This window comes from Mesoplodon mirus (genome assembly GCF_964341445.2).
Source record: "Mesoplodon mirus genome assembly, chromosome: 5".
Taxonomy (NCBI): Eukaryota; Metazoa; Chordata; class Mammalia; order Artiodactyla; family Ziphiidae; genus Mesoplodon; species Mesoplodon mirus.
The window spans coordinates 145822658-146111015 of record NC_138980.1 but is presented as its reverse complement, the minus strand read 5'-3'; the positions used below and the strand labels follow the sequence as shown (position 1 = coordinate 146111015).

Here is a 288358-nt window from a genome sequence, read left to right as displayed (position 1 = left end):
CATAGTTTCTACTCTTTAAGAGTTTTAAAAAAGATTTATAAGGTGGGTGTAAGAAGAATTTAGCTATTGTTGTTTTAGCCAAACACACTACATATGAGGAACAAGTAAGTACAAATTAACAGTTTATCTAAATTGATGGTACAAGTACTGGGGTGACTTAGAGTAGTCATGACAGATATCAGATGGGGTTTAGGAGGGAATGTGCTTAATAAAGCTTAATATAGAGCTGTCCTGCAAGAGGGAACACATCTGAAATGGCAATGGGGAAGGACAAACAAGCTGAGTGAGTGTGAGAAACAACTTGACTGTTGGGAAGTGTGGCGTCAAGGGCCCTGCATATTAATAAAGATTCTCAAACTCAGTGGAGGGGAAAATTTTTTTTTAAAGCGGCATGGAAATATATCATGAGACTTTTATAAAATCAAGATACTTCAAAATGAAACTGGCCAAAATGCCAAACCTTATGTATTTTCCACCAGAGTACAGAAATGGAGATTCTTTCTAAAAGTATGATGTTTAGATTTCTTTTTAAAAGAGAAAGCAAGAAGGAAAGGAAGGAAAAAAGGAAAGAACATTTTGTTGGGTTAAGTATTTTCTTACAAAATTAAGTTCAAGATTAGTGGTTATTAGAGGGGAAGGGAGGTAGGGAGGGAGCAAAATGGATAAAGGGGGTCAACTGTATGGCGATGGATGGAAACTAAACTTTTGCTGGTGAGCACGCTGTAATGTATACAGAAGTCGGCATAAAATTTGTGCACATGGCACTTATATAATGTTATCAGCGAATATTGCCTCAATTAAAAAAAATCAGCAAAAAAAAATGTAGTTCAGCTTCAGAGTATCTTTTTTGTTTCCTATTGGCAGAAAACATAAACAATGCAACCACAAACAAACCTTAATATAAGTTTTATTTTCTTCCTCATTTCTTTGTGCATAGTTTAGTCACCTATGGATCATTTATTCCACCTACAAAGTTGCAGAAAAAATTTTAAATCTTTTCCCAATATATTACAGAACGAATATCCTATTTGTGCTTCATAGTTGATTGGCTGTATTTACGTTTATTTTCCTTAAAAAAAATCACATATCAACATGTGAAAAGCATCCCCTCCTCCATTGCAAGCTATATTTAAAATTGCCCAGGTGGTGCTGTCATCAGCATTTGACCTATTCTTTATGTGTATATGATAATCATTGTTTTGTGTTTCTTACAAGTCTTATAAATTTTCCTAAAATACTGATTTCCTGCTGAGATGCTTCAAATGTGTATACACTATAATTTTGTTCTCTTTTACCCATCTGCTAATTGTGCAGATCAAACTATAATTCATATCTAAATAATTAGAAGCAATGTCTGTACATAGTCAGAACTCAGTAACTGAAGATTAAAGGAATGAATGACTGAATGAATGACGAATGAATGAATGGTAAATGCACCCGTGGTGGGAGAAGGGAGATACTGATTGTATCTGTATTTGTATCTGAAAAAAGCTCAAAAGATAAAATAAATATCCTTGGTGAGATAAAGCTTGTATCTCAGTCAGCATTAAACTAAAATTACAAGTAGAGAGTAGGAATGATTGTAAATTTGTATCACATGTAAGTAATACATTTTTTCTCTGCGTAAAAATTTTAAAATATTGTAGATAAGGTTAAGGTCACTTTGAACATAACCCCATATATAATACATATAATATTGATTTGTGGATATGTGGGATTTTTTTCCCCCAAGAGAACTCTGAACAAATATTTTGTAACAGGAATGAGGGACAAAACCAAGGCAGACGATCTACATAGCAATAATAGAAATAGCTAATATCTCCTAAATTCCAGTCGCTTTTTAAAATACTTGTGCACACATTAGCACACTGAAGCCTTACAAGGACCCGAGGTAGTTACTAGATTATTCTGATCCTGCAAATGAGTAAACTGAGGCATTTAGAGGTTAAGTACTTTCTCCAAAGTCATGGAACTTGCAAGTTGTGGAGTTTGGATTTGAACCTAAGTAAGGCTTGGAACTTGCAAGTTGTGGAGTTTGGATTTGAGCCTAATCATAGGCTCCTGCTTCTGCTCAAAACCACCACATAGGGCTTCCCTGGTGGCGCAGTGGTTGAGAGTCTGCCTGGGGACATGGGTTCGTGCCCCGGTCTGGGAGGATCCCGCATGCCGCAGAGCGGCTGGGCCCGTGAGCCATGGCCGCTGGGCCTGCGCGTCCAGAGCCTGTGCTCCGCAACGGGAGAGGCCACAGCAGTGAGAGGCCCACGTACCACATAAAAAAAAAAAAAAAAAAAAAAAAAAAAACCCTACCACATCACATACAAAATGTGTAGAGAAAAAGGGAACCTATGATTGAGTGCTGATCATACAACCATCATTGACACACAGTATGCACCTGCATTGGTACAAAACAGGCTCCCATCCAAGTTAACTCACATTTCTCATGTGACTGCGGGATACTCTAACAAATTCTAGGATTTATATTCTATTTTCCAATTGGTTGTTCTTCTCGTGTGTGGGAAATCTGCATCAGTTCTCAAATGTGTTTCTTCTTAATTAGTAACTGAATCAAACTCACAAGGGAGGACTCAGATATTCCAAGGTCCTCTGGCTCCAATTCTGTGAGTCAATATTAATATATATACTTTTGTTCAACATGGATGATCCCAACTAAGCATCATTTCCATTAAGCTGCACATCAGCGTGTGAGGCATTTTCTTCATTGTGCCTGCCTGGAATGTCCTTCCCTTATTAGTTAACATGTCAAATTCTATTTATCTTTCAAATTCTTGCTAGGGTGCTATCTCCTCAGTGAAGTCTTCCTACCCTGTACTAATTCTGTCTCTTGTACGTGCTGTTAGTACCACACCATTATTCTGGGTTTTAATTTTTTTTACATGCCATTCTCACACTAGGCAGTAAGATGCTTGAGAATAATTACGGTGTTTGGGTTGCCCAGGTCTGAGCACAGCATGTTTTACATGCATCGCAAATGCTTGTGAAATAAATTGAAATGTAATTATTACATCAGCACTGTTGCAGTCTGATTTATATGACTACCTTTACAGCTCAGTTTTTAGTTAGGGTATGAATAAACTCCCATGTGTTGAGAAAAGTTTGTTTTGTATCTTCCCCAAATATTCCACAAAGCTATATTCTTCTGATATGCCTTATTTTCCCTATTTTCTTGATATTCTTAGTAATATTTTACATTTGGAGGGAGCTTTTTATTTATTTATTAAACTTAGGAAGAATTCTACCAATTCAAAGCCCCCACATGTATTTGTAGTGGCAAATTTTATGTAGTGCCCATTAAAAATATATATATTATACTTTAGCAGTATAGAAAGCAGCATCTAATTCTACAAAAATGTGCTTACTAGCAATTGTTATTCCTACTAAAGGATAAATTCACTTTTCAAAGAATTTTTCCTGACTATAAAATTCTGTAAAATGCAACTCCTATTTCTAGCAGGACAGTTGACTGAGAAACCCTACCACCACTGTAAATACCTAGACACAGCAGGTGAAATATAACAAAACTTATTTTAAATGCATAACTAAGTTTTTAACAAAGACTCAAATTGGTCGATACCAGAAATAAACTGGAAACTGAAAACCAAATGGTAAGCATGTGAGTGGAACCTGAGACTGTCCTGTGATGTGCTTTTTCTCCCAGAACTTTAGGGACTCAAGCTGTCCACCCCATGTGAGACGGGGAGCAAGGGGCGTGCTCTCCAGCCTACACAGGACAGGGAATTGGAACTCAGAAATTCGAACAGAGCTGGGACCCTCACATGTCTACAAGTTTGGTGGATGATTTAATTTTTTAAATTGCCCAATGTTATGAGGAGATAATAAGAAAGCTTGTCCTGTCTCTTCCTCCACTCTATGTGGAAAAAATAAATAAATAAATATATATATATATATATATATATATATATATATATTCCCCAAATAAAGTGAAATTCTAGTCCTATGGCTATGGTGGGCTTGAGGGAAAATTAGCACGTATTGTTAATGCATCATATTGTTCCTTAGGCCACCTGGTACAGCTAATGCAAAGCTGTTCCTTAAAGCTGTGCCACATATATAGTCTCACAAGAAAGGGAGGACAAAAGCCCCACTGGAATAAACTGACAATTAAAAACTAACAACACATATGGAAATCACAGAAATAAATTGCCATGAAAGAGACTGAGCAATAGGAAGATTAGAGAGACTCAAGAATTTGAGCTACAGAAAGCTAATCTAAAAGGGAGTACAAAAACAATACATATCAGCCTAAAAAACTTTTTTAAACACACAGAAGTTTAAACATGGCTGTGTTGACAGGTGATGCAAGTAATGCATAGACCCTGAGGCTGAAGGTCTATGGGAGGGAGAGATCAGACAGTCTAGACAGGGGGAAAGGAGGATCCATTTAGGGGAAACTGTTGAAAGGATAAAAATTTAGTAAAAATAGCCTAATTTTTGTGCATATTACAAAATCATGAGGAATCAGGTTGACCAGACAGAATGAGTCCATTTCAGTAGGCTAAGCCAAGCTGAAGTAAACAGTGTGGTTAGTGTCCAACATCCATCTCATCACTTCCCTGATAAGTGGCTGCATAATTTGGGAATGAAACTTAGTTTTTGGATGGGTCTGCTTTGTCCACTACTCCCCTCCCCAAACCATGTCTGACCTGCAATGCAATACTTAATTGTAGGGATTTTACCATGCCCATATCCCCTTGGCCCCCTGTTGCCTCTGTAAATTCTATTCCCTTGCCTACTTCTCCTTACTTTGTTTTCTGAAATTTACAGTGTCCAACTGCACGAAAAACAAAACAAAACACACAAATGAAGCACTTTTAAATATCCCTGCTGCCTTCAAAGCAGTACCTATATAGTAGCATAACAGCCATTTAGAATTCTGACTGGGGTAATGAGAGGGAAGGGAGTACAGTAGGAGTGATGAGTTGATAAATGTTTCATAACCAGCTTGGGGGATAAAGGCTGATTTGTAGCCTTTGATGATTTCTATGATGTAATTATTCCCACCATGGCTGATTTCAAGCTCCAATGTAACAACCAGCTTGCAAAATTTCTGATAATTTAGCACTTGACTATTTCAAACCACTGAGCTGGCTCCAGCACACTGCTCTCAACCTACCTTCAGAAGGCAGTATTGTACCATCTGAGATGCACTCTCCCAGGGAAGTTGTCCATTGCATTTTTCTAACTGGTTGTATCAACCTATGGATAGTAAATATTCCTCTCAGATTCTAGCAGTAGGGTTACTGCCATCCTAGGTGTTTGATGGCAATGTGGGCTTTGTCTTTGTCTTTATACATATTATAATGGGAAATTGGGAAACAGTAAAACAGAGGCTATTTTAAATTGGACTCCCAAGCTATAAAATATTTCTAAATTTATTATTCATTTATTCAACAAAATGTATTAAGCACTTTCTAGGCACAGTTTGTTTTAAACTAACCAACCAAACAATTCCTTCTCCCCTGCTCCCAGAAAATTATTCTTTAATGTGGTTTTAAAATATTCTATTTCTTTCCTCTTTGTAAATTGAATACAAGGCAATATCTATACACAATAATCGTATTTTGAATATATAAAACTGGAAGGAAAGAAATCTACTGAGACGTTTAAAATATGACAGATCATGGTAAAACATCTGCAAGTAGAACTCTTTTTTTCAACAAGCCACCTGAATTTTCCAGTCACAGGATCAGTCATCCACCTATGACAATAATTAAAATAACTGATTACAGTACTTTTATAATAGAAAAAAAATAGAAAAAAAATCTGAAATGTCCATTAATTGGAAAATAGATAAATTGTGATAGACCCATAAAATGAAATGTTACACAGCAGAGAGGACGAATAAATCCAAGCTATACAAATCCATATGGGTGAACCTTACAAATTTACTGTGAAAAGAATTGCCAGAAAAAATATATAGTATGATGCTTTTTAAATAAAAAATTTAAACCCTTTGTATATACATATTATACATATATATATAATCTGCCATGCATGGTGGTAATAAACAGCAATTTCATGAAAGAAGTAACCTCAGAAGTTGAAGGAAAAGTGTTGCTATTAAAAAGAGATTCATAATCAGCTTTAACTATATCGGAATGTTTTATTTCTAAGCTGGTGATTAGCATATAGATTGTTGTTAACATTTTGTTCTTTTGGAATGTATAAAATATTCCATAATACATTTTAGTAATTAAAAATTTAAAATCCATCAACTAAACATTAGTAGCTTCACAAATATTTTTGTGATTTAAGCATTAGTCAACAGAGTATTATCTTGTGCATAAAAATCCTCATTAGTCTTTCTTATTTTTAAGTGTGGAAATTAATTTCTTCAATATTTAATTAATAATATGTCATTAATGTTATTAAGGATCTTCTACCCCATTCAAATCATAACTTGCAGAGTAATACATGTACAAAAAATCAGAATTAATAATTAGGAATGAGAGACCCGTGTCATCTTACCTGGAATAAGTATAATGGTGACTCAAATTCAAACTCTCTTTGTTTTCATCATCCACATTTCATCCCAGGAAGATGTACTGTATTTTTCATAATCAAGATTTGTGATGTCATGTGAATGTGTATGCTGCTCCATGTGTGTGCACAAGTATGTGTGCTCATGTATGTGTACGCAGAGAAAAGTGTCTGTGGTATAATTTTTAATTATGGAAATTGATCCAAGGCACAGAACACAAACTGTAATCAAACAGGAATATTTAGTTTCTCTGAACCTAACTAAAATATTGATTAAAGAGACTCAAGAAGATTGATTCTCTGACCTAGAAACCTCTGCTTTACCAACCTCAGAATTGAAATTATATATTGGATATAAACACTGTTGAGATAACTCTGAATGAGGCTAAGGAGACAATTTCTTCTCCTTCCATTGAATTTTAAGGTCAGGTCTAGACAAAAGTTGTCTTGCAATAGGATGGGCTTTAGGATGGGCTTTGAGGTAAACAAAAACGTAGTTAGCCGTAGATTTTCAAAATTCTGTCCCCAGTGGTCTACTGGTTAGGATTCTGTGCTCTCAAAATTCTAGACCTTCTTTGGTCACTGACCAGTTTTGTGACCTTACTTCTCTGATATTATTTTTCTGTTTCATTTTTTTTCTCACTTGTATAAATTATCTGGCATTCTATGTATAATTACATAATCCATACTGATTATATTTATTTGTTATATTTAGTAGAATTAGTTTTCCCTAGGCCACCCATGACTTATGTGTGCCTCAGAATTTCCCCCTGAGATACAAAAAAGTTTCCTAGCACTACAAAAAATGAAAAAAGATGTTTCTCTAGTTCATTCTTGGTGGGGGGTAAAAAAGAAAACTTAGATTACTTGCCACCTAAAAGAACAAAGAAAGTACATGCAGATGTACTTTCCCCAAAATGAGGAGAAATAGGATGATTTACTAATGCCTGAACATTTCTACTTAGCAGGGGCCATGCAGTTTTTCTTGTATAACGAAATTGGCTTTATCCAATTCTAGCACAACTATATTTTAAAGAAATAAAATATTTATGACTTTATATGGGAAAATTTATATGCCAAAAATTATAAATTAAGTAGGATTTGTTTACTTTCAAATGGATTTAGCCTAACATTTAAAATATTTAATTTATAAAAATTAAATCTTAATTCAAATTTTAAGGTGAACATTTATTGCATAAGGTGGTGTTCAGCTTTATTTGAATTAAAATGTGTATTAATTGACATCTTGCCTACATAAAAATGATGATATTATGGTGATTCTTTTTATTTTGTTTTGTTTCATTTTTAATTAAGGGTTAAGTTGCAGATGTGACGAAACCAGAACCTTGTAGATGAATGAATATTCTGAAATGTATAACTGTAGTTTAATAAAGTAGTGCAGATGGGCTCATGGTGGAAATAAAATATAGTAATACCATCAAAAGATATTTAATCTGTACCTTCATAAGAAGTATTGATTTTTTTAGGTTAAAAGCACAGTTAGTTGCCAAATATCGTTATTACTTTGAAGTAGTAAACTCCCTTGCCAAAGCAGTCAAAGAGAGAAAATTTTCCTTTCTTTCGTCACCACCACCACCAAATTTCCCCCAAACTTAAAGGACAAGTTATCCTACAGTTACAAATGCTCAGTTGGCTTCTAGAGTCTTCTGACCCCAAGTATAGAACCCACTTCACATGCCTACCCAGGTTCCCACGTTCACATCTGCCTGCTAGACTTCAACAGGGTGCTCACTGGAATGTCCCCGCTGTCACCAGCAGTGCTTCATCTGCCACACCGCCAGTATTTCCGCCCTCCCAGCTGCCAGCTGGCCCAGCACAGTCTTCGCACACCATCCACAAGGGGAAGTGCAGTGGCCCACACACGCAGGCCCAACTTGGTAGGACTCACAGTAGCTCTGATTCTTCCCATCATGGCCAGACTCATATAAAGTATTGTGCAGTGGGACCTGGGACAAGACTCTGCCAGCATCTGATAACACAACTCAGATGTGTGGGGTTTAACACCCCATGGACAAACGTAGGCTAATTAGAGTCAGAAAAATGAAAGAGCCAGCAGATAAATTCCTCTCCTTTCCTTCTCCTTCGGACTGTTGAGTAACAAGCGTTCCATAACCTTCCTCAAGGACTTCCATACTGACTATGAGAAATATGTTGTGCTTCCTTCTGAAGCTGTGGCTTCTGGGCAGTGAACCACCTTTCCTCCTTCCGTGACTCACCTCTTTTTCCCTCACTCTTGTTGCCCTGGCATTGACCCTCCCCATAAAGTCTTAGGACATAGTCTCTATTTTTCAGGGAGCTTTAAGATATCAAACTTTGGGGCATATCTAATCTTAAATCTGTAAGAAATCTAAAATACTATGATAATAATTAAAAATCTTTCTGTAAAATTCCACTTGAAGATCCATAGTTATCACCCTTTAACAACAATACCCCAAGTTTAAAAAAACAAAAAAAAAAATACAAAGTTCTCCTTAATACCAGGAAATTAACCTAGTTCAGGAAAAGATCATATTTTTCTTATAGCTCTGTACTATGTGATGTAAAATACTAATCAGTTTTTAAACTTCAGTCAGGACTGGTAAAGGATAATAAAATAATAAAAAAGTATGTTTTACTACTAGAACTAATCAATGAATTTGGTAAAGTAGCAGGATACAAAATTAATGCACAGAAATCTCTTGCATTCCTATACACTAATGATGAAAAATCTGAAAGTGAAATTAAGAAAACACTCCCATTTACCATTGCAACAAAAAGAATAAAATATCTAGGAATAAACCTAGAAAATTAGAAGACACTGATGAAAGAAATTAAAGATGATACAAATAGATGGAGAGATATACCATGTTCTTGGATTGGAAGAATCAACATTGTGAAAATGACTCTACTACCCAAAGCAATCTACAGATTCAATGCAATCCCTATCAAACTACCAATGGCATTTTTCACAGAGCTACAATGAAAAATTTCACAATGTGTATGGAAACACAAAAGACCCCAAACAGCCAAAGCAATCTTGAGAAAGAAAAACAGAGCTGGAGGAATCAGGCTCCCAGACTTCGGACTATACTACAGAGCTACAGTAATCAAGACAGTATGGTACTGGCACAAAAACAGAAATATAGATCAATGGAACAGGACAGAAAGCCCAGAGATAAACCCACACACATATGGTCACCTTATCTTTGATAAAGGAAGCAGGAATGTACAGTGGAGAAAGGACAGCCTCTTCAATAAGTGGTGCTGGGAAAACTGGACAGCTACATGTAAAAGAATGAAATTAGAACACTCCCAAACACCATACACTAAAATAAACTCAAAATGGATTAAAGACCTGAATGTAAGGCCAGACACTACCAAATGCTTAGAGGAAAACATAGGCAGAACACTCTATGACATAAATCACAGCAAGATCCTTTTGGACCCACCTCCTAGAGAAATGGAAATAAAAACAAAAATAAACAAATGGGACCTAATGAAACTTAAAAGCTTTTGCACAGAAAAGGAAACCATAAGCAAGACGAAAAGACAACCCTCAGAATGGGAGAAAATATTTGCAAATGAAACAACTGACAAAGGATTAATCTCCAAAATTTATAAGCAGCTCATGCAGCTCAATATCAAAAAAAACAAACAACCCAATCCAAAAATGGGCAGAAGACCTAAATAGACATTTCTCCAAAGAAGATATACAGATTGCCAGCAAACACATGAAAGGATGCTCAACATCATTAATCATTAGAGAAATGCAAATCAAAACTACAATGAGATATCATCTCACACTGGTCAGAATGGCCATCATCAAAAAAATCTAGAAACAATAAATACTGGAGATGGTGTGGAGAAAAGGGAACCCTCTTGAACTATTGGTGGGAATGTAAATTGATACAGCCACTATGGAGAACAGTATGGAGGTTCCTTAAAAAACTAAAAATAAAACTACCATAGGACCGAGCAATCCCACTACTGTGCATATACCCTGAGAAAACCATAATTCAAAGAGTCATGTACCAAAATGTTCATTGCAGCTCTCTTTACAGTAGCCAGGACATGGAAACAACCTAAGTGTCCATCAACAGATGAATGGATAAAGAAGATGTGGCACATATATACAATGGAATATTACTCAGCCATAAAAAGAAACGAAATTGAGTTATTTGTAGTGAGGTGGATGGACCTAGAGTCTGTCATACAGAGTGAAGTTAAGTCAGAAAGAGAAAAACAAATACCGTATGCTAACACATATATATGGAATCTAAAAAAAAAAAAAAAAAAAAAAGGTCATGAAGAACCTAGGGGCAAGACGGGAATAAAGATGCAGACCTACTAGGGAATGGACTTGAGGATATAGGGAGGGGGAAGGGTAAGCTGTGACAAAGTGAGAGAGTGGCATGGACATATATACACTACCAAACGTAAAATAGATAGCTAGTGGGAAGCAGCTGCATAGCACAGGGAGATCAGCTCGGTGCTTTTTGACCACCTAGAGGGGTGGGATAGGGAGGGTGGGAGGGAAGGAGATGCAAGAGGGAAGAGATATGGGGACATATGTATATGTATAACTGATTCACTTTGTTATAAAGCAGAAACTAACACACCACTGTAAAGCAATTATACTCCAAAAAAGATGTTAAAAATATATATATTTCTAACACCGTAAGAAAAAAATAAATAAATAATAAAGTATGTTTTAAAGAAATACAGGAAACATATGATTAGTTTACTGTGGAAAATAGATCTGATGAACAATAACAATGAACGTTAACAAAAATTAAATCCCTTTTTTTTCTTTCTCATGAACTTTATTGAGGTATAATGTATATACAATAAAATGTACCCATTTAAAGTATACAGTTCAATGAGTTCTGACAAATATCTATACCCATATTACCATCATCACAATCAAGATTTAGGATATTTGCATCACCCCAAATAGTTCTCTCCTGACCTTTTTCGGCAACACTTTCCCACTCTTAGTCCCAGGCAAACCCCTGGTCTCATCAGCTTTCATTTTCTGTCACCATAGAGTAATTTTGTTCATTCTAGAATTTCATATAAATAGAATTATCACACACACATTTGTGTTTAAATGTGTGTCTAGGTTCTTTCTCTCAGCATAATGTTTTGAGGTTCTTCCATATAGCTGTGTTTACTGGTAGTTTGTTTCTTTTTGTTGCAGGAGAATATGCCATTATATTGATACACCACATGTGAGTGGACCTTTTCATTGTTTCTAATTTTTGCCTACTACCAATCCAGCTGCTATGAGCATCTGTGTGCAAATTTTTCTGTAGATATGTATTTTCATTTATTTTGGGTAAATATTTAGTAGTGGAATTTCTGTATCATATGGTAAGTGTATGTTTAACTTTAGAAGAAACTACCTAATTATTTTCTAGAGCAGTCGGACCCACAAGCAATGTGCAAGAGTTCCAGTTGTCCTGTATCTTTCCCAACACTTAGCATTATTAATCTTTATAATTGTAGCCATTTTATTGGGGAGTGTTATCTCCTGGCAGTTTTAATTTGCATTTCTCTGCTGAGCAATGATGCTGAGCATCTTTTCCTGTGCTTATTACCATATCCTATCTTCTTGGAAAGTGTCTTTTCATCTTTTGTTCATTTTTATTGATGTTTGTCTTCTTATACACTTTTAAACAATGAGAAGCCTTCAGAATCCACTGAGGGGTCTTGTGGTTTACAAATATGCCAGAACATTTTAATTAAATTCATGAAATAAGAACAATTACTTACCTCATTTTCTGCTTTTAGCCTTCTTCCTCAGGAAGCTCCAGCTATTCTCGCCTTCTGTCTGTTCTTAGAACAAGCCCAGTTTTAACCAGCACCTCACATTGCTCTTGCAATTAGCTCTGCCTGAAATTCTGCTTCCTTGTCCCCTCATGTGATTGGATCCTTCTCATCTCTCAAGTCTCAGCCTAAAAGTCATATCCTCAGAGAAACCTTCCATGACCACCCAATCTAAAATAAAGCCTTTTATGCCAGTTCCTATCACAGCACCCTGTTTCATCACTTCTCATAATCTACAGTTATATATTTTTAATTTATTTGCTAAGTTGTTTATTGTTCCCCCCACCCCAACCCGTGCTCCATAAGAATAGACACCATGCCCAACCTGTTTTCCAGGGACCCTTCCAGCACGTTACACAGTGCAAAGCCCACGTTGGGAGTGGAATAAATATTTACTGCTGAATGAATTAATACCTCAGTTCTCCATGGGTCATTAATTTGAAGGTCAGTTTACACTTAGAGAAATGATTTACTCCCTAAAGTTCCTGTTGAAATTTTAGGCAGCTTTCAGTAACTCAAAAATGGGGATATGCTTGGACTCACTTCCAACTCACCTATTCATCAGGAGATTCCTAGGGTAAAAGAGGCTTCATGACCTTTTCTAGATGACTGTGTGCAACTACAGGAAACCCAAGGAGCCACAGTGTAGTTCTTGGCTTTTTGAGACTTCATATCAATGTTGAAACTTTTCAGAATAAGTTTCTCAAAATAAACAGGATTATCCAAAGGCTATTGAGCTATTTCTGGGCTCACTGAGAAACTAGGCAAATCACACAATGAGTAAAGTAGGCCCAGTAGAAGACAACAGAGAGAGTGGTGGGTATCTTGGTGAGTGCCAAGTGTTGTCATGCTAAAATGAAGGATCAGTTTTTCCCAGTCTCCTGGTTATGAATGATTAAGTGAATGAAGATAGGTTCACTTGTAGGCTCTATCTCTTAGGAATTATATTAATATTGGCAAGTTACTTAATCTCTATTTTAGTTTCTTTATCGTTAAAGTGGGGACAATAAGACCTAATGTTTAAGCTGTTTTCTGGATTAAGTGGAATGCTAGTAGAGTGCCTGGCATATAGTAGAAGTTCTATTTTGGTTTTTGTTTGTTTCCCAATTTAAATCACTTAAGCTTACATGTATTAGAAAGCAAACATTTTCCAAACACATACTGTATTTAGTTCTCTATTCAACTAGCTGCCTAATAAATATTCACTAATAGCAATAAAAATTTAATGGGTCTTGGAACAAATAGGTAACAATTATATAACCTAGAGACTGCAGCAGCAAATGAAATAAAAAGTGTATTAAAAAAGAAAGACCTTAAATTCATATTACTAAGTGAAAGAAGTCAATGTGATAAGGCAACATACTGTATGATTCCAACTATATGATATTCTGGAAAAGGCAAAACTGTGGAGGCAATAAAAAGATCAGTGGTTGCTAAGGGTGGAGTAAGGGGAGGAGAGATGAATAAGCAGGGCACAGGGGATTTTTAGAGCAGTAAAAATACTCTATGATATAATAATAATGGGTACAGTGTATATGTCATTATACATTTGTCCAAACCCATGGAATGTATAATATACCAAGAGTGAACCCTAGGGTAAACTATGGGATTTTGGTTGATTATGGTGTGTCAATATAGGTTCATCCTTGGTTTAAAAAAAAAAAGTACCATTCTGGTGACTGATGTTAACAATGAGAGAGGTTATGCATGTGTAGGGGCGGGGAGTATATAGGAAATCTCTGTACCTCCCTCTAAATTTTGTTGTAAACCTGAAACTGTTCTAAAAAAATTGTCGAAAGAAAGAAAATAATTCAAAGAAAAAAATAATTTTCATAATCAATTTAATAGAGCAGAGACTCAGACAAACTTAAAAAATAATTTTTTCAAGATATTCTTATTAAACATTCTCTAAAGAATAAGAAATATAATTTATGCCTGACTTTAAAAAAAAGGTTGTAGTGCATTTGTTTGGCAATATTATAGAATTAGATATTGTATTTTGCATACATTTTCCAGACAGTCAAATCTTACTCTGTGATATTTCCTTTAAAAATAACTTTGTCTAAATATTATATAATATCGCTTATGTGTGGAATCTAAAAAAAAAAAAAAAAAAAAAGTACAAATCAACTTATTTACAAAACAGAAACAGACTCACAGGCACAGAAAACAAAATTTTGGTTACCAAAGGGGAAAGGGGAGGGGAAGGGAGAAATTAGGAGTATGGGATTAACAGATACACACCATATATAAAATAGATCAACAACAAGGATTTACTGTATAGCACAGAGAACTATATATTCAATATCTTATAATAACCTATAATGGAAAAAATCTAAAATTGTATACCTGAAACTAACACAATATTTTAAATCAACTATAGTTAAATTTAAAAACAAGTATATAAAAATAAAAATAACTATAAATTTATAAATGTGATGCAGGTATTATTATATAGCAGCTGGGCATCAGAGATTAATCAAACTGTACCAAGTTAAACAAACAAGAAGTTCCTATTCAATCCTAGGTCTTTCATGATAGAGAAGAAGAGAAATTTGACTAAATAAAATAACTTCAAAAATCACGTCTGAAATCAATGGGTATATAAGTAAAGTCAGCACCTGTATACAGATGAGTCTCATATCCGCCTGACCATATACTCCATCTTCATGCTGACCGTACATATTTGTATATCCTATTGTCACCTTAAACTCAGTAAGCCTAGAGGAAATGTCTTTCTCTCTGCAAAAATAGTTTCACTTTCTCAATTAAAATCCATTTTATTTCCTCAATCATTAAGCCTTCAAAGTATACACTTGTCTTCCAGTCTTTGATTTTGAACCTCATGTCTAACCAGCTACCAAGTTCTAAAAATTTTTCTAATGAGATAAAAAAAAGATTGTTGGTTATTTCTTACTTCCCTTCTTAAGCCTCAAGCCAGAAAGGGGAAAGGAAATTCTAAATGCAACAAGCAGAGTTCGATCATTTGCTTACCATGGGAAGAAGGAGCCTCTGAATTTAAAAATAACCCTTACCTAGAGTCCAGTGATCAAAATCTATACTTGTCTCAGCTACTAACTAGCCTTGTGACATCAGATAAGACACTTCCCCTCTCTGCTTCAGTTACCTGATCTTCAGAATGGTGGGGAAGTGGGTGGTATTCTAAAATAGATTCTAAAATTCTGTGTGATCCTCCCTGTTGTCATATTTGTCCCTTTTTTTTCTATCCCCACTGTAGCCAGTCCAAATATAGGCACTTATCACTTTATTTGTAGATTTTACATTACTTCAAAAATCACTGCAGCTCTTTGCCCTAAAACCCATCGTTGACCTTACGAACAGATATAACTTTCTAAAACACCATTCTCTTTGTTAATTCCTTACCTAAAACAGCTAGCAGTGTTAATTAAAATCATATTCTAGATCTTTCTAAATCACCTGCCACTGAAATTTGTCATACAAACCACTTACATAATCAAACTTTCTGCCCCAGTCAACCTAGATCACTCATACACATGAAAACATGAACTGAGTTTTCTCATTTCTTCTTTTTTGCTCATTTCGTGTATACAAGTCTTCTCTACCTGGAGTGTCCTCTTCATTCCTTACTACCCACTGAAAACTTGCTCTACTCATATTTCACATCCTCCAAAAAGTCTGTTCTGATTACCCCAAACCAAAATGAGTTGTCTTGCATCTGAACTCTCTAATCAAATGAAAAGACTTGAGTGTTAATAGGTTAGATGGGAGAGGGGGCTCTTAGGCCCTTGGGGATGGAGAGGCTTCCCAAGTTGGGTGCCTGGTGGTGAGGGATCACCATCACTGTTCTCCTCCAGCCATCCTGCTGAAGTATTAAAAAAAAAAAAAAACAGTGAATAGATACTTAAGCACAGGCTGTTGGTGCCCTGCCCATAATCCATCTGCACTGTGCATGCCAACTACTGCTTACTAGGAGCACTTGGAATTCTCTGGTTGCAGACTCTTTGGCTCCGTGCAGAACAGGCCACAAGTTCCAGGGAACTAACACCCCCAAGAGAAACCCTCAACAAAGGAAAAATGAGAGTTTGTGGATAAATAGCCTAGTTTCTTCGCTCCTCAGGCACGATAATTCTGAGCGGTGTTCTACACAGCCTTCCAGAGTCTCCAGTGGGAGGGATTGAGCCCCAGTTACCCTCAGCAGTAACCCACACAAAAACTTTCTTCCCAGTACCGCTTCTCCACTTCCCAGTCAGTGCTTTGGGAGGTCAAGTCCTGTATAAATTACTCGCACCCAAATGCTTGTCTTGGGGATCTGCTTCTGAGAGAAATTTTAGGTCTTTATATATTTTGGTTTTTTTTAAATCTTTATTCTTTGGCCTTGTTTTGACTTACATAATTCAATATTTTGAGAAAATTGCAGTTTCATTTATGCTTTCAAATGTGTTGCTTTTATTTTTTATCAAACAGATACTTTATTAGAGTCACAACACTTATAAAATAAATTTCTTTTCATCATGGAGTTACCAGATTTTAAAACCAACCAACACTTTCTCATTTTTACAGCTAAGATATATAAAGAAATTCTCAAATGCCATAATTTTTGTTCAAGTGCTTTGTTAGTCAACTCACAAATCTAGATCGTGATTAATTTACAATTCTAAATATTCACAGTTAGATGAGTTTTAGGCTTGGTTCTTAATGATCTAGAAGCAATCCATTTACAAAAGTGTCACCAAGCAGTTTCATGAAATCATTTAATTTAATGCCACCAAGCATGGACCTGTTATACCTTGGAAACAAAAATATAATCTGACAACTAAATCTAGCAGACTAACTTTTAACAATTCCAGCCAGAATGGACAATATATCCTTATGGCACATATATGACTTTGTAATACACAATTCATAATTCAGGGTTAAGAGTGTAGCGTGGAGCTAGAAAAACCAGGGAAGTTGGATATTATAGAAAAGCTATGACATCAGTATAAAGTCACAAGACTGATTTCCTCTTGCCACATAGTAAATATACCTTTTATCTCTGTAATTATATCACAAACCAAACCTTAATAAGATTCTTCTTTCTAGGGGATTATCACATAAACAGTATTTGGTCATTGAGCATTGATTATGCTACTCATTCAGTATTGTTCTATGTTCCATGAAATCTAACAGCCCAGCTTATACCTGGCACTTGTAGTGGATGATTCAGCCAAAAAGCAAAGGGTTGAAAGTATAAAATAATCAAAAGCCCTCTTTTCCCAGAGGTAACCCTCTTGAGGCAAGAGATAAGTATCTTGTTTGGATGGGTGGTGTGAGCTGGGGGCCTAACTCTAACTTGTTCTCCCATTCAAGCCATTTTGGCATCTTGCCACGGCCAGGGTCTCTGAGGTGGGTTAAAATACTTCTCTGTGCTATTCATATTCAGTAGATGTCAGGACTGTTCTCTAAACATGTGAGGATCTACAACTTTAAGTTATATTTCATATTCTATTCAAATTTAACTCAGAGTCATGTAAAAGAATTAGAAGTAAAAAGTTCACCCTTTGGAGAAGTCTATTGGGTAAAGCCTCACATATTCACACATAAATATTTGTATATTCATGCACAGGGCAAACAGCTGTATTTGAAGCATAAATAAACCCAAAGTAAGACATCAGGAGCTAGATACCAGTTCCAGGAGTGGTTAGTGGTCTCTGGGGCTCTCTTTTTAAGAGAGGCTCCAAAGTAGAAGACAAACACTGAAAAATGGTAAGCAAAATCCAGGAAGTTCCAGCTGGCATTAATCTGAGTCACCACACCAGAGGGGAACACGCCCAGGAAGAGGAGGGGACAGATGAAAGCCTTCACAGACACGAACATGACCCATCCATGTAGCAGAGGTAGAGGAGCATTGGAGGAGGCGACCAGGATCCACACGAGTCCCCCGAACACCTTCTAGTGTTGGAGGGTTTCCTGCAGAGGCGGGGGGTAGCTGTGTCTCACCGCGGGGACAAGGACACTGGCAACAGAAGTTCTGGGAAGTACTCCTTGGCATGAGCCCTCCCAGAGTCCTCCATTAGCCCCACCAAAGAGCCTGGGTAGGCTCCAGTGCTGGGTCACCTCAGGCCAAACAACCAACCTCAAATGTGTTGATATTTATGCATTATGTTCTCTAGCTTTATTTACCAGGCTTGTAAGAATGTTTATTTTTCAATAAACTGTCTCTTAGTTCTGTTGATCATCATTTCTCATATTTGGTTATTATTGCTTCTGTTACTCTTTTCATTTTCTATATTATTAGTGTCTACTTTTACTTTTGGTATTTCTTGCTCTATGTTCGCTTGGTTTACTACATTTCTAACTGTTTGAGACAACTGCTAAGTTTATTTATTCTCAGTTGGTCTTATCTTTTAATTATGAATATAAAATTATACATTTCTATTCAAATATTAATTTAGGACCACCAGTTGAAACATAAAGTGCCTTTTCTGTTTATTAATTTTAAATATTCAAAATTCTCCATTGTTATTTATTTAGCAATGTGTTATTTAGCAATATGTTATTTCATTTCCAAAATTATTGTGTTTTATTAGATGTCTTTGGTTGCTGGTTTGTAATTTTATTTATTTTGACTAGAGAGTTATGGACTGTTTAATGTTATTCTTTTGAATCTCTTAAAACTTTTGATCAAACTAATGATTCATTTTTATAAAGGTTGAAAATATGTGCTTAAAAATATACATTCTTTATTGGGTGAATAGATCTCTAAAATATCTATGGATTAAAAAGTATTAATCAAGTTTAGGTATTTGAAGTCTTGCTTTTTGTCTGCTTAATCTATCAATTTCTTAATTAGTTGCTTAAAATATCCTACCATACTTGTAGATTTGAGATTTTTCCTCTGTAATTATATCAGTCTTGCTTTATATATTGCAAAGTTCTGGTTCAGTGCACACAGGTTTCAATTGTCATATTTTGGTTGATTTTTCATTTTATCATTATGAAATTTCCCTTTGTCACTTTGAATGCAGTCCATCTTCTGGCTTCACAGATGGTTCCAACTTCTGATTCCCCACTGTACATGGGGCTTGCAGACTTGGCTTCTCTCTCTCTGCAGGTGCTGAGGCCTTAGCCGCTGTGGATTTTTTAGGTGACAGTCACTGCACAGGTCTAATGGCTTCAAATATGGCTTATTGCTACATGTCTCTTTTCTGTTTCTGGCAGCTATACATCTAGACACTTTACTTTCTTGTTCTGTTATTAAAAATTCTATATCTATACCATTTTCTACATATCTATTTTTCTGTTTTGTGTGTGTATATATATATATATACACACACATACACATTTTATACATACACACATATATGTTACATAGCAGGAAGAGATGCATATATGTATGTGTAATGTATACAGAGAGAATGCACACAAGAATTGGTGTATTAACGTGGGTTCCTTCTGCCATCTTGACCTTGAAGTCTATCTAATCTTTTCTTAAATAGAAAATGTGATTAATTGGCATTTCCATTCAAATCCTTGAACTTCAAATGCATTTCTTTCATTTGGAATTAATTTTCCTGAGCAGTTTAGTGAATACCTCATTGCTTTCCTATGAAAGCTTCCCAAAAGATTTCAATATAAGTTAAGTTGCTAATGACTACTTAGTTCTTTCACTAGAAATGCAAAGCTCCCCTGGAGTGATACTACTGATGTATTTCTATAAACTGCCTTGTTAAATGCTTACTGCTTTTAGAAATGGTACCTGGGCTGATGCCCAAGCTTACATTAAGAAGGGAATGATACTAATGTGCCCTTTAAAAAAGCATCTTTTATAGCCTAGCAGGAAGAAAAATCACTTTACTCTCATAATTTGCTTTATGCATTGCTGTTATCATTGCTAATTACAGTATCCCAAAAAAGCATTTATTTATTTAGTCTCTTCGGTTTAGTTTCCTCAATTAGTAAAATTTATTTTCCTCTCTTGGTAAAATTTCTTTCTCCGTATTAAAATTTTTATATAATTTGATTGGATAAAGAATATAGATAGATGATCAAAATAACTAATGATAGATTGGTTAAGTTAATACTTTGTTTTCTTTTATCATTCTATTCAGACTTAAAAATTCCAGATCTCTTTCCTTTCTAAAAGTAAAAAAGGCTTAAGGAGTTCTAAATCTCATTTAGCCAGACACATCCACTTATGTCTTTAACAATTTAGAATGTGTTTTGACAGATTTTCTTCCTTTCTTTGCTGTCTGTATTATAATTTATGGTTTCATTGCACAGCAGTTAAATATTATAGTCATTTTCAGGAAGAGAAGTTACCATAATCTAGCTACCTTTATACTATCATACCTGAATCATTTAGAAAATTTTAGGAATCTATCCAACTGCATTTCTCATAAAACAATAAAACGCTCCCATGTCTGTATGCTGTGCAGTGCCAAGACTTACATCTGTGTAGCTCAGAAAATTGAGATAACTAAGTAAAACAAAAGAGAAGTAATTAAATAGAGCACATTTTGCAGTACCATTGTGACTATGCAACTTGAACAAAGCCTATGAAAGCAAATTTTGTTCAACTGCAATTCTTACGTAACATTTTCCAGCATTTTACATAATATAATATGAATTAAAGATAAAGTAGATCTTTCACATATAAGCCAAAAAAAGTTGACTGATTGTCAATGACTGCTAATTATAGATGGTTGTCAATGACTGCTCATTATAAAAAAGATACAATTCAGGACTTCCCTGGTGGCTCAGCGGTTAAGAATCCACCTGCCGATGCAGGGGACACAGGTTTGAGCCCTGGTCCGGGAAGGTCCCACATACTGCGGAGCAACTAAGCCAGCGAGCCACAACTACTGAGTCTACGTGCTGCAACTACTGAAGCCTGCACGCCTAGAGCCGGTGCTGCACAACAAGAGAAGCCACTGAAATGAGAAACCAGTGCACTACAACAAAGAGTAGCCCCCACTCACCGCAACTAGAGAAAAAAGCCCGTGTGCAGCGATGGAGACCCAAGGCAGTCAAAAATGAAATAAATAAATAAAATAAATTTATTTTTAAAAAAGATACAAGTCATTTTCTCATCAAGATTAGAATTGTTATCCCAAATATGACTGAAGTTACGATTTTTAAAAGGGTTAAATGAAATAATTTGATTAATTATAGAATTATTGTAATAGCATAGCTTGCTTTTACAGTATTTTGAATCAGATTTACACATATTTAAAAAGCGGTTTTAGGGCTTCCCTGGTGGCGCAGTAGTTGAGGGTCCGCCTGCCAATGCAGGGGGCGCTGGTTCGTGCCCCAATCCGGGAGGATCCCGCGTGCCGTGGAGCAGCTGGGCCTGTGAGCTGTGGCCACTGGGCCTGCACGTCCGGAGCCTGTGCTCCGCAGCGGGAGGGGGCACAGCAGTGGGAGGCCCATGTACCACCAAAAAAAAAAAAAAAAAAAGAGGTTTTATATGGGAATATATGTATATGTATAGCTGATTCACTCTGTTATACAGCAGAAACTAACGCACCATTGTAAAGCAATTATACTCCAATAAAGATATTAAAATAATTAATTAATTAATTAATTAAAATTATAAAGGGATTTTGTGGTTCAATTTACTAGATAATTTCAGTTATAAATCAGAAAAATCTTTTCTTTAGCATGTGTCCCTTCTGACATTTGACCTTGAAGTCTATCTAATCTTTTCTTCAGCAAAACAAAGTTATTAGTTGGCATTACCATTAAAAATACCTGATGAACTGGCTATTAGTCTATTGGTTTTTCTGACTTTTTGTTTTTGTCTTGACTTGATTATCTTAATATATTCTCTTGAGATAATTGTTTCTTCATGTATACTTTCAAATTTATAGACATGTATTTATTTATTATGTTCTCTTATAATCTTTAAAATGTTTAATATAGCTTTAGTTTATGGCCCAGCTTTCATTTTCAGCAAAAATGGTTATTATCATTTGCAATGTACAATAAAAATAATTACTTTGGTCATATATTAGAACATATTAGTCTCTTCCAATTGTATCATTGACTCTCTTTGATCTTGAAATTTTAACAGTTTCTGACATTTTTTTGTTATAAAATGTGTTTATTGAAATTATTTTCCTATGTATTGAATGCTTTAAGAGCTTCAAATGAAAAGGTTTGATAATAAAGCAGTTTCACTTTTGATTCATCAAAAGTGTGGATTTCCTCCCAGATGAGTAAAATTTCTGAATGCATTGCTTGTTTGTTTGTTTGTTTGTTTTGCGGTACGCGGGCCTCTCACGGTTGTGGCCTCTCCCGTTGTGGAGCACAGGCTCCGGACGCGCAGGCTCAGCGGCCATGGCTCACAGGCCCAGCAGCTCCGTGGCATGTGGGACCTTCCCGGACCAGGGCATGAACCCGTGTCCCCTGAATCGGCAGGCGGACTCTCAACTACTGCGCCACCAGGGAAGCCCGCATTGCTTGTTTTTATAAGTAATCATTTTCCTTTATAATAATGTATTTATAATTGCTTGAAAATATCATGGTGTTATTTTCTTCAGTGGATTTCCCAATTTCCAAATGGTTTTCTTTTGACATCTATAACTGCAGTGACTCATGAAACTCCCTCCATAACAGGATATAATTGTTCAGTGGGCAAGAAGACTCAAAGTGAGATAGTGGGTCAAGGATTAAGGGGAGAAAATGAGCATATCTTTAAGCCCAGAGCTCCACAGAACAGTTCTGAAAATCTAACTATATCCACGGTTTTTGGCTCAATGGTAAAATGACAGAAGGAAAGTGCCTACAGAATGAATAAACAGGAGGAGAACAAAAAGAAGGAAGAAGAAGAAGAAGGGGAAGATAGAAAGGTAATTGGTGATTCCATTGAAATTCCTTAAATTATATTACAGAATTTCTTTCAGTTCAGGCTGTGTCTTCGAATGAATGCAATCATAGCTTTGACAAAAAGATAGCTTTATAATTTACAAGTAAAGGGGAAGACATCATGCTTCGCCTATTCCAATTATTTTCAGCATTAAGAATAGGCAGCACAGAGACTGTGGCAAATGTGGAAGCCATTATGCACTAAATAGGCTTTGCCACTGAGCTTTTACTTTGCTTTATTTTTTGATAATAGAGAAGCTGCTGGCTAGTGCCATACACACACACACACACACACACACACACACACACATATTTGAATGCAGACGAAGAGATGCCTTTGTATTTGAAACAAAGAATAGTCCTGACATTGCGAAAGACTACTCATTTTATGCTTTTATAACTACTCTCAAGTAAGCATTTGAAACACTTTGCAATCTCAACATATTATTAAATAGGTTGATGCAGCATATTTTAAAATAGTTTGACACTTCTAACGATTTGGACTTGAGCTTTAGGCTTTAACACAAATTACTTGGACGTTGAAGTGATCTATGCTCATCTTCCAATACAGTGTCTACAACAGTTGTATAAAAATATAAATGTTATTTCACTTCCCAGCTTAAATCCTCTAATAGTTCACCAAGGCCAAATTCCTTAACAAAGCATTAATAGTCGGGCTTCCCTGCTGGCGCAGTGGTTGAGAGTCCGCCTGCCGATTCAGGGGACAGGGGTTCGTGCCCCGGTCCGGGAAGATCCAACATGCCGCGGAGCGGCTGGGCCCGTGAGCCATGGCCGCTGAGCCTGCGCGTCCGGAGCCTGTGCTCCGCAGTGGGAGAGGCCACAACAGTGAGAGGCCCGCGAACCGCAAAAAAAAAAAAAAAAAAAAAAAAGAAAAAGAAAAAACATTAATAGTGCCTGAAAGAAGGGTCCAGGCACAGGGTTCCCCATTACTCCCTACATGCCAGCCACAATAATCATGTTCTACTTCTTCCGAAGTTCCATAATCCACAGGTCCTAAGCACCTTGGAGTTGCCTGCTTTTTGCTGAAATGTGGAATGTTTCCACCATCCTTCCAGCTAACTCTTGCTTCATGTGTGAACTCAAAATTTACCCCCTGGACCCCCAGATTAGAGCAATTCCCTCTGTCAAATGCTCATCTAGGTCCCAATATTTTCTTTTATACCATTTGTCACAGCTTAACATTGAGCAAAGATAAAATTAACAACCACTGTTATATATTACACTATAAGGTCTATGAGTAAAAATGAACCTTATCAATTTTATTCACCATTTTATCCTCACAACCTAGCACTGTACTTTGGATCGAGTAGGAGGTGCTCAAGAAATATTTCTGACTGAATGCATGAATACACGGCATGATAGTTGTAGCTTTTAAAATATATGTTGAAAATAATTACAATCACAAATAAATAGAACTTTCATCATTTTGTAATTTATATAGGTGAATTCAGGTATTTTCAAGAGTCCTACAGTGTTCACAATGGACATAAGGTTAATTTTTCTGAAAATTGTGGCAACATGTTTCCTTTCTGTGTTCTTTTCTCTCCACCATATTTAGAAATTTTAAGTTACATGAGAAAATATATATGAGAAATTCTAAGTTACACGAGAAAATATATATGAGAATATGAAAATATATATAAGAAATATATATGGTAGTATCTTAGTTTTACTCCCCTGACAAGTAAACCCTGAAAAAGGAATTCAAGTGTAAATAGTTTAGATAGGAGATGACCTCAGGAAACACTGGTAGCAGAGTAAGAAAGTGAAACAGGGAATGGAGACATTTACTAGCATAAAAATGTGATAACAGCACAGTAACAAGCGTGTCTTATTAAGCAAGTTACTACTTTGGGCTTTGGGACCCATTGTAGAACATGCACCTCAGCCTTATCCCAACTGAGGGGCAAGGGAGCTGGGATATTTAAATACTATCTCCTATCAGTTGTGGTTGAAAGATGTTCCCAAGGGATGTAAATTTACCAGAACTTCCAGCCAGCTACCATGCACCAGCATAGCAGCCTCCAACTGCCAGAGAAAACCCACAAAGAAATGTACAAGCTGTTCTTGGAAGTCTACTGACGTGTACTACAATGCTAAGAACCTGGGGGACATGGCAGGTCACAGAGTTTGCTTACAGTAGGCTTCATAAATATTTCTCAGTACACTGTGCTATATTTTGATGATTCCAAAGACTGAGGGGGTCTATAATCTTGTTTTAATCATGATATTCCTGAATTGTGTTAAAAATTCTTGGTAGTCCATTTTTAAATATAACAATAAAGAACATGACAGGAATGGACAGGTGTAGATGATAGCAAGTCGCATTGCTAAACCTAAACCTTTAAAAATACTTGGGGAAAGGAATTAGCACAGTATTTGAAGGCTTAATCTAAAATGATTATAAAAATGCTTCCAGACATGTGTGAATACAATTTGAAAAATTATTTGGCAAACAGTAGACCATTTCTTTTCTGTTCTTTTTTACCTCACATGTTGAAGTTGACCAAACTTGCTCTCCAAGTGGAAGCAAACAGAGAAATATAAATAAGCATATGGGTCCTAAGGAGATAAAAAAGAGCTGAAATGGAAGAACATCAAAATATGGATATAGGTCATCTTGTGGTGTTTTCACATAAATCTGATAGACTTTGTAATTATTGTATTGGAGTTACTCTTAGACATTTTACATAATACATTACCTTTCCACCCTAAAAATAAATTACCAAAAGAGACTGTGTATGAATGAATATTATACTTATATTGTATAGTGAAATAAAATATTGAACTTATCTTGTGATTTTAAATAAAATACAATATTTTATATTTATTTATTAGTCTCACAGTATCTCTAGATAATAAATACTGTTACTTATCTGAAAAAAAGATTTGGAAACAATGCCACACAGTAAAAAAACCTTTCTGATTATTAAAGAGAATACGATAGTATCCAAATTTACAAGGGTATATCTATAATGAAAATAATTGCTGTAAACAATACTTTCAGTTGTCATAGTGCTCATTGTTTCAACTAATCCTCAAAACATTCCATTTTAAAGGTAGGAAACTAAGTCTGACACTAGATGTCTAATTATGATGTCTCCCATCTTCAAAAAAAAGAAAACAAAAGCCATTGGATTGGACCTACCTCAGTTTCCCCCCAATAAATCCACCAATCTTGTCTCCTTCTCCATTTATCTTCTCCTCCTTTAAAGTAGAATAAAGGAACTGACCCTCTTCCTGTTGAAGACCAGTCCTTTCACTGGCACTCGGAATCAACTTGTCTTTTGCCTTCTTAGGAAACTGACACTACCAACTATCCTTCTTGCCTCAGCCATATCAGCTTTTAAATATCTTCATGTCTTTTCCATATTCAAAACCAGGCAAAACAAATGCAAACAAAACAGAAAACCTCGCCCTTAAATCCCTCTCTATCTACCCTTTCACAGCCAAACTCTTCTAATAAGTTGTCCATATTCGCTTTCGTTTCCTTCACACCCATTCACTCCTCACTCCCCATTCTCTCCCTCATTGAATGATTAACCTGACAGGTTTTTTTTTCAACTTCATCGTACTTAATCTCCTTGTAACTTTTGTACTTGTTGACCACTTCTTCCTTCCCTTGGCTTCATTAGTACTATCCATTCCCAGTCTTCTTCTCATATTCTGCCTGCAGCTACTCAATTTCTTTGTCAAGTTGATCCTCCTTTACCCACACATGAAGTACTTCAAGGCTAGTACTTTCTTTCTCCTCTATTTTATCAAAGCAGAGAAGGTTGTGTCTGGGGAACTTGTAACTAAAGATAGATGTTTAAGTAATTCAGACAATAGTTGACTCTTCAGTTGTGAAGACATTAATTATATGAGACAGTCTATGGACTTCCAATGTGCCTGAGTTTTGTAGACAACACATTAGAAGAAATTGAAAAACTGACTGCCATCTGTTTTTCTTTTTTTTTTTAACTAAACCATTCTAGAAACATTAGTAGCTACATTTAGAAAAAACCTTATATTTAAGAAAGCTCTAGTTCGTGGGAAGAGATATTACCTTTCTCTCTTTCTTTCTGGGGCTGGCCATATTAGACACAGTCTGACATCTTACATTTCCCCAAATGGACTACTTTTACAATTAAATGCTGCTGCAGTGACATGATCCAGCTGCACTCCTCAGCATGTGTAAAGGAATAATCTTAGTCTCACTTTACTTCATTGCTGACTACTCTGGAGATGCTCCTCGACAGATCAAATCCCAGTTATTCTTTATCCTTGCCCTTGAATTCCAAAATGTAAATCAAATTCATATATATTAACTTTCTCACAGACGGCTGCTTTGAAAGCACAGTATGGCTTGCTTGTAAGTACAGATTACAGGTACAAACACAACTGAAATCAGTATTAGAGCAGAAACTAATACACCATTGTGAAGCAATTATACTCCAATAAAGTTGTAAAAAAAAAACCAATACCAGTTATTTTTCTGAGGATATTAAGAACACTGAACAGGTGAATTGCTGCTGTGAATATTTTTCTATGCTAGAATGTATGCAGATATCACTGCTATCTTTCTTTTGTTTTATTCCTTACCAAATAGGCTTGAAATGCAGGTTATTGGCATAGGATACTGGTTCATTTTTACAAGAGTTTCACCATAATATTAGATATTTACAGAACTTGAGGAATAGTGATATATTAAGACATTTCCTCACAAGTATTGGCTGGTGCTAAACTTGACAATAAACTGATACGTTAATAAAATGCATGATCTGAAGAGTTTGCTAAACTAACAAAATATTTATGAAGAATAATACACAGAGATACATACTTTATGCTGCTTGTTTTACACAGATATAATGGACTGGAAAAATATTTAACAAATATTAATATTTATAATATTTATAATAAGGCTAGAAGTGAAAAATTTTAGCATGCCAAACTTCCACAAAGGCTTTTATAATTCTTACTGAGAAAGGATGATGATAAACTTCCACAAATGTAATCACTTAATGTAATCCCCTAAACTAGACATTCTTGATCTATTCTACTAAGTTTTGCTGGCAGTATTATTTCTTATTATTATGGTTATTTTGTTTGCACATTATCAGTAAAGTGTAGAATCAGCTAAAAATGTTAACTATGATTTTTTTCAAGACTGTAGATCTTAGATTTATGAGTCTCATTAATCTCAATGTCAGCAATCCATAAGATTCTAGATTTTTTGTCTAAGTTTTCTAGTTAAATGTTTATTTATATATCCTGTGCCGCTACACAGTCTTAATAATTAAAATTTTAATAATTAAAATTTTAACTGCTCTGAATAATGGTATTCTGAATAATATTAGAAATATTATTAATATTCTAATTAAATTCCAATAAATATTCTAATAAAATTAGAAATGTAACTGCCCCGAATAATGTTATTCCGTACTGAGTTACCTTAATTTGACTATGCCATCACCCAACTGCTAGTTACATAGTTTGTTTCAATTTATTTATTTGTTTGTTTTTCTGTATTTGGAAACACTAAAATGATTAATTTCCAGCAAATAATTGTTTACAAGATTTGCAAATAACTGTTTCAAAGATTTATTTGAATTTAAAGTACATTTTTTAAAACAATCAACTTTGAGATATAATTTATATATAATAAAGTGCACGTTTTAATTATAAAGACCAATGAGTTTTGACAAATGTACACTTTTATATAACCACCAATACAGATATAGAAAATTTTCATCAGCTCAGAGACTTTCTCTTTCTCTGAGCTCCTTTGCAGCCAATCCCACCCTCCCCCCAACTTTCCATCCCAAGGCCACTTACCAGCTTTCTATCATCATATATTAGTTTGGCCTGTCCTAGAACGAAGTATAAATTAATCATACAGTAGTCATTCTCGTTTCTGGCTTTTTTGGTTCAGTATAATATTTTTGAGATTAATCCATGTTATCATCTGTCTGGGTAGTTTGTTCCTCTTTACTGGTAGGTAGTATTCCGTTGTATGAATTTGTTCATTCATTCATGTGTTGACAGACATTTGGGTTGTTTCCTATTTGGGGAGATAATGAATAAAACTGCAATCAACATCTTGTACATGTCTTTTGTGGACATAGATTTTTATTTCTCCAGGATAAATACTTATTCTGGAATTTCTGGAGTGTAGGTATCTTTAATTTTATAAGAAATTACTGAACCATTTTCCAAAGTAATTGTACCATTTTACATCCCAACTGGCAATGTATGAGAATTCCAGTTGCTCCACATTCTTAACAACATGTCACTTTTTCTAGTTCTTGTTGTATTACAGGACAGTGAGACCTCACAAATTTATGTCTTGGAGACCACAGGATTTCTGAGATCAGAAGACAACAAAAATAAGAGAGTTTTAAACTGTGAGATTGCAAGGTAATGTCTTTCAATTTCTGGATTTGATTACTCAGTAACATACTCATGTAAGAGAATTAACTGGAAAGAGCATTTTCTTTGCATCTGAGACTTCCTCAGACTCAAAGCCCTCGCATCAGCTCAGAGGTTCAAAAACGTTTGGCAGGTGTTCCTTACTCAAAGCAAAGATTGTCCTTGTTCTGGAGGTTTGCTCCTCCACCCATCTTGTCCCCAGCCTCAGCAACTGCACCAGGTAAAAGTGTTCTCTGTCTCTTGTTCAACTGTGAAGAGTTTATCTCTCTGGACAGTTTAGTTCTAGATTTATTTGTACCAAATAGGATTTTCATAAAATGGTGGTTTTCAACAAATGCATCAGTTTTCAGTTTATTGGGTAACTTGTGTCAGTAGGAGTGAAGGTCTTTCACGTACTTTTACATCCTAACCATAAGCAGGCTCTTACAAAAAAAAATTTTTTTTTTTGCTAATTTGAATGATTTCCTAAGGATATATTCCCAGAAGAACATTATTAAGTCAAGAATAATAAATGTTTTTGTAATGATTTCCAAAAAGAATGATAATATGATGAGGGTACTATTTGTCAAAAGAAATCCTATGTTTCTTTTTCCACAAAGAGTGTTGCTCCACAGAGTTAAAACAGGACTCATTGAATTTTATTGCATTTATTCTGTTACAATATTTGTATATTGTTTTCAAACTTATTTGCATGATATACTCTCCCCTTACACACTGGTCGTTTATTCAACACTCATTTTTTTTCCAAGAGCAATCTTACGACCTTTCCCCCACTTTTGCAAGCAAAATGAAATAAATGAGAATAACTGCTAGTGGGTATGGGGTTTCTTTTTGGAGTAATTAAAATTTTCTAAACTTGATTGTGGTGATGTTTGTACAACTCTGAATATAATAAAAATCATTGAATTATATATTTTAAATAGATGAATTATATGGTATGTGAATGTTATCACAATAAATCTATTATCTAAAAAATGAAACAAGGGAAGGAAGGAAATGCGAATGTCAGTAAAGCTTCTATGTCTGCAATGACTGAATTCTCACCCAACTGAAAACCAAAATCAATTTTATGGGGCAACTTCCTAGCACATTGAAAAAAGAAAGAAAATAATTGGATCTATCAGAACATCATCACAATAAATGCAATAGAATGTACTAAATTTTTGTTTGATGCCAGGTATGGAGCTAAACATTTTAAATGAATTTTCTCATGTAATCTTTATATCAACTCTAAGAAGTTACTATTATTTATGATACTTTTTGTAGGTGAGAAAACTGATATTTAGATCAAAAAAAGTAACTGAAAGAGCTAGAGCTCAAATCCTAGGTTTGTCTGATTTGTTTTAATCTATTGCTTCCCAGCATTAGAGCATAAGATTCCACTGCTTTTGGCCAAAAAATCTGCACATGCAGAGACCCACACTCAGAGTCACTCAAAGGCCAAAAAAGTAGTATGGACATGTCACAGCCTACTCTACTGAAAACCCAGATCCAGGAATCCTAAAAGCCTAAATTGAGAAATCCTAAATTCTTCGGAGATTAACTGGAAAGCAGGGGGTGCCAAGAGATCTTACACTTAACAGGTATGCTCCTGTTCAACATCAGTTTAAAACCTCATTGATCCTGTGTCCAGCCACAATAACAATACTTTAGGTTCTACGACACTTTATAGTCAATGAAGAGATATGGTAATGGTTAAGATAACTTATGACCAGCCTTTTGAGAATTATTGAATATAAGTTTTGCACGAAATCTTTGAAATTTTATTTTATAGGTAAGGATACAATTCCCAGAGAAGCTAAGGCAGTTTTCCAAGGTAAAGCAACTTTTTGGAAAGAAAATCAGGGAACTATCTCAGGTGTTTTGAGCCAGGGTCCAAGAATTCTTTTACCACATTGTATTGGTTATTACTGATTAATAAGTATTAGTTCCCTTTTTTCTCTCCAGTCCTTTGTGAACGTCCAAACACTGGGCCAATAATCATTTGTAATACTGCTTCCATGGTGTCTAGTATAGTCTGCTCTCTGACTGCAAAGTCTGGAAATAAACTTGGCATTAGCCCAGACTCTGCTCCTGCCAAGTCCAGTTTCATCAGAGAGTAATAAAGAACAACAATACACATTTTTACTTTAATGTTCAAAGAACACCTCTGGTTCATTGAATTTTGGACAGCATTTCATCTGTGGGATGCAAATTATCCTAATTACAACAAGTTTACCTTATAAAAAAGAACACCTGCTTTTTCAGGGCAACATCCCCTAAACAATATTGAATTGAATAAAATTAAATTTTGCTTGCACTTAATAGTAGTTAGGAAAGGATGCAAAAGAAGCAAGGAATTATATTTGCCGCTAGGGAAAGCACCGGATGGTTAGAGAACTTTTATGGAAGGAACATTTTAGAATTTTATACTGCGTGCCTTTGTACAATGTGCATTCAATAAAAAAAAAAAAGAAAGAATAGCATGTAAAAATTCTTCAGTGTTGACATTCTAACAATGAACTACTCCTTTTAGAAATACAATTAAACAGTCAGTAACTGAGGTTTGCTTTAGTAAGTTTTCCAGCTAACTAAAGCTTTCAGCTCCAAGGTGCATCACTGCATATATTTCACTATTTCCTTCTATAAGTATAAATTCTGTATAAGGCTGCTGTGTTTGCCAGGTATGGGACTAACCCTGTGATACAACAGAGAACATGGTCCCTGCCCTTATGGTGTTTGTATAGTGTTAGAAGGATCATTACTAAAGACATCTCATTTTTTCCTCTTTAAACCAAGGGTAATCTATGCACATCCGTGTGGTCTTAATGACTTTTGATGAGCATCCATTATTGAAATAAAGCACTAGGACTGTATTTTAGACTTTGTGTCTCTTCCTTCTTAAATAGAAGGCTGGCAACCTCTATGGCACTGAAGGTGTCCAAATTTACCAAATTTCTAGAATTTTTCATTTTTATAGTTTTTAATCTTCAATAAGAGGTGAAACCAGATAAGTAGACTTGTCAAAAATTGTATGCTCAATAAATGAGACTCTGAAATATGTCCCTTTAAAGTACCTGACCACTTAAGTGGACTCTAGGAAACTTCTTCAGTGATTTTAGGAGAACCTTGGGTTCATGTATTTGCTAAAAGTTAGAGCTCCCCATAAATATTACCAACTGTTAACTCCATTCTCTTTGTGAGGTTAGCAGAAGGGAAAATTGGTAACTGGGCCTCTTTGACTGCCATAACAAAATACCATAGACCGGGTGGCTTAAACAACAGAAATGTATTTTCTCACAGTTCCAGCGGGGTGAATTTCTAGTGAGAACTTTTTTCCTGGCTTGCAGATGGCCACCTTCTAGCTATGTCCTCACATGGCAGAGAAAGAACAAGCTCCCTGGTGTCTCCTCTTATAAGTACACTAATCCTATTGTATAATGGGGGGGGGACAAATATTCAGCCCACAGCAGATGGTTAAACTAAATAATCATCTTTATTTTTCATATCATTTTATTTGTGTATAATTTATTTTATTATATTATTAATAAATCATATTACTATTATTATATTAGATAGTGATGTGTATGGAAATTCTCCTGAGACATCTATTTTAGTGTTATTTGGTTGAGTATCAATTTGTAGTTAAACTCAGAAATAGCATCTATTCTTTGAATATCTCAAAAGAGGATATCAAAGTACTATGGCCTGTAGTTAATTTGTAGACTCAAGGCTTTTGGTTTTCATTATATATTTTGTTAACACTATAGACATCTGTAAGTTCAGAAATAACCTTTACTATTATCAAACACGTACGTCTCTCAAGGTCAGAGTAAAAGCTTCGTTAAACATTTTTGTTGTGAGATTGATATTACTGCTTGATGAGGGGAATGAAAGAGCAAAATTCACTGATCAAATTTGTTTTTCAGTACAGTCTCCAAATAAGAATGAAGCTTGGTTGCTAAAAAGCTTTCCCCTGGGGTTTTCTTTAAAGGGTTATAATGTTAATTTTCAATGACTGTCCTTAATACAGTAGTTGTGAAACCAATCAAGTGTAATGATCCTTCATCTGGAAATTTCTCAGACTTCATCTAATGGATCTTTAAATTGTTTGTACAGATCATGGGTCAGTGAATTAAGCTAGTGGCTTTATTCTTGGTAGTGGTGTTAAGTGGGATGGTACAATAAACAGAAAACACTATGGCTTTTCTTCATAGGAAAGTAAATATACGTTATGAATATTTTTCATTTATACATTACAGTGAAACCACTAGTCCCTTCCTTGCAGCATGACTATAAAATACTTGTCTTCAATCAACAGACAGCTGGGTGTGCAACGTTTGCTAAACTAGCTGAGTACTTACAGTACTTCCTAAACTGTAATGTGTAAATGACCAGTTGAGGATAATGTTAAACTGCTCTTTCTAACTTTTAGGTCCAGTAGGTGTAGGGTGGTCCAGTAGGTGTTGCCGGAAAATTCTGCAGTTCTAGGAGTGATACTGATGTTGCTGGCCCAGACCATACTTTGAAGAACAAGGCTCCAAAAGGCTCAAGGCACAGTCATTTCTCTTAAAAACTTACAAAACGTGAACTGATAAAAATAACATTACTATCCTACTCTCTATGGGTGCTTTGAGGATTGATGAGATTACATATGTCAAGCAACTGGCACAAGATAGTTCAAAAATGATAAAACCTATTAGTTGAATAAATAAGAGACATTGTCTATTATGCTTAATTTTACGTAGCTTTATTTACCTAAGGCAGAGAAGTTGGAGGACTTGTTATGTCAGCATGGGCATGTTGATGTAAGTTTGTTAGAAACAGTAAACTCTAGAGATGTGGGACTTGATTTCCTAAGTGGGCTTCCAGTCACAGTGATGACAAAGTAAAAGCAGTAATTTTCATCTGGCAAAATTAAAGTTTTGGAAACCAGTGTCGATGTTTTTGCAGTAATATAGATGTGACTTGATGAGGGCATGTGGGTCATGGTGGAAGTAATGAAAAGGGTGGAAGAGAGACCAGTGTTTATTGATTGCCTACTCTCAGTCAGGCAGCATGCTTTCTGTTACACTTGGTTGCATGTCAGAACCATCTGGGAGACTTTCAAATGTGTGCACACACCCAGGTCTCACTCCCAGACCTTACCAGAATCTCTGTGGGACGGTCCAAGCCAATCTTTTTAAATGCTCTTCAAAACCTTCTCCTCTGTTATGGCTGGTGCACCACTGCCTGGAAGTCTTCCTCTCTGCAGAACTCCTACAGGGAGACCTCCGCTCCTTCCCTTCCCCACTTCTCCTCCAGCCTGGCCACCTTCACATAACATCCACCAGGGAAGAGATAAGTAGTTATGGCAGACATCTGTGCTCTGCTCCTCTGACAGCCTTCTGTTTTACTCTCAAAAGTCTAGATTTAAAGTAAAAAACGTTTGAAAGTTAACTGTTTTTTCTCTTTGCCTCTCTGCTCTACCTAATAACTCTAAGGCAAAGTAGATGCCTCTGTTTATGAAGGGAGTCCTCAGGAAGCGCAGACAAGAAAGCGGTGCACACAGTTCAATATTGCACGATCCTTCATCACTACAGTAAATGGCCTGAGCCAGGGTATGATTCCAGGTCTAAGTCCCGAGCACATATTATTCCTTCTCTGCCTTGCTGCCAAGCATTGCAAGCTCTCCAGGAAAAAGCAATTAAATTAATAATGACTTTTGCTCTTCCTTTTCTAAGACAGGAAAGAAATAAAAGTCATTATTTCATCTCACCAGAACAGTACCCTGAAATATTAAGATATATAGTGCAGTAATTGTAGCAACATCTTTATCTTGAGCTACGAGGCTCTCACCACAGATCCCATTTTCATCACACATCTCTAACTCCTCACTTCATATCTTGGGCCCAACTCGGATTTTCAAAATCGAACATCATCCTTTCTTATAGATCTTTCTCTCCCACTTTTGCCTTTTCAAAGGTTCTCTAATACTTCTTACCTGTCTTGACTGGATTAAATGTCTCTTCTGTCAGAGCACAATTTGTAAAGTTTTAGCTTCCCTGAAAAGAAGAACTGAGTTGACCCATTTAAAAACTTGTATGTATTAATAATCCCATCACAATTCTGAATCCCTTTTCAAAACTGGCATTTCCTCAATATGTATGTTTTCTTAATGTATGTATGTTCTTTTAAAGTTTTAAATACATATAGTATTGCATTGCCCTCTGTTCTTTTCTCTGGAACTTCTCTAAAGTACATCTGTTACGATTTCCTGGAAACAGTGATTCTCAAGCCCCACTTACACATTAGAATCTCTTGAAGGCTTTAAAAAATATTGTTGCTTGAGCCCAATTAAGTCAGAATCTCTGGGGTGGTATCAAAGTGTGAGTTCATTTTTTAAATGTCAGAATTGAGAATTGCTACTTTAGGTCATGGATTGCTTTGAAGATGTCCCTTCTCTTTTCCTTGAAAATGACCGCAACGATGCAACAACCCTAGGGCGTGGGTTCAGTGGGAGGAAACCTAGCAAGGCTTGGAGGCCTAGTAGCTGGAGGGCTCCCAAGAGACAAATTTGGAAGTCACAAAATAGGAAGACATAACTCAACCAAGGATATTGAATCTGTTACTAGGTACTATATTTGTAGTCCTTGCTTCAGCTAAATCTCCTGTGCCTGTAGGAAATACCTCTTGCTCAAAATCAATGTTTCAGATGATGGAAGATCAATGACTTGTGTTTCTGTGGTCTGCATGGAAGGCTATGGGGAGAAGAGCAGAGTCAGGCATGCCTTAATTGTCTTCTCACTCTGTCATCCATATGAACCCTAAATTTTGCAGGGTAAACATGTTCTTTACAGATTTATCAATAAAGCACCCAGAACGTCTAGCTAAACCCCTGCCACAGGGACCCCTGGTACAGAAGGAGCATTGTAGGATAGTCTGTGGTTCTGAACTTGAGACTAGGCACCAGGTGCCTTACTCATCATAATATTGCTCTTTTTTTGGAACACATCAGTAAGCAATCTGGACCTCAGTTTCCTTACTGTCAAAAGGGTATAAGATCGGGACTACCCTGGTGGCACAGTGGTTAAGAATCCACCTGCCACTGCAGGGGACATGGGTTCAAGCCCTAGTCCGGGAAGATCCCACATGCTGCAGAGCAACTAAGCCCGTGCACCACAGTTACTGAGTCTGCGCTCTAGAGCCCATGAGCCATAACTACTGAGCCCGCAGACCACAACTACTGAAGCCCACGTGCCCAGAGCCCGTGCCCCGCAACAAGAGAAGCCACTGCAATGAGAAGCCCGTGCACCGGAAGGAAGAGTAGCTCCCGCTTGAACCAACTAGAGAAAGCCCGTGCGCAGCAACCAAGACCCAAAGCAGCCAAAATAAATAAATAAATAAATAAATAAAAATAAATAAATTTGGAAAAAAAAGGGTATAAGATCAAGTGCCATACATACCTCAAAGGATTTTGTAAAGTGAGACAATCCTATAGCTAAGTGCTTGAAAAATTACAATGTACAATTCAAACAAAAAATTATTTTTATTACCGTGATTATTTATGAATGATGAATTTAGTCCATGTTCTATTTTCTGGCCAACTTTTGTGATAGAATGTAGTCTAAGAAGTACAAACAAGAGGAAAAACAGTCTCACTGCAGTACATTTAATGATATGAACACAATGAAAACAAAAGAATTTTTAAAAGAGAAGAAGAGGAAGACATCCTGGGTATTTGTGATGACAATGAAAATTTGAGGGGAAGAAGGGGAAAAGTGTCACTCTTTTTAATTTTGCTGTTTTGTAATGTATACCTTATGCTGAAACATACTTGCTCTCCCTTTAGCAACCCAAGCATTGTTTAGGGCAGAAATGGCTGACTTTTCATTTAGGTTGAATTCTCGAAACTCCAGAAGGAACTTTTGTTTCTCCCTAAGCCAAAGTAAAAATTCAGTCTTTATCCTTATTACATTCTTCAGGGAAATGTCAGCTCCTCAGTACAGCCCCTGGGACATACTGCTGCAAGGCTGTTTGGATGCTCTAGAGGAAAAGATCTCAAACTTCCTTCGAGATGCCACCAGAACTGCTCATTTCAGATACTTATACACAGAATGTTTCATTCCCAAAATAATTTTTCAGAGACATGTTTTCCAAAGAGATTGTTAATATTAAAACTCTATATCAGAAATTACTTACTAATAAAGAGGTTAACCACATAACAAACCAGGAAGGTTGTAAAACGCTTTATGAATACCTAAGGCTTCTGCCACAAACAAGAAAATGGTAATACACACAAGGGAAAATGTATTCCATCAGGAAGAATTGTGTTCCATTTAATTCCTGCCATGGTTACTCCTCTATTCTGTTTTCCCTTAACATTTATGAAATTAGTCAATGCTATATTATTTTACTTTTATGATTACCTTTGGAAGAGTGTTTATGTAAAAATCCATGAAAACTTTTCGTCAAAGGCAAAATTGCACATCATTCAGTATGCAGTTAACATTTGATAAATACTTTAAAATTATGTACTACTTTGAATCACGATATTACCATTTTCATGAGTCAAGTGTAATTTTTTTTTTTTTTTTTTTGTGGTACGCAGGCCTCTCACTGTTGTGGCCTCTCCTGCTGCAGAGCACAGGCTCCGGACGCGCAGGCTCAGCGACCATGGCTCACGGGCCTAGTTGCTCCGCGGCATGTGGGATCTTCCCGGACCGGGGCACAAACCCGTGTCCCATGCATTGGCAGGCAGACTCTCAACCACTGCGCCACCAGGGAAGCCCCGAGTCAAGTGTAATTTTATATCAACAGTCTCATATGCCTGATTTCATACAGACTAACTCTTGTCAATCACTTTTTCAAATATTAGGTTGTCTGTATTTCATTTGTAAATATCTAAGATTTTCCCATCCATGTCAGAAAAGGTTAGCTAAGTTTTTTTTTTCCTATTTAATGTAGACATTTACACTTTACGGCAATTGAATAATATTTCTTCATTCTATGATGGTTTCAAGTCTCTAAAAATATCTTTCTTTCTTTCTGGCTGCGTTGGGTCTTTGCTGCTGCACACAGGCTTTCTCTAGTTGTGGCGAGCGGGAGCTATTCTTCATTGCAGTGCGCAGGCTTCTCATCACAGCGGCTTCTCTTGCTGCGGAGCACAGGCTGTAGGTGTGCAGGCTTCAGTAGTTGTGGCATGCAGTCTCAGTAGTTGTGGCTCACGGGCTTAGTTGCTTCGCGGCATGTGAGATCTTCCTGGACCAGGGCTCAAACCTGTGTCCCCTGTACTGGCAGGTGGATTCTTAACCACTGTGCCACCAGGGAAGTCCCAAATATGTTTCTTTATAAGTCTTAACATTCTTTTTTTGTTTTTGGAGGCTTTGGGGTTTCATTTTGGAGACAATATCCAGCTGCTGAAGACTTTTGAGTGCAAGAGTGATATAACAAAAACCATATTTTAGGAAGAATAATCTGGCAATGGTAAATTGATAGGAAAGGGATGGTATGCAGATAGGTCAGATGGAAAACTACTACAATTGTCCTATGTTCCTGAGCCCAGTAAGTTTTTAAATTTAATTTTTATTTTATATTAGAGTATAGTTGATTTACAATGTTGCGTTAGTTTCAGGTGTATAGCAAAGTGATTCAGTTATACATATACATATGTCCATTCTTTTTCAGATTCTTTTCCCATATAGGTCATTACAGAATACTGAGTAGAGTTCCCTGTGCTATACAGTAGGTCCTTGTTGACTATCTATTTTTTATATAACAGTGTGCATATGTTAATCCCAAACTCCTAACATCCCTCCCTGCCACCTTTCCCCTTTGGTAACCATAAGTTTGTTTTTGAAGTCTGTGAGTCTGTTTCTATTTTCTAAATAAGTTCATTGGTATCATTTTTTTTTGATTTCACATATAAATGATATCATATGATATTTGTCTGACTTACTTCACTTAGTCTGATAATCTCTAGGTCCATCAATGTTGCTGCAAATGGCATTATTTCATTCTTTTTTATAGCTGAGTAATAGTCCATTGTATATATGTACCTCATCTTCTTTATTCATTCCTTTCTATGGGCATTTAGGCTGCTTCCATGTCTTGGCTACTGTAAATAGTGCTGCAATGAACATTGGGGGGAAGTCTTAGCATTCTTATCCCTAATTTTTTATTTTAATTACATTCCCTTGATATCTTGTAGACAGGTATGTTGAACCAGAATGTTTCAGCCTTAATTTTTCTTGGGCTCAATATGTTATCTCTATACATAATTCACATGTTAGCTAACAGCATTCTTATTTCTTTAACGCCATTTTCAAATTGTGTTTATCCAAACTTGAAAAGGCAAATCCCTAAATTTCCACTGCAACAGATACTCAGGCAAGTTTTTTCTTACCATTTCAGTTACTCAGTCCTACTCTTCACTTGCCCTTCCTCCCAATAGAAAAACAAGGTTTAAAAATTTATTTCACAGTAAGAAATATGGATTTCCCTTCTAAGTTACTACTAGAAATCACAAACGTTAATAATATCTAACAAAGACATACTTAAGGTGATTGCACATCGTTCAACAGTGGTTTAATTCAACTTTCATGACTTTCTTCCCACCACCTCACCAACAGAACCTCCACAAATATTAAATAGCAAAACATTATAAAGACTGCATATTCAAATTGTCACTGCCTTTTCCATTCTATTTTCTAGCATGTAGTTCACATTTTAGGATCATTTGTTGACCAAACCTTGTACATAGCAATGCTTCCAAAATGCTGATATCCCAGAGAACCCATATTTCCCAGAGAATAATTATAGTTGTTTCCCTTTATGTTTAATAAGATTCTTTGTCAATATAATGAGTCCACTCTTCCCCATCCCAATTTTCTACCCCTTAATTTTAGTTTATGCACATTTAGAGGTTGTTTTGCTTATTCTCTATACCCTTCTCTTGGGCAAATGCTTTTTCCCTTCCCTAGGAGTTTTATGTTGACTTTTTCTAGTAGTTATGTAAACACTTTCACACGCCAATTCGGCATTGTTCTAGTTCCAATTTCAGCAGTCCTTTGAAGATGTTTGTCTACAGATCTAACCATGTCTTTCTTGCATAGCAGAATCACCCTTAATGTCTTTTTGTATGTATTTATTTTCCATGGGAGGAGGTGGGGGAGGATAAATGTGAATGTAGTTTGAATAAGGAAGAGGGAGGAATGGAGGGTTGGGAAGAGGAGGATGGGAAGGAAGGATGTGGAAGAAGAGAGCAGAACAAAGCTGGGGAGTTAATTGCTTCTTCTGAGTCTATTACTTGCTAGAAGGACCCACTTTCCAAAGGTTCTTAAGACTAAGGGAAGGAAAGACATGAGAAGAAGCCCAAGAAAGTGGTGACTGCAATATCAGTGTTAGTCTGACAAAAGAACTATGTAAAGAGGGTAATCAAAGAAGGACCAGATGTTATGTGCTCATTTCTTCACACTTTTAGAGGGTTCCTCCTCTCCCTCTCCCACCCGTGGCCCAGCTCCGGCTCACGCGAATACCCTGGGTCATATCTGATCAATTGGTAGAACTTGTCTCCAATGTGTTTATTTTCTCTCTCCTTTATATTGAAACTCAAAACCAAACTCTAAAACAATCTTAATCTGAATTTTCCTAGTCATTAATCCATGTCTTTATAGCATAATTTTGAATAACAACGACATAAATTCACACTGTTTTTCTCTTGGATTGTTAAAATAAAGATGGTTATCAATGGATATAGCTATTTTCAGAAGCTTTTAACAGGAAAATTCAAGTGGAGTTGGTTCTGTAGATGTGAAAGAGTAAAATCTGTCTGGGACCGAAGGACTGAAACTCAGCTTGGACTGAAAAAGAAAAAAGTAGTCCTGTCATTAATCAGTCTGGGAGGACAGACACAGATAAAACCAGCTGCAAACTTAACAGGAAACATTGTTTCTTCCAAGGTCATGCAGCTATAAAATGCCATCATGAACCCCCCTCTTTGTGTGACCACTGCTTTGTTACTAATGATGCCTCCAGCCCTGCTTTTCTATCCTCACACGTCTATTACTGGAGATACTCAGTTACTAAACCATCCCTGCCTCAGGATAGCACCCAGTTCCTAGTTTATCCCTGCTTCTCCTAATCCTGCTGCAGAAAGAGCATCCAACCCAGAACTGGTCTCCCTTCCCTGAGAGCTTCCTCAGAATCCTTCAGCAGGAACCCAAACCTTACAAAGATGGCACCCTCTTCCCCCTCTGGAGAGCACCATTCATGTTTCCTCTGCAGTGTGCTCCCATGCTTGCAAGCCAATAAATAAGATTTTGTCAAACTACAGGTTTGAGTGTAGTAGACTGGATGGTTGAGCCTTAATAGATGTCAAGTAGAAGTTGGAGAGTTTGAATGATTTTCTTGGATATTTGGAGTTTTAAAATAAGATTTCCCGAATGCCAGCTGTTTTGGTGATATATAAATTATAAGAAAAAATGTCTTTTAAAAAAATCGAAATCCTTTGAGACATAATGAAATAAGTCTCTGAGTGAGGTTTCATGACTTCATCTAAAGCTGACAATTTTCAATAGTAAAAATTCTTTCAATGATAGAGACATTACTTTTCTAAAAGACATGACAGTTTTGCTAAGAAGAAATAAATTTCCATCAAGTGTTTAATTTTTAACAAGTTGAATGATCTCTGGGGTTTCTCTTCTGTATCAAACCTTGAATCTCCTTGGCAAGTACCCAATACAAACATTTATTTGCCTTCACTCTTCAAACAGGTACTGTATTGCATATACACCAGTAGTATTTGATTCAGAAGAGTACTACACATATGGCCTATTTCTGACATATCCACTTCAGTTCTATGCATCGCAGCTTCAAAATACATTTTATATCTGATGGGAAAAATCCTTTCCAACCATCCTCATCTTTTTTCAAAATAGTCTAAATTGTTTAGACTGTTTATTCTGCCAAATGCATTTTGTTAAAATGTGGTTCAATTCTAAAAGAAAATTATATTAATGCTCCCCATGGTAACTTTATTAAAAATAACATTAAACTTCTAAATTAATTCTGAAACAATTGAATTTATAGTCTCAGGACTTAGCATGCTTGTCTTTTTCAAATATTATTTTGTTTCTCAGTAAAGTTCCTTTTATAGAGGTGTACCTAATAGTTTTACTATTTTAAATACAAGGTTTATTGTTTTTCTTTCTTTTTAAAATTTTTTTCATTAACAGAAACTGCCTTTAGAACTCTAATATGCTATTAACTGTGGTACCTCACAGATGATAAACATGTCAATCAAATTATCCAACTCATTATTTTTCTTTAATAAAGATAATACTCATGACAGGAAAAATTACAAAATGCAAAAAAATACATAGACCATCATACTCCTAATAGGCCATGGTATCATCTTATTATCTAAAAATATTAGCAATTATATCCCAGCTTGTTAAAAAAGTTCTACCTTCTATTCTTGTTCCACGTTGTGGTAGGCAGAATAATGGCCTCCCAAAGATGTTCATGTCCTAGTCTCTGGAACCTGTGAATATGCAAAAGGAAACTCAGGTTTCAAATGGAATTAAGGTTGCTATTCAGCGGGCCTTAAAATAGGGGAATTGTCTCGATGGCCCCAGTCTAATCACAGGAGTCCTTAAAAGCAGAGAATCTTTCTCAGCTTCTGTCTGAGAAGGATGTGAAGACAAGAAGGTCAGAGAAATGAGACATTAGAAGGGCCGGGCACTGCGGGCTTTGAGCCAGGGAATATGAGTGGCTTCTGAAAGCAGGGAAAGTCTCCACCACAGCCTCCAGAAAGGACTGCAGCCCTGCCGACCCCTGGATGTTTTCTCAGATCCGTGTCAGACTTGTGATCTACATAACTGTGAGATAATAAATTTATGTGTTTTATGCCACTAAGTTAGTGATAATTTTTTACAGCAACAATTGAGATTAACACAGGTCTTTACATTGATCTGAACAGTATTGAATAATAATGTCAAATCTGGGGTGGAGAAAGAGACATTTAGGTCCAAAAAAAAAAAACAAATGAGGCTGCCTTCCCTCAGCAACAAATGATACAAGAATTCTCCCCCACTTCATTAAATTTCTACTCTAGTTTTATTGATCTGATTTCTAATGATATATTTTAATGCCTCATATTTCCTTTTTCTGGTTTCCTTCATTTATCTTTATTACTTTCTTGACATACCATTTTCAAAGGATTATACAAGATTTCTCTACATCCATTTTTTAAGGAACTTTGAGGTGGCATCTTCTCTAATGGGTTCTTATTTGAAAGTCATAATCCCCTTAAAGTATGGGCCCCTTCTGGTACTTTTACCATCGTATCTCTTTATACCTGTTATGACAAGACTCAGGTCTTACGTCCATATTCTTATTTTCATCTTTTGATTTTTCTCACATTTAAGCTCTATGTCTAAAGATAGATATTATATACTACATATAGTATATATATATACTACATATAGTGTATATATATATATACTATATGTAGTATATATAGCTAATGACTTTGCCCCATTCTCCTCAATTTCTCTCTGTAGAGATCCAATGGCCATGGGTAGGGTGAATATCAGTTGTTGTCTTCCCAATAGCCCTTTCTTCTCCTTTTTTAATGGCACGGTGCTCTTAGACTAAATCACAGTGACCCGCCCCTTCCTAACAGGTAGTACATAAACCAAGATTCTGTCTCTCCTGGGAATCTGAATCTTGAATAGAATGCCATGGTGGTCTTAAAGTTGAGTTGTGTTGTGGGCACTCAGAAGAAACTGTCTCTGAATTTCTGACTGAGATGCCGAAAGCTGTCATAGTTCAGTTTTTTTCTGAGGCATGGTTATCCTGTTTTCCCTTCTACTGTGTGAGCTATGCAACATCTTCCTTTTAAGTACGTTTATTTACTTAATTTAACCAGAGCCAGTTTCTAATTAGCCTCAGACTGATACACACAAGATGGTGATCAAGATGATATATAATATTCTCACCTATTTCCATGGATTAGTGCCAGTGTTTCTTTGTATGCTATCTTAGTTAAAAATCTTTTAGTTTTACTGTAAGACGGGAGATAACAAGAAGAAAGAAAATATACCAATAAGTATGAAAAATAAGAATAAGAATACATTCTTGGGGGATCTCCCCAGTGACTCCATTGTTACCAGATGTGCCTTCCAATTAACTCCTGTTTTCTCCAACCTGTGAGGCTGCACACAATGGATGTTGGAGTGAGATTAATAGAGTGGTGTACTTTTTGCTTCCTGTTTTACAGTAAGGATGTCAGCAAACCTCTTTCCCAAGTCAGTCCTATGTAATCTCAAATTAAGTAAAATCTTCTAGCAGCCATGGGTCTATGTCAACCCACTCCAGCCCTCAGCTGCCAAACGGTGACATATAAATGAGGAAAATGTCCATGTAATAATGTGGCTTAATGGTCTACATGGCAAACAGGGCAAGACATCCAATGACAAGGAAATGAGTGGGAATGAGGGCAGTCCTTGAGGGAAAAGCCAGAATGACATATTGGCATCAGATATGCTAAGTGATAGACACTATGAAATAAGATTTAATAGTGAGTTCTTTTGGCCAGAAGAACCTTTCTCTAAATCATTAGAACACCCACTACCTTGCCCCACCCCCCAAATGCACATTTATAAATCTGAGTTGCCCCTATCCCCTTTACTGGAATTAATCTTTAGGAGAAAAATTTCAGGGCCCAGTCACCAATGTATATAAAACTTCATTTAACCTGAAGGGAGAATAAAATAATTTTTTGAAAAGTTACTCAGGCATCTCTGAGAATCTAAAGAAAAGTTGGAATACCTAACCACAAGAATTGCCTCAGAGAAACTGAGAAGCAGGAGTGTGTGTACCTTCCTTCTGTAGTTCTACCAGGAATTTAACTTAATCTACACAGTTGGGGAGTTGTAATCTCCTTATGTGAGACATGGATGTGAAAAGACTTTAGAACAATAATCCACGGTAATATGTTTGGCAGCCAGAAAAGACACATCCTACCTCAGAACCCTCACAGCTGTAGCATTTTTTAGTTTCAATGTAGTGCTTCTTTTCTTCTTTGTATTTCCTCTTTTCCCATCTAACCTCCATTACTCTGATTTTCACTCTCTCTTCCTTTTGTTTTTTCTCTTAGATCATTCATTGCATTCTGTAATTTTGAAAATTTATTATTTTAATATCTTTTGATCAATTTTTCTCTTAAAACTTTTATCATATTTTAAATTGTTTCATTATTCTCCAAATTTTTAAAAGTTAAAAAGGATCAATGGGGCTTCCCTGGTGGCGCAGCGGTTGAGAGTCCGCCTGCCGATGCAGGGGACACGGGTTCGTGCCCCGATCCCGGAAGATCCCACATGCCGCGGAGCGGCTGGGCCCGCGAGCCATGGCCGCGGAGCCTGTGTGTCCGGAGCCTGTGCTCCGCAACGGGAGAGGCCACAGCAGTGAGAGGCCCGCATACAGAAAAAAAAAAAAAAAGGATCAATGGTTTCCTCACCAGTGTTTCCTTTCTTTTATATATACGATATATGAAGTGTGAAAGCAAGTTACAAAAACTAGAGTGAGAACATCTTATTGTTATAGAAATAATGTGTGTATAATAAATTTATACACCAATGTCTAAATCTAACTACCAAATTGCAAAAAAATTTTAAGGAAAGAGGAACAGAATAAGTCAAATGACAACACAAAGGAAGCAATCAACCAAATCCAAAATGTGGGAAATTCTTCAAAACAATGGACCTAATTTCTTCAACCATACATGTCATAAAAATAAGTGGGAGGAGAAACGATTAAAGACTTAAAAATTTGGTTTGTTACAAAATTCTTGTATCCTCATTTGCAAACAAACACACAAACAAAGACAACTGTTAAAATACATTTTTGAGAAAATCGTGGAAATTATATTAAGGAGTAATTAACTTTGTTATGCGTGATAATGGCATGGTAGCTGTATATTTTTTAAAGCCTGTCTGTTAGAGATGCACACTGAAGTATTTTCTGGTGAAGTGTTATGATAGGTGAAATTTGATTTAAAATATTCCAGCCCCACTTGTCAAACTGTGTGCTTTGGGATGGGATGGGGCAATAGATAACAAGATTGACAGGATGTTGATCATTATTAAACATGGGTGATGGGCACAGGGGATTCATCATACTCGCTCTCTACTTTTACATATTTTTGAAAATTCCCATAGTATGGATGGTGAGTTTATAGGTAATTCATCTCTTCTTTTCAGTATTTTCTTATTTTTTACTACAATGAATAAGTATTAGTTGTGCAACAATAAAATTTTTAAATATTTTAAAGTTATGGCCTATATTTTAAATGCATTCCCATCTCTAATAGAAATTGTGCATCTTTTATGTGCTCCTGCCAGTTTTTCAGGTTTTGAGAAATGAATTTTGACATTACCAGGAAAAGTGCCATCTTCCATCACACGGCAGTTTTTTTTTCTTTTTTTTTTTTTTTTTTTTTTTGTGGTACGCGGGCCTCTCACTGTTGTGGCCTCTCCCGTTGCAGAGCACAGGCTCCGGACGCACAGGCTCAGCAGCCATGGCTCACGGGCCCAGCCGCTCCACGGCATGTGGGATCCTCCCAGACCGGGGCACAAACCCATGTCCCCTGCATCGGCAGGCGGACTCTCAACCACTGCGCCACCAGGGAAGCCCTACAAGGCAGTTCTGAAGTTCAATTGAGATCACACTTCTGAAAATATAGTGTAGCCGTCACAATATTATCCAAATGTATTGGTATTTGTTATTGACCTGCTTCTTGCTTTTCTTTCTTTTTTCTTTTTTCATATTACAATACAAACTGTAAGCACATATACACAAATACATGCACTTTCACCTTATGTTCTTCTCCCTGAGATGAAACTAAAATCTCCTTTGAATAACTTCTAGATGCAGGGAAATTATCCTCAAATAACTTTTCATATTTCCCTTAAGAGTATCCCTGTTAGAAATTGTCGTGTTCTCCTCTCAAAAGAAAGCACCACATTCTCAAGAGATAAATGTAAAATATCTTGGTGCATGGAAAATACTGAGGAGTAGTGGTAGTAATAATAATAATAATTTTCTTTGTTTTTGGTCTCATTTCATTCACTGCACTACACAGTCTCGTGTGGCTTTAAAAAAAGAAAACAGCCATTTGTTTTGGGCAGAGTAGCCAATTTATTTCTTTAGTTTCCCATTTTATTTTTCGGTTTGAAACTGGCCTGTGTCCCTCTTACTTTGTTTTGACCAGTTACTTAGAACGCACAGAGCCTACAAGGGACCCTTGGGGATTGTAAATCTAACTCCTTCATTCTAATGATGAGAAACCGGAAACCCATGTTTCCTGATTCCCAGTCCAATGCTGGAACTCTTTTCATGCCACCTCAATTCATCATACATTTTAATAGTCATAGTTTATATTTGCATAATACTATTGCCTTTGTAGTGACTTTCACATCTAGCTTCTCATTTGCATATAGTTTAAAAGCCACTCCTGAGCACTAACTTCTAATTGTATCAGCCACAACCTTGGGATGCACCTGTGACTGCACCTCCTTACTCTAGGCCCTCAGGTAACAGCACAGAATCCTACACTGCGTTTTCTTTAATGCTTTCTCACCTTGTTATATGCTCTACTATCATGGTAATATTTGCCTTCAGTTCTCTGTGGAAGCATTAAAAATGTGCGAAATAGATATCCTTTTAAAATATTATCTTAATAAACAGCACTTGGGGTGGAGGGGAGCTGGATGAGTAAAGGAAGGGTATACTTCCTCCCAAACAAACCGACCAAGAACCTCCTGCAAAGAGCAATGACAACAATCCGGGTGAAGGAGGGTCACTTCAACAACAAAAGCGTAAGAGCCCTTATACTCCTAGATAGACCACACATTACCTTTCTGTGGCACCTCAGTGTTTCCTAAACCTTTTCACACACTGTCTCTTTTTTCTTCTCTGGGATGCCCCTTTCTAGTCTACACATAATTCTTATATATATATATATATATATATATATATATATATACACACACACATATATATATATATAAATTTATTTATTTTATTTATTTTTGGCTGTGTTGGGTCTTCGTTGCTGCACGAGCTTTCTCTAGTTGCATTGAGCAGAGGCTAGCCTTCGTTGAGGTGCATGGCTTCTCATGTTGATGACCTCTCTTGTTGCAGAGCATGGCCTCTAGGTGCATGGGCTTCAGTAGTTGTGGTTCGCGGGCCCTAGAGCGCAGGCTCAGTAGTTGTGGCGCACGGGCTTAGTTGCTCCACGGCATGTGGGATCTTCCCAGACCAGGGCTTGAACCCATGTCCCCTGCATTGGCAGGCGGATTCTTAACCACTGTTCCACGAGGGAAGCCCCTACACATAATTCTTTTTTCTAGAAATCAGTTATGTCCTTTTCTGCCAAACATGCAGCACTTTTTGCTTTGTTATTTTTTTCTCAGCCTGAGTCAGAAGGGATGGGGGAAAAATAAAGCTTCAGGTCTGTTCCTTAAGCCTGCAGAACCAGTAGGACCAGAAGTGGTGTTTTTCACCTGGGTTTTCTTAGCATCTTGCACTGCTCCTGCCACCTGCAGGTGCTCAGCATGTGTAGATCGATGAAGAAATGAAAGACCTCAGTGGGATTTCCACTCTTCACACGTTCTCATGCAGCCCACCTCCCTCTAGAGTGTGTTGTTCTACCTGTTTAGGTAATTTACCAGTTGCTTTTAGACACATTTATCATTTAGACCATGTTGTCTTCATCTTACCAAGTATTGATTCTTAATACAACCCCCGAAGGAAAGCAGGGAACTTTACAGAAGAAGTGGTTAAAAAAGAGAGAAATTAAGCCATTTGTTTAAAATCACATAACAAGTTGGTGACAAATCCTGAACTAAACAGAACTCAAGTCTCTGGCTGAAAGTTCAATGCTCTTTTCATTTAAACTACATTGCTTCTCAGGAATAATAAAGATTTCCATAGCGCAGTCCAACTAATAAGATAATGGATGTGGAAATAGATCCACTGCGCAGAAAGCATTTGACCACACGTCATCCTGGTCCTCCTCCTTGTTTATATACTTTCGTTGGGTGGCAGGCAGGTAGCACAACAACTCTCAGAATGAATTGAGGCCACAGTTTTATGTGGCTGAATGTGTTGAGTCATTTCCCTTAGTTCACACTTCTACCTCACTCTGTCTTCTAAGTTATTATCATGGCTTTAATCTCGCCTTTATTTTGACAGTTGGGATTTGTTTTAGCCGTTCTCCAAATGAAATATTGATTCTTACTTATGAGCCCCTAATCCTTCCCCAATGGAATTGGCTATTTATTTGATACAATAGCTAAATCAGTGGGATTAAAAACACTTTACAAAGACATTAAAGAGCTGTTTACAAAAATGACAGTTAATTTACAGAAAATAGAAACTGAAACTTGAGATGATTGCCATCAGATTTCTCTAATATGTATGTACTCAGCTCTTTTTCCCCTGTGATATAAATTAAAAGCCTTTTTAAAAAAGACTACTACCATTCAGGTGAAAAAAAAAAAAAACAGCCAAATCACTGAATTAGCTGGTAGACATGATTTCTGGGCTCCAACTATCTTTATATTCTTTTATAATATAGTCGTTATTTCTTCAGGGCTCTATAATGTTGTACTTAACTAATACCCAAGTAAGAAAACTCTATCTAATTTCATTATTTATTACTCCCTGATTTTAATCTTTTATTTGATAAAAACTCAGCTTGTTTTATATGTAAGTATTATTAGTAGCCTAAAAATGATATTTCTGAATGAACAGGATGAATCAATTTGGGGAACAGAGAATCAGGTAATCACTATCAGGGGAATTAGCAAATAGAAGGAGTCTATCCAGCTGGAGGGTAGGCAGGCGGGTCGGCAGCATGAAAATATTGGAGAAGCTTCTTGGAAGGGCAAGACCTAACACAGTTGACCTTTACACTTGTAAAATATTTTGCTTCTTGCCTCCACTTGAATGCCCTTTGTCATTTATTATGACTGGATTTATTGTTCCAATAGGGTTGTACCTAGTGTTTTGACCACAGTCAGAACAAACAAATCACTGGATCAAGCTGAAGCCTTAGATAAATTATATAGTAGGGATTCATGCACAGATTTGCTCTATCGCCCTCTCAAATTTCTCTTACCATCAATCCATCCAACTGGTGTTCTCTGAAGGTCATCAGAGGTCAATATAATTTCAGTAAGGTTTTAACTGAAGGTGGCCTTAACGTTCAGTGACATTCAGCCATGTTTACAACTGAGAAGCCACTCCCCCTGTTGAATGGTCACCTTATACATGAGTGACCCAGTTTGTGTCACATTTCTCAACAGCGCTCATGTTCTGATACATTGACCATTGATTTCCATAAACCCAGCTCCCCCCAGCACTGATGATCTGAAGAATCTGAATTATTTCCTTGTCTTTGTCAAAGCCATTTCATTTCTTGTTGTCACATTTTTGCTTACATTGTTTCTATCTGGAATGTCCATATGTATCTACTCCATTTTCCATTTCATCATTCCATCATCTACATGCTCTACAGATTATCTATTATCAGAACTGATCTTAGCTGACTCTCCATCAAAGTGCTTTCCCTGAACTCACCCTGAAGTAGCATTTTTCTCTGCTAAACTACCACTTGTCCTACATTAGTGCATTGCTTCTCTGTCATGAAATGGAGTAGATGGGGAGAAGATGGAACTTGAAGCAAAATCTGCTCGTTTAAAGCAGACTCTGGGAGAACAGGCCTGGCTGGAGGTGATGTACAGTCTAGACAATATTTTCAGAACCTGTAGATGGTAACAACCAAAGACCAGTGCGAACCCAGGCAAGTTGTCAGTGCAGGGCCAAAAATTAGGTATTTCAAAGAGTGGATAAATCAACTTGGGGAACTGTGTTAGTAAATAGAAGGCAGACAGGCAGGGGTGTGGTACAAAACTATTGAGGAAAATGGCTGGGAGATAGCAAGACTGATGCATGGCCTAAGTTGTTAAGAAATTAAGCCTATTACTGAGTCACTGAATCAATTATAATGGCATAAGACAACATAAGAACATAGATTAGGTCAGGATTAGCAGCAAGGGTGAAATAATATTGAGTTCTGAAATAATGAGCTAGAAATACTTAAAGCCTTCTTGCCAAAGGTAAATATAAAGGGCATTTATTGGTTCTGGGTGAATTTCAGGTCTTTTGTTAAGAAGCCTAGAACAAAAATATTCTCTTCCTTTGAAAGTGAACAGTGAAGCATAAAATCCCAAATATAGCTGCAGGTTCCATCACCTACTGATTTGTGTATGGAGCATGAAAGGAAGACTCAGAAACAAAAGCATATGGAAAAACGTAGAAGACGGCATTTGCTTGCAAAGAAATATGAGGAAGTCAACTTCAGAAGAAGTAGCCCAACAAAATAAAAAACAGGACAAGTTTTTTAAAGTAAACGAACAATATTATAAAGGCTGTCAAGTGTGTTCATGGTGGAAAACAGCAATTTTATCATGGTTACCATATTCACAAAGTTCATGATGCATCTTCAGACAATCGCCTTGTCGACAATAAAGTCATTTTTATTGAGTTAGCAATTTAAAGAAAATACTCAAAGTTTTATTTATTTGGGAGGTTAGATAGAACCAGACAGACAGAGCCTTTTATTTTTTTATTTATATCACAGTGAAGTGTGAGGGTTTCTTTTTTCTTTCTTCAGTGGTGGGATGTGGTACATGTGCTTACAATGGTGGCAGTGCCAGGTGTCACTTCTGCTTTTACAGTCCTTCCTGTGGTCATGTTTCCTCCCCATAGGACACATTTGCCTACCTACATTTGCTTAACATTTTCTCAATCAGTATTATTGATTTTATATTTTACTTTGACTCATTTTATTTGCATAGATGTAACAAGAAATGTTGATTAATATATAATTATCTCTTTGTATGGTTTTTTAATGGAACAATATGATACTAAGATTCAAGAGTTTACTTCTATCTATAGGTTTGTAAGGCCCTATGGTTTGGGCGGTTTTTTTGGCGGTACGCGGGCCTCTCACTGTTGTGGCCTCTCCCGTTGTGGAGTACAGGCTCCGGATGCGCAGGCTCAGTGGCCATGGCTCACCGGCCCAGCCGCTCTGCAGCATGTGGGATCTTCCTGGACCGGGGCATGAACCTGTGTCCCCTGCATTGGCAGGCGGACTCTCAACCACTGCGCCACCAGGGTTTTAATTATTTCTATGTGTTTACTAGTGTTTACTAGTTCAGTTGAGAGCAGACTAACCCATCCAATTCATTCTACCTGATTCTATCTACAGTACTTATAATTTTAAGGGTGTCCTTTTATAAACGATACTGAAGTTCCTCACTGTCCTTGTCCTGTCAAGAAGTGACATCCTTTTCCACCTCCAAGGCTGAGTGCCCTAGTCCATAGAGCAAGTACCAGATCAGGTTCCTGAAGGATGCTGTAGGCATCACTTCTGCATGCAAAACATAGAACATGTTTTTATTACTGGGTCTGTCTTGTCTAATTAAATGGAATTTGTAGCATGGTAATGGTAAACATTTGATTTTTCCAATTATATTCAGGTAAAAAAGAAAACCAGTTCTTACTGAACCAATACAAATAACTACATTGTCATGAAAAGTAAAGGTCTTTATTAAAAGTAACTTTGGTGGGAGGAAGTAATTTTGTATAATGTTTAACCATTACAGCTAATTTCATGAGTGTTTTAATAGACAAAGCCAAATGTAGCATAAGATTTTACAAAATCATTAACTGTATTTTTTCTTGAAAACTTATTAGTTTCAATTCTATATAAAGAATTTTTATAAGGTATATTTTTCTCAACACTGAGAATTCCAATTCGGAGTGCTCCATTTAATTTTTACACAATTTAATCTTAAATTGAGGGTTAGAAATAGATTCAGAAGAAAAAAAAGGGGTTCTCTCGTGTTCAATAAAATAAAAAATTAAATTAACCCCAATTAAATCACTTTATTAAGTCCCTTTAGTCCTAAGCAATTACTTCTTCTTTTACTGGTCTTGAGCTGTGTAGTCTACCTTCATGAATTCACCTGCTTCTACATACAAGACTTGGAAGTCCTGACTCATTCACTTGGTATAGTTAGAATATTGTTTGTGAGAACAAGGTCAGCTCATTTGGGAGGCTGATATCCATGAGTCAGTTTCCTGTGATATCAAGAGTATCTACCGTGTCTGATACAGTTCTTAGTGAAGCTCTTTTGACATTGCTTCTAGAGGCCTTTGTTTTAAAGAGAAAGAAGATGTTGATAACAAGACCAAAAAGTCTGGTTTATTTTGTGTCATAGTAAACAACCTCACAATGAAGGAGAATGAAATTCTCTTTTGAGGTATAATACAAATTCATTTAATAAAACTTTTATCAGTGAATACCTTAAAAGAACAAGCATATTAAGGACAATAAGAGAATTCTAATACATATCTAGGGCCTTTAATTTACCCCATAAAGTATATATTATTACTGCCACCAATTGATAAGTTTATTTTTAAAAAATTAATTGGTGGATAGTTATTATACCAGTCTTTGTACATGACCATAAGTATGCCTCAATCCAACCTGAAAAGTACATAATTGTTGCAATGTAGCCACAGTAATTATAAATAATTATTGTGTTTAATCTAGGACTATTTTTACTTGTTAGGTGTTCTTATGCTGTGTCTTGAAAAGCAGAACAGCTCCCACTGGGAGTGATGAGCTAATTAGAATCTGTAGAATGCAAAATACCACCTTTATTTCTTATTTCTTCTTGTATATGGCTAGAAAGCAGATATTTGGGGTTGCCCAGTGGTCATTTAGGAAACCTAGAGATATTGTATTCATTAAAAAAATCTTGGGCTTCCCTAGTGGCGCAGTCGTTGAGAATCTGCCTGCCAATGCAGGGGACACAGGTTCGAGCCCTGGTCTGGGAGGACCCCACATGCCGCGGAGCAACTAGGCCCGTGAGCCACAACTACTGATCCTGCGCGTCTGGAGCCTGTGCTACTCAACGAGAGAGGCCGCAATAGTCAGAGGCCCACGCACCACGATGAAGAGTGGCCCCTGCTTGCCACAACTAGAGAAAGCCCTCGCACAGAAACGAAGACCCAACACAGCCAAAAATAAATAAATAAATAAATAAACTCCTACCCCCAACATCTTCTTAAAAAAAAAAAAAAATCTTAGTAGTCTGCTATTTTCAGTTGGAGGGTTAAATTTTGGGAAAGTAGTATCAAAAACAGTGTCAACAATAGAGGTTGCAGGGTCAAGAGACCTGCCATCAGGTAACCCCAGGTGGGCTCCCAACTTAGTTCAGCATCCCAGCTGCAATGGTGCCACTCTGGGAAAGCACATCTCCTAAAAGGACAAGAATTTTTGCTAGCCCCCTACAACTCCACCCCAGCCTATTACACCCCTGCGCCCGCTTTCCCCTTGAATCTCTGTCCAGGGATCAGATACTGGGGCTTAAGTTGGAAGCTCTCCTGTGAAGGGCAGAATTAAGTAAATTCATCTTCTTCTGAGGCCTTAAGTTTGATTGTGGCCCAGGTGGCACTACCCGAGATTTTCCAGCAGAGGTTGTGGAAACCTTGACCAATAGCTACCAACCACTCCCCCAAGGGGTTTGTGAGACTGGGCTTTCCCACTGTCAATTAGTGAGAAAGTTCATGTAAATGTGTCCCTGCCTTAGACTGTACTGATATATGGGGCTTCTGTCTGTCAGAAGACAGACAGCAGGTGATGGAACACTTCAAAGAGAAAAAACATCTTCAGAAACAGTTGATGTGCAAATGATGGGGAAAGCCAATTATCCTAACTAATCAGGAAATCGAGAGCTTCCCCTTTGTCCCCTGAGGGTTACCAGCTTTGTAACTATAGTGTCCAATGATCTTTACAAGTTAAAGTACAGAAGAGGTCAGAAAATGTTCATTCATTTTATTCACATGAGACTTGTTACCCAAGGATTAGTCATAGAAGCTGTGATTCTAGGTTTTCTCTATTCTGCAGGTAAGAAATACATTAGACCTTGATTCTTCAATGTGACTAAGAAATGAAGCTATTTTCTGGGAGCAGGAAGACAAGACAGTTCTGAACACAGTTTTTTATGAACAATGAATTTTCAATATGTAACAATTTATACTGCATAAGTTATCAGATAGAATTCTCATAGCCTTGGTATATTAAATCTCAAAGTTTTTAAGAAATTAATTTCCAAATCAACAATCATAAATAGTCAACTTAAAGATATCCTTTGCTGGTGTCTTTCAGAATTTAGGACATAATTTTCTGACTTGTAAATTTTTTACTTTCTAGTTAATGGCAGAAAATAATCTGTATTATGCCAAACCAATCTGAACATTAGAAGTTAGTTACATAATGGATGCAGAAAATTTTTTATATTTATGTTAAATGTATCACACCATTCATCAGCTTAATGTTCTCCAAATAGGGCAAAGTAATTAAGGCTTTCTTAACTCCTTTTTATAATGACTAAAATGACATCAGAGGAGAATGGTAGTGTTGTTATTTAAAGTTGATTCACCACTCTTCATCTCACTCTTATATGGAAACATGACTGTTTTACCACAAAAATAAATATATCAGAAGATATAAATATGAGCGTAAGTTTTAAGCACCTAAGGACAATGAATAATAAAAGGCATAAAAAGTCTTCCCTTGTGGCGCAGTGGTTGAGAGTCCGCCTGCCAATTCAGGGGACACGGGTTCGTGCCCTGCTCCGGGAAGATCCCACATGCTGCGGAGCGTCTAGGCCCGTGAGCCCTCGCCGCTGAGCTTGCGCGTCTGGAGCCTGTGCTCCGCAACAGGAGAGGCCACCACAGTGACAGGCCCAAGTACCGCAAAAAAGAAAGAGCATGCTAGTATACAAACATTGATTTATCATTTTATGAAAAAGAAAACCCAAATATTATTACTTTTCTTAGATCATCTATATAAGATTTTGCAATAAGAGATTCAAAAGCCCTTTTACATTTTATATATAAACTCATTAAATTAAAACAACTTAGTCAAAAAATTGTAAACATTGTATTGCTCATTTAAACTCATTATATGCAAGTATCATGAACTATATAGTGAATAAAGTTTACTTTCCACAGATATTCTAAAATTGTTATATACCCTCAGATTTGTATTTTAAAGTCTAATTTGGTATTATGGCAAACCATAACAATTCTACTATTTTTTAAAAAGTTACTCCCTTTTTGCCTTGATAAACAAAAACACATTATCTTGCATGTGCTTTGCCTACATTCATACTGACTTGATTTCTTAAAATGGAAAAGATAAACAGGTGCACCAATAGGAGTTAAAGATATTTGTACATACTGTTAATTCTTTTATCTGATAGTCATTCTATAACATATAAAAATAAGGGACATGCATATATTAAAATTTTTGCTTGAGTATCCAGAGATTATTTGTTAATTATCTCAATGCAATATTAATCCAAGTTCTTAAAGTTAAGTGGTATATTAAAATTCAATTTATGCCGACCCATTACAGAGAAACAAAAATGTATGTTAAAATTTTGTTAGGTATGAAATTTGAAAAGTTTTTTCCCAGAGTGTGTAATTTTGCCTAAACAACATAATGATTTGTAGCCCTACCTCAAGTTCCAGGAATAAAACTTTTTAAAAGACAGTAATTATTATAATTCAATTTAGTTGAACCATAAAACCAACATGGGACATTTAGAGACTTCTGATTAATTAGGGTATGTTATAAATTAGAAAAAAATGCTAACGTTAATTCTAACATTGTGATAAAAACAGGAAGAAAACATATGATTTATTTAGAACAAAACTATCAAGCCATATGCATTTATTCAAGAATTTCCTGTGATTAGAAATATTAGTAAGCTTCATTTTAATTCAATAGTAAAACCCTTCAAATTTTGTTTTAAAGTACCAAAGTCCTTAACATTATTTGATTCATTTTACCCACCTGCCTTCCTTTGCTTCTTCTCATCTCACATAGCAGTGAAGTCCATTAATTCAACTCAAAACTAAACCTCTGTATTTTTTCCTCTGAGCTGTACACAGGTCAGCAAGTTAGTTTATATAGATATGCCAATGAAAACAGGAGCTTCATTAAATTTAAGAGATTGTTTACCCTAATTTATTAATTTTCTCCAGAGATAGTAAAATATATAAGAATTTGTCTAAAAGATATTTATATCACACAACAGAAGGTCATTATCAAATTCTGGGCCAGTGATGATTTTCTCCCTATTTTATTGTGTACCTTTATGTGCTGTTTATTTATAGTCCTCATCCAGTCAGATTGTGGGTCAAGTTAGGGACATAATTGTTGAGATTTAGTAATACCTTATTGTTGGCATACCGAATATTCCTCACATCTTATTTTGACTCATTTTTATATTTCTGTGAGATTTTCCTGTTTTCTTTTGAGAGAAAGGAGAAAGTTATACACTCCAAACGCCTTAGAGTTTTCAGAAGGGGATGCCACTTCAGACAAGTCAAAAGCAACAATTCCCACTACAAAACGTACTCAGGCTCACCAAAAGCTTGGTTTAGACAAACCAAGCAAAACCCTCTCAAAAGTTAGAACTCTCCATTTTACAAGCCATGCAAAACTGTCTTCATTAGTTACTGCTACAACAGTGATTCAACTTGAGTGTGCAGGACAATCACCTGGAAGGAAGGCTTATTAAAATACAAATTCCTTGACACTCCGTTGGCAATAAGTGCTTTAGTACATAAAGCCCAAGAATTTGCATTTCTCACAAGTTCCCAGGTAATGCTGATAATACTGGACCAAGGACTACTTTGAGAACCACTGTCCTAGAATGTTCACAAAATGACTGATTTTTGTGCCTAATTAATCTGCCAAAGATTTCGGAGAGAGAGAGAAAAAAATGAAAGAGTAGTAACACTTAAAAACAGACCACTTTAAAGGCTGATTAACCTTTTCTCATAAGAATAGGGAAAAACTTGAATTTCATTTCACACCCACAAAAAGCTTTACAATTTCATTCATATGTCAGAAAGAAGCAGAGAACATGAAAGTTCACTGACCCACATCTCAAAGTGTGACTCTCCATTCCAATGAGTGCAAAAATTTTGAGCTCATGTTCTTGTGCAAAAAGAAAAACAACACAGAGGATGCTAGAAGACATCAACATCTTCAATACAAATAGACAAGAAAAAAAAAAAAAAGGTGTAAAAGACTATCTGCCAGATGCCCTAACACTTTCACCTGACAGAAAAGTGGCTCCCTGACATTACACAAAATCAAAGAGCTGTGGTCTGATGACAAATTTCCAAGAGTCTTGGACACAGAGGCCCAAAATCAGAATGTCTGGGTTCTTCAGGCCTAAATAATATCTCACTTGTGTTATCTCCAGCCCAGTCCACAAGCTCTAGACCATGCCGGTCTCATTGCTATTTTATTCTGTTTTCTCTATTTTTGCTATTCAAGAATTCTAAAGCTTTGGAATTTCTTCCTTTTCTCCTAGGAGGACATAAATACATTGATACAATAAAAATTGTTATTCCTTCTTCCTTGAAGTTTTATTAAGAATTCCAGAGTAAGAGAATCCATCACTCTCCAATTTTTTTTCTTAGTTGTACAAAAACAAGGATGAACGGTCCTCATTCTTCATTGCCTCAATGTAGGCTGACCCCATTTAGTGATACAATGGAGGATAAATTGGAACCAATGTCCCCAAGGCCATCAAAAATAAGCTGCACAAAATGATTCACCGTGCTGTTTTAACATTTTTGAGGAATTTTTATGTAAATTTTTACCCTTTATAAAATCTGTAACAAACTTTATAAATGTAATTTGACTTTGCCACTTAAACTCGTATAAATATATTGATTCTCTTCCATGTCATACAGTATGAACACTTCCCCAGGTCAATAAAAAAAAAAATCAAAACTGTTACCTTACATAACTGCATAATATTTACATATAGATATAAATAAAATGTATGTATGTGTGTATGTCTATATATATGAGTGTGAATATATATATACATATAACTTAATTCTACAAGTTATTTAATCATTCTCCTGTTAATAGAGATTCACCATGGTCTCATATATTTTGCTACTGCAAACGAAGCTGCAATAAACATCTAACTTTCTGGAATATGTACTCTTTCACACTGGTGCTTCAATTTCCATAGGTCCAAATCCCAAAAGTAGAACTTCAAGGTCAAATGGTATTTTGTCTTTAAGAAAAATAATTATTATTGGCAGATTACTTTACAAAAAGTTTCCAATTCACCTTTCTACCAACAATGTATAATGTTGGTATCCCTGAATCCTCACCAGCTCTGAATTTTTAAAATATAATCGGATGGATGAAAAAAATAGTTTCTTCTTCAATTTGAAATTCCCTGTTCACTAATGAGATTAAATGTCAACATTATTCCTTTAAAATGCAAATTCTGAAAATATGTATAACTATAATAAATGCCAAGAGTATGTAAGCCAAGAGTCCTGGTAAATTAAATATCAGAATTCCTAAACGAACAGAGCACTGGCTATGGAGCTGGAAAGTTCTATATAAATCCTCGCTCTTCCACCTACTACTTTTGTAAATGTGGGCAAGTTGCTTAACTTTTCCAAGTTTTAGTTCCCATAATATCTAAACTGGACTAAATCATCATACCTTCTTCCTGGGGTGTTGTATTCACGTTAAGGAGTAACATCTTGTTAAAGTGTTCAACACAATTCCTGGCACATAGAAAGCAACAATAAACATTGGCTGGTATTACAAGGATGCTTACCTCCTTCTAATACACTCTCTAGGATCTTGAGTGAAACGTGGATGCAGAGCAAGAGTAGAATGTCACCTTGGTGATCTCAGTGTATTCACATTTCAAAAATTTTAAAATATTTTGCTGGCAAAACAAAAGACACCTTCTGTCTTTATTGGTCACTGACCCTGTCTTTAAACTCTAGAGGCAAACAGTATAAAGTGAGAACATCAGCAACCCCCTCCAAAAAAAAACCCCAAAATAAAGCAAAACAAAGTGAAGCAAAACAAACAAACAGAAAAACACATAAATGCAAATCTTAATAGTGAGTTCATGGCATTCTTACTGGTGAGATGGTAGTGTTTTGAAGATTGAAATTTCTTCATAAATGAATAGGTCTCCCCTGTGAAACCATATCATCAACTCATGCATCCACTCACTGTTCCTCTTTCCAGTATTTTACTTCTTTGCTATTTGTCTCTGTAAATTCACTCATTCTTACCAATCTTCTATTCTTATACTTTGAATTGTTTTATCAGCTTATAGTAACCTTTATCGAATGGTGGTTTGCATTTGCTTACCCTTGGCTAATTCAAAGCACTTGGTATAATTTCCTGTAAATCATGTTCCTCCATCTCAAAACACTGCATTATTTTCAATTAATTTCCAATGAACTTTTAGTTGTCCATGCTCTGTTAGAGCTAACAGAGTGAATCCCTGTTTAAGCTAATGGGTTCAACTTCTTCAACAAATAAATCTTTCATGAAAGCTGCTGACAAGCCAGAGATTAACTGAATCTAGTTTCATTACTTCTCACTTTCCTTGATCTTTCTCTTACTCTCTGAGAAATAGTCCTAACATCCTGGTGCTGATAATAATATGAAAAGCAGAGAATACAGTCCAAGGAGCCAGAATATTTTTCTTAAATCTGGTATGATACTTCTTGAGCACCAACATTCAGCAACAAAAAATGTTAAATTCGTATACTCTACAGCAATTTCACTGACAGGAATTTATCACATAGATAATCTTGCAAAGGTACATAAACCAAGATTGGTTATTAATGTTGTTGGTAGCAGAGGGTTTAAATGAAGTGTTCATACAATGCAATTGTTAAAAGTAAGAATATCTTGAAGATAAATTATTAAATAAAAACACAAAGCCTAGGTAATCATTTTCCAATGTATACGTATATCAAATCATCTTAGTGTACATCTTAAACTTACATAATGTCAATTCTATCTCAGTAAAGCTGGGGAAAAAGCACAAAGCCTAGGTTCTGAGCATCTTTTTGTGTAAGTCTGAAAGATAGTTATATTTTCTATAACTTATTTAAGATATATATTCTATACTGGGGGATATGTGTTAAAATCATTTTTAGAAAGGCAAGAAATTGTCAACAATTATCTTCAGGGAAAGTTCTAGATGTATGGTGGTGGAAGACTAGAGAAGAAGAATTTTATATTTTATTTTTACCTTTAATTCTTGGATTTTCTTATCTGGTGCATGAATTATATTTTTATGTCAGCATGAGTTATCAGGTACATGAAATTATGGCCATTTTTCTGTTTTCTCCCATTTATTTTTGTGTATAAATAAAGAAAAATGTCTTTTTAAAATTTGATAATTTTTAAACCATGATTTTTAGGAAAGTACTCTGCTATCTTCCTAACTTTCCTTTCACAAAGTCTGTTTATGTTGTGCGATAATTATTTTTTCAGGACGAAGGTCTTATAAAGTAGATACAAAAAGTGGCATATATCTCTTGGGTCAAACTAATTTCATGTTATGCGCAAAATTGTGTAATGTCATTTTTATTTTTTTTATTTTATTTTTTTTTTTTTTGCGGTATGCGGGCCTCTCACTGTTGTGGCCTCTCCCGTTGCGGAGCACAGGCTCCGGATGCGCAGGCCCAGCGGCCATGGCTCACGGGCCCAGCCGCTCCGCGGCATATGGGATCCTCCCAGACCGGGGCACGAACCCGTATCCCCTGCATCGGCAGGCGGACTCTCAACCACTGCGCCACCAGGGAGGCCCTGTAATGTCATTTTTAAAGACCTTTCTCTGATCTATCAATCTACAAAGTTAAATAGCTGAAATCACTTCCCAAACAAATTCTTTTGCAGTCAGCAAAATGAAGCAATTACATGAATAAGTTTTTCCACTTGGCCTATTTTTCTGCCCATGGTTATTAATCAGTCTCACTGACTACATTTTCCGTTTTACATCCACTTTCAGGCACTGCTCCAGGTGGCCAAACATTTCACATTACGTAAATAAAATAAAACAGAATGTTTGCCCATTTAACAAATGGATGTACTTCATATCTATCTAACACTTCCAGCCTCTTTCAAAGCACTCAAAAAAGCACAATATTGTTTCTATAAAAGGACACTCAATATTTTCATTCTATTTGGCCAACTGGAATTTAAGTGAAATTTTACTCCAGCAATCTTAACCAAATAACTGAATTAATTTAAATTGACACCCTATTATCTACTAGCTTTTCGAGACCTTTGGCTTGATTGTTTTATTGCTTGCCTTGTCTCCTCTGAATTCAAGGTCTGGAAAGTAGCTCTTCTGAAACAGGTGTTTCACATAATGATTGTTTTGAATGCTGGTTCTTAACCCTGGCTGTGCATCAGAATCACTATTTCTTTATACTAATACTCTGGACACAGTCAGGTAGAGATTTGGATTTAATTGGGACAGTGTGAGGCCAGGGCCCTTTTTTAAAGCTCTAAGCATGATTCTATTATGCCCACACATATGCCTTAGGCCTCAAACAGGACCAAACACCACTCTTACATTAATGATACTTCTCTCAAATTTGACTCAAGTCCTTACCACTGATAGATTCCTATAGACTGATCTGGCCTAGTGATAACACGGTTGTAACAAATCTACGTACAATATCTGTGTTCTTCCTAGGAATTGCACTGTTATAAGATTAATGGTTCTTAGGTCTGAAAGCTTTAAAAAATAATGATGCTTATCCTACTCCCAAAGTCTAAAGTGTGACTGGGCATTGGGATATTTAAAAATTTTCCCAAATGATACTAATGTGCAGCCAAGGTTGAGAACCACCCTATAGGACGGAGATACTTAAGAAAATCCAAGTCCTATCTTGTCAAATATAATGTCCCTTTTTCCCAAAGAGATCCCAAGTATATACCTAACCACAGGATAATGACAGACAAAGGGAAGTAAACAACTATATGGACACATATTCTGCTTTTTGAAACTTGGTTTGAAAATTTCTGTTAGAGTTCATTACTAGAAGTCTACCTCTAGAAAACATATTTTCACTCTGCAACATAGGGTCTAGGAAAATTAGTGAGATTAGAAAAATTTTTCCATGGCCTCCTCTCAATTTCTTTTATCAACTTCCCCTTTTTCTCTATCTAGGAACCATTCTTATGTCACAATCTCCAAGAGCTTTGCTCTCAGCCAATTAACTAAGACATTATCTTTCAAGGTATAAGATATTTTCTCACAAGGATGCAGAGTATCAATATTTAATAGGGCAGGTAATGGGAAGATTTCAATTGTCTTTCCAGAGATATTACATCTTCTTACTCTATTCATCAGAACAGTCAGGTCTCTAGACCAAGATAAAAAAATTCACAGTTGAAAAGTGAATTCCTGTTGTGTCCAGTACTGTCTTGATTTTAGCAACAGAGGTTCCATATCCAGAAAACACCTCATTCCTGAGCAAATTGGGAGATTTATTGCCCCCCTTTCTACCTGTGTCTCTCCCTTTCATGATTGGCTTATAAACATTGCTGCTATGGTCTGAATGTTTGTATCTTCCAAAACTTACGTGTTGAAATCATAACCCCCAAGGTGATGGTATAGGGAGATGGGGCTTTGGGAGATGATTAGGGAATGAAGACAGGGAATGAAGCCCTCAGGAATGGGATCAGTGCCCTTATGAAAGAGACCCCAGGGAGATCCCTCCCCCTTTCTGCCATGTAAGGATATGTGAAAAGACAGCTGGCCGTAAACCAGCAAGTGGACTCTCATCAGATACCAAATATACCGGTGCCTTGATCTTGTATTTCTAGAGCTGTGAGAACTGTGAGAAACAAATTTCTGTGTTTATAAACCACCCAGTCTGTGGCAATTTGTTATAGCAGCCCAGCAGACTAAGACAATGGCAAAGGTCATAATTTTTTTAAATTATTGTAGTGCATTACTCATTGCTTTTTTTGTATTTTTAAAATACTATATACTCATTAAGAAACATTAGAAATATATAGAAAATAGTAAAGAGTAAAACAAAAATCACTGACAGAAATAGTCACTATTAAAATCTTAGCACACTCCCTTTCAGTATTTTTTTCTCTGATTTATATTATACCTATTAATGTCAAAAGAAAACAAATCAGAGATTCACTCCTGTCAACTTTTACATAACTTTTACATAACTTTGCCTCTAGATAATTTTGGACAAATACATAACTTAATTCTATCCAAGCTTCCCTTTTACAGACTCCATGCAGAGTAACCCTCTTCTATTAAGACATCATTTCCTGTGGCAGAATAAATTTGGTTACTAAATATATAAGCTTTCTGAGTTAAGCCATAGTTAAGTTATGCTTCCCTAAGTTTGTAGCAGTTGGCCACAGAACATTTCTTGGACAGCTTCTAAGAATGAGTGATATTTTCTTTTGCAAGTTGCTTCTTTTTTTTTTTTTTTTTTTTTTTTTTGCGGTACGCGGGCCTCTCACTGTTGTGGCCTCTCCCGTTGCAGAGCACAGGCTCCGGACGCGCAGGCCCAGCGGCCATGGCTCACGGGTGCAGCCGCTCCGCGGCATGCGGGATCTTCCCAGACCAGGGCACGAACCCGTGTCCCCCGCATCAGCAGGCGGACTCTCAACCACTGCGCCACCAGGGAAGCCCCTTCTTCTTTCTTTTTAAATTCAATTCTTGTAACATAACTATAACGTGGGGTACATTTTTGTCTCATGTTCATATTCTCACTTTCAAAGTTCATGTATATTTCCATATTTATGTATTTAAATGCTATTATGTAAAAGTATGTGCAACAATAATGGGATTATACTGTACATCCAAATTTGTATACTGCTGTTTTGAAAAGTAATTAAATACTGAACATATATAAAATAATATTTATAAAATAGGTATAAGATATTCACATACATAGTAAAACAATAATGTATCCACCTCTGAGTTTCAAAACTAGGACATTGAAATACCACTGAAACCACCTGCTTTGACTAGTCCCTCTCTTCCCTGCTCTATTCAATCATTTATTAGGTCCCAAACTAGTTTGTTCTCAGATTGCTTCCTATCTACTCTCCTACTCTGTTTTGTATTTCAGGAAATTACATTTCCAGGCATCTGTGAGAGGCAGTTGAAGAAGCCAGGGTATCAGCTCTCTGTCTCCTATGGTATCTCCTGCAAAACTCGTCTCTTTCCTGGGGGCCCAACTCCTGACAGATGGCCCCTACTTTCATGGAGCCAACTACAGTAGACAGTGCTGATCTCAGCTCTAGCACCTGCCTGAGATTCTGGTCTCCCGTCTCTGATAATGATACCTCCTGAGGCAGGAGACAGATGGGCCCCCAGGGCAAACGGTTTGAGTTCGTTCCTTGTGGACCACTACTCAGAGATGGGAATAACAGGACAATTGAGAGAGGAGGCTGGGCCCTTCCCAGATAGAAGGTAAGAGACCATATATTCCTCATTCTCGAAGTCAGGAGACCTCCCCAACTACACATGTGCAGAAGGGCTCCTTAGAGGTCAAAAGGGGAGTGATGCCAACTAATGCTCACTTACCCATAGGCTTCTTCAGTAGAATCCATCTTGGCTAAGAGATGTGCACAAACACATGGGAAAATCTTGAGAGATACCAAATACGGACTTTGAACCAGGCAAATCAAAATGATTGGTCAAAGGAAACCCAGAAGAAATGCCCCATAAAAGTGATTCAAACTGCCACGAGGGCACGACTCTCTCTCTGAGCCCACCTGTGTGTCTATCCACATGTACTGTACTTATTTTTTCTCCTAATAAATACTTTACTTGTTTCACTACTTTCCGTCTTTGTGGGAATTCCTTTTCTGCAAAGCCATAGGGCCAGGACCTTGTCACTGACCACTGGTCTACTGGCTACGATTCGGTGCTCTCACTGCCGTGACCTGACCTCAGTCACTGGCCGGGAACCAAAACAATACTACAAGCCGCTGCAGGCTGAGGCCACCAGAGATCACTCTTATCATTATCCTTCTACCCCTAGGGGAACTGCTGGTTTCCTGCTCTTAAGTAGCTAACTCACCATGCCTGGTTTGGCTTCCATCATCTGCATAATTAATTATCTCCATTAACTCACCTCTACTTGAAAGACCAAGATGAGTTTCTGATTTATAAGTGGACACTAAAAGCTCTTCTAGTTCTAGTGTGCTAGAAAGATTCATCAAACGTAATTATTTAATTTTATTGAATTTACTTTCTGCATCTCCTGAAATGATGATTTGCTTTTCCTCATTTCACTTGTTAATGTGATGAATTACATTTATAGATTTTTTCTATTGTTAAAAGTCCTTGCATTCATAGAATAAACCCAGTTTTCATACTATGTTATCTTTCTTCATAGATTGCTAGACTTCATTTGCTAATTTCTAATTTACAATTTTTGCCTTTAGTTTCATGAGGGAAATTGATTATAATATTCCTTTATAGTACATTTCTTGTATAATGTTGGTATCAAGATTGTAGTGGCCTCATTAAATGAAGTGTTCCTTCTTTTTCCATTCTGGAATACTTTTTGCTTTTTGTATGATAAAAATAATACATTTCTTGAAAACATTTGTTAGAACTCACCAGTAAAAATGTCTGGACATGTTGGTTCTCTTTTTGTGGGAAGAATTTTTAGCTTCTAATTAAATATGTTTAATAGGCTAGGAAATTTTTCAAGTGTTTTATTTCATCTTGAACATTGACAAATTTGAATTATGAAAAGTCCTCAGATATTATTTCCATGAATATAATCTTTCCCTAATTCTATTTTTCTTTTGTTGATCATATTAGATATTGACCCTATTTCTCTCTCTGTTTCAGTTCAATCTCTGTTTCACATACATTTTCCTTTCCTCCCTTTGCTATATCCAGTATAATTTTTTCATATCTAACTTCTAATTCACTTATTTTATCTTTGGCTGTTTCTAATCTAGTATTTAATCTGTCCTTTAAGTTTTTGATTTCTATGATATTTTTTATGTCTAAAGGTTCTCTTAAATTTAGTTCCCAATCTGCTTGATATAATATATATTTTTTCTAATTTATATTCCTAGAACACTTCTTTGATTTCTTTAAACATCTTAAATATAGCTTTTATGGTTATATAATAGTTCTAATATCTGAAATCCTTATCATTCTATTCTATGTTTCTGCTCATGATGCCTATTTCCTCATGAGTTTTGTGATAGTCTTGTTTTTAATCTCATATTTAATGGAATTTTGTCACTGGTAATTCTTTGAGACCTGCGATTCATATGGATTTCTCCAAAGTTGCTTTGTTTTTGTTTTGGCTAGGTTCTTGGAGATAACACCAACAAGGGACAGCTATAAAATAAATTTTCAATTGAGTTTTTAAAAATTATATAGGTAGTAAGATTTTAAAGTACAAATTCATGTGAAGATGGACTTGTGATTTTTCCTTCTCAACCTAGCATTAAGTTTGGGGCAGAAAATTTTTCTAGTTGGCCGCCTCTGAGAGGCAGGTTTTTTCCTAATTTTCCCTTTCACTGAAATTATAGTCCTTTGGAGTTCTGGCTTTAAGCAGAAGTCTCTGGTTGTGGTGGTTGCGTATCTCTCTGGATTCATATATTCTCCTCATGTTTAGCCTATCAGATTTACCTTAATTCCTTTACAGGTTAGCATTACTCATTTTAAAACGACATGTACATTTTATCTGGTATGAGTACATGTTATATAGCAGATTGGGGGTTCAGCAAATCCAGTCTACCATATTCTTGGTAGAAAAATATCTCCTGCTTTTTGAAAACATTATATCAACCATTTTTATTGCCATTAATATTTTTTATAAATGTGCTTCCAAATAACTTTACAGCCTTTTTTAATATCTGTTTGTTATCCTATATTTAACTAATCTGCCCCCTCCTCTCTGTTTTTTGGAAGTGAAGGTTGTACTCAACTCTGTTTTAAGTTAAATTATTCTCATATTTATATCCTGTGAAATTTGTTGGCATTATATATTAATTATGAATAATTGATCATACATAATGTCTTTAATAGAATATTTTTTCTGTAAATATAAATTTCATAAATCTTCCTTTAAATAGCTTTATAGAATTTCCTCTTGTTTAAATAATTGAAGATAAACCTCTTTCTTCCATTTCCTATTGCTTCTGGTCAGTTGCTCTCTCTTTTTTCTTCCATAAGATAAATAAAAAAGTTTTAGTACCAGACTCTATGATGTAGTATTTCTTACTCCAAGCCTCCCACAGCATTTTAAGGATTCAAATTGACCTTTTCTTCTATTCTTCTTATTTCAAGTTGCCAGTGTGCCAATACCTGGGAAATCTCATCAAGGGTTTAACAGTCCATACCCTACTGACTCATTCTTTACTTCAATTTGATCTTCCTTATTCTCATTCAATTCTATTTTTTTTTTTAGTAATATAAGTTCTTCAAGCTCTTTATTCTCTAATGCATTTTTCCAGGTTAGCAGCTGTAACCCTTACTTGCCCTCATTCAGCAAAAAATAAATGCACTAAGCTTCTTGATAGCAGATTATTATAGCAATTTGAGAACAAGAAAATTGATGCACTAATAAACAAATGAGAACCTTAAGGTCATGTTCCTCACAAATGGAACAGAGCTGGGAATCCCTGGGACCCTCCTTGGTTTTATTCTGAACAGGCTAAACATATCACTACTTAAAATTAAGTTTTTCTACAGTTCTCTGATACTTGTTTACATTTGTTCATGTTTACACTTGTCCAGTGTCTAATTCTCTAGACCTTGCTGCTCACAAAGGGGTCCTGGGATAAGCTTCACTTGGGGCTTGTTAAGAAGGCAGCATTTCAGGCCCCTCCCAGAACCATTAAATCAAAATCAGCAATTTATCAGGACCTCCAGGTAACCTGTATGTGCAATTCAGTTCAGAAGCACTGATCTGGCAGACTGGAAGATACTTCTACCTGCCTCATAAGTTTTAAGTGACATAATTAGTTAATCAAGCAAAAAGATCACATTTCTTAATGAGAAGGAACAGTCACTGGCTATACTTTGAGGGGCAAAATGATACAAAACAGTATGGTACTAACAAAAAAACAGAACTATAGATCAATGGAACAGGATGGAACACCCAAAAATAAATCCACACACCTATGGTCAATTAATCTATGACAAAGCAGGCAAGGCTATACAATGGAGAAAAGACAGTCTCTTCAATAAATGGTGCTGGGAAAACTGGACTGCTACATGTAAAAAAGATGAAACTAGAACATTCTTTAAAACCATACACAAAAATAAACTCAAAATGGATTAAAGACCTAAATATAAGACTGGATACTATAAAACTCTTAGAGGAAAACGTAGGCAGAACACTCTTTGACATAAATTGCAATATCTTTTTTTGATCCATCTCCCAGAGTAATGGAAATAAAAACAAAAATAAACAAATGGGACCTAATTAAACTCAAAAGCTTTTGCACAACAAAGGAAATCACAAATAAAATGAAAAGACAACCCACAGAATGTGAGAAAATATTCACAAATGATGCAGCTGACAAGGGATTAGTCTCCAAAATTTACAAACAACTTGTGTGCTCAATATCCAAAAAACAAACCCAATCAAAAAATAGGCAGAAGACCTAAATAGACATTTCTCCAAAGAAGATATACAAATGACCAAAGGCACATGACGAAATGCTCAACATCACTAATTATTCAAGAAATGCAAATCAAACCTGCCATGAGATATCACCTCACACCAGTCAGAATGACTATTATCAAAAAATATACAAACAATAAGTGCTGGAGAGGATGTGGAGAAAAGGGAACCCTTCTACACTGTTGGTGGGAATGTAAATTGGTACAGCCACTATGGAGAACAGTATTGAGTTTCCTTAAAAAAACTAAAGCTAGAGCTACCATATGACCCAGCAATCCCACTCTTAGGCATATATCTGGAGAAAAACATGGTTCAAAAGTATACATGCATCCCAATGTTCATTGTAGCACTGTTTACAATAGCCAAGACTTGGAAGCAACCTAAATGTCCATCGACAGATAAATGGATAAAGAAGATGTGGTACATATATATTGTGTTGTGGTACAATACAATGCAATATTACTCAGCCATTAAAAAGAATGAAATAATGCCATTTGCAGCAACATGGATGGACCTGGAGATTATACTAAGTGAAGTAAGTCAGACAGAGAAAGACAGATATCATATGATATCACTTATATGTGGAATCTAAAAAAAAAAAAGATACAAATGAACTTATTTACAAAACAGAAACAGACTCACAGACATAGAGAATGAACTTGATAAATAGAATATTTATAAATGGAATATTTCCTGCCATATCAATACACAAAGGATGTCACAGTCATCAACGATTGCAACCCTCCAACATGAGCCGGTGAGCCCTGAGGAAACTCAGGGCTGAAAAGAATATCTGCCATCTAGCAGCCATCAGACTGCAGCCACTCCCTGCAGTGAGCCCTGAGGAAACCCAGGATGTGAAAATACAGGATACTGGCCCCAAATGGCTGAGGTGCATATCAAAGGAACTATTTCAGTGAGCCCAGACTCTTGCATCCTCCCATACATAGAAAAGCGCTGAATTCCTTAAGTTGAGATGTCTGGTTTTCTTTAATTAACAATAATCTTTTGATGTTCCCGACTACCTGCCCTTTATCGCAAAACCCCTGTATATCCTGGCTCCCCCCCACCCTCGCCTCCTCGGAGCAGTTTCTCAGAGTTATCTGAAACACTGTCTTCCAGGCTGCAGTCCTCATTTTCCCCAAATAAAACTTAACTTGCAACTCTCACATTGTGCATTTTTTTAAGTCAACAAACTTAGGTTTACCAGGGGGGAAAGGTGGGGGGGGAGGGATAGATTGGGAGTTTGGGATTGACATGTACACACTGCTATATTTAAAATAGATAACCAACAGGGACCTACTGTAAAAAAATAAAACAGTAAACTTACCAACAACAAAAAAAAGAAAAATGAATAGAATCTTAAGAATCTGTGGAACAATATCAAAAGTTCTCATCTATGTGCACTTGGATACCCAGCCAGAGAGAGAGATAGGGGGATAGATTAAAAGTGGACATGAGAAAAATTTTGGAAATTTTTCATTAACTTGATTGTGCTAATGACTTACACAAATGTGGAAACTCATTCAATTATACACCTTAAATTTAAATATAAAAATTTAATGTCAATTGTACTTCAATGAAATTGTTTTAAAATTTTTAAATTACATATGCACACAAAAAAAGAAGAAAAATAAATGTCCTTACATCCCCCCCAAAAAAACCCAGAGATGATAGAGACCCAGACGAAGATTTTTGACTTAAGACATGCCTATGATGCAAACTGCTTAAACAATTCGATCCATACTTCATCTTTCTTTGAGACAAAGGGAGGAAACAATAGGCTTACAGAACTCTAGGAACTAGAAGTCAGCTAGCAAAAACATACTATCCAACCTACTCCATCTCATCATATTGCTTTCTTGAAAACATTGTACAGAGCCAGTTAGCATTCAAAAAGCCAACTCTTCTAATTCTAAAAAAATTAAAAGACACACTGTAATTTTATTTCAAACGTCTTATAGAATACTACTTAAAATTCTTTTCTTCTTGCTTCATTAAAATCTGATTAGCAATATGTAAAAACTTCCACTTTATTAGCAATCAGTAACCTCTCTTCTTCTGATCAGCATTATTTTTTTTCTATTAAGTATAGAAAATGAGATTCTGGGAAGTATATCTAAACTTTGTGATCCTGAGATTTTGTATTTTCAAATTGAAGTTACTATCCTCTTGTTTCACAAAAAAAAGTACTTAAGATGGTTTAGATTATATTTAAATATTGTTGGATGAAATGTACTTAGTGGCTAAAACCAATTATGTTACAAACCATGTGTTTTTCAGTACCAAATTAAATGAAATGGAAAAAAGATGACAGTTCTATCTATTATCCCTGCTTCAATATTGCACAAATCAGGATCATACATATTCTGTTATATATATATAAGTTCTGGGACTTCTCTTTTACTTAGAAATAAAATAATTGATAAGTAAAGAAATTGTGTGTTTATGTGTATAATAACAAAATAATGGATAGATCTAGAGACCCAAATTGCCTGAATAGCCAGCTGAGTACTTTAAGCAGTATGTATTTTTACACCAACAATTTTTGTATTAAACTTCAGTGATAAGTAAGCAGTGTATACTGAACATCATGAATACTTTCCTTGGTGAGTCAGGGTTATCTCAACACAATACCAATATATAGATTAGAGTTAAAAAGGGACTGCTCTTGGGACCTTGAGGTATTTGAGTGATGTTGATAGCATATGAAGAGAAAAACATGCCAGTAGAATTTAGCCTGCCACCTGCATGAACATGCTCTTGCTATTTCCGAATGTTAAGGATTCCCTTAGCTTTTGAACCACTTCCACTCGTGTATGGATTTACCTGTAATCATGGGGCTTGACAGGCTCTACCTTTCTGGTCCACATTGCACAATGAATACCTATTTTCTGTTTCTTCCTAATCTGACCCATTTTGATTTCTTCACCTCTAAATCTTATTTGTATTTTACAGTAAACGTACATAACACATATGCCAATAAGTAGAGTGGAGGATGGAAAAATTGCCAGACAACTTTGTTTAATATTGTTCTTTTTATAAACTAGACACCATAACACAGAAAAAAATTTAAGAATGTGTGCATGTTCAGTAGCCTTCAGTGCTTACACTGGTTATTAAAAAATTTGCAGGAATCAAAATTTGTTGAAGATTCACTAGGTCTGTGCTGATTAATTTTGTCTGTCAACTTGATGGAAATCACAGGGTGCCTAAATATTTGGTCAAACATTGCTTTGGGTGTTTCTGTGAGGGTGTTTTTGGATGTGATGGGTACTTAAACCAGTGGACTAAGTGAAGCAGATTACCCTCCCTAATGTGAGTGGGTCTCATCAGTTGAAGGTCTGAATGGAATAAAAAAGCTGACCCCCTCCCCCTTGATTAAGGGATTCCCTGCTTGACTGCTTTTGAATTGGGCCATCAGCTTTTTTCTGCCTTCACATTTGAACTGAAGCATCAGCTCTTCCTGGTTCTTGAGCCTGCCCATCTTTGAACTGAAACTATACCATTGGTTCTCCTGGGTGTCCAGCTTGTGGACTCACCCTGCAAATCTTGGACTTGCCAGCCTTCATAATCATGTGAACCATTTCCTTATAATGTATATATTATATAATATACAATATCCTTTTAGTTCTATTTCTTCGGAGAACCCTAATACAAGGTCCCTCACATAATTTCAGAATTTTGACTGAGAAATAATAATGAAAATGCATTTCTTACAGTGTTCTTTAACCTACTATTTCCTCTACATGTGGTGTTCTTATTTGTGTGCATGGTTATTGTTATAAGATCAGAGGCTAGTGGAGGTATTTGTCATGACCTGTTAACTTTTTCTTCTATACCCCATTTCCTGACCAATTCATGCTTTCCTTTTGCCCACCTTTGCCAGATGTGGGGACAAGTAATAGATTAGCTCATGGTGGCTATATTAAAGATGAATTTACCTTCAATCAGTCCGATTTTTAGAAAAGAGACTAGTGAAATTATTTCAGATTATAACTTCAAAATCATTAAGTGGGTTATAGAGCTAGAGAACAGGGTTGACCCTCTCCATTCTCAGATGGTTATAAGGAAAACTGTATCCACAAAAAATATAATGGAAGCAGAATCTCTTGTTGCATATTCAACAGCTATTTCCCATTCCTCCTTTTTTTAAATTTTTGGTAGCCTTTCAGAAACGTGAGTAGGCCAATGTCAAAGTGTGTGTTAGTACTCAGAAGCAGGCTATTTATTAGTTACCAAGCAAATGTATGTTTACTGGAATCATCTGTTCTTTTTATTTTATTTATTATTTATTTATTTTTGGCTGAGTTGGGTCTTCATTGCTGCACGTGGGCTTTCTCTAGTTGTGGCGAACGGGGGCTACTCTTCATTGCAGTGCATGGGCTTCTCATTGCCGTGGCTTCTCTTGTTGTGGAGCATGGGTTCTGGGTGTGTGGGCTTCAGTAGTTGTGGCACGCAGCTTCAGTAGTTGTGGCTTGTGGACTTTAGAGCGCAGGCTCAGTAGTTGTGGCGCACAGGCTTAGTTGCTCCAAGGCACATGGGATCTTCCTGGACCAGGGCTCGAACCCGTGTCCCCTGCATTGGCAGGCGGATTCTTAACCACTGCACCACCAGGGAAGCCCCCCATTCCTCCTTGATAACAGATCCCTATTATCATTTAGGACCCTGGTCTCAGCTGATGAACCATGAAGGAGTCTGAGTCAACAAGGAAATATTTTCTCTTTGCTTGTGATTGTTTTAGAGGCAGGTCTGTGATCTATTTCTGACTTCTGAGATATAAGAAGAAATACGTTGAAGACTTCTGGGAAAGATTTCACCTCTAATAAAAAAAAAAAAAAGGAGGGCCTTTTTTGCCCCTTTCTCTATTTTCCTACTTTGGAAACTTCCAAATAAGTAGAGCTGCAAAGCTATTTACAACTTTGAGGTGATGAGCCTGCTGGTGACATTCGATACCCTGAGGAAGGCAGAGTGAAAGGATAGAAAGAAACTAGTTTTTTAAGATACCACTGAGCCACCAAACCAACCCTGGGACCAAATACCTTAGGACTTCTTGTTAAGTAAAAATCAAATGTTGCTGTGTTAATTAAGTTTTCTATTGCTTTAAACCAAACACAACCTAACTGGGATAATCTAACATGATTAATTATGTATTACAGTGCATGAATTTGTCTTTATTTTTCAATGGTTCTTTCTGGTTATGTTGGCTTCATACTAAGTAGCCTATCTTTTCTTGCATTATACGTAATTGCATTATGTTAATTTCTGTTATGATGTTTTCTGTTGACATTCTCATTAGTGTAATACCATATGGTTGTCTTTGCTTGCACAATGTAATCCACAAACATACATTATTAGAAATACAAATAAAGTATTTTCTTTATACTAATGGTCTAAGGTACCCCTCAGAAGTTCACAGAGTTTAGAGCAAAATGCTTTTTTTTTGGCAAAATAACATTTTTGTTCTTTAAAGAAACAACTCTTGATTTGATTCCAGGCCATTGTAGAGACTGAAGTCCTATCAATGGAACAAATATGACAACATGAACTGCTTATCCTGAAATGAGTGCTACCCAATTAACTAGTCTTCTCCATTAGCAGGTGGGAACAATATATGTGGACTTGAGCCAAAACAGATTCCAAAGACACAGTAAGCTGCATGAGCTTACTGTCTGCACTGCTGCCCCTCCTTAATGCTCACCTATGTCTTCATGGGAAGTTCCCTCTGGCCAGTTGACCAATGAGGGAAAAACTGAGCCTAATTTACAGAAGTCACTGCACAATATATCAGCACCAGAGAAAAGTAGATTGCTTAGGCATTATGGTCCACTTGAGTGTAATCTTAAGAGAACTTCAGGCTATATATTTGCTTGTTCACTATTCCTGTAAGGAGAGATAGTATTGATTTATATGTGGTGGCTAATGATTGGCTAAGTGTGTAGGGACTTGGAAGGAGCAAGACTGGAGGTTGGTAACAATGAGTTTGGGGGAAGAGATATGGGGATGAATCACTGAGAATGAACCAGAGTATAAGAACATTTGTGCTTAATGTGAATGCTCACCAAACTACTGTCAAGAAGATTATCAATCAGATATTCACTTCAGGTGTGATACAACCTCTTTCACCAGGCACTACATTACTTGTCAGAAGGCTAGTGACCAAAGCAACCTTGGTGGAGGCAGTAGAGAATATGCATAGGCTCAGCAACATGCCCCATTCCTCTCCAAAGCCACTTTATCTGCAGTACTATTAGGTGTCCAATATGCAAGTGACAGGAATCAAGGCTAAGCACCCAATAATATGTCATTGGTGAAAAAACCACTCGCTTTTTAGCAGGCTCATTGATAATCCTGGCAATCTTCTGTCACAGTGGCAACAGGGAATTTTATAACTGGATTAGATGTTCATTCTAGGATTACATTGTCTCCATTACTGCACACCATGCTTCTCTGATTACCACTCTCCATGAGCATATCAAATACCTTATATGCTGCTGCAGTATCCAATTCTACATTGCTCCTATGCAAGGAACCTGCTTTATGACAAGAGAGCATTCATTAGACTTGCCTGTCTCACCATTTACCCTATCATCACCAAATAACTGTTATTACAGAATGGTGAATATTCTATTAAAGACTCAATTGCAATGCCACCTGAGAGACAATGGCTTGTAAGGGTGGGCTGATACTAGAGGATGAGGTGTGTGTTCTGAACTAGTAACCAAGCATGAGCTTGTATGGTGTCTCCCACAGAGCAAATACAAGAATCTTTGATCTGGGTTATGGATGTCAGAATGACACCGTTCACTGTTACAACTACTGATCCTTTCCAACTTTTTGTCTCCTATCCCTGAGATTCTAGGCTTTGCTGAATTAGTACCCAAGGGGAAGATCCACAGCAATATTCCATTGAATTTGAGGATGAGACAGCTATGTGGCCTTTAGGGGTCCTCATGCCTCTGGGCAAACAGTAAAAAATTTAAGAGTGGATCCATTGTTGGCTGGGTTAATAAACCTTGACCCTAGAGAGGAATTAAAATTGCAATTTCTGAGAAAAGTAGAAAGGACCCAGGGGATACCCTTGGATAGCTCCTAATTCTGCCAAGTCCTGTGGTAAAAATTAATGAAGACTAATTGCCAAAACCTGGAAGCAACCAAGATAGCCTTCAATAGGTGGATGGATAAATAAGCAGTGGTACATCCACACAATGGAATACTATTCAGTGATTTTTTAGAATGAGCTATCAAGCCATGAAAAGACATGGAGAAAATAGATGTATTTTGCTAACTGACAGAGGCTAGTCTAAAAAGGCTGGATACTGTAGTATTCCAACTATATGACATTCTGGAAGCCACATAAAGACAGTAAAAATATCAGTGGTTGCCAGGAGTTGGTGGGGAGGGGGATGAGTACATGGAGCATGGGATTTTTAGGGCACTGAAACTATTCTGAATGACACTATAATGGTCAATACATGATATTATACATTTGGCAAAATCCATAGATCTGTGCAACACGAAGACTGAACCCTAATGTAAACTATGGGTTTTAGTTAATAATAATAATGTATCAATGTTGATTCCTCAGTTTTAACAAAAGTACCACACCAATACAAGATGCTAAACTTTCTTGGAACTCTGTACTTTCTAACTCAATTTTTCTGTAAACCTATAACCACTCTAAAAAGTGAAGTCTATTAAGTTTTAAAAATAAACTAAGAATGACTACAGCAAGCTCATACAAATAAATTACGAAGGACATTTCTGTCAGGAATGAAGATTTGGTCACTTTACAATGTAAAACCTCAACTAGCAGAGATGTTAGCTGGGGGCACATGGTCATGGATACCTGGTCACCAGTAATGACCTGGTGACCATCCACAGAAACAAGGGCCTTAACTTCCACCCACATTTTCTTTCCTGGATTGTCTTGTATATATTTATATATCTTAACAGTTTTTCCATCTTCTTTCTTTTCCATTTCTCCTTCTTTTTTTTATGTAGGGTATGTTGAAGGTTAATTTTGAAGCCGTACTTGACAAAATATCAAGATAGTATAGTGATGGACTTAGAAGAGGAATGTACATCACCCAGAACTCTTGGACTTAAAGTAGATGCTGTGACTGGTGAGATTTTCGGCTTATTCCCTTGTTGTAGAGATGTAGGTTAAGTGTTCACTTGTGGAAGAAATCGTTGTATTATGTTAGGAGGAAGCATGAGTCTTTTGCGATTAATTGAAACAAATAAAAGTTTACGTTAATATTGAGCAAACCAAAAGATGGGTAATTATTATAATTTGAAGTTTGTTCCTATTTTTGAGGAATTCCCTAGCCTATCAGTCTTGATGGGAGCAAGAAACTATCTCTTGCTTTAGAAGCTAATATGCCAAATGCATGCTTTCTCCACCTCCTTTGCAGCTAGGGTACCAGCATATGATTTAGGTTCTGCCAACCTGTTTGCTGGTGCTGAATTTTGACTTAGGAATTCATAGAAAAGAAACAGATTCAGTTAAACTTTCTCTGTTTCTAGTGGAGGCAATGCAGCAGCTGCTAAAGTGTCTGCTGTGTGGTGCACGGTGGGTGTGATAATACTGGTTTAACAGTTGGCCTTGGATTGTGCAACAGGTACGGTTGCTGCCTTCTGCGAGCTGCAGCATTAGTTCTTAGCGATGGTGGCAGTGGTTTCCTCTCTGGACCAGTTCTACAACATGGTTTGGGGCACGTTTCCTGGCTATTTAACTTTAAGTCTGGTTTTCCAGCCTTTTCAACAGTTCCACAAGCTCCCCAATATTTCTGTGATAAGCTTATTTACTGTTAAAATCAGGCATATTAGGTGCCTGTAATTTATATTTTAAAAAATCCAAGATATACAGTTATAAGAGAGGCACAGCAAATCTATATAATCTATGTCACTTCAGGTAAAATGAACAAAATTCAGCAAGTTGAATTGAGGTAAAGACCAAAGATATCTTAAGCCTGGCTGGTCTTAGAAATGTAACTGGATAGGCCTTAGGTTTTTGACTAAGTAGAAAAAAGGTTACATATATGTATATAAATATATATATACACATATATTTATATATATGTATATATATATTTATATATGTATATATATGTATACATATACATATTTATAAACTAACATTTTAAAAGGCTTGGAGTGTTTGGGTCCAAATGTTCTGGCTAAAAATGTTGATTCTAATCTTGTGGGAAAAGTGGAATGTGAAAATATACTGATAATCTGAAATCAGTATTTTTCAATTCTAGGAAACAACTTTTTTATAGATTTTCAATGGGTATTACATGGGAAAGGAAATATTTGGTTAATTAATATGAAAACTGTAGGTGTAATCATAATTAGAATTTTTAATTTTTTACTTCTTGAAATGTTTAATATGTCTTGTGCTTTATGAATCTCTAAAAGTGTGAAAAATACAGCTTGATATTTTCTAAATGTATTTGAACATGGACTATTTTACTTATTAAGTTAGCAAGCAAATACTCCCCTAACCACTCTGGCAAATCTGATATAGATCAATTGTGAGCTAACATTTTATCACGAATCTATTTGAATGGTTTTGGCTGCAAGTAACAAAAAGCATAATTCAAACTGGCTTTTATAATAAAGAGAATTAGGATAACAAAGAATTAAGGGTAGTTTAATGCAAAGGTTTAGCAATGACACAAAATAAACGCTTCTTGCCTCTCTGTATCTCCTTTCTACATTATTAGGTGTCCGTTTTATGTCATCACAAGATAACTCCCTCATGCTTCCTCTGCTGCCATCAGAGAGAGGCTATTTTCCCCTCAATCATTGAATTAAAAAGCTGTGCTCCCTTCTGATTTGATTAGCTGAAAGCATATGCTCCTTCCCACACCAGTGATCATGACCAAGAGTGCTTGGCATGGGGGGTCATCCCACTCAGATGTTGTCATGGCTGGGAAATTCACTGTCTGGTCAGGACTATGTGTGGGCAGGGAATACTGAATGCTTAGGAGGCCACTGCATGTATTTCCATTTCAGTAGACTTTGCCGTTAAGATACTGCTACAACAACAATCGGAAGAGCAGAGCCTGGAGTGCCCAACTTTGTTGATCTGACAAAATGAGGTTGTTTTCAACTGGATAGTTTTAAATCTCACCTATGCCCATATGTCCTAGTCCAAATTTATTTTAAACAATTTTCAGACCCATATGTTTAGGATATTCCATTTGTTTGTTTATGCATGAGTGCATTGTGTATTATACATATGTATGTCATATGTATAAATATTTACAATATATGTGCATACACACTCCTACATACATTAAACTGTTTTCCCTAAAGAGTGAAGAAAAAAGATGGGTGCCGGAGTTGAAAAGAAAACTTTTACTTTATTTACATTTGTAGAATATGCATCTAAATATTTTACATTGTGGATGTATTAATATTTTCACAGTTTTATTTATTATTTATTTATTTTGACTTAAAATGACAGAAATTTATTTTCTCACAGTTCTGGAGGATAGGAGCCTGAAATCAAGGTGTCAGCAGGGCCACACTTCCTCTGACACCTGTAGGGAAGACTCCTTCATGCTTCTTCTAGCTTCTGGTGTCTGCTAGTGATCCTTTAAATTTCTTGACTTATAGATGCACCATTTCAATCTCTGGCTCCATCATCACATAGACTTCTTCTCCCTTTGTCCTTGTCTTCACTTGGTTATCTCCCATAATTTTAAACACTACTTTAAAACCAGCAGATGAGTTCCCTTAAACAAATTTGGCTCTCACCTAAAAGATATCAAAGTATATGGTAGAGGCACTTTGCTTCAGTCTCCTCTATAGAAATTTAGAAGGCCCCTACATTTCAGAAGGGTCTAACATATGTAATTACACACAGGCACCAAGGTCTACAATTGTCAACCAAATACTGACAGAAAGCTACAGGATGTGACATAGAGGTGGCAGCTCCAGGGTTTGCATTAGCTTCTACTAGTTCTTTGCACTGTGTCTGCCATGTTTCATGTTACTGTTATTTAGATACTGAGCTAATGTGTTTATATTTATAAAGGGTCTCGTGTGAACCTGTAAATAATTAAAGACACATTAGCTCCCTGGAGGGCCAACATGAATTCCCGAACAAGCCAAAACACCTAGGGACCTAATCATGCAATTTCCCTAAAAAGCCTAGCTTTGAGGAAGAAGTCACATCACTCAGCAATGAGTAATATAATTAGTCACAGCAGTTTGCCTGGTGCTCTATAACATTCAATTTTCAGAATTAAAGGTAATGCAATTCAAAAGAAAAATAGCTGCTTTTAACGAATGGATGGCCACATCAACTATTGAAAGTGTCTTTGGGTTAGAGCCTCCATATTAGGGTTTCGCAAGGTTTATACTTTTAATTAACATCCTATTTAGCTCGCTGGAACTTCCATTAAGCATCTCCAGGACAAAACAAATCAGAAATTGATTTCTGATTATAAGCCAAAAAGCAAAAAGCAAAAGAACTGAGAAAAATTTTGAAGAAAGAGGTTAATCAGGACTAACCTTTCCAAAAGGATAAAGACAAATCAGATAAAAAAAGAAGTAGGGCTTCCCTGGTGGCGCAGTGGTTGAGCGTCCGCCTGCCGATGCAGGAGACACGGGTTCGTGCCCTGGTCCGTGAAGATCCCACATGCCACGGAGCGGCTGGGCCCGTGAGCCGTGGCCGCTGGGCCTGCGCATCCAGAGGCTGTGCTCCTCAGCGGGAGAGGCCACAACAGTGAGAGGCCTGCATACCGCCAAAAAAAAAAAAAAAAAAAAAAGAAGAAGCAGATATAATACAAAAACCCTATGAAATGCGCCTAGAAAAAAATAATTTATTTTTTTAAGAAAAAATGTTTAACCTGCCAGAGGGAAGAGTTAGCAGTTTGGACAGGAAAACAGCCAAATACCAAAGAATTACTTGAAGTCTAGAAGATGAAGCTTTAAATTTTCTCAGAAAGAATTGGGTTGCTAAAGGATGTAGTTTAGTTAAAAGTTGTGACATAAGTTTCTTATAGTCTAATCTCAACTCAATGATTTCTAACTTTTTAGAATTGTATTATATGTTTAATTTATTCATAAAAATTGTGTTTCATTGTTTATTCATTTTGTCATAAACATAACAAATGCAATGACATTAGATTTAAATAACTCATTGGATTTAAAATGAGAAATAAATGTGCCCCTCTTCCCTACCTACACTATTGCACAGAGGAAGGTGCTGTTAATAATTTCTTTGTCCTTGTATGTTACATTTCCTTTTCCAAAAATGTAGTGTACGGGGAGACCTTCAAGATGGAGGAGTGAGACGCGATCACCTTCCTCCCCACAAATACATCAGAAATACATCTACACATGGAACAACTCCTACAGAACATCCACTGAACGCTGGCAGAAGACCTCAGACCTCCCAAAGGCAAGAAACTCCCCACGTACCTGGGTAGGGCAAAAGAAAAAAGAATAAATAGAGACAAAAGGATAGGGACGGGACCTGCACCAGTGTGAGGGAGCTGTGAAGAAGGGAAGGTTTCCACACACTAGAAGCCCCTTCGCGGGCGGAGACTGCGGGTGGTGGAGGGGGAAGCTTCAGAGCCACAGAGGAGAGCACAGCAGCAGGGGTGCAGAGGGCAAAGCGGAGAGATTCCCGCAAAGAGGATCAGTGCCGACCAGCACTCACCAGCCCGAGAGGCTTGTCTGCTCACCCACCAGGGCGGATGGGGGCTGGGAACTGAGGCTCGGGCTTCAGTCGGATCGCAGGGAGAGGACTGGCAGAAGGGGGCTAGTGCACCACAGCTAGCCGGGAGGGAGTCCAGGAAAAAGTCTGGAGCTGCCTAAGAGGCAAGAGACCATTGTTACGGGGTGCACGAGGAGAGGGAATTCAGAGCACCGCCTAAACGAGCTCCAGAGATGGGCGTGAGCTGCGGCTATCAGCGCGGACCCCAGAGACGGGCATGAGACGCTAAGGCTGCTGCTGTATTAGTGGAATACCTGAATAGACAACGAATCATCCCAAAACTGAGACAGTGGACGTTAGGAGCAACTTTAGACTTACGGTTTGCTGTATGAGACTGACTGGTTTCTGATTTTATGTTTATCTTAGTTTACAGTTTATTTACATTGGTAGATTTGTTTATTAATTTGGTTGCTCTCTTCCTTTTTTTTATATATTTAGATTTTTTTTCCTTTTTCTCTCTTTTTGAGTGTGTATGTTTATGCTTCTTTGTGTGATTTTGTCTGTATAGCTTTGCTTTTACCATTTATCCTAGGGTTCAGTCTGTCTGTTTTCTGGTTTTGTTTTGTTTTTTAAGTATAGTTTTTAGAGCTTGTTAGCATTCATGGATTTGCTTTTTGGTTTGGTGGCTCTCTTCTCTCTTTCCTTCTTTTTTCTTTTTTTTTTAAATACTTTTTAATTTTTGAATTTTTAATAATTTTTAAAATTTTTATTTTAATAACTTTATTTCTTTTTATTCTATTTTTTTTCTTTCTTTCTTTTTTCTCCATTTTCTTCTGGACCATGTGGGTGACAGGGTCTTGGTGCTCCGACCAGGTGTCAGGCCTGTGCCTCTGAGGTGGGAGAGCTGAGTTCAGGACACTGGTCCACCAGAGACCTCCCAACTCCATATAATATCAAATGGTGAAAGTTCTCCCAGAGATCTCCATCTCAACACTAAGACCCAGCTCCACTCAACGACCAGCAAGCTACAGTGCTGGACACCCAATGCCAAACAACTAGCAAAACAGGAACACAACCCCACGCATTAGCAGAGAGGCTGCCTAAAATCATCATAATCATAATCATAATAAAATCATAACACCCCAAAACACACCACTGGGCCTGGTCCTGCCCACCAGAAAGACAAGATCCAGCCTCATCCACCAGGGCACAGGCAATAGTACCCTCCCAGGAAGCCTACACAACCCACTGAACCAACCTTACCCACTGGGGGCAGACACCAAAATCAACAGAAATTACAAACCTGCAGCCTGTGAAAAGGAGACCCCAAACACAGTAAGATAAGCAAAATGAGAAAACAGAGAAACACAAAGCAGATGAAGGATCAAGGTAAAAGCCTACCAGACCAAACAAATAAAGAGGAAATAGGCAGTGTACCTGAAAAAGAATTCAAAGTAATGATAGTAAAGATGATACCAAATCTTGGAAATAGAATGGAGAAAATACAAGAAACGTTTAACAAAGACCTAGAAGAACTAGAGAGCAAACAATGATGAACAGCACAGTAAATGAAATTTTAAATTCTCTAGAAGAAATCAGTAGCAGAATAACTGAGGCAGAAGAATGGAGAAGTTACCTGGAAGATAACATAGTGGAAATAACTACTGCAGAGCAGAATAAAGAAAAAAGAATGAAAAGAACTAGGACAGTCTCAGAGACCTCTGGGACAATATTAAACACACCAACATTCAAATTATAGGGGTCCCAGAAGAAGAAGAGAAAAAGAAGGGGACCGACAAAATATTTGAAGAGATTATAGTTGAAAACATCCCTAATAGGAGAAAGGAAATAGTCGATCAAGTCCAGGAAGCATAGAGAGTCCCATACAGGATAAATCCAAGGAGAAACACGCCAGGACACATATTAATCAAACTATCAAAAATTAAATACAAAGAAAAAATATTAAAAGCAGCAAGGGAAAAACAACAAATAACATACAAGGGAATCCCCATAAGGTCAACAGCTGATCTTTCAGCAGAACTCTGCAAGCCAAAAGGGAGGGGCAAGACATATTTAAAGTGATGAAAGGGAGAAACCTGCAACCAAGATTACTCTACCCAGCAAGGATCTCATTCAGATTCGACGGAGAAATTAAAACCTTTACAGACAAGCAAAAGCTGAGAGAATTCGGCACCACCAAACCAGCTTTACAACAAATGCTAAAGAAACTTCTCTAGGCAGAAAACACAAGACAAGAAAAAGTCCTACAATAACAAACCCCAAACAATTAAGAAAATGGTAATAGGAACACACATATTGATAACTACCTTAACTGTAAATGGATCAAGTACTCCAACCAAAAGATATAGACTGGCTGAATGGATACAAAAAGAAGACCTGGGGCTTCCCTGGGGGCGCAGTGATTGAGAGTATGCCTGCCGATGCAGGGGACAGGGGTTCGTGCCCCGGTCTGGGAGGATCCCACATGCCGCAGAGCAGCTGGGCCCGTGAGCCATGACCGCTGAGCCTGCACGTCCGGAGCCTCCAGAACTGTGAGAAAATAAATTCTGTTGTTTAAGCTGGCCAGTCTGTGGTATTTGTTTTAGTAAACTTAAAGAACTAATACAGGGTATAGATAGATAGATAGATAGATAGATAGATAGATAGATTTTTATATTTATATATATATAAACATTCTTTCCTGGTATGTAGAGGACAAGAGGGAAAAGAATCTCTCGTCCTTTCTGCTCTTTTTGGATTGCAGACTCTCCTCATAAACACAAAAAGTAATAATGCTAACAAAGTAAACAGAAAGGAAAATAATACTATTTTTGACCCTGTCCAATCTTTTCTAAAATTACCGCAGTTTTTAAAATTTACATTGAGAAGTTGATGTTTAAAGTTTTATTAATGTGGAAGAACCCACTACTATTCCAAACATACAGAAATAATAGATAAAGTATGATAGAGGATTCTTTTAAAATACACAGCTGAATTAGAATAATAGAAAGTAATTCCCTGCCCCCACCAAGCACAGAGCCAAGCATCACATTGCAGGTTGCTATAAGACCTAGGTCTAAGGACTGAAAGTTAGGATATATATTGATAGAAAGAAAAAATGATAATGCAAATTTCATAAAATAATAACAATATTAGCAATCAGGGTAAAGGGTGTGTGGGTATTATGGGTGCTACTGTTTTTTTCATTTGCTCAATTTCAAACTTAAGTTTGAATTGTTTCCAAATAAAAAATCTTTAAGTTAAGAAACAGAAAGATATTTTGGGGTAACATTTTCACACCTAGGCTTTTCAGATACAGGAAGTACTCCAAGCACTGAGCAAACTCCATAAGAATAAACGCATACCTACGTACACCGCAGTGAAATTGCAAGATACTAAAGACACAAAGAATATCTTGGAATCCACCAGAGAGGAAAAGCACATAACCTACAATGAAAGGCAACTAGATTATTGCAGACTTTTCTTCATCTGCCGTGAGAACAGGCAGTAGAGAAATAACATCTTCCAAGCTGACAACCCTCAAACTAGAATTCTACAGCCTAGTAAACCATCATTCAATGGACAGGGATTAAAAATATTACCAGGACTTCCTTGGTGGTGCAGTGATTAAGAGTCTGCCTGCCAATGCAGGGGAAACGGGTTCGATCCCTGGTCGAGGAAGATCCCACATGCAGCAGAGCAACTAAGCCTGTGCACCACAACTACTGAGTCTGCGCTCCACAACTACTGAAGCCCATGTGCCTAGAGCCCGTGCTCCACAACAAGAGAAGCCACCGCAGTGAGAAGCCCGCACACTGCAACAAAGAGTAGCCCACGCTCAACGCAACTAGAGAAAGCCCGTGTGCAGCAACGAAGACCCGACGCAGCCAAAAATTAATTAATTAATTAATTAATTTAAAAAAAAAGATATTACCAGATGTATATAGAGAAATTTAACTCACAGATGTTACTGTAAGTTTGCTTGCTGAGATGGCGGTAAATGGGCATGTGATAAGCTTACTGATGATGAACGAAGAGCTCTTCAAAGCTTAGGTCATGTGTCCACACTGAACACATGGAGCTTTGCCCTTGCTGTGGAAGGTCCTCCTGCTTCCACTCCAAAGAAACTGCTGCAATTTCACCACCCCAAATGTAAGAACTTCTCTTTCAGTTTGATTCTTGGTCTTTATTCCCTGCTTACGTATACACATACTTGTATGACACAAGTATTTCTCTTTTAGTTGTTTAATTCCAGAGACCATCTCTTTCAAAATTCATTATATTCACCCCAAGCATATAGAGTTATGCTAAGTGACCTTGGTTAACTGTATTGACTACATGGCCAGTATTTTGTTGGCACATTTCTTTATAAAATATTTTATGCTAGATGGAGAACTCTAGATGAATTCAACTAGGAAAATATTTTCTTTGGCAGTTATTGGACACTTAGAGATGTACTGTTAATTCCTCCTTCAGCAAACAAACAAGCCCAAATAAAAGTATTCATAAATGTAACTATTTTGATCATGCTTTCAAATGGTATATGATGAAGCCCACAAAAGACAAACAATATTCCAGGGGAAAATGATTATTTCTTAAAAATTGGTGCTGAGAAAAAGAGATGTGTGAAGTGTGAGGGAGTATGTAACAAAAGCTTGAACATAGGTACATCTTTTTTTTTTTTTTTGGTAATTATATGACCATTTCTCTTTTTCTTTTGCTTTTTTTTTAAACTTATTTATTTATTTTTGCTGTGTTGGGTCTTCGTTTCTGTGCGAGGGCTTTCTCTAGCTGTGGCAAGCGGGGGCCACTCTTCATCACGGTACGCGGGCCTCTCACTATCATGGCCTCTCCTGTTGCGGAACACAGGCTCCAGACACGCAGGCTCACTAGTCGTGGCCCACGGGCCCAGTCGCTCCGCGGCATGTGGGATACTCCCAGACCAGGGCTCGAACCCATGTCCCCTGCATTAGCAGGCAGACCCTCAACCACTCTACTAGGGAAGCCCCCATAGGTACATCTTATATTCAAATCTGTTTGTTAAGAATTTCTGACTGGGGTCTTGCCTGGTGGCACAGTGGTTGAGAATCCACCTGCCAATATAGGGGACACGGTTTTGAGCCCTGGTCCGGGAAGATCCCACATGCCGCAGAGCAACAAAGCCCATGCACCACAACTACTGAGCCTGTGCTCTAGAGCCCGCGAGCCACAACTGCTGAAGCCCGTGCGCCTAGAGCCTGTGCTCTGCAACGAGAAACCACCGCAATGAGAAACCCACGCACCGCAATGAAGAGTAGCCCCCGCTCACCACCACCAGAGAAAAAGCCCGCCTGCAGCAACGAAGACCCAACGCAGCCATAAATAAATAAATAAATAAGGAAGGAAGGAAGGAAGGAAATTTATTTATTTAATTTTTTTCAAATTTATTTATTTATTTATTTATTTTTATTTTTTATTTTTTTGCTTTATAACAAATTTAATCAGTTATACATATACATATGTTCTCATATCCCCTCCCTTTTGCGTCTCCCTCCCACCCTCCCTATCCCACCCCTCCAGGCGGTCACAAAGCACGGAGCTGATCTCCCTGTGCTATGCGGCTGCTTCCCACTAGCTATCTACCTTACGTTTGGTAGTGTATATATGTCCATGCCGCTCTTTCACTTTGTCACAGCTTACCCTTCCCCCTCCCCATATCCTCAAGTCCATTCTCTAGTAGGTCTGTGTCTTTATTGGAAGGAAATCTATTAAAAAAAAAAAAGACTGGGTAATGGGTAGGACATCATAAGGTTTTCTTTTCCTTAGAGTGTCTGACACAGTTGCAATAATTTATTAAATAAAAGTAAAAGTCACATTATATGAAGAGACAGAACAAGTCAAAGAAACTGGGCTTTCTAGATGAGTGTTAATCAATGTGGATCTAAAAGCAACAGGAAAAGCAAAAGGATTTGGGCTTGGAGTGTGAGGAGATTTTTAGGTGCTGCAGAAAGGCTGTGGTGTCTTTCCAGGAAAGCTGGAATTGGGTTAAAATAAGATAAGATAATATCAGTGAAGAGATAAGTCCTTTTCCACTGAAGGTCTCTTTCAGTGAAAAAATTAAAGTAAAAGGGGATTTCTTTATCATAGAAAGGGGAGAGGGAGGCCATTGTTTCAGAGGGAGGAGAGTTGTAAGAGGAGGGATCTGGAAAGAAAACCTGTGAATCATGAAGAAACGATAGTACACGAGAAGGTGGATGCTCTGATCAGTTAAGGCTGCAGTAAAAGCTAAGGGTGTGAGGCTTGATGGAATGTGTTGGCTGCATGTTTTCTAAAATAGTTAATTCCAGCAGTCCCTTGACCCTTCCTGGCTGAGGAAATAGCAGCCTAGTGGATGAAGTTTAGACCTTTCTAGAAGAAGAAAGCAAAACACTGTCTTTTAAAAACTAGTCCAGAAAAATAATAATTATGAGGGGATAATATACCCATTAATTTATTAAATGTAGAGAGATAGCTCTATCTGCTTCTCTATCTATAGCACCATTAATTTATTTTACTTTTTTCCTCTCTCTTTCCCACCCAACATTTTCAAGTATTTTTTAGACCACTGAGTGTGCATTGTGGGGAGGGATGTGAAAAGATAAAGCAGAGGAAAATGTTTTTCTGGCTTTGGTTTCTAAGGTTCTAAGCCTTAGGGAACTAGAGAGGATTCTAGACTTACCAAGGTATTTCGAGCCAGAGCAGAATTTTCCCCCACCTTCTCATTAAACCAGAACCAAAAGCAAAATGAGACAAAATCCAAAATACTTTGGGTTCAGATTAGAAGAGAGAGAAGAGAGGATGATGAACTTGGGAAGAAGTAAGACCTGGAGAGAGAGCCGCCCTTAGAGTCACCCTGAAAGGAAGGAGGAAAGTTGCAACAGCAAAGACCTGCAGCCACAGGTGTAATTGGGGGTCCAAGGAGCTGGACCTGAGTGAGCTGACAAGCTTGCACTTGTATAAGCAGAATGTGCTGCCTCATCACAGGGGTAATGCTAACTGAACTTCCCCTCTGTAACCTTGGGTAGATTCCTTCTCCATAGCATTGTGCCTGAGGATCACAAGTGACCCCTGTCAGTGCCCACAGGGGTAGATAACAACAGCCCTAAAATACCATTGGATGAAAGGGGGTGGGGAGTTTTATATGGATGAGAAAGTCCTTGTTCCTGAACCCTGGTAATGTTACCGAACCAAACTTATGTCCCTTCACGTGACTCACAGCAGAAACAATTTATTGACACCAGGTTGTGGTGAAGGAAAGTACAGTGTTTATTGTAGGGCCAAGCAAGGATAATAGGCAGCTCATGCTCAAAAGATCTGAACTCCCTGATGGATTTCAGGGAAGGGTTTTTAAAGGTAAGATGAGGGAGAGGGTGGCAGGGTGCCTGATCAGCTTGTGAACACTCTTCTGATTGGTTGGTGGTGAGGTAATCGGGAGTCAACATCATCAACTTTCTGGTTCCAACCAGTCTGGGGTCTACATGCTGGTGGTCAGTAGTTAACTTCTTCCACCTGATGGGGGCTTTCATATCTGCAAAACAACTGAAAGATATGGCTCAGGATATTATCTATAGCCCTTGAGGAGGAACTAAATGTCTTTTGACTTTGTTTTATGGATAAACTATTATTATTTTATGTTACTTGACTGCTTTCCTTTGTTTCTTCATTTTCTCACTTTTTAAATTAAATTTGCTCTTTGGAACTCGGGAAAGGCCTAGGAGGCTACAACTTTTCTATAAATAAGATGTGGGGGGGGGGGTGCTTCCCTGGTGGCGCAGTGGTTGAGAGTCTGCCTGCTGATGCAGGGGACACGGGTTCATGCCCCGGTCTGGGAAGATCCCACATGCCATGGAACGGCTGGGCCCGTGAGCCATGGCCGCTGAGCCTGCGCGTCCAGAGCCTGTGCTCTGCAATGGGAGAGGCCACAACAGTGAGAGGCCCGCGTACCACAAAAAAAAAAAAAAAAGAAAGAAAGAGGTGGGGGATTTTGGGGGGGGTTGGGCTGTCCCTGGGAAGGCCCCAAAGGGTCCTGCTCAGTTTTAGTAAGGTATACCCCTACTACAGAGCCTTCCACCAATGTCAGATAAGCGGTATCTAAATGGCCCCTAGAAGTAGGGTTTACTGAAGAAGTTCATTTTAAAAAGAAATCTTTTCTTTTAGAGTTGAGAAAAGTAGAGTAAAAGTAAAATAAACACCTCATTTATGGAAGTGTAACAATGTTTGCTTTCCATCTTTTTGTTGTTGTTAGTTCTGGACTTTCCACGGGAAAACAAATGATCACTTCAAAATCTGTAATTTGAACATCAGGCTAAATTTGTTTAAAATAAACTAAAATGTTTTAAAATGCCAATAATCCTCATAATGATTGAAAATTTAAAAATAAGGAGAAAAAAATTAAAACATTCATAATACCAACATTCAGAGATAAATACTTTTAACATTTTGGTATAATTTCCAAGACACTATGAGACGTAACCATTCAGATGTAAAGAATCTTACTTTGTAAAAGTTTGATTTCACACTGTTTTTTCATCTTACAAGGCATATGTTGAGCGTGACAAAATGGGAGCTACCATGAGGGCATGAAGGCATCTTTGTAGGTATAAAGTTCATGACTTTTGTAGTAAGTTTTCTTTTCAAGAAACTCACAGTTTTCTAGTGTATACCAGCAATGGTCTGGTGGACTGTTTGCATTGTCTTTATTGATTTATTTTTCCTTTACTGTTTGTGTCGGTCAACAATTACCACAACAATGTTGAATAACAAATCCATTCCAAACTCTGGCTTAAAGCAGCAATCATTTATTCTTATTAATGTGTCTATGCCTGATCTAAGCTGGAGTAGACTGGGCTTGGCCCCAAGTTGCAAACTGAATCCAGATCTGCCTTACATGTCTGTCATCCTTCTGGGAACCAACAGATTACCTAAGTTATGCTCTTCTCATGGTGATGGCAGAGGTGCAAGAGAGCAAGTCTAACCACACTCACACATTTCAAGCTTCTACTTGTTTCACACCTGTGAACAACCTACGGGCCAGAACAAGTCGATGGACCAGCCCAAAGGCAAGGGCAGCAATGTACACTATACCTGGCAGGAGACAGAAGAGAGTCACACGTCCAGCAACAACAAGTAGACTTTGCTCATGCAGATTAGAGGGAAGGAAAATTATTGAGTAATAATGGAATCTATTCCATTAAATTTCAATACAAACATTGAGTATCATAAGTTTGCTTTATCAATTCTTGAAGTGATTGTATACTGTTAAGGTCAATGGTACTTACATTTTTGTTTTATTTTGTTTTGTTTTGTTTTTGCAGTACATGGGCCTCTCACTGTTGTGGACTCTCCCGTTGCGGAGCACAAGCTCCGGACGCACAGGCTCAGTGGCCATGACGCACGGGCCCAGCCGCTCCGCGGCATGTGGGATCTTCCCAGACCGGGGCACGAACCCGTGTCCCCTGCATTGGCAGGCGGACTCTCAACCACTGTGCCACCAGGGAAGCCCGGTACTTACAGTTTGATTTACAAAAATTTCCCTTATGACAACTTTCCATGGATGACTCACTTTAATAAGATAGAAGAAGAAACATACATTTTTATTGACTTTATCATTACTAGGTTGTTTTGTAACCACTTTTCCATGACAGTAACCAGTAATAGCAATATTAATTCTAATTCCTGATTCTATTTTAAATTTCCCTTGTTAAACTAGAAGTTTAAACAGGTCGAACAATTTTTTTTTTTTTTTTTTTTTTTTTTTTTGCGATACGCGGGCCTCTCACTGTTGTGGCCTCTTCCGTTGCAGAGCACAGGCTCCGGATGCGCAGGCTCAGTGGCCATGGCTCACGGGCCCAGCCGCTCTGCAGCACGTGGGATCTTCCCGGACCGGGGCACGAACTCGTGTCCCCTGCATCGGCAGGCGGACTCTCAACTACTGCGCCACCAGGGAAGCCCAGAACAATCATTTTAAACACAAAGTATTCCCTACACAGGGCAGTTAGAAAGGCTAAAGACCCCAAGAGAAGAGAGGGTCAGATTTAGGAACTAAGACCCTATAAACTGCTTTTAGGGATCAGAAACTAGGGGAAAGGGAAGAAGGCTCTTTGACTGCCGTGAAATCAAGTAAGTTTTTGAGAGCCTGTCCACTGATGACATCTCATGCTTTCATAAAAGCAAAACCCTAAATGAAAACCAACAAAGTGACTCTGAAAAGAATGCTCCAAGGTAGCTCCTCCTTTCATCGAAATCCCACGTGCAGCTGCTGCTTTCATTATAAGTTTCTATCTCAACAGCCCTGGAAAGAACACGACTCTATTCCTTTTTCTTCCTCCCTCCCTCCTTGCCTTCCTTCCTTCCTTCCTTCCTTCCTTTCTTCCTCTCTCTCTCCCCCCCACCCCCCGCTCTCAGTCTCTTTCTCTCTTAAATAAACTTTTTCCTATACATATTCATAAAGTTGAAAGCAACGTGAAAACCCATTTAGTGTATACCTCTGCTATTAGACTGGACCACACCTAAAATAATCTGGACAGAAAAGAAAAACTTGGTGAGAGTTGGCAACCTTTTAGTTGGAAGTTTGCTAATGTCAACATTTCAGGAGGCTGGTGTGCCAGGTGGCAGGAGGAAATAGACTTGTATTATATGGGAGATATGAGCTACTGGCACTGACAAAGTAGTGCTGCTATTGTGGCTTGGTCTTGATGGAATCAAGCTTAGGTTGGGCCTGACGTAGCTCTAGGCTAAACTGTTGGCTAAGATGGATTTGCTAGGACAGGCAGTAACTTCCCTAGAACTGCAAGCATTTATATAGGGCGACCGTTTATGTTACCTTCTGCCCAGTTGGCCATACAACGCTACTGTCGAAGAACTCTAGCCAGCAGATACTGAGCAAGTCATGTCATAGGTTTTCCCTTTCAAAATCTTTCAGTGGCTAAGAAATTCAGATGTCTGCGCTTCACACATAAGTTCCTTCATGATTTGATTTTTGAGTAGCTTTCTAGCTTCATCTGTAGTAATATTCTGTCCCCGTGCTTCATGCAGTGGCATGGTAAATGTTTAACTGTCAGCTCTCTGGAGAAGAAAGTTGAGGCTCTGCTTTGCAGTGATTCTGATTTCTGTGGTAAATATTCCCATTTTAGCTGATCTCAAGCTACCAGTGTGAAATCAGTGAAGGGGGAGTGGGGAAGAGCTGTGTACAGTTGGTCTTGCAACCTTATGGGAGCCAGCCTGGGCACACCACTGACTCCAGACCTTCCCACAGCTGAGAATGTTCTTCACTATCTTTACTCCTACTCTGCCTTCAATACTCAGCATCACTGATACCCGCTTCCTCCCCAGCTCATCTGAGTTATGTGCCCAATGTGCCCAATGAGTGTTTCACACTCTCCTTCCTTCTTTAAACAAACATTTATTGTTTTCTGTGTTTCACATGTTAGCTTAAGTATAAGAGAAATACTGTTGAACAGAGCAAATTACTCAGGCTCTGGGCACATTTGCTCAGCCTTGTAAGAGAGGGGGACAAACAGTATGTGTGGTACGTGCTGTTACTGGGGTAAGTGCAGAGGAGGGGCACCAATATGGAGCATAGCATGCAAGTATTCTCACTACTTCACTGTAAGAATAAAATGAGAAGAAATCCAAACTGGGAGGAATAAAATAATACATTTTTTGAGATATTTCACCCCCCCAAATATTAGTGAACACCCCAGACCCAGTCCAGAGAAATGCAATAAACTGGTGATGTAGTAAATGATTTTTTATCAGACCAGTAAGAGACCAGTAAGAGGTATTGCCTTCATTCTTTCTCACATGCTGCCCCAAAACGTGGGATGAGTAAGTGACTTGGGCCTAACAAATCAGAATACTTCATGCACTTGGCCACAGTGATTATCCAGAGATAGACCCTTGACTGGAGGTGGGTGGCTAATCTTATTATTTTTATCCTGGGATTCATATAGAGTTCCTGGGGAAAAGAAGCTATCTTTTCCCCCCTGCCTGGGCTTAATAAGCTGGAATGTTATAGGGGATTACCAGAGGGCCATTTTCTCTGGTATTTGAAAGTATGAAAATGCCACGCAGAAATGGAAATGGGAAGAGAGAGACAATGGGTTGAGTCCTCAGTTCAATTGCCTGAGCTGCTAGGTCTACCAGCTCTTGCTTTGGTCTGCTACGCCACCCAAACATCCTTTCCAGTTGTCAGAGCCAACAAATCAAGTGTTGCTTTTGTTGGTTTGAGTTAGAGTTCTGTGATACAACAAAACATTTCCTGACAAATATAGTGACCGTGGATGTGACCTCAAGGGGGCAAGACTGGGTTATAAAAACTGCACCTCCAGGGAGGCACTTGTTCCACGTTCCTCGAGCTCCTTCCTCTACCTAGAATCTGTATGGGCTCCCAGATGGCACCAAGTACGTGGGCAGGGCCTACAAATATGAATAAGAGGAAGTCCCTGTGCAGGGACTTACCACTTATAACAAATGCATCCAGGCAATATGACAGAAACCTACCAAACTGAGGAAGCCAAGAAGGAATTAGTCAATTGTAGATAGGGGTGAGGGAGAGAATTTTTTAAAAGCGGTTCCTTAATAACAGTTAATTCTTACTAAGCAACTCCTATATTTCTCTTTACGTGGGCTTATCTCATTTAAACCTCTTCAACTGTTAATGGCTAAAGGCCATTGTTCTTCCCATTTTTCAGATAAGAAAACTGAGATTTTATGTAATGACAAATTGATATTGGATACCTTGCCCAAGTTTCCAATTCTAGTAAGTTGGAGAGTCAGAATTTGATCCTGGCTCTTTTACTCCAAAGCCCAGTGGGATGAGGGTTAAAGTTGTTCCACAGTTAATATCATAAAGAAGAAAAAGAACATATAATGGAAGTTTTTACCTGAATTAAGAAAATATTGAAATTACATGGAACACAATTCATTGCCAACAAACAAACGCAAACCCCAAGTGCTCAGTCATCTAAAGCTGTTTAAATATGCCACATATCCCTCTTAGCTAGGTGTATTACAGGCTCAACGTTAATTAGAGAGAAGCTTATTTAACTTTACTTAATCCACTTTCCCTCAAACTTACTTGAATCTGGAACCACTTTGGGGGGAAATCTCATTATATAATATAAAATTAATATCCCATGGGACGCTCTTGGGGAAATGCTTCTCTTTTTCAGAAGAAAGCATGAAATGTCGAAGGTCATAACAAAGTGAAATCAATTAATCAATACATATGTACTGAGTACCTCCAATATACTCAGCAATGTGCCAGGAGCTATTTATGGTCAGTGGAAACAGTAAGTAACCAGGGAAATCTAAATTTCAAGGAATTTAAAACAAAGCAATAAAAGACAATAATTAAGGCTTCAAGTCAATCCAACAATTATCTATTAAACTACTGTGCACTATGTTAAAACAGGCTCTTTTGTAAGTTCTGCGGTGGTTACTGAAATGAGTAAAACTAGTTCCCTCCTTCAGGGAACTTACAGTCTAGAAATGGGGAGTTTGGAGAAGAGGAGATATTAGTGAGTTGGAAAAATCAGGACAGATTTTTTTGAAGAAAATAGTATGTGGTCTAAAGGAGTTAGTTTAAATTTTTTAATTATTATTTTTAATAAAGACAAAACTTCTATCTGACTAGAGTATCTATGAAAGAAAAGGTATTGCTATCCAGAAGATATAAAACCTCCTAGGAAAAAATAATAAAAATCCAGAAGAACCAATAGGAAAACAGAGAAAGCCTATGATAGGCTGTCATACTCAATTATACTTGTATACTCAAAAGACTACAAATTGCCAATAAACACTTGAAAAAATGCCCAACCCCACTAACAATCAGGGAAGTACAAATAAAAACAAGGCAAATATTTTTCATCCAACCAATTAGAAAAAGATTTAAAGATTGATAGTGCCTATTGTTGGAAATGTTGCAGAGAATTAGGTATTCGCAAAAAACACTTGGCAGAGTATAAAATAATTTTGAGAGCAATTTGCTTGTACCTATCAAATTTTTAAATTGCCAGTTCCCTGTAATTCAGACAATCCACTTCTAACAATCTACCCAAAGAAACAGCTGAAACTTTGCATAAAGTGTGCATATATTGTAAATTGTTTTAATCACAAAACATTTTGAAAAGCCCATCATGACTGCAGAGGCATGGTTAAAATATATTCAATAAAATATATTTTATTTCATTCAATAAAATTCTCTGCAGTAGCTAAAAGAAATGCGCTAGATCTCTTTGTACTGACTGAGAAAGTTCTCCAAGACAGTGGAAAAATCAAATTGCAAAACAATGTGTAGTACGTGGTTCCTTTTAAATTAGAATGTATATGTATAAACCTATGAATATATGTACACTTGTGTGTGGGTAGATGAGTGCAAGAACCAAGAACGGGAGGATTCTCTTATAATTATTAATATCAGTTACCTTTGGAAGGAGGAGTGGAATTAGCGGTTCTGATAGATGGGAATTTTCACATTTTACTCTCTGTACAAATACATGTCTTAAATGGTTTGCACTGAGAATATATTCATGCAGTATTTATGCACTTTAAAAAATAAACAAAGGAGAGGTATTTAAAAGAAAGTAGAATTAATATGATTGAGTGCAAGCTGAGAAATTTAATGAATTTGTTTGCATGGGATGGTGACCCATCTCATCTAACTAGGGCCGAGGATGCATCTATGGTAAAAACGAGAATTAAAGTTTAATGAGAGACAAATGGGACTAAATTAAAGAGAAACGGAACTAGAAAGAGCAGTTGAGGTTTCACACTATAGCTCTGATATTAGTTAAGTTCATTAAGATTGCTAGAAAGTGCCATAAAACCTCCACACGACCACTGGGCTGCCCCATCTGACCTTAGGTTAGGGGTGTGGTAAGGATCAAATTCAGATGAATTTCATATCAAACCACCTAAAATTCTCCATTTTCAAGGTTGACTTTGGTTTGCCCCTACTTTGATTGCTAGGCCAATCAGATGGGGTCAAGATAGCAGGATTAGTATCTCTCAAAGCAAAACTACTAGCTGCTTTATGACAAACTGCCCAAATCCACTTGTTTTAGAAGAGGTCAGCTGGGGCTAGCAGAGATTTTGAATTGTGTGGATTCCTTTCCATTATAGAAGAACTGCAAGAAGAAGTTATATAAGTCTAATAATTGACAAGAGCTTTGAGATTGCCTTCCTTCCTTCCAGTGGCTTCCCATTTCTCTCAAATTAAATTTCACTTCCCCACTCTGGCTTAAAGGCCCTTGGTGACCCCTTCCCATAGCGACCCCTCCGACACAACCTCTCCCTTTTTCACTCTGATTCTACCACAAATTATCACAGCGCTGTTTCCAAGGTCGACCAAGCCTTCTGGGCATTCCCATGGCATTTGCTACTGATAACATTGTCATGTATTTGGGAAAGAGTGCTGCTCTCTTTGCTAATCCTGTCTCCCACCCTCTTTTCTTAATCCCCATGGAATTTTTACTGAGGGCTGGGATTCATTTGGGAATCCATTATGGGGCTTCTTGTTGGCTTGGGTCCTGGGCTGCTGCCATTAGTGGGGCCAGTTTACTCAGCAGTGAGACTTCCGAACATTTATCTTCCTTAAAGTTCAGTTCAACTGCTGAAAGGTTTGAAGAGAGGAAAAGGTTCATTGCCATCTAGTCCCACCTTAGACAAGCTAATTAACCCTTTTGTGCCTCAGTCTCCTCTTTTGTAAAATGTGAAGAATAATAGGACAGCTTCCATATAGGGTTATTGTGAATTAAATGAGTTAATATATGTAAAGCATTTAGAGCAGCATCAGGCTGCACTACTAAGTTCTGGATAAGTGTGAGTTATTAATACCCACATCACACTGTTGAACTTAAGGCCACATTTCCATTACCTTACACTTCTGCAGTTGAGTCTTTTAGCATAGGTGAGGAATTTACTTTTTTTTTTTCTAGTAAATCCTCCCTGTTGGCTTGGGATCATTTTTCTAAACCAGTGGGACTTTTTTTGGCTAGACTCTATCATCCAACACATAGAGTATTATTTCCAATTACTACGGCATACCACAGAGGTTCTCTCTCATCAAGAATAATGATTTTTTTTTTTTTTTTTTACTGTATGTGGGCCTCTCACTGTTGTGGCCTCTCCCGTTGCAGAGCACAGGCTCCGGACGCGCAGGCTCAGTGGCCATGGCTCACGGGTCCAGCCGCTCTGCGGCATGTGGGATCTTCCCGGACCGGGGCTTGAACCCGTGTCCGCTGTATCGGCAGGAGGACTCTCAACCACTGCGCCACCAGGGAAGCCCTGATTTTTTTTTTTTTATAAACAAAGTGATTAAGGGCCTGGTATGCACTATGTTCCTGAATGCATGCGAGTGTGTGTGTTTGCACAGAAGTGTTTAAGGCAGGGATATAACCTCCTCCTCATCTCAAAGGTACATATAGTTTTTAATAAGACCACGAATAAGCTAACTGTTTAAATAAGAGTCTGAGATGAGTCAGGGTAAATGGGATGCTGGCTATGAGCAGAGTTTGAAAGCATCATGCCATAAAGATCTAGCATAGGAACATTGATGCCTTGGTAGTTTTTATGAGAGAAACTTACCTTGTAGAAATGCATACTAGAAAGAAAAGTTAGTTTTTAATTTTTTTCTTATCCCTTAAAATTTAAAAATATTTAAATATATCACACCTTAAGGGCATGAACAGTGTGAGGTTAGCTTTGTTTAACCAAAACAGGGGAGCCTGTGAAGCTTGAAGAAAAAAATCAAATGTAGGACAAATCACAAGGCCTATTTTACGGAGTGAGTGGTAAACCAGGAGGTGAGCCAGACCAAAAACATTTGGTACCTTTAAAACTATTTCAGATTTACTGTGGGAATGCAAGCTTGATGGATAGACAACTGTAAAATAAATTCTTGTGAGTTAACAGATTTTAAGTTTTAGAGACATTAGGGCACAGAATGGAAGGAGGAAGTACGCATGATACCCAGTGTTACGTGGAAGAGAAGAAATGTTTTTGGTAGCCAGGGGGCCTACACAGAGCAGCATATTCAGGAAGGACTTGAACCCGTCCTGCCCTAGTCAGGAAGCATTTCAGGAAGGATGTGAGCAGATGTACCGTGACTGTGCCTCTACTACATCAAAGACTGCAGTGGTCCAGGTAATGCAGAGGAATGTTTCCTCCTACAATGCACAAGGAATGTGATGTATTCCAGGGTGTACCACAAATCATTTCGTGTTTTCTTTCTGCAAGATAGAGGAGTTAGAGAATATGATTACTCATTGCTTTTGTCTCTCTAGAATCTTAAGAATCCATCAGGGATCACAGTCATTCCTAATTCTCCTAAAGACATTGTCACTGTCAGTATTAGAACTGCACAGATTAAGGGTCTGAGCCAGTTTGACAACTCTTGGGTACTTATACTGATAAGGAAGTAGGCTGAAGCTGGAGTATCCATAAAGAGGTTGAAGGGACGACCATTCATGCATTCAGCCAACATTTCAGCCTCACTCCTATATTCCAGGCACTGCACTAGGCACTGGGGATGCAGAACCAAGTGAGACGTGGTCTGTTCAGGGAAGCAGTCTCAGTGGAGAAAAGATCAACAAGCAAAGCGCTGTTAGAGGCCTGTCCTAGGGCATATGGCAGTATACCGGCAGGGCAGCTACATCAGCCCAAGGTGTCCTTAGGCAGAACAGAAAGTGAGGCTCAGAGCAGTATCTCATTTCTAAACAAAACAACAGGATTGTAGAAGCTTTCCCTTGATTGGCGAAAAAGTGGCTTTTTAAAACAAGCCCAACAGATATCCATCCTTTAGGGAGACCCTGGCACGTGCCAGATGATTCTGCCAATTTTTCATGGACGGAAACACCGAGGAGGGAAGAACTGGTGAGTCTCTGCAAGTAGAAGAAGTCCCTCAAAAGGGGCTGTGTTTCCTAAACGGCGCTCCAAAGGGGCTGAACTACTTCCATCCGGGAGAAAAGACTCTGGCAGTCAGGGCACGGGAGGGTGTACGTCTGGAGGCATTTCAAGGCTTTTTCCATCTTGCCTGATGTGGCAACAAGGAAAGATTGTTCGTTTTATTTATTTATTTTCCATTTTGAACGCTTTTGCTTTTCCCTTCTTCCCCCCTCCCAGCCACTCGGGTTTGGGTTTTCCATATGACTCATAATTCCTTACGAAAGTGGATTCGAATTCATAAAAGTGGTGGTGCGCGGGGCGGGGGGGGTGGGACGGGCTGGGAGCCCCAGGGAGTCTTCACTACAGACATTCCCAGCCCCCGGCGCGAGCGGCGGCCAGGCTGGGGAATCCAGCCAGCGCTCGGATGGCGGATACTATCAGAGCCCCGGCGGCCGGGACCGGGTGACTGCGCGGCGGGCGCGGCGGGCGCGGGAGGGTCTGCGGCGGGCGGCGCTGCAGCAGCCTCGGCACGGTCGCCGCGCCCCCGGGCGCGAGTGTGCGCGGGTGTGGAAGGCCGGCGTGCGGGCCGCGAGGGGTGTGCGCGCGTGAGGCGGAGCGGGGCTCGCCCCTCGCCGGCGCCCGCCGCCCCGCGGGCGATCGCTCTCCGGCCGTCTCCGGGACCCCCGGACCCCCACGGCCTTTGGTCCGGGCGGGGGAGGGAGAAAGTGAGACTCGGTGTCATCAGCATCCATTGTCAGGAGGGGAAGAAATTGGAATCCAGCAGCGGCGAGCAGCAGCTGGGCGGTCACATCTGGGAATGCAAAGCCGACCTCCCCCCCGCCCCCCTTCCTCCACCACCTCCTCCTCTCTCACCCAGGATCACTTCCGAAACCACTTCGCCTTCAGCCCCTGCCTCGGCCAGAGGTTTCATTTTTAACTGAATATTTACGAAAGCTGGAAGCGTGCGAGAGGGTGGGGTGGGGTGGAAATAGCAGCTGCTTCTTTTCCAGGGATTTATTTAATGGGGATGTGTTCAAGGCAAGAGCGAATTCAGAAGGATATCGACGTCGTGATCCAGAAGTCCAGAGCTGAGAAGGACTGCCTGTTTGCAGGTGAGTTCTCGCCTTTCCAGAGCCTCGGACCCAGCGCCAGCTTCCTCTGCCTGCCCGTCACCCCCTTTCCCAGTTTTCTGGCCGCGACGTGTGTGGCTGGGGATAGGGGGTGGGTTGCACGTCCCCATTCCCGGGTTCATTTGGCAACAGCTGCTGCAGCGGGAGCGGGAGCCAAAAGGGGGAGGGGGTGCCAGCCTCTCCCCTTCTCCCCTCCCCCCGTCTGGGGCGGCCACTAGCTTTGGGGGCAGAACCCTGATGGCCCGAGCGGGGGTCTAGGCGGGGGAGCCTTGCATTGTATTTTTAGTCCCCGGTGAACGCCCGGAGCGTCCGAGCCCGCCTCCAGGGTTTCAGCAGCAGCGACCGAGGCGGCGGGTTGGACCCGCCGGGTTTGCGCAATGGGCAGAGCAGCGGCGACGGCGGCCGAGAATGGAGCCCGCTGCGCTGCGCGACGCTGGCCGGCTGCGCCCGGCACCGAGGCCCCCCGGGGGGCAGCGCTGGGCCGATCTCCCGCCCCTTCTGCTCCCTCTAGTACCTCCGACTGGCAATGCGATGCCCCGGAAAGAGTAAGGGATTCCCGAGGTTCCGAGGCGCGCGCCGCCCCTACCTGGGGGTCGCCTTTCGTCCATTTTGCTACCCCGGGAGAGGGACTGGATTTTGCTTTCGCAGCCGCGACCTCGGCTGGGGCTGCTAACGGCTGCCCGGACCGGGTAATTCCCGCCGTTGCCATGGCACCCAGCACTTGTTGCGGGGGGCGGCCTCCCGCGGCACCCGGCACGGGGTGCACGGCATCCCCTCCCGCACCGCTCGGAGAGCGGACCTCGGGGCTCTCCAGCCCTGGCCTCCTGCCCCGCCCCGCCCCGCCCCGCCCCGCCAGGCTTCCCTTCGGCTCCATCAAATAGGGGGCCCGAGCCATGACCAGGGTTAAAAATTCACTCCAGGGGTAGCTTTTAACAAGACTTTTCGTTTCAGATTTCAGATACTCAGACTCCACCTTTACTTTCACCTACGTTGGCGGCCCCAAAAGGTACTATATGTGTATAGAGTTGCTTCATTTCCTGTTCACAGGCTTGTGTTTCCTTTGTTCTTAGCGTGTTCCGGTATTTTTTTTTCTTCTTCTTCTTCTTCTTTCGTTGTTGTCTTTTAGCCACGTCCCAAGCCTGAGGCCCCTCGATTTTAAATAGCAGAGGGGAACGAAATATGTTTGATTCAAGTGTTTCTAAGATCACGCCACGGGCCATGAACAGAGCTCTCACACTCTTCGTGTTAAAGCTGTTCTACAGTAGTAGCTAGCTCTTGAGGCTTTAGGGGTTGACATAGGTGAGTGCAAAATCTGAATACTGGGCATAAGACATAACGTCACAGAATAGTTTGATTACATGTGGTGATTCTTCTGGTGAGCTGGGGCTGCATGTTTCCATGTTTTCTGAAGGTTGACATAAACATGCAGTGTGCCAATTCTCCATGCTTTTTTTTTTTTTTTTAAGGAGTCCTATTTTGGTGTTCATAGTTGGAAAGAATTTGGGAGTTATATGTAGCTGGAGTGTATAACTTCGTTCTTGAAGAGGAAGAATGAGAGGCGCATGTATTAATACTAAGTTGTTAACAGTATGAAAGGAGCCCAAATCCAATTTTGTGTTTAAAGAGTTAGAGATGAAATGAAAAGTAATCATTAAAATATGCTTTGCTGTCTTCACTTGTTGAGGTAGAATTTTCTCCCTGTTAGCCCTTTGGGGACACAGTGGTTTAAAAGAGCAGTGGCCACATATGAGAACTGTCAGAGCTTTAGCCTTGCTGTTCGGACTTGCCATTCACTACCATTTGATCATATTCCAAAATATGTCTTAGGTAATGGAAACATTTATGAACATATAAATTTCAAAAGAAGCTTTCTTCTGTAAATACATTTTTTACAAGCTTGGAATTGTTACGAATCTTAAAAATGCTTAGGATCTGTGTTGCAATGTACATCTCAAAAAAGCTTTCATTGAAATAGTTATTCAGGTTTCCCATATGCACAGTATACCTAAGTGTCAGGACTGGTATATTGATTAGATTTACTGGTTGAAAATATAACATATGTAATATGGACTTATTGGGGGAGAATAAAATTACAGTATTTCTCAATTCCCTATAATACCATCATTTTTGAATAAAAAGAATCAATTAGAAGAGATTCAACTAAATTAACGCTGCTCCTACACTTGCTATCCAGAGAATGTTGGTGTATGACTAATAACATCTAGAGTTGTTTTAATAGTTAAAATATGCTGTGTGGCCCACTGAAAACATTCCCCATGCAGTCAGGTTGATACCTGCTTGAGTTGTCTGTTTCACAATTGTGGTTCATCTCATGAGAGGTGCGGACTGGGAAGGCCCTGGGTAGGCTTTTTAACTAACTAGCTTTACTATTTCCAATAAGATAGTAGAGTTGTTTTGGCCTCAGTTTACTTATCTGTACAAGGGAAAGCCCTGGGTAGGCTTTTTAACTAACTAGCTTTACTATTTCCAATAAGATAGTAGAGTTGTTTTGGCCACAGTTTACTTATCTGTACAAGGAGGGGGTGAACCTTACACTTAATCTCTAAGATCTGTTAGATACTGCACTAAGATTGTTATCAGCAAATTACTGAACTAGTGTCAACACAGCAAGAGGTGAAGGTATGAACGCCTCCAGGACCAAGGCCTGGAGGTTGGGATGAATAATTAACAATTGAGATAACGTCAGTTTTCACTGTAGGAACAAACACCATGGCTGCTCTTAAAGTAAGAGAAGTTTCCTCTTCTATGTTATCCTACTAAGAGATAGGTTTTTCCTTCGGTTCCTGATTTAAATAACGGGGAACTTGCATATCTAATGTGGAACAGCCTGCTTTTTAAAGATGCGTTGTGAATTGTTGATGTGATTGCTTTGTCTTCCCAAAAGCTTGTTCTATAAACCAATATATAAAAGATTGTTTTGGTACAGTAATAATAGTACCCTTAATGATTATCCCTTTATGGGTTTGTAGCTAATGGCAGAAAATAAATTTTCTGAAAGAAAAAATATTGTTTTCATGAACTACATTATCTACATTAGAATCTGATATTTATTATGTATTTGTCATTGCTGTGTGTCAGTCGGGCATTTAAAAATAAAATAATCTTCCTCTGTTTTGATTTAATATGCTTATCAACTTGTAATATTCAATTAATAGTGTCATGTCGGGAAAACTAGACTTATTTCCTGATTAAAGGAAGGTGGGGATCTTATGGAAAGATAGTACATGTTTATCTTGAATTATATTGTACTATCATTTCATTGAAAAAATTTGTTTTCAAGAAATGATTTCAAGAATAATTTTCAATTCAAGTTGTAGATAAAACAATCTGCTATTTTGTCTCTGACATTCTCCAAAAACAATTACACTTTGTTCTAGGACAAAAGTTGATCTTACATGTTACCCTTCAAAAAAAGAAATAATACTGAGAATTTTTTTTACTTGTAAATTTTTTTGTGTTTCTGTGGATAAGAGGAAATGCCAAGAGGCCACTGTGTCAGGACTGGCTGCTGTCCTAGTACTTGGCCTGTCATTCAGAGGTCGTGAGAGGGACAGAGTTCCCTTTACCATTTGCTCTCCTGCCTGGGTGGACTTCAGGTGAGGATTGGGTGGGGAGCAGACGGTCAGCTGGAAGACTGGGTTCACTGAGTTCTCCCTCATGGGAAGGTTCATGGAATTATTATTATCCTCAGCTTTGGACTGGATTTGCAAACTGAAGCTCAGAGAGTTCAGAAAACATGCTCAAATTTACTCAGTTACTGATGAAGCTGCCATATGAACCCTGTTATGTCACACTTCTGAGACCTGTGCTCCTTCCTCTACACTAGTGTTCCCAACCTCTTTGAGACTTCTTTGAGACACTCAAACATCAAAAAAATTATGCAGATGTTTACTTGAGAGTTGTAGTGTTAGTGTCATTTGATTGAGAAATAATGAGAAAAGTGTTGATGGGCTTCCCTGGTGGCGCAGTGGTTGAGAGTCCGCCTGCCAATGCAGGGGACACGGGTTCGTGCCCCGGTCCGGGAGGATCCCACATGCTGCGGAGCGGCTGGGCCCGTGAGCCATGGCCGCTGAGCCTGCGCGTCTGGAGCCTGTGCTCCGCAACGACAGAGGCCACAACAGTGAGAGGCCCACGTACCGCAAAAAAAAAAAAAAGAATTGATAATACCATCTACATATGCTTGAAAACTTGTGTTATATATAGGGCAAGATTGACTCATTGTAGCAATGGCCCTTATAATGCTTCTGACTCCTGGGCTTCTTGGAAGAACTCCACAGTCATCAGTGATCCAGGGCCTGCTGTAGGCTCCTACCGAATTCTGCCCCCCATTTCAGGGGTGTGCTAAGAACTATAAAACTGGAAGCCTCAACTGTATACAATTTGTAAGTTTATGCAAATGTCATTCCTTCCTTGTACTTTGTCATGCTGTGATCTCCTGCCTCTTTCTTTCTCCTTTTTTGGTTGGCAGTAAACTCCTTTAAGACCACTAGGGTTTGGGGTTATGGTCCTTCATCTCACTTGCAGTCAGTTGTGCAGTTAGTGGTAGAAGAAACAGAAGGGATAAAGTGGGTGGTGACAGCTACTGAGAAGCTGGGGAAGCAGGCTGAGTGTCTGGGGCCAGAAGTTAAAGACAAAGAGAGAGCAGGGAGGGAGCCCCATATGAGCCTGGCCATGGACCCCTGTGGAATTCCCTGATTGTGAGCTTTTAGCAAGAAAAGTATTGTGAAGATATAATCGAAGTTTTAAGTGTTGATTGTTAAAAAAAAAAAAAAAGGAAAAAAAGATAAGCCAAAAAGAAGAAAATAAAAAAAAACATGATTTCTCCATCTTCTATTAACATATTAGAATTTATTCTTTCAGAATTTTTATGTCTATATGCATATAAAATATATGCATCCAAAGACTGTATTATACTCTTGAGACCTCAAGAGTTTTTCACCGAAGAATATGACATTAGTGTCTTTCCTTTAGAAAGAATATGAAAATAAAGAAATGTTTATTGAATTAGGAGTTTTCCAGTCAAGGAGTGTGCATGGTAAGATATCTAAAATTTATATTAGAAACTATTAATAAATTAGAAATTTAATATTTAGTGGAATATTCTGAGTTGCCTGTAAATGTACAACCTGTATTGTATGAATAGACACTTTTCCATGTGGTCATGGGTAGACTGACATCTTTGAAGTGCACTCTTCTCTTTTAGGAGTCTCTGTCCACATAACTGTTTTGGAGCATTCTGTGTGACACTAACAGTAGTACCCCACAATCTCTCAAATCATGTGCTACCTCCTCTTTCTCCCATCCACATCCTACCCTCCCACCTCTCCCACCGCTCAACCCTAGACAGCTTTCCTTGTCGAGATCTTTGCTAACCCAAATTCCCCTCTGAGAAGCCTTTCGTGGCATCCTCTACCCTGTTTGATTTTGTTAGGTGTTTCTAAAATCACGTCACATTGTATTGTTAGCTCCTGTTTACTTGATCATCTGTCTGGCCATAAGCCTCTCTGAGGCAGGGTCTGTCTTATTCACTGCAATTTGCCCAGCCCCTCGTGCACTGCCTAGTACTATATATTTTCTCAGTAAGTAGATGTTGAATGAATCACTAAATGAATGCTAAAAGGGCTTCTGGCAGGTGAAAAACAATTTCCTAACCCAAATGACCAGGTGTAGAGATACTCAAATAGTTCAAAAAGCCCCCAATCTGGTGACGTCACTTGGAATGGAATTTCTTATGAACCCAGAAGTTGCTTACCCAAGTTATAAGCCCCGTTCTCTGCCCTGTTCAAATGCTTTCAGGAGACAGATAATGCAATTGCTTAGGATAATAGAGAGTTATAAGGACTGTGGTACACTGGAGAGTTTGGTTTCTAAAAGTATTTAATTCAGTTAAAAAAATCAACACCACTCTGGTGATCAAGCACATCTTCTGGGGACCCTAACCCACCTGGACTTCCAGTGTATAATTCCTTACTCATGGAATGCTATGGAAAGAGACAATCTACTTGATTGCCAAAGTGCATTTGTTTTCTTTTGATTTTCTTAGGAGGCATGTATGTGCATGCAGGAGTTGGGGAACTGGGAGGGTGGAGAAGTAATTCCATCATCTCCAAAAGATTCATCAGTTTTCATTATGAAAGAAGTACATGCTCATTCTAAAATCTTGAAATATGTAATTATTTTGAAACCATCAAGTGCCCCTGAAGGTGTCAGAAGGAAAAGAATGATCTTTTTTTTAAAAAAAATAATAATTAGAATGCTCCTGTTAGAAATGGGGACTTGTTTTCCATAGTTTTTGGTTATACCAATTATTATCCAAAATGATGATTTTTTTTTTTAAAGTGTGTGCCCTGGAGCCCTGGGAACCTGCCTTAGAAGTTTGGGGTGACTGGTGGAAGGGAGTGTGAAGGAAGCTGAATGTGTGAGAGCCAGGCTTTCACATCCCTTTGTAAATCACAGCTGCTCTAGCTCTTTTCTGTTCCGTATAACATTTTCTTTGAAAAACGTTTCATTGGTAAATGAGTTTTAAAATCATTGACCTAAAATAACCACCAATTTAATACAAGTTTAACGTTATTGAAGCTTATATATTAAAAACATATTTAAACTCCATTTATTTCATGGATTAAAATAATACTACTAATCATATTTATGGGCATAGCCTCTGCTATGCTTTTTGCCTACCTTACATCCTGTATTTGCAACAAAGAAGACCAGTAGGTATTTTGTCAGCTGTTTTACATTTTATAGCTAAAGAAACTGAGGCTTGGGTAGTTTGAATAACAGAGTTAGTAAGAAGCAGAGTAGGGATATATTGCAGAGTAAGTCAGTGTTTTTGTGAGGTTTTAAGGGGCATTGATTGAACTGGCAGCAAGACTAGAATGGTAGGGAATGTTTGAGCCTGGGAAGGGATTGCTATGGCTAGTGGAATGTCTGCCAGGGGCAGTACTGAAAATCTACTGTTTGGCAGGGGAAGTGCCCAAGCCCAGTGCTGAGCATTAGTAGTAGGAAACTTATGTACATTGGCTGTGGAATCCTTATGCAGATAACTGGCTGACCCATTTAAATTCCCCATCATTTCTTTCTGCAGCATTGGGTGAAAAAAATGAATAAAAGTGAAATTTCATCAGCCTTAAAGATATTTTGTAATTCTCTGCACACGTTGGCTTTTGGATGGATATTGTGCTATAGTAGATAAGTATTGCTTTAAGACAGCTGCCACTGACTTTGTATGGAATTTTAATCAAGTTATTGATATATAATCTTTCTTTTTTTCATTCTCTAAATTTCTGCAATCCTGTCTTCCATGTACCCCCAGGAAAGACTAATTAGGAATATGTTTTTATTAATAAGCCTTGTCATTCCTATTTTATTGTGTCATACTTTAGGTTTTCTGTTCAGTCATCTCACTTAAATGCTGGGTACTTCAACCCAACACATGAAACAAATCATCATTTCCTCCTTAAAAGAAGCTTCTCTTCCCAGCCCTTCCCTGGGCGGTATCACATCAGTTGAGCCTGGCGTGGGGAACCACAGTCTCAGGTTTCATGTATCCCACCGTCCTCTTTGCCTCCTAAGCTCCACCAGCTCTTCCTTTGCAATCATGGTTGGCACCTTCATCCTCCCCATGTTTACACTTGGTCTGGGCCCTGATCACCTTGACTTAGGTCAATCACTTTAACCAAGTGCTTTAAAATACTTGATTAACAGCTACTCACCAATCCAGTTCATTTATACTTGAGTTCTTTAAGCATGAATTTAATCATAGCATTTACATGCTCAGAAGCTTTCAAATGCAACCAAAGTTTATTCCGTATCAAATTTCATCCGCCTTCTTGGCTTTCAAGAGCCAGCTTCCCCATCCATTCATATGTTCCTCAGCCTTCTAAACACTGACTCACTACTATTTGTTTATTGACCTCATCTCTCCACTCAACGGCAGTTTGTATTAACTTAGTGCATTAAACATATACAGCAGCTGTTCAAGGTTTATCGATTGTAACGTGTCGCCTAATATTCTTGGTTTGGCTATCAAGATCATGTTTTTTATTATCACGAAGACTGGTTCATTTAATCTTTCTTTGACCCCAAGTAGCAACTCCGTGAAAATGTATAATGTATTCACGTACAAGAAGAGAATAGAGTGAGGCCCTGAGTGGAACAAGGTGAGACTGAAAAGACAAAATGAAATCTGAGGAGGGTGGGATGAGACTATAAACAGATTAGTCCCGATCCATTACATAATAACAACAACAGCAGGTCTCAAGTGTAGTTTATTTGCATATCGGTGACACCCTGTTTGTGGCTGACACCTTCTTAGTATTAAATGGAGGATGCAAATTTTCCAGTGTTAAATTTAAAAGGGAGACAACCACTTAAGTCTTTGTGCAGTCAGATCAATTTTCCTTATACCGAAATTAGCATCCAAGATGGTTTCTTTCTGAACATTTTGAAATGTAGGTTGGAAAGACCTTCCCAATGGCCTGAAAATGTTCTTGGGATTTGTCAACCAACTCTGAAGTGCTGTAGTTATTTGGATTTTCATCATTGTTTTGTTTAAAAAGCAAATACAGGTTGTTATTATCCAAGAATCGTTTGTAGAATATTTACTGTATTTGAAGTATAGAATTGAGCCAGAGACTAATAGAATTACTTTACGTTTGTTAGGCTTTCACATCTGTGCAGAAAAAAGTTCAGGCAAAATTGGAAAACAACAAACCAAAAATACTATTAAGGATAGAGCTGTGTAAAAGAAACAATGCTAAGTCAAATAAAATGTCACACACAAAAAATCAATACTCTGTTTAAAGACTACAACTATTTTAGCAGAGTGCCCGGAATATAGTATTTCCCAATATTTCTTAAATGATAGTAATGTTGTTCCTATGTGATAGCATTTCCCAGACTGTTTAATTAGATGTTAGATATGTGGCCAAATAATGCCTGGGAAATGCTTAGTTAAATAATATTAAACAATTTTAATGGTTGTCTTTTTAGAGACTTTTATATGTTTAGTGTGCATTATGCATACCCAAGAGGTGAATGAAGTATTCAGGGTTTTTCAGACTTATTTGATTACAGATCTCGAACATCTCGAGAGAGTCATTTTGTGGAAAACACTTTGGTAAACTCTGTCTTATTCATTAAAAATAGTTTTTGAGTAAACAACAATATAATATAAATGGAAATTGCCGATGCACACTGAGCCCCGAATAATTTATTTTCAGTAATTTTTTTTTTTTAATTTATTTAATTTTATTTTTGACTGTGTTGGGTCTCTGTTTCTGTGCAAGGGCCTTCTCTAGTTGTGGCAAGCGGGGGCCACTCCTCATCGCGGTGCGCGGGCCTCTCACTGCCGCGGCCTCTCCCGTTGGGGAGCACAGGCTCCAGACGCGCAGGCTCAGCAGTTGCGGCTCACGGGCCCAGTCGCTCCGTGGCATGTGGGATGTGGGATCCTCCCAGACCAGGGCTCGAACCCGCGTCCCCTGCATTAGCAGGCAGACTCCCAACCACTGCGCCACCAGGGAAGCCCCTATTTTCAGTAATTTTTACAGACCTTGCTTTATGACAGTTTAAAGGCACTTGGCATTTCACGCCACCATTTCTACATGAGGATTTATCTTTCTGGGTCTCTCACTCCTCAGTTGTATTGAAGTCACTTATGATGAGGGTTCTCAACTATTCTTCTTTATCAAAGCACTCAAGTTAGCAGGACCCTGTTTGGCACATGATTAGAAGTCAGCTTCATACGGAAGTATTAGAGAGAATGATTCTGTGTAGCAGAAGGATTCATTATGTCCTCTTAAATTCTGCCACTGTAACTGCAGTAGAGCTTCTTAGTGAGCCATCTTTGTTGGAGTATATACTTTGGGAGAAGTTGGTGGCGAGAGAAATCTAGAATTTATCTAAATGTTTCATTTCTTTGACAAATTACATTTAAAAAATCAATGAGGTTATCTATTTTGTAAACTCATTTTCCCCCCAGTGACCACATGAGAAAATTACTTGAAGGAGTTTTACAGCATTTCTCAGAATGTTTTCAACATCAGTCAGGAAGCAAACTCCCTCTTTAGACAGTGTCAGTCGTTAAACTTTTAGGCAGCCACACGTTTCTTTTTGTAACACATGAATAGAGGATGAATCATCTGCTTTACAGCACACTCCTGGGGGCACAGGGTCAGGTCTGTATTTAAAAGGATTCACGTTAACAGTTGATGTTTTTGTCTATACGAACATTTTTGTGATTCAGGGGAACCAGTGGAACCTCACACATACCGAGATCTGCTTAGTTCTAGGTTTCTCATTTGGAAGTCAGTGTGCAAAATCTTAACAGTGAATTTGTGATTGTGAGAATACATTTGTCCATCTACATGTATTCGTGTCATTGATCTTCAGAACAAAGTCTTCGATATTGGCATGCGGGAGACCTAAGCAGAAGGCTAAAATCTGCTTCATGGATAAAAGCTGATGCAGTCATCCTTTCTCATTAAAATGCACCACAGCTAGATAGGCAGCAGCAAAAATAAAGGCCCTCCAGCTGAAAAGCAGTCATTGCTTTATTACTACTACAGAATTTGATATGATTTCTCTAGTGATTGGTCATATTCATTTTTAGCTAACTAAGAAAGAAGTTTGAATAATTCACTGCAAGCCACATTCTTTCTTGATTCTTTTTGGATCAGTCCATCCTTATGGGAAAACCAGCCTAGAATGGTGATTTCAGTGAATTTCGAATAAGCGATTTCAATCAGAGTTGCATATTCTTGGCTGAATTTGACCCCCCATTGATGAAACTTTGGTCAAGAAAGATTTTAAACTTAATTTTTTGAAATTATACTAGTTTGATTTCATATGAGCTTTCTGTGTTGACTTCCTATGTCATTAATTTAAAATTTCCAGTATTCTCAATTCTTTTTTTTTTTTTATTTTTATAAATTTATCTCTTTATTTTTGGCCGCGTTGGGTCTTCGTTGCTGCGTGCGGGCTTTCTCGAGTTGCGGCGAGAGGGGGCTACTCTTCCTTGCGGTGCTCGGGCTTCTCACTGCAGTGGCTTCTCGTTGCGGAGCACGGGGCTCTAGGCGTGCGGGCTTCAGTAGTCATGGCAGGCAGGGTCAGTAGCTGTGGCTCGCAGGCTCTAGAGCTCAGGCTCAGTAGTCGTGGCACATGGGCTTAGTTGCTCCGCGGCATGTGGGATCTTCCCGGACCAGGGCTCGAACCCATGTCCCCTGCATTGGCAGGCGGATTCTTAACCACTGCGCCACCAGGGAAGTCCAGTATTCTCAATTCTTGATGTCCAATATGTACAAAATTCTTTCTAGCCAAAAGTAATTGGTGGGGAAAAATCTACTTAGGGCAATAGTTTCCTAAAGGGTTTTTTTTTTTTTTTTTTTTCAAAACAGCGAAATGTTGACATTTGCAGCCTTTGAGTTATATTCTGGGAAATGTTGCATTTCAAAGGTACTTTGAAATCAGAATTCAGGTGCTTAACACTACACAGCTATTAGAATGGCCAGATTCCAGAACACTGGAAGCACCAGATGCTGGCGGGGATGTGGAGCAACAGGAGTTCCTGGCGGGAAGGCAAGGTGTAGGTCCGGTCACTTTGGAAGACAGTTTGGACCCTTTCCGATAAAACTAAACCTACTCTTACCTGTGATCCAGCAATCACACTCCTTGGTAGTTACACAAAAGAGTTGAAAACTGAATGTCCACACAGAAACCTGCACATGATGTTTATAGCAGTTTTACTCAAAATTGCCCAAACCTGGATGCCACCAACATGTCCTTCAGGTTGGTGGATGGATAAATCAACTGTGGTACAACCAGACAATAGTGGAATATTTTTCAGCGCTAAAAAGGAACTAGCTATCAGGCCATGAAAAGACATGGAGGAACCTTAAATACATGTTACTAAGTAAAAGAAGCCAATCTGAAGGGCTACACACTCTATGGTTCCAACTATATGAATTCTGGAAATGGCACAACTACGGAGACTGTGAAAAGATCAGTGGTTGCCAGGGGTTAACAGGGGAGGAAGGGTAAATAGGCAGAACAGAGAATTTTTAGGGTATTGAAACTGTTCTGTGTGATACTATAATGGTAGATACATGTCATTTTACATTTGTGTAAATCCATAAAATGTACAACACCAAGAGTGAACCTTACAGTAAACTACAGACTCTGGGTGATAATGATGTGTCGGTGTAGGTTCATCATTAGTAATAAATGTACCACTCTGGTGGAGAAAGTTGGTGATAGGGGAGCCTATGCTTGTGGTGAGGGTAGAGGGAACAAACAGGAAATCTCTATATTCTGCTCGATTTTGCTGTGAGCCTAAAATCACTCTAAAAGATAAAGTCCATTTAAAAATTTAGCCAGAAAAAAAAGGCAGGTGCTTGCCAAGGCTTTTCCAACTTAAGATTCATATCTATAGAAAGTTTCAGGATTTCTTTTCACAGGCATATAAATTTAAATCAGGAAAGTATAACATTAGCTATTTTGTTTCATTAAATAAAAGTGTCTTGGCACAAAACTAAAATGGGTAATCTGTATTATGGTTTTAGCATTTAGCTAATTATGTAAAAGAAAAATCACACTTTTAAATTAGAAATTTATAAATTTTATTCAAATACAGATCATAAAACTGTACTAAACAATAAGTATTTCGTATTCCAAGAAACATCAGTAACTATACAAAAATTCTATGCCTCCAGAATTTTAGTCACCACGGAAACACAATATTTAGTAATGCCAGTGCACTTCTCAAATAAAACCAAGTAGGACTTCGTGCTATCAGATATTTCTGTGGCTGAATACTGAACTTAAACATAAAATATATTTGAAATATTTCTCTCTTGTACACACACATACACGCATATGCACAAACCTGCAAAACATTGAAATGACAGTGCATTTTAAGCTTTCCCCCCTCAACATACAAAGATAATGTTCTAAAGTACATTTGTACATGTTAAGAAAATAATGTATCTATTTCTTTCCCTCACACATACACATCCCCATATGGTTTTCAAAGACGGGAAGCACTGAGAATTACCCTGAAAAAATTTTTTTAGGGTGGAGGGATAGGTAGGCAAGGAACATCATATAATTTTTTAAAGTGCTGGTACCATATTACTGCTTTTAGAACCACCACAGACATACATAAAATTCTTAGTGAATGTAAGTTGGACAGTGTTTACAAATTAATTATAGTCTAAATATTTTTCAAGGATTATGAAATTGTATTTTATATTTTCCAAAGAAAATATTGCAAATGTAGGTTAACTTATAAGATTATTTTAAGTTCTTTATACCCCGTAACATTACAGCATGGTATAGCAGAATTGATTCAGATTCTTTTCACCAACCAGTCAAATGACTTAACCTCTCTGAGTCTGGATTCTGTCGTCTGTGAAATGGCAGTAGTTATATTGCAGGGTTTTCAGGATTGAACTAGATAGCATGTTTGGAAGGGGTCTTGAAGACTGAAGGAATCACAGGACTCAGAAAGCTGTTAAACTCACTGTTGTATTTTATCATAACAAAAAATACAGATTAAAATCAGCAAAGGGCAGAGGCTCATTGGGCAAAGTCCAGGAGACACTAGCACAAGTTTCCAAGTGTCTGGTCAGTAGAGTCACATGGACACACTTCATTTTCCCTGCAGTGATTGGTGATAACACATGCAGAGTGTTGCCAACCTGGGAAGCTCCCCAGAGCCTTGGTGTCCGGGGCTTTCATTAGGGGTCAGTCACAGCCATACTGCACTTTTATGGCTGACCTCAGCTACTCAGACTCCAGCCACAGAACAGAAAAACAGGTGTTTACCATAAATCACAGTTGTTAGCACAACTATCTGAGCAAATCCAAGACCATAGGCCTAAAAAAACACCCTTATCAGGCAGAATATTCCAAGGGCTCAGAGCTCATTTCCTAGGAACTGGCCAAGGGCCTGTCTTAAAGACAGACCTTTCTTGGGAATGTGCAGGGTTTGAACATCCAAGGCCTGAGTTAATCCTTTTCTGCAGTGTCCTGCACAGGACAATACTTGTGCTGGCAATAGAGAAGGCAATACTTGATATAATTATTCATAGCCCTAGCCTGACTAATTCCTGGAGTCTGGGCCCCAGGAGCAAGCAGAATAAGGGCAGAAAATGCCCTTTTTTGGGTAGGACACTTGCTCTGATTGATTTGGAAATGCTAAGTGTTCTCGATTTAAAAAGGTTTTGCAAGATGCACTGTCATTGAATAACGACTTCTAATAAAAACTATAGTAAGAGTACACAAACGTTAAAAAGATAGCAATAGCATATGTTCATTTGTATAATTGCACGCTATTCTTTTCTTTTTCTCAGTGTCACGAAGTCCAAGTCTAAACCTTCGTCATTTTTAGAGTCTAAAGATCCTTCAGACTCACTTTTGGCCACTATCAGGTCACCACAACATTCCACTGATACTAATTTTCCTTCCCCACGTTCTGGGTTCCTGATCTTCACCTATAACTTTAGAATAGTTAGGCTTCCTTTTTTAAAAAAAAATTTGAACAATTATAGGTTTTTGTCTACATTTCTTATTTGCTTAACCTTGTAGTTTTTCCCTTTCTTTCACTGAATTATGTATTAGTGAAAATTAAGTAGTTTCTCTGGAAAATCAGTTAAAATGTGTTTTAAGGTCACCATAAGAGCCCTTCTCTTGGCAGGTCCCTCCTATTGTACCAGCCTCCCCCCATCCTTAGAAAGTCTTCATATTATTCTGGTACATTTGGCAGTTTCTCCTGACATTTCTTGCGTTGTCTGACATGTAACGACCCTCTCCGTAGGAAAAAGAAATCTTTTATTTCAGGGTTGTATCATAGCTTTATGCAACAGACAAGTGATGATTCCAATGCAGATGACAATCAAATGAGGTGAAATACTCTGTTGAGGTTAAGCTATCACTTTTGCTAACACTGGTAGGTAAATGTCACAACTTTTAAGAAGTTTCTTTTGATATATATTTTAGAGATAACAAGTTAAAAACATGAGTTTTATAATCAAGAAAATTCAATAACCAAGCAAAGGCTTACTGAGCAAGTGATATGAGATAGGCAAATAATTCCTAATTTCTGCTTCTAAATTACCCCTCACATTTTGGTCCCAAGCAGATTTCTCATTTATTCCATGTCCTTTACATGCTAGAGAATCTGTTGGAACAAGTGACTGGAATAACTTTATACATTCTGATAGCCTGGATTGCCTCAACATTTACATGTTTAATTAAAGTATCTGATAATTTAAATTAATTTGAAACAATATAATGAAGGGAAAGCTCTTTAGATTTTGTGAGGGAGGCTATTTTTGGACCAGATATTTATCGCTAGGCTTACTACTTCTGCCTCGTCCATTACCGTGGATCAGTGCCCCTCGTTCTTATTTTTCACAGTGCCCTCCCTCCTGCTTCTCATACCCTATGCGTTTTCTTTTTTGACAGTGACTCTCAAGGCTATTGGAGCTGCTACACCAGGCAAGGTGGGAAGCGGGAAGGGTGAATGAACATAGAGGTCACTTGCAAACCATCTGTGTTCTTACTGCTCCTCCATTCACTCTGTCTCTCTGCCTCTGTCTGTGTGCATGTCTATTACAATATGTATTTTTCATGCACACATCTACAGTTTTTAAAGAGCAACTATTATCACAGTTAAAACCAGGGGAAATTAATTTTTTTAAAGGAAATACCAATAGGCAAATAAATCAATTGATTTTTTCCCCCTGAAACTTGCTTAAGTGTATTGATGAAACACACTCAGTAAAGAAAAACATCACTGTCTCATAAAGTATGTTTCATTTTCATATGCCTTCCATATTCCAGTAACTCAGACTTCCCCTTTCTAAGGGTTAGTTTCTAAGTGATGTTGGAAGCCATGTATGTGGTAAGAAGACAGAATTACAAAATCATATTTAAATAAAAAAGTAAAATCTTGATATATTTGGCACAAATCCATCAGTCCCATGTCCTTTGTTAGGACCTGAGGGCATGCCTGATTTTCATAAAAGCCATGCATTGCCATTCAAATAAACAAGCAAAAATTATTTTTGATACCCTACTGAAAAGCACATGAATAACTTAAGTGTATTAGAAATTTTGCAAGTGGTTGAAATTTTATAAAATGATGAGTTTTATCTTTTTTCATGAATCCAAAAGATAGACCCTAGTTTTCTGAAAAAATAATTAATTCACATAGATAATATCTATGTAATTATAGATAGTAATTAATTAATTAGCATAGGTAATTTCCCTACTAATAGGGCATGAGTGGGTTTTAGTTCCAACTTAAAAGAATATATATTACCGGAGATATAAGAACAGAAGACTCAAATATATCCGATCCCATTAGAAAATATTACTTTTTCTTGAAATTTTAAATTACAGGAATTTAATGACATACATAAGTCACCTCTTGTTTCATTTTAAAAAAATGGTTTCAGTAAAATACAGTTGAGCAATTGAGATTTGTTTTCCCAATACCTGTGATATTTTTTGGCTAAAAATTAAGTGAGTTTGGCTTTGAATCCAGTTCATTTATTCTTTAAGGGCTGTTGGATCACTGACCTATGAGGCAAAAGTCATTTAATCATCCTGGATGTGGGTAGTCACTTGTAAGCACTTTTTAGATCCTGTTTACTTAAAATGAGAGGGATTAGCATTGGGCGCCTGAAAAGGAGGGTGAATATTCTTCTTTGATACCTAGAGCAGCAAGTTTACAGATTCATTATTCTCACAGGTCAGATTGAGAGCTTCATATAAAATTTAATTCCAGTTTCAGCTACTTGTGAAGCAGTTTATTTAAAGTAAAATTAAAGTCCTTGTTTTGAAGTTATGGAGGAGACACAAGAATCAGAACAGAGTTTCTTTCAACCTGAAGTTGGAAGTCTGTGAGTTCAAGGACTAATAAGTAAAAAAGCAAACTATGTAGTGTGATTATTAAGGGGGAGCTATTCCTGTAGTTACTGTGACCCGGTTGAGGAGCATTCCAGTCTTGAATCTCCCACTTTCTGTCCTCTGTCTCCCCACACCCCATTCTTCTTCAATTTACTTGTAATATAATGTGATTGGAAACCAAATAACCATGCTTTTTAGAATTGTGTCAAAAATGGCACAGACTTTGTGCAGAGACCAGAGGGAACATAAGGACACAGCCTTGTGACATATTTTTTGATGGTTTAAAACCATTTTGTATATTTTGTTTTCTTCTGTGCTTAATTTCATGGCTATTATTGTTTCATATCCTCTGACTTAGAGCTTTGGCTACAAAGCAGTGTAAACGTTGCACATATTACCTTTTGTCACATTGGCAGATGGCAGTGTATAGATAGGTGGTTGGAATTTTGCTGTTTGAGCAAGGCTGTGCCATTAAAAACTTGTTTTCCCAAGTATCAGTACATTCTCTACTTCTCTGAGTGGAGAAACCCAGATCTGAACTAAGCATAATTGAATACATACCAAGCAAGAGCAGGGAATAACATTCGATGCCACTTCCTTTGCTTATATATTGTTCATTGCATTTGAATATGAATGGAAAGGTTTTCTACCAAGAATATGAAAGTAACATTTTGCTAAGCTTAATTTTAATGAAATCATTTGGGCTTATTTATAGTCACTTAACATTTTCAGTTCATGTGTTCATATTAATTCTACTTGCTGGAGAGAAAGTACAGAAATGGTACTCAGTGTGATGACCACCTCGTTACTGCAGACGTCTAGAAATTTGGCATTTTTAATATCAGATGTTTTAAGGTAAAGAAAACTCGCCAGTGTCCCACAGCATAATCTATGCTTGCTTATATTCCTTTAATCTTTCCGTTCTAAAATTAAGCCTAGAGGCCTTATACGATTTAAAATTTTCAAAATTAGGTCACGTAAATGTTGTGTCAGACTTCTAATTCATAAGTAATATCCTCATGAATAGTGAAGATAGGATATATTTATATCCTACTACTTGCTTAGCTGTGGATCAGCAGAGGTGAATAGAGAACACTAATGGTACTTTCAAATGTTGGTAAACTGTTTTTCTTGATCTCTTATATACAAGTGTGATGACTTTTTTTTCATTCCTGAACACTGGAACATATGGTCTGGTAAGTGTGAGTACATTTGGGGAAGGCAAGAGAGAATGCTTCAAATTAGGGCTGACCTGGAAATTTGTGGATTAGGAGGGGGAGGTAGTGAAAAGGAACTTTAAAAGTAACTGAATGAATGGTAAAGAGAATGGATTAGCAGCATTCTCGGGGATCCCAAGGATTTATCCTGAAGAGACTGAGGAGAGTTCCTGTGACTAATGCAGCAGGGGAACAAGTTGAAAGCCTTCCACCTAGGAAATGATTTAAATACCCTGGTCCTATCCAGAGTGAGAATACTTTATTTACTTTGAGGAAGATGTTTTGACCCTTCTTATAGATTCCATCAATTTCAGCTGTAATGCAAATACATTTCCCCTTTGGCTGTTTTACAAGGATGTTGAGGATTAATTAAATTTAAAAGAAAGTAGTGCCTTGAACTCCCGGGAGACAGAGGAGCTATTTATTATTTTCCCATCATTCATTTTACAAATATTTGTTGAATATCAATTACAATGAAGACACTATACCAGGTGCTCTAACTGGGAATACAAAGATGAATAATTAGGGTGACTTCTGCCCCCATTATGTATTGTGTTCATATTTTATTTTAAAATTTTCCATTATAATATGAGTAATTGTGCAGGGATATAACGTTGCCAGTGTCAGCAGTAGTTGATCTTTGACTAACATCACTGACACATATTTTTACTTTGTAAATTCATTTTTTTCTGTAAATTCATTTTTCTCTTCTAAATTTAGAACTGCTCTACCTTCTACTGTAAGAGAGGCACAACATAACTTCATTTTGTTTTATATTATAATCAGCGCTATATGAACTATTTTTTCTTACTAAAAAAATAAACACAAATTATAATAGGAAACCAAAATAAACCCCTTACACATTACTTCTTCCATTAAAGTACATAGGTATTATTTTAGATGCCACACTGAAAATGATTTTAATCTTGCGTTCTTATTTGTGAAAATATTAAGTAGAATTAAAAAAAAAGGTCTCTAATATTCATATTCTTTAATTAGCATTAAAGAAGCATAAATTAATCCACAGTTTGAGTTAAAATATATGTTAATTATTGAAGACATAAACTTAGACATTTCCAATAAGCATTTGTAATCTATTGTAGTAGAAAAATGCACACTATTTTCCAAAGAGGCTGGCGAAGGTTTCCTAGCTTAGATGACTTTTATAGCTCGTTGGTTCTTGAAGTTCATTGAATAATGAGTGAACGGTTTTGACTACCAGCCTGAAAATGTTAATCGTTCATTTCAGTCTGAGCAAGTGAAAGTAGATACATTTGTAATGTGTGCCTGGTTCTCTCCTTTGCATTTGAGAAGAAATAAAGACTCTCCTTCCTAAATTAGTATAGAAAAGAGGAGAATTTCTCTCCTTGATTATTCCTCAGTTTAGGTTTATGTTTTTGGAGAAGGAAAATAGTGCTGGAATCAGTAGCCTTTGTCACTGCCAAATAACAGAGATGTGTCGCTGTCCTGGACCGGACTGAAAAAATACTGGATTAAGAATAATGATAAGTGACAGCTAAAGTTTTATATATATTCATATACTCTATTTCTCTTCATCTTATGTAGTGTTATAAAAATGATAAAATGCCTAAATGTAGTCCTGATAGAGCACCAACATCCAACTTCTGCTTAAATTATATGAACCTATCAGAAACCTTATGATGATATTTTGGGGCTAACCTAATGTTATTTGGAACCAGTGTCAGGAGTGATTTCCAGGACTCATTTGACTTCCGTATTTATAACATGGATTTTTAAAAACCATCTTTTCAGTTTGGCAACTTTGAAAGCAGGGAGTTTAGTAAGTGTCACAAATGGCATATTTTTCCATTCCTGCCTCCTGTTCCTTTCCCAGAAGCGGGATATGGGTGAAGTCTCTTTGTAGGTGGTGTGCTTGCAGGGCAATCAGGGGACCTGTGGTTCTACTGCAGTTCCATTCCCATGAAGATCAAATCATTCAACATCTCTGTGGCTTCAGCTGTCCGACTTATAACAATTGCTCTCGACTGTAAGCTCCTTTTACAGAAGTGCAGATTTTACAGTATTTCTAATTTTTTTTGCATTTAGTTTAAAGTGTTATTTGTAGTTGATTAGAGAATGCGGAGAAGCAGTCAGGATTTCTGGAATGTGCAGATCATTCTCAGAGCATGGAACACACACAAGCTGTGTGTCTTGACATTTGTGTATGTCAGGATGACTTCATTTGAGAATGACGGAATACCCAACTCAATTGGCTGGAATAAAAGGGGGTTTTCTTAGTTATCTAATTCTGGATTCGGTGATAAATTGAGTTTCTGGGTTGATGAGTTCAGAGTTTAACAATGTCTTCAACTACTTGGTTTCTTTCCAAAAGTAGGCTCTTGCCTTCCATGTCAGCAAGCATGTATCACTTTCTCCAGGGACTGCAAGATAGCTACAGACAATTCCAGTGGTTTTTCCTTTGCCATATCCAAACAGGGGAGATGCTTTCAGAAGCTGATTATTTTAGGCCTACATTCCATGTCCCATTGCTAGAGTCGGGGGTAAAATTAGATGTCCTCAAATTAGCTACCCTGTGGAAGATATGATATAGTCATGGACAGTAGGAACATTTCTAAGAAAAAGGGAATAGATGATGTTGGCGTGACAACCACAAAGTCCACCAGAGAGAGAGTTTTTCCATTTCCATTACATAGTGTATTTTTCTGTTTGGCCTTGGAAAAGCTACAGAACAATTGGATTTATCTTAAGCAAATAACTGTACTGTGCCATGTGAGAGTAGTTCACTCTGACACACAGCTCTAACAAACATAATACACTCCTTGGTTTGAGTGTGCTCGGGTCATGACTTCTATAACCATTATCATAATTTTTGCCATGAACCTCAGAGATCCCTGGTGAGTAGGCATTGCAGAAGAAGAGACTTCACAGGAAATAGAGATTCATCAGGAAATAGGTCAGAATATGTCATCATGAACCATGCCCTTCCAGTGCAGATGGTGGAGATAATGATTGGTAAATATTTTATTGTTTGGGATAATATTCTACAGTTCGTTTGAATTGATATTATTGATGTAGTTTCAAACTCACATGTGTGACATAAATTATGTATTAATACTTTAATAACGATGGGACATAAAAATCAGATAATTCTCATTTCTGTATAAAATCTCATTATGAAAGTTCTAAGTTAATATTTATATAGTGCCTAGAAGTTAATTCTAGCTTGACTCTTCAAGTGTTCTTCAAGTAGCATTTAAATTCTTTACTGAAAAAAAATATGAGATGAGTCATTATGTTATTTTACTCCTTTTATTATATAGCTTTGTCAATTCAGAAAATTAAGAACATCTTGATATATTATGGGTTGAGCTGTGGCTCAAGGCACTCAAACAGGAAAATGATCGCTTTGGTGATCTTGGACAGATATCATCATTCACAACGACTTCCTTGTTTGTGCCAAAGGAATGGGGTAGGGTGGGGGAAGGTGTTTAAATATGAATAATTTTTCTTGCTGAGTTCTCCAGGGGATGCTACATTGTTCCTGGGGGCTCTTAAACTGCCACTTGACCCTCTGGCCTTCCGAGGAAGAGACACTTTAGTCCACCAATTATCGGAGATGTGATTTTCCAGGAGGCTGGGCTGCCTGAACCTTTAAACCAACTTCTCTGTAATTTTTTCCACACCATCCACTTTTGTCAGCAATCACAGCTTTTGATTTTCTTGGCCAATATGGACGTTTTCTATGTTTAGTGAGTATAGCCTAGTTATGCTGCAGTAACCAAGTAACTCTGAAATCCAAGCCACTTCATTCTACTGATACTAAGGCTTAGTTCTCTCTTACTGTCTGCATCCATCTTTGGCTGGTGGGGGGCTCCATATAATCACTCAAGGAGTATGATTGAAGAGCCTCTACCTTGTATGCTCATTATCTGGAAACACACCCTGCTCAGTCTCTATTTCAGGGAAAGAAAGAAGCTAGAGAATTCTACATGGGCCTTTCATTACCTCAGTCCAGACGTGACACACAGCACTTCCTCTCCCGTATCACAGGCTCACATCAGTCATGTAGACCAGGGGTCCCCAACCCCAGGCTGCGGACCGGTACTGGGCCACGGCCTGTTAGGAACCGGGCTGCACAGCAGAAGGTGAGCGGCGAGCACACGGAGCTTCGTCTGCCGCTCCCCCATCACTGGCATTACCGCCTGAACTGTCCCCCCAACCACCAGTCCGTGGAAAAATTGTCTTCCACGAAACCAGTCCCTGGTGCCAAAAAGGTTGGGGACCACTGATGTAGACCTGCCCAACTATGAGGGTTACAGTGAAACGGGACAAAAGGAATGTCGGTGAACAGCGTTACACCTGCTATACTTCTCTGTCCTGGAAAAGGTTGCAATTTCTGAACACTTGGGGAGGTCCCAGGGGACTAACTCATTCCCTCACCTACCTTACTTGGTAGAATGATCTCTTGGAATTCATAGATCTAGACAGTTCCTAAATGAGGCATATGTCTCACCTCATACCTGGATTATTGCAGGCACTTTCTATTGGAAGATTATTTTGGAAACATTATTTATCCTTCTAGCTGCTATCACACTGAGGCTTGTCGGTTTCTAGCCTTAGGTGGAGATTGGGCCTTCCCTGAGGTCATCTTCCTGCAACTCTCTTAAGAAAGCTGCTCTTAGATAAGATGGCAAGTAGACAAAAGGATTCCCATTTGATGGCTTTCATTTCTTTCTTAAGGAAGGTAGACTAATAGATTAAGAAGGTCGGAATAGCCACTGTGAAGAGATGTAGAGTAGGGAGGAGAGATCCCCAGTACTTTCTTTTCCATCCTATGCAAAATCCTCTGCTGTTGTAAAGCTCAGACTATTTTACTGTACCTCCTGCCCTTCCCTCTTGCTGTCTGTATCAAACTCCTGGTCATTCTCCCTCACTGACTGAGGACTTTGACACCCGGTTTGTGGTTTTCCAATCAACCCTACATCCAGCCGCATCGATGACTTGCTTGTTATGCAAAGGCCTTTAATTCTTTGGCTACATGTCTTTAGCATTTTCCCAGTCTAGCCATTTTAACCACCCATCTCATAGTCACACTCTGGAACTTACCGTCTCCTGGAACTGCTTAAACTCTGGCATATTAAGCCCATATAACCTCACTCTCTGACACTGTCAATGTGCCATCTTTCCAGTTCTCACATTATTATTACCACCTCATTGAGACCTTTGATCTCATGGCCCATTTACTTTCTTTGTTAACTTCTTCCTAATTTTACTCCTTCCCCTTTTAGCCTGTTCTATCGTCTCAGAGACCCATTTGGTATTATCCTCCAAACTTGTCCTTTTAGATTTCTGTTGGACCCATTTAGCTAAACTACATTTTAGATTTGTCTGCCTACCTACTCCACTCCTAGGCTGATTCACATTTCTGCAGGTAGAAACTCAGAAGTGACAATTAATGTTCCTAAGTGTATGATCTCCAGCCTCAACTGGGCCCTCACATACCAGGTACTACATCAGCTGTTGAAAGAATACTGAATAGTGAGACACCAGTTCAGTCTGCTTCCCCGTTCAGCTCTCTCTCCTGCTTTCCACAGTAGTTGCTCTTTCTCTACCTCCCTTCTCCACCCTCCTCAAACCTCTTATTCCTCCACCTTCTTCCAGATGACATTCCATCAAATTCTCATTAAATAAAATCAGTAACCAAAAGGTAGCAACTCTTCACTTTTTGCCAGGTACCCACAACTCTGCTTTTTTTTTTTTTGCTTTTTTGCGGTACGCCGGCCTCTGTTGTGGCCTCCCCCGTTGCGGAGCACAGGCTCCGGACGCGCAGGCCCAGCGGGCACGGCTCAAGGGCCCAGCCGCTCCGCGGCATGTGGGATCTTCCCGGACCGGGGCACAAACCTGCGTCCCCTGCATCGGCAGGCGGACCCTCAACCACTGCGCCACCAGGGAAGCCCCTGTTTTTGATGATCCTTTCTTCCGTCATTCAATCTCGTTGGAAAGGAGCCCGTGGCTAATGTGTTAACATCCCGCTCTGTGCTCTGGAACACAACTATTCCATGATTTATTCCCCTTTCACACACCTTCTTCTCACTAGTCCCTTTGTCTTAAAAAAAAAAAAAAAAAAGCAAACAAGCTTACAAATAAAAACTCCCTTGTTTCCTCATTCTTTTGTTCCTGCTTTACTCCCCTCCAAATCCAAATTCTGTGACAGAAGTGTTTGTGTTCTTTTCTTTACATCCTCAAGCTTTTCTCTTCAGCTGAACAGCAATCCTGTCCAGTAGTTGCCCACTGTGCTCCATTGACACAGCTCTTATCTTGCTTGACTTGCTTGATTGTAGCCTTTGACAGGATTAATCAGGCTTCCTTTTGGAAATGCTCTTCTCCCTTGGCCTCTGTGATGGACTCCTGGTTCTGCCCACATCTCTGACTGTTACATCCTTTTTATGGACTCCACTCCCTTTTCCAGTCTTGGAAATGTCAGTGTAACTTAACATTTTCTTCTGTTCCCTCATTTTTGCCTACTCCAAACATCCGGGGAAATCTCCGTCAACTCCCTTGTGTTGAGTTAATTTCATTATTGTCATGTCCCAGATCTCCCCACTTCCTGACCCCCTTGTTTTCTTCAGCCCCGATCGATGTTCTGTATGTCTGCCCATCTACTAGGCATCCCAACTTGGACATTTAAAGAATCTTCAAACTAAATAACGTCAAAAATGAAACTCAGCTTTTGTGCCCTCCCAAGTTCCTGTGCCATTGAATGACTCCACTGCTTACCCATATTTACCCATGTGAAAAACTTGGGTGGCATCCAAGATGCCTTTGTCTCCCACACTCCCTATTTATAATTAACCACCACATTCTTCTTGATTGTTTAACTCCTTAATATCAGTCAAATGACTGATATTGAATGGTGGCCAGTTTCCATCCCAACTCCCTTTACCTTAGTTCTGACCACCACCACCATTTCTTTCTTTGATTATTCTAATTTTCCAAATTGGTCTTTCTTCTTCCCGTCTTGCTTCATTCCATTCCATTCCACCATAGCAAAATAATCTTAAGTATAAATCTGATCATACTACTTCCTCCTCTTAAAGCCCATTCTAGTTTACCCACTGACTAAAGAGTGAATCTAAAAATCTTCATTGTGTTATTCAAAAGCTGCCTTGTGATCAGGCATCTCTTGATCTTCCTAGCTAATCATTAATCCTCACCACTTTATTTACTTTTGATATTTTATTTTTATTTTGCATTTTATTTTATTACTGTTTGTTTGATTTCAGTTTAGATGTCATTTCCTCTAAGTTTTCCCTGAAACCCTCAAGGTTAGAGTATATGTCTCTCTCAGGTGCTACTGTGGCCCCTAATACTTAGCTATATGTATAGTAACCTCATAATTAAAATTCCCTATTTATGACCCTGTCTTTTACACTCCTTAAAAGCCAAAAAAGTTTCTTTTTCACTTAGCATGGTGCCTGTGTGAAAGTAGATAATCAGAGCTTTTGAATGAAGGAGTGAATGCTATTGGGACCTAATTAGACAGGCCTATTGATGAGAAGTTCTCTTTGTCCCCAGGACTGTGTTTTCTTACATCCATAGGATGGTAAAAATTAATACCCTTTACCTCTCTAATCCATTTGACTAGATCTTACTATCAACATCTAAGATTCAGCTTAAGTAGTCACACTTGGTCAGTCATTACTTTGTCTTAGAGGCACTTAATTTGCACTCCCATGACACCTCATGCTTGTTTGTTATAGCACTTAAAGCAATGATTTATAATTATTGGCTTTCCTGCTTGTGTTTACTTCTTGACTTCAAATTCTTCAAAGCAAGAATGTATATTGTTCTTATCTGTATCTCTAGATGACTGACCCAGGAAAAGAGGAGCTCTTAAAATGTTTATTATAAGGATGTTGGAGACTGCCCTTAGGAATTCTTTATATACCCTAAACACAGGAGTTCTCCAGATGATTACCAAACTCAAATGCCATTGGTAGATTTCAAGCAAAATTATCAGTTGACAGTAAATGAAAGGGATATTTTAAATGCTGTTTTCCCTTACTTTTCAGTATTTATTACAACTGACCATAGATTTCCCCCACTGATTTTTAAATGGCCTGTCTCAAATAAAATTTGAATAAGCATGGGAAGTAGCTATCTTGGCCTGGTGTTTTCTTACCCTTTATTCATTCATTTAACACTACAGTTGAAAGCATCCCCGGGCATAGGATGGATTACATTTAGCCAGCATTTTGAATCTGAACCATGTTCTGCAGCCATTAGGAAATTAAGCCTGTCCAGGTGTTGCTGATTGTGTTGATTTTCTTAGGAGGTCAGAACCTACCTCAGGATAGAACATAACTACTTTATAGAAGAACATGTTCAGAGTCTAGGGTAGCATTATAGAATTCTAAGCTTTTTTGGTTTGTTATATTCACATCTACACTGCCCATGACTTTAGAGTTATGCATACTTGTTCTTATAATCCTGACAATGCAGAAGGGTATGAAGAAGAAAGAAAGCTGCTTATAATTTCAGCACCCAAAGATAATGGATTAACTGTTTGATATCTTCAGTGTATTTTTCTATACACACACACATTTGTACTCTATCTCTTGCTCTTTCATATTTTTTTATTATGTGTAAAGTAAGATAATCCTAAATTCCTAAATGGTGTTTTGTAAGTAGACTTTTTTTCACATAACAATAGCAATAAATAATTGTCTACAGTACCATACTTTATGCTTGAAGCAACTATTTGTGAATATTTTTGTTGCTTTCAATATCCTGCAGTGAACAAGGATCCTTGTACTTATATTTTATTGCACTTGTCTATTAACTCATAATATGTTCCTAGAGTGAAAATTCTGAGTCTTTTGACACACGTTGTGAAATTGCCCTTATGAAAGTGACACCGATTTACTTACACTCCTGCCAGCACTCTCATGACCTAGCTCATGCAGGATGTTAGAATTCTTCTAAATTTTTGCCAGTTCCATGCACACAAAGTTGAATCTCATTATAGTTTTAATTTGCATTTATTTAATTGGTAGTCAGTTTGAATATGCTTTCATGTTTAGTTTATTCTCCTAGATTCGGTCAAAATCCTCTTGGAGGGTTTTGGTACCACATTTCCTGCAGAGCGGGTTTCATCTCTGCTTACATAAATTTGGTGTCCTTGAGGCACTTTTTTACGGTGGCTTCAGGAACCTTGATTTTAAGTATCAGCCTGACAGTACAGCTTCTAGAAACTGGGGCCATGTGTACCTGGCTTTATATTCTCTATGGAATAATCTGCTCCCAAGTATAGAAATGGAGTGCCTTGACAATCATGCTGAATTGTCAGTGCTCAGGTAGCACTGAGCTTTAGGTGGGACCATGACCTGATGCAGCACCCAGGATGCTTAGAAAATGAAAAAAAGTAACAGCCTAATCCAGGTTCCTGCTTAGTCACCCAGACTTCCTAAAGCAGTGAACTAGGTTGTTAATGATTGTTGGAGTCTGAGCAGTTTAGTTAATTGAATATTTATTAGACACACTTCATAAAAGCAGATGGGTAGTTTCTGTAATCTGCACTAATAATGTGTACCAATTAATTAATTATTATTTTTGTCAATAAAAGAGCAAAATATTTTTATGTCTTTCTTTTATGGCTCTTTTTAAAAATAAATGTGATTCATTTTTTTCTTTTGGTTAGTGTTCAGTTTTCTTCTTTTTAATATCTATATCCTTGCTTCATTATATAATACAGTAATGGATTATTTCTAAACTTTTCCCCCAATAATACATTATTTTGATTTAAAAATAACTCAGTAGATAAGGAATTATTACTTCCAGAGGCACTACAAGTTGATTTACTTTTGAATATGCAAAATATAAGCTTTAGTGTACTTGAGCAATGTTTTTGTGATTTAGAGTTGCTGTGGGATTTATAAATTTCAAAATTTTTCACTTGGGTGGTGAATTCAAAATCATTCTCCACTATGGTATCTTGATATATTTCAGTTGAATTTACTGTTTATTTTTGAACAAAGGCATAATTTAGTTGAAAGAAATACTTGTTCTTCATTATCAGGGATTATGTAAATCTTATAAATTAAACCTGTACATCAGCACTTAGAGGACATAATTTAATGCTTATACAGGAGAGATAAAAGATTTTGTTTTAAATGAGGAAAAGAAAAACAATTACTTCAAATTAATTTCAAATAGACAATGTAGCAAAAGATTGAGGAGAATCAAACTATAACTTAGCTGCTTCTGTGGGTTAATCTATAGTCACTTTTTAGAGTGTTTGGGCTGCCTCACAGAAATAATTATTTTTAAAAATTTATTTATTTATTTATTATTTTTGGCTGCGTTGGGTCTTTGTTGCTGCGTGCAGGCTTTCTCTAGTTGTGGCAAACAGGGGCTGCTCTTTGTTGTGGTGTATGGGCTTCTCATTGCGGTGGCTTCTCTTGTTGCAGCGCATGGGCTCTAGGCACGCAGGCTTCAGTAGTTGTGGCACGTGGGCTCAGTAGTTGTGGCTCCCTGGCTCTAGAGCACAGGCTCAGTAGTTGTGGTGCACGGGCTTAATTCCTCTGTGGCATGTGGGATCTTCTTCCTGGACCAAGGCTCGAACCCATGTCCCCTGCACTGGCAGGAGGATTCTTAACCACTGCGCCACCAGGGAAGTCCTGATTTTTTTAAAAAGTAGAATTTTTTTAAACTTTCTGGGTGAAAGCTAGAAGTTTTAAGATTAGCTTAAACTTGGGTAACTGAAAAATTGTCCCAAATTTTAAATTAAATTTGGGCATCCAAGGTACCATATTTTCATGTATGTGGAAGACATCCATTAAATTTCTTGAATAATTAGCCCATAATCTTCAATATGAAAGGATGAAAACTGTAAGGCAGCCAGGATTATATTATCTAAAAACAAAGTAGCAGTCCTGTTTTACTCATCAGCTACTTCCCTTTCTCTTTCTCCCTTCAACAATGTTCTACGCTCTTTATTTTCCATTTACTGATTACCCGCTATGTGCCCTCTGCCCTCGCTGTTCTGATTGATCACCTTCTACTTGGTGTCTTCTTTCTGTGAAGTCTTTTTCCCTTTGACTTTACTAACATCACTCCTAGTTTTGTTTGTTTGTTTTGTTTTGTTTCTCTTTTCCTTTCTCTCATTGCTTCTCAGGCTTTGACATTTCCACATTTCTACTTTTTTATCTGCCTGCTTGCCCCTTAATCTCCTTGACCCTTTCTTTTTTTCTTTTTTTTTTTTTTTGCGGTACGCGGGCCTCTCACTCTTGTGGCCTCTCCCGTTGTGGAGCACAGGCTCCGGACGCACAGGCTCAGCGGCCATGGCTCACGGGCCTAGCCTCTCCACGGCATGTGGGATCCTCCCGGACTGGGGCACGAACCCGTGTCCCCTGCATTGGCAGGCGGACTCTCAACAACTGCGCCACCAGGGAAGCCCTCCTTGACCCTTTCTTAATTGACTCTGTAGCTTTTGGAATTTCTTATGCTTTTGCATACTTAGCTCTGGCTGTCAGACCCTGAGGAATCACCTGTCTTCTCTCTCTCTGTGCCCTTGGACTTATTGCACTTGCCTTGGGTGTTCTTATTCTCACTGAGGATAGTGAGACCCAGGCTTGCTGCCACATCTGTCACTCAGGACATTAAAAAGAATGGGTCTGGGGCTTCCCCGGTGGCGCAGTGGTTGAGAGTCCGCCTGCCAATGCAGGGGACACGGGTTCGTGCCCCAGTCCGGGAAGATCCCACACGCCGCAGAGCGGCTGGGCCCGTGAGCCATGGCCGCTGAGCCTGCGCGTCCGGAGCCTGTGCTCCGCAATGGGAGAGGCCACAACAGTGAGAGGCCCATGTACCGCAAAAAAAAAAAAAAAGGGTCTGAAAACATGCTCATACCCTTCTGAGTCAAAAACTCTAGGGTTTCAGAAAATTATTGAACAGGCTGCCAGAATCTTATCTGGAAATCCTGCCTCTTTTATTTGAAATCCTGGCCAACAGTGTTTGAAAGAAGAAAATTGGTACTTAAATCAAGACGTAAATTAAAGATACATTGATTCTATAAAAAATAATAAAACAATTATTTGTATAATTTTCTTGATAAATGTGTTGGTGGTAACGGATAGATGTTGGCAAAGCTGTATCTTTTAAGTAAATAATATTCTCGTGTCATGCATAATGTAATTTAGCACGTGGCTTATAAACTATTTGTTTACTATAACTAATTTCACTAATAATGACAATAATCATTGTGTTGGATCAGTAACACTACTTCCCTTTTGTACCTCCTTTGTAGCTTTCACCGCTGAAGTGTCACAGGAAAGCCTCTCTTTCATTAGGTTAAATCCTCCCATTAGATATCTCTCCTAGCATTACAACTGAAATGTTACACATTCATATATGATTACTTGATCAAAGTTTAATTTCTCTCTGGACTATGAACTCCACGAGGGCTTTTGGTGTTATGTTGTCCAGGGCCTAGCACAATGCCTGGTACACAATAGGTGCTCAATGACTATTTCTCAATTGAGTGCATAAGTAAGTAAATGAATGAGCTGGTGCTTCATGATTAAATTAAAGGTATAGGTAAGAAAACCTCTGAGAACAAAATTTGTAAAATATTTACTAATTGGTTTACTCACCTATCATTCCAGCAGACTTAGGCATCAGGGAAACAAAGATGAATTCGATGTGACCCCTCGCACTGCAGGTGTCCATATTAATCCAAAACTTCCCCTATTCCCAGGGCTTCCTGAGAATCCTAGAACATCTATGAGTGTTGTAATTGAAATACTCTCAAATGATACCTTCTAGCAGGTTCTTCATATCCCCCTCTTATTCCTTAGCATCTTTTCACTTCTTATCACTTTGTCAAATGCCTTATATGAAGCCAGAAATTATACCTGAGTTTGATAGGCAGCAGAATCTCAATGGAAATGAGAACCCCGCCCCTACCCCTGCCCCCAGCACATTGAAGAGCAGGAAAAAGGCCGGAGACCATTCTCAGTCAAAGAATAATCAATCTCTTATCCTGATGAGATTTTTGCTTTACCCCGTCTCAGAATGGAAGGAAAAACCATTGAAGGAAATAAATGGGAAACCAAAAAAAATCTGAAAAGAGGCTCTGGTGCCAGGGGTTCCTTGAAAAAGGTTCAGGGAAGGAAAATGATTAGAAGATTAGGTGTTATATAAGATGTGCTGGCCAAGATGATCTGTAGCTTCTAACCGGTAAGTTAAAAATGTACCAAGTAAATCTATTCAAGACATGTCGTTCCCCCACTGGGAAGACTTAGAACAGGATTTTGCTTAGTTTCATAGGAAAAAAATTCTTTGGAAAAAGTTCAACTTTGCCTCCTTGGAACTATAGTGGAAAGATACTTTTCCACATGCCTGTGTTCAGGAAATGAGGGCACTGTGGTGTCATTGGATCTTGGGTGTCTGGTTGGAAGAGGATGATACCTAGAACCATGATAATGTCATTCCCATATGGACAGAGTTGTGTCTGTTTTACTCTCCACTGACTGTAATTCTTATCCTTAACATGGCAGGACACAGGTAATGTTGTGTGAGTGAGTGTTAAATGACAGACCAAATGAGTGAAAGATTGTGAAGGGCCTCCCACCCTGGAACATGGAAAGGATTGCTGGGTTTGTTGACCCTTTAAATTCCTCCCTTGCGAAGTCCATGATCTAAAGAACATGGATCTTTGGCAGAATTGGGATCTTCAGAAAAAGATCACAGGACCAACAGTTATTTAAGACCTTACCGGTTACAAAGTGTTTTGTACATACATTTCCATGTAATCATATTTCCATGTAATCTTATTTCCAGAGCTGCCTCAGTTTCTCAGTCATCTTGAGAGCACATCTTTGTGTAGAGGTAGTTGGATCAGAGGAAATGTACGTTTACTCAGCCATCTTCAGTAAGCCGTCATCACCTGCTTAGGATTCCCACCAAAATGCTCCTAGAAAGACTCTTGTGAATCAGCCAAATTATTTATAGCGCCCTCTCTATTATTCAATATGATGAAAAAAACAAGCATGCTGAATGTCAGCCTTGAATGTAATGGGGATCACTTGAGCATCTGTTGAAATGTAGATTCAGATTCAGTGGGTCTGAGATGGGCCAAGTTGTACTATTTCTAATAAGCTCCTAGATAAGCTGATGCTGCTGGACTGTGGACCATATTCTGAGTAGTAGCAAGTTGCTAGGAATTAGAGGTCTTTGGGTATAGCTAAGGTCTCCCATTGTTTTTCTCTGGCTGATACATTGTTGATAGGATAACATCACCCATTGGTTAGATAAAAGTCCCATTAACAGGCAAAAGGACAGGCAGCATGACTCATGGAACCTGTCTTCATTGAAAATTAGTGAATTAAGCCAGACTAAATACATATCCATTTTTAAAAGGCCAACTGGAGGCATTCTGGTGAGAAAAATGAGGCTTTCAGGTGGTGTTACTGGTTTAAGGTCAAGAAAATATTGGACTTAAGTCTTAAATCATCAACATTTGTCCTTCTCCTACTATACCAAGGGCCAGATGTGCCAGAATCAGCTTCTAGAAAAAAGAACTGCACTGGTTTAGGGGTGAAAGGAGCTGGTATTTTTAACCTGTTGCCACTTTGCCGAAAAAAGAACTTATCTTTGTATGATTTTCCTCTTTAAAATTCTCTGAGAGGATAAAGCTCTGCAGAGAAAACTAAGTTCCAACTAACTTGATTATTCTGTAGATAACTTCATTCACAGTTGGGAGAAAAAATAATAAGTTTGCACATAAAAACTTCTTAAGTAGCCTGTGGTTTCCATCATAAATTTTTGTTTTGCTTTTCTGTAATGAACTGAAATGGAGACTTAATTTGATCAACTACAAGGAAATAAACATAATATGACCTAAATTTACCAAACAATGCTTTAAGGCAAGTATTTAAATTCTTGGAATATATGTTTGGTTTTCTCTTAACTATTTTATTTTAGTCTCTTTAGACTTATTTTAGTCTCTTGACTATTGCTTATACTTAATAACTGAATGTTTGTGTCTGGCATCATTTCTCAAAATTACGTTTTCCCCCTGTGGATGCAATGTTAAATTATTGTGGTCATGTGGTAATGCTAATTCAGCTACTGTTCCATAAACTTCCATGTCTTTTTTTTTAATCTGGCAAAAGCTTTCTCTCAAGATAATCATTATACTTAGTAATCTTCACTCTCACACTTGATGTAGTTACTAGATAGATAATCTTCCAAGTAGTACTCCTGATCTATCTGCATACTCATTAAAATATTTATTGTTGGTATCAGAGTTTCTGAATTTCTGTATCTCTGAGACAATAGCAATTCCCCAGGTTAGGCTATGGAGAATTTTTTATATTAGAATTTATATTTAAGTCTCACATTGTTTGAATACTCAACTTCTAATTTTAAACGTGATTTATTTTTAATGACTGACATGAATTCAATCAATTAAATCAACGAATTAAATCAATACAGATTTTAATTTTTGGAGTTTAGTTAACTTAACACAGATTAAAGATTTGACAGCCTAAGTCATTGTCCCCCTTCTCACTCATTTTTTCTTAGTAGAGTGATAAAACGAAAGTGTTGTATATAATTATCTTTAATAAGAGGAGACATAGTATGGCTATAAGGATGGGGTAAGTGGATAAATTGATATTAAAGGGCAGAATTTGGTGTTGATTGGATGTGTAGGCTGGGGTGTGTTGATTGCAGGTGTAGGGTATGAATTGGGGGGGTGGAATTCATTAAAACGAAGTTCAGATTTCAAAGCATAGTGAATTTGTTTACCTGGGGATAAAGCCTTTATTTAATTCTTCTAATGAAAAGAATATGCTTTTTACCTGAATCCTTTTTATAAATATCAGTTTGCTCTCCGCATAATTTTCAAAAGTAGCATATAATATATATGACACTCAAATTAAGTAATTACCTTTCCATTTTGAATAGTCATGTTTGAGGTGACTTTGGTTAACAAGATTGGCTCTTTTGAAATCTGTATAAGTGGTTAAAGAGATAAAGTTTGCTTGAAAAGACCATTTAAAGCATGTGTTGATTAATGATTCCAAAATAAATTGTTACTCTTCTGCTTAGATAATAACCACACACATCCAAGGAAGATCTTGCCTTGCTCAAGGGGCTACAGAGAGGGTACATTTTGAGATTTTTTTTTTGTTTTTGTTCAGCAACACAGTGATACACAGCATTTAGAACTTCTTCCTTTATTATTTAGAAACTTGGAACCTTTTATGTCATAATTTTATTTTTAAAAAATTCAAGAATTTGACCTCATTCTTCCAGCTCTGACTCATGAAAATAATGGGTGTAATTGTGGTGTTGTGACTGTTTTAGCTTGTAAACATAAATGAATACTTTTTTCTTGTTTTTATAGCTGACCTTTTAAATAAAACAGCATTCAGTTTTCCTGCTTTTGTGGACTAATTTGCAGAACATATAATTTAAAACCTGATGAAAATGTATTCATCTTTAGTTGTACAATTTATGTAAGTGTTCTTAAATTTGGTTCTTTTAGAAACAAAACGAGCATCTTCCCTTAACTTCTAATTAGATCTTATTTAATTTCCCTAAGCAAGAATATTGTTTTTTTTAAAGGTAGATATTATACTACCCTTAATCATACAGTTGCCATAATTAGACCTAGTCTTGTGTGATCATAAATAACTTGATCTTGGTCACTGATAAAGCATGAAAGTAAAATTATCTTTTAAGGAGATAAATAAATTCCTACTTTATTGGTGGCCTCTAGAACAATACCAACTTTAAAATTCACACCTTCCTATCGAAGTGAAAGTATTCTGAAATGACAGTTTTCAAGTCTTGTCACTTTGTTATATGATTTTCTAACACATTTTTATTGTCTATGAAGTATTTAAAATTCATTCTAAGTCAAAAAACCCTAGTTCATTCCAAACTAAGAATCCAGTAGATGACACCCTTGCTTTTGACTTCTCACTCTTACCTCTATTTTAAAAATGCATAAAATTCCAAATCCCATGGCTACGGCACTGTTCTTTTTCTCCACCCAGTTTTCCTCTCCACTGTATTCAACAACAGTAGTGGGAATTGTTTCTTTTATTAATGTATGTCTTCAATCCTCCTGTAGAAGTAATTGAGGCACCCAGTAATGTTAAGTGCAAAAACAAGGATTAGGTGAATCCATCAATTACACAGAAGAGGAAACAATAAGGAAAATATATGCCTTTCCTCCATGTCATTGTCCCATGAGTGCTTCCTCTCTCTGTGCCAGGCACAGCAGATATAGTAGTGACAGCACTGACCTACTGACTGGGACCCTGACCTCCTGGGCAGACCGACAAATGTAATATAAATATAAATAAACCAGATAATTACAGATGATAGGATGTTTTTCAAAAGCAAATTAACAGGATGATGTGATAATCCCTGGGAAATGCTATTTCTGATTAAGGAAAAAATTTCTTTTTAAAATTATTTCCTCTATGTAGAGATGAGGTAAGATACTCGAACTGTCCAACGAAGTTAGTTCATTTCTCCAGAGGTTTACTTGGGGGTTTGATTTGGCCCTTGAAGGAGTCATGATATTATCACCACCACTGCTTATGCGTCAAGCCACCAATATTGATTGAGTGCCTGTTGTATTTCAGGCCCTGGTCTGGCCTTTGGGAACAAAACTGTCAAATTCCCTGATCTCAGTGAGCTTGCCATTTGTTCTCTGCTTTGATATAACCCACCTTGGGAACAACTGGAAGTCTCTTTCCTCTCCGAAGAAAGCTTCAAGGGGAAGCTTTGGCCACCAGGGAACTTGCTTTTCCATTTGTACCCTCCATTAGGCTCAGGAAAGTGAAACAGATGTAGTCAGTTGGAATTAGTCATGCTTGTCTTACCTCTTTCCTTTTAGTGGTAGTTGTTGTCATAGCACCTGACATACTGCTCTTCACAGGTGAGATGCTGGTGAATATTAATGACTGACTTCCTGTGTGTTCACACCACTGATCTAGTAGTGTATGTGGATGTGTATGTGTTCCAGACTTCTGAGGGCCTTTATCTATGTGCCGGACACTAGGGTTTGAACAATAGAGCCTTCTTCAACAAGCCCCTCTTCATTAAAGAGAGACTCATCTGGAGACCTTATGGAATTTTCTTTTGAAGATTTTATGTCAAATATGGAAGGCCATTAATAAATTTCTGTTTTTACATTTGCCTAATTAATTTATATTTGCCTTGAGACTTTTTCATGCTTTAAAAAGTGCTTTTATTTATTTTTAGTCTTCAGAGCTTGAACTTTCAAAATATTCTTAAAATGTAGGGATGGAGGTTTGTTTTAAATTTACTTTTTAGGTAAGAAAAATGTCATTTGGGGGAGCTTACTAGAAAAGAATAATGGACTACAAAGTGTATTGACTCTATAAGTTTTTATTAGGACCCACTATATGGCAGGCACTTTGCTGGCTGCTGGGAATATGATGACGAGCACAGTGAATGTGCTTGATTTCATTATGCAATCAGGCAAAAATACTCAATGAAATATTTTCAGTACTGTTGTACAAAATGTGATGTGATAATCATTTAGCAAGATCCCTGTTTTCAAGAAAACTGTAATGGGGCAGAGTTCATAAAATTTAATTTGGTGAAGAAATTTTATTAAAGTAAGGTGAGTGTCATATGATACTGACTACACACCTTTATATGGTTGTAGTTCAAAGGAAGGAGAAACTGCATTGCTTTGAGTGAGGCACTGGGTTCTTAAAGATAAGTATAATTCAAAAGAGTATCAAGAAAGATAACAGTGACATTAAAACTGGTTTACATTTATTGGGCACTCACATCATCCATACAGTTTTACACACACACACGAACACACAATCTCTCATATACTTTGAGTTGACATTTTCAGTTTTGGGGGTTTAACTTCTTTAAATAAATTGTTATTGTTTAAGTACTGAAAACTTTGTAGGGAATATTTTCTTCCTTTATTTTATCACCTCAGTTATATCAGAAATGTAATGAAAATGAGAGAGGAAAATATATGACATAAATATGACGAAGCCTTGATGTAGGAACTTTTTGTGTAATTAGTGTAATACAAGGACATTCCAATTTAATAGCGGTTAGTAAAGAGAAAATGACTTTAGAAGAATGAACTTTTAAAAAAACTTTTGGTAGATTTTTCTTCTTTTTTTGGCTGTGTTGGGCCTTCGTTGCCACGCGTGGGCATTCTCAAGATGTGGCGAGCGGGGGCTACTCTTCTTGCGGTGCGCGGGCTTCTCATTGCAGTGGCTTCTGTTGCGGAGCAAGGGCTCTAGGCGCACAGGCTTTAGTAGTTGGGGTTCGCAGGCTCTAGAGCACAGGCTCAGTAGTTGTGGTGCACGAGCTTAGTTGCTCCGAGGCATGTGGGATCTTCCCGGACGAGAGCTCGAACCCATGTCCCCTGCATTGGCAGGCGGATTCTTAACCACTGTGCCACCAGGGAAGTACCCCTAGTAGATATTTTAAGATCGTTGACTTTTCATGTTAGATAACGCTAAATTATTAATTCTTCCAAGTGTTGCTTTGACTTTTCATTTCTCCTTGAAAGTTTGCAGTGCTAAGGAAGTGAGGCATTTATTGCCTTTTTCATTTCAGTTTTTATTCTTAAGGAGAAGGCAGAAATCTCCTAGATTCAGCATTTGACCTGGAACAGCCCTCTGTGTTAGACGGTGAGGAACCTGAGATTGAGCGAGAGAATGACTACTTCCAGGTCACACAGCCATCCCAGCATGGCCTGCAAAGGCACACTTTCTTACTTCAGGACTTTTTCCACAACACGTGACTTTTCTTGGAGAAAACAAACAAATCTAAAAATCGAGCCCTCCTCTCCCCTCTTTTAAGTTTTAGAAACCAAGCTGTTTGTTTATTGTAAGAAAACAACTCTGAATACATGAATACAACTCTGAATACATGAACTTAGGTTCCATAATTAATCTTTCATCTTGGAGACCATTAAAAGGTGGGAGTCAACTAAAATTGTAGTCTGCTTTCTCATATTGGTGAACTTGGTGAAGGTAGAACTCACACTGTGGCAAGATTGCGCAGAGGGCTTAGGCTTTGCTTAAGGGACCACTTGACAAGTAAAAGAAGGAAGAGCTTGTATTTGGTTTTTTATTTCAGCTCAGAATATTTCTTCCCAGTTAATATTGTACTTGGTTTCAGGTTCCCCAGATTTCATCTTGAAGTTCAAAGCCTATGAACTGCCCTAACCTTATATTTATAGCTTCTCTTCCATGGCTCTCCCAGTTGCACATACTGTTGCCTTTGACATCGTCTTTGGAATTCTGTGTTTTTCAGCACCATTTGTCTATTTAGAGAGTCTGACCTTGTCCATGGCATTGTCTTGATTCTGCCTGCGCACATACTCCCCAGTTTTTTTTAAAAAATGAGTAGTTTTATTATGATTCTTATTTTTTCTCTCCATATCTTACTCAGACCTATTAAAATACTAACATTTGAGAAAAATCTAGGTCAAGCCATTTGAATTAGTTTAGTTTTTGAGTAAAATGAGAGTACTGAAGAAGAGGAAAGAAGGTATCATATCCACAGATAAAAAGGGTCACATTTGCAATGCTCTCCAGCAGTGGGTATGTTAACTTTTAGGTACTCAGCCTGTTTGGTTGGGTGGATGTTGCCATGTACATTACAGTGCTCACTATAATGATGTTTACCTGAAGGTGGGCATGGTGACAGCCCTCAAGCTTTTCAGCCCCTGCCTCAGTGCCAGGGATGTAGCTCTGTGAGAAACAAGAATCCAGTCACGATAGGAGTAAATTTGCAGTACATTTGCAATGAATTTGCAACAAATAACAGCTTTGCAGTACGTCTGTTGATGTCCATGGGTTAATGCCTCAATATCTCACAACTTATGCTTTTCTTATATGAAAGTTTCTGTATTAGATACTTAAGGGTCCTCCAGGCCCCTCAGTTTTATAACAGTCTGAACATTCATTCTTTGAACATTAATTTTCCATATTTAGACATGAATTATAGGGGAAAGTATCTGCTGTATAAAGCAAAATTTAAGATTTAATTGATAACATTGAAATGATTGACTTTGCTGTTGTTGCTGTTATTTTTGAGCTGTATTTAACATTTGTTTAGCTTGCCCTCTTATTAAATCTTTTCCTGTAGTTAGAAGTTGTCTTCTCTGTGCGTTCTATAGGGAATCTGGTGCCAAATCTGCCTCAGGCTGGAGAATCTGGCCTCCTTTTCCTACTTTTAGCCTTTGAGACTCGCGGTGCCTCAAAGTCCTTATCATTCTGGGTATCCTGATAATTCTCCTTGGCGTGTGTAGATCCTGATCACCAACTGACCATCAAAAGGCCATTTATCTGTCTTCTTTTCAAGTCATAATTGGAAAATGTTGCTTATTTTTCTACCATCTTTGAAAAACTACCCTGACCAATGTGTAATTACCTGGGTAAGTACATGGTCATTTATTTAATTTGAGGCTTTACTCCCTAAATGCTCACCTCTAAAGACTTGCAGTAGTTATTCCTTTAAATCTCTCCTCCCCTGTATAGCAGCCACTAGCTGAAAGTGGCTATTGAGTACTAGAGATGTAGCTGAATTGAGATGTGCTGTAAGCTTACACACTGGATTTCAAAGATTTAGTATAATAAAAAGAATGTAAAGTATCTCAATAATTTTTACATTGGTCACATATTGGAATGATACTATTTTGGATATATTGGGTTAAATAAAATATATTTAAAAATGATTTCATCTATTTCTTTTTACCTTTTCAATGTAACAATTTAAAATTATATCTGTGGCTTGTGGTATATTTCATTTGAACAGTGCTGCTTTAAAATAGGAATGCATGAAGAATGTTTCAAAATGGTTTTGGAAAGCTGTATTCGTTAATCTATTTGCAGAGATGCAAAATCAGTCTAGAGCAGTGTAATTTTTAAATTTAGAATCACTTCATGGTCAATAATTTGCTTCCTTGTAAAGCAAGTGAGAGCTTTAATGTTGCATATGGGATGGATGTGACATTTACAAACGGACAGACTACAAACTGCCACAGCAGTGTCTTCGTTGCCATCTTGACTCTCTTCTCAATATAGATTGAGACTCATGTACACAAGGAAAAATGTTTTGGTGGAAATTGTTGTTTCAGATTTTTAAAGTGTATTATTTTAAAATTGAGATTATTGACCTGAGGAGTACTGTAGGCAGTACTAGTCAGAGTTTGGCTTTGGGTTTGTGTTATGCTTTGTTGAGTTTCCAGACACCAAGGTAAATCAAGGTGTTTTCTTCATGTGAGTTTTATGTGCGTCACTTGATTATAGGAGAACAACCACAGTAGCTAATTAGCTTGCTTCTTTTTTAATTGCCACTTCCTAATGTGTCACAGAGGTGAGGAAAGAAAAATACTAATTTGATAAAGATGTCTGACTTATTTTTAGTTAACTGGGCTCATTTTCTTTTTAAAATCAGAAGGCTGCAATATAGGATATAAAAATTGGAAATGTAATTACTTGTATGAGATAAATTATTGAAAACGAAGTTTTTAAAGCCAGTTACTTTTATTACTTTCAAAAATAGTTCACTGATTCAGACAGTTACTCTATCTGAGGCATCATGGCTCAGGAGAATGTGTGATTTCAGAAGTAAAAGATGAAAAGAACATTGGTGATGCCTTTTGGTCACATATCTAGGAACTATTTTCTATAATATCTGCTTAACTCTGAAGGGTAGAGAATGGAATAATAAGGCTTATTATGGAATAATAAGGTATATTATTTCAAAGCAGCAAGGTCCAACTGAAAAACTAAAGATAATAGCAGAGTTCTTATAGATACAATGTAAACATTGTAAAGGAGGTAAAATAAGATATAAGTAACATGGAGATAACCAGTCTAGGAATTAAAAATTCATATGTTTAAAAGGACTTGGTGGGATGGGGCTAGGACTTGATTTTCATTATAAGCTCGCTGCATGTACCATTTAATTTGTTGCCATTTGTCTGCATTTCTTTAATATATATTTTTAATTTGGTCTTGGGCAGTATTTCTTAAAATGTGGTTCAGAATTCTGCATCAGAATTATTGGAGTGCATGTAAAATACAGATTCCTAAGTCCCAGAATAATTATATCAGTTTTTCTGGGTGTGATGCCTGGAAATCTGTGTTTTAACTTGAATCTCAGTGGAATCTTTTAAATTGAAGTTTAATTGGTTTACAAAATTATGTTAGTATCAGGTGTACAACATAGTGATTCAGTATTTTTGCAGATTATTCTCCATTGTAGGTTATTACAAGTTAATGGGTATAATTCCCTGTGCTCTACAGTATATCCTTGTTGCTTATCTAGTAGTTTGTATCTGTTAATCCCATACCCCTAGTTTGTCCCTCCTCCCTTTCTACTCTCATTTGGTAAAGATAACTTTGTTTTCTATATCTGTTGGTCTGTTTTTGTTTTGCATATACATTCATTTGTATTATTTTGTAGAATCCACATATAAGTGATATCGTACAGTATTTGTCTTTTCCTGCCTGACTTATTTCACCAAGCATAATATTTTCTAGTTCAATCCAGGTTGCTGCAAATAGTGGCATTTTATTCTTTATGGCTGAGTAATATTTCATTGTATATATATACCCCCAGTGGAATCTTGAGCACATTAAAGTGTGAGAATCTCTTTGAGATGTCAGAGTATATGTGGTGAAAATTTTCATGTCTTGAAGTATCTCAGCAGTAACTAAAACAAATGTGCACTATAAATTCATTGGTATTGATATGATATACAATTCTAGCCAGCCCTGAACAGCATAATATTGGGCTTTACAAAGTGCTTTTTGATAGTGGTGGTTGGGGACCAGTCATTTCTGTATTAGTAGTAAGATGTCAGTGATCTTATTTTGCAATTCTTCGGGGGTGGGGGGAAGCAAGTCCTTTGTTGGCATTTTATAATTGCAACATTGTGGACAGCACATAGGGGATTAACCATAAACAAAGTGTGCTTTTTAGTGGGGGGCAGTGTTGTTCTGCTGAGATTACATCAGGGATGGTATCCTTGTCTCAGCCAAGCACCTATGTTATAAACACCGTAAACACTACTTCTACTTTGGTTATGGTATTTTGACAGCAAATAACAAAATGCCTAGACTCAAATTGGCTTAAATATGAAGGAAATTTATTATCTCAAATGACTGAAAGACCAGAGCTATAGAAAGATGAAGTCAGGGCATACATCAGGGACTAAGTTATGTCATTAAGGAACTGGTTATTTAGGCTTCATCCTAAGGCTGGTTTTCCTCCTGTTTCCAAGATGGCTGCCATTAATAATCAGCACTTTGCTTACTTCCTTGTTCAGATTCAACAGAAAGAGTGAGGGGATTACCTTATATCAATTTCATTGTAGTGGAATTATCATACTACACAATGTGGTGGTTTCAAGGTAGTGTAGGTACTAATTTTATTGAGCATCTTTGTATGTCTCTTTATTTACTTGAACTAGATTCTCTCCTGGATATATTTTAAAAGTGGAATTGTTGGATTAAGATAGGCTCATGCTCAGAAATTACTTTCTGAATTGGTTGTATCAATTTATACTGCAGGCAGAAATGCATGAAAGTCACCATTTCCCCCCATTCTTGGCTGTAATTGATGTTACATTTTAAAATTTGTATCAATATTAGGGTGTTAAATCATATCCCATCATTATTTTAATTTGCATCTACTGATTTAGCGAGTTGGAGTATTTTTTGAGTTTCTTGAAAGTTTGGAACTTTATTTCTGTGAGGTTTTATATTCTTTTGCATATATTTTATTGGGTCTTAAATACTTTTCTTAGTTACTTTTAGACATTCTTTATATATTCTGAATAGTTGGTTTATGGGAGGCAAAACTTTTAATGTGTTATCAATTTTCTTTTATCTGAAAAATCATGTAATCCTCTTCTTGTCCCATTTAACTGTATCTGGCACCTTTTGATTGTAAACTTCCTGTGACGGTTAATTTCAGAAACAAGCCTACTTAACAGTAATTTTAGTAGTTAAGATCAGGGTTTTGAATCCAGAAGCTTCAGTTTGAATCCAGGCTCTTCATGATCTTGGGTAGTTACTTCATCTCTCTAATTTCTACATAGGAATAATAACTTGCTATAATAAACACACACAAACACAAATGTTTAACTCAGAGCTCAAAACTATACCCACAATAAATAGAAGGAATGATACTATTGTTATTATTATTAATAAGGAAAAGAATAGCACTGACAATTTTCATTTCACCAAATAGCTTATGCTTTCAGAGTGCTTTTACTTAAATAAAACTTGGTTATCTGAGCATTTCCTAATTCATATTTTAATAGTCCATTGTGATGCTGGTAGCATCAAGTGATTGATTTCTGCAATTTTCATATACTGAGACACATATATCTTGCTTATGAAATCACCACTCAAGGGCTTCATAATTTACACAAAAATCTATATAGCTACTTTTTTTATTGGACAGTCTTGTCTAAGTAAGTGTCAGATTTGCATATAAGTATGTAGTTCATTAAATCAATATGTTCTTTGTAAACTGACGTAAAATCTTTTTATACAGTTATAAGAGCATGTATTGATTTAATAAATCAGACACTTATCAACCATGCATCAGTGTAAATTGTTGTTTGTATATAGTGTGAGCATAGTTCTTTAGACAGAGTACATAATTCATCATTCAATTAACATAAATATATGATCAGTCAGTATTTACCTCCCATGGCCCAAATCCTGCAGGAAGGGAACTTTCTTAGATACATAGAAGTTATAATTGTTTCTCATTTGATGATTCTACTAGGGTGCTTTTGTGTTTTGCAGATATTTTAAATTTAGATTTTTTTTTGAAAACTCATTTCACAACAAAAATTAAATAGACTTGACAGGTATAGAATGAATAATCTTTTTCTCAAAAACAATATGGTAAATTCTAAAGGTTTGATTAAAATCCTTAGGCCATTAAGACTAACCTCTTAATATTTGAATATAATGTTTGATTTTGAGGCAAAATAAAAAATCTAAAGAGATACTCCAGAGAGTATCTGAGAGAGATTCACTCATTCATTCATTAGGGGACATGTTCTGCTACTTTTCAGGGAACAATAGCCAGGTGTAGAGACCATACTACTTGCCAACATTGTCTTTTAAAAGTTGATGATATTGACTGCTTCTTTTGGATTTGAATGCCTGCTGGTATTTTCCTGCTTCTACTTGCTGTGATCTCCTCTTGTTATCAATGGAGAGTTAAAAAAACTTATATATTCATGACATAAACATATATATAAGTGCAAAATCAGACAGTATGGGCTTATATCAACTGTGTTTACTGTAATTTAGAATAATATGCTTTAACTGCTCTTTATTGATTTGTCAATTTTAGACAGCTTCTACTGAATGCCTGTTATAGTAGTATTTATCCCCTCTTGCATCTCCTTACCCCATAATATCTCCATATAGACATTTCAATGCATTGATGCATTTTTGGTTGCATCAGTAAATCAGCATTACATTTACATTATATCATTGTATTTTAACTATATATTTTTTCTTATATAATTTTCCTAGGATTAAAGATTGTCTATGAATTTTTTTCATTAGCTTTTATTTGACTATATATCTATTTATTTCAATTATTTCAGAACATTTGCCATGGCTCTCAATAATTTTCCCAAATGGTCAAACACATCAAAATAAATTATCAGTGACCCATCTCTCTCCACTCCTTACCCATCCTGGTGACCTTCCCTGAGTTCTTTTTTTTTCCTTGAGTCGGACCCATTTTCTGTGTACGTCTGATACACATGTGTTATCCTTCAATATAGCCTTATGTTGTATCCTCTGTTTACTGGATGCCATGCTTTCCCTTTTTTGTTGAAAAGTGTACTCTTTTAGCTGCGAAAGAAAAGTTGTGTCGGAAGTCATTTTTTTGAGTCTGGGTATGTCTAAAATATTTTGATTTAACCCTCATTTTAATTGACAAATTGAGAAGGTATGGAAATCTGGGTTAGCACTCATTGTCCCTCATAATTTTGAAGACATTGCTTGACAGTCTTTTACTATCCAGTGCTATTGAGTATACAGTACCTTGCTGATTCTGATTCCTATATACTTAACCTGTCTTTGTATCTCTCTGGAAGCTTGATTTTAGAGCTTTCTTTATCCTTGAAGTTTTGACGTTTCACAATGAAATGTCAAAGTAGATTTAGAGTAGATTTTTAGGTTTAGAGTAGATTTTTTTTAAAAGTCTACTAGACTTGACATTCACAGGAAGGCCTTCTGATATAGAGGCTTCTGTCCTTCTAAGAAATTTTCTTGTACTATATCTTTGGTAATATTTCTTCACCTCCTTCAACTCCTTCTTTTTTAATTTTTTTGAGTCTATCGTTGAACTTCCTAAAATGATCCTCTATGTTTCTTACGTTTATTTTCATATTTTCCGTGTCTTTATCTTTATTCTGCTTTTTCAAGATTTCTTCAATTTTATCTTCCAATTCTTTCTGTTGAATTTTTAATTGTCAGTGTGTATATATATATATATATATATATATATATACTTTATTTCCAGGGCTCTTTCTTCATTCTTTTATTTTTTTTCCTAATTTTTTCCTTTTGAAAATACTTTCTTAAAACGTTTTGTTTTATTTTATGTACTTAATATCTTCTGGCTATCTGTGTCTCTGTATCAACTTAAGTTCCTTCTACTTTCTTCATTATTTCTGTTTTCTCCAAGTTTCCTTTTCTGTTTGTTTTGGTCTCTCACATTCATGTTGGAGGCTTTTCTCAAATGTCTAGTGATCGTTCACTGCCTATTTATGTTCAAGAGTAAGGCAGTGGGTAAAATTTAGTAATAATATGTGTAAGCATTATAGTAGGAGGCAGTAATCAATGAAACTCTAGAGTGCAGTAGCCATGTGGTTTAGAGGACTGTTTCATTTCAGGATTCATCCAGAAATTTACTCCTCCCACAAAAAGTACCCAGTGTCATTAAGACCTGCTACTGTTGCAAAGCATAAAAGAAAGGGGAAAATGAGAACAATGGAAAGACCCAGAGCCCCAGAGAAAGAAAGACAGACAGAGAGACAGAGTTGTAGATGGACTAAGAGTCAGAGATGGGTAGATGGATTGATAAGGGTGAATGCAGGAGGAAGGGAGAAGGGAGAAAGAAGAGAGAATAAATGATAGTGAGAATATATATTCAGAGATGTTTGTGAAGTGAACTTAATGACCCTTCAATAGAGAGAAGCCTTGTGTTAATTTTGGCCAGAAAAAAAAGACAAGAGAAAATTCACATTAATAATTTTCTGGGGTTAATCATTATGTTTTTATTTTATTACATGATTACTCCTGAAATAGTCCTTTCTCAGTTAACTAAAGGTGATAAAGTGAGCACCTTCCATCAGCTTATTATTTATTCAGATCTATTTGCATGTCCGATTCAACCTGAAGTATAAATTGAGTTTTTTTGTAATTTCATGGGTCTTTACTTAGATGCTGTCTTCTAATGATTTTTATCTTTATTTTGGGATGATTTATGAGGCAGTGATTGCTGTTGCCTTAGAACTTTATCAGCAATAGTAATAGAGAAGTACTCACATGCTTCTTATCTATATCCTTTTCAAAAGGAAATCTTTCTATTTAGAAGAATCAGAGACTAGAATGGCTTGAACACCCAGTGGTACCCAATCTCACTGAATCCTGCTAATTCTCATTTCTGTACCACTCCTTTGTTCTGGTAGGAACCTTTTAGAGAAAGATAAAGAACAGTGTGTGTGTGTGTGTGTGTGTGTGTGTGTGTGTGTGTGTTTCCACCTTCATAGTGCAGATTTTCTTGAATTTCATTCTTTTTTAAAATATAAATATGTAAGTGTGACAGATTAGCAGTGTAACTCTACTACTGACTTTTGAAAAAGAACATAATTTTGTTTCCATGTCTGCAACCTACATATATGATGAAAAATTATTACATCTAAGAGGTTCTAGTTTGAATGACTTAACCTAGCCTCAGTGTATCTATCTCTGTCTCTATCTCTATTTCTATCTATATATTATATATTCATACACACAGATGGGCATGTCTCAAATATCTTGATATGATCCTCATTTTAATTGACAGATTGAGAAGGTATAGAAGGTGGGTATGTGTACCTACATACATGTGTATGTATATGCACTCAAATATATATATATTTGAATGCTTTCCTAGCCTTAGCATATAGTAGTATGTTTAAGTACTTTTTAGAAAGTGAATGGTTTCTTGTTACTGGCCATCTGTAAAATGGCATCTTGATTCCTCCTCTGGTAAATGGAACCTCCCTCCCTCATCCTGCATCCTCGGAACTTGGCAGTTTGGACTGTTGTAGAGCTAACTCTTACGACACCATTCATTTCCCAAGTTTCAAACATTATCATATATCAGACATCAGTTCCTACCTTTTTCTCTGCAAGGGGAAAACCTGCTTCATTCAGGAAATCACCCATAGTGAAAATGAGTGACCTTCTCTCCAGTCAGGGGTAAAAAGGAGGTAGTTTAATCCAGTCATGTGCCTGGCCTCTCTTGCCCACCTTCCCACCCTGATTGATTCAAGGCTGTGGCTATAGGACTCACATCTGGCCTCTCAGATATGAGGAGTTCCCTACTGTGAAGCTTCTGGACCTGACTCCTGTTAGAGTTGCTCTTAAGAAGGAAATACACACAGGAAGCCTCTTCTGCTCTGGACATGCTCATGTCTGGGTGTGATGTTGGGACTGTAGCAACCGTCTTTTTGGCCACATAGGAAGTTAACCCAAAGGTGAAATGATAAACTGAGACAGAAAGAAAAGATGGAAGAAACTTGAGTCCTTGATGGCATTGTTGAACTGCTGAGTTAAACAATTAAACAACCATGGAGTACCCCCTGACCCTCCCACACACATACTCCAACATACATTTCTTTGCTTTTTCTTATATGAGATAATCGAGGTCTTTTTGAAAGTCAAGTCAGCTTGAGCCAAAAACATCATGAGTGAAACATATCACTGCTTTACCTTTTACTTCCATTTTCCATGATGATTATTAATACACCTGTTGACCCTCTTTTTGTTTTTAAGCCAGTGGAGTAAATGATAGGACAGGTTATTTGTCTGGTATTATTGCAATAATGATAAGCCTTCAGAGAAACAAAAATCTAAAGGATTTTCCTGCAAGATTGATTTACCTGTTTCCCAAAGGATCTTATTACTTCTTCCATCTCTGAGAAATATTTATGGTACAATGTGGTTTTCTTCTTTATCAATTTAAAGTTTTATTAATCTTCACTTTATTCAAGATGGTTTGAAATAGATTACAAAGTGGAATGACACTTATTATGTCCAAAATAATAACAAACAGTGTATGCTGACCTTTGGCTATTGATTACCATTTTTTATATTTCTCCCAGGGCTATATGTTTAGAAATAGGTATTTAGCATTTTATTAAAAAAAAAAAAGAAACTTCTGGAAAAGGTTTTCTGTTTCTCCACAGTGAATATATACTGTTTTGTGAAGCATCTATAAAGCTACAGAATGTTCATGTTTTTTATGTTTGAATCACTGTATTGTTGATTGCAGAAACAAAAGAAACAGGAACATTTTAGAATCTATTCAGTTTCATATTGATTTTATGTTAATATAAGGAGATGTTTTATTCTAAGAAAGATACAAAATGGTAGCAATTGGTAAAGATTCTTGGCAAAACAACCTACCAGGTTTTTAAATTACTGCAGTTTATTACTTCTGCACTCATTCATTCATAAGCACAGAGGACCAGCCTCTACAGGCCACCCTGAGTATAGAAAAGTCCCTGTCCTCATGACACTCACAGGTCAGGGGACAGACAAAAAGTCAGACATTACAGTACATTCTAATATTGTAAGTGACAGTACAGACAAGTGCAGTGAGCTATGGGAGCATAATAGGATGGGAACCAAATACAGATCTGTAGGGAGGAGAAGAGAGGTGGTTTGGTATAAGGAGTATTTAATGTAGGGAAGTGGGAGGCACTTAAAATGTTTTTAATTTTAAAAAGTTCTAAATGCTAATACCGGACTTGATCTTTATCATGTTTTTATGTTTGTGGCATTAGATTTATATAATAAACTCAATGCAGAGATATAATAATAACTAAATATAATATAACAGCTAAATATAATAATAATAACTAAAATTTACTCAGTGTTTACCCCAGTGGTTAAGGAGTGGAGAGGAGATTTTTAATTCCCCTTCTGTCAAGTACTTGCTGTGTGACTTCAGGCATAGTTATTGAGCTATATTTTCCTCATCTGTAAAATGGGGATGATAGTGGTCTGTATGTCACAGGGCTACTGTGAGGTTTCAGTGAGTTAAATCTCCAAGGGATTTAGAAGAGTGCTTGGCATATATAGTGATCAATAAGCTTCAGCTGTTATTGTTCTTCTTTTGATAATATCACATCATCTTTTTCATAGTCTGACAAGGTAAGGTGGGAGACAATAAGGGCACCGCAGTGTCCACATTATAATCCCAGAGCCTGTGAATATGTTCCCTTGAACGACACAGGAGTTTTCAGATGGGGTTAAGTTAGCATTTCACGATGGGGAGATTATCCTAGATTATCATAGTGAGCCCAGTGTAATGACAGGGATCCTTAGAGCAGTAGAGTCAGAGTGGGAGACGTAATGAAGGCAGCAGAGGGTTGGAATCAGGGATTTGCAGATACTGTGCTGTTGGCTATGAAGATGGAGAGAAGAAAGCACCAGGGGCCAAGGAATGTTGTAGGCAGACTCTAGAAGCTGGAAATGCCCCAAAGAGATTTTCCCCTCAGGCTTTGGGGTAGGGGTTGGTGGGGTGAACGGGACAGGGTCCTGCTGACAACTTGATTTTGACCTGGTCAAGTCTATTTTGGAATTGTGACTTCCAGAACTGTAAGATAATCCATTTGTGTAAATTTAAGCCACTGAGTTTGTGGCAGTTGGTTAGAGCAGCAATAGAAAGCAAACACAGATAAGCATTATTCCCCTTTCTCAAATGAGGAAATGAGCTCTGGGAAGTTAAATCACTAGTAAGGTTACTGGAAGCTCTGAGATGTGAGCAGGGCTTGTAGGCCATGTGAGGGGATAGTCACCGGGTGGACCTGGGGCCTACAACCCTGTGCAAGGCCTGCAGTTAAGCCTTCCTGTAGGTCCTGAGCCTCTCCAGCTCTTAAGGTAGCAAAGTGCCTCTCTTCTCCCTGAGATACATTCTTGCAGGTAGCCCACCACTGGCTTTTCCACTCTGTTAAATCACTTACCACTTTTCTAGCCCCTTCTCTTTTTCCAAAAGTGTTAGACATCTCTTTTCCATGGTTGGCTCTCTCATCCTTCCTGTCCTTGTGAATTTATGCCCCTTCCGCCCCTTTTCCCTGCTTTTAGTCTCATTTTAGTAAGAGTTCACCAGGAAACAGAAATCCGTGGTCAGCCAGCCACGCTCGCCCCAAGCAGCATATTAATTTCTGACCTGTAGTAGTGCCTCCTGTCACTTCAGTACCCTCAAAAGACTGCAAACAGTAGCATATATTCAGCCAGATGACCACAGTTTAAAAATGTCTCACATGGTCATCATGAAAGCACCCGAGGTTTTTGCACTCTTTAGTAATCTTTCCATACAATCTTAGTGGTAGACCAGTAGGTGGTAGGCAGTGCTTTTTCACAGCCTGCCAAAATACTCACAATGGATACATTTCATATTTGGGGACAGATTTATATGAATTCACTTATATTTTTTACAGATATTCTGGGCGTTTACTCATGCTTTCATGAACTCCTTCCCCATATTGGGGGAGGAAAGAGACTTGCAATGCATACTTTTTAGATGTGTGTGGGTCAGCGTGTCCTGGTATTCATAAAGACCTTTAGTAAAAATGAAGTACTGCCAAAGAGATGACCAAAATTGGTCATTTAATAAGGAAAAGGCAATATGATTAATCAGAATTTTAAAATGTTCATTTTTAAACAATTATTCAGACCACCATATCATAGGCAGTAGTAACAAGGGGAGTAAGTAAATATTAATTAAAAGAATATTTTTTAAAAACCCTAGTGTTTACATTGTAATACATGGTATGTTTACCTTATAACTTAGGCTAGCAAATTTTTGTGTCTCTATATAATTGGAAGTTATAAGTCTTAGGTCTTTACAGAACAGATATGTAGAGCTGCTTTTTCATTCTTGTGTAGTGTACAAGAATAATTCAAAGTTTTTCATTTGTTCTTTAAAGATGAACATTGTTTTAGAGCTTTATTTTCAGTTTTCAGTTCCCAAATTTCTAATTGTAATTCCATTTCTCTTCCACTCTCACATCCAACTGGATGAAACTGACTTTGTAACAAGAATCTCAAATTTATTATGCCTTGTCGAAATGAGTAATTCTTTCCAAAATTTTGCTGTGCTTCAAAATGGTCATCTGAGACTCTTGTGCTCTCACATGGAGGCCAAGAATTGCTAACTTGGAGCCTCCTGTAAAGAAAGGAAGATGCTGTTATTCCTTACACTAGAATTCTGTTAAATTACAAAGGAAGATGACTTGATGATGTGGCACAGAGCTTTATAAATGAGGCAATAATTATATGATACAGGATAGTTCTGATTTAATTGTTGTGTCAATATAGTGAATATCATTTTTTTTTTTACTTGCTCATCAAAGGGTTTGATGCTTAAATGAGCCTAATGCCTGGATAACATTGAGAGTCTCAGATTAAAGGAATTTGGTAAAATTTTCTTGCTACTAGTGAATGTAAATTGTGTTTGAACAAACGTACTGTAAGTTTACTATGTTTTTAATATTTATTCCATTAATTCATTCATTCAACAAATAGCAAATACACACCTACTATGTATCAGCAACTGTTCTTAGAGCCGTGTTAACAGTGAACAAAGTGGAGTAGGCAGAGGAAGATCATGTAGGGCATTTTAAGAAATTGGATTTTTATTTTAACTACAAGGGGGGCCATTGGATGATTTTGTGGAAAGTTACATAATTTTCAAATATGTAAGTTATATAATTTATAAATATTGGGTTAGCCAAAAAGTTCTTTCAGATTTCTCTGTATCATCTTACAGAAAAGCCTGAACGAACTTTTTGGACAACCCGATAGATCACCGTGGCTTCTCTGCACAAAGTGGATTATTTGGAGAAACAAAGAGGGAGTTGGAAGACTGGGTGCATGCATTAAAGTAGTTCAGGGGAAGGATGATGGTGGCTTGCCTTGGGGTTAAAGAAGAGGAGATGCAGAGCAGTGGATAGCTTCAGAAGGTGGTGTCAGTAAGACTTATGATGCAGTAGACAGATGTGAAGGGGTGGGTGAGGGAAGGAAAGGAATTAATCATGATGCCATAGTTTTGGGCCTGAGCAGGTATTTAGATAGTCAAGATAGAGAAGTTTGGGGAAGAGCAGGTAGAGGAGAGGAGAGAGAAGGAGTTGTAAGACTGAGTCCTGGAACATTCCATAATTTAGTGGTCAAGCAAGAAGATGGGTTCAGCAGTTGAAACTAAGGAGGGACCATAGACAAGAAACTCAGAGAGAGGATGGTGTCATGGAAGCTAAGAAAAAGAAGTGTTGCAAGAAAGAGAACATGTTTAATTGTCTAGTGCTAATGAGAGTTCAGCTCTCGTAGGGAGAGAAAACTGACCATCGGATTGGGGAACAAAGGAGTTGCTGATTATATTAACAAGACAAGCCCAAAATTTGATTGGGTTAAAGGAAAAACAAGAGCTAGGAAAATAGCAAAAATAGTGCGTATTGGCAACTCTTTCAAGAAATGTTCGTATGAAGTGGAACAGAGAAATAGGGTAGTAGCCTGGAAAAATTATCCTAGGTTATACTAGAGTATGTTTGGATGCTGATGGAAAGAGGTAAAAAGAGGTAAGGAGAATCTGACGATGACAAACAGGCTAATTTTATGCGTGAGGTTGTTGAGAAGTTGAGAGTATAAGCATCAAGGAATTATACAGTTGTGACCAATTGAAATTCACATTAAACTTTGGGAATGTGACCATTGGTAAGAACTTTGATAAAACTTAATGAATCTTTGTACACCAAATTTTGAAAGTGATACCCAGGTAAATTGATCTTAAAAACTCCTTTCTCTCGAAGAAGGAATCTTGTATGTCTTCTTGATAAAAATTGTAAACATACTATTGAATAAATAGGAAGCGCTTTTAAAACCACGGAGAAAGCATATGTATATCTTATCTCTGAAGGTGTGCCAACAGGGATTTGGCCAGAGAATATTATCAGTATTTTGGTCCTTTATGGTAGGTTTTAAGAAGAATCATATTAAAATTTGTGTCTTTCTGCCCTCTCAGAAGTTAAGTGGTTTAAATAATAAAGAGGGAAATTATAAAAAATATTTTCACAGAGTCCCCAGAGAAAGAACACCCCTTGGAAACAAAACATACAATACATTTTCAGAAATCATTTTCATCATGGAAAGTCAAAGTCTACTCTAGATCAGTTTCATGCCAATAATTGAAACCTAAGAGGCTTAACAGAACCTGTAGTGTCTTGTTAGGTATAGCTGTTATAAGCCATACAATCCTCAGGCAAATTATTTGAAAATATTTGACCTAGTTCTGTCCTTGTTATGGATCCCATCAGCAGTCATATATTATCATTAATGGAGAACCTTTCAAAAATAGTGTTTTAGAAATCTTCCTATTATTGCTCCAAAAGTGTACTTTGCATTGCTTACACTGTAAGAGACGTTGACTCCTTCACTGTCAAGGTCCGGCTCAGGCAGCAGTTTACATTCAGTAGGGATCTAGACTATATGTCAAGGGAAGGTGTGTGTTTCAGACCCCTCTTCTCCCCTCTTGTCCCTCTTGTGTGTTCTCAGCTCCAGCGTCTTCCCATAGCACTTTGGCTGCAGTTAACAGAAAACCATAATAACTATGGCTTAAATGAGAAGTTTTTTTCCTTCTCATGTTGGTCTTTCGAGGCGGGTCTGGTCTCTGTGCTCAGGGACCCAGGCCCTTCCAGCTCGTCCCTTCCTTGTGGGCCAGGATGGTATGTGTTGTCCTAGCAAGAAGGAAGAACGGAGGAGGAAGAAGGCAAAGGGACATTTACCAGCTGCCTCTTAGAGGAGGCTCCCAGAAGCTGCCGCAGGATAGCTGTGTGTGAACCATATTGGCCAGGATGTGATCCTATCCTAATTCCTGGGCGCAGTGGAGGTTGGGGAATATAGTCTTGATTCGGGGCAGCAATGTTCCAGGGTCAACATCCGGTTTCCATAGCAAAAGGCGTGACTACATATTGGGGTCAAGGAGCTGTGTCACTGCATCCAGCCCCTGACATCACAGAGGTCTGCATTTCCTTGAAATATATGTACTCTTGATCATCTTTCTTCTTCCCCTCCATGGGTCTTTGACGATGAGAAAATGGCATCCCTTCCTCCCAGCCATGCTGCCCTAGGGTTCAAGTCTTACTGAGCAGAGTGAAGGCTGGATAGCATTCTCTTGAGAGCTCTCAGCCTGGAGCCCTTGTGTGGTGCACACTTTGCACAGCTGTACATGGCAGCGCTGTTTCCCTGCTCTAAGATCTTTTTCTCCTGTGTCCTCTCCTACTTTGGGGGAGAAGAGCAATCTAATTATCTAATTAAAGTGATTCACAGGAGGTAAAAATAATTTTTTTTACCTTCCAACAGGGGTTATTATGAAATATTTTTGAGTTGGGATAAAACCCTTTCAGCCTTTTAATATCCCTGTGTGCAAAACTTTCCAATAGCAGTCTCCCTGTTCTGAAGAGAAGTCTGTCTCACTTAGTATAGGAGTTAAGAGGTTGCAGCAGTGGCTGCCCCCTGTGTTTCAGAAAGCATGCAATTTAAACACCAGTGCGTACAGGAGACTCTAAGTTGTTTGTTTTCTAGAGGTAGCATTAGCTTTTGTAATGCAGTCCTACCCATGTAGATGATTTATTGGAAGATGAAAATTGGCCAGTTGTTTAAGAAACATGAAACTAATTCTGCTTGTGTTTTAGTCCACCAATTCAGTAATTTATCTCAGAATACAGAGCTGACATTCTTGAGACAGAATATTCAATTCACTGGATCTCTCCTCCCATCTTCTCTGAATTCCAAGTACTTGCGACTTAAATAACCAGTTGTATTGTTCCGTGCTTACCACTGACCGTGGTTGATTAGTTCACATGGGTGGATTATAGCTGAAATAGTCAGTACTAGTTTGGGAATGAGTTTAATAATATTGTGTGGCTGAAACTATCTTCTTCTCCTGTAACTTTTAGATGGTTTTTTGAACACAAGGGTGTCTTATTTAGCACGAAAGTGTGAGTGAGTTCATAGAAATGTTTTCTCCTTAGTGAAAAACAAAAAGTTCTTCTTGGTTGGTAAGAAATCATGTCTTTGTATGCAACATGAAATGAGTTAAAAAAACTACTAGAACTGTATTCTGATTTTTTTCAGATAGTTTTTATAATATAGTCTTTTCTTTTTTATGTATTTTGTTTTCTGTGTATCTATACATGCTCTAAAAATGTAGCTTTGTAAGAGTATTAAGAACGTGACTGAGTAGATGAATCAGATTTTATTTTTCATGCCCAAGCTGTTTTTCAATGTGTCCTTTTTCAACGTGTCCAATTAAAATATGTTACAGTTTTCATAGTGAATGTTTCAGTGTAATATTTGAAGGATGAGGGACAGCTGGACTGAAACAGTTGTTTTTTTTTGTGAAAGTTTTGGGGGACTACTAAAATCTGCTTTAAAATTACCTATATTTGTTTTTCCCTGCTGTTAATTTCTAACTAAGGGCACTGGAAAACTGAAGTTCTTTAGTTAATGAAAGAGTTTCAAATTTATTAAATTTTACAGTAAGCCAAATGTATTAATAATGGTAAAAGATGCTGTGGTACAAACTTCTGTGTATTCACCAGCTCCCTTTCTTCCTGAGCACACAACCAGACTACATTTTCCAGCCTCCCTGGCAGTTCATCATGATCATGCATTTGAGTTCCAGGGAATGGAGTATGGATGGAAATGATGGAAATGATGTATATCATTTCAAGGCTTTGCCCGTGAAACTCTTTTCCATGGCTTCCGTGTTTTGTTTCCTGAGCATGTGATTTAATGCTGAGGTGGATGAAGCCTTAGCAGATGGTTGGACATGACAGACAATAAGCCTGGAGCCCTCAATGACTGTGTGGGGCAGAATTACCCCCTCTTATCCACATACTGTGATATGGATGAGAAGTCAACGTTTGCAGTGTTAAACTGCTGAAAACACAAGTAAAATTTGATACCAAAAAGTATATGCTTCTCACTCCTCTTGGGAGCATGGAATCGAACTGTGTACTCTGGAGGAAATAGGATTTAGTGAAGACAAGACATTGTCTCTGCCACAGATAACTTGCCAAAATTTTCAGGCATGGATGTTTTGTGTGCTTAAAGATTCTATGCATCTTACATTATCTCAGATGTTCCCTAACCTTGCAAAGTGATATGAGTTGTATACTCACTAGGAATGTTTGGGATAGTCTAGCATCAAGAAGGCATTTCAGTTCAGTCTAAATCATGAATATTTCTGCAGCAAATAATTAACATTGGTAATTGCACCTTTTCATAGCCAGCTTACAAGAATGATCTGTAATGCAACTTGGCAACTGTCAACAGCTATCAGAAGCCATTTGAAATAATTTACTGATTAGAGATAAGTTCTTAATTCGTGCCCAGCTTTTCTACTCGATGAATGCTAAGGCAGATTTTTGCCTCTTAAATACTGTAATAGTTTTTCCTTGACATGCAAATAATTGTTATAAACTAAAAATTCCTTCCCCTTGAGAATCAACTTTCAGATGCTTTTAATGGTTGATACTTTTTCAAAAATGTTATCATTTGGTTCACAGATGTTTGTTTTAGAGTCAGATTTGTTTTAAAAACTCACTCACTTCCCCTGGAGTGAAGTTCTGTCTTTGCGGTCTCAGGAAGCAATGGAAGGACATGACATTTCTCCTTCTTATACTCTTGACCAAGTGTTTAACTAGTACATTTTCTACTGGAATAGATCGTTCTTTCTCAGTTCCTAGATGAAACAGTTGCCTTCTTATGACTTTGGTGAAGATGATGATAATATGATTACGTGTTTGGATATCAAAGGCCAGTGGCCTATCTTTTTTTTTTTTTTTTTTTAAATGCTGGGGGTAGGAGTTTATTAATTAATTAATTTGTTTTTGCTGTGTTGGGTCTTCGCTTCTGTGCGAGGGCCCTCTCTAGCTGTGGCAAGTGGGGGCCACTCCTCATCGCGGTGCGCGGGCCTCTCACCATCGCGGCCTTCCTTGTTGCGTAGCACAGGCTCCAGACGCGCAGGCTCAGTAGTTGTGGCTCACGGGCCTAGCTGCTCCGCGGTATGTGGGATCCTCCCAGACCAGGGCTCGAACCCGTGTCCCCCACACCAGCAGGCGGACTCTCAACCACTGCACCACCAGGGAAGCCCGCCTATCTTTTCTGAAAGAATTGGTTTTTTGGTTTTGGCTGGTTTACATTTAGTTTCATTTAGGTGGTTTGGGTTTGCTTGAATACCAGATTCTGGGCCTAATTCTATAACTTTCTTGCTATACAATATCAATGCTTTCTCATTCATTCATTTGTTCGTACCTATAACAGGAAAAGTTAGGAAGCCCTTTAAAGCTCTGTGATAGTGTGATCCATTGAATTTATGAGTTACACATGGCAGGTAGTAAAATTATCCCTGGTGATTGTAATCCTAGAGGTAAGAATAAGTTCTTGAAGAAGGATAATAACAAAAGAGAAAACTGAATGAGAAAAATAAAAAATATATGTACATCAGTGAGGAATATTTTCAGATTTCCCCAAAGAGGTTCATTTCTATTCCTTATTAGATTGAAAAAAAAAAATCTTTCAGGAAATGCGGAGGGAGATTTTTAAAAAGTTCTTCTCAAAGTGTTATGACCTAGAAACATTGCAACTTTTCTAACATTTATTTATGAGAAATTTAGTTTTGTTTTACAGTTTAAGTAGAGAATTTGAAATCCTCCAGGAGAAATTATTCTGTTTGGGTCCACGTACATCTGTGCAGTGACATTCATATAAATATTCTTCAGGATCAGCTGTAGAAATTCTTAAAAATATGATTGTCTATTCAGATTACATGCCTTTCCTTTCTGCTTTTGGAATGGACAGGCAAATATATAGCTCGGTGAAATTATATTATGCGTGGAAATTGATTCTTTACTCTTACCTACCTTATTAAGCATGCAAATTGCTGACGTTTCAGTAGATGCATTTAAAATACATCATAGCTAATCAAATGTGTCGCTTTGTTTCCTTCTAAATGACACAGTGTATGTGCCAGCACAGCAAAGGAAAGAAATCAGCTTGGTTATCCTTAACTGGAGACAGAAGTTGATTGGTTTAGAAATGAATTTGCAGCTCCATGAATTGATATTTATGAATTGCTGTGTAGATGAGTAGGAATCAGTTTTTCAAAAACAAATGATTGCTCATGAATATATGGTGAAATGTTAGATAATTCTTCCCTCTTCTACCCATCTGTGTGTAGTTTATTAGTGGAAAATAATGTAATTATGTTATTTGTTTTAAAATTTTTTTGTGAAAGCAATACATAATACAATTTTGGCTGTATATGATACTCTTTTACTTTATATTTTTATTTGTATAATTGGAGTTAAAATGTCTGAACTTTTTAAATTGGAGTAGTAGTCTAATACCAGTTAAATGAATTTAGTTGTTTTCCTAAAGCGTTTTACTTAATGCCTGTGTACGTCTATTACCTAGAAGTGAATGTTGACTAACATCTAAAGTAAGAAAAACAATTAGTAAATTATTTACCTATTTATACTTTTAATAAAACATTTATACATAGGTTCAAATAAAAATCTTGTATTTGGGGACTTCTCTGGTGGCACAGTGGTTAAGAATCCGCCTGCCAATGCAGGGAACATGGGTTCGATCCCTGGTCCGGGAAGATCCCACATGCCGTGAAACAACTAAGACTGTGTGCCACAACTACTGAGCCTGCACTCTAGACCCGTGAGCCACAACTACTGAGCCTGCATGCCCTAGAGCCCACGTGCCACAACTACTCAAGCCCACGTGCCTAGAGCCCATGCACCACAACGAAGAGTAGCCCCTGCTCGCCACAACTAGAGAAAGCCCGTGTGCAGCATTGAAGACCCAACACAGCCAAAAAAAAAAAAAAAAACACAACTTACATTTGATTTCACTGTTAATCATTACAGTAAATCCGAGAAAGTATTGACTAACTATTGCTTCCTAACATAAGTACATGTTCAATCAGGGCGTGTCTGTGAAATTCAAACATAATTTCCTGAGTTTACTGCTAGTAATGGCTGTTAACTAAAGCAAAATGAGTGGGCTAAATAACATAAATTAAAGGGTAATGCATCAATTTAGTAGTTGTTTTTTCCATGGCAGACATTTTCAATTGTTTATGAAGTACACCACACTGGTGCTAAAAGAAGTATTTACAGTTTAGTTATGTTGCCATAGCAGTAGAAGATCTGTTAGGTCCTAAGCCAGTCTTTCTAAAATATAATCAGTATGTTCTTTTCTATTGGTGTTTGTATTTCACTATGGCAGTGCTAATGTTGGCCTTATCAGTTTGTAAGCAATTCTGCTTAGTTTTTCTAATTCTGTTCATGTAAGTGAGATTTCCTTCAAATCATGACTGTAGAAGCCTCCCTTAGAGCCTGAGCTGTTTATGGCTGTGGCACCTACTCCTCTGGTATTTCCATGCCTCTTTTAAGAAAGCTGACTATTTGTTTGCTTTATATGTGGTTATTCCACAGTTATACCATGTTGATTCAAGTTGTCCTCTTCCAACTTAAAAAAAAAAAATTCCGTTACTTAGCTGTGTGTTAGACAGATCTGGGTTTGAAGCTTCACTTTCTCCCTTAGTAGGATGTGACTTTGGAAGTTTGTGTGTGTGTATACACACACACACATACACACACACACATATATTTATTTATTTGGTTGCACCAGGTCTTAGTTGTGGCACGCAGGATTTGCGTTGCAGCATGCGGGCTCTTTGAGTTGCTGCATGCGGACTCTTAGTTGTGGCATGCAGGATCTAGTTCCCTGACCAGGGATCGAACCCAGGCCCCTGCATTGGGGACATGGAGTCTTAGCCACTGGACCACCAGGGAAGTCCCTGGTAATGTTTTTATGTTTTTTTAAAAAAATTATTTATTTTTGGCTGCGTTGGGTCTTCGTTGCTGCACGTGGGCTTTATCTAGTTGTGGTGAGCGGGGGCTACTTTTTGTTGTGGTGCACAGGCTTCTCATTGTGGTGGCTTCTCTTGTTGTGGAGCACAGGCCCTAGGCACGCGGGCTTCATTAGTTGCGGCACGCAAGCTCAATAGTTGTGACTCGTGGGCTCTAGAGCACAGGCTCAGTAGCTGTGGCTCACGGGCTTAGTTGCTCCGCGGCATGTGGGATCTTCCCAGACCAGGGCATGAACCCATGTCCCCTGCATTAGCAGGCAGATTCTTAACTACTGCACCACCAGCAAAGCCCCCTTGGGAATGTTTTTAAACTTGGGAGTCTAAACTGTACAATAATACTGAATTTAGGGTGTTTTATTAAATGACATATTTAAGTGCTTGGCATATAAAACATATTCAGTGAAAATACATTGAATGAAAGAAGTATGTGTAAACTGTTTCATTAGCTGTCTTCCAAGCTTTCTTTCTTTCTTATTTTTTTTTCTAACATCTTTATTGGAGTATAATTGCTTTACAATGGTGTGTTAGTTTCTGCTTTCTAACAAAGGGAATCAGCTATACATATACATATATCCCCATATCTCCTCCCTGTTGCATCTCCCTCCAACCCTCCCTCTTCCACCCCTCTAGGTGGTCACAAAGCACCAAGCTGAGCTGATCTCTCTGTGCTATGCGGCTGCTTCCCACTAGCTATCTGTTTTACATTTGGTACTGTATATAATTCCATGCCACTCTCTCACTTCGTCCCAGCTTACCCTTCCCCCTCCCCGTGTCCTCAATCCATTCTCTACGTCTGCATCTTTATTCCTGTAATGCCGCTAGGTTCTTCAGAAACTATTTTTTTTCTTAGATTCCATATATGTGTGTTAGCATACGGTATTTGTTTTTCTCTTTCTGGCTTACTTCACTCTCTATAACAGACTCTAGGTCCCTCCACCTCACTACAAAAAACTCAATTTCATTTCTTTTTATGGCTGAGTAATATTCCATTGTATATATGTGCCACATCTTCTTTATCCATTCATCTGTCGATGGACACTTAAGTTGCTTCCATGTCCTGGCTATTGTAAATAGACCTGCAATGAACATTGTGGTTCATGACTCTTTTTGAATTATGGTTTTCTCAGGGTACATACCAAGTAGTGGGATTGATGGGTCATATGGTAGTTCTATTTTTAGTTTTTTTTTTTTAAGAACTTTTCCCTTTTATTTATTTATTTATTTATTTATATTTATTTTTTTGCGGTATTCGGGCCTCTCGCTGTTGTGGCCTCTCCCGTTGCAGAGCACAGGCTCCGGATGCGCAGGCTCAGCGGCCATGGCTCACGGGCCCAGCCGCTCCGCGGCATGTGGGATCATCCCAGACCAGGGCACGAACCCGTGTCCCCTGCATCGGCAGGCAGACTCTCAACCACTGCGCCACCAGGGAAGCCCCTATTTTTAGTTTTTTAAGGAACCTCCATACTGTTCTCCATAGTGGCTGTATCAACTTACATTCCCACCAACAGTACAAGAGGGTTCCCTTTTCTCCTCTCCCTCTCCAGCATTTATTGTTTATAGATTTTTTGATGATGGCCATTCTGACTGGTGTTAGATGATATCTCATTGTAGTTTTGATTTGCATTTCTCTAATGATTAGTGATGTTGAGCATCCTTTCATGTGATTGTTTGCCATCTGTACATCTTCTTTGGAGAAATGTCTATTTAGGTCTTCTGCCCATTTTTGGATTGGGTATTTGTTTTTTTGATATTGAGCTGCATGAGCTGCTTGTAAATTTTGGAGATTAATCCTTTGTCAGTTGCTTCATTTGCAAATATTTTCTCCCATTCTGAGGGTTGTCTGTTTGTCTTGTTTATGGTTTCCTTTGCTGTGCAAAAGCTTTTAAGTTTCATTAAGACCCATTTGTTTATTTCTTTTTTATTTCCATTTCTCTAGGAGGTGGGTCAAACAGGATCCTGCTGTGATTGCTGTCATAGAGTGTTCTGCCTATGTTTTCCTCTAAGCATTTGGTAGTGTCTGGCCTTACATTTAGGTCTTTAATCCATTTTGAGTTTATTTTTGTGTATGGTGTAAGGGAGTGTTCTAATTTCATTCCTTTCCATGTAGCTGTCCAGTATTCCCAGCACCACTTATTGAAGAGGCTGTCTTTTCTCCATTGTATATTCCTGCCTCCTTTATAAAAAATAAGGTGACCATATGTGCATTGGTTTATCTCTGGGCTTTCTATCCTGTTCCATTGATCTATATTTCTGTTTTTGTGCCAGGACCATACTGTCTTGATTACTTTAGCTTTATAGTATAGTCTGAAGTCTAGGAGCCTGATTCCTCCAGCTCCGTTTTTCTTTCTCAAGATTGCTTTGGCTATACGGGATCTTTTGTGTTTCACAATACAAATTGTGAAATTTTTCATTCTAGTTCTGTGAAAAATGCCATTGGTAGTTTGATATGGATTGCATTGAATCTGTAGATTACTTTGTGTAATAGAGTCATTTTCACAATGTTGATTCTTCCAATCCAAGAACATGGTATATCTCTCCATCTGTTTGTATCATCTTTAATTTCTTTCATCAGTGTCTTATAGTTTTCTGCATACAGGTGTTTTATCTCCTTAGGTAGGTTTATTCCTAGGTATTTTATTGCAATCGTAAATGTTTCCATTATGGAGTGTTTCCTTAATTTGTCTCTCAGATTTTTCATCATTAGTATATAGGAATGCTAGAGATTTCTGTGCATTAATTTTGTATCCTGCTACCTTACCCAATTTGTTGATTAGCTCTAGTAGTTTTCTGGTAGCATCTTTAGGATTCTCTGTGTACAGTATCATGTCATCTGCAAACAGTGACAGCTGTACTTCTTCCTTTCTGATTTGGATTCCTTTTATTTATTTTTCTTCTCTGATTGCTGTGGCTAAAACTTCCAATACTGTGTTGAATAACAGTGTTGCGAGTGGGCAACCTTGTCCTGTTCCTGATCTTAGTGGACATGGTTTCATGGTTTCTGATTTTCACTGTTGAGAACGATGTTGGCTGTGGGTTTGTCATATACGGCCTTTATTATGTTGAGGTTAGTTCCCTCTATGCCTACTTTCTGGAGGGTTTTTATCATAAATGGGTGTTGAATTTTGTCAAAAGCTTTTTCTGCATCTATTGAGGTGATCATATGGTTTTTCTCCTTCAGTTTGTTAATATGGTGTATCACATTGATTGATTTGTGTATATTGAAGAATCCTTGCGTTCCTGGGATAAACTCCACTTGATCAGGGTGTATGATCCTTTTAATGTGCTGTTGGATTCTGTTTGCTAGTATTTTGTTGAGGATTTTTGCATCTATGTTCATCAGTGACATTGGCCTGTAGTTTTCTTTTTTGGTGACATCTTCATCTGGTTTTGGTATCAGGGTGATGGTGGCCTCATAGAATGAGTTGTGGAGTATTCCTCCCTCTGCTATATTTTGGAAGAGTTTGAGAAGGATAGGTGTTATCTCTTCTGTAAATGTTTGATAGAATTTGCCTGTGAAGCCATCTGGTCATGGGCTTTTGTTTGTTGGAAGATCTTTAATCACAGTCTCAATTTCAGTGCTTGTGATCTGTCTGTTTAAATTTTCTATTTCTTCCTGGTTCAGTCTTGGAAGGTTGTGCTTTTCTAAGAATTTGTCCATTTCTTCCCAGTTGTCCATTTTATTGGCATATAGTTGCTTCTGGTAATCTCTCTTAATCCTTTGTATTTCTGCAGTGTCAGTTGTTCTTCTCCTTTTTCATTTGTAATTCTGTTGATTTGTTTTCTCCCTTTTTTCTTGATGAGTCTGGCTAATGGTTTATCAATTTTGTTTATCTTCTCAAAGAACCAGCTTTTAGTTTTATTACTCTTTGCTATTGTTTCCTTCACTTCGTTTTCATTTTTTTCTGATGTGATCTTTATGATTCCTTTCCTTCTGCTACCTTGGGGTTTTTTTTTTGTTGTTTTTTCTCTAATTGCTTTAAGTGTAAAGTTAGGTTGTTTATTTGAGATGTTTCTTGTTTCTTGAGGTAGGATTGTATTGCTATACACTTCCCTCTTAGAACTGCTTTTGGGTCTTTTTTGTCTTTCTAGTGGGCAGGACTGCATCCCGTGGTGTGTTTTTGGGTGTCTATGACCTTATTATGATTTTAGGCAGCCTCTCTGTTAATGGGTGGGTTTGTGTTCCTGTCTTGCTAGTTGTTTGGCATAGGGTGTTCAGCGCTGTAGCTTGCCGATCGTTGAGTGGGGCTGGGTCTTAGCATAGAGATGGTGTTATCTGGGAGAGTTTTTCCTGTTTGACATTATGTGGAGCTGGGAGGTCTCTGGTGGACCAATGTCCAGAAGTTGGCTCTCCCACCTCAGAGGCCTGACACCTGGCCAGAGCCACAAGACCCTGTCAGCCACACAGCTCAGAAGAAAAGGGAGAAAAAAAAAAAGAAAGAAAAATAAAATAAAGTTATTAAAATAAATTTTTTTAATTATTAAAAATAAAAAAAAATTAAAAATAGTAAAAAAAAGAAAGAAGAGAGCAACCAAACCAAAAAACAAATCCACCGATGATGACACACATTAAAAACTATACTAAAAAAAAAATAAATAATGGACAGAACCCTAGGACAAATGGTCAAAGCAAAGCTATACAGACAAAATCACACAAAGAAGCATACACATACACACTCACAAAAAGAGAAAATGGAAAAAATATATATATTTCTATATTTAATAAAAAGGAAGAGAGCAACCAAATCAATAAACAAATCTACCATTGATAATAAACTCTAAATACTAAACTAGGATAAACATAAAACCAGAAACAAATTAGATGCAGAAAGAAAACCCCAAGTCTACAGTTGCTCCCAAAGTCCACCGCCTCAATTTGGGATGATTCGTTGTCTATTCAGGTATTCCACTGATGCAGGGTACATCAAGTTGATTGTGCAGATTTTTTCCGCTGCCCCTGAGGCTGCTGGGAGAGATTTCCCTTTCTCTTTTTTGTTCTAACAGCTCCTGGGGTTCAGCTTTGGATTGGCCCTGCCTCTGCGTGTAGGTCACCTGAGGGAGTCTGTTCTTCGCTCAGATAGGACTGGGTTAAAGGAGCAGCTGACTGGGGGGCTCTGGCTCACTCAGGCCGGGGGGAGGGAGGGGTACAGATGCGGGGCAAGCCTGCGGCGGCAGAGGCCGGCGTGACGTTGCAACTGCCCGAGGCGCGTCGTGCGTCCTCCTGGGGAAGTTGCCCCTGGATCTCGGGACCCTGGCAGTGGCGGGCTGCACAGGCTCCCGGGAGGGGAGGTGTGGATAGTGACCGGTGCTCGCACACAGGCTTCTTGGTGGCGGCAGCAGCAGCCTTAGCATCTCATGCCCGTCTCTGGTGTCCGCGCTGATAGCCGCAGCTCACGCCCGTCTCTGGAGCTCGTTTAGGTGGTGCTCTGAATCCCCTCTCCTCACGCACCCTGAAACAATGGTCTCTTGCCTCTTTGGCAGCTCCACACCTTTTCCCGGACTCCTTCCCGACCAGCCGTGGTGCACTAACCCCTTCAGGCTGTGTTCACGCAGCCAACCCCAGTCCTCTTCCTGCGATCTGACCGAAGCCCGAGCCTCAGCTCCCAGCCCCCGCCCGCCCCGACGGGTGAGCAGACAAGCCTCTCGGGCTGCTGAGTGCTGGTAGGCACAGATCCTCTGTGCGGAAATCTCTCCGCTTTGCCCTCCGCACCCCTGTTGCTGCGCTCTCCTCCGCGGCTCCGAAGCTTCCCCCCTCTGCCCCCTGCAGTCTCCGCCCGCGAAGGGGCTTCCTAGTGTGTCGAAACCTTTCCTCCTTCACAGCTCCCTTGCAGAGGTGCAGGTCCCGTCCCTATTCTTTTGTCTCTGTTTTTTCTTTTTCCTTTTACCCTACCCAGGTACGTGGGGAGTTTCTTGCCTTTTGGGGGGGTCTGAGGTCTTCTGCCAGCGTTCAGTAGGTGTTCTGTAGGAGTTGTTCCACGTGTAGATGTATTTCTGATGTATTTGTGGGGAGGAAGGTGATCTCCACCTCTTACTCCTCTGCCATCTTGAAGGTCTCTCCCCAAGGTTTATTTCTTTTCCCATTTAATAAATACGTTTTTCCTGATATGAGTACCTCAGATTTGATTTCAAAGTCTGAGAGGGCAGGCTGCTTTTTCTCATTTAAGCACATTAATTAGCATCACTGACCACTATAGAGCACATTTTATATTGCCAATGATGTCCCAATTAAAAAATCCCCTGGGAACAAAGCTCCATTTAATAAAGTTGGCTTGGGCACAGCGATGGTTGAGAAAGTTCCCTTTGCCCAGGGTAGGACAACCCACAAGGGAGCTGTTTGCATGCTGGTCTCTTGGAGACTTGCTGGCTCCTGCATGTTCTCCGAGAAGGGCAGTTCAGGCTGGTCACAGGCAAATGCAAGAGGCACTGATCCGCACTTGGATCATCTCTGTCCCCATGCTGTAGACCTGTCCCAAAGGGCAGAAGCCAAGCCACTCTACTTGCCCAAAGGGCAAGACTCCTTTATTTAGAGGGAAAGGGTGGAGGTGCACTGGGGAGGGAATTCACATCTTAGAATAAATACATTCCTGTTTCCTTTATTATTTCTTCTTGTGGAAGCAAACAGAAGAGTGTGCCATTGGAAACTACTCTCCTATGGGTAGTTTAAGGACAAGGTAATCCCCAAAGGGGAAAAGTTGTTAGGGGGGGGATAAATTCAGAATTTGGGATTAACGTATACACAGTACTCATGTAAAATAGATAATCAACAAGGACCTACTCTATAGCACAGGGAGCTCTACTCAATATTCTGTAATAACCTATATTGGAAAAGAATCTGGAAAAGAATGTGGACATATGTTCATGTGGAAAAAAAAAAAGGACAGGGTAATCCCATGCTATGGTGATTTTATAGTCATAAATCAAAACCATCTCAGATTTCTCAGGGCCTTTGATGTTTGTAAGAGAAACACAGGCACTTCCTTTGTGGTAGTGTTTTGTGAGTGACAGGGCATTGCCCTGTTAATGGTTTTGGTAATCCTTTTATCCTTAGCTCCCTATCAGCAGGGCTCTAGTATTTCTATGACCACTTCCCCCTTTTGTAATGAATGTTTGAGCTACTTCCTTGCACAAAGAGCTGTAGGCCCATTTGGACACGATGTGAGTCAGCCCTGGCTCTCACGTGCCAAATACCCGCTTCTGCTGAAGTCTGCCCAGTTCCTGCGCCTACTGCTTCTGCTTCTCCCCGGGCTTGGCTTCCTCGGGAAAAGGTGGACACTGATCCACTCAAGCTGTGTCTCTCTTTTTGTGTTGTTTTTTTTGTGTGTGTCGATACTGTGTCAAGTGCTTTGATCAAATGTATTGCAGTGGTAGATGTGGACAATATTTTTAAAAAGTAAAATATATCAGGTAATCTACATTACTTGTAGGCTTGCGTGCAGTTCTTTTCAACAAAATGTTTTAAGGTTGATTATGATTTGCACCTTCTGCTGCGCTGCGGGCTATAGGTACTACAGGTACACAGAGGAATAAAATGCAGTGTCTGCCCATGAAGAGGTCTAGGTTCTACACTTAGTTTGGAAGATAAAGGCTAGAAAATGAAAAATTTGAAGAATGAAGATGGTGCATTTAAACTCCTCCAGTCTTTTTCCTTTGCTCATCTGCAAATTTCTGCCCAATTATCACTTTATCTGGGAAACTTTCCTTCCCCTGCACTGTGGGAAAGTCACATGCCCTTGTTTTATGCTCCAGTTTATGGTGTAGTCTTTCCTTCAGAGCATTTGTCGTAACTGTAATTTTCATTTATTTGGGTGATATTTTCATTGTGTTTTCCTTCGATGGACTAGAAAGTTCCTGAGTTCAGGGGTCCTATCTATTTTAATTCAACTCTTGGCACAGAGTAGGTCTTCAACAATCATTTACTCCATACTTGGTTGAATGAATACTGAGTTCTGACTATTAAGGGCTGGTGAGAACTGATTGTTGGATTCAGTTTCTTGTTACATTCTTTTCACTCTGAATGTGAATGTCATTTCTCTCAGGGGCTTAATATTTGTAGTGTGTTGGTAAAGATTCTCATATGTGCTTTTAAAAGTTCTCTTTTGTTTTGTAGTATTTTTAGTCATAATGGGATAATCAGTTTGAATTGCTTCCTCAGAGTCATGTTTGTGATTGGTGGAGTGTGTTAAGATATTTGAGTGCATTATATTGAAGTGGGTGCATATTTGAGAAGGAAAGTTTTGGGACTGGAGCTGGGTAGACATGATCATTGCCTGCATTCATTAGTTCTGTGCCATTTTTCTACGTGGAAGGAAGTTAAGGCTTAAGTATTTTCCTTTAAATTCTAATGAGTATTTCTAAGCCATTATTTTGTTTCCTTTGTTAAATGACAACATCCAGTGAAGACACTTCATTGATACTTGCAATTTTAGAAAACAGAGTGGGTGTAGGTGATGAGTGGATGCTGTTGAATTAGGCTGACATAAAAGAGTGATAAGAATGTTGAATTATCTGGGAACCAACTCATTTAAAATGGTAAAAGTGATTTTATTGATCTTAACATTTTGAGTTCTGATCAACTTTTGTCATTTTGATATTTTTTTCATACAATCTTTAAATTGACCTTATTCTTGTATTCTTTTTCCTCTCTGTTATTCTGAGTGAAATTTAATTGGTGGTTATCTCAGCTTCGCTTTTGTTATTTGTCAAACTATCTGTTTTTATGTTAGGCCCTTGTTTTCTTAGGAATCACACTTTCAGAGTTAAGGTCCTATGGTTTCCTCAGTTTTTAAAGAACTACACAGATTGATTTGTTTTTTATTTTTCTTTCTTTTATTTTTTTTGGCACCCATATGGGACTTTTGGTTACACCCCTTCCATTATTGGTTGCCTTTTCTTTCCTGAGAATGCCTGATATAGAAATAGTTCTAAAAAAGAAGTAAAACTAATATTTTAATATTTTTAATAATTTAATATCAAGGAATTGAAATATTTTTGAATTGATAACTTCTCCAGCAAAGTTTAAAATGTGTTAATTTATGAGATACGATTTTGATATCAGTCAAAATGAGATTTTGCATGAAGTATTTTAGAGTTTTTCCATATCCTTTCATATCAGAGACACCTATATGTTAACTTTGAAAAATATTTAATGTGATGAGACAAATCAAAGTTCTTCACTGATGTAGAAAAAAGTAACCAATAGCTCATTTTCTATTCAAACTGACTGAAGACTTAAACTTTTTTTTTCTCATAAGTGTACTTAGCTGTGTGGTAATTTTATGGTTTAATCTTGTGGTACACATATAAATGTGCAGTTGTTGAAAATTACCCCTCTTCTAAAGTGAAAATCTCATTCATTTAAAAAAATAGACAAACTTTTGCTCTCATTGCTTTGGCAACTATGAACTAAGTAAAAGTTTTCAGCAGTCACCTCATCATCTTAGGAACTTTCCTTTGATAACTACTATACAAAGATTTGGAAAATTGATGCCAAATAGCATTGCACATATCTTCATTCACAAAGATTGCTTTGCTAAGGAAACCATATACAGAGGAACGGTAACCTTCTCTTCACATTTGGCTGTTAAATACATTTTATGATTGATTTAAACTGAATGACTTCTGACTTGGAGCAAGAGCTGGTGTCTGGTACATATAAATGTTAATAAATATGCTATACAGATTAAATTAAATAATTGTGAAAAATGATACAATTTAATGAAAGGCATCAGTATCAAAGAAGACCTAAGTTTTGGATCAAGTGCTGTGTAACTAAGGGCACATTGATAGACCTCTCTGGGACTTAATTCCCTGACCTGTCAAATGAGAGGCCCAGAGAGATGGTCTGTTTTTATGATTATAATTCTGTGAGTGTTATGAGAGTAAATTTTATTTCTCTTTGCAGTTCAGAAAGTTTACTCTTTTTGAATTATTTATTTTCAGTTAGATATGCATATCTCCTGCAGGCATCTTCCATCCATCTCTTCCAGATTAGCTGTCTCAAATGTTTTTCCTTCCTTTTCTTACCAATAAATTTGGACTCTATCTTGACACTGATGACAACTTCAGTATCCTTCTTGTCACCTGACAGTCTTTAAACATAAAAATCCTCATTTTAAAAGTATGCATTAGGACTATGAAACCTGGCCTTGAAAATTTCCAGCCTTTTAAAAAAATATTCATTACCTGAACAGAATTTATTTTAGAATGTAAAATGTGAGAAGAAAGGAGCTAGATGCATTTGAGAATGCACTTATAGTAAAATAAACATTTCAAATACTTTCGTAAAGCGAACACATATGGAAATGTATTAACTAAGGTATGAAGAAGTGTTTTAGCTTGTCTCCTCCTAATTAGGGCAAGCACCTGGCTATATTTCCTCTTTTAAGATTGGAATAGGTTTTTTTTTTTTTTGTGGTACGTGGGCCTCTCACTGCTGTGGCCTCTCCCGTTGCAGAGCACAGGCTCCGGACGCGCAGGCTCAGCGGCCATGGCTCACGGGCCCAGCCGCTCCGCGGCATGTGGAATCTTCCCGGCATGTGGAATCTTCCCGGACCGGGGCACAAACCCGTGTTCCCTGCATCGGCAGGCGGACTCCCAACCACTGCGCCACCAGGGAAGCCCTGGAATAGGTTTTTAAAAAACATAAGAGTCATCAGCATAGATTGTAGATGGATTTTAGCTGGATTTTGTTTAGTCTTAGTTTTATCAATTTTTTCTTTGTTAGTCTCTGTCATTTTATAAATGTCAAACCTACTTTTATGTCTTGAAAAAGCTGATATGACAGAACTGAGTTATGTGTGGATTATTAACCAGTACATTAGCTGTTGAAATATTTATTCATTGCCAAAAATCATTGAGATTTTTTTGTTATATTTTAAGTGATTTCCTTTGGAAATAATTTATACTTCTAGAATATGAATAAGTTCTTTTGTTATGATGATCAAAGGTGAAATATAACAGATGAAGAAATAACTGCATAAACTTAGGCATGTTGATTAGAAGCCAAGGTGTAACCTGTGACGGAAAGGGTACCTGGTGGGGTTGGGCTTACTTTGAGACAGAAACTTTATTCTTTTGACTCTATGTTCAGAAATACTTTGAGGAAGAAGAAGATTAGGTCTTGTCACAAAATAATCAGAAGTTTCTTGCCATAACAAAGCTCAGTGTGCAAAATTCACAAGAGGCCAAAAGACTTAGAGGAAAATGTCAGAAAACCTAGCTCTGCTTCTGGTTCCACATGGAATTGAATGAATCCCTTTAAATTTATGTTTCTTCATCTGTAAAATGAGGGTGTGCATGAGGTGATTACTGACTTCTGTTGTAGTTGAACACACTGTGAAATCCAGATCATATTGTGAACACTTTTTTTTTCCATTTCCAAAACCTTTTTTATCCTTTGGTTGGCCTTCAGAGAGTGAAATCAATACAACCTCTCTCCATTTTGAATTTCTTTGTTCAATTGATTTCTCTTTCGCTCTTCTGTCCAAAAGAATGAGCATGTTCATCTGTTGGACTTGAGTCAAATGAAAATGTAAAATAGGAAATTCATAGCATTGTGCATTTGCTTGTACAGGTCTGGCTCATGTAAATCTGGTAAGTCTGGTAGATATCTTAAATTTATCTATATGCTAAAGAAGAAAGCTGTACTTGTTGAACTTTGAATAAAGGACTGCTAGACAGCTTTTTGTCCTTTCCATTGTGAAGATATATTCATCCTGATCTTACTGTGAAGGGGAATGTTCATTATCTCTTTCAGATATTTTTCTTATCTTTTTTTTTTTTTGATACAGTTATTGGGAAAGCATAAGGTATAGGACTCAATGCTTAGGTGTTTATGTGTAGATTTCTTATTATAATCAGTTATGTATTTGCTTAATTATAGAATGTGGCCTACGAATCATCCTTTTAAATATTAAAAGTTGAAATATTTCAATTACCCAAATTCATTATCCAGAATTTCTAAATCTAAAATGCTCTGAGAATTGAAGCAGAATTATTTTGTAAATTTGGCCCATGTTTAGTGGCAAACTGACCTGAACTGACATGAGATTATTTATAGTAGCAACATTCATGCACCTCCCTCCATATATATTATTGTTTTTGATGGTAAGGTGTAAAATATGCACTCTGTTACCTTTCTAAAATATGAAAAACTCTGAATTTCAAAACACATTTGGCTACTGGGGGTTCAGATAAGAGGCTGATATCTTTATCATTATTAATTTTCCCAAAAGATTAGCATGTGAGCGTAAGAATATTGGTTTCTTACTCATTATTTCTGGTAGTGGAAATACAATGCAATAATTTAGTGCTTGCGCCTAAGAAAGGTTGGAATTAGAATCTGGAAAAATAAAATACATACAATATGCGGGAGAATCTTAAAGAACACAGAACATATGATAGTACTTATGTATAAAAATTGTGATTTTTAAAACCAGTGTTGTTTGCTATAAATGTAAATAGTGTTTTGTACAGATTTGCTAAATGGTTAAAAGAAATTCTGAATAGAAATAGTTGATATGCAGACTGATATTTGCATAAAAGCTAATTAATGGACTGCTTTGGAAACATTCAATATTTTGTTGAGTAATTTGGCTTTGAAAACAAAATAGTAAATTTTTTTCTTAAATGACAAATGCAAATGACATACAATAGTTTTGACTCAGCAGATTGTATTTTTTTCAGTAACTATAGGAATGAACTTGTGAATAATTTTCACATAACGATGCTTTTAAATTTCTGATCTGTGCTCATAGACAACATTCAAAATTGATAAAAAATACTTGCTCCTGACATAACAGATGGTGTCTGTTGGGCTGTCTGATAGGCAACTTGACTTTAAAAAAAAATTGAAAATTCAATTGCTAGTACCAACATTTTTTTTTAAATTGAAGTATAGTTGATGTATAATGTTACATATGCAGGTGTACAGTATAGTGATTCACAATTTTTAAGGGTTATACTCCATTTATAGTTATTATAAAATATTGGCTATATTCCCCATATTGTACAATACATCCTTGTAGATTGTTTTATACCTAATAGTTTATACCTTTTAATCCCCTACCTCTTTGTTGCCCCTCCCACCTCACTTTCCCTCCCGGTAACCACTAGTTTTTTCTCTACATCTGTGAGTCTGCTTCTTTTTCGTTATGTTCACCAGTTTGTTGTGGTACCAATACTTTTTTGAAAATTTTATTTTGCTTAAAAAGCTTTATATTTTAAAATTCTTTATGAAATAGTTTTTAAAAAGCTTTAAAATGTTTCCCTGATTGATTGACTTTAACTTAATATTCTTATTTTATGACTTTTTTGAAAAATTATATTAAGCTGTAATAGCTATATATATATATGTGTTTAGATTTCAATTAAACTATACTCAGGGTCAGAAAAGGTAGTTGTAAAATAATTTAGGAAATGGCTTATCAATTATTGACTCACTACCTCACAATTTGTTATACATAAAAAGGGGCTTTTTGTCAATACAGTAGAATCTAATGCCTTTATTATCTTTTTCAATCTCTTATCATGTGAGGCTTCATTTTAATATTCAGTATGATTACTTATTTTCCTACTAAGTCAGATTCTCTACAATTCCCTACATATCTAGTTCTCACACTTGTTCATCTTTTCCTTAAATATGTAGGACTCATCAATTTCCGGTGTATTCTCAGGTATTATACTTACCTCCAAAAGTCTTCCATAAGTGGCCTTGTGCCATATAGAGCATGTCCTTACTTTGCTCACACTCTGTACAGTAACTGGTAACTTTTCTAATGAGGAAGGGGAACTTAAGTGACATACTTTGTTATGAAAAATAATGTTGGAAAATCTTGTGGGAGTCTATGATCTAATGATGTTAAATGAAAAAATATGGATAAGAGTGGTACAGAAATTTTTAACATTGAACTTTATCTTTCTCTTTTATGGAGGCTTTATTTCAGATCCCATATGGACATTTATCTTTTTTTCTATTATGTGAACTTTGTAATAATTTATGAAGGATCTCTTGAGGGTAGAGTTGGGGCTTGGGAAATCTCATAGAGGAAATTTCATCATTTTCCTTTTCTCTGGCCCTATTAAGAAAAGGAAAGGAAAGAAAGAGAAGAAAAGACCTTTGTGATGGTGCAGAAGTAGAGCATGCACTTCTTCATTTGCTTTGGGCTGTCACTGGATGAGTAAAGTAATCATAATAATCATAATTATACATAGTCAGTTCTACGTGATAACAGAGGGAGGCATATAGGTGAACTGTTTGCAGAAATAATCACAATCATTTCAAACAAGTCAATTTGTCACTAATGTATTTACTGTTATATAACATTGATTCTCCTTTCCTATTTCATGTCCTTAGAACTATATGTTTCCCAACCAAATCGCAAATGTCCCCAGGATGGCTAGTGTGCATTTTCTATCTCAAATTGACTGAACAAAGACAGTTAATGTGCTTTCTCTTATTCTCTCTCCCTCTCTGCTTTGCTTTTCTCTGCATTCTTTGCCCTGAGAAATTTCTTCATTGGCTTATCTGGGGTTAAGAGGTTTATCAGATTTTATAAATAGAGAAGTGACTTTCCATGGGTGCTGGAGTTTTCCCATTTTCTTCAGTGAATTCACAGTGCTAAAATCAAGGATGCCAAGACACGGATTTATTCTGTAACCATGCATTGCCTAGAAAGGGAAGTTAAGAGATTGGGGTCTTTTTGCCCACCCTAAATTCAAACCCTAAGAAGGTTAGGTATGCAGAACCACATATTAGACAAACTATATTCTAGAGTCTCAATATCATTACTATTACTATAATAGAAATCCATCATGAGCAGAAGGGTTTGTAGTGATTGGAAGAACATTTTTATAAGTCAGATTGATGGTTGCTTCTCTCATCTGGTAGTGCTATAATAAGATTCCAGTGTACATTTGTATGGCTCCTGGGGAGCTAGCCGAACAGAATAGTTTCTGTAATTTATTTAAACATATTTGCATGGCTTGCAGACACTGAAATTTCAAGACCTTCAAGTGCCTTTTGTTGTTTGTTCAGATTTTATCATCAATATTGCAAATATCAGGTTTAATGTTTTCATGATTTTGAGCATGTTGAATTATAGATGAATGTACTTGAACCCTCTGCACATAATATATAAACACAGGCAATGTGACTCCTGTCTTCTCTCATTCAGAACATTATACAGTACAATAAAATTCCATCACAATGATTTGTTTCATGCAGACACATTATAGGCCAAATTATATCCCTTAAAATATTTCATATGTAGAAAAAAAATCTGTTCCATGAGTGAAAGACAGCGTTATTCATCTCTCCTAAAATTAGACTTATTAACAGACTTAATTTAATTGGATTTAGGTTGTTTATCTTTGATAAGACATAAAATACTTATTCTACCATATTTTAAGAGTCATTCAGTGTACATGGGCAGAGAGCTATACGTATATTTTGAGTGCCTCTTAGGATACAATATGCATAATATTGAGCTTCTGGGACACAACAGTGAATGAGCTACATAGACATCTAGTACAATAAGATACATTAGATCTAGTGTGGGAAAGAAGCATTGATCTGATTTTCACCCAAATTATAGCTGTGAAAGTTTTAGGAGGTGTTAGGATAGGGCCCTATGAAAGTGTTTATTAAAGGGACAATCCGGTCTGGGTCAGGTTGGACAGAGTGGGGTGGAGCCCGAGAGGGAGGACCTGAGAAAGTAAAAATGTAAACTAATTCCTAAAGGATGCATAGGATCTAACCAGGAGATATAGAGGAGTTTGCCCCATTTTATTAATGAATATATCTCACAAGGATTTGATTTGTGAAATATAATTTTTAAATGAATTCTAGTAGTTTTTCCCTATAAATATACTTGATTACTATTATAAAGTTTATTCCAGCCGGGCGCGGTGGCGCACGCCTGTAGTCCCAGCTACTCGGGAGGCTGAGGCAGGAGGATCGCTTGAGCCCAGGAGTTCTGGGCTGTAGTGCGCTATGCCGATCGGGTGTCCGCACTAAGTTCGGCATCAATATGGTGACCTCCCGGGAGCGGGGGACCACCAGGTTGCCTAAGGAGGGGTGAACCGGCCCAGGTCGGAAACGGAGCAGGTCAAAACTCTCGTGCTGATCAGTAGTGGGATCGCGCCTGTGAATAGCCACTGCACCCCAGCCTGGGCAACATAGCGAGACCCCATCTCTAAAAAAAAAAAAAAAAAAAGTTTATTCCAGAAAAGTTAGGAAGAAGAGAAAAGCAGACATCATCAGCAATAACAACAATCAGTGATTCAGGAAACCTTCTCCCAAAAAGGATACCTTAGATCCTTCTTCCCCACCAAAATGCCCTATACAACTATAAATTGATATTTTAATAAGTATATATAAAAATTGAAATTTTTAACAAAAATGGAGTCACAGCATCACTAGGTTACAGTTTTACATCCTTTTATTGTCTGCACCATCCTTGTAATAGATGCACCATTATTTATTTAACCATTCCCTATTTGTGAACTTTTTAGTTACTTCTAACTTTTCAACAACCCAAAAGTATTTTAGGCAAAGTGTACAGTATTTATGAAGTTGACTTTATCATTTTAGCACCTAAATTAAGCTGAAATAAAGAAGCATTCATTTATAAATTCCAAAGCTTCTTTATTTATGTTTGCATGATTCAAATGGGAATTGGAATACAGATATTTAACTTACTGAGATACACATTCTTTATCAGAAAAAACTCATTTGTAATGCCATGAACAGAAATCATTTGCATTATGATCAGTTTTTTTTTTACAACTTAGCTTTTATCCTTATAGAGTATAAAAATAGCTGAGGTGATCAGAAATCCCTTTAGAATCAGATACTCATTTGCAGGGGCCCATTGTTCCCATGGAAAACCCTCAGAATCCTTTTTGCCCATTTTCATGTTTTTGACAGTTTTTCCTTGTAGTCTTCCTCCTGTGATCATAAGTAATTTCCAAAGGTAATTCTTCATCACAAAAAGCTTCAGCAAGAGTGTTAATTGGCTATAGAGGCCTCCTTGAGTTTGCAAATCTAGAATCATGACCTATTGAGGTGATAGAATTTAACTTCTCTCCAGAATTTTTCATTAGAAATCTCAGATTGGAGTTTTAAAAGCCTCTATTATTTGCTTCTCTGAGGCTAGGAAAACAAAGCCAAGACACACTCTACAACAGATTTCACCTTGAGTACCTAAGTGATTGGATGAATAGCTGTTTGGTTGAGTCCTGCCAGAATGCAACCTTTCTCACCTGCTGTAACTCTGGGAACCTATCAGCCCAACAATTTTCCTGGCAGAGATTTGTAGGCATTAGTTGCACATAAAAGTCAATTCTTGTTTCCTAATAGTTGCTCGTCATTTCTTTCTTTCTTTCTTTCTTTCTTTTTTTTTTTTTTTTTTTTTTGCTGTATACGGGCCTCTCACTGCTGTGTCCCTTCCCGTTGTGGAGCACAGGCTCCGGACACGCAGGCTCAGCGGCCATGGCTTATGGGCCCAGCCGCTCCGCGGCATGTGGGATCCTCCCGGACCGGGGCACGAACCCGTATCCCCTGCATCAGCAGGCGGACTCTCAACCACTGTGCCACCAGGGAAGCCCTCGTCATTTCTGATTAAATGAAAATCATTTTGAAATATATTCTAAGGATAGCTTTGGTTACACAATTGATTTGTCCAATAATATACTGGTAAATAAAGAGAGGGCAGATTCTTACTGAACCTGTGAAAATAACTATAGGGCCATAAAACATAAAGAGTCTCATTAGGAGTTTCTGAATTCTGGAGGGATCAGTGAGAATTAGATGCTCTTTCTAAATGTTTCATTTTAGTTTATAAAAGCAGTGTCTACAGAATTGAAGTTAGTTACAGCTCAAAAATAAAGAAAAAGATGAAAGTCTTCCTCACCTGTCTGTTAGAAAATAGAATATTAAAACAGGAACAATAATATCTCAACAAATAGCTGATCTGTTGACTCAATTATATGTAATTCTTTTTTTTTTTTTTTAAACATCTGTTTTGGAGTATAATTGCTTTACAATGGTGTGTTAGTCTCTGCTTTTATAACAAAGTGAATCAACTATACATATACATATATCCCCATATCTCCTCCCTCTTGCATCTCCCTCCTACCCTCCCTATGCCACCCCTCTAGGTGATCACAAAGCGCAGAGCTGATCTCCCTGTGCTATGCGGCTGCTTCCCACTAGCTATCTGTTTTACATTTGGTAGTGTATATATGTCCATGCCACTCTCTCACTTCGTTCCAGCTTCCCCTTCCCCCTCCCCGTGTCCTCAAGTACATTCTCTACGTCTGCGTCTTTATTTCTGTCCTGCCCCTAGGTTCTTCAGAACCTTTTTTTTTTCTTTTTTTAGATTCCATATATATGTGTTAGCATACCATTAAACTTCCACCTTTCCTTGGTTAAACCATCCACATGGCTCTCTTTGTGTTAAATATTTGTTACTTTGAGGCTGTCTTTTAGTTACATATTCACTGGCTTAAGAATGAATTGCATTTGCTAATTGAATATCTAGTAATCAATTAACTTTGTGGTCAAAATATGTCAGATTTAAGTACATTACCCTTGTTTTCAAATAATTATACTTTCCACATTAATCTTGTGAGAACAAATCAGTTTTCAAAAGCTTAATGAAGAGTGAAAGGCTAATTGATTTTAGTAAGCACTAGGAAATATTATTCTACAGTCTGAAAGTCTCCTGTTTCATTGCTGACCTCCCAAAAGGCTGTAGTCCAGAAAGAAAGAATCAAGAAAATCAGCAGATAGGACTACAGCTTTCCAAATCCAATTTTACATACATACAGTATTGAAATAAAATGGTAAATCGAATGCCCATGAAGGACTAACAAAAATCATTTCACCACAAGGAAAAAAATGTTATACCCTAAAGAAAATGACCTTATCTTTGACAAACAGAAAAATAATAAATAACTTGCCACTTTTATTGTATAATATCTAATGTATCACAATTGCTTTTAGGTAATAAGTTCTGTAAAAGTTATGAATAGTACTTAAAACCCCAAATCACTAGTGTATTCTCTACTTTCAAATAATTAGGCAAAAATCATGAAATTAAACGATGGGTAAATGTCTATTAATTTTTTGTTTGTTTTTTAAACATCTTTATTGGAGTATAATTGCTTTACAATGGTGCATTAGTTTCTGCTTTATAACAAAGTGAATCAGCTATACATATACATATATCCCCATATCTCCTCCCTCTTGCATCTCCCTCCCACTCTCCCTATCCCACCCCTCTAGGTGGTCACAAAGCACCAAGCTGATCTCCCTATGCTATGCGGCTGCTTCCCACTAGCTGTCTATTTTACATTTGGTAGCGTATATATGTCCATGCCACTCTCTCACTTCATCCCAGCTTACCCTTCCCATGCCCCGTGTCCTCAAGTCCATTCTCTACGTCTGCATCTTTATTCCTGTCCTGCTCCTAGGCTCTTCAAAACCATTTTCTTTTTTAGATTCCACATATATGTGTTAGCATGTGATATTTGTTCTTCTCTTTCTCCCTTCACACTCTGTATGACAGACTCTAGGTCCATCCACCTCACTACAAATAACTCAATTTAGTTTCTTTTTATGGCTGAGAAATATTCCATTGTATATATGTGCCACGTCTTCTTTATCCATTCATCTGTCAATGGACAGGTTAGGTTGCTTCCATGTCCTGGCTGTTGTAAATAGAGCTGCAATGAACATTGTGGTACATGACTCTTTTTGAATTATGGTTTTCTCAGGGTATATGCCCAGTAGTGGGATTGCTGGGTCATATGGTAGTTCTAGTTTTATTTTTTTAAGGAACCTCCATACTGTTCTCCATAGTGGCTGTATCAATTTACATTCCCACCAACAGTGCAAGAGGGTTCCCTTTTCTCCACACCCTCTCCAGCATTTATTGTTTGTTGTCTATTAGTTTTTAATTTAAATAGCTTGTAGATGTTTATGTTAAAATAACTCAAGCAGTTTAATAGGTCCGTGTCCAAATTAGGATGATTTTGGTTCCAAGAAACAAAAATATTTTATGCTGACCTAAACTGTAAAAGCAAAGTTATTTATTCCTGACATGAAAACTTCATTGATAAAGAGATGTAGGTTTATTTTGGTCAGGGCTCTGCCTCTGTCTCTTTGTCTGAAATTTTCTGAGTTCCGCCTTTCTCTGCTCACCATGGGTCTTAGAAGGCTACCAGCAGAAACTGTGGCTGTATACTTCCTCATCCACACACAGAAGGAGCAAGTGTCATTTCCCAAAACCATTAAATAAAAGTTCCAAGCTTTACTCTGAACGAACCACTCTGAACCAACTACCGATGCGAGGTATAGGCTAGGTGACTTCTCTTTCCTACTTTAGGAGAGGCAATTCTGATTGGCTTATGTCTCCACCTGAGAGAAGGGATTCTCCTCCCACAAATTCAAGGGCTTCTTCCTGCTGCAGGGAGGGGAAGGAGGGGAATGGAGAGTGAAGAGGGCTTGTGAATGTCCATTACAGAATTATTTTACATCTTCTCATGCTTGAATATCTGGGGAGGGGAGAAAGTTGAGAAATCATTTTCATTGATCATTGCCTCCCATTCCACAAGCTGCTTTCTTCCACATGACATCTTCCATGTAATACTCTCTACAAGAGGAGGAAGTAGATGTTATCTCACCTAACAAATAAGCAGGAGAAAGTTAGCCAATTTAATGTTCTCAGGTTCACGTGGTTCATAAAAGCATATCCTAAAGTCCATGCTCTTTCTTCTGCACTCTTCAGGTTGTAGGCTAAATCATATTTGATAAGTAATTTTGTGAGGAAGGTTATTCCAAGTTGGAAGGTCAAAGGATGTATACATTTTAAATAAACATTCATTCTGCACATAACGACAATGTTCCTACCATGTGCTGAGTATATGGTAGGTGCTGGCATACTGTGGTGAAGAAAATAGGTGCCTTCTAACCTCACAGATTTCGTGGGAGAAGCAAATGTGAATGTCATGCAGTTAAGTTTAAAATTACAAACTGTGTGACTACTCTGTCATAAGATCTGTCCAAGCCTGGGAAGGTTGATCGGAAAGCTTTTTCCTGGGAGGTGACATTTGAGTTGAGATCTGAAGGATGAGAATGATTCACAAGACAAAAAGGAGAGGGCTTCCCTGGTGGCGCAGTGGTTGAGAGTCCACCTGCCAATGCAGGGGACACGGGTTCGAGCCCTGGTCTGGGAGGATCCCGCATGCCACGGAGCAACTGGGCCTGTGAGCCACAACTACTGAGCCTGCACGTCTGGAGACTGTGCTCTGCAACGAGAGGCCGCGACAGTGAGAGGCCCACGCACCGCGATGAAGAGTGGCCCCTGCTTGCCACAACTAGAGAAAGCCCTCGCACAGAAACAAAGACCCAACACAGCCTAATTAATTAATTAATTAATTAATTTTAAAAATAATTAAAAAAAATACAATATATCATTAAAAGAAAAAAAAGGAGGAGGAGGAGAGTGTTCCAGGCAGCGGGAATAAGGCATGGCGAAGAACTGAAAGCGTGCTTTTTGTCCGAGCATAGAGAGTGAAGCAAGAGGATGAGCCGAGGCGATAGGCTGGATTCTGCAGGGTCTTCGGGTAGTATTAATTGTGCTTCGTATTCCACAAGAAATTGTACCTTAACTCTTGGAGAAAGTTGGTGAGATAATATCTTAGTATTTATTGCAGTTATCTCTCTGAATATTTATAATGTTTTCTTAATACATGTTTTCTTGCCTCTACAAAGCCTTACTTCAGTTACAGAATTATTCCATCATATCTGGCATTTCAGCCTTGACATGCTGTGCAAATCATCTGTAGTAGCTTTAGACTTTTTAAAACCACTTACAACTTGAACTTAGATGTAAAATGGTGAAGGCAAAGGCCTCTACATTTTAGTGAATATTTACCAAAAGAGTACTGAATTAGATATAGTTGCAAACTGTGCAGAAAACTCCAGACATTAAACTTAGAGGGAAGAAATATGGAAATTATATATATATTATACATATTTATATATCTATAAATTTAATGTAGGTTTCAGGTAATATTTATATATAATTAACTTAATGGTGGTGACTTGGCCTGTTGTCCACTGTTCATGTCCTGTTGGGGTTGCGCTTGTGACCTCTTATTTTTGGCTATGATTAAAGAAAGAGAGAGAAGCAGAACTTTATTTAAATATACTGTTGGCTTTTGCATTTGACTAAGTCAGTATAAAAGAATGATTTTGCTCATACCATATGGTATATTAATACCATAAATAAAGCATGCATCTAGGTTACTAATTAAAGTTGGGCTGAGGTTTTTAGAGTTCATCCTTGTTGAGAGGATGGTTTACTTAGAAGTCTAAACATTCGACCTATGGTGTAATATTTAAGCATAGAAAGTTGCTGACTCAGCCACTTCCCTAAAATCAAACAAAAGAACACCATGGCTTTTGATTCCATTACTTCATGCGCTGCAAGTATAACTTTAAAAATTATCAAAATAAGCTTTGAAAATGGGAACATGTATATTATTGAGAAACGTGTTTATTGGGCAAGCGTCTTCACCCTTTACCTTTGTCAGGGGTGGTATAAATTGCCTTGTGTCAACAATTTATTTCCTTGGTGGAAAAGATGAGCCTTCTGTTCTGGAGTGAGAGCTTTCTGCTCTTGTCTTCATGTTGAGAGGAGCAGAGGAAGGGAGGCAGATACATGCGCAGGCTTTTCACTGGAGGCCTTGAGTAAAACATGCTTATTCCTTGCATGGATTATATGACGTTGCAACAAAATCCTGCTCAAACATTTTGCATACCACTGCCTCTTCTGTCTAGGAGAACTGACATTCTTTCTTCTATACTTTCAGGATAGGAGTAGATTAAATAAAGACTTCCATTTGTACTGCTCTCCTGACAAGTAAATTAATTAAACTACTGATCAGTTTGAAACGCTAACATGTCTATTTTTTTGTGAGAATAACTGGTGCTTCCATTTTTTAGAGCATCTCAGAGATCTTCCTCTATATCGTGTCGTTGAATTTCAGCTCATGCTATCAGGTCTTGTAGTAATTCAAGTATCATCCTCATTATGTTGATTTGAAAATGAAAAAGAGAACACACATGACCTGGGTGTTCAGAACCAATTCTACTTCTGTATATCACAAAAAGCCTGTGAAGAGAATGTGATGAAAGGGAATGTGATGACACTCACGTGAACAGTGGTGTGTACCCACTGGGTACCTGCATTTGCTGACTTTTATCCAATGTTTGAGCACTTGCCTACTACTTGGTAGTTATTCTGTCCAGGACTGTCATGGTATATCTTCAGGTAATTTAGGAAAAAGATATGATCTGTTCATTTATTCAGAAGTTATTTTATTGATAAATTACTCTGTTAGAGCCCTGGGAATTTGAAGATGAAAATGTTTGGTCTAAGGACAGTTAAGGTCAAGGTGAAGTGGGACATGAAGGAAAGAACACCCGAGTCTGCCTGGGTTATTGAAGTTTCCTAGGAAGTTGTTCTTCAGACTGAATCTTGAGGGTGGAGGGGCGTGTGTTCTAGGAAAGTAAGTCTACGTGCAGAAGTAATAGTCAATTAGTAATATTATTAATGAAGCAGCTAATGTTTATTGACTACTTCGGTGTCATTTTTTTCTTCTCAGTGCTTTACCTGTATTAACTTGTTTACTCCTCACAACAACCCCAAAAGATAGGTACTACAGATGAGGAAACTGAGGCAGAGAACAGTTAGTTATCTAGCCCTCGGTCGCACAGTTAATAATGGCAGAGCCAACTTCAAAGCCCAACAGTCTGATGCCGCCACGTTCCTTTGTGTGAAAAAGCTGACCTGTTTCGGGAATGGTAGAACCTGAAATGATTGGAAGTTAAGGTCTGTGGGTATTTATCAGGGTTTTGGCTGGTCAGGTACTTAAGGGTCAGATCGTGAAGAGCCTTGGGAGACATGCTAAAGAGTTAGAATTTTATTCTACAGGATCAGTATTTATATGTTTTTGAAAACAAGATCCAGAGCTTACTTTCATCGGTATCACTTGGGGTGCTTTTTAGAGATGCACACTCCCAGGTTCCGCTTCAGATCTACTATATCAGAATTTCCCTGCTCCAGAAAGTGGCCAAGGGGCTTGTGCCCTGGGTGGTCAAGTGGTAAGTTGATCCCTAGCTCCTAAGAGCAGCCGCTGCTTTTATTTTTACCAAGTTTCTTGGTATTTAATTTTCTGAGTTGAAAATTAACGTAAAGAAGGCTATGAGTTCTGTTTTGTATGTGTTAGGTTTAATATGCTTTCAGAATATCCTATGGGAAATGTGAGGGAAAAAAAGAAGCTGCCTGCTTGATTTAGAGATAGGGAATTTTTGAGTCTTCTGCTTATAGCTGGTTGGAGACACTTATGGATGTAGTTGAGATTACTCATGTGAAAAAATAGAGCAGTCAGCATGGCTGGAAAGCACTGAAATATGAAAACAACATGAAACGTGAAATATTGAAAAAGATTAAGAAGACATCAAAAGCAAGCGGGACCCAGGGAGAGGTGGAGTTCAGGAACCAAGGAAGGAGGGTTTCATGACATCTTCGTTTTTATTAAATGCATTTGAGAACTTGTGTAAGAAAGGAACTAGAAAAATAAAAAAGGTCAGTGGTGACCTGAAGAAGCAGAATTTTGGGGGAGTAATAGTACTAGGAGTGGAAACCGGATTGTAATGTGCATGTAAAGTGGGTGGCTAGTGAGAACAGGTGAGATTATTCTTTGTAAAAACTGAACTTTAAGAAGAAAAGTATGGTGACAAAAAAGGCTGCAAGGTAAAGGGAGGGCTTGAACATTACTAGCTTTTTTACTTTTTACACAGTTCACATTTATTATAAGGATTGAAACAATACAGATATAAACAAAGAATAGAGTTCCCTTTCATCCAATAACCAAAAGATAGCAACTGTTGAAGTCTGTCATTATTTTTCAAGCCATGTTTCTATCTGTATATGTTTGTAGTAGATATGCATTTACACATTTTAAATGAAAATATGTTACAGCAGTCTACATTTTTGTATGTACCTTATTGTATTAGAAACACTTATCTCTTTCTTTTTTTAAAAAATAAATTTATTTAATTAATTAATTTATTTTTGGCTGTGTTGGGTCTTTGTTGCTGCCCATGGGCTTTCTCTAGTTGCGGCGAGAGGGGGCTACTCTTCGTTCCGGTGCACAGGCTTCTCCTTGCGGTGGCTTCTCTTGTTGTAGAGCACAAGCTCTAGGTGCGCAGACTTCAGTAGTTGTGACACATGGGCTCAGTAGTTGTGGCTCACGGGCTCTAGAGTGCAGGCTCCGTAGTTGTGGCACACGGACTTAGTTGCTCCGAGGCATGTGGGAACTTCCCGGACCAGGGCTCAAACCCGTGTCCCCTGCATTGGCAGGAGGATTCTTAACCACTGCGCCAGCAGGGAAGCCCAGTTATCTCTTTCATTACGTATTATTTTACACCATTACTTTTTCACAGTTGCCTAACATCACATTGTGTGTATATAATAGTTTGTATAATCCTATTATTGGCACTCTTGGTTTTGGGGGGAGTACTTTTTCATTTTAAATAGTGCTACCATTAATATCTTTGTGGGCAAATCTTTCTCATTTGCATAATAGCACATTTTTTAATTAATTTCAAATGGTGACATTGTTAGATTAAATTAATAGAAAAAGATACCAAATGGAGTGTGGGTTTATGGGATCTATTAATCGAGATGATATTAGTCTTAGATAAAAAGACAGACATTTCCTTCTTTCTGGATGCAAGGAGGGTGGAGGACTGCTTGCCATTACCTGCAATTTTGTGTTAGTTTCTGCATTTTGCTTTCTCTCATGTAAATTCTAAAAGTGATCTAACTGGGAGAGAAAAGATAGGAAAAGATTTGGTTTATCGAAGAAATTGCTTTAGATTTTAGAGAATAAGGTAAAAGGTATTACTCAATAAAATTCTGGGTTTTGCTTGCTCTGTCAAAACCCCTGGGTGAAGTATGAGTTCAGGATCCGGGAGTTTTGAGTTAGAGATGGCAGAAAGCCACAGCATTTGGGGGCCCACTTGTAGAATACAGATATTGAATTCAGTACCACTGACAGGTGTTCTTGGTCTAAAACTCTTTCAAGTCTGAGTTCCCGTCTCTGTTGTGTTAAAAGTGCCATCTTCCTTTAGCTCCTTCCTGTTCTTAAAGAATTTTCTTAGATCTGTGAGCTTGAGAACTAGATCTAAACTTGATCTACTTTCAGCTCTCTGCAGACATTTCAAAAGGAAGAGGATGGTAATGGGGCAAATGGTGAATTGATACAAGAATGACCTTATGAATGATTTTAATGACCTTATGAAAGATTTTTTAAAAATATATAAACAAAATACAAGATTAGGCAGATACTGAACATCTAAGGGCTCTCCCAGGAACTTCTCCAGAGGCTCTTGGCTATCGGGAGGTACCTTTAACTGGGATAGATGCTTTCAGAGGAATAAGAGGTGGAAGTGACCATTTTATCTAAAAAAATTATTGAGTTTATGAAATAACTTACAGATTCTAGTTTTAAACTTGTGATATTAAGAACCTAGTACAGTGCAGTGCATACAGTATATGCCAAACACACATAGACGGACCTTAATTTCTCTGGCAAAGCACCTCAATGTAATTGTAATTTAGCAGATGCCAAATATCTGAAGGCATTTTTTTTAATCAGAATTTTAGAGTTTGCTCCAGGTTTTTCGTCCTTCTCATGTTCACCCTCTTTCACTTTCACTTCTCAGTATTTTTGCCTGCTTTAGTATTTATCATGTACAGCATATGCTGCCCTTACTCTCATATCTATTTAAGCTTGGTCCTTTGCTCTTTTTTTGGTCCTACCTTTTAGGTCCTTTAGCTTAATCATGCATGTCTGCTTCTATTGATACTAGATTGTTTCCCTAAGGACTCTGTTAGTGAAACTGATTTGGATTTTACAGCTCTGATGATTTTCCTTCTGGTGTACACCAAGAAGATGCTATATATCACAGGGGCTGATGAATTCTTTTGTAGGGCTCTTGTTTTCTATTTTGTATTTGAAAAATTAGGTGTGATCATGAGCATGGGAATGTCTCTTAATATCATGAGGATAATACAATCATAAAATAAAATCATCCATGTTAGCTTTGGTCTCTGAAAAATGTAATATATTGTGATTTTGAGCAAATCGAGTTCCCCAGAGAACATTCATTCATGTAAAATTTCACTTCTGTAAATTTTCATTGCTTGTACTGGAAGCTGACTAAAATTACTTGGCACCTGCTGCTATGTGTCTGGCGTTGTCCTGGGGACTTTACAGCTGTTAAGCCATTAAATCATCACAGCACGCTTGTAAGGTAGGTCTGGATTCCCCCATTTTACTGAAAAGGGATGGAAGCTGAGTGTATAGAAATGACTTTTCTTATGCCACCCAGCTCAAAGCTGGAATTTGATCCTATTTCTTTGGCCCTAATCACAGCAATCTTCTTAATTGGAGTTAGACATGGGAATGTATTAAGGCTTCACTTTGGATTTAAACATTGATTTGGATGAAAAATGAAACCACATGCTGTTGGTTGAGATGGTTAAGCTATTGAGAATTAACCCAATTTAGTGCTGAGTATAATCTCTGGCAAGGTCCCAGGTTTGTCACATAGTACTGCCAGATAAAGGGTTGCCTTGATCATCAGTGATTTCATTTCTGCATAGTACAGTTCCATTGTAGAAGGGAATGAATTGTGGGAAAATAAATTCACATGGGATCATGGTGTATATTTCCCCCAGCTTGTTTGAGGCTCCACTGGCATGGTTATTTTATCTTCTAAGTTTTTGGCATTTGATTCAGGGCCCAAAGCTGGGCTCTTGGCTGGGGTTCAACATCTGCCATTTGTTCCTCCTTCTCCTTTCCAACAGGCACCTCCTCACTGATATTTGCTCATATTTTATTACTTAATTCAATGTCTCTCCTTTTCAGTCTATCCTAAATGTTTCCAATCACAGTAATTTTTTCAAGACACTTATTTTGTCTTAAAATTCTATTATGCTTCACAGTCTGATTTCACTTATATGATACTCTTGAAATGACAGAATTACAGAGGTGGAGAATTGATGAGTGGCTGCCTGGGTTTAGGAATGCTGGGGTGAAGGGAGACAGCCTTGACCCTGAAGAGGGCAGCATGAGGGAACTCTCTGAGTGATCAGATAGTTCTGTATCTGGATTTGTGATAGTGGACACAGGAAACAAATGTGAACAAATGACATAGATAGAACTGTACCCAGATTTTACACCAATGTTGACTTCCTGCTTTTTTTTTTTTTTTTAGATGTTGGGGGTAGGAGTTAATTAATTAATTAATTAATTATTTTTTTGTTGTGTTGGGTCTTCATTTCTGTGCGAGGGCCCTCTCTAGTTGTGGCAAGCAGGGGCCGCTCTTCATCGCGGTGTGCGGGTCTCTCACTATCGTGGCCTCTCCTGTTGCAGAGCACAGGCTCCAGACGTGCAGGCTCAGTAGTTGTGGCTCACGGGCCCAGCCGCTCCGTGGCATGTGGGATCCTCCCAGACCAGGGCTCGAACCCACGTCCCCTGCACTAGCAGGCAGATTCTCAACCATTGAGCCACCAGGGAAGCCCTGATTTCCTGCTTTTGATGTTGTGCTGTAGCAACAGAAGATATAATCAGTGGGGGAAACGTGGTGAAGATCCATGAGACCTCTCTGCACTATCCGTGTAGCTTCGTGTGAATCTATAATTATTAAGAAAAAAAAGGACTGTTGTGATTTAAAATATTCAAGTTCCTTTGTCTAGCATATTCATTATGTTTCATATTCTTTGCTTCCCTCTGAATTAATCATTCAGTTATCTCCTGATTTTTTTCTTATCTAAATCTTATTTGGCATTAACACAGTATTTGGCTTCTACCAGGTTACTAAGAAATGCCTCTTGAATTAATTGAACAATTAAATATGCTTTATGAAAGAACAGTGTATCAGTACTTGGTCTTATTACTAGCCATCTTTCTTCCCTACTCTTTTCTTTATTTAGTCTTTCTTGTCTCTGCCTACTCTCTTTCCAAGGACTAAGCAACATGCCAGGGATTTGGCTGGTGGAGTCTGGAGATGTGGGATTGCCTGGGAGGGTTGCATCGCCTGTGGCCACAGTCACAAAGCCCAGTCACAAATTCTAAAAGGCAGTGGCTTCTTGAGGGCTTATGACTTAGTGTCGTAGGACAAGATGAGCCAGGAAACCCAGGATATAAACTACTGAACCCTGATCATCCATCCATTCAAATTTATTAAGACTAGTTTTACAGACCAGTATATGATTTATCTTGGTGAATATTGTATCCATGTGTACCTGAAAAGAAAAAATATTCTTTTGAATATCTTTTGTGGTTGTAGTTTTCAGTGAAAATCTAGTTTAGATCATCTGTGTCTTTAATGAGTTTTTTTGGGGGAGGGGGGTTGGTTCTGGCAGTTTCTCGTATTATGACTGTGGAGTAGTCTGTTATTCCCTTTAATTCTGTCAGGTTTTGTCTCATAGTTTTTGAAGCTGTGTTATTAGGTACATGCACATTCATGATTATTGTGCCTTCATCCTGATGAATTGACCCTTTTATATTATGAATGATCTCTTTGTAACTTTGTCGAGGTCTTTGTTAAACACTTCAGTCTTCTTATGCTTACCTTTGCATGATATATCTTTTCTATTTAAAAATTTTCAAACTACCTGTGTCTTTTTATTTAATGTGGATCTCTTAAAAACAGCATAGAATTGGATCTAGCTTTTTTTAAATCCATCTGTCCACCTTTGCCTTTTGTTCAATGTGTTTAGTCCATTAGCATTTAAGGCAATTCTTGCTATGGTAGGATTCAGGCACCATTTATTATTTTGTTTTCTATGTGTCCCTTGTTTTTTGTTCCTCTGTTCCTGCTTTCTTTTGGATTAAAGGTTCCAAAATGCTTTTAGAATTCCATTTAATTTATTATTGTTTTTAATCTTATTTTGTGCTTGCTCTAGGAATTACAATATATATTCTAAGTTTTTTTAGAGTTATTATTTAGGGTAAATATTATACCATTTCCCATAAGATTAAGGACCTTGAAACAGTATGTGACCGTTTAACCCCTCCCTGACATTATGCTGTAACTGTCATGTGTACTGCATTTACATATGTTATAAATCACACAATGAAGTGTTAGAATTTTTACATTAAACAGCTATGTATATTTTAAAAACACTAAGAGATAAATAGTCTTTTATGTTTACAATTTTTGGTGCTCGTCATTCCTTCTGGGTATTTGAATTTCTGATATCATTCAGCTTGAAGAACTTCGTTTGGGATTTCTTGTACTTTAGGTCTGCTGGGACATGTTTCCACAATTTCCTCATATCTGAAATCTTCTTTATTTGCCTTCATTCTTGACATATATATAGCTTGGATAAAGAATTCTGGTTTCATAGTTGTTTGTTTACCCTCCTGTTCCCCTCCCACCCCAGCTCTTTACTGTTCAGCTGTCCTGTGTCCTCCAGAGTTTCTTATGAAAACTTAACACTGATTCTTGTTTCCCTATATGTAATGTGCCATTTTTTTCTCTTCTTTAATTTTTTTTTCTTTATATTTGGTTTTCAGCAGTTTGACTATGTGTACCTGGAATTAATTTTCTTTGCACTTATCCTGTGTGGGATTTTCTGAGCTTCTTCAATCTATACATCTATGTCATTCACCCAAATTAGGAGATTTTCAGCTTTTTTCCCCCTGCATTATTCTCTCTCTTTTCACCTTCTAAAACTCTAATTATATAAAATATTTGCTATTTTGCTAGTGTCCCACAAGACCCTGATGATGTCTTTGTGTTTGTTTATTTCTTCTTGAGATTGGATTTTCCTTTACATCCTTAACCATACTTATTAACTGTTTTAACATCATTGAGGGCTAATCCCAACACTTGGGTCAAATTTTCTCTCGAATGTTGGTTCAAGGTTCCTGTTTGTTCATGTCAAGTAATTTGGACTGTTCTCACTTTGTGAATGATATGTTACATAGACTCTGTATTCCGTACGTTTCTTCAAAGAGAATTGATATTTCTTTGGTCTTAACGGGCAGTTATTTTGGCTGAACTCGAACTCAATTTTGACTTTTCTGTGACAGGTGGCAGCTCCACTGATCCATCCAAAAAGCTAATATTGAATATGTGCTGTGTGTCATGCTTATGTGTTTACCATAGGTAATTGTGCTGAAAATACAAATAGACGTGGACCTTAACCTCAGGAGACTTGCAATCTAATTGACACAGAGAGGAGAGTAAACAAAGTATGACAAATCCCCATATGCCATATGAGATAGGTACACAGAGACAGTGGAGTTACTGAAAAAGGAGTTGTTAAAAATGATTTTTCAAACAACTCAATCCTTCTGAGAACAGGAGGTAGTTTATTTATTATATATAGTAATGATGAAAGATTGGCTGATGAATAGCTATTAGTTACACTGTCATAATTTTGTTAATTCTTTGAAGAAAAGGAAGTGTTTCAAAAGCACAGCATATTGTGAGGAAGCAATATTAAAAATAAATGTTTAAATTTATAAATGTTTAAATTCTTGAGTGCCATACTAAACAGGAGAAATACTTCTCTTTTGGTAAGAAAAGATTATTTGATAAAACCTGAGTAAACAATGCACATGATCATAAATTACTGAATGTTAGATGTTGCTGAGATAAAAGACCCAGCTATACTAAAAAAAGTATCACAAAAGATATATATTACTATGTCATATATCTTAAAAATCTGTAAGTTTCCTGTGTCAAATATCAAAGATGTTTTCTAATCCATTTTAGTGTCTATACTTATATCTATATAAAGTAATGGGTAACACGGGGTTGGTTTTCATTGTGTAAAAGCATGTTTGCCTTAGCAGTAACTTGAGCCTTTCTTTTCTCTCTCTCTCTCTCTTTTTTTTTCCCTTTTTTAACAGTGTATCCTATTCAGTACATGTATCTGAAGATTACCCAGGTATGTTTTTCTTTTTCTTTTTATTACAAATATTCATGCCATGATTCTTTGAATAGTTTTTTCTTCTGGAGATGTAAAATGTATATATATATATCTAGGGGTGGGTGAAGGGTTGGCAGGGGAAGACTTAATATAAAAGAATTCTGTTGATTGCCTGTGAGTTACAAGTCTCACCCTGAGACACAGTACAGAATCAAAATAGTTCTCCCATGAAACTACTTTCCTTGAGTCCATATGATAGCTTCATCCTGTATATTCACCTCATTACAATTAAAATGAAGATTCTCTAAACTGGTTTAGTTGTTGGCTTTGGAACATTATTTAGCTTTTCATACTCTAAAAATGATGGGTAGGAGTAACAGCTAAAATAATAGCTAAAAATAATAGTAATATTTGAAAATAATAGGCCTTTCTTAATTTCTCTAAATTTATATACAATTGAACACATCTCACAACAACTCTCTCAGGTTACTATAATATCCTCATTTTACAGATGAATGATGACACTACTAGTAAGAGGAAGAACTGCAATTTGAACCCAATAGTCCAGCGCCCGTGGACCATACCGCTAGACTGTACTAGGCTTCTAGCATATGCACAGCTGTCCTCACTGTGTGTCCTGAAATGGATTACTAGATCCACACACATTTGTCCATAGAAAACTGAATGTAAGGTCACTACAGATCTATTTTTCTATAGATCAAACCAGTATCTTTCTTCTAGGCCATGTTCAGTCTTACTTTCTAGACTCACTGTAATCTCACCAGAGCCCAGGATGTGTATGCTAATATTTAAGTCATGATAATTTGGACTTTATCTTTAGTATTTTTCTCACTAATGAGTCTGTAATTTTATCTTGAGTAAGAGCATGAGCACTGTAGACTTAGTGTAGATCAAATATGACTTGAGGGCTTCCCTGGTGGCACAGTGGTTGACAGTCCGCCTGCCGATGCAGGGAACACAGGTTCGTGCCCCGGCCCGGGAAGATCCCACATGCCGCGGAGAGGCTGGTCCCGTGAGCCATGGCCGCTGAGCCTGCACGTCCGGAGCCTGTGCTCCGCAAAGGGAGAGGCCACAACAGTGAAAGGCCCATGTACTGCAAAAAAAAAAAAAAAAAAAAAAAAGACTTGATTAGTTTACCCCAAAGAAAAAAAGTATAATGCAAGAATCTATGTTTTATCATATTCTGTGGCAAAGATTAGCAAATTTTAACTGCCTATGTTTCATATATATATTTTTTACTCCAGCATTCTTATTAATAAAATCTGATGGTTACCAAACTAACTGTTCTGATCTGTCAGGGTCATAAATTGAAATCATAATTCCAATTCCTATTCAAATCTAGCCATTTTATTCACTTACTATACATAATTGGGATCATAATTTTTGTATAAAATGAGTAGATTGCTATAAGTAACTTTGATTACGTATACTTTGAGTATTTTTAAAAAAATAATTAGTTAATAATGTGGTATGAGGATATCGTAAAATATTTTTTTAGCCTTTAAGCTAAGTATTTCCAGTGGCAATTTGCATTATGCATTTAACCTTTTTGTAAGATCAAGTGTTACATTTTAAAATAATTTTCACATATCATAAGTTCCCTTACAGTTGTTTTGCTATGATTTCCATATGTTTTAAGCATAGCATTCTATAAAACTGTTGTGCAATTTTATAAGGAGAGTTATTCATTATTAAAAATATGCCTATTTTTAATAGTAGTATAAAAAGTATTCTAGGCAGATATTATTGGAAGAACCAAGACGTGAAATGTATAAAGCAAACAAATTTCTTAGATTGTTTTGCAATCAGCCTTCTCCCTTATTATGATATAGTATGTTTTTGATGCTGAATGTTTGCTTAAGTATGTTAGGAAAATAAAAGCCCTACTATTTATTGTAAATATTATGATTATTATGCTTCTCATCTGAGGCAGCTCCTAGAGATGTCAGCCAAGAGAGATGCAGGACATTTAAGTCAGGGTGATAGAAATAATGCCACAAATGAAAGCCCCCTGAAGACAGTAAGTGAATTATTCTGTAGCGCAAGAAATATGGTAGATGCCTTTAATAAACCAAGTGAACCAAATGTTTAGCTCCCTCTTGTGTCCAAGAAGTATTACTCTGGTTTTTCTCACCATACGGGAACTACAGTATACAAAAATTGAAATTAAAACATAAAGTATTGGTTATCATTGGTGCTTTTTAAAATTGAGTTTACATCATGAAGCAAGCTCGTAGTGAATTGCCAATATAATTTAATTTATAAAAAAGAAGTGTAAATAAAACACAGAGATGGAGAGAGAGGTTAGTGCATTTGGGGATAGAGTTTTGAATTGGTTGATGCCAAGTATTTTCTTATACATGATTGAATTGATTCTAAATACCAGTCTGTGTATAGACAGAACAAGTGCTATCATGACATTTTATACTTGAAGAAATGTGCTGAGGGAAGTTAAATATTCCCCAAGGATGTGTAGTTTGGTGGTAACCAAGTCTATAATTGAGTTCTGATTCCTATCACTTCTGTGGAAGAAGCAGTAGTAGTATTTTTATGGAGCTTTCTTCAAGGTGAATATTACTATGATAATATTGTCCCCATTATTAAATTTTAATCCACAGTTATTTGTACTAGGAGTTCAGTTAATATGCTTGATTTCTCATATAGATAATATTATATAAAAATTATATGTTTGCTCTTCCTTTCCAGTATCATACCTGTATTTTTTTTTCCTCTTGTACTGGCTAGAACTTCCAGAATGATTTTTAATAATAGATATGAAAATTGGCAGCTTTGTTCCTTTTCTCAAAATTAGTGAGCTTGCTTCTAGTCACTTTCAGAAAAGCAAGTATCATTCCTTTTCTCATTTACTAAGCTTTTTTTTTTTTTTTTAAAGAATGAGTATTAAGTCTTTATCGAATTCTTGTTTGGCATCTAATGAGGTATCGTATATGTTTTCTCTTTTGAATAGAAGGTGACAAGTTATATTAGCAGATATCTTAAGGCTGCTGTATAAGAACTACATGTATTTTGTCATGTACTCTGTTATTAAATAATTCAAATTGATGATGGAATTAAACTGTTCTTTGGCATTTGATAGAACTTGCTAGCAAATCTATCTGAGCCTGGTATCTTTTTAGGGATGGTTCTAGAGCAGTTGTCATGTTTTTCTGCCATGATTGATGAATCTGTTCTTTGTTTCTATTTCTTAGTCATTTTTTAACATGTGTTCTTCTTGAAAGCCCACTATGTTGCAGGAATGTCCAAATTTTTCAGCAAAAATTGTTTTTAATAGTATTCAGTCTGTAAGTCTAAAAATCTTCTGCATCTCTGTGGTTATTTCTCCTTTCTCATTTCTGTTATTTTATATTTATTCTTGTCTTTTTCTCCCCTTGATTTTTCTTCCAAAAAGTTTGCCTATTTTAAAAATTATTTCAAACAAATGCTCTCTTTTATGTTGCTTTTAATTTCTAAATGCAGTAATCTTGACAATACTTTTATTAATTCCTTCTGCTAATGTTCCTCAGGATTTTTCTCCTACTTTTTGTGGATAATACGGTTCAGTGCTTATCTCAATCATCTAAGTTTGAAAATACAGTATGGAATTTTTTTTGCCCTATGAACATGTATTAGCATAATCCTCCAAATTCAGGATTATGCCATCCTATTTATTCCTTAGCAGATTTGCCATTTTATAGTTTTAATCTATTAAGTTACATGTGCCATCTATTGGAACTCACTTCATAGTTTGTTTTGTGAAAATGAAAATTGAGAGGGTCTTCAGTTTTAGGTATACATAATAACATGTATATAAATGAAATACTAAAGATATATTGGCTCTTCAAATAAAATGAAGAAATAAAGCAGCCTTCTAGTTTACCTGTGGAGTTTCTACTGTAGACAGTTTTCTGTTTTTTAAAGGTAAGTATATTACAAATCACAGATAATTGACTCTGTTGTGACAGGCCAGCAAGACTCTGTCTCATCAGTTACCACCTTTAATTGGGAGGCTTACCTACTGGAGGGTATGAATTCTCTCATTTCCCTTACATGTTTTACAAGATACTGCAATTGTGGAGTGACAATATTTTGATATTAAAAAACATGCAAAGCATTGATGTTTGGATTCAGACAGTTTTACCACTTACTACGCTATGTGTAATTACTTTAGTTACTTAAATAATTTGGGTGAATTAATTTTTCTGAGGCTTGGTTTCCTCATCTTTAAAATAGGGATAATAATTGGTTGGCTTGGTGGTTGACATCAATAGCATATGTAGGGGAAATATGCAGATTGTATTATAAAACCAGTATAGTTATTATTTATAATTATTTCTATTAAGTTACATAGTAATGAATAATGGAATGATGGCTTAAATTAGAAATAGAATAAAAGCAGTAATTTAAGAGATGCGTTTCCGTAGCTCTCTACTCATCTCTCCCTTGTTCACAGAAGTTCCAATAATGCTTGCATAGTCTGGTAGGGAAGGGAAGAGAAAATATTCATACTGTTAACAGCCTTTAACAAAAATCTACAGGTTCTCTACAAAACATACATGTTAAAGAACCTAATTGTCCCCGGAAGCTTTCAGAAAAAAATCTTGTCAGCCTTAGACTCTAGTGGGAGACTTCCCGTGAAGGAATTTGAGTTTGAAAGCATTCTGTTCTGTCACTGACTCATTCTGTTACCTTAAATGCATTCTTTATCCTTTTTGTGTCCTACTTTCCTATGTCTAAACAAAGACAATGTATTATTACAGATATCAAAATAGGTTGAGGAAGATTTAGAAATAATTAGTTAAACAACAACAAAAGAAAACATAGAATCAATTCAGACAGCTGGGATGCTCCTCAAAGATCATCAGCAAACCTCTACATTTTATAACTAAGCAGACAGTGGCTTAGATTTAAAGGGATCAACAGCTAATTGGTAGCAGAGTCTAGATTTGAAGTGCTTTGTCTACTCTTACATTTCTGTTCTTGACTTGAATACACCTCTGTGATCTGGCCTATTGTATCGTAATGGTTTTTTAATGGATACTGTCCTGCAAACTGAAAACATTTTGGTTTGGGTAAGTTAAGCCAAAAGCAGAAATTAAAAGTGTTCTAATGCTTAAATACTAATCAAAATACAGACTGGTAGAAAATCTCTTAGAAAATGATATGTCGAATGCCTAATCCTGTCTTTCGGTGTTATGCAACAATTATTTGCTAAATTATATATTGTCTTGAATCACACCTCACTGCCTTCCAGTGTCAACACTTTGTGTAAGCCATTTGATCCTTTAAATTGTTATTCATTTCCCTGTTTTCTTAAACAGAAAGTTCTAATTTACTTGCCTCTTGATGCTTTAGTAGAATCCTCCTCATTCCATGACACTGAGATAGTCCATGATATGGAGTCCACTGTACAGATTTTTCTGGATCTTCCCTTCTAGTTGGTGGTCAGCTATTGCTTCCATTGCTCTTTTTCTTCTCAAGTTTCTGTCAAGGAATCCATTGTACATAGGGAAAACCTAACTATGCACAATGAATCAGTAAGGCTCTGAATGAGGGTTTAAGAAGTTTAAAAATGGACTGAACCCTCTGAATGAGGGTTAAGAAATTTAAAAACTGTTTCAACAGAGCAGCTGTTGATCCTCACCTGAAGGTATGAGTTTACTGACAGAAGAGACCCCAGATAAGCAGTCAAAGGCTCACCTAATATGATGAGACAGTAATTAAAAAGTTATATTAAATCTGTTTCTTAATCTGGGGTCTCACTTGATAAACACAAAAATCCTCACACCCTCCTAGATGCTACTTGAAAAGGAAATAAGGCAAAATTTGTAATTAGAAAAAATCAAAGTAATGGGGCAAACCTGTTTTGTTTCAAGTCTAATCCACCCCCATCTCCTCTCAGATTCCTGAATAACTTAAAGCCTTGTGACTTTGAGAGTCTTTTGTGGCTACGTCGTGAATACATATCGCTGTCACTACTCAAGGTCTAAAAACAGTACAGATGTTTCTTTGGAAATAAAGTAATGACTTAGCTATCTATCAGTTAAAAATCATGTTCTCATTGTACTGACACAATATTATGAAAACTGGGCTCAAGATCTTTTATCATGTGTTCAGTAAGTCATCTGAACACTCATTTCTCCTAGCAGAAATTGATACAGGCTTCTATTGTTGGTTAGGTATTTTTTATATATTTTTTTACATTTTTTATACATCATTGATGAGTGTATTATAGGACTATTATTTAAAAATTGGTTAAATATTTGTTGAATAGCTGTGCCACAGATGCCCTGTAATCATCAATGAACAACAAAAAAAAATAACAGTCATGTGTCATATTACCATATACTTGATACCAATATTGGGAAGGATGCTCTTCAGTGAGTTGAGGCAACCAGTTGCATCCAAATGATCCATTACTGCATGGGATGTTAGAGATGTGTTTGGATAGTCTCTATCCAAAGTCCATATTTCTCTAGGAGATGCAAACATCTTTAGAGAAGCCATTTACAATTAATTCGCACATAAACCTGCAATTTACTTCATTTTTTTTCTGAGATTAATCAGAACAGTAGTGTGTGCCTTATGAGTGTTGGAAGTGATGTGGCTATACCTTATTTTTTTTAAATAAAGGTTGTACTTTTTCAAGTTACTATGCCTTTAGTTGTCTATATTTCTTTTGCAGATAATACATATGTGTCAAGTTCAGAAAATGATGAAGATGTATTAGTTACTACAGAGCCAATTCCAGTAATTTTTCATCGAATAGCAACAGGTAATAGGAATACACTGTTTTCTTAAATTCCAGGTTAATATTTTCTTGATTGTAGGTAGCTTTGTTTTTTGGTTTCTTTTAACCCATATAGTATTTATCTTTGGCATCTATAAATCTGGTTTTCCATACAGATTTTCTATTTAAAGTCATTAATTTGTTTTTCAACAGTTTTTAAAATGCATAAATTAGTACTTTTAAAAAGTCACATTTAAATGCCTTATGCAGATATTTGCTTTTGTGAAAATATTTTCATTCATAATGATACTGCCAGACAAACTGAATATTTAAAAAACATACTGAAGGCAATGTAGATCCCATGAAATATATAGTGAGAACTGAAGGAATTTGTACGGTGGCCACTTCAGTTTGAGCACATTTTTATGGGCAATGAAAAATCAGAATAGTTTGTATGTAATATAATTCTCCAACATAATATAATTTCAAAATATCCCTTAATTTCTCTTGCAAAGGAAAGAATCATCTATGGGGTGTTTTTATACTGAAACTTATAAATATTTGGTAAATAGTATACTGAAAACTAAAATGATTCTTTAATTATAACTTTCAGAATTAAGAAAGACAAATGACATTAACTGTTGCTTATCCATAAAATCCAAATTACAGAAGGAAAATGGGGAGGTATGTAAATTACATTTTATGTTTTATTATATTTCTTCAAACAGTATAGATATATTTGAAATTTACTGTGTATTTGTAGTTAATATCATCATTATTTAGGTTAAAATTGCATATAGTGAATGAAGTACATGCTCCTGGCTTAGGGACTTATGTATGGGAAAGATGGTGGCCTAAAAGTAGCTACCTTTAAAGTAACAGAAAGAACATCTGGTTTAAATCTAAATAAAGTGCATACAAAACTTAACTTCTTCTCTGTGTTTTCATCAAATAATGTAGTTGATTGAAGAGCACTTATGTAACATATTTAGAATAACCGTATGTTATTCTAAACTGTATGTTTAGATTAACTGTATGTGGTATACATAGTTTTGATCAGACCCTTAAAATTTCATCTGTAAAAGATGAGCTTTCTAGCTAAAGGAACACAGAGCTTGGGTATAGTCTTATTATTTTTGGCCAGTGTTAAAACAACAAACTTATCCCCTTTCCTCACCTTCAAGAAATTTACTTCCATCTCTAAGTAAATACTGGGACATTAAACAAACAAAATGAATTTGGTGGGACCCGACGATTCTTTGGTTTTAAAACTATGCACTGAATGCAACCCTGCCTTCCTCTCAGTGCTGTACCACTCATCCTGCTCTTCAGTAGCCAAACTGAGAATCACTGATTTAGCATTATTGCTGCTAAAACCAAAAACTGTTTGTATTTTATAAAACCCAAATTCCCTTTTCTAGGTTTTTTGTTGGCCTTAGTAATTTGAAATTTGATCTAGAAATTTAGGGATAATTACAAAACATTGAATTAATAGATTCCTGTGTCTAAAAGCAGCTACCTTTCTCTTAATTATTTTAAAAGGGTCAGGAATAGGAATAGTTACTTCAGATGAATTTTTGTTGTTTGTACTTTAGACACATAACAAATACGGTTCAGTTAATTAGAAACTCAAACTTCAAGTTCAAGCATATTTAATTAAATATCCTTTTGAAATCTGAAATCTAAAATAATTTCTACAAAGTTCTCTTCATAATGTGATTTGTATTTATTTTCATAATTTGAGTTTTATATTATTAGATTCAAAGTGCCTTTTCTTTCATACCGTTATGTGGAGTTGGCAGTGGAAGTGAGAACAGTCTGGGATAAATAACGCTGAGGAATTTTTTAATAAAGAATTGAATCAGTGTGAGCTGCTCAGATGTTTTATCAGAACAAACCCCAAATTGTAATTGATTAACGTAGCTTTTTATATGCATCAAATATTAAATTGTACAACTCAAGACCAGTGAAACGTACTTAGAGCTTAATGCACCCACAAAATTGTCTCTTACTACCTTTTTGGTTTTGGTTTGTACTGCACCAACAATTCTTTTTTTTAAAATCCGTGTGGTATGCATAAGACCTACCTATTATGGCCATTTGTTACTTTCGTTTCAGAAGGAGGAAAACTAGTTTGACCATTAAAATTGCCTTCTTACTCTTATTTTAAGGAGTCAAGACAAAATAGTACGGTGGAAGAAGATTCTGAAGGAGATAACGATTCTGAAGAATTTTATTATGGGGGACAGGTAAGCACACCAGCTCCTCCAAATAGCCACTCTCAAAGGTAGCAGTAGCCATACACGTTCTAGTGGAAATCTGTGCTTGTCATCTACAAGACCTGTGTGTTGTGCAGGGTTCTGTAACTAACAAGGAAATTCCTATAATTTGTCTGTCGCTCATTTTCTATATATTTTCAGAAATTAAGCTTACTTTTGCAATTACTTGGCTGTAATCATTTATTTACACTGAAGTTGTCTTAACTTCATTACAGATGTTTTGCAGACAGCATCTTATTATGCTTTTAACTTTTACATTTGTTAAGCATATTGTGCTCAGTCAATATTTTGAAACGGTGACACTAATAAAAGCATGAATTGTTAGTTTTAAATAGAAGGTGATGAACCTTTATAAAAACTGATGGGCCCTAATTATCGAGCATCCTCATTATTTGTATTCATTGTCTTCCTTTTCCTTCTATACTAAAGTGTTTGTTGAAACACTGTTATGAAGAAACATCGTAATATATATATATATGAAAATAGCATAGCCACATATGCATATATACGAAAGAATTCATTATATTTTTCCAGAATAATGTTAAAATTTTAAACTGAGCATTTGATTTTAGGATATGGCTATGTAAGTTGTCTTGTTCTGTTTCTGTAAACTTCTTGATCCAATATGCTTTGTGTAAGGTCGGATCTTAACAAACGGCATCTCGAAACAGAGGAAAGCTTCAAGTGAGCTTTATTAGGGGGGGCTCCCGGGCGAGGTTCACTGGTCCGAGAGAAGGGGGCCAGAGAAGTCGCACCCGGGCGAGGGTTGGGCAAGATTTTATAGGGGAAGAAGGGAAAGTGGTGTGGTGAATCTGGGAGGGCGCAGGGTATTCCTTATTTGGTGGTCTCTTCGGGTGTCGTGGCAATATCTGGTGCCGGTTACATCAGTCTTGGGACCGCTAGTCCCGCCCCTGGAAAGGCGGGAAGGCTGGGCCGGGTGGAAGGTCCCCAGGTCAGTTCCTGGAACTGGGTGGTCCGGAATGTCTCCAGGTCAGTTTCTGGAAGTGGGTGGTCCGGAGAGTTTCGGTCTGATGCAACCCGTGAATTTGATTGCGTTCCCCTGCCTCGGGCCAGTTGGCCTTACACTTTGTAACTTGGATAGTTTAAAGGAAAGGTAATATGTTAAAGAGATGCTTTAAAGCCAGTTATTATTATGTAAAGAATGCAAGTCAATTTATTCATTCAGAATCAGAAATTAGTAATTTGTCAATCAAGTATATGCAAGGCAGTAGAGGTATGGACGGACATAAATAAAACTAGGTTTCCTCTCTCCAGAATGCTTTACTAGGAATGGGGTACTTTTCCTAATGATTCTTTAAACAATATAAGACTCTAACATTCTGCAAAATAATTCTTCCAGTTTCGAGTTTTGTTTACACTGCTAATTCTTAGAGGGGGAAGTAAATGTTTTTTTTCAGTCTAGAAGTTTTTCAGATTATCTGCCACTTCACTCCTTTTAACATTGGCATTGTCTTCGTATCAAAGTAGTCAAATATTACTTTTTAAGCATAATAAATTATACTAGATGTATGTGAACCTAAGAACTTTAGTGAATATATTGCTGAACTGTCTATACTTTTTTCATGAAGGCGACAGAGAAAATGCCCATGGCAGAACTACAGGGTCACCTGTCCAAGAGATTGTTTGTATTTTGATTTTTTTGATTCTCTTTACCCTAAGTCATTTCTAAATTATCCCTTTTCATCAGGTGAACTATGACGGGGAGCTGCACAAGCACCCCCAACTCGAAGCTGATTTGTCGGCAGTGAGAGAGATATATGGGCCACATGCAGTTTCTCTCAGGTAAATAAATACCTTTGGTGAATACAACTTAAAATTATTTGGAAAGTCATTGGAATTTTCTGTTGGAGTTAAGTGGAAATTTTCTTGGGCTTAATTATATTTGAAAGTATGTGAGAGAGTCTATTATGTTTCTAGTTATACAAAATGGCATATTTATGGCTATGATTTTTTTGTGTGTACACATGGTTTAAGATTACATTGATTTCATTAAATAGTTATTTTTGGAGAGTTAGTCTGATAAAATATCAGTCTTGAGTGGCATCATAATCAATTCCTATAACAGATTTGGCCAGCTGAGCCCATGTTATTATCATAAATTCAGGACATATTTGTGTGAACAATAAAAGTAAATAATGCATAACCGCTGGTATCCAAATCACATTTGTGATGTGTAATCTGGCCCCTAAAAAAAGAAAGGCAAAAAAGACATGTTTGTACAATGTGTGTTTGAATGATAATTATTTTTTTTTGTTGCAGTTACTTAATATATTATTTGGTGATAAATTTCCAGGCCATTTTCTATTACTTTAATCATTCAGAAGACCCCCACCATCCTTATTTAGACTTTCTTTTCTCTCCTTATTTTAAGAAAACCCCTTTTCTGCCATCATACTTGTTTCCTTCCATGAGTCAGATCTGAGTTTTCAGATTTTTTTATCTTCCTAAAGTCTTTATCTTCTCCAAGTCTCCAGACTCCTCTCACAGCCTGACCTCAGTTCCAGCCTCATCCACCCAAACCAGGATTGTTTCTGTTCTCGAAACATGCTATATTTCCCCTTGACTTTGTCCATTTGCCCAAGCAGTACTTCCCTCTCAAACCCGGTTGCTCTCTTTATTCAAGCCCTAGTCTAAGGGTCAACTTTTCTTTGAGCCTTCCTTGAATCTCTGGTGCAGATTGCTTATTCTGCCGTCTGCACTCCCATGACATTTGGCTCTTAATCTCATTTATTAGTCTCTTCATGTCTTGTCATTATGGGTTTACTTCTCCCCCTCTAGACTCTGAATTCTGTGACTGCTGGGGCAGCACACTTTTTTTGTTATTTGCCTTTATTTTGTGTTGGTTTGGTTTTCAATCCTGCTTGTACTCCAGTACTTAGCCTAGCACAGGGCATATATGAAATATAAGCTGGGGGCTTCTTGACTGTTTTCAGTGGAACGTCTGTGAAAAATGTTCATATTATCTGGTTATATTCTTTTCAGTGAACATATGCAGATTTTGAGAGAGCGAACGAATACTTAAGGGAGTATAACACAGCTGTAACTTATAATTGCTAACTGTTTCATTTTACGTGCAGAAACTCACAACCACCAGTGGCCTCAATAAGCTGGGATCGTACACCCGGACCCTCTCCCTCCTGCTCATGGAGGGATATTAGGCTACAACTGAGTAAGAGTGATTGGGATTATACTTGGAAAAGCAAATCTTTGCAATTTCCAAAGTTTTAGCCAATTAGCTGTGATCGTTTCACAATTGATCTATGCTCTGGCTCCAGGATAAGGAGTATGGAGATTCCATAAGTATTATTGAATGAATAAATGAAGAAGGCAACAGGGACTATCAGTAAATTGTCCAGGGATTCCCTGGCGGTCCAGTGGTTAAGACTCCGTGCCCTCACTGCCGAGAACCTGGGTTCGATCCCTGGTAGGGGAACTAAGATCCCACAAGCTGTGTGGCTTGGCCTAAATAAATAAATTGTCCAAAACAATGACTAATTTTTTTAACTTTAGTCTAACTTTGGTTGAAAGCTTAAAACTTTAATCGTAGTAGTTTAACCCTCTCCCCCATGAAAGAAAAGAGTCTGTATATGATTAATTCAACACAACATAGAATTTAGCTGCTATTCATTTGAAATATGTATTTTTGTTTAGAGAATCACTTTACCACACATTGATTGCTTTTATAAAGTTTTTTTACATATATTTCCATGCTATCTAGGCCTCAATCATATCATATATATATATATATATATATATATATATATATATGAATATTTTTGTTTCTTCAGCAAGCATTTGATAATTTCTTATATTACTATCATAAGGTAAATACTTATAATTTCTACTAGTATCTTCCATTATTAATAAAATATTGATAATTTATGGACTGTTGAAATTAGATAAATATCTGGAATTTCATTCAAGTGAAGTATCTAAAGTCATAAATGGTTTTGATTATTTTCCCCTTGCCTCTTTCACTTACAAGTTTTGGTCCAATTTAACTCTCAATGAACGCAAGCCATGTTCTTGCCTGCTCTAGATTTTCTCTAACTACAGAGGATGTTTCCAGAATAAATAACCTCCCAGAGGCCTCATGATATAAAGGGAAATCACAGCAGGACTAGTGTGATTTACTTAAAATAAATAAGAATGAATTTACTGTCTGGTCTCAAATACTGTGGCTTGGACATATGGGAGAAAGGAGTAGTTAGGCTTAAGATCTTGGAGTCACCTTCTTTGCAAAGTTTTAAGTCTATTGAAAACAGACTGTTCTAATTAGCTGTTCTTTTACTTAATTGAGTTTTATAAGAACTTAATGGAGTTTGAAGAGCAAAAGTACCTCAATATGCATAATATGCTATCTGCTGTCATTTTTTTTTATGTGACATCTAATGAGAAAGGCAGCTAACCACATCTAAATCCTCTTTAAGCGATGAAAATAACAGAGATTGCCTCAATTGAGGCAAAACTCTCTTTTAGTAAGTTGAGGGAGGCTATAGAAAAAGTGACCGATAATAAATGTATTACTTAAGTAGGTAATTTTAGCTCTACCTGGCCAGATCATTCAAAAGCAGCATTCTGGCTGGGTTGAACCATACTTGGAAACATTGATGACAATTCTGATTCACAGGCTTTTGTGCAGGAAGTGAGTTAGGTCTCTGGGGGAGCATGGTTAACCCCCTGATCAGTCTGCCTGTGTCTCATCTTGAATCATGCAACAAAATGAGGTTATTTTATGTTTTTACTATAAATTTACTCCTATAGTCATGTATTCATTTAAAAAATGATCAGTGCTATTGAAAACAATTTGAGATTAATATTTTTAGAAAGCAGGGAATTACAGATCACAAAATTCTCATTTGGTTGGGAATGAAATGATTCTGATAATTTGCTGATGATGCTTCAAACTTTTACCCCAAATAAATTATCCTTTGCTTTATGATCATCCATCATCCATTTAAAGAACTGAAGACATCTGAGTAATATTCTAATCTTTTTATTGTGGCTAATGTTAAAGTAGGTTGGAAGATTGCGAGATTTTGACTATTCATTTTGATCACTTTTTGTGGTTGATGATTGTAATTTTGGAGTTGATGTTTTGGAGGACGGGGCATGCAGAGGATTTTTTTAAGGTTTGAGGAAGCTATACCACTATATTCAGGCTCACCACCCAAACATATATCTCATGGAAAAGAGAGAGAGAGAGGTTAAGAGAGAGAGAGAGGTTGAGAGAGAGAGAGAGAGAAAAGGAAAGAAAAAGCCACGTAAATCCGGGTGGACCACTTTAATTTCTCTGGATTTCCATGAGTAGTGGGCCAGTAGGACTACTTAACAAATCTCTGGTTCTCCTCTTCTGGCAGATGGCAGGATTGTATTTCCCTACCTCTTTTTTTTTTTTTTAATTAATTAATTAATTTTTTCGCTGCGTTGGGTCTTCATTGATGTGCGTGGGCTTTTGCGACGAGTGGGGGCTACTCTTCATTGCGGTGCGTGGGCTTCTCCTTGCGGTGGCTTCTTTTGTTGTGGAGCACGGGCTCTAGGTGCGCAGGCTTCGGTAGTTGTGGCATGCAGGCTCAGTAGTTGTGGCTCACAGGCTCTAGAGAGCAAGCTCAGCCGCTGTGGCTTCGCACAGGCTTAGTTGCTCCGTAGCATGTGGGATCTTCCTGGACCAGGGCTCAAACCCATGTCCCCTGCATTGGCAGGCAGATTCTTAACCACTGCACCACCAGGGAAGTCCCGTCCCTACCTCTTATAATATCAGCAGTGGACACACAACTAGTGTTGGCCAGTGAAATGTGAGCCAAAGTGCTAGTGTGGGAGTTCCCACATCTTCAGTACTCCACCACTCTGGGCCCCTTGGCGACTACAATGAATAGCATTCTTTCTAGTCCTCTGATTCCATAGTAAGCAGGTAGCGTGAGTGAGATATAAATCCTTTTTTTGTGTGTTAAACCAGTGAGATTTTCAGGATGTTTGTTACTACAGCATAACTTAACCTACACCGAAGTATGTCATTCATCAAAAGATCTTGGGTTGGATGTTTGTAATGTCCTTTGCAGCATACTGATTCTCCCGCTTCTGCCTCTGGAGCCTACAGAAAAGCAGTATGAACTGAAAACCAGGGGAAAGTGATGGCAGGAGACACACAGAAGAAAGAAACAAACAGGAGACTATTTTTCAAAAACACTGGCATAAAATCTAGATGCAAGCTTCAGAATGTGAGATCCCAGACAGTCACCTCTACTTCCAATGCCTGTGCTTTCCCCAAGCAAAACCAAGGACTTTTAAACGGAGGGCAGAGTTGTAGCAAGTGTTTACACTGTACCTCTTATACACTGTTATTTTATATGGGTTTCCTTTCTTATCTGGCTCTAATTTTTAAATTCTTCTTAGCCCTGTTGTCCTTTAGAGAGATTTATAGCTACCATGAATACAGTCTTGCAAATGCTTTAATCTGCCAAGACTTCTTCCCAACTACTGAGTTTGCATATTTCTTGGCCCATTCACAAACATCTCTCCCACACTGAGCATGAAACACACACTGAGTAGGCATGCAGAGATAGACACACAAGCTGTTGAGTTTCAGATGTCATAGGAAGGTGTATGTTTCTTCACAAAATATATTTCTTCTCAAAATATAACTGACTAATTGTTGAAAGCAGAAATAACTAAATAGCAATAGAGGTTTATTTCCCAAGAACTTGTGATAGAGTTTCATGTATGTGTGTATGAATATAATTTCCTTGACAGTTGATAAGGGAAGGCTATCTATCTAAAATATATTTTTATAACCAGCACAGTCCTGCTAATTTTCATCAGATAGTATTATAAAACATCACAACAGTATAATAAATAAGCTGTGGTTTTATAGAGAAAGGAGGACCAACACAGATGGTCTAACATTTAATATATTGTAAGTATGTATGTGGTGTCATTAATGAGGATGTTGTCTTGATTAGTTCCACTAAAAAACAGGAGAATGAATTGCTAAGAATTTTAACACATAGTGCCCTCTACAATGCATGTTCATAGAAAAATATATTTCATACATATGTTCTTAAATGAACTAGGTCACATGTAAGTAGTCCAAATCAGATGGCTGGATTTCAAGATATGTCAGTTCAAAGACTAATAACTCAGATGCTGGAAAGAAATTTGTGGAGCAGTTCTTCTCAAACCCTCAGTCCCAGAGTGAAACAACTGCATCAGATCATTTCTGTGTAGTGTCCCTTCTCTTAAAAAAGTATTCAGGTTCAATTTGATGTGATCTTTTTTTTTTTTTTTTTTTTTTCCGTACGCGGGCCTCTCACTGTTGTGGCCTCTCCCGTTGCGGAGCACAGGCTCCGGATGCGCAGGCTCAGCGGCCATGGCTCACGGGCCCAGCCGCTCCGCGGCATATGGGATCCTCCCAGACCGGGGCACGAACCCGTATCCCCTGCATCGGCAGGCGGACTCTCAACCACTGCGCCACCAGGGAGGCCCTGATGTGATCTTTTCATAGTGAATAAATATAGGCAGTGCACGGAATTGTTTTGAATTATTATAAACCCGATATAGCATTCAGTACACAATCAGATATCAAGATTCACAGTTCAAGTTGCATTGGTATTTCAAGCATTCCCCTTGATTGTACATTTACTATTCATGAGATCTAGGGCCACTGAAAGATACTCAGATACAGAAGCAATCCTGATGACTGCGCCGCTGCATCTGGACAGACTGTAATCACGCTTTGTAATCTCACAGTGGGAAATGTGAAATTACTGGCATTACATAAAAAGGGCATCACAAGGGAAATTGGTTTGCATATACACAGTGTTGTTGTGAGTTCTTTGAAGTGTGGCATAAAAACAAAAGTGTAACTACTTACAGATCTACACCTGCAGAATCCAGTTAATTGCAAACCTTTAATGCCTCTGCCTCCTTAAAATTCTGTATTTATGCTCTGCCACGGTGAAGAAGAACACTTGTAACCTGTTAGTTACTTTTTTTTGGAAAGAAATTGATAGTATTGGGAACTGGGAAAATACTAACTTTTAACCAAAAAAGTGTTGAAGAAATCATATAAGGAATACTTCAGAATTCACATATTAAAGGTTTTATAAGGAACGTATATCACATTCTGGTCATAACATTATGATAAGTTCTGTTGAAATGATCTGGAAATCTATTTTTAAAGAAAGCAGCTGTGGGTAAGGTTTGTGCTGACTTTTGTTATCTCTGATTCCTTTTTCTCTGCCTCTAAACATACCCAAGTCTTGCCATCATAAATAAATCCAAAATTATTCTCCCCTCTGAAATTGGCAAAGATGGGAGAAAAAAATGCCTGGTGATGATGAGGATGTGGAAAATGGTCACTGGGGGATCCTTGCTGGTGCAATTATAAGTTGTTTTAACCTTTTAAAATAGTAACTAAACAGTATATATTAAGACTCCCAAATATAGTTATACTATTTATTTTACTCTGTAATTCTAGAAATTATTCTCTGGGAAGACAGCTGCACATTGATTTTTATCCAGAGAGCTATTTATCAATATTTATAGCATAAAAAAATTGAAAGCAACCTAATGTTGTATTACATAATTTTATTCATATAAATACAGACATTTAAATTTATGGTTTTGAAGAATATTCCACAATATAAAAATCCTCATTATAGAAAAAGTGAAAGAGCAGGACAAAGATCTTTACATACCTTATTATCCTTAATAATCATCATGTGTATTACATGATATATTAATATATGAAAGAGACTGGAGTGAGATATAAGCAAAAAGAATTGTCTCTGAGTGACTGTGTTACAAGTTATCTATTGTCCGTTTTTCTCTTTCTCACATTTTATATAATGAGTCTATATTACCACTGTAATCAGAAAAGGTAGATATTTTTTAGAAAATACATAACATTTTTTAATAAAATAAATTTTATCCACAACCTATAGTTAATATGTAAGTACTCTTTATACTTTTTTGGTTTTCCTATTTCTATTTTATCTAAATAAAGTGTTTTAGTTTCCATAGTGTTTTGGTAATCTGCTTGCTCAGTGAACAGTATATTTGGAACATTTCCCTCAGGATACTAAATGTTTTTATATCAATAGTCTTAATAATGGGTAATTAAAAAAATTATATCAACGTGCCATCGTTTAATTCCTTATTATTCAATATTCTTTTTTTTTTCTAATTTCTACTCTTACATACATCCTTCTAGGTAAAAGTTAGCACGTATTTGTTATAATTTTCTTGGGAATGTTGTTGTCAAGGTCTCTTTGCCTCACCAAAATGTCTTTTGCACATCGTTGGTGATCTATCCTTATCATTGTATTTAATGGCTCTCTTTTAACATGTCTGGCTGTAGGTATTTGACTTCTTATATTATGAATAATTTGCTGGTGTTCAGGGTCAGCAAATTATGACCACTGGGCCATAGGGCCTGTTTTGAACAGCTCATGGTGTTTGCTTTTTAAAAGGGTTGTTAAAAAAAAAAAAAACAAAGAAAGAGAAATATGCAACAGAGACTCTATGTGGCCTGAAAAACCTAAAATATTTACTCTTTTGACCTCTTTAGGAAAAGTTTTCTGAACCCTGAAGTAGAGGCATAAAATAAATGGTTTTTGTGCTTGGTCCTTCTTCTTGTCTTAGTTTCTGTATAATTTCATAACTAAGTTGGCATACTTTTGTATCTAAATTTGCATATATGCCTATATTTGTAAAGGGTTATAAAGGTTTTTATGAATAGCACAGATGTTTTGACGCAGACAATTAAAGAATTCCTATGCGAATCATTTTATCCCTTTTCTTCTTTATGTAACCTTTAAAAATATGACCATGAAAAAACAAAAATAATTTCATAAATAGTGAAAATGTGCTCAGTGTTTTGATATATTTTTAAGGAGAGGATGGAGAAAGCATAGAGGCTGAGTTATTATTTTCTAACATGCTGCATTTTTTTGGTCATTGATATCAAAAAGCAAAAGGACCCTCTAGATTCCTTTATTCATCAAATTACAGAAAGCCATTTAATCATTAAAAATGCCTTCTCTAAACCCTATTAAAGTGCCATAGTTTTGTACTCTGTTAGCATTATTTGCATCTATCATACACAGAAATTTTCATTGAGTACTTACTATGTGCCAGATACTATACTGTACAATTTTGAAGTTGAACGTGAAGTTGAACTGGCTTCCCACTGACTTCTTATCTGCCCTTTGAGAACTTGTTTCACTTTCCTAAACCTCAGTTTCCTCATTTGCGAATGAGGATAATTATAGTATCCCTGTCAGAAGGCTATAATGAGGACCTAATGAGATCATCCATTAATGTTTGACCTGGTTTCCAACACAAAGTGATAGTTTATTGAATATTGAATCGGCTAAGCACTTGCATAAGTAAATAAGATACGTGTATTCACATCCCAGCTCTGCTACGAAGTGATGACAGGTGAGTTACTTTATTACTCTGAGCCTCAGTTAGTGGACATATAAATTGCAAATGGTGATAGTACCTGTAGTGCACTATGACCACAGGTATGCAAAATCCTCAGAACGATTTCTGGCATGAAAGTGCTCAATAAATATTGGCCATTAACTTTTGTAACTTCTGTTATCTCTATAGTTTTCTCCCTCACTATGATTTGTATTTGTAACTTAAGAAATTTATTAAAATATCAGAAATAGGGATGTGTGTATGGAGAATATAAAAATTGCTGTTTTTATGATCTTTGTTAACTATATGCTAGTTTGTGGCACTATGTTGGCTGGAGAAAAGTTGGTCTCCATAACGTCTTTATGTGGAATATACTGTTGTTACTTGTTTTAATTGTGATACGTCAGACCTTTAGAGCTGCCTGTCAAAACATAGTGACATTTAAGTGGCAGAGCACCTGGACCAGTTTCAGAACCACCGTCTAATGTGACAGGAAAACTTATGGGCACATTATTGTGGCAGTCACTTATCCCTCCATCCCTTCCTCGTGTCAGAAACTCCTTTCTTGTCCTTAGAAGCGGCTCTTCATCTTCAGAGAGTACAGTGAAAAGTGAGTGGTCACATAAGAAGATTGTTTAGTTTGTCACAGAGAACTGGGAATGTTTGAAACTATGAACCAAATAACTCTTGAATTTATGTATGCATTTGCTTGAACATGAAGATGGAAAGATATCTATATCTATATGGTATAAAGAGGTCACATAAGACCACAATCCAACTAAATTGAGTTAGTTAATTCATGTCCACGTCATTTCTGAGCTATCTGTGGAAACGAGAGATGAAAATTCATGATTAAATTTTAATTTAAAATAAGCTAGGACACACTATCTTTTAAGCAAAATGAAAAAAAATAATGTTAATCTTTGCTTTCAGGGAATATGGAGCCATTGATGATGTAGATATTGATCTGCATATTGATGTTAGCTTTCTTGATGTAAGTATCACTTGAAGCAATATGATTGGTACATTTAAAAAACACACTTTTATTCTTGGAAGAAATTTAATTTTAGTTTCTCTTGTACATAATACTATAAGTAACATAATGACTTTTTCAAAGTGATTTATGAAGAAATGCTATGACTTGTCAAAAAAGCAGAGATTTTATATACATATATATTTTTTCCATCAGTTCTTGTAATATATTCTGAAACTTATGGGTTTGTAGTATATCATTATTTCTTAAGTTTTCACTTTAATTTTTAGATTTAGAAGGCAAAAATTAAGAGTACTTTGGCTTTCTTTTCACAAGCGAATAGGTTTTGAAATAATTTATAGGCCTTAATGATTTAAAATAAGTTAAAAAAATTTTATCTGGAAAAAAAATCAAGAACTCTAAAAGATGACTAATTCATCTTTCAAATATTTGCACAGGAGGAGATTGCTGTGGCATGGGAAGTGATTCGAACAGAACCTATAATTGTCCGACTACACTGTTCACTTACACAGTATTTAAATGGCCCAGGTCAGTTTTATTTCTCTATTATTTTGAATGTTCATTAGTTGTGCATTGTGCATTAAGTAAAATGACTGTTCATTTGGTAATTCTGAACATAAATGCAGCTAACTTCATAATGATACTTAAATATATTTGCATCCTAGCAGAGGTGCTTTATGACCAATATAACTATTGGAAGCAGAAACATATAACATTTAGTTTTATAGTTTTCAGAAGTTGACAAGTTGCTGTGAAGCAAACACAATAAAACCTAAAAGAGAATTTTGCATTTAATAGATTCTCAGTAAGTATACTTAGGGTTGCCCTTAAGTTTAATTATTTGTGTCTCTGAACCTGAGATTTAATTTTAATGTTTACTTATCTCACCTTTGATTAGTGATGAATTTAGCCTAAGTGTAACATATTTCTGTTTTTGAAAATGGAGATCATAATAATATTTTTGTTTTCCAATACCTGAAGGGATGATTTTGCTTTATCTCAAGGAATAGTTGTTTATAACACAGGACCCTATTATAAATCTTGCCAAGACTTACTGGATTTAAATGTTTTCTCTGCCTACTAATTCTCTCTCTCTCTCTTTCTCTCTGTCTCTCACCCAGACACACACACACACACACACACACACACACACACACACACACACACCTGCATCTACTCATATTATTTCAGTTATCTACTGCTGCAGAACAAACCACTTTAAAACGAAGTGGCTTAAAACAACTTCTCTCTCACCATTCTTTGGGGCTCAACTGGGCAGCTTCTGCTTGGGGTCTCCCGTGCCTTTACAGTCAGATGGTGGGCGGGGTTTATGTCATTAATGGCTCCACTAGGTTGGATGCTCAAGATGGTTGGATTTCAGATGGCTAGTAATTGATACAGGTGTCATTTCGGGACCATGCAGGGCTCAGCTGGGGCTATTAACTAGAGTGTCTCCTTACACAAGGCTTCTTCGTGTGGTTTGGGCTTCTTGTAGTATGGTGACAGGGATCCGAAAGCAAGTGTTCCAAGAGACAGGGTGTGCTAAAAGGCTCAACGGCTCTTTCACTGTATTCTGTTGATCAAAATTGTCAATGAAGCCACCCAGAATCAAGGGATCAGGACATAGACAGCACCTCTCGAAATTGTGGCCATTTTTAATCTGCTGTGCACACATTACCGTGGTCTCTGCACATTTCTCTTTAGGCATATCAGGGAACTTATATCTACTATTAGTTTTCACATAAGAAAAATATTTGCCCTTTGAAGTTTATGAAATATATAGGGAAGTCTCTCATTTTGAAAATGTCTCTGTTGTCACCATTTTTTAATTTTTGGATAATGTATTCTACTTAAATAATCAACATACAGTAACACATAGTAACTGATGTGATTTAATGCTAGGCAAAGACAAATAGATGTGACATATCTTTATTTTGATTACTTCAAATATATAGAAATGTAATAAAGAAGAAAAATAATTCCTCATAATCCCTCTATACTGAGAAACCTGTAAATCGGTTGGTATTGTTTCTGTTTTCTGTGCACATGTGGTTTATTTTCATAAAGTTGATATCAAATTGTATGGATACCTGTGTGCCTTAATGTTATGTCAGGAGCCTGTCCTCCAGTCGTTAAATATTCTAAAATGGAATGATTTGTAATATCTGCACAATATTCCAGCCTATAGGTGTATGTGTTTTTGCTGTTTTCCCACGTATTCTGCTGTATCGCTAATATTTTTCTTTCTTTAGTGATTTGATGTGTACTTATTCTATTTTATTCTGATGGTGGTTAAAAGCAAAAGAAGCCCTCATGTCTGAACTTTTTTTTTTAATTAATGGGGTTAGGAAGAAAATTGGGTAATTTAATCTCTACTCACCCCAATTCCATCTGTGTGAGATGACGATGTGGCATGCTTTTATGTAATCTTACCACTGTTATTCATGTGTTTATGTAATCTTGAATTTTAGGCAGAGATTTTCCATTCACAGTATCTCTTTAAAGATTTGTCACATTTGCATGGTTTTATATTTCAACAGTTATATTTTAATTCACGTTTAGATCATTTTATTGCTCAATACTATTTATTTAGTATCGCAATTCATCTGTAATTTCTTATTTTTTCATCTTTGTTAGTTGATTTACATGTTTAATAGTTTGTAAACCAAAGAAACGTGAGGGTTATGCTTCATTTTTCATAACTAAGAATGACTCTTTGTTTTGTGAACGAGACAAACTTGACCAACTGTAAATTTATGGGCCCATAACAGTTCCCCCCAAAAAGGCAAAAGTGCTTTAAAAACTTCTGCTAGTCTGTGTCTGAAGTGTTTAACTTTGTTCATTTGTAAGAAATCTATCTTGGTTTTGTTTATGTTTTGTTATATGTACTTATTGAGGTATTTTTTTCTCTTTCTCCTTGATACTACTCTTTATATATTTATTTTTGATTGGTATGCTTACCTTCTTTATCTGCTCGCCCCAATATATGTAGATTGGATCTAATTCCCGTATCCTCCATGCTGTTTATCATTTCTCATAGTCTTTCATCCATCACCTCTGATTTTCTAAGTTTTTTTCATTTGTCTTCTACTCCATTGAGTGAATTTTTTTCATAATTTAGTCTTTGATATAATGTTCCACTTCTATTTTTAATTTTACTACAATCTGCTGATACCATATTTTCCCCTCTTTATTATCAATTGCTTTCATTTTATTTACGCATCATTTTGAATTTTGTTCACAAAATCAGTAAGCGTCCAAAAATTATAATTTTGTTCCTATAGATGTGAGTTTTGTTTTCCTCAGAATTCAAGCAGTGTCGAAATGCACTTCTTTCAGAAATTAGTGTGATTTGTGTATAATTTCTTCCAATAAGAAGAGTAAAGACTCTTAATAATGAAAACAGGAAATACAGAGACAGTGTGGGGAAAAAAAGGGGGTAGTAAAGAAAGAGAATTCCAGGGACTTCTCTGGCGGTCCAGTGGTTAAGACTCCGCGCTTCCAGTGCAGGGAGTGCGGGTTCGATCCCTGGTCAGGGAACGAAGATCCCACATGGTATGCGGCCAAAAAATAAAAATAAATAAAATATTAAAACTTCTTTAAAACAAAAAGAGAATTCCACATTTACTCATTTACTGTACTCTAGAGTTAGTTCTGATAAGAATTGAAGAAATACACCTCATTATCCAATTTGAAATTAAAAATAAAGATTATTTTTATTGTACATGGGGAAATATACTTTAAAAAGACAAGGTTGTTATGATTCTTATGGTACTATATATATTTTCCAGAATTGCTGGTATATAAGTCTATTTTATGATCTCAAGGACAGGGCTGCCTTTAGTTTAAAGTGATAAATAACTGATGTTATTAAAAATGTTTCCCTGTGCAGATCCTCTCATTATTGATACCTCTACATTTACACGATCACAGTGTGAGACTAATTTCCACATATCTTGAGCGACCCTCAGTTATTGCCTTCCCAACCTAAATTATGAGACAAGGAAAAATTGAACAACTTTTACCTTTTGTAAAACAGAAAATATTTTACTAGTATATCTTTCTCATTCTATTGCCCCCAAAACTGAATGCTGTGGGGAGTTTGGTTGAGGTAAACTTTTTTTTTTTGAGGTGAACTTTTAAGAATAGACATTTCTATAATAGTTATTACTTTTCCTATAAAGGAGCATTTATTTGTAGATTCTACTTTTAAATGTTGAACTGTTCTGTGTTTTTGGTTTTTGGTTTTGGTTTTGCCTTAAAGGACTGATTTTAGCTAAATTTATTCCTGAATATTTGTGTACTACTTGTTTGCTTAATGGCACTTTTATATTACAGTTTATTTTCTAACTGATTGTTTTGGCTATCAAAAATATATTACCTTCCTTTTTAAAATTGTGGTAAACATAATATAAAATGTACCATTTTTAAGTGCACAGTTCAGTGGTATTAAATACTTTCACGTTGTTGTGCAGCCATCACCAGCATCCATCCCCATAACACCATGTATTTTTTTTTTTAACATCTTTATTGGGGTATAATTGCTTTACAGTGTTGTGTTAGTTTCTGCTGTATAACAAAGTGCATCAGCTATACATATACATATATCCCCATATCCCCTCCCTCTTGTGTCTCCCTCCCACCCTCCCTATCCCACCCCTCTAGGTGGTCACAAAGCACTGAGCTGATCTCCCTATGCTATGCGGCTGCTTCCCACTAGCTATCTATTTTGCATTTGGTAGTATATATATATATGTCCATGCCACTCTCTCACTTTGAAGGAAGGAAAGAATATATAGTAGACCTAGGTTTTATATTTCTTGTGAACCCAGTTAGGAACTAGAATATAGTCCTATACATATAATATATCCTAAGAAAATACTTAGTAGTAATTTGATAATTATTAACATCATGATTTAAATTAGTAGATATAGTACAGGAAAAAATTTTATTCTGTATGTGACTTGCTTTTCATATGATGGCATACAATTACTTTTGTTTACTTCTCACCAATCATATTGTACGTTGCAATTTGGAGTTTTAGTCCTCAGCATTGAAATATTTTTGGTATTTCATCCTGTTCCAGGACAAAAATCAGAAAAATAAAAGGTATTTGTTTAATAAATTGCTGTACTTAAAAAAAAATCTATTACCTTTACAAACATTAAAAAAAATAATCTAAAACATTTTTAGGTTTACAGAAAAACTGCAAAGGTAGTACAGAGTCCTCATACACTCTACATCCAATTTCACTGATTACTAACATCTTATATGAATACATTAAATACAATAAAGTACAATAATTAATTGCATTAATTTTAATAGTAATAAGAATTTTGTCACTTGAATTTTGGAATATTTTTAGAAGTAACATCTTGTTAGCTCTTTCAGTGTATTCCAAAATTTGGGGTCATTAAGATTTTATACTACTAATTGAGTCAATGTTGGTGACATTTATTTTCTAGTCATTCATAGTATGAATAAGTTTTGGCCTTTGTATTATTAATTTATAGGATAATTAATATATTCTGGATAAACAGTTGTGTCTATTATATCTCTTCTTTCTCTCTATATATGTCTTATACAATTTTCTTCAGTGAAGATTTCATTTCTGGTGTGTTTTGGATTTTTCTGCATTTTTAAAAACCATATCCCTTTTGCTTCTTTGCCTCCATCTTCCCAGTTACTTTTTCCATCTACCTGAGAAGAGACTGTGTCTTCTTAAATCTTAGAGAGAACACACTGTGTTCTAGTTTTGTCATCTTTTTCCTTAAAAAATAATTCCCCTGAGTTTTCAAGTTAGGATTTTTTATTCACTTTTCTATAGCCTTGGGTTTGGGAAACTTGGGATTGGAGTGATGTACTCTCTATGTTAAGGATTAGAATGTTTTCAGGAAAGAAACTGATGGGTGATATAACACCCATTTTATTTGATCAGTGGAGTGTTTGTATCTCAGACTAATGACCAAGATGGTGAGGCAACTGGGGATACCAGCCTGGTTTACTATGTTGAGCATGTGTGGTCTGAGACTGTCCTATTTAAGACAGTCTTTGCTCTGTCTTATTAATAACTGTTATCCCAACTGTCAGTATGAATGGTGCTACCCATGCTCCTGTGCGATATCATCCTTGCATTTGCATGCTAGCTTCCATCTCCTTTCACCTAATTAAGATACCCTTCCAGCAGTTCTCTCTCTCCTTCTTGTACTGTTCATATCTCTTTCTTCTAAAAGATTTCCTTCAGAAAAAAAAAAAATTCCTCTCATCTTTAAAACAAACACCTTTAGACCTCAAATCACTCTTAAGTTAGTCCCTAACACTCTGCTTCCCATGACTGTTAAATATCTTCATTCGAGTTTTCTCTATTAGCTTACTTCAGGTTTTTTTTGAAATTCTATTTATTTTTTCTACAGCAGGTTCCTATTAGTTATCTCTTTTATACATATTAGTGTATATATGTCAATCACAATCTCCCAATTCATCCCACCACCACCACCTCGCCACTGCTTTCCCCCACTTGGTGTCCATACACTACTTGTTCCCTACATCTGTGTCTCTATTTCTGCCTTGCAAACCAGTTCATCTGTACCATTTTTCTAGATTCCACAATATATGCATTAAATATGATATTGTTTTTCTCTTTCTGACTTACTTCACTCTGTATGACAGTCTCTAGGTCCATCCACATCTCTACAAATTCGTTCCTTTTTATGGCTGAGTAATATATTCCATTTTATATATGTACCACGTCTTCTTTATCCATTTGTCTGTTGATGGGCATTTAGGTTGCTTCCATGACCTGGCTACTGTAAATAGTGCTGCAGTGAACATTGGGGTGCATGTGTCTTTTTGAATTATGGTTTTCTCTGGGTATATGCCCAGTAGAGGGATTGCTGGGTCATATGGTAATTCTATTTTTAGTTTTTTAAGGAACCTCCATACTGTTCTCAGTAGTGGCTATATCAATTTACATTCCCACCAACAGTGCAAGAGGGTTCCCTTTTCTCCACACCCTCTCCAGCAATTGTTGTTTGTAGATTTTCTGATGATGCCCATTCTAACCGGTGTGAGGTGATACCTCATTGTAGTTTTGATTTCCATTACTCTAATCATTAGTGATGTTGAGCAGCTTTTCACGTGCCTCTTGGCCATCTGTATGTCTTCCTTGGAGAAATGTCTATTTAGGTCTTCTGCTCATTTTTTAATTGGGTTGTTTGTTTTTTTAATATTGAGCTGTATGAGAGGTTTATATATTTTGGAGATTAATCCTTTGTCTTTTGATTCATTTGCAAATATTTTCTCCCATTGTGAGTGTTGTCTTTTTGTCTTATTTATAGTTTGCTTTGCTGTGCAAAAGCTTTTAAGTTTCATTAGGTCCCATTTGTTTATTTTTGTTTTTATTGCCATTACTCTAGGAGGTGGGTCAAAAAAGATCTTGCTATGATTTATGTCAAAGAGTGTTCTTCCTATGTTTTCCTCTATGAGTTTTATAGTGTCTGGTCTTAACGTTTAGGTCTTTAACCCATTTTGAGTTAATTTTTGTGTATGGTGTTAGGGAGTGTTCTAATTTCACTCTTTTACATGTAGCTGTCCAGTTTTCCCAGCACCACTTATTGAAGAGGCTGTCTTTTCTCCATTGTATATCCTTGCCTCCTTTGTCATAGATTAGTTGACCATAGGTGCATGGGTTTAACTCTAGGCTTTCTGTCCTGTTCCATTGATCTATATTTCTGTTTTTGTGCCAGTACCATATTGTCTTGATTACCATAGCTTTGTAGTATAGTCTGAAGTCAGGGAGTCTGATTTCTCCAGCTCCTTTTTTTCCCATCAAGATTGCTTTGGCTATTTGGAGTCTTTATGTCTCCATACAAATTTTAAGATTTTTGTTCTAGTTCTGTAAAGAATGCCATTGGTAATTTAATAGGGATTGCACTGAATCTGTAGATTGCTTTGGGTAGTTTAGTCATTTTCACAATATTGATTCTTCCAACCCAAGAACATGGTATACCTCTTCATCTGGTTGTGTCATCTTTGGTTTCTTTCATCAGTGTCTTATAGTTTTCTGAGTAGAGATCTTTTACCTCCTAAGATAGGTTTATTCCTAGGTATTTTACTCTTTTTGTTGCGATAGTGAATAGGAGTGTTTCCTTAATTTCTCTTCCTGATCTTTCATTGTTAGTGTATAGGAATGCAAGAGATTTCTATGCATTAATTTTGTATCATGCATATTTACTAAATTCACTGATTAGCGCTAGCAGTTTTCTGGTAACATGTTTAGGATTATCTGTATATACTGTCATGTCATCTGCAAACAGGGACAGTTTTACTTCTTCTTTTCCAATTTGTATTCCTTTTGTTTCTTTTTCTTGTCTGATTGCCATGGCTAGGACTCCCAAAACTATGTTGAGTAATAGTGGCAAGAGTGGGCAACCTTGTCTTGTTCCTGATCTTAGAGGAAATGCTTTCAGTTTTTCACCATTGAGAATGATGTTTGCTGTGAGTTTGTCATATATGGCCTTTATTATGTTGAGGTAGGTTCCCTCTGTGCCCACTTTCTGGAGAATTTTTTTCATAAATGGTGTTGAATTTTGTCAAAAGCTTTTTCTGCATCTATTCGGACGATCATATGGTTTTTATTCTTCAATTTGTTAGCATAGTGTATCACATTGATTGATTTGTGTATATTGAAGAATCTTTGCATCCCTAGGATAAATCCCACTTGATCATGGTGTATGGTCCTTTTAATGTGTTGTTGGATTCTGTTTGCTTGTATTTTGTTGAGGATTTTTGCATCTATATTCATCAGTGATACTGGTCTGTAATTTCCTTTTATTGTAGTATCTTTGTCTGGTTTTGCTATCAGGGTGATGGTAGCCTCATAGAATGAGTTTGGGAGTATTCCTTCCTCTGCAATTTTTGGAAGAGTTTGAGAAGGATGGGTGTTAGCTCTTCTCTAAATGTTTGATAGAATTCACCTGTGAAGCCATCTGGTCCTGGACTTTTGTTTGCTGGAAGATTTTTAATCACAGTTTCAATTTCATTACTTGTGATTGGTCTGTTCATATTTTCTATTTCTTCCTGGTTCAGTCTTGGAAGGGTATACCTTCTGAAGAATTTGTCTTTCTTCCAGGTTGTACATTTTATTGGCATAGAGTTTCTTGTAATAGTCTTTTATGAGCTTTGTATTTCTCCAGTGTCCATTGTAACTTCTCCTTTTTCATTTCAAATTTTATTGATTTGAGTCCTCTCCCTCTTTTTCTCGATGAATCTGGCTAAAGGTTTATCAATTTTGTTTATCTTCTCAAAGAACCAGCTTTTAGTTTTATTGATCTTTGCTATTATTTTGTTTCTATTTCATTTATTTCTGCTCTGAAATATATGATTTCTTTCCTTCTACTAACTTTGGGTTTTGTTTCTTCTTCTTTCTCTAGTTCCTTTAGGTGTAAGGTTAGATTGTTTATTTGAGATTTTTCTTGTTTCTTGAGGTAGGCTTGTATAGCTATAAACTTCCGTCTTACAACTGCTTTGCTGCATCCCATAGATTTTGGATCATCGTGTTTTTTTGTCATTTTTCTCTAGGTTTTTTTTGATTTCCTCTTTGATTTCTTCAGTGATGTTTTGGTTAGTTAGGAACGTATGGTTTAGCCTTCATGTGTTTGTGGCTTTTGCGTTTCTTTCCCTGTAATTTATTTCTAATCTCATAGCGTTGTGGTCGGAAAAGATTCTTGATATGATTTCAGTTTTCTTAAGTTAACCAAGGCTTGATTTGTGACCCAAGATGTGATCTATCCTGGAGAATGTTCCATGTGCACTTGAGAAGAAAGTGTAATCTGCTGGTTTTGGATGGAATGTCCTATAAATATCAATGAAATGTATCTGGTCTATTGTGTCATTTAAAGCTTGTGTTTCCTTCTTAATTTTCTTTCTGGATGGTCTGTCCATTGGTTTAAGTGAGGTGTTAAAGTCCCTCACTATTATTGTGTTACTGTCGATTTCCTCTTTTATAGCTTTTTGCATTTGCCTTATGTATTGAGGTGCTCCTATATTGGGTGCATATATATTTATAATTGCTGTATCTTCTTCTTGGATTGATCACTTGATTATTATGTAGTGTCCTTCTTTGTATCTTGTAATAGTCTTTATTTTAAAGCCTGTTTTGTCTGATATGAGAATTGCTACCCCAGCTTTCTTTTGATTTCCATTTGCATGGAATATCTTTTTCCATCCCCTCACTTTCAGTCTGTATGTGTCCCTAGGTCTGAAGTGGGTCTCTTGTAGACAGTATATATATTTAGTTGTTTTTCTGGGGTTTTATATTGTTCCTTCTTCTGGTACATAGTCCTCTGCCTTTTCATTTGGTCTATCTTTCTGTGAATGTCATTTTCATTCCACAGGCTGCAGAATTGTAGTTCTTCTTGCTTCTGCTGTCTGCCCTCTAGCTTCCTTCATTTTCTTTCCTCTTTTTTTCTCCTTGAATATGCTGTAGATGTGCTTTGGATGAATCATTTCACAAACGCTGCTCTTGTCAATGTCACCAGTGACTAGAATATTGCTTAATGACTCCATGACCAATTTTGAATCTTCATCTTAATTAACTTAGCAGCATTTGATAACAGTTGTTTACCCCCTCCTTGGAAATTTTTTTTGAATATATGTCCAGATTAACAGCATTCTGGAATCTTCCATCCCCCCAGCCATTCCTCTTCAGCCTTGTTTGCTGAGCCTCTATATATTGAATGGTTCAGGCTGAATCCTTAGACTTCTCTCCGCCATCTACACTCACTCGTAGTTTCTCATCCAGCCTCATGCCTTGAAGTACATATGTATTTTTGCTCTTCCACATATAAGTCTTTTTTTTTTTTTTTTGTCTGTGCCGTGGGACTGGTGGGATCTTAGTTCCCCTACCAGGGGTTGAACCCGGACCCTCAGCAGTGAGAGCTTGGAGTCCTAACCACTGGACCGCCAGGGAATTCCCCCACATTTATGTCTTTAGCACATTCCTCTCATCCGAATGCATAAACACTGGATTTCTTTATCCAGTTGCCTACTTAACTTTTCCACTTGAGTGACAAATAAGCATCTCAAATTTACAATAGCCAGAGTCAAGTTGGCAGTCTTCCCCACTGCTCCAAACCTGATTCTCTTGCAGTCTGTCACGTACCGGGAATTGGTAATTTTCATCCTTCTGGTTGCTCAGGCCAAAAATCCTTTGATTCATCCCTGACTCCTTTCTTTTGCTGACACTTTAAATTCAGTCCATCAGCAAAATCTGTCAGCTCTCCCAGAGAGTGTGAATCCAAAATGTTCAACAGCTCTGCTAATCCAAGCCACTATACTCTTCCCTTAATTACTGTAATGAGATCCAGACTGATTTTCCTATTTCTATCCTTGCTCTTTACAGGGAACCTACACTGTTTGTGGTCCTTCTCTCATCTCATCTCCTAACGAAATACCTTGTTTACTCCTCTCCAGCTCTCCCTGCTGGTCCTAGAATATTGAAGCATATTTCTTCCTCAGGGAAACTGCCCTGTGTTTCCTCTGGCTGGGACCCTTTTCTTCATGCCATATTATCTAATGTTGAAGTCTGTTTATGCCCACATAAGCTTCAGCCCCCCACCCTTTTCCATCTTTATTTTTATCCAGAGCCTTTATCACCACGTGACATTTTCTCTATTTTCTTATCTATTTTTTGTCTGTCTCCTTCTCTTTACTAAGGCTCATGAGAGCAGGGATATTTGTGTGTGTTTTTTGCTACTCTATCTATAGTGGCTGGCACAGTGAGAAAACAATAAATACCCTTTAAAACAGTGAATAATGAATGGTGGGTGACTCTTTTGGAGGTTATCAATTTCATAAGCAGCATAGTTATTAACTTATAGAAGTATATATATCTGATAAAAATATGAAGCACACAAGAGGCTGTGCAGTGAAAAGTGAGTATCCTATGCCTTACTGTCACCCTCCATTGTTTTATTCTTAAAAAAAGGTCTATGTGTATACAAACATGTCTCTCTTCCACCTAAGGAATAGTGTGCAAACTATCCTACACATTGCTATTTACACTTAATATATATTTTTGGAGATCATTCTTCATTATTATATATATTGTGCATTTACATATGCATATATTATACATTAGTATATATACTAACCTAGAATGATCTCTAGAATCTCTCTATAAAGCATAAATAGCCATGTGTAGGATTGTGTGTAGACTATTTTAAAACGTGTATGTATGTATATACATATATATTACGTATACATAGTAATATATATATATTATTTTTCAGACTTTTTCCTGGCTGATGGTGGAGTTTCAACTCAACATTTAGGCTGATTTTTTTTTCCTTTGCAGTGCCCACTGTTGATGTCTTTCAGATTTCCACAAAAGAGAGATTTGGACTGGGACATCAGCTGAAAAAGTAAGTTTTCCAATGAATAAAAAACAAATTTCTATTAAAGAGAACTGAGTTCTCATTTTGCTTACCACTCCCCGCCCCATTTTTATTCAACAAAGCTTTTTGAAGTAAGTGCCTCAGGAGCGGAAGTCATCGTGATGCTAAGAGCTGCATCAGTAATTTAGTTGGCAGAGCTCACTTTAGAACTGAGCCAGATTCCTTCCATCTGCCCCCTCTGGATTCACTCTCCTCCCTCTAACATCCTGCATTCCACCTGAGGAGGTGGGCATATAAAAATTAGAAAATAAACCCTTAATGTTTAGAATTCCACATCTTTGAAACTAAATTCAATTTGCAACATATATTTAGCACATTATATTATGCAGTGTTTTCTTTTTAAGGACTCAATATAGATTCATCAGTTGTAACAAATGCACGGCTCTGGCAAGAGATGTTGGTAATAGGGAAGCTATGGGCAGGGGGGCATATGCAAAATCTCAGTACCTTCCTCTCAATTTTGCTGTGCACCTAAAACCACTCTAGAAAAATAAAGTCATTAAATTAAAAATAATTTTTAAAATGAGGGAGAAAATTGGGTGAGGGAAAAAAATCACAGGGGAAATTTTCTCAGTTTCCTGTACTGGATTAGGTATCCTTTTCCAGTGCAATTGCCTTTGTTTTTTCAATTGGATTTTGTTTTTCAAGCCAGTATCTTACAGGTCTTGGAACTAAGCATGGAGCCTGCCTTCTATGTTAAGCCATTCAAGTTGGCCACCACCTCATCTTAGCACATGTTTTTTCCCCCCTATGATTTTTTCCCTCATCCAGTTTTCTCCCTCATTTTAAAAATTATTTTTAATGTAATGACTTTATTTTTTTAGAGCAGTTTTAGGTTCACAACAAAATTGAGAGGAAGGTACTGAGATTTTGCATATGCCCCCTGCCCATAGCTTCCCTATTATCGACATCTCCTGCCAGAGTGGTGCATTTGTTACAACTGAAGAATCTATATTGACTACGATTATCACTCAATTTCCAGAGTTCTACTTTATGGACTTTTGTAAGCCACTTAAGAACTTTTTTTGGGGGAAGGGGGTGAAATGCCATTGGTCCAAATGAGACAAGAATTATAAAAGCACAGAAGTCTAGGAATAGATAGCTTCCTACCCTTAATGACATTTGAGCTCAGAAAAAGAAATTATGTGTGTAATCCCAACCCTGAGAAATTAAGGAAAGCTATACTCTGTATTCACTGTTGAATCACCTTGTAGAATATGTAACATTTTATTAATAGTTCCACCCAAATGTTTAATATTTTTAAAAAGTTATTTATTTTTATGCACATATTTTAATTATATGTAAAGTTTGGTCTATGAACTAGAACTTTATTTAATGACCCTTGATAAATTTTAGACTAATTTAGTTTCTTTCCTTAATTATAAATAACTGGGTTTGTCTGTGATCTTCTAGTCTAAGATTATATATAATAAAATTTCAAAATCTGATCTCATCCTCACAATGTCATAAGAGGAAATTGAAATATAAAGAGGTTATTTTCCAGAAACATACAGCAAGTTAGGAAGGCAGATTTAGAATCTAGGCCCTTTGTTTTTGCTCAGGAAATAAGAAACACTCATTAAACTTTTTCTGTGATTCTTTATCTTGTGTGTTCCTGGCAGTAAGAGTCTAAACAACAGCAACAGCAAATGCTTATGCAGTGCTGCTTATATGTCAAGTGCTTAGAACAGTGACATATATTAGCTCCCTTGATCTTCATAACAACCCTATCAAGCAGGTACTGTTACTATCCACATTTCCTAGATGATGAAGCCCAGGCCCTGAGAGCTTAAGCAACTTGGTTAAGCTCACACACTGAGAAAGTGGTACAGCCAGAATTAGACTCCATATCAATACTTTTGATCCATCCACTAATCTGCCTCTCATATAATCATAGATACTCCTTTGTCTTAATAAGGCTTGGAATATATTTTCATCATTGAATGGATATTGGGAAAATGTGAGGTCATTAAAAGAGCCTGAAAGAGGCTGACCCCAAATAGATGTAATATAGTGATCAGCCTTGAATAGGGTATCTGTCAATCAAAGGCTAAGCATATCACTGACTATGGAAATAATCTTAAACTGTGTGTGACTTGATGTTGATCAAACTTAAGTTGTTTTTAAAAGGGAAAAAAATACATTGCAAATCTCCAACACTGCCTGAAGTACGTACAAACATAAAGTATGGTGTAAATTCTTCATATGTTGAGTCCACATTTATAACACAAAATTCAATTTATAACTGATGTGCAAATCAAAATAAAACACTCAAATTTCAGATTAATATACTAATTTAATTTGATGGATGGTGTCATTTCGCTGAAGCTATTTCACCACCACAGTTTGAACACAGTACTGACTACTGTAGTGCCCATTTCAGCATGTAGAAGATCATCATGTTACCCACATGTATTCCCTTTCTCTTTCTGAACTACCCTGGAAGCTTTGTTCACATAGCTGGCTGTGACATCATCTGGTCTTCGGTTGATGTGAATGTATAATTTACCTTGAAGTCTTTTTCCCTTCTTTTATCGTCAGCCAATGGCAATTATAGTAGTTCTTCTTAGTGAAGCACAGACTCAGACACCAGGGTGAGCCCTGAAATCTCTCGGTGGCTCTCTATTATAAGGGGGCAGTCGTTATACTAAATGTGCTCATGTGTATATTTCAGATCACAATTGAAATGAAACACTCTATTGAATTTCTTATAGGAGGTAGTTAACTCCTCCCTTTCGAATCCAAGAACAGGTAGGGATTTGGGTATGCAAGTTTCAGAATTACTAGTTTTAGATGTTGAAGTCACACTTTAGAATGCTAATGTAATATGAAAGTGGGACCAATTTTAGCTCTTTTACTTGTTATTTTTTGTTCCAGTTAGCCTATCAAGAATCAGAGAAGCACTTGCTTGGTTTCTTAGGGAATGGTGCACAGGAATGGCAATTTTTCATAGGAGGAAAAGAATCTGAATCTGCTTTGTACAAAGGGTGGTGTCACTGGAGATTTCAGGTTAAGTACAAGGGAAAATGATGACCTTAATAGTACCGTTACATTGAAACCTTGATGAAATCTTGGGAGAAAAAAACCTTCAAAAATTAAGTGGAAAATAAGAACTTTCCCTTGTCCTGAGCTCTAGGGAGAATTTACTGCAAATTTGGAATCATGCATCACTGACTGCAGCTTTACCCCCTTCTTCCTCACTACCTCTACAGCTAAAATGACTGCAAATAATTCCACGTTTCCTCTGAATTCATCTAAGCTAGCTCACTGAAGTTTGGGGTAGTTAGTCTGAGTGATGTAGTTTCTGGTGATCTGAGTTAATGTGGTGAGACCTGAAGGATCTCAAGGAAATAATAACTGGCCTAGTGCTAAGAGTCACAGCTGCCCCTTTTGAATAACGTACGTTAACATAGGTCTCTCCGTGTTGGATAACATAGGTGTTACAGCTCTGCTGCTTACTATCCTGGCTAACTTGGACAGATTTCATTTCCTTACCTTACTTGTGAAATGTGTGGAAGGAGAAAAAAAATCTGTATATAAAGTTCCTCTTTCACACCCTGCTGTATTGTAAATAGTAGATATTGGTACCATCTTCCTGGTCCAAAAGCAATCTGTGTTAGAAACAACTGAAAAGAGCAGGAAAGCAGGACCTGCTGAGTTGACTTGGGAAAGAAAATCAAAATGTTTAATTTACTGCGCATGATGTTTAGTTGTAAAATTTTGCCTCTACTTAAATATCAGCCTTAAGGGACTCTCCTCCATTGTCACTGGAGGGATGGGATCCAGAGAAGCTGTCACAGCCTGAGACCCTTCTCAGAAAACAAGGCTGTGTCTTTCTTAAATCCACAGTTGACGTTCTAGATATTCTTTATCACAAAACAGTGATGCCATGGTCTTGACTTAGAAACTATTGAGATCAGAAGTTACCAAATTCCTGCCTTAGGACAGGAACTAAAAATTCTTAGAGGCTCACCATCTTTTAAAAAACCAGCACATTTTAAAGTGAATGGCAAATAAATAAATAAAAATAAAGTGAATGGCGGCTGTGCTGAACGTAAAACTTGCTGACCTCCTAATTCTCCATAGAGTCTATTTTGCATGGCTTATTTTTGTTTACGATTTTATAGTTTCATTTTGTTTTCCTTTTCATGAAGAAAAATACATAAGCAAATCACAGAGAAGGAAAAGAACTTTACTTGTATCTTAATAAATCATAATTACTAACAAAACATTTTTTAAAACCTGTGTTGCTGGCACCAACAAAATAATTCAGACTTTTCTTTTGCCACCTCAGCTAAAGGTGTTGATCCTAAAGGCCATCCTTATAAATCTCTTTATATCCTTATTCTTTTATCAACTTCTTAATTGTATTTTTAATTATGTCACAGTAATTAATTAATTATTAATTGTAACACAGTAAAATCACAGAAATTTTCTATAGGATCTTTCCTACACAAGAAGACATCTTGTATGGTTCAAAATTAAACTCCGCCTAATTACCATGCATTTATTTTCCTTTGATAAATACATTCTCTACATAATCCATACAGAAATATGATATTAAATTACCTTGGAACTGTGATGACAAACTTACCTTTGGTTTGACAGAATCATGCAGACATTTGTTACACAGCAGTGGAAACAGAGCAAAGAAAAATCCAGTTGCCTGAACAATAAGAAGCTGTCAGAGAAGAAAGTGAAGTCTCCCCTGCATCTATTTTCTACCTTGCGCAGGTGGGTAACAGACGTCTTTCCATCATCTTCCTAAACGCTGCACCTGTGATATTCCATGGTTATTTAATTCAAGCATTCTTGCAACAGTCTTGGCATCTGTTTATTTTCTTTATGACTTTAAAGAACAGACCAAGTTACATCCATTCCATCAAAAAACACAGATACTCATTTCTATGTTTTGAGTTTGTGTTTCCTTTGCATGGGTTAAATTTACTAAAATTACATTTTTTGGTTTCTAATCACATAGAGTTTTCCCTACCAAAATTAGTCCTTTATAGGGCTCTGGGATAAGTAGGAGGAAAAACAAACAAACAAACAAACTGGACAAACCTTTTCTGCTTTCCAGGAAACATAGAATTCAGTCCCTGTGATCTTTCCATACATATTTGGTTTCAGTTTTGGCTGGATAAACTGGATTAAAAAGACATGGTGTTTGTAACAGAGTTGAGTTGATTGAGCCCGACAAGTGTTCTCCATGGTCTGTTGCACTCATGATTCGCCCTGTTAATTGTTGCATTTTGAAGGTCGCCAAGTTATCCTCCCCCTGGTTGTGGAAAAAGCAAATCCAAACTGAAATCGGAGCAAGACGGGATCTCCAAGACGCATAAGCTGCTGCGGAGGACTTGTTCCAGCACAGTCAAGACGGAGGACGTGTGCGCCCCGAAGCCACACAGGACCTTCGGTCGCTCGCTGTCCAGCGACCCCCGGGCTGAGCAGGCGGTGACGACCATTAAGTCACACAAACTCTTGAACCGTCCCTGCCCTGCAGCCGCCAAGCAGGAGGACTGCCTCGCTCTCAAGTCGCACAAACTCTTGACTCGCTCTTGTTCTGGAGACCCGCGCTGTGAGCACAACGCCAGCCTGAAGCCTCACAAACTGCTAAGCAGGTCTTATTCCAGTAACCTCAGAATGGAAGAATTATATGGACTCAAGAATCACAAGTTGCTCAGCAAGTCTTACTCCAGTGCCCCCAAGTCATCCAAAACGGAGCTTTTCAAGGAACCCAACGCAGAGGGCCGGAGGCTCTCTCTTACCTCAGGGCTCATTGGTATCTTAACTCCATCATCATCTTCATCTTCCCAGCCTGCTGTGCGTACATATTTTCATCTTGAGTTCTTAAATGTCAGCTAAGGGGCAGTAGAGGGTTTTGTTAGTTTGTTTTGTAAGATCTGGTAAAGGAAAGAAGCACAATTTTGTTTTTGTTTTTTAAAATTTACAATTTTTTTTTCTTTTGGATGTTATTTTGCATACCAGACATTTGCAACTGGTACTGGAATGTTCATTTTGATTCTGAAAAAATAAATGTGGCTGTCAATTTGAGGTCCAGGCCAGAGTCCTGTCACGGGAATGAATGCTACTAAAAATGGAAGGAAGTCCATTGGATTCACAAAGCCTGTCCTTTTAAGCAAGCATAGCATTTCTAATGTTTTATTAAGTAGGTTTATCTAATCTCTGGTTTTCTCACAAAAGTAGTGGAGCTCAAATTTTGTCTAATAATTTTTTTTAGAATAAAAAATGGTTGATGTTTTATTTTATTTATTTATTTGTAATAATTAATAGGGGTGTCCTTCCTATTGTATATAAGAGGACAACTTTGCCCATGAACTTGTGGAGAGAAGTAACAGTTACAGCTGTATCCCTGAGCCTGACTTAAAGCCGCTCTCAGTGTCTACTTTATGAAACTGAAGTCACTTTGTCCTGAAGCTGTTTTGCATGGGGAGACGGGCCTGGGAGGTGACTGTATTAAAGCTTAAGTACTTTGGGTGGTATTTATTGGGAGTCAGTCTTACACAAAGTTTACCTCTAGAGTAATCAGCATTATAGCCAGTTGCAGATAAAGAAACAGACCTATCTTATGTATATTAATTACATAAAATAATTGACCAAAAGTTTTGTTTGCTTTTAGTAAATTTGTGTTTGTGTGTGTTAGGGAGGAACATATTTAACTCTTTAACTATTAATACAGATATACCAAGCAACAGATGAAACTGAAAAGAAATAAGAGGATACATTTTCCGAAAGTTGTGGTGCTCTTATATAGATTTATTTCGAAAATTACATTGTAAATTATACCATGAAATTTTATTTGTGTTAAGAAAATGTATGTGAGTATGTTGGTAATTTTAGGTGGATATCCCCAAAGCCCATTTCTTCTCAAAACTAAGTATTAAAGACATACAGAAAAGTAATTATGTCAGAGTTACATAGTAGAAAGTTTCCCATGGTTAGTTTCACCTAAGAAAGATAATTTTGGATATTCTGTAAAAGAAAATGTCTTAATGTCCTCCTGTATGATTAAGCCTAATATAGTAGTTTAGTATTGTACCCCTTACAGCAGCTGTCTAGTACGTCCTTGGAGAAATAATTCTATCTGATTGTGAAATGAGATTGAAATAATCTAAATGAGGAAGTGGGAGCAATCAGTGATAAGTAATAGAGGCAACGAGTTTTTGTGATCATTTAAAGATGCCACTCATTTTTATTAGGAGATCAGAAATTAAGAATGCTGCTCATTTAGGTTAAACAAAGATTGCAATAGTAATGGAGGAAAGGGCATTATAATAAATTCTAAAATCTCGATGTCATAATCAGTGATTTAATTCACATTACAGGTGATCTTAGATCACATCTGTATTCACTGCTGCAAAAGTAAAAGGCTATAATTTATATATTTTCCTAATTAAAAAATTATTTTCTTCTACTTTGCTTTTTATAGCCAAATGGTGCCAAATGTATTCCAATACGAGACCGTGGCTTCCTAGTGCAGGTATGAGCCAAGCCTCCATCCGTTGTAGAAATAGTTTAGCCTTTAGTGGGTTTTCAAATCCTTCATGAACTTGACTTAATTCTTTCTCTTTATTGTCTTATTCAGACAATTGAGTTTGCTGAACAGCGGATCCCTGTGTTGAATGAATACTGTGTGGTTTGTGATGAACCACATGTGTTTCAAAATGGCCCCATGCTTAGGGTAAGTTCTCACTGGTGGAATGTCAGTTTAGAATATAAATGAAGAGGGTTAAGATATAAAAATAAATAAGTAAATAACTGCATTTGCAGTAAGCACTCTCTATTGAGCCAATTACGTAATACACAAAGTCATATAATTTTGACAAATGAGTCACTATTTCTAAAGGAGTCTGTGAAAGATCAAGCTGTTTCATATTAGCAAAATGTTTCTTATTTCTCACATGTGCTTATTTATCACTTCAGTGTTTATTCATCTATATCTATATCCATCTATATCAATATGTATATATATGTAAACTTGTAAACACTGTTTTTTTCAAAACAGCACAATTTAAAGATAGTTAATACAGAGAGTAGAGGGTAGTCCTTGTTCCAGTTAGAAGAGGTATATAGTAGAATCTGGAGAATTAGAGTAAAGATTTCAAAAAAATGCCAAATCACTGACACATTTATGGAATTATTAAGGGAGTATGGAAATAAGAATCAAAGTATAAGTGGTATTTTTTGGGGAGAATTACCTAATTCAAAAGTTTTTTTTGCAATTTTTTTATTGAGATAAAATTTGTATAAATATGCAATTCACTATTTGAATGTGTACAATTCAGTGGTTTTTATTGCATTCACAATGTTGTGCAACCGTTACTACTAATTCCAGAACATTTCTATTACCCCAAAAAAGAAACCCTATGAAAGTTAGTAATCACTCCCAATTTTCCCCTCACCTCATCCCCTGGCAACCACTAATATATTTTCTGTCTCTATGAATTTACCTGTTTTAGACATCTCATATAGAAGGACATTAAATATAAGTTATACATTATGTGGCCATTTGGTTTTGGCTTCTTACATTAAATATAAGTTATACATTATGTGGCCATTTGGTTTTGGCTTCTTACATTAAATATAAGTTATACATTATGTGGCCATTTGGTTTTGGCTTCTTTCACTTAGTAAAATGTTTTCGAGGTTCATCTGTGTAGCATGTCTCAGAACTTTATTCCTTTTTATGGTGGAATAAGACTACATTATATGGATATGTGACTTTTGTTCATCCATTCTTCAGTTAATGGAATTGCTGGGACATACGTTAATGCTACTTAACAGTTTCAGGAACTACCAAACTATTTTTGACAGCGACTGTACCACTATATTCCTACCAGCAGTGTATGATGGTTCCAGTTTGTCCACATCTTCACCAGCGCTTGTTATTTACCTCTTTTTTCCCCCAATTATAGCCATCCTAGCATTCATGAAGTGGTATCTCATTGTGATTTTGATTTGCCCTTCCCTAATGACTAATGATTTGAGCATCTCTTCATGTGCTTATTGGCTATTTGTATATCTTCTTTGGAGAAATATCTGTTTAAATCCTTTGCCCATTTTTTATTTGGGTTATTTGTCTTTAGTGAGTTGTAAGAGTTCTTTATGTATTGTGAATACTAGATCATTGTTAGAGATATGATTTGCAAATATTTTCTCCTATTTTCTTTTTCTTGATAGTGTCCTGTGACACACAAGTTTTTAATTTTAATGGAATCCAAATTTCAGTTGAACCATTGCCTAATCCAAGGTCACAAAGATTTGTACCTATATTTCCTTCAAAGAGTTTATAGTTTATATCTTACATTTAAGACATTGATCCTTTTTGAGTTAATTTTTGCTTATGGTATGAGGTTGCTGTCCAGATTCATTCTCTTGCATGTAGATATCTAGTTGTCTAAGTACCATTTGTTGAAAAGACTCTTCTTCCCCAATTAAATGATCTTGTCTCTCTTGTTGAAAATGATTTGACCATAGATGTTTTGATTTACTGGTCAACTCTTAATTTTACTCCACTGATTTGTATGTCAGTCCTTATACCTGTACTATACTGTCTTGATTAACTGTAGCTTTGTAGTGAGTTTGAAATGAAGAAGTGTGAGTCCTCCAACTTTTTTTTTTTATAATATTGGATCCCTTGCATTTCCATATGAATTCTAGGGTCAGCTTATCTGCCAAAAAGGCAAATGGAATTTTGATAGGGTTTGCTTTGGGTCTGTAGGTCAATTTGGGAAGTATTGCTATCTTAATATTAATCCTTCCAATCCACGAATGCAGGGTATCCTTCCATTTATCTAGATCTTTTAAAATTTCTTTTTATACTGTTTTTTAGTTTCAGTGTTCAAGTCTTGCACATCCTTGGATAAATTTATCTTTAAGTAGTTTATTCTTTTTGATGCTGTTGCCACTTCTAATCAACATTGTACTAGAGGTTCTAGCCAGGCAATTAAGAAGAGAAGAATAATAGAATGTATCCATATTGGACATGGAAAACTAAAGCAATCTGTTTGCAGATGACTTGAGCACTGTGTGCCAGGCACCCTGTGTAGACATTTTGCATACTGCTTCCTTATTTGATTTTCACAAAACTCTGTGGTTTAGGTATTTTTGTGCCCATGGTGCAAATAAGGGGGTTAAGATTCAAAGAGGTTAGAAGATTTATTTAGCTTCACCCAGCTATATGAGTGGAAGCTGAACTTTGAACCTGATTTTGTCTGACTTCAAAACTGCATCACAAACATTTATTGAAGGCTTTATGAGTATAACACACCATACTAGATTCTGTTGCACTTTTTAAGAGAGATTTGTCCTGTCCCTAGGAACATATGTTTGAAAAGATGAATTGCAAAGCCTAGAAATAGGTAATTTTATTAGAAATTTTTTGTATTTCAAGATTTATACTTTAAAAAACATATATAATATCCATTTATGACCATAACCACTGTCGGGCTTTATGATATATTGGTTTCATTTTATTTGTTTATGGGAAACATATAAAAGAGTTTTTTCTTGCCACCCAAATGCTATTTTTTGACAGCCAGTTATTCCTCTCAAAGAGATATATTGTTATTCTGAAACCCAACTTAACTAAATCAGAATTTATTAAATATTTGTGCAAGATTGTTATTTTTAGTCAATACACAGAAATGTATAGTTAGGATGAGAGGAGAGAGGATCCTTTAACCATTGTCAGTTTATCCCAGTAAGGAGGCCTATTTTTACTTTGTCATTGTGCATCTGTGGATCTTGATTTATTTCTTGATCCATGGCAATGACATTTTCCTTGCCATAGATAATAGTAATGTTATTAATGGCATAAGCTTTTTGAGTGCTTTTTATGTAATCATGTTTTTGAAGTGCCTTATATGGATTATCTTATTTAATCTTATTTAACCCTATTAGGCAGGTATTAGTACTGTCCCTGCTCTATAGATGAGGAAAACAGTAATTTTTTTAATGTCACACTGTTAGTAAGTAATAGGGACAGGATTCAAACCCTGGCAGAATGGCACCAAGGCCATGGTTCTTAATCATGATGCTACTCTTTTTTTTTTTTTTTTTTTTTTGCGGTACGCGGGCCTCTCACTGTGTGGCCTCTCCCGTTGCGGAGCGCAGGCTCAGCGGCCATGGCTCACGGGCCCAGCCGCTCCGCGGCATGTGGGATCTTCCCAGACCGGGGCACGAACCCGCGTCTCCTGCATCGGCAGGCGTACTCTCAAACGCTGTGCCACCAGGGAAGCCCTCATGATGCTACTCTTGACTTATATGCCTGAATTAACTACTTTTATGTCCTGGAAATTCACCACACATATTGTTAGGAGTTTGCTCTTTACAGTTTAATTGCTGTCAGTTCATTCCTATAATAGGTGATAGAAATATCATAGTTGATGTTAGTATTCTCTTTGCCTTGCTTCAAGTTCTGTTTTACTTTATCTTTCTGCACCAATGAAGTTTGCTGTCTCTTTCTAGAAATGGAAATGCTTTTGTAAACAAGAGAGAAAACGTTTTCTAAATAAATATAGCTAGTTATCAGGAGGTTTTATGTTGCTTCAATTCAGACTGATATCTAAGGAAATCAGAAAACTTACCGTGGTTTCTTAAATAGTAAGATAAGTGACATATGAAATCAGATCAGGAAATGAAAATAGAGAAACATCTCATATTCAAAGGAAGAAAAGTAAACAAAACTACCTCCCTGTTCTGTTAAACAGATATTTCACCTAAATCAGGTATATATTCATTTTTTCTCTCTCTCTCTTATATTTACATCGCAATATGTTTTACTATAATTTCAATAATGTACATAGTGTATAATTTCAATAAGGTATAACAATTATTACAAATATAATGTTCAGCCCATATAACACATTAAAAACTGTAGTAAATCCTAGAGCTATAAAGAGGATAAGTCATAGCCCCATAGGGTGATTAAATAGGTTCAATAAAACTCGATTTCCTGTTATAAAGCAGAAACTAATTTAAAAAAAAAACTCGATTTCCATAGATTTCTCTGCCTAATGTTTATTACATTTGTTAGATCTTTCTCTCTCAAAATTCAAATTGTTTCTTATATTTTGTATCTTTTCTTCAAGGCTGATTGTTTTTCAAATGACATAAGTCCCCTTTTACCCCTGTTTCCCAAAAGTCCTAAAATTTTACTCCTTTCCTATTCTGCCACTTTACTCAGAGGTCTAGGTAAGCATGTCACACTTTTGCAACATCAAGAACTACTTATTTAGAAATACCACAATGCTCTGATTTTCTCTTTTGCTTATAAAGGTTATAAATATCACTCTCAGGTGTGAGTCCTGACATGCAGTACTGTGGATCTGCATAAAACTCACCTTCTCAGGAGGGTTGTTCAGAGTCCCAGAATTTCAGTTCGGCAGTACAGTCTGCATTGTGATCAGAAAACCAAACCACTGGTTCTCCACGTTTTGGAATCAGCTAGAGCGTTAATGCGCTAGACTGTCTTTGAGATGCTTTAAAATGTTGATTTTGGTCTTCAAGTGTGTTGGCAAAACAAGAAAACAAGGATTTACTGCCAAAATCACCACTGCTTTTATCAGCCTATAAATTCCTAGTGCCCTTGTCTTTTTGTTAGGGTCACCTTAAACACCCAATTCTTGAATCAATGCAGGTGTTTGTCTTCTTCTTTGAACCCTGTGCGTGAGCTGCTGAATCCTGTTGGAAAAAAACCACTCATGTGGTTGTGTGGCTTAGTATCCCTACAAAGTTGGAACTTTGTCAGTGATACTGGAGGCTCATTCTCTGTGTCCCTTGTTAACAGGCTTTTCCTGTTTCTCACTTCAGTATGTGATGTGGGAATTATGATTTCATTTTCTTCTCCTGCTGTGTGAAAATGTCCCACATTACTTGCTGTGGATTACCAGGCCTGAGATTCTACATCACCTCTAGAGAATAATGCTCTTTCCTACTAAAGCAAGGTCAGAGAAACCTGCGAGTCTAATAATTTTGTGGTCCAGTCTTGCTGTGGACCATAGACAAATGTTGGTAACTAAGGTTCTTATTTTCAGAGTGAAAATTAACAATACCCAGCTATAATTTGGTCATAGTATAAGACACTCCCATGACCATTTTTTTGGAAACTAACTGTGTGAGTCAACCTGTGTATGTCCCATTTTACCTTGAGGAAAACAGGTAGGTCTTCTTGTATTTAGGTCTGATGTTAAAGAATGGATGAAAAAGCATAGCCTATTTTCTCCCTGCTCCCCCCCAATGCATTTTGTAGAAGTTAACATTTCAAGTCCTGAAATAAAGGCTAAATTAAATAATCATGCCAAAAAACTTTCAGTTCAAAACTATAATTATTTTTACATCCAAATTGAGCAGAAATTGGTTTTAATGTTCAAACAACTTTAGTTTTATCAGACAATGGGGATCACCATGTATATTGGGGACTAACCAGGCCTGATCCTATTTTATTGTGGATCTGTCTTGATCTCTGTGGGATTCCTGTCTTTCTTAATGGACAGTAAATCTTTCCCTACCCCAAATGTGTCTGTCTTCCAAACCATGAAAAGCACCCAAAGTACTGACTATAAAACTGGAAACACAGAGAATTAAATGCATGTAGGTTTTGTGTTTCCAGTAGATATTCTTAATTATTCTCATATGTTTTCAACACTTGTTTTTAAATTATGAAGTTGTATTTACATGGTTCATTTCTTTTTTATCAAGACCTAGTGTAATAACAAATTAAGAATTTTGATAAACTGCGGGTATGAAAGTAAAAATACCACTTCATGATATGCTTCAATGAAAATTCTTATTAAACACTAATTTTGTATATACATTGGGTTAAACCAAGTAGAAGAAGCTTATCCAGGTTACCTAATACTATTAATACTTAAACAGCTCTGTATACCTCAAGGAGATTTTATAAACCATATCTCACTTGGTTCTCTTTCTCACTTAGTCCTTTTATCAACCTGGTGAACTAGATCTGATTTTATCCCTGTTTTATAGCTAGGAGAACTGAACTGTGCACATATGCTCCAACTGGAACAGTATCCACTTTTATCTGTTTTATATATTGGGCTTACATGAAATATTGTGTTTGAAAAAAAAGACCATGGCAAAAAAAGGTTTGAAAACCACTCACCTACACTGTGCTATATATAAATACATAGCTAGATTCTCTTGAGTTGTGTCATTTCTATTTTCGGTAGGAAGTAATTTAAATTCATTGAAAACACAAAGTTTCTAAAGTGCAGTTAGTTTCTAAAATATTCTTTAGGGCTTAAAGCCATTTTTTTTAAACATGTTTTTACTGCTCACATTTAAATAGCTTTGATTCAAATAAAATTAAAAACGTATTCATCTTAGCTTAAAAATTTCTAAAATGAATCTTAACTTAGGGACATATAAAGTTCCCCATGTTTTTAAATGGTGCACAATGAATATTATATTGCAGATATATTATGTATGTTATGTGTAATGGCAGGAGGGAATTGAAATGGTTTTGCAGCTTACGTTATAGGGACTGATTTTTTTGAAGGCAATATAATAGTATAACATTAAGAATAGATAATATTTTATAAATTGAAACTAATAGATTTATTGTAAACTTGAATTAGTAAATAATGTACATTTTGGGTGATGTTTAGGCATACATACTTTGTATTAAAGTATGTTTAATAAAACACACAATTTCACTTATCTAGCGATAGCTATTCAATAACTACATTTTATTTTGAATTGATGCTGGAGTTTTCTGTGCAAATGATACAGTTATAGCCGAATTTGTTGGGAGCACGGTATTGGCTGGCAGTTGGCTCAAGGTGGGAGAATGCTAATTACAGTATAACTGCATATTTTATTAAGGAAAAATGAATCAGTTTCTTTCCTTGAATAGGATGTGCTTTCTGTGAGACATCTAATCTTGATTACTTACAATTTGAGAACTTTCTTTTAGTACGCCATCTTGTGTTGACATTTTGAACTCCTCTCAAATAAAATGGATAAACATGGGAGAGGATCAGTGATCTACAAAAACTAGTTGGCAAATTGTTATATCAAAATTAAACTCATTTATAGCTTGAATACTCTATAGAATGTTCTAGTAAAAAATGATTGATAGATATAACATTGTTGCTTTAAAAATTCACTGGCATTTACTTAGTATGGTGTTATATAGTACATAAATTATTCACAATATTACTACCTCTATAGTTGCTATTTTAAAAAGAAAGGAAGAAACATAGGCAGAACACTCTATGACATAAATCACAGCAAGATCCCTTTTGACGCACCTCCTAGAGAAATGGAAATAAAAACAAAAGTAAACAAATGGGACCTAATGAAAAGGAAAACATAAAAAAGATGAAAAGACAACCCTCAGAATGGGAGAAAATATTTGCAAATGAAGCAACTGACAAAGAATTAATCTCCAAAATTTACAAGCAGCTCATGCAGCTCAATATCAAAAAAACAAACAACCCAATCCAGAAATGGGCAGAAGACCTAAATAGACATTTCTCCAAAGAAGGTATACAGATTGCCAACAAACACATGAAAGGATGCTCAACATCATTAATCTTTAGAGAAATGCAAATCAAAACTACAGTGAGGTATCACCTCATACCAGTCAGAATGGCCATCATCAAAAAAAAATCTACAAACAATATATGCTGGAGAGGGTGTGGAGAAGAAGGAACCCTCTTGCACTGTTGGTGGGAATGTGAATTGATACAGCCACTATGGAGAACAGTATGGAGGTTCCTTAAAAAACTAAAAATAGAACTACCATATGACCCAGCAATCCCACTACTGGGCATATACCCTGAGAAAACCATAATTCAAAAAGAGTCATGTACCACAATGTTCATTGCAGCACTATTTACAATATCCAGGACATGGAAGCAACCTAAGTGTCCATTGACAGACGAATGGATGAAGAAGATGTGGCGCTTATATACAATGGAATATTACTCAGCCATTAAAAGAAATGAAATTGAGTTATTTGTAGTGAGGTGGATGGACCTAGAGTCTGTCATACAGAGTGAAATAAGTCAGAAAGAGAAAAACAAATACTGTATGCTAACACATATATATGGAATCTAAAAAAAAAAAAAATGGTTCTAAAGAACCTAGGGGCAAGATAGGAATAAAGACACAGAAGTAGAGAATGGACTTGAGGACACAGGGAGGGGGAAGGGTAAGCTGGGACGAAGTGAGAGAGTGGCATGGACATATATACACTTACCAAATGTAAAATAGATAGCTAGTGGGAAGCAGCTGCATAGCACAGGGAGATCAGCTCCATGCTTTGTGACCACCTAGAGGGGTGGGATAGGGAGAGTGGGAAGGAGATGCAAGAGGGAAGAGATATGGGCATATATGTATATGTATAACTGATTCACTTTGTTATAAAGCAGAAACTAACACACCTTTGTAAAGCAGTTATACTCCAATAAAGATGTTAAAAAAAAAGAACCATTATAAGAGGAAATTCCAAATGCTAATGAACATATCTAAAAGGGTTATTCCACGAATAATCAAAGAAATTCATAATAAAGCACTTTCCTTACCAAATAAAAAAAAGGAAGATAAAATTATTTTTATAAGAATGTAATATGTAGTTCTACTTCAAATTTTTCAGTATGATAGCAAACTTTCTTTTCTCCCCCCCAAAAGCAAGTTTTCTATCGTACCTGATTTCCTTCTTCAAACAGTTGCAGTAACAGGATATTCCTAGAAATCAGCCTTACAAATTTGAGTATGGGAAGAAAGGCCACTTTTCAGTGAAAAAAAATGCGGGAAAGAAAAGGAGTGTCTATAAAGTAATTAATCCATAGCTTTACATTAGGAACATATGTTTATTATTTAAAATAATGGGTCAGCTGGGTAAGTCCATGTAATTTGGAGATTTAGAGCTTTGAGTATAAACAGATGTGGGAGGGGGATGAAATAGTAATTCAGGAGAAAACATTGAACTACTTTTGTTCATTTGTTACCCAAGATAAAGACCAGGAGGTTTGGGTGAAATTGGTAAAAAATCATTTGAGACAAAGTCAGGGTGGCACATGAATACCTAGGATTGGCTACAAAGTGTGGTGATAGAATATTCAAATTTCAAAAAATAATCTTCCAAAAAAATTATCTTCCAATCTAGTTTAGCAGAATATTTTATTTCATTTTCATTTATATTGCTTAAGGGAACAATTTGGTACCAAAATGGTAGTTTCTACTTATATTCCCTGAATATGTGTGTGAACACACATACATACATACATACATTTTAGGATGATCACAAAGTAAGTATAATTAATTATCCAGGGTTGAAATAAAAAAATAAAAACCAATCATTACTCATATATACTAAATGAGCCTTATCCTGATATTCAGCTTTGGGATTGATGGATTTTCGTCATAAAAAAGTGTATGGTTATTTGGCAGTAGTATTATCAAAAACAAAGTACCTTCTGTGTCTCTGTTTACTTCCTCAGTGAACTTTGGGTGTCTGGTAGAGTACACATATTAATTCCTATGGCCCTTTATGATTTCCAAGGTTTATGTTCCCCGGGTTTTTGTTTGTGTATAGTTTCACCATCCTCAGACACCAATACAGTGTTTGACACGATAGTAAATATGCAATAAAATGGTTGATGTTATTATTTCAGACCATACCATGCTCCCCTAAAGTAAACAAAAGAAACAACCCAATGTCAGCGGGGGAGGTTGAGGAGGAAACATACATGCACATACACATGAAAAAATAGATTAAGAATAGGTTAAATGGTAAAGTAAAAGAAAAAGTAGAAGTTGAACAGTCTGCTCTAAGTATATCCAAATATATGCAGCAGTATGTATCACTTGAGGCTGGATGAAGAATTGTTTCCAATTAGTTTCCTATCATAGGTAGTTTTTCCTGATGTTTCTGAAATAGAATCAAACTGTCCTTTTAAGGCTGACAAAGGAAATATATCAATTTATTTGTTTTGAAAATTCTCTTTGGGGAATGTCAATCAGAAATCTTTGTGTGATTGGTCATGCTTTTTGTCTGCAAAGCTACCATGTGGGCCTATTCTGAACATAAAGGATGCTCAGAATGGGGCCATCCTTCCCCACTAGTTAAGTAGTAGATGAAACTGTCCTCTGAAATGAGTGAACATAGGAGCAATGGCACTAACAAATGCGTCTGTCTGCTGTGCCGGGCACCACAGGCTGCATCGTGTTAGGCCCCATCAGCTACCTAATGCAATGTAACTTGGGAGATAAGATAAATCAGACAGATGACACTGTATCAGATTTGAAAGATGAGAGCTCTTCCAAAGCAATTGCAGAGTGTATATTTCAGAGCTGTTGACTCTAGGACGTTATTGAAGTCAAAAGTCTTTCAGCTATTTCTTCCAGAGAAAATTACCTAGGAAGAAATGGAATTCTCCTTTTTATATTTGTTTTACACAGCTTTGTGGTTTAATTAGTATATCACCAGCTTAGGTATCTGCTTTTTTTTAGTGCATCTCATGTGCAAATGTGTATTAAGCAGGCGAGATGGATTTTCCAATTAAAGGATATTTTCATCTATTGCTAAATCATTCCAAGTGCAAGTGCCTAAAACTAACTAAAATGAATTTTTTAATCATATTTGTGACTGTATCAATAAATGATTATTTACTAATTGTTACCTAAATTTAGACATTTAATTCTTTAAAGTGATATTTCTTCCCTTTTCCCCCATCCAGTTTTATTGAGCTATAAGTGACATACAGCACTGTATAAGTTTAAGGTGTACAGCACAATGATTTGTCTTACATGCATCATGAAATGATTACTACAATAAGTTAGTGAATATGCATCATTTCATATTAATGGAAAATAAAATAACAAGAGAAAAGTATTTTTTCCTTGTGATGAGAACTCTTACGATTTACTCCCTTAACTTTCACATACACCAGTGTTAATTATGTTAATTATGTTGTACATTATATTTCTAGTAGTTATTTATCTTATAATTGGAAGTTTGTACCTTTTGACCACCTTCCTCCAATTCCCCTTCCCCCCACCCCTCCACCTCTGGTAACGGCAAATCTGATTTCTTTTACTACGAATTTGTTTGTTTTTGAAGTATAATTGACCTACATACAACACTTCTTTAGTTCCTTGTGCACAACACAGTGATTTGAAATTTCTATACATTACAAAATGATCACCATGGTAAGTCTAGTTACCATCTGTCACCATACAAAGATACTGCATTATTATTGACTACCTTCCCCACACTCTACAGTTCATCCCTGTGACTCATTTATTTGGTAACTGGAAGTTTGTACCTCCTAATCTCTCTCACCTATTTCTCTCATCCTACCACCTACCTCCCTTCTGGCAACCACCTGTTTGTTCTCTGTATCTAAGACTCTGTTTATATTTTGTTATGTTTGTTCATTTGTTTCTTTTTTTAGATGCATGTAAGTGAAATCATACAGCATTTGTCTTTCTCTGTTTGATTTATTTCAGTTAGCATAATGCCCTCGAGGTCCATCCATGTTCTCACAAATGGCAATATTTCATTCTTTTTTATGGCTGAGTGATATTCCATTGTATTTATACATATACCACATCTTTATCCGTTCATCTGTCAATGGGCACTTAGGTAGCTTCCACATCTAGGCTATTGTAAATAATATTTCTTTTTAATATTCTAAAATTTTGCATTTTCTATTTATTATAAAGAATGTCATACATTTAATTTAGGAATTGGAGGATGAGGAAAAATGTTGAATTGATTACCCTTTCTTTTGTAGCCTACTGTGTGTGAACGAGAGCTGTGTGTATTTGCTTTTCAAACCCTGGGAGTAATGAATGAAGCTGCTGATGAAATAGCAACTGGAGCTCAGGTAGTAACACGTGATACTAACTATTCTATATTTTTATTTGAAAAGTTTATTCTGATCCACTAGCTAACTTTACCCTTCTTTGGGATGAATTTTTGATAGTTTCTTGATAGGTTAAGAAAGCAAACCAGCATTTGATATTTCTAGATAGAAACTAAATTTTGCCAGCTTTATCTAATGTGTGTTTTTTGTCCTTCTGCAATTGCCAAGAGGAGAAGTTAAACCAACTTTAATTGTCTGAAAAATAATTACGTTTCTTTCTTACATGGTGAAATTGAGATACTGAAACCCTTGCATTTGCATTATGTAATGTTTATTTGTAAAGTTATAGTGCCATAAAATGGAAGCCAATTTATTTTTAAAACTTAGGTGAAAAGATAATGGACGGAACATGTAATAAAAAGAGAGCATTCAGTTTTACAATAGCAATGTTTATGACATAGGAAGAAAAATATAAAAACAAAGAGAAACAACTTGAAAGCAGAGAAGCATCCCATGTTTCTGGAAAGGAAAAAAGTCAGTTGTAAAGATGCCAAAATTTATTACTTCATGCAATGTCATTAAAATTTCAACTAGTTTTTATTCATTTATGGAACCTGACTGAAATACTAATAAATAGATGAGAAAAAAATTACAGAAAACAAAAAATAATGAGTGTTAATTAAGTGAGGCTAGACCAACCAAATACAAAACCATATTATGTAATCCTATGATATTTTGAAAAAATATAGTACTGGCAAAGAATAGAATGTCAGATTATCCCCAAAATAAGTCAAGTTATAAATACATCTAATACATATTAAAGGAGGTATCACATCATGTTGTAAAATAAAAATGGTTTAGTGAAGGTGGGAAAAAATGACCTGCAACATGTGGGGGGAAACAGGTTATCTCTTTATGCTGTGTGCAAAAACAAATTCCAAATGGCTTAAAGAATAGTTTTGTTTAAAATAAAAGTATTATACCCACACTAGAGGAGGGTCGAATTAAGCATGCACAGCCTAGGTAGGGCCTCAGGTTCATGCATTTATGCAGATACAAAAAATCATAAAGAAAATTATCAACAGTACTGAGTCCATACATACTTCACATTTTCTACTTGAAAAAATAGTGAACACTAAGAGCTAACACACTTATGAAAAAGTGTGTTTTGCTACAAACTTAATTACAGAGAAGCTTATAAAAATTGAGACAAAAACATGAAGATCATCACAAATTAATAGAGGAAATGAATGCACAATTCACAAATATGGACCTATAGTTAGTAAAGAAACATGAGAAAATACTTAGTCTCACTAAAAGTCAAAGGAAGCTAAATGTAAAAGAATTGTATAAAATTCACAAAGATGGGTGGAAAGAATGATCATGCAACAGACATCTGGTGATTCTTATAGTAAGTATCAAATGCCTACTATGTAACAGGCAGTACACTAGACTAAGGTACAACAGTTAACACAGACAGCCCATGCCTCCTGGATTTAGACTCCCTTAACCTCGTTATTTCACTGATTAACTAGACTGAGATGCATCCACTTGATGAAATTTTAAGGACCATATTTGTGATGTAATGAGTTATAAATGAAAATAACACAAACAGAGCATTGCTCATATGCGATGTGAAAAATGATTCCATGATTAAAATAAATTTCAAAAATGCTGCTTAATATTACCCCTATACACAATGTGCACAAATTTGCATACTAAAAGCTCTGAGAATCCCTAAAACTGAAGAAAATGACTAGCCTATAATTAGAGGGTTTCTCAAATGTATCTATCCATGGTGAGTCTTTATCTCTTTTTAAAAATGGTAACATTTTTCTCATCCCTTGAAACTAATATTGCTCAAAAAAAAGGTACTTTAGTATATACTATTTATAGCTATGTAAAAATAAACTTTACACAGGTGTGTGTATGAGTGTACATATGCACATATATGTATATTTACATGGGTATGTGTGTGTGTATATATATGTATAATTTTTCAAGTAGTATAGTTAATATTTATGCATTTTACTGGAAGTAAAGTATCCCGCATACAATTTGAAAAGGGAAGGAAGTAAAGCCTAGGAATAAGGAATAATTGATTAGAAGGAAAACTAACATATTAACAGTAGGCTAGGTTGAAAGAATAATAGGTGCTTTTTTCCCTCTTACTATAGATATATCTCTAAAAATAATGGTTCTTAAAGTGAAATTACTTTTGGATTATATAATGATAGTAACAAGGCACAAATACTCGATCAGATCAATTCAGTGATTCAACTCTAAAGATCAGTATCCAAAAAACTCAGAGAATTTAGTGATTCTACTCCAAAGTCAATGCGGAATATTCTTTTCACCACTTTAAAGGAGATACCCCAATATTCTGGTTATAATCCTAGAGATTACATGGAAATGGATTCCTTTTCTAAATAAAAACTATATCTCTGTAGCCTTGCTGCATCAGTTGACTCCTGCATTTTTAGTGGTGCTCTGAGGAGCTCTGGAGGTTGCAGGAACATTCTTTAGAGGAGTCTGCAGGAGGCTGGGCTGCGATGAGAGCGTCTCAGCATCTGGGATCCCAGGCCTCTGAGTACTGCTTTAACCAGAACAGCAGCTCCATTTTATTCTTTTATGTTTTGGGACTCTCATATACAATTTTCTTTTTTAAAAAAGAAAAGATAAAAGGAATTACTCTTGAAATGTTGGAAGGCCATTAGTCTACAATTTTAAATTCACTTCTTTTCCAGAATACATTGTACATCATTTTACTCTGTGGAAAAATCAGCATATGTAAATAGAGTACAAATCCAAACAGTGGAACATAAACATTTCTTTGTTCAAAGATTCTGAATGCTAACTCCTATAACAGATAAACCATAAAATTAAAGTGACTTAAGATGGTAGGCTTTTATGTCTAACTCACACAGCTGTTCGGTTAGAATGTTTGTTGGGCAACTGTGTGATCACTGAGGGAACCGGATTCCGTCCACCACGTGAGTCTGCTGTCTTCAATACTGGCATACAGTAGAGGGGAAGGGAGAAAAGGGGGGAAAGAGCGCCTGTTTCTTCATCAGCTGAGCCCCTTTCCACTTTCTGTCCATTGGTTAAAACTAGTCTTATGGCCTGACTTAAACAAAAGGGGTAGAAATTGTCGCTTGCAGTGCAGTTGCTTCCAGGCAGTAGTAGCCCTATACCTTGAAAGCAAGGAGTATGAAACTTCGGGGGACAGCAAGGAATTTTGCCAGGGTAGTTACACTGTTTCTTTTCAGTTAGGTTAAGACATATATTAACAAAAATATTCTGTTAATTAACTTCTTTACCCCTACATCCATTATTTTCATCATAATTTACTTAAGTCCACTAGTGAAATTATTGGCAAAACAATGCATTTGCTTTTTTTGGTAGTTTTGATTGTTTTGAAGCTTTGGGCACAAGGTTTTTAATTAAAGTATTTGATTGAAAGGGGAACATTGTTCAGGTTATTCTGTATCCATTTGTGCCTTTCTTGTTGTAGTAAAAAACACATAATGTAAAATTTAATATATTAATCATTTTTAAGTGCACAGTTCAGTAGTGTTGAGTATATTCACATTGTTGTGAAACAGATTTCCATAACTTTTTCATTTGCAGAAGTGAAACTCTATACCTGTTGAAAAACTCCCATTTTCTCCTTACCCCCATCCCTGGCAACCACCATTCTACTTTCTGTTTCTGTGAATTCTATTACTTTAGATTCTTCACAAGTGTAGGCATATAGTATTTGACTTTTTGTGACCAGCTTATTTCACTTAGCATAATATGTCCTCATAGTTCATCCATTTTGTAACAGGTGACAGACTTTTCCTTCTTTAGGGTGAATAGTATTTCATTATATGTGGATACCACATTTTGTTTATCCATTCACCCATCAATGGGTATTTTGGTTGCTTTCACCTCTTGGCTGTTGTGGATAATACTGCTGTGAACATGGGTGTGCAAACATCTCTTCAAGATCCCTCTTTCAATTCTTTTGGACATATACCAAGAAGTGGGATTGTCACTTACAGCAGGAGCATATGGAATTTCTACTTTTAGGTTTTTAGAGGAACCTCCATACTGTTTTCCATAGTGGTTACACCATTTTACAATCCCATCGACAATGCACAAGGGCACAAATTTCTCCAGGTGCTCACCAACACTTTATTTTCTGTTTTTTTGATAGTAGCCATCCTAATGGTTGTGAGGTGATAACTCATTGTGGTTTTTATTTGCATTTCTCTGATAACTAGTGATGTTGAGTATCTTTTCATATGCTTTTTGGCCATTTGTATGTATGGCTTCTTAAAAGAAATGTCTATTCAGTTCTTTTGCCCATTTAAAAATTGTTATATGATTTTTTATTGTCGAGTTATAGGAGTTGTTTATGTATTCTGGATATTAACCTCTTATCAGATAAATTATTTGCAAATATTTTCTCCCATTCCATGTTGTTTTTTCACTCTCTTGATTTTGTTCTTTGATGCATAAAAGTTTGATATAGTCCTATTGTCAATTTTTGTTTTTCTTGCCTATGGCTTTGGTGTTATATCTAAAAAATCACTGCCAGATCCAATATCATAAAGCTTCCCCCTGTTTTCTTGTAGGAATTTTACAGTTTAAGGTTTTATGTTTACATTTTTATTCTATTTTGATTTAATTTTTGTGTGTGGTGTAAGATAAGGGTCCAGCTTCATTCTGCTGCATGCGTATATCCAGTTTTCCCACCCTCATTTGTAGAAAAGACTGTCTTTTCCCCATTGAGTGGTCTTGCCACCCTTGTCAAAGATCATTTGATCATACATACATGAAGGGTACGTATTTTTACAAAGCTTCAGATGCATACTATGACATATAATTTTTTAAGGTATTTATAAGATCGTACCAATTCATGGCCCCAAAAGTTTCAAAAAAGGCTCTTTTATGTTACTGATGATTCTTTCTCAGGATTCTTGCTTGGGTTTTACTATATTAGGAGACCAGATAATGCTGAAAACAATTTGTATCTCGGTTACGGTGCATCTTTTTGGGTAGAAGGAGTATGAGTATGGGAGAGGAAAACAAAAAGGAGGTTTTTAATTTGTCTTTATTATTATTATCTGTTGCTTGGAATCCAATTTATTGCAAACACCCACACACGTAAATGGAATAGTGTGGTAGAAACATATTAGCTGTTTCAGTTCTACTGTTTTCTGAGTAAGTCCTGTGGGTATCTATGTCTGTGTACTTTGGAATGTGTTACTTATAGATCCTATACCTGATGGCTTGAGTGTTGCTAATTATTTTAGGTCACTGGAAATTCTGGATGCTGTGATTGGGTGGATGTGTTTTGTGAGTATACACACAACAGAGTGAGCCCTACTGTCATTAGGTCACAATACCCCCTCGTTAACCATAAGAATCAAAAATTGTCCTACTCCTACTGTGCATTTTTTATTTTTATTTTTTGCGGTACGCGGACCTCTCACTGTTGTGGCCTCTCCCGTTGCGGAGCACAGGCTCCGGACGCACAGGCTCAGTGGCCATGGCTCACGGGCCCAGCCGCTCCGCGGCATGTGGGATCTTCCCGGACCGGGGCACGAACCCGTGTCCCCTGCATCGGCAGGCGGACTCTCAACGACTGCGCCACCAGGGAAGCCCTACTGTGCATTTTTTAAATGCCTGTTTCAAAACTTTCTGGAAATATCTTTCCCTATAAGGATTAAGTCAGCTGCTTCCTATGAAGTCTCTTGTCTTTACCCTATAGGTATGTCCGTTCTGATGAGCTCTCTCCGTTTGGACGGTATCGGCTTTCTTGATCCAGTTGCTAGAGCGTGTTGTTTTGGGGAACTAGGGAGGAACTAGGGAGGGGTTAACTGCTCTTAACTGCTCTGTCGCTCTGCCTCTTAGCGAATTGTGCGAAGGAGTCAGAGACGCGCATAGGAATAAAGCCATATTATTTAACGAATCAGAGGACATTAATAGCCTTTGTCAGAGGAGAGTAGGAAGAAGATGGGGTCAGGAGATTTACTGTCCTTGAGGCATGTCAGATTCATTTTCTGCAGTTTCCTTTCCCCGGAATGCTTTCTCCCCAGATAGGCACGTCTCCATCTCCCACTTCGTTCAGGTCTCTGTTGAAACGTCACCACATTTCCTGGCCACGCTAAAATAGTACCCCCTACTGCCTAAGTCTCTAATGCCAGCTTTATTTTTATAGCATTTAACACTGCCAGACACTATATGTCTTTAAGCATATATTTAACTGATTTTTCAGCACATCTTCTCCATTGAAAGGAAAATTTCATGAGACCTTTTCAAGGACCTGCCTTGTTCATTGTCCTTCCACAGAACCTTCAACAATGTTAGCACGTAGTATGTGTTAATGACAAAGACATGTTAAAGACAGATATGAAGACGTGAGTAGTTGGAAGCAACACATATTAGTTACTTTAATATGTGTTACTTTAAATAACACATATTAAAGTAACTTTAAATATTAGTTACTTTAAGTTAATAGTCAGGTTTGGTCAAATTTGATCTAAAGCCACAAATTACAGATTTCAGAGATTGCTAGCCATCCTGAATCTTTCCTAATTAACTACCATGAGAGGGAGAAACAATGGCAAAGCATTTGATAAAACCGGAAGGATAGTAACTATCTTATGTATGTATTTCAAGGTGGTAGATCTACTAGTATCCATGTGTAGGTCCGCATTGGAATCTCCTAGAAAAGTTGTCATTTTCGAGCCATATCCTTCTGTGGTAGATCCTAACAATCCTCAGATGCTGGCCTTCAACCCAAGGGTAAGTAGTTATTCTAGCACATCAATCACAAGTTTCCTTTAACAATAATTGAGATTTTAGTCTCATTAGTTTTCTTCTTTCTTAGCTAAATTACTGTCTCATCATATCCATGACCTGTCATGAACTCTGTATCCATTTAGCAAATATGATTCTTTTTCCACAAATTTGATTTACTTCCACCTTGTCTTTCATGTATCCTGTTACTTCTCCTCTCCTTTTCTCCTTTAAAATCATTTTCCTAACTTCACCCTCATGAAACTAGACCCATTTAATCCCCTCAAATTCTGATCTTTACACATCCCATCTGCATGGAAGGTAGGTAAATAACTATAATGACTTGGTTTATAATGGTCAACATGATTATTTTAATTTCATCATATATTTTTTGAGATTCTAACTTATGTGATCTCATTTTAATTTTAAGGATCATGGGTAAAAGGACAAATTTTCCCTTTTCTTTTGTATTTTTATTTCATCCTCTCTTGCCCTCCCCTCTCTCCTTCCCCAGTTATCTGAAGGTTAGTGAAAGTTTATTTCATATTGTTGATCAACTGACATTTCTTGGGAAAACAATCTTATAAATATTCAGGGAAGTTTGGCAGAATTCTTCTGAAATAACATGATTTTCAAATTATATGAGAGCCAAAATTGCCTTAGTTTCTATTACTATTCATCTTGAAATCATTTTATGGAAACAAGGACTCTATAAAATTCTCTTGGAAAAACTTTCCTTCCTTCATAAGTGGCAACAGTGCACATATTTTCAGTGTGCTTAAAAATGAATTATCAGTTGAGTGTATGGTGTCATTTACACACTTACTAATCATACTTGTCTGGTAACAATCTTCCAATCAAAAGGAACTAAAAGCAAAATGAAACTGTAAGATTTAAAGTGGATTTTTGTGTTTGAGAAGGATTCTGTGCTTACTTTATTCATCATGGCTTAATTTTTTAAGAATCAGAAGCCTGATATCTTTTTTGTATTTATAGCTTTTCCCCTGTAAGCTGAACATCATTTTATGTATTTACACTAAAACTGGCATTATTTTCTTTTTTCTTCCCTCTGACTCAGTTATAAATCCTATGTCCTTGAGCCATCTTACTAAAGTCTCCCCTTTTGTGTACACAATACAGTCATTACTTTCAAATTGACCCTAATGGAAAATTCAGGTACAGAAATAATATGTCTCTCCAGTAATGTGCAGACTTGCAAAGGCTTATGGTGAATACTATTTTTCCCCCATTCAAACAGAAGAAGAACTATGATCGAGTAATGAAAGCATTGGACAGCATAACTTCTATTAGAGAAATGACACAAGTAAGTTTATCATCTTGTGGTCTTGTAAAGTTCAGTTCTGCTTGAGTGAAATGATATTTTTAAAATATCTGAGAGTACTGGCCATGTGGTGAAATATAGACTTTTCTATTATATGAGAGTATAGTTAAAATCATAAAAAAATGAAAATTGTTTTGTACTAGGATGTTTTAATTAAATTACATCAGTGTTTTGGCATGCTACCACTGTGACTTTGGAGGGTAATTGCATAATCATAATCTGAATGCTTGGCTCTCAAACTCAGACAAGAATTTGTTGGAATATCTTAAGGCAAAAGTTAAATCTGGTACCATCTTCCTCGACTGCCCATTTTAATTAATGGTAGTAATTTCAAAACATTTTAATGTTAAAATCAAAACTAATAGTCTATCAAATGTAAATTACACATAAATAGTTTAGATGTAACACAGAATCTCAAAAGAACTTTGAAAGACACCAGACTCCTTGAGAGCATGAGTTTATATTTTTGGCCATTAGGGAGGTTTTTTGGTGGAAGAGTTTGATGAGCAAGGATCAGGGTTTATTATGGAAGTCCAATATATCCCTGGGCTGGAGTCCAGCACTTGGAAAAGCACATCTTATTGAATTATTGAGGCCTTTCCACTGCCAAACACTTGGAGAAATGTTTAAAGCTCATCATTATAAGTAGAAATTAACAATCTAATTGACAATACCACACATTATGGGTTGAGATTGCATATGGTGGTTTCAAGGCTTGCACTGCCCCTAGAGGCCTTTGCAAGTTTATGGTAAGTATTACTCTTTGAGTCATTGCCTTTCTCTAGTGAGGGAGGGAATAGTGATTTCTCCAGTCTTGGGGCCCACAAAGCTTCTGTGCCACTCCTCCTCCCCCACTACCCCATCTACTCCATTTGCAGATGTGCATCCAAAGTACATTTTTTAAAAAGATTTATTCTTTCTTAAAATTTATTTATTTTATTTTATTTTTGGCTGCAATGGGTCTTCATCGCTGTGCGCGGGCTTTTCTCTAGTTGTGGCGAGCAGGGGCTACTCTTCGTTGCGGTGCACAAGCTTCTCATTGTGGTGGCTTCTCTTGTTGTGGAACACGGGTTCTAGGTGCACGGGCTTCAGTAGTTGTGACTCGCAGGCTCAGTAGTTGTGGCTCACGGGCTTAGTTGCTCCACGGCATGTGGGATCTTCCCGGACCAGGGCTCAAACCCATGTTTCCTGCATTGGCAGGCAGATTCTTAACCACTGCACCACCAGGGAAGCCCAAAATACATTTTTACATTCCCAAATTTGATTCTTGGTTCTTTTGATAGTTATTTATTTATGAAGTCAAATACTCATTCATCCATTCAACAAATGGTGTGTGTCAGACAGTGGTAAACAAGAGATCCTTTAATTCACAAGTTACATTATTTGCTTAAAAGCTGTCATTCTTTCCACCTGTTTTTCTATGCCCTTTCTACATTATCGGAATTCCTTTTCAAGCAAACATTTATTATTTGTATAAGGAAAAGAAAACAATAAATGCATTTCCCCTTAGGGGGGAAAAAGAACCTATTGCAGTACCTTACATACAATTAAACATTTTTGGTCACCAAAGACTTTGGTATAGGATATTTATACTATACCGTAGATCCAGACCATTCTTGCATCTAAAAATAGCTACAAACTCTGACTCTGGGATCAGCTCTGTGCCAAGAATTGCTTCCTTGATTCTGGGTCATGTGTAAGCTATTTTAATAGGAGGCAATGGAGATGATTGCATGTCAGCTTGGGAAGTTGGAGGCCCATGTGGTATAATTTGCTCATCAGTGACGTGGCCTGCAACCTTGAGCAAGTTGCTTAATTGCTTGATGCCTCAGTTTCTTCATTGCCAGGATGGTGAATAGTAATGTTGCCTTCTCCCTCAGTGTACACTTCATAGGGATGCTGTCAGGTTTTATCCTGTCAAATTCTTTAAACCTTTCCAAATAAATATAACATTATACTGGCCTAAATTGTCACAGACAGATTGCCTTTCTTTCTAGGAAAATGTTAATTGTCTGGGTGAATTCCATCAATACTTTTAAAAGAAGGGGTCGTCATCTTACATAAATTTTGTCCAATTTTCTCATGTAAAGATCTACCCGAAGTCAGTACCCTCAGATATGAGCATGAGTAGTAGCTATTACAAGTTTCGCTTTAATGTTAGTTAAATGTTAAAAATGTCAAAGAGAAACCAGACACTTGATAAAGGTGACAAGACAGATTTATTCAAGTACTGCAGTAGGGGAGAGAAACCTGCAATGTGAGCTGAGATCACCTCCAAGTAAGGCAAGGTGACCGAGGTTTTTAAAGTGAAAACAGTGAGGGAACAAAAAGGGGCTACAGGGAAGTGAAAATAGGGGGGGCTTTGGGGAAATGGAAATTTCAGGGGGGATAAGAGAATTACTGAAAGGTTAACTGTATGGGTTGGTACCTTTTGTGTTTTAGCAACATTGGGTTTTCTTGAGCAAAGACTCAGCAGCGGTCCAGGGACTTCCAGCCTAGTGCATGGAAGCCAGGCTAAAATTTGATTCAGCTTCTTATCAAAATGTTTCGGCAAGTCCTTTGTCCTGCATGGAAGGTCAGAGTTCATATCATCTTGGGGAAAAGCAACCAGGGTAATGGCTGCCATTATCATGTCATAACCACAGGTCTTCACGTTTAACTGGATTAGGCATACCTGTTCAATCTGATTTTCCTTTTGCAAAAAAAGAAAAAGAGAAAAGAAAAAAAGGAATTTTTAAGAAAAATCAAAACGTATAATGACTTTTTTTTTCAGGCACCGTATCTGGAAATCAAGAAGCAGATGGATAAACAAGACCCCCTTGCTCATCCCTTACTGCAATGGTATAAAATTTAGTTTCCCTCTTAATGAAAACAGCATAACTTCCTACTGCCTGCTTTAAGGGGGGAAAAAAAAAGCCTATTTTGCAAGACCTGCAATGCTACAGTTCTACAAGCCTATGAGGCCTGGTGATTTTACAGTCCAAGAGTCCTTAAGGGCTCTCACTTTAATTAAAATTTGGACACCACAAGGGGAAGAAAGTGCTATCATATGCACTGCAGGGATATACAGTGCAGTCGACAGCAGTTTGTTATCTATCATTTTTAAAAATTTGATTGGTTCGATTACATGGTGAAGCCATTTTGGCTCATTTAATTTTCTCATTAACTGTGTGATAAAGCTGTTTCAAACACTTACTGAAAATCTCTCTATAATGTGTGTTTTGTATAATTTACTCCCTTAACAAAGATAGTGTAAATTTGATAAACTCTGTGTTTGATGACTGCAGATGAGGCACTGTTTCAGAGAAAGTCTTGTAAGGTACACAGCGTTAGTCCAGTCTAACCCTAGAAAAGAAGGGTTAGGCTATAGTTGAGGGGTGGGTTGAGAGGTCCCCTTGCTCTACAACACTTACTTCAAATAATCTGCCCTCTGGTTTCTCATCTGCAAAAAGAAAACAGTAGTATCTACTCACCTACTCACCATACCTATGGGGGGTTTAGGTACGTCTCTTTGAAATCACTGGCAACTCAAAGACTATGGAATTTACCGTGATTATCAGGCAGTAATACAAATGTAAAGATTATAAGAGATTGGTCTGAATGAGTACTTGTTCCATGCTACAGCCAGGAAGTTTTTTAAAAAATATGTAAAGATGGGCAAAGGAGGAAGAGGCCACCTCATGACTCTTAATTACTTAACTTTCACTTAGGCAGAACCTTACAAAACACATTTAATTTAGTCTAGTAAAACCACGACAAAAGTTAGGTTTTAGAAGTCTTTCTTCTTTGTATCTTTTATAATCTATTTTTAAAATTCTGATGAATTGAGTAAAATAACACATAGTTTTTATTTTAACTTTTAAAATTCTCATATTGTCATATTCAAAATGAAGGTAAAAATTTCAAATATCTAATCTCTTTCTTTTTTTCCCTGAAGTTAGCCTGATTATTCACTTTTAATTATTTGTGATCATTTCCTTCAGCTTTTAGTCACTATTCCTTCAAGGAGGAGAAAATTTACCAACATGTTTTACAATTTTTTCAGTTATTATTTTCTCTACTGAAAAGCATAAAATAATTAGTCCTTTCAGATACCTGAGGTTTTGATTTTTTTTCAACTTCATTGTCTACATATGGTGAACAACAGTTTGTATATAAACCATTGTATGTATTAGCACAAATATCCTCAAATATTTAAAGAAAGTAAAAAAATCTTCATAAAAACTCATTCTTAGTTAGATAGTGTAGGGAGAAGCAGAGGAAGCAGATGTATGAATCAGCTTCTAAATTTTGTATTTAGATTACCATTATTTGAAAGCGTATTCATAAATGTTCACTTTGCTGATATCTAAGGTTGTGGTTATTAAAAATTATATCTCTTAAGTTTTAAAGAGATACTTCTGTGTTTTCAGATGAAAGTATCTTGTTTATTATATCAGCTCTTTAAATTGTTTCAGGAAGCAAAGCAAAATGATGTAATTAAGTAAACTTATTACTCAATTTAGTTTATGTCACAGCAAAAATAAGTTTTAATCACTTGCCAACTGAGGGGAAAAACACTGTAAATATATGTGGCATATATTTGTGACTGATGGCTTATTTTAATTAATTTCAGGGTTATTTCAAGTAATAGATCACATATTGTGAAACTGCCAGTTAACAGGGTAAGTTGTTTTTTCACATATACATACAGAAATGTGAGGAATACTGACTAGTTGGGAGAACTGACCCCTGTGATTTTTAGGCAGCCTCTCCAGGAAATTGAAGTTAACTCAGGCCAAGCCTAATTCTTCAGTTAGAAATCACCATATGTGCCCCAGCTCTAAGTTTCTCCAAGATATCAATTTCAGGCTGCTGCCCTGAACTTTTAAGTAAACGAGTCAATGTGAAATCATTTAGTTATTCCACATGTGATAGAGAGAACATTACCTAGAGACTGACCAGAAAAAGGTAATGTGCTTTTTTATCATTATCCGTTTAATGTTGGCACAGCTTTACTTTTCTATATTGGAGAAGATATTGTCTCCAGATATCTTACTTATGGGCCTAATATGCTTACAAAATAAAGAAAAAGCTAATGGACTCTGATTTCAGTTCGGATCATCACCTAGGAGCAGTATCTAAAATCTCAGCTCTCCCATCTATGAATTTCTAAACTATGAGATTCCTATATATTGGATTCCCGCATAAGTACATATATTCTTAGGTGAAAGGGCAGCAGTTAGACAATTTTGTTAAGTGACTGATTCAAAAGATTTTGTTTCAATTTTTTCCATGAGCAAAGTGGGAAACTATAATTTGAATGTAGGCAATTTCTAATTTTACAAATATATGTAAATAAAGCATGATGATGATAATTTTTGCAGTTTTAAAATCTTTCACTAACTTTTCTGCTTAGCAAATTCAGATATTTCCCCAGTTGAATAGCTGGTGGATACTTAGGGAATTCAATAATAAAAATCTCAAAAAGAAATGTAATTAGGAAGGCAGATCTGCTTGAATGTGATTACATAACATATTCCAAAGCTAAATATAAATGACTTTGGATTGTCTGTCTCCTATTCCTCTTCCATTAGCCTAAAGAATTATCCTTCATATCAGCAATTCCATGTGATTTATCATTTAGGCAGGGTTTCTGTCAAATGAATGACCCTGTTAATATAAATTATTATGGTTTGAAACTAGATAATTCTTAAACCAGTAAAGTTTGAAATTGTCATCAGCCTGATTGTATGTTAAATTTGACATGTTTTCCTGCATCCTTATTTTAAATGGCAGCAACTGAAGTTCATGCACACTCCCCATCAATTCCTTCTTCTCAGCAGTCCACCAGCCAAAGAATCCAATTTTAGAGCTGCTAAAAAACTCTTCGGAAGCACCTTTGCATTTCAGTGAGTATGGCTTAATGTTTAGGAGGGTGTGTCCCCCACTTAGTCTTCCAGAAATGTGTGGGGAGGAAGGCATCCTCTTTTAGTAGTTGGCTGTTAGCACTGGACAGTTCACTACACGATACTTGACTAGCAAACCCAGAACTCTGAGAAGGCACCATGACTTGTTATATTGAGACCCCATAAAAAGGTCATTGATTTTTGATTTTGCTCTTTCCTTCCCCTCCCCTGTGTTTTAGTGGCTCGCACATTGAAAACTGGCACTCCATCCTGAGAAATGGTCTGGTTGTTGCTTCTAATACACGACTGCAGGTAAAGTTTCTGCATGCTTTAACGAGACTCGTTATTCTTCAGCATTGGAGTTCAGTAAGCAGTCCGTCCTGGTGTTGTTTTCACTTGCAAAACGGGATGCGTGTGTGCTTTAAAAAATTACGTGGACTTTTCTAATAGGCGCACCTAATTTTCACAAAATAAGTGAAGCAGAATTGATCTATACACAACATAGGGATGAAAAGAAAAAGAAAACTGAGTTCCCCTATGAGAAAATAGTGAAACCACTTTAAACTTAATAGAAAAAAATGATCACAAAAGAGGTAAAACCTTACACAAATTCTCTCTGCTATTCCAACTTAAGTTTTTTGAGCACCTCCTCAGTGTGAATACTTTAACAGAAGAAAAGGTAGGGCTAAGAATAAGCAAAATGGAGATTGGACACCAAAGAGCCATCGGCTACCTGCTTTTCAGCCCGCGGGGCAGCACATGGGCAGGATACTGTGGGTGTGGTCCCATCTTTATTTATACCCTTCATCTCCAGCATCCCACCTCACTCTCATTCAGCTGATTTTCATCTGATGATGTAAGGAGGTCAGGAGATGAAATCCCCAACCCAGTCACCTGTGCGAGATCTCATATTCTGATGACAATAGGATGACACAACTAAATATAAATGTTCATAAATACACATTTAATATAAATATAAATGTCCATAAATATAAAATGTCCATAAATACATATTTATTGAATTAATATTTGGTGCATACTAAATACGGTATGAGGGCCCTAGAACATGGAGATAATAAGAGAGAATTTTAATTGTTCTGAGTAGCAGACTAGTCGAAGAGTTTCAGTTAATGAAACTCTCCATAACTTGAAAAATTTAGAGGAAGTAAGGAATGGCATGACAGTGCCGTATAATGAAAATCTAAGATATTTTGTTGATATACTAGCAGATGAGTTCTGATCAACCTTCTGTCACATGTGTTTCAGCCACGTTTATTTTCAGTATTTGAGTCATTAACATAAAAGCCTACCCCAGGGTTTCCCTGGTGGCACAGTGGTTAAGAAAACGCCTGCCAATGCAGGAGACAGGTTCCATCACTGGTCCAGGAAAGATCCCACATGCTGCAGAGCAACCAAGCCCATGAGCCACAACTACTGAGCCCGTGCTCTAGAGCTGACACACCACAACTACTGAGCCCACACGCCTAGAGCCTGTGCTCTGCAACAAGAGAAGCCACCGCAATGAGAAGCCCGCGCACCGCAACGAGGAGTAGCCCCTGCTTGCCACAACTAGAGAAAGCCGCGCACAGCAACAAAGACCCAATGCAGCCAAAAATAAATTAATTAATTTAAAAAAAAGCCTACTCCAGTACTTGATACTAAGTGACTCTTTGTCATCAGCCGGGTGGAAGATCTTTACTAAGGATTTTTTCTGGCTGTCATTTTCCATATATCAATTCACTCTGAATTTTAAGAACAAGGATATTAGTACTCTTTTCAAATTAGACCTTGAAATCAGAGCTTTATCATTTTATTAAGAGCTAATGTTCCAGCATAAGACCAATGGTCTTCTTTTGTGAAATATTAACATTTGAAACCATAAACTGACCGTTTCCTTTCCCACCTCCTCTCATTCTAGCTCCACGGTGCAATGTATGGAAGTGGAATCTATCTTAGTCCAATGTCAAGCATATCATTTGGTTACTCAGGTAAGCTTGTATTTCATTTCAACCTCAAATATATTAAGTTTTTGTTGGTGTATATTCTAGGCACAATTTTTTGTCGAGTGAATGAAGCTTATTTGATGTATTTGTATTAAATTCATCTGATAAATGTCAGAAGTAAAAACAAAGCTCACGTGTCAAGATGAATTTATAATACTTCCCCTAGCATATAAGATGGAGCATATGTTTTGTCAGTTTCAAAATTAATTTTAATTTTGCTTCAATAGTTTCTACATTTCTTCCATCTACAGTAAACATTGAAAATATGGCATGTACAAAATATTATGTAAAGCCCTGAAAAAAGTTTATGTACATATTATATTAAAGAAGTTTTAAGCAGTATGGAAAACTTAGGATTAGAAAAACACCCTCAGAACCATCCTACTTATTGACAACTTCTTGTTAATATTTTAGTGAGATTGTTTGAGAAAAATATATTGGAATAAACTGAAACCATGTGCCGAGGAAGAGCCTCATAAATTCAAAATATGGAAAGGCCGATTACCACATTGTTAGCATTCATAATCCTGAGGTAGTAAAATTAAGGGTGATTTTTTCTTTACACTTTAAAAGTTTTTGGAGTATTTCACAATGATCTGTATGATTTTCTTCTTAGAACAGAAACTTATTCTGTTTAAATATAAAATAATTATGCCCATTGTAAAGGAATTGAAACGACACAGAACTGTATAAAATAACAAACGAACAATTTTCCTCCTTTCCTAAGAAACTCAGGGTTTGGTGAGTTCCCCTTTAGACTTAAAGGCTTTTACATTCGTATACCTGCATATATAGTTGGTTTTGCTTATATGCTTGTGTTGTGTGGGGTTACATGATTCCATTAAACAACTTCAGGAGATGTTGTTCACGTGGTGCCTGGATGGTAAGTCTTAAGATCCATATATTATAGAAAAGGAGACTTAGAGAGATCTAATAACTAGGAGAACACTGAGCAGGCTTACCTGTCTGATTCTTTTGCCCAAGTTCACGCTCTTTCAGCCACGGCAAATGGTTTCTCAGTGTTCCACCTCGACCTTTCCCAGAGCACATGTCCTAAGAGGACCAGGTGGGCTCTGTATGCCTCTTCTGACCCAGCCTCAAAACTCACGTGGCGCCACTTCCCATGTACAGTATTGGTCAAAGCAGTCACAAGCCCCTCCGTATCCAGGGGCTGGGGAATTAGACTCCATCTCCTGATGAAAGAGTGGCACAGTCACATTGTAGAAAAACATACTGTTGAGAAATATTGTTGCAGTGATCTTTGAAAATACAATATGCCAAAATTAAAGCTAGGAAAATAAATATCAGAAAAATAAGATAGTATAGGAAATAAAATCATGTAGTTCAGTGGGAAAGATGATCAGAATCAGCTTAAATGAGACTCTAAATCTTATTAAAACAGAACACAGTAAAAAAGTAATATCAAACCATTTTTAATAAATAAATACAATCTCAGCATAGATAAGGACAACACAACACATCATCAAGTCCTGTGATTTTCTGCTTCTTATACTGCTTCTTATACGGGTACTTATATGGGTGTACTGACTCCTTAGATGAGTTCATGGAAAGGTTTTTGAGGGATTCAGATGAATGTGAAATTTGTGTGAATGTTTGTCTGGAAAGAGGGCCGATAGCTTTCATCCAATTCTTTCAGTGTCCTTGATCTGAAAAAAAAAATGTAAAAACCTCTACAGTACGTTGAAGTAGCTTCATACTTGGTTTGGCGGGCTTCAGGTCTAGGAGTTTGAGAGCAGAACAGTCTTTCTGCATGAAACAGCCTTCGCCTGTTCCTCAGCTTGACCACACCCACTTCTGCCCCTTTGAGGGAATGTCCGCCTTGGAAAGTGCCTGCATCCACACCATTTGCAGTTTGGTCCATAGGCTTTGCCCCATTTTCATTAAGCCTTTTATTGAAACAGCAACAAACACACAGGCTTCTCAACTTCAGGATAGTAGGTGAGCATTTTAAAATACACTATAGCTACAAATCTACCTATTCTAAAACAGACAGGATGGGCCTCCCTGGTGGCGCAGTGGTTGAGAGTCCGCCTGCCGATGCAGGGGATACGGGTTCGTGCCCCGGTCTGGGAGGATCCCATATGCCGCGGAGCAGCTGGGCCCGTGAGCCATGGCCGCTGGGCCTGCGCATCCGGAGCCTGTGCTCCGCAACGGGAGAGGCCACAACAGTGAGAGGCCCGCATACCGCAAAAAAAAAAAAAAAAAAAAAAAAAAAAAACCAGACAGGAATTTTAGTTCTGTTTTGTCTGAGATATTTCACAGTAAAAAGCCATGGCATTAACAGGGTAAGGTAAGACTTGTGAGTATCATAGACAAAAGGACTTAAATAGTTTTCCTTTATTAGGAGGAATAGTAAATTCTACAGGAATTGAGCATGAAGTTAAGTTGCAGTATAAATATATTTTTCTGAAATTGTTCATATTTTCCACCCCTTATCTTCTAGTCACCAGATGGTAAGAATGAAATTTAGGTCCTAAACGCCTTTTAAAATCAAGTTTTAAGAATTTTCTGATTATATCAATTTTATGCAAGGGAAGGTCCTAGCCTTCTTTACAACGCAAAGAAAAACAAAGTGTATTTTCTACTTTGTAACTTGACCAGGACTTCCAGAACCCACCAACTTTCCACCCTGCTTGCTCAGGGCACAGCAGCTGCTCCTTCAGCAGCCCTTTGTGGTGGTCTGTGGCCTGATGCTGTCAAGCCTTTGCCTAAAGTGGAACTTTGCAGTGTAGATGGATTGTACTTTGAGCTGCATCATACGGCTTTGTCCCTAAATTATTATTTTGCTGATGTTTTTAGGGATGAACAAGAAGCAGAAGGTGTCGGCCAAGGATGAGCCAGCTTCAAGCAGTAAAAACAGCAGCGCATCACAGGTGTTGTAGCGAATCGGGCGACTGCCTCTGATGAATGAACTCTAGCTCCCTTAGCTGGCAGGACTTCGATAAATACTCAGGCTTTTTAAATCTGCAGAATTATTTTAAGTGGTTGTTACTCCTACAGGAATGAAACTCACCCTAAAATGCCTTTATTCATTAAATATTCAATAAGTATGTATTGAGCTTCTGCTAGAGTGCTGGACATCTAGGTATTGGGCTACAGTGATCATCAGCGATAGACAAATCCGCTTGGTGCCTGCATTCTACTGAGTGGATATAAATAAATTAAATATATATTTAGATAGAAAGAATGCTAGATGGTGGTAAATCTTACAGAGAAAAATCAGGGGAAAGGGATGTTGAATGCTGTGGGATGCAAGATGGAACTCGAATGAATTTTAAATGGCGTGATCAGGAAAGGATGCTCTGAGAAGGTTCTATTTGAGTAAAGACCTATAGGTGGTGGGTGCACAAGCCATATGGCTCTCTGGGAGAAAGAACACTCCAGGCATAGAGAAGGGCAAGCACAAATCCCTTGTTGTTTCAGAGAAAACAAGCATTCCAGACAAATTAAAATCCATCTGATGAATAATGTGACTTTAGATTTTTTTAAAAAGAGTATAGCTAGTCTAGTGTCTGAAAACAAAAACAAAACCCCAGATTTTCTACATGAAATGTTTCTGAAACCTCTGTGGCTTAATGATGCTATAAATATGGGTTTGTTTTGGGTAGTTAGATGATCTAGAATAATTCATTTTAATGTTTGAAAAGATTATGCAACTTTAATTTTGTTTCCCTCTAAATAGAGATGCTAGGCTTCTGGTAAAAATAAATTTGAGTTCTAATTCTATATTGTGAGGCTACTGAACTTTAATTTAGTATTTTTTAATTTGCTTATTTTTGAGAGTAATTTAATTATGATTATGTACAGAAATTAAGTGATATAACAAATACAGATTGACATTAAGAGAGAATTCCAGGATATTGCTGCTGGTCGAGATAGGCCTTTTTTAAACCTCTGGAGCTATCTTAGTGACTATTACTTTTTAATGATGATTCTTTTTTTTCACTTGAGTGACTGTCCGATTTTTACTCTAATCTTTAAATTCTTTTGGACTTTAGTCACAGAAAAAAGGACAGCAATCCCAGTTCCTGCAAAGCCGTAACTTAAAATGCATAGCCTTATGTGAAGGTAAGTTGAAAGTTTTACAATTCTCATAGCGTTAATTCTCTCTCTCATCTGTATTTAAAAGTTTAAGTATGTTTACAAAATGCTTATGATGGACTAGTGAAAGCTTTATTCCTTATGACCATCTCTAAGGGCACAAATGGAAAATACTTAACAACAGAGAACATAAAGGTTAAAACCAAAAAGCAGAATTGGCAAGAATTCAAATAGTGCTATATTTTATTCTTGGCAGATATTTCAGAATGGTAATTATCTCTTTCTGATCAAGTATTGCTTATCTCTTTTGTTAATATACCCCTTCCTCTTTATGTTGGTTTCTGAATGTATAATACCATAAAAAATCTGAAAGATGAACCACGTGCTGAGTGTAGAAAACCCAGTAGGTCTTTCTTGTTCCTACACTGAAATTATTCTTCGATTCTGAACTTAGGACAGAAAATTGATAGGCAATTTGCAATATCATATACTTTCCTTTGTTCTTGCTTTAAAATCTGACTTTGGCTAAAAGTTCATTTTTTTCTTCTTGTGTGGGAGTTTCAGTAGCCACTGTTTAGTGTCTTTCAAGTTTTCAACGTTTGATGGTTATAGAGGACGCTAAGTCGCTTTCTACATAGTTCCCAAGTCAGGACCTATTTGCCACCGTAACACAAAAGTGATTTCCTTCCTATTGATATGCTAATCGTGTTCCAGACATAAAATTGTTACTTGGCATTTCACTGTTTTTATTTACATTTCTTGATAGCTTAATAAGGTGAAAGAAACATTTTTCATATGTTAATGTGTGCATGCATTTTTGCTTTTAGATTTCTAAGAGAAGGGATATAGTAACTTAGAATAAATAGTTCTTTAATTTTCTCTTCCATTTACAGTGATCACCTCACCTGACCTGCACAAACATGGAGAGATATGGGTCGTCCCAAATACTGATCATGTCTGCACACGATTCTTTTTTGTGTAAGTGTAAAAACTTAAAATCCTATGTTACTGTCTTCTCCATAAGTGAGGTAGTAGTGACTACATTGTTTACTCACTTTAGCTGCCAAAATATAGCAGACAAGTATTTTCTCATCAACTCAATGTTTTTGTTTTATTTTAATAAGCTGTGAAAAAGGGGGGTGTTTAAATGCTATTAACTTAGAAGAATTGAAGAAAAACATGGTCTCTTTAACCACTATCTGTGTGTATGTATGTATTCATGTGTATATATACATACATAAAGATATTATATGTATCTAGATAGATATATACACACACATAAATATACACATATATTATTTATAGATTTAAAAAATATTAGAACTGGGAATGAGGAAAACAATAATGAGAAATTCTTCTTCCTATAAAAAGTTGATCTGCATTCCATGATATAGGCTGGCAATGCAGGGCATGTTAATGTGGATTTTTTGACACAGCTATAGCATAAGAGCTGCATCAAAATACAAGAGTGGTATTTTTCTTCCCTAAGTAAATGAGTGCAGTAGATCTGTCTGTTTTTTACCCATCTTGCTTAACTCTCAACTTTTTCCCATGCCTGAGCCTTCCTTATCCACGGTCCTGTCACAGAAAGGACCTCAAGGAAGAGTTGAGTATATCTGTTTTGTACGTTTGTGTAGCTTTCTAAAAAGAAGCTGGAAAAATGCACTGACTTGTTTTATAAGCCATGTCAAAATGACTGTATCATGATTACTTCAATATATAGCATAGCTGGAGCACACTACATTTGCAACATTTGATCTATTAGCTTACTGACTGATGGTTCACAATGAAAATTTTATGAACTGCCTGGTTTTCTTTTGGTTGGTCTGAAAAGTGTGACTTTCTGATGATCCAGATTTATATATTATGTATTTATCTATCTTTTGTGTTTAGCTCACATATTAATATACAGATTACATAGTATGAGACATATACATACCTATAGATTTCATTCTTGGTGGCAAGACAGCAATGAGTGTAGTAAAAAGAACCCTGCTGCTTTTGATCAGACAGTCTGTGTCTAGACTCACCAGTTATTAGTGAGGTAACATTAGCCAAGCTGCATAACCTCTCTAAGCTTCCTCAGTAGATGCAATATAACATCATCAATAGATACAGTAGAGCAATATACCGGTATCAGTTAGAATCCCAACAGGAAGCCACTGGCCCTTAAGAAACGAGATAATTTCTATCATTCACAGTTAGATCACTTACAAAAGTGTGATTATAGGGAAATCATAGGTCTAGTACAGTCACTTGGATCTAGTAGCACCAGAGCTATTATACATCCTCAGGTCCAAAAAGATAAGAATAGGAAGTAGTTATCAGAACCTGGTAGGAGAGCCATTTCTAGTTCATCAGCTTTGACAGGAGTCATGGCCTTCAGTTCAGGGACGTAGGCAGCCCAAGGTGACCTTGTGGGGCTGGAACCAAGCAAAACCTTGACCTCACCCTCCCCATTGGCCAAACTCTAACAGAAACTAGAGGGCAAGGGAGCATATTGACCAAGTCCATAGAAGTCACCCTCCTGGGGCAGAAGGCAAGGTAGAGAAGTGTACAACCATGGCTCTGGAGGCTCCCAGGATAGCTGTCTGCTTTTTAAGGTTATGATTCAGATTAAGGTATAGCACAGTGCAGGTCTCCACTGAAAGGCACTCATTGATTATTTTTTCCCTTCTTCTTTCTTGCTCATCTTGACTCTTATCCATTGTTAGAAGGTCGGCCTTCCAAAAGACACCTCCAATCACAAAGTTATTTCATTGTGTGAGCTGGAGATTTTCATGGAAAAGTAACTCCAGAGGCCTTTCCTTAGCTTGTCGTTAATCAGTTAATCTGCTCCTTTTAGCGTCTTGCTAAAATTCATAGTTGTTGAGCTAAATAACATTAGATATGGAAGTAGGCAGTAAACATTTCTCATATTATTTCTTTACAGTTTTACATAAATTATATGTAAACTAAATCAGTGGAGGTATATGTGTGGGTGTGTGTATGTGTGTGTTGACTGGAGAGAAGGAGTTCTATATTTCATAAGAAAAAAGTGAGGAAAGACCATCTGAAGAAAAGAGAAGAAAAAGCCTTCAGTACACTCAGATACTTTCCAAATAATGCAAAGGAAAAAATTCCATTAAGGTAATGATTTTCATTCCTTTATAAACACAAATGAGACTTCATCCTTTTTTCCTGCTCCCTCAGGAGAGAAGGAACTAATTAAGGAAAATTGATAAGATTCAAAACACATGAAAAAGAGAATCCATTCACTAATGTACATTCTAATTACAACCATCAGTTTTCCTTCTTTATAAAGATATAATCACAGAGTTCTGCTAGTGATGTGCCTCCCTGGTGAATGGCACTATCTAGGAAAAGAATAAATTGAGGAGAAAGAAGTGAGTTATCACAAATATACCATAACCACACAGAAACTCAATTTCTATTCTTATTTCATCCTTTCTTTTTTTTAACACATTATGTGATCTCTAAAGTTAGATGCTTTGCCTGATGACTAGGATATAAATTGGTGAGGCCTCCTTTTTATCTGTACTAACTGAAAATATTAAAAATTATATAAATTCAATGCTAATCTGATTTCCAGAGTGGAGATAATAAAATGTATAAAATTAAATAAATAAATAAAACAGTCATATAATATCCTAATCACATTTTTCCCAATAAGTGAACAATAACAGAGAATGAGAGAAAAATGGGGGAAACTTTAGAACAGGGTATCAGAGAAAATTAAAAGTAAAATTTAAAGGAAGATATCTGTTAGGAAAAAATAAGAGAATAAGAAGTTTGAAAAAAATTTGTTGGAAAACTCCAAAAATGAATAAACTTAATCAAATATAAGTGATTCAGGCAAAAGATAATAATTCAGATGTTAAGAACAGATTCCAGACGGTTCTGAGGGTCTAGGAATTGTTGCTAGAGCTTGATTTCGTTACTGACCTTGAGACACATGTGTACAAAGACATTAAGGTCAATATGTAGAAATAAGGCAGCTATTTTAAAAAGGGCCAGAAGTTTCACAGGGGGTGTGAAAACCACATAGACGTATGGTGCTCTAGTCATATACAACAAAAATGTTATGAAATGGGGATTTTTAAGCTAGAGAGGAAAACTTATTATTGGTGTTTTCCATAAATAGGAATAAATAATAAAATCCAAGAGAAGGTAATTGATGATTTGGCAGGTAAACAAGTTAGGTGTATTTAGTGCCATGGGCACCCCATGCTACACTGCCCCCACCACTGCCATAGTGGAAACTCATAGAGATAGGAGTGTGTCTTCTCCCTCAACTGTTTGGGACCAAGGAAAGGTTAAGAACCACCAGGTTTCTGTATCTTGCTTATTTGGTGTTACAACCTACATGTTTAATGCTTTAGTGGTTCTCTGATTTAGAGCAGGCAGATCTGCAAATGAATCGTTTCCATAGTTTCTCTATTACGTCGACTTAAGGTATAATTTCTCAAAATATTTCAAGAAGTTCAGAAATTTAGGAGCAGGAAGGACCAAATAAAACAAGACTATCTGCAGAAAAGTGATGCGGGGTATTTTCAGGTTCTTGAGTCAAGCAGATGCCAGTGCTAAATAAATTTCAGGAATTCCTATCTAAAGTCTATTCTATCTTTTAAGGTCTAGCTCAAATACCACCTCTTCTATGAAGCTCCTAATCAAAATTAATCTCTCTTCCTGGTATTCCTACAACTCAGTGCAGAACTTCAATTTAAAATTCAGTTTATTCATTGTATCTGACTCTTCCACAAGACTGTGAACTCCTAAAAGGCAGACTCCTACTCTTATGTTTTTACTGTCCTGTGTGCCCTGCATCACTTTGCACGGTACCTGATGTACAGCTGCTTGTCAGCCAATTTTTAATGAATGAACAGAAGAAGGCAAAAAGGAAAATATTTTGGAATATGTATTGTTTTAATTTTAGGTCAAAGTTTGAAATATATCTAAAAAGGTAGCTACAAGAAAAATTTATAAAATAATTGTATCATGGCTGTTACATGAAATAATAGGTACTTTGCATCATGATTTTGCAAAAGGTACACAGTGTTTGAATGGGAACATAACAAGGAGACAGCTTGTTTATGAAGTTAAAAGATAGGACATTCAGTCATGGCTCAGTGACATAAATTGTGGGACATCAAGCTTATATGATTTGCTTTATCCCAAGTCTATAATAAATCCAGTTTCTCTGTCTCTAACCCAGATCTCTTTCCAAGATGGAAACTGCCACATCACTCCCCTGCTTAAAAGTCTTTGATAGCTGCTTACTACTTATAAGATGAAGCCCAGTCTCCTTTACAAAGGGAACCAACTGATTCCTTGGTGCTTTGTTCTTCCCTCAATACCACTGTGTTGAAGGTGGAGGAGATCCAATCTCCAGCTGTATGGCCCACCGTTTTTCATTGCCCGCTGTTTCTCACCCCAGGACGTTATGCTGCACGAGCTGAACTGTATGCTGGGATTTCCACACTCCATGCTCTTGCTCTTTCCTTTCTCCATTAATCTTGGATTCTCTCTTCCATTTTCTTCCCTCATATTGTTTATCTAATTCCCACTCCTCTTTTAAATCTTAATGTATGTCTTCCCTCCTCCCAGAAACTTCCCTGGATGCCTTTGTGCTGCTCCCTTTGTGTGTGTGTGTGTGTGTGGTACGCGGGCCTCTCACTGTTGTGGCCTCTCCCGTTGCGGAGCACAGGCTCCGGACGCACAGGCTCAGCGGCCATGGCTCACGGGCCCAGCCGCTCTGCGGCATGTGGGATCTTCCTGGACCGGGGCATGAACCCGTGTCCCCTGCATCGGCAGGTGGACTCTCAACCACTGAGCCACCAGGGAAGCCCTGTGCTGCTCCCTTTTGTAACTGTGTAAGACCCTGGGCATGTGTTTATTACTGGATTGTTCTTTTTTATGCATTGTCTTCTCCATTAACTCTGTATACCTCTTGAGGTCAGGGACTATACAGCTCATCTGTGTTTGCGTACCTAGCATAGTGCTTGGCAGATACATAGGAATGAATGAAATGCCCATTTTATAACTGCTTGCTGGATATTTTGTCCCCCAAAGTCCACTAATACCTTAAAATCATTATGTACAAAAGTGGAACCCATTATTGCTGTAGTTTTCAATTCCTTTTTCCTTGCTCACTAGTCATCAGTTCCCAATTACATCTTTTCACAATTACATCTTTTCACAGTTTTCTTCTATAAACACCTTTGTTTCAGTGGGTATCGTTCTCTCCCCTAGAGTACACCAAAAGGTTACTGGTTATTTTCCATGCTTCTGATTTCTTCATTGCTCCTAATCTGTTTTTTAAAATGCCAGATTTTTTAAACATTGCCATCATTATACCAGTGATACCTGTTCAATGTACAGAAACTGAAATCAAAGGTAAGCGGAAAGAGAGACAATCACCCATCATATTCCCACTTAGAGTTAACTATGGTTAATAAGATCATACAATTTATACCACATTATTTTTCCAAAAGGAGAGTTTGATTATTCCTTGCTCATACAGGCTGATAGTTATTAACAAATAAAAACATGGCATTCTGCAATATAGTGCCCATCTGACTTGACTTCAGTTACCCATACAAACCACTGATTGAATAAAATTATTATCCAAGCTGTTTCTTGAAAAAAACTTGGAATTCTTTTCCCCACTAATGTGCCTTTGCTCAGTCAGTAGGAATGGTTGGCTTTCTCACCAGCTCAGCCTTTAGCCAATCTTTCCAGGCTTAACTGTATGATCTTTTCCATGGGGCCTCTCCTGGCATCCCACTCAGACAGGATCTGTCTTTACTGTCAGTTCTGCTTGCCCTTTCTTTGTATCACCCAGGCTGCCTTGTCCTCCAGTTATTTGCATAACTCTATTATCTCCCCTAGTAAAATGCAAATTCTGTCCGTGTTTGGGAATCTTACATCTTGTGCAGAAACACGTAATACATATTGAATGAAAGCAATGACAAAAGACTGAATGTTCTAACTTAATAAACAGATTTATACACAGGCTATGAAGCAGACAGTACACTACAGCATCAGATTTCTTACAAGAACTTTGGAGAAGTGCTGGATATAATTCAGTTCACAGTGAATTTCTCCTCTCTGTGACTAATGAAAAACAGTGCTATCATTTCTGGCTTCCAGATTTAGGGAGTCAGAAAACAAGTGTAGGGCTTCCCTGGTGGCGCAGTGGTTGAGAGTCCGCCTGCCGATTCAGGGGACACGGGTTCGTGCCCCAGTCCGGGAAGATCCCACATGCCACGGAGCGGCTGGGCCCGTGAGCCATGGCCACTGAGCCTGTGCTCCGCAACGGGAGAGGCCACAGCAGTGAGAGGCCCGCGTACCGGAAAACAAACAAACGACAACAACAACAACAAAAAATGTATGTGAACCAATCAAAACTGTCACAGAGCTGCTATAATCAGTTTGAAAATAAAGGTTGTCAATACATTTAAGTTTTTGTCCATGAAATTTCCTAACATACCCAAGAGAGTTCCAGGTAGCCAAATTCCATCTATTGTCTCATAGCTTTTAAAGCAAATTGGTTTATTATTAATAAAATTTCAGTTATCTTTTTATACTCCTAGGAACATAAGTAATTTTTGTCTTCTTTTAGATGATTTCATTTTTCCTTCTGTAGAAAACCCCAGTCAAGTGTATCATTTCCCTATTGATATCTTTCTTGCTGTATTTCTTTTTTTTAATTTTGTTGCTGCCTGGACGTAAGTGAACTTCAGTGTTATATTAACAACTTAGTGTTTGTCTGCAATACTAATAAATAGCTGCAAAATAGTCTGTGTGCTATATTGTAATAAATGTTTTAATGCCACTAGTAATTCATTTATCTAAGCCCTGCTGGTGGACCAATTCAAATGGTAGTTGGTTTTTCCTTTATTATTTTATATGCTTCATAATTTAAGACATGTGAATGCCTTTGACTGATTTTATCCTTCAGCCGGCAGCTGTTGTGTTTCCTTATGGGCTTCATAGACAATGGAAAAATAAGCATTTTTCTTAATCCTTTCAATCTCAATCTCTCACCCTTGCTCTCTATTCTCTCCTTCTCCTGTGTTCTTTCTATAAATTATTATAGTTTATTTAAAGAATGTGAGTCTCATCTCCTCTCCATTAACTTCAAATGCTTTTTAAGTGTCAATGAATGTGTAATACTTGGATATAGCAAACCCATTTGACTGGGAAATAGAGTGAGGGAGGAGTGATGGGTCATGACTAGAGAAGAAGTTTAGGTTTGGATTATGAAGGACCCAGGTGTGCCATGCCAGTGACACTGGATCTTGTTCTGCAAGTAAAGCGAAGGCCATTTGCATCACTCTAGCAGGGCAGAGAATAGTCTTGTAGGAGGGATGGGGGGATAAGTGTAGAGATAGAAAGATCAGTTATAACGTTATTACAATAGTCTAGGTCAGCGTTTCTCACTACAGAAAGAAATGAACTTGACATTGTGACTTGGGAAAGGACAATCTTACTTTGTGTGGTGCAGTCAATACTCTCTGTCCTACTTTATTCTAATTTCATTGGAAAATGCTAGCCTGGACAACCTAATTTCAAAGCCTGCTAACTGTACACAACCTGCCACTTGAAAATCACCCGTTTAGATGAATGATAATGAATGCCTAAACGAAGGTGATGGTATTAGATGGAGAGAAGATGCAAGTGAGAATAACTAGGGAAATGGAAACAACGTAACTTGATGATGTATTGGATTTGGGCATGTGGAATAACCAAGAATGACTGAAGTTTCCTTGTTGGTAGGGTGGGTAGATGATGGTAGTTCAAATTGAGATATTGACAGAGTAGAAAAGAGCAGTCAGTTTTGAATTAAGAAGTTAAGTTCGGCTTTGAATATACCACCTCTGTGATTTCTGTAGGAAATTTATAGTTAGGGAAAGATGTAAGGACTGGAGATATAGTTTTAGGAATCAGCATGTGGGTGATAGTTACAACAATGGGACAGACTAAAGTAAAGTGAGTTTGCATATCATAAAAAGAGGGAACACTGAGGAGGGAATTGTGAATAAAACCAGCATTGAAATGGGAGGCCAGGGAAGAGAATGCAATGAAAGAGACTGAGAATTAATAATCAAAGGGCCAACTAGGGAGGGAAGAGGTGATATAGCTTTAAGAAAAAGAGCAGTCAGCTGTATCACATGCTGCAGACATAACAGATACAATCTCCTGAATTTATCAGCTAGGAGGCCATGGGCAACCATTGTCAGTACTTTTCAGTAGAGTAGTAGGATCTGAAGAATGATTGCAGTGGGTTGAGGAAAAAATGAGAAGTTTTAATGTATTACAGGCAAACCTTAATCAAGGTCAACTTTAAATTGAAAAGAATAGAGATGGTAATAGTAGGCTGGTATCTGTTAAGCTGAACATATCTTATATAAACACCTATTAGGAAACTTAGGATAGAGATACATGGCGGACTGGTATCAGAAATTGGGAAGCCATCAAGAACCAAAGCAGTTCTAAGACCTGCCACTCTTCCCACTTCTCTCAAAGCACTGTGGTTTCCTTTGTGTCTGGTTCATTCTCTTTTTGTCAGTCTCTTTTGTTTTCCATAATCTGTATCCTAGAGGAGCTAGGCCAGTTGGTTTGATAAAACACCCGTTATCTCATTTGGGCCAAGCCTGCAAGCCAGGTTGCTTCCCCAGCCTTGGCTCAGAATTATGGATGGCTTAGCTTACCCTTGGTCCAGTGAGTAGCCTGGATTTATACAAAAACCAGGCTAACATATTTTACTTGCCCAATAAAATATATCTTTACACAGTTTGCTACAAAACACCCAATTAGATCTAGGTCTAAAGCATTTCACTTTACACATTCTCTAGTTTGTAACAGGGCACTTATTGTTTGAACTCCTGAGAAAATAATTACAACTGGGCTTTGTACCACATATCCCATTCTTTTTTTTACAATAATGTCTCACCATTGGGTGCCTTATGTATACGTATGTGTGTGTGTATTTGCACGGTAAAAATTATCCAAGTAGGCAAACTTGGGCTACTTCTTAGGAGTTTAAACTCGATATAGATGCAACTATCACTAGGTTTTTAAGTAGTTGATTATGTAAAGACTTAAGCTCTCATTGTTATATGTCATCTATTTTATTTTTCTGTATTGTGCTATTTCAGGAGAATTTAAGCATGGTGAGGAAAAGACAGTGGCACACATTAATCTTTGAGACACTATGCTTACACCCCTGGTTATCTATTTTGAAGTAATTACCACTTCTCTAAAGCTTCTGTCTTGAAGTCATTTTTATGAAGTAAAATTAATTCATCACCTATTCTACTCTGAATATTATCATGGAAGTTTAAAAATTCATTCTTGGGAAATTCTTATTGCCCAAGTAAGTTTATTTGAGGAAATGAATTATCATCTAAAATGTAATTACTTCTTTCTAAAGGACTTAGTAATTGCTGTCCTTTAATGTTATATTTTCACTTCTATTGCTTAGCTAAACTTAGCAGACTGGCATTCTTGTGTGTAGTACCAGCATAAATAAGAATATTGTTGTAGTCAGACTAAATAGAGCAACCAGTGATAAAAAAAAAATGCAGCACTGATTACAACAGAATAATAATTAGAAGGCAGGAATGGCAAAGGAGCAATGGTGGAAAGTGAAGTGATTTTTCTGAGAGTGTCATTGATCAGAAAATAAAGAAATGATTGAAGTAGGAGTGGAGTTAAAAAGTCCAGAACCCAAGGAACATAAAACTGAAGTCAGTATGTTCTTTCTCAGCAGGCTTCATATAACAACTGCTGTGAAAAATGTTTGCAGATCCAAAGACACTGGGGTGCTTCCCGCATCTCAGGCAATGCTTTATGTGGGGTTAAAAAGTTAAAATTAAAAAGGAAGGGTCAAATCAGGGCATGACATAGAATAATCATGTGTTCAGTAATGTAAGCACATTACTAAACACAACTGAGAAGGAACTGTCTCTTGCTCTTGATTCCCTTGGGCTGTACTTTAGGTACCAGACAGCATTTCTAAGCTGTCTTAAATGCTTTGGGGATGTTTTTGAATGTTTCTCCTTTTCAAATGTTTTATGTTTCTGTGTCTTGTGTTTTAGCTACGAAGATGGCCAAGTGGGAGACACAAATATTAACACACAAGAAGGAGGCATTCACAAAGAGATCCTTCGAGTAATTGGTAATCAAACTGCTACTGGTTAAAGGACCACCATTTAATTAACATGATTTGAAAGCCTTCCTCGGGTTCAAAGCTGGCTTTTGAACTGAAGAAGATGATAACATAATTTATTGTTATTATAAACAAAATTAACCCTTTGAATACTGATTTTTTTCTTAGTATTTCTAAGTTTCTCATTAAATACCTAAAATGGTATAAAATTTATCAGTTGTAGGGTTATGGAATCTAGTAATAAAATTACAACAGCACTTAAACTGAAGTTTGGGTTCCTCACACAATAAACAGATTGAAAAAACAGTTTTGTGCTGATATTTTTATATTAAACTCTTTAATTGGAAGTTTGGTATTATATACCGACATCTTAGGGTACAAAAATAGAACTGAAAGCATTTTATAATGGCGTCTAAATCTATAAGATACTTTGCAATAAGTGTAATGTTTGCACATTCTGATGTGCTATATAATTAGCAGTATGAACATTCGAATGTTTTGGGGAAGGATGTTTCCTAATCTGTTACTTTTCCATATACAAAAACAATTAGGTCTTAGATACAGTGCTTTGCCCAAAAGTATGTAATATACATATCTATAGATTCATGCATCAAAATGTATGATTGTGCATATATGTGTGTATGTACACATACATGTATTTTAACAACAGAGATGGCACAGCTCCACAATTCTGTTCTCATTCAATGGAAAGAAAATAATGTTCTCTCTGGACATAAACCAAGATATGAGCCAAATTCACCACTGCTCATTCACTGAAAATGTTTGCAAACAAGTTTTCTATTTGTTTAAAGAATTTTCCCTTCAGTTAAAATGTAACTCTTTATAATATTATAATTTGGGGAACATCTTTATTCAAATGATAATATGTTTAAAAGAAAGGCCTCAGAACTTAAAACAACAGTATATATATTTTTATTTCCTACTGTGGAACGTTTTTTACATTTATTTGTACCACACCAGCATTTTTATATTTTTCATCTAATACCTCTGCTTATTTTTTTTATATTGAGAAAGAAGACAAACTTTGAAGTTTCTTTTATATTAAAAGAACATGAATAAGTTTATATAGAGAACAATAACACCAGCTCTCAGCATTCTCTTTTCAAGAGTCATGTGTGCATCAAAATCATTACTATTTCTTTGGGACCTAAGTTCTTATTCATTACAATTTTTAATTGACAGTGTTTCTTTTCCTACATGATGTTTTTGGAATAAGGCCATTCATGAGAGCAGTTTAATTAGCAAGTTTGCCACTCTATTCAAACCCTGAATCAAGGCTCATATCTGACTCTAATTTATTTAGAAAGAAAAAATAAAAATGTATACTCATTTGCAAGTGTAATATAAATTCTGTGCTTGTTCCTTTGGTATAAAAGGTGAGAACAAAGGTCATACACATTGTTAAGGATTGCTATCTAGGAAGCATTTACTAATTGTTTGTTTTCTTATATTGTAAATAATTGATATGCCACTTATTTCTGCAAAAATAGACTTGAAGGGATATTAATCATTGTGATAGGATCCACCTAAAACATTGATCTGTTTTGACTTGTGCCTCTGAACTCAAGGCCAGGCTGAGGGATAATATTGGTGTGGTAGGTCCAAGATACAGTATCTTATTCAGTTCTGTGACCAAATATTTGAAGACTTTACATGGGACAAAAGGACTCCTTGCTTCTTTCTGCCAAGACTCCCAAGTCTCCCAAATCCCTTTACTGTGTTTTAAAAATATTTTAAAGCAACAAAATTACATTTTCAAATTAATTTTGTGGGACATTCATGTATATATGACATAAATATGAGGATGTAATAGTAGGATTTGGAAATTGAAATCTTGAAACCCCATGTGTTTGGCCACTAGGACCACTGAGGCACCTCCAAATACTCTTTAAAGTGCCTCCAAGCATAATTTAAAAATGATTAATCCACTAAGCATTTACTCAACAGTTGAGTGACCTGTAAGGGGTATAGTATTAGAATCTGAACTGGAAGGGTAGCTTGGAGGACTCAAGGGAGACTATTTAGGGGAGACAAAACATTATAATACAAACTTCTACTGTCAACTTAAGAATAAAAGTAGATTCATCTATCAGAGCAAGGAAAGTAATTGATAGTTTTAATGTCCACTAAATATAACAGATAATAGACATCTTTTATGATAGTAAGATGTCTTCTCGTGATAATTGAATGCTTTTGCAATGCAGAATGACAGATTTTAGTTTGTTTTGAAAAATTGTCAAAAATTTTTAAACCTGTATTCTAAAAATAAAGCCAGTCTTCTCATTGGACTTTTGATATTGGGAATACTATAGTAAACTGATGTTTATTTCTAAAGAATCTAATTTCAATATCCATTAGTAGATGAATATCATGCTTTCAGAATCCAAGCAGGTCCTTAAAATTTAGAAGTTTAAACATTATAATCATGCCTTGATTCAGTTACCTCGTTAAGATATCTTTTGACTTATTTGATAATTCCAAATATGTGATATTGTATTGTACTTCTATAATCATTTGAAGTCTGTTCATTGATTCTTTGTAATAGTTATACTAATTATGTAGTCATTACTACTTAATATTAACCCACTGAGCAAAGGCAATCATTTATTTCATTCTTCAAGTGGGAGAAGAAGAGCCTTAATTTATTAGTTCTACTTTTTTCCTGCATTACTGATTTTGTAAACATTTCACTATGAATAATTTGTCCTCTTTCATTGTCCACTGTATTTAAAAAGAGAAGAAAATGATTGAACATTCGAGAAGAGAAAAAGTAATAATATACATATAACCTAGTGCTGTAGAATACATTATGGTAAGGTACTTTGGTGCCTTATACTGCATTATGTTAAAATGATTTTTATTTTGTTGCTCAGCAAATCTCAGTCAAATGTTGGATTTGAAGGTGGTTTCTAAATTTAAAATTTAAATATAAGAGTGCCACATCCTTAAATTCACTCTCAAATACTGTGTGATATAAGAAACCTACTCAAGCTGTTGTTAATGCTATGAATAGTTCTCATTGAAAAATTTAAGAGTTTAGAGAAGAAATCCCTCAATTATTCTCCCCTTAGCTAAAAGAAAGGAAACTTTTAATATGTAAGTCTATGAATCGTTATTATCACTGAAAGAATTTTATCAGTAGTACTTTGTACCATAATACCATAACTTGCCTTAGGGCATGGGGTTTCAGAAAGTTCTAAGGAAGACCTCATCATCCTTGTTAAAGTCTGGATGACTTCATCAGATAGTGTGATTTAATACGTCATGAAGGTCCATTCAACCTTGGACTGTCTACCATCTAAATATATGGATTTCATGGTGGCACTTGAAGCACATTTTAAAAATATTATGATGTTATTCTATTGTCCTGCTGAATTCTTCATTATTACACTACCTCAAGACAAATGATAGACTGTTTGTCAAGATAAGTTTGGGTTTCCAGTGTAAGGATCAAATAAAATTTTACAAATAGAAGTCATCAAATAATATGACCGTCAAGACCATGCTAGATCTATGTTGTCAGTTACCTCTTGACAATATACAGTAATATGGATACTTCAACCACCAGTGATGAATAACGTAGTTATCAGCCAATGAGTAAGTGAAGGGGTTTCAAGTTGCAAAATTTGAAAATAATTAGTTCCCTTTAGGATTGGTTTTCTACGTGGGCCAATTTTATGTCCTTTCACCTGAAGCCACAAAGAATTGCCCACCCTAAACAGTTAAAGGATTAAAATACCCAACTGCTGTGCCAGAATGGCAGACTGAATATTCAAGTATTCTTGAATGCCTGCTAAATTTTTGTCAGATTATGTATAAATTTGATGTATATTATTACCCAGTAAATTTTTCTTGGGAATTTTTTAGACAGTCTGATATATTAGGATAAGTTTTTGTAGTTCAAAGGAATTTCAAGTAGTTTTTAGACAAAACATATCATATCCATGAGTGTGAAAAAGCTGTGTTGAAGAATAGATTACATTACACATTTACCAGCAAGTCAGTAAAAAATAGTGCTTATTTACATAGTCAACATAATTTAATTTTCTAAAAATAATTTCTTCAATCTGCCCGATATTTAATGTGTCATTTGAGATTTTAAAAATGCAGCCACTCCTTTATGTAAACATTAAGATATGCCTATGTTTCTTTAATTCTACGGCCTTCTTTACAATAAATTTCTTGACTTTTGTGCACAAAATAGTATTGCAACCTGCTCTTTAGCCTTTGGTGCCTTAGAGTTATTATAAATATTTAACAATATGTACATAATGTAAATACTGCCAAAAGATCACTAAGGCCAAATATTTTCTCTATTCACTTTTTACTGCACTTGCTTTCTATTGCTACTTAAGCCTCTTTTATCCAGCTTTGTAATAGTTCTAACATTGTAGCCAATGTAAATGTTTACTTTCAATAAATCTGAATTTGTTCAACAAGTACGGTATATGTGGGCACTATTTTGAAAACTTGGTTAGGCCTTAGATACTCCTCATGATGAATCTTGCTTCTGGGGACTAGATATTTGAAGTTCTCAATAAACTCTAAAAATGATGCTGCCCTTTTCACTTAAAAATACTTTTAAAATAAGAGGGAATAAAAGAAAAAAACTCTTCTTGCCAGTATTCCCCAAGTAGTTGCAGTAGATTTAATTGGTCATGTGAGTACCATTTTAATTTCAAGTTCCGTCAAGAAACACAGGATTGAAACAAAAGATTTTTGTACATTTTATATATATGCTCTATTTATAAACACTTTGGCATAATATCAACTGGAGCATTTCAAATGAACTGTCTTGAATTTTCTAAGCATTTCTGACTTGGTTAGTAATTGGAAAATAATTGTTAAAGCACCACTTTATAAAATACATTTCATTAACTGAATAAGATATTAGTCCATAAATAGATATGGTTCTCTAAACACTTTAATAGTAAATATTTATGAGGAGCTAAATTTACATTCTTGTAATAAATAAAATATTTTACTCATGTTACATTTATAGCTGCAAAGCCATAGATAACACACTTCTGGTTTTTAGACTTGATTTCAATTACTCTAGAAATACTTGTTAGAGTCTAATATGCATCTTGACATTCAGTATAAGGAATAGAGAGTATTAGATTTTGTGTTGACCTCAAGGAGACTTCAGTCTATTTGGGAAAGGAAAACACACACGTTTGCAAATAATTCATGAATAGCACAAGGCCAGTGATGCTGAATGGGAAAGACCAACAATACAGGCAACACTTAAGGAAGGAACAGATCATCTACATCATAGCAATGGGGGAAATACCGTGTGAGATCCTTGGGCATTAGTAGAACACTTAATAGACTGTCCCCAGTCTGAGGACAAGTAAAACAAAGATAGGATGGAAAGTAGGCTTACAGATGAAAGAATCTTGAGTGAACCTACAAAAACTCATACTTTTATATTTGTTGAAACAAAAACTGCAATCCAAATGAAAACTTTGATCCTTTAATCCTTTATTAAAAAGACATTTAATCCTTAAATTAGTGTTAATGAGTAGTGTCTTACTAGTATTTCCATTTACTTATTCAGCACTTTTCATAATCTTTTTGCAGCAAAGTTACAATGATTTGCTTGTATATCTGCTTTTGCTTTGTTGTAGATAATACGTATATTAGAAGGCACTTAATTTTTTTGAGTTTTTAGTTTTTGATTCCTCAACCAAATTTTTGATAATTATCTTTTTGACTTCATGGCTCAATCTTACAGACTTGTGGAGCTGTCATTCCCTCATGGGGAATGATATTTCTCCTCATAGGAATATAACTGGCAAGAGTATAATTCTACATTCCAGGTTAACTTAAAAGTTACACAGGCTGCTTTTTTGGAAAGCCAATGTTGAGAATTTGCTGAGTATTTGGCCTTTATTTCTGCTTCTAACTTCCGGGTCCCTTTTTAAAATTATTTCAAATAGTAGTGATTTGTAACTTGTATCTAAGAAGACTGAAATTTTCAAAGATACCAAATATATATACATATCAATAGTTTAAAAACCAGGTATTCTTGAGTTTCAGATAAGAGAATTTTTTAATTAGATAGGATTTGCTTTATGAGCTCTTGATAATTTAGACAACAATTTCACACAGATTGTCTCATTTTTCCCATCCACATAACTGGAATGTGTTAGCAGATATCTTTATCTCTTGTAGAGAAGTTAAACACCTTGCCAAAGGGATCACTAGGCTCCAAACCTAGGGTCAGTGTTTCTGAATCTCATCTTTGTGCTCTTTCTAAACCGTGTTTATCACTGTTGAGATCCTAGCTTGGCAAAATGGATAACAAGTGTAAGAATTACAGCAGACTGATGGGAAGAGTCAGTGAAGAGTTAGGTATGATTGCCTTGAGGAGTTCTATCAAGGAGTCATTAAATACCATTGCACACACTGGGTGTGGTTTTATTCTGGAGAATCTGGAAGGAAAGAAGTCTACACTTGACTGCAGTGGAAAAATCATTGTCAGCCCTTAGGTGAGTGACATCATGAAAGTGGAGCTCTGGAAGCTTGCTGACAGCTGTATTCAGAAGGATTTCAGAGGAGGCAGAAAGCAAGAAACGTTAGAAATTGGTTTTAGTAATTCTGACGGGTACAAAGGCCTGGAGAAGGAGGAACTGAGAAAAAGACTGGATAGAAGAGATGGAGAGGATTTAGGAAAAAGCAGTACATTAGGAAACAAGAGATCCAATTTGTGTGTTAGAGATAACTTGATATAAATTGAGAATTTCCCCCTGGATTTTGTATTTCTCCTTGACTGAATCCGGGACCCTCTCCCCAGAACAGACATTCAGCTAGAACATATGAGTACAGCCTTATGACTGTTAAGATTCTGAATGTTAGTTCTGTATGTTAGTGAAGAGACACTGCCTCAGTCCCACATGCCCAGATGCAGCAACTAAAGGGTTAACCCAGCACACAGCAGACCCTCCTACATTTTGGTCCCCACTAAATAAGCTACTAGATTTTTTTTAATTTTATTGAAGTATAGTTGATTTACAATGTATTAATTTATGCTGTACATCAAGTGATTCAGTTAATAATATATATTCTTTTTCATAATCTTTTCCATGATGGTTTATTACAGGATAGTGAATATAGTTCCCTGTGCTATACAGTAAGACCTTGTTGTTTATCCATTAATATCACAACTGTCTTGACCCCCTTACATAATACTGAAGCTAATGCGATCATCCTAAAATGCAAATCTCATTTTATAAACCCCTTACTTAAAATCCTTCAATGTCTTCCAATTTATTACTCAATAAAATAAAAACTTCAGTCCCCTGTTTCCCTCTTCCGTCTCCAGCCTCATTGTTCACCACCACCACAAAGATCCTTACACTCAGCTTCGGAACCACCCTGAATGATTTGCAGTCCAGAGGACAGCTGGTTGCTACTCATCTTTCACAGGCTTTTTCTCTCTGCCTAAGACAGCCCCACTCCCAGTCTCCAATTTTTACTCCTCTTGGCCTTCAACCTGTTTTCACTTCTTTCAAAACCTCCTCTTGTACTCCCAGTCTGGACCAGATGTTTCTTCTAAGTCTTCTCAGAGCATCTGACCATCACTCATCTGTCTCACTTAGCACACAGTGAAAAGGTGTATTGATTTGCCTGCTTCTTTCTCCTGGTCACCCTCCTCCATGCCACCAGGCACAGATTGTTTCCAGTATTTAGTAAGTGTTTGACACTAAGTAGGCACACAAAAAAAGTAAATTTTAAATGTCCATCTGATGAAAATGGTCTTCAAGTAAAGTGACATTAAAGCCAAAAATACGTCTTATAATTGGCACAAAATATATTCATAAATCTAAACAACTACCCAGCAGGGGGAATATAACAAGCCAAAGCTAACATCATCATCATCACCCTGGGCTCCAGCCCTATTACCTGCAGAAAATAGAGGAATCCCTAGATGTGGGTAACATTTTCTCTGTCACCCTTGAATTATGTATTTTCATCTTCCCATTATTTAACTTTGGAACAAGCAATACCTGGATTGTTAGGTCATTTTGAGAGCCCAGAATGAACCATAAAACTGGAAACTTACAAATTTATAACTTAATGTCAGTAATTTGCATAACCAAAGGATCATTGCTTTGCTAAATAATTACTTTAAATAATGAGCTTCCTTAGCATATTTAAGAGTTAATTTACAGGTCATTAACTACTTGACATACAAGGAAGAGAGATATTTTAGGCTCAGGTACTAATATTCATTACCAATAAAAATAAATCAGTGATGGAATTAAGTACATCTATAATTATGTCAGTGAGGAAATAAGGTTCTTTCCAAAGGAACTACATTCTTCTAACTTGGTATAAATTGCAAGGAACCTGAATTTTATTATATATACTTACTACTCTGTGACATCTAACAATTTTTGCAGCTGTGTAATTGGGAACATTACATTCTTTATGTGTTTCCTGGTTAACTTCTGGGATACTTTTTTTTTAACTTTTTATTTTATATTGGAGTATAGCCAATTAATAATGTTGTGATAGTTTCAGGTGCACAGCAAAGCGACTCAGCCATACATATACATGAGGGATACATATTTCTTAATAGTTATAGGCTTAGAGCATAACCAGTTTTCTAGTTCTAATCTGCAACAGCTGTGGAACAGCATAGCTTTCTGCAATTTATTATTTGGAATCTTTTTCCTTGCATTCCTGCCTATTGTAAATCTATCTATAACTCAAGGCCATAATTCTCATACCCTCAAGTACATGAATACTTTCTGGATCACTCAGCCATAAATGATGTCTCCCTGCTCCAAATTCCTGCAATACTTTGTGGTTTGGGGGAACTGACTTATAGTTACCACTACTTCTGGGTTTTTTTTGTATAAAAAAATGCATTCCTCAAAATTACACTCTACCTACCACCACCAATAATCTTTCTTTGCTAATGTTGTGCTTAATTTCATAAATTTAACCTGTTAAACATTTAAGTGTTTAATTGTTTAAAACCATGTAATTAAATAACATTTAAATTTTTATTAGTATTACTGAAAAAAGTGACGAAGAGTAAGTCCAACCACTTTGGGCTGAAGGTGACCACAGTCTCTCTCCACCTCTTTCATACCTTCTCCACTTCTGCTACCCCACCAGGATGATTTGGGGGACATAACAGGGCAGAGTCATCATTTATTACCATAAATAGTATAACAATTATTGCCATATGTAATATAACAATTCAATGAATAAGAGATCCACCACTTTCCATCCTCTTTAAGTTTCCTTAATTTGTTCAGAGTGAAAGAGACTGTTCATACATTGGACCTAAGGCAAAATATTAAGCTGCATATAGACATTCAAAAAGCATCAACAAATGCATGATTCATTTTTTAGTATACAAAAGTTCTAAAAAATATGTGTAAGCAAACATGAACTTTCATATACATACTGATTTTCTTTTGTAATGTCTGACTGACATCTGTTTTCAGGGATTGGGAATGCTATTTCAGCTTGCATAATTCTAAGGATGAGGGTTTGGAAGTGTGCACCAGCACATTTCCCATTGAAATAGCTGTGCTGAGGGCTCACTGACAGCCTTATTTCTGTTCAAGACTACCTTCATTCTCAAACTCACTGGGTTGAAAACCATCTCTCTTCCCCATTGCATCCACTCAGTCTCCAAGAACTGTCAAGTTTCCAACCAAAAAATCTCTGCTTTCCCTGGACTACTACAGTATTTGTCAGCCCTAATATTTTCATTTATCTCTTCAAAACACTTTTCTCTCTCTTTTTTTTTTTTTTAGCCCATAGTATGTACCAGACTCTGTGACAGGTGTTCTCCAGATGCCCATCTTTCACTTTCAAGAAGTAGTTCCTGCCTTAAAAGTGT

General features: G+C 36.9%; 1 protein-coding gene across 2 annotated transcripts; it reads left to right on the top strand.

Moving 5' to 3' along the window:
• Positions 1-101219: 101219 nt before the first annotated feature.
• Positions 101220-278682, top strand: PARP8 (poly(ADP-ribose) polymerase family member 8). Of its 2 annotated transcripts, XM_082621641.1 has the most exons (27): positions 101220-101290; positions 101839-101940; positions 102910-102964; positions 194403-194440; positions 201126-201215; positions 201784-201854; positions 203342-203419; positions 205158-205252; positions 214829-214889; positions 215327-215417; positions 227245-227311; positions 231953-232078; positions 232603-233167; positions 234795-234845; positions 234951-235046; positions 247135-247227; positions 253879-254004; positions 255257-255322; positions 258114-258181; positions 259956-260004; positions 261119-261231; positions 261468-261540; positions 263147-263216; positions 266052-266125; positions 267251-267320; positions 268187-268271; positions 278399-278682. In XM_082621641.1, the coding sequence occupies exons 2-27, from the start codon at positions 101850-101852 to the stop codon at positions 278499-278501; spliced, it is 2565 nt and encodes an 854-aa protein (XP_082477767.1). In that variant the 5' UTR covers positions 101220-101290; positions 101839-101849; the 3' UTR covers positions 278502-278682. The 2 variants fall into 2 exon arrangements, with proteins under 2 accessions (XP_082477767.1, XP_082477768.1); XM_082621642.1 differs by lacking the exon at positions 278399-278682 and having other exon boundaries at positions 268160-268187.
• The last annotated feature ends 9676 nt before the right edge of the window (positions 278683-288358 follow it).

Excerpts from the sequence above, each read along its gene's own strand:
- PARP8 (XM_082621641.1), top strand. The coding sequence starts at position 101,850 with ATGGGGATGTGTTCAAGGCAAGAGCGAATTCAGAAGGATATCGACGTC. Across the intron at positions 214,890-215,326 it reads TTGATGTTAGCTTTCTTGAT|GAGGAGATTGCTGTGGCATG; the intron begins GTAAGTATCACT and ends ATATTTGCACAG. Across the intron at positions 255,323-258,113 it reads CTATTAGAGAAATGACACAA|GCACCGTATCTGGAAATCAA; the intron begins GTAAGTTTATCA and ends TTTTTTTTTCAG.